The sequence below is a fragment of the Lissotriton helveticus genome, chromosome 6 (assembly GCF_964261635.1).
Source record: "Lissotriton helveticus chromosome 6, aLisHel1.1, whole genome shotgun sequence".
NCBI classification, from domain to species: domain Eukaryota; kingdom Metazoa; phylum Chordata; class Amphibia; order Caudata; family Salamandridae; genus Lissotriton; species Lissotriton helveticus.
This window is the reverse complement of record NC_136067.1, coordinates 230,077,709-230,366,066: the sequence shown is the minus strand read 5'-3', so window position 1 is coordinate 230,366,066 and position 288,358 is coordinate 230,077,709. Positions and strand designations below refer to the sequence as shown.

The following is a 288,358-nucleotide window of genomic DNA, read 5'->3' as shown; positions in this document are numbered from 1 at the left end:
AGATCTGGGCCTAAATCCATCGTTTTTTTGCACTCCACACCACCCCAGGTCAGACATGGCCATATGCAAATCAGCCTTGACCCTGTGCCTCATGGGAACAGTCCAGCCCGAACTGCCAAGCCATGTATTTCCTGGACCGGAATCAAGCATCCAAGGACCGGTTTCTGGCTATCAGCCTTCATCACCCTGGATAGCTTGACTCCAGTGGTGTGGAGAGCATGGGACTCACGTCTGAGCATACCCATCCAACTCGGGGTGACAAATGCAAAAACAACAATTGATGGACAGAATGCAGAACAATGTCATACATTCACCCCAGTACAGAGATCTGGGCATAAATCCATCGTTTTTTTGCACTCCACACCACCCCAGGTCAGACATGGCCATATGCAAATCAGCCTTGACCCTGTGCCTCATGGGAACAGTCCAGCCCGAACTACCAAGCCATGTCTTTCCTGGAGACCGGAATCAAGCATCCAAGGACCGGTTTCTGGCTATCAGCCTTCATCAGCCTGGATAGCTTGACTCCAGTGGTGTGGATAGCATGGCACTCACGTCTGAGCATACCAATCCCACTCGGGGTGACAAATGCAAAAACAACAATTGATGGACAGAATGCAGAACAATGTCATACATTCACCCCGTACAGAGATCTGGGCCTAAATCCATCGTTTTTTTGCACTCCACACAACCCCAGGTCAGACATGGCCATATGCAAATCAGCCTTGACCCTGTGCCTCATGGGAACAGTCCAGCCCGAACTGCCAAGCCATGTCTTTCCTGGACCGGAATCAAGCATCCAAGGACCGGTTTCTGGCTATCAGCCTTCATCAGCTTGGATAGCTTGACTCCAGTGGTGTGGAGAGCATGGGACTCACGTCTGAGCATACCCATCCCACTCGGGGTGACAAATGCAAAAACAACAATTGATGGACAGAATGCAGAACAATGTCATACATTCACCCCAGTACAGATGTCTGGGCCTAAATCCATCGTTTTTTGCACTCCACACCACCCCAGGTCAGACATGGCCATATGCAAATCAGCCTTGACCCTGTGCCTCATGGGAACAGTCCAGCCCGAACTGCCAAGCCATGTCTTTCCTGGACCGGAATCAAGCATCCAAGGACTGGTTTCTGGCTATCAGCCTTCATCAGCCTGGATAGCTTGACTCCAGTGGTGTGGAGAGCATGGGACTCACGTCTGAGCATACCCATCCCACTCGGGATGACAAATGCAAAAACAACAATTGATGGACAGAATGCAGAACAATGTCATACATTCACCCCAGTACAGAGATCTGGGCCTAAATCCATCGTTTTTTTGCACTCCACACCACCCCAGGTCAGACATGGCCATACGCAAATCAGCCTTGACCCTGTGCATCATGGGAACAGTCCAGCCCGAACTGCCAAGCCATGTCTTTCCTGGACCGGAATCAAGCATCCAAGGACCGGTTTCTGGCTATCAGCCTTCATCAGCCTGGATAGCTTGACTCCAGTGGTGTGGAGAGCATGGGACTCACGTCTGAGCATACCCATCCAACTCGGGGTGACAAATGCAAAAACAACAATTGATGGACAGAATGCAGAACAATGTCATACATTCACCCCAGTACAGAGATCTGGGCATAAATCCATCGTTTTTTTGCACTCCACACCACCCCAGGTCAGACATGGCCATATGCAAATCAGCCTTGACCCTGTGCCTCATGGGAACAGTCCAGCCCGAACTACCAAGCCATGTCTTTCCTGGAGACCGGAATCAAGCATCCAAGGACCGGTTTCTGGCTATCAGCCTTCATCAGCCTGGATAGCTTGACTCCAGTGGTGTGGATAGCATGGGACTCACGTCTGAGCATACCAATCCCACTCGGGGTGACAAATGCAAAAACAACAATTGATGGACAGAATGCAGAACAATGTCATACATTCACCCCGTACAGAGATCTGGGCCTAAATCCATCGTTTTTTTGCACTCCACACAACCCCAGGTCAAACATGTCCATATGCAAATCAGCCTTGACCCTGTGCCTCATAGGAACAGTCCAGCCCGAACTGCCAAGCCATGTCTTTCCTGGACCGGAATCAAGCATCCAAGGACCGGTTTCTGGCTATCAGCCTTCATCAGCTTGGATAGCTTGACTCTAGTGGTGTGGAGAGCATGGGACTCACGTCTGAGCATACCCATCCCACTCGGGGTGACAAATGCAAAAACAACAATTGATGGACAGAATGCAGAACAATGTCATACATTCACCCCAGTACAGAGATCTGGGCCTAAATCCATCGTTTTTTTGCACTCCACACCACCCCAGGTCAGACATGGCCATATGCAAATCAGCCTTGACCCTGTGCCTCATGGGAACAGTCCAGCCTGAACTGCCAAGCCATGTCTTTCCTGGACCGGAATCAAGCATCCAAGGACCGGTTTCTGGCTATCAGCCTTCATCAGACTGGATAGCTTGACTCCAGTGGTGTGGAGAGCATGGGACTCACGTCTGAGCATACCCATCCCACTCGGGGTGACAAATGCAAAAACAACAATTGATGGACAGAATGCAGAACAATGTCATACATTCACCCCAGTACAGAGATCTGAGCCTAAATCCATCGTTTTTTGCACTCCACAACACCCCAGGTCAAACATGGCCATATGCAAATCAGCCTTGACCCTGTGCCTCATGGGAACAGTCCAGCCCGAACTGCCAAGCCATGTCTTTCCTGGACCGGAATCAAGCATCCAAGGACTGGTTTCTGGCTATCAGCCTTCATCAGCCTGGATAGCTTGACTCCAGTGGTGTGGAGAGCATGGGACTCACGTCTGAGCATACCCATCCCACTCGGGGTGACAAATGCAAAAACAACAATTGATGGACAGAATGCAGAACAATGTCATACATTCACCCCAGTACAGAGATCTGGGCCTAAATCCATCGTTTTTTTGCACTCCACCCCACCCCAGGTCAGACATGGCCATATGCAAATCAGCCTTGACCCTGTGCCTCATGGGAACAGTCTAGCCCGAACTGCCAAGCCATGTATTTCCTGGACCGGAATCAAGCATCCAAGGACCGGTTTCTGGCTATCAGCCTTCATCAGCCTGGATAGCTTGACTCCAGTGGTGTGGAGAGCATGGGACTCACGTCTGAGCATACCCATCCAACTCGGGGTGACAAATGCAAAAACAACAATTGATGGACAGAATGCAGAACAATGTCATACATTCACCCCAGTACAGAGATCTGGGCATAAATCCATCGTTTTTTTGCACTCCACACCACCCCAGGTCAGACATGGCCATATGCAAATCAGCCTTGACCCTGTGCCTCATGGGAACAGTCCAGCCCGAACTACCAAGCCATGTCTTTCCTGGAGACCGGAATCAAGCATCCAAGGACCGGTTTCTGGCTATCAGCCTTCATCAGCCTGGATAGCTTGACTCCAGTGGTGTGGATAGCATGGGACTCACGTCTGAGCATACCAATCCCACTCGGGGTGACAAATGCAAAAACAACAATTGATGGACAGAATGCAGAACAATGTCATACATTCACCCCGTACAGAGATCTGGGCCTAAATCCATCGTTTTTTAGCACTCCACACAACCCCAGGTCAGACATGGCCATATGCAAATCAGCCTTGACCCTGTGCCTCATGGGAACAGTCCAGCCCGAACTGCCAAGCCATGTCTTTCCTGGACCGGAATCAAGCATCCAAGGACCGGTTTCTGGCTATCAGCCTTCATCAGCTTGGATAGCTTGACTCCAGTGGTGTGGAGAGCATGGGACTCACGTCTGAGCATACCCATCCCACTCGGGGTGACAAATGCAAAAACAACAATTGATGGACAGAATGCAGAACAATGTCATACATTCACCCCAGTACAGATGTCTGGGCCTAAATCCATCGTTTTTTGCACTCCACACCACCCCAGGTCAGACATGGCCATATGCAAATCAGCCTTGACCCTGTGCCTCATGGGAACAGTCCAGCCCGAACTGCCAAGCCATGTCTTTCCTGGACCGGAATCAACCATCCAAGGACCGGTTTCTGGCTATCAGCCTTCATCAGCCTGTATAGCTTGACTCCAGTGGTGTGGAGAGCATGGGACTCACGTCTGAGCATACCCATCCCACTCGGGGTGACAAATGCAAAAACAACAATTGATGGACAGAATGCAGAACAATGTCATACATTCACCCCAGTACAGAGATCTGGGCCTAAATCCATTGTTTTTTGCACTCCACACCACCCCAGGTCAGACATGGCCATATGCAAATCAGCCTTGACCCTGTGCCTCATGGGAACAGTCCAGCCTGAACTGCCAAGCTATGTCTTTCCTGGACCGGAATCAAGCATCCAAGGACCGGTTTCTGGCTATCAGCCTTCATCAGCCTGGATAGCTTGACTCCAGTGGTGTGGAGAGCATGGGACTCACGTCTGAGCAGACCCATCCCACTCGGGATGACAAATGCAAAAACAACAATTGATGGACAGAATGCAGAACAATGTCATACATTCACCCCAGTACAGAGATCTGGGCCTAAATCCATCGTTTTTTTGCACTCCACACCACCCCAGGTCAGACATGGCCATATGCAAATCAGCCTTGACCCTGTGCCTCATGGGAACAGTCCAGCCCGAACTGCCAAGCCATGTCTTTCCTGGACCGGAATCAAGCATCCAAGGACCGGTTTCTGGCTATCAGCCTTCATCAGACTGGATAGCTTGACTCCAGTGGTGTGGAGAGCATGGGACTCACGTCTGAGCATACCCATCCCACTCGGGGTGACAAATGCAAAAACAACAATTGATGGACAGAATGCTGAACAATGTCATACATTCACCCCAGTACAGATATCTGAGCCTAAATCCATCATTTTTTGCACTCCACACCACCCCAGGTCAAACATGGCCATATGCAAATCAGCCTTGACCCTGTGCCTCATGGGAACAGTCCAGCCCGAAATGCCAAGCCATGTCTTTCCTGGACCGCAATCAAGCATCCAAGGACCGGTTTCTGGCTATCAGCCTTCATCAGCCTGGATAGCTTGACTCCAGTGGTTTGGAGAGCATGGTACTCACGTCTGAGCATTCCCATCCCACTAGGGGTAACAAATGCAAAAACAACAATTGATGGACAGAATGCAGAACAATGTCATACATTCACCCCAGTACAGAGATCTGGGCCTAAATCCATCATTTTTTTGCACTCCACACCACCCCAGGTCAGACATGGCCATATGCAAATCATCCTTGACCCTGTGCCTCATGGGAACAGTCCAGCCCGAACTGCCAAGCCAAGTCTTACCTGGACCGGAATCAAGCATCCAAGGACCGGTTTCTGGCTATCAGCCTTCATCAGCCTGGTTAGCTTGACTCCAGTGGTATGGAGAGCAAGGGACTCACGTCTGAGCATACCCATCCCACTCGGGGTGACAAATGCAAAAACAAAAATTGATGGACAGAATGCAGAAAATTGTCATACATTCACCCCAGTACAGAGATCTGGGCCTAAATCCATTGTTTTTTTGCACTCCACACCACCCCAGGTCAGACGTGGCCATATGCAAAGCAGCCTTGACCCTGTGCCTCATGGGAACAGTCCAGCCCGAACTGCCAAGCAATGTCTTTCCTGGACCGGAATCAAGCATCCAAGGACCGGTTTCTGGCAATCAGCCTTCATCAGCCTGGATAGCTTGACTCCAGTGGTGTGGAGAGCATGGGACTCACGTCTGAGCATACCCGTCCCACTCGGGGTGACAAATGCAAAAACAACAATTGATGGACAGAATGCAGAACAATGTCATACATTCACCCCAGTACAGAGATCTGGGCCTAAATCCATCGTTTTTTTGCAATCCACACCACCCCAGGGCAGACATGGCCATATGCAAATCAGCCTCATGGGAACAATCCAGCCCGAACTGCCAAGCCATGTCTTTCCTGGACCGGAATCAAGCATCCAAGGACCGGTTTCTGGCTATCAGCCTTCATCAGCCTGGATAGCTTGACTCCAGTGGTATGGAGAGCATGGGACTCACGTCTGAGCATACCCATCCCACTCGGGGTGACAAATGCAAAAACAACAATTGATGGACAGAATGCAGAACAATGTCATACATTCACCCCAGTACAGAGATCTGGGCCTAAATCCATAGTTTTTTTGCACTCCACACCACCCCAGGTCAGACATGGCCATATGCAAATCAGCCTTGACCCTTTGCCTCATGGGAACAGTCCAGCCCGAACTGCCAAGCCATGTCTTTCCTGGACCGGAATCAAGCATCCAAGGACCGGTTTCTGGCTATCAGCCTTCATCAGCCTGGATAGCTTGACTCCAGTGCTGTGGAGAGCTTGGGACTCACGTCTGAGCATACCCATCCCACTCGGGGTGACAAATGCAGAAACAACAATTGATGGACAGAATGCAGAACAATGTCATACATTCACCCCAGTACAGAGATCTGGGCCTAAATCCATCGTTTTTTTGCACTCCACACCACCCCAGGTCAGACATGGCCATATGCAAATCAGCCTTGACCCTGTGCCTCATGGGAACAGTCCAGCCCGAACTGCCAAGCCATGTCTTTCCTGGACCGGAATCAAGCATCCAAGGATCGGTTTCTGGCTATCAGCCTTCCTCAGCCTGGATAGCTTGACTCCAGTGGTATGGAGAGCATGGGACTCACGTCTGAGCATACCCATCCCACTCGGGGTGACAAATGCAAAAACAACAATTGATGGACAGAATGCAGAACAATGTCATACATTAACCCCAGTACAGAGATCTGGGCCTAAATCCATCGTTTTTTTGCATTCCACACCACCCCAGGTCAGACATGGCCATATGCAAATCAGCCTTGTCCCTGTGCCTCATGGGAACAGTCCAGCCCAAACTGCCAAGCCATGTCTTTCCTGGACCGGAATCAAGCATCCAAGGACTGGTTTCTGGCTATCAGCCTTCATCAGCCTGGATAGCTTGACTCCAGTGGTGTGGAGAGCATGGGACTCACGTCTGAGCATTCCCATCCCACTCGGGGTGACAAATGCAAAAACAACAATTGATGGACAGAATGCAGAACAATGTCATACATTCACCCCAGTACAGAGATCTGGGCCTAAATCCATTGTTTTTTTGCACTCCACACCACCCCAGGTCAGACATGGCCATATGCAAATCAGCCTTGACCCTGTGCCTCATGGGAACAGTCCAGCCCGAACTGCCAAGCCATGTCTTTCCTGGACCGGAATCAACCATCCAAGGACCGGTTTCTGGCTATCAGCCTTCATCAGCCTGGATAGCTTGACTCCAGTGGTGTGGAGAGCATGGGACTCACGTCTGAGCATACCCATCCCACTCGGGGTGACAAATGCAAAAACAACAATTGATGGACAGAATGCAGAACAATGTCATACATTCACCCCAGTACAGAGATCTGGGCCTAAATCCATTGTTTTTTTGCACTCCACACCACCCCAGGTCAGACATGGCCATATGCCAATCAGCCTTGACTCTGTGCCTCATGGGAACAGTCCAGCCCGAACTGCCAAGCCATGTCTTTCCTGGACCGGAATCAAGCATCCAAGGACCGGTTTCTGGCTATCAGCCTTCATCAGCCTGGATAGCTTGACTCCCGTGGTGTGGAGAGCATGGGACTCACGTCTGAGCATACCCATCCAACTCGTGGTGACAAATGCAAAAACAACAATTGATGGACAGAATGCAGAACAATGTCATACATTCACCCCAGTACAGAGATCTGGGCCTAAATCCATCGTTTTTTTGCACTCCACACCACCCCAGGTCAGACATGGCCATATGCAAATCAGCCTTGACCCTGTGCCTCATGGGAACAGTCCAGCCCGAACTGCCAAGCCATGTCTTTCCTGGACCGGAATCAAGCATCCAAGGACCGGTTTCTGGCTATCAGCCTTCATCAGCCTGGATAGCTTGACTCCAGTGGTGTGGAGAGCATGGGACTCACGTCTGAGCATACCCATCCCACTCGGGGTGACAAATGCAAAAACAACAATTGATGGACAGAATGCAGAACAATGTCATACATTCACCCCAGTACAGAGATCTGGGCCTAAATCCATCGTTTGTTTGCACTCCACACCACCTCAGGTCAGACATGGCCATATGCAAATCAGCCTTGACCCTGTGCCTCATGGGAACAGTCCAGCCCGAACTGCCAAGCCATGTCTTTCCTGGACCGGAATCAAGCATCCAAGGACCGGTTTCTGGCTATCAGCCTTCATCAGCCTGGATAGCTTGACTCCAGTGGTGTGGAGAGCATGGGACTCACGTCTGAGCATACCCATCCCACTCAGGGTGACAAATGCAAAAACAACAATTGATGGACAGAATGCAGAACAATGTCATACATTTGTAATTTTCACCCCGAGTGGGCTGGGTATGCTCAGACGTGAGTCCCAGGCTCTCCACGCCACTGGAGTCAAGCCTTCCAGGCTGATGAAGGCTGATAGCCAGAAACCGGTCCTTGGATGCTTGATTCCGGTCTGGGAAAGACATGGCTTGGTAGTTCGGACTGGACTGTTCCCATGAGGCACAGGGTCAGAGCTGATTTGCATATAGCCAGTGTCTAACCCAGGGTGGTGTGGAATGTAAAAAAACGATGGATTTAGGCCCAGATCCTTGTACTGGGGTGAATGTATAACATTGTTCTACATTCTGTCCATCAACTGTGTTTTTTGTAATTTTCACCCCGAGTGGGCTGGGTATGCTCAGACGTGAGTCCCAGGCTCTCCACACCACTGGAGTCAAGCTATCCAGGCTGATGAAGGCTGATAGCCAGAAACCGGTCCTTGGATGCTTGATTCCGGTCTGGGAAAGACATGGCTTGGTAGTTCGGACTGGACTGTTCCCATGAGGCACAGGGTCAGAGGTGATTTGCATATAGCCAGTGTCTAACCCAGGGTTGTGCGGAATGCAAAAAAACGATGGATTTAGGCCCAGATCCTTGTACTGGGGTGAATGTATGACATTGTTCTACATTCTGTCCATCAACTGTGTTTTTTGTAATTTTCACCCAGAGTGGGCTGGGTATGCTCAGGCATGAGTCCCAGGCTTTCCACACCACTGGAGTCAAGCTATCCAGGCTGATGAAGGCTGATAGCCAGAAACCGGTCCTTGGATGCTTAATTCCGGTCTGGGAAAGACATGGCTTGGCAGTTCGGGCTGGACTGTTCCCATGAGACACAGGGTCAAGGCTGATTTGCATATAGCCAGTGTCTAACCCAGGGTGGTGTGGAGTGCAACAAAACAATGGATTTAGGCCCAGATCCTTGTACTGGGGTGAATGTATGACATTGTTCTACATTCTGTCCATCAACTGTGTTTTTTGTAATTTTCACCCCGAGTGGGCTGGGTATACTCAGACGTGAGTCCCAGGCTCTCCACACCACTGGAGTCAAGCTATCCAGGCTGATGAAGGCTGATAGCCAGAAACCGGTCCTTGGACGCTTGATTCCGGTCTGGGAAAGACATGGCTTGGTAGTTCGGACTGGACTGTTCCCATGAGACACAGGGTCAGAGCTGATTTGCATATAGCCAGTGTCTAACCCAGGGTGGTGTGGAGTGCAAAAAAACGATGGATTTAGGCCCAGATCCTTGTACTGGGGTGAATGTATGACATTGTTCGACATTCTGTCCATCAACTGTGCTTTTTGTAATTTCCAGGGATGTCAGTCAGGGCTCGTTGGAGACCATGGAGCGGGCCTACACACCCAAGGATGGCTTCAAGTTTGGTTGCAATGATGCCGAAGCCCAACCGCACCTGCTCAGCCGTCTCCCTCTGGCACTCAAGCACATGGCTTTGGAAGGCCATGTGTTGTTCCTGGGGGTCATGGGAGAGTGCCAGGGCTGTGGGTGCCTCCTGCTGGGTGGTTTGGGTAGTGGGTGGGGTCTCCTCAATGCAACTGGACTGCCCTGATCCAGGAGGGGAGTGGCGGATGAGGTCCATGATGTCTTGGATGGTTTGGGTGTCGATGCTTGTGTTGTCCTCCTCGTCATCAGTGAAGACTGACTGGGACTGCTCTGCAGGTGGTGTGATGTGAAGGAGAGATGGTGTATTACAATGTGTCCACATGTATGTAACCGTATGGTACATGTTGACATTCAGACAGCATGGCACTGTATATTGTGAAAGTCTGTAGATCTGAGCGAGGTCGCAGAGTCATTGTGGGTGTGCACTGTGCTCTGCTTGATTGTGCATGTGTGCCATTGTGCCCATCTTCACCCGTCCCCCAGTACCTGTCGATCACTCACCCTTCTGGCAGTGTCTGATCCCCCGACTTCGGCCACAGTCTCCACACAGATGACTGTCACACCAGCTCCTCCATGTCATCCAGCAAGCGCTGTGGCACCGGGCCCCCACTTCCAGTATGCGTTGCTGCATTCTAGTTGGCGAGAGTTTCTCCTTGGTCTTTAGCTTGATACCATTCCATCGCCTCTTGACCTCGTCCATTGTCCTCTTGTGCTCCCCGACGGCATTCACCTTGTCCACGATGTCCCGCCATATTCCATTTTTGGTGCCCAATGACACGTTGGAGGTGATCCTGTTCTCCTGCGGACTGAGTTTCGTCTTCCTCTTCTTCTTGTCCTTGCCCTTCTCTGTCCCCGAGGTCCCGGGTTGATCGTCCGGGGGGCTTGTGGGGTTGTGCTCATCTTCTGCGTCTGCTCCAGCTGCCTCCATGGTGCTTGGGTGTTGGTCAGTTTGTGTTTGGGTGTTTTTTCTACTCTTATGGTGATTTTTCCCGCCTGCCGGGTGGGTGTTGCAGGCCTGGCGCTGCTTATCGCTGATTTTCTCATCGTGCTTTTGCCCATTGCAGGTTTTTTGGTGTTGTGGTTTGTGTTTTTTTCTCCATGGAGGTGCTTGTATCGCGGACATTGTCCGCGGTTTCGGCAGACTATTGCATGCTACCGCCTTGTTGTGAATTCCACGTTGTCACAGGGTTATTTTCCCGCGATAGGCTGCGATGTTGAAAGTTGCGTTTCACTACCCTTGCGGTAGTTATCACACGTTCTTGTGAATATACCCCTAAATGAGACGCAAAAACGGTGCAACAGCGATGTGAAAGTTGATTAAAAGAATGTAGTTAGAAAGCTCTTGGTATTGTAAATTTAGATTGTCTCCAAGCAGATAATACAATGGAAGGTGTAAATCTGATAGATTGTTATACTCGTATTTTGCACAAGCACTGCAATTTATTTTTTGGCATGTGAGCATGTCCTTCGAATATTAGCAGTGAGCGGAAGACATGGTGTATTTGAAAGTAGCTGCTTGAAAATCCAAAACAAACTTTCCCTGGGTGGTGTCAGCAGCCCCAGAAGTACATATTCCATGATGCCAGGACAAGTGACATTACCACGCACATCAGGCGTAGTTAGCTGGAAGATCTATTGTTAATTACATTTTTAAATCAATTGATTGTACCATAAACTTTTTCTGTTTATTTGTTTAAAATGCCACAGACAAAAAGCAAGGTGCATGAGTTGCGAACAACAAAGCAGGATGGAAATGCTTAATTGACGGCACTCTTATTACACTGATGGCCTCTGTTGACATCAAAGTGCGAGTGCAAAGATTAAAGGGTTTGTTTCACTTCAATAAACATGAGACGGGCGTTTACCTTCTGTGAATCAGTATAGTCCATGGCAGGAGAGCTTCCCAGAGAGTTAGCCTGCCAGAGGCAGGGCGAACCAGGTAAGCATTCTTAGGAGAGAGAATGCGTGGAACAATGATTTAACGGAAGCGGCAAACAGCAAGCAGCAGTGAGGGGCACAGAACAGATGCACTGTGAAAACAGCATCTGACATTTGATCTCAGTCTTTAAATGCTCCTCAAATATGACTAGATAAGAACATGTTTTACAGCCCTGTTTACAGTGGTGCTGTAGCAAATAAAAACACAAGCGTTCCTAGTGAGGAACCCACCAAAAGTGAGTTTCGCCATACACGAGCAGGAAACAAAGAATAAAACTGTGCAGACAAACAGATAAGTAATGATACCAGTAGTTGGGCGGTGCTCCGTGGAAGGAATTGAAGCACATAAAGGAGGGACAAAGGTGAAAGATTAATCACTAGCAAGTTAGCCTTTATAATGGAGAATTGTCGTAATAATAAAAAGGCAATAGGTGGGCTGTAAGCCCACAAAGTGCACACAACATGTCTTGAAGAGACAGTGCAGCACTGACTAGGCTCGGCCTAAAAAGTGGTGAAATATTGGATGTTACCTAAAAAGTGTGAAGTGCAGGAGTAAATCTGTTTCCAGCATGGGACTGGGAATGAAAGAGCTCTGAATTTGTTGAGGATTTAAATAAAGTGGACTTTTTTCACACAGAAAATTCAAGGTAACATGTGTAAATGCATTTTTGAATTAGTATGGATGTATAAATATCTATGTACAAAGAATGGTTCTGGAAAATTGTGACTGTAATAGCTTTGGAAGAGTACTTCTGGATTTTGATTGTTTTAAAAAAAATATATATATATTACTTCCAAATGCTGGTAAGGTATCCATTTGTACATTGCCCACACCACAATGGAGTTGTTAAAAAATATCATATCCATTGAAAAAATCTTATAAAAATTAATCTTTGAAATGTGATTTCACTGCTGTAAGTTTTTTATCATGACATATGTTTGAGCTGCTGAATTTTAACAGTGGATGCAAAATGTATTGCACTCAGTAATTAATTACCAGGTAAAATAAAGTGTGCCTTAGTCTCCACCTTTGTTGTTGACAGCATAATTACACTTTATATATAGTGAAAATGATTAACACACAAGTTGGGGATTGGACCAGTACTCAATGTTGGTAAATCCTGACAAAACCAGACAAACGCCATCTTTGTAAGGACCATTGTGCTTCAAAAACAAGTCCTCGTAGTGTGTTTAGGTACTTTCAAAACAGTGCATCGAAAAATTGAAAGCATAGTTATATTTGCTTTGGTCTGCTGTATAACCTGCTGAAAGAAATGCACCTTTTTACGTGGTGACTCCCTTTTTTGATTAATTTTTTTGCTAGTTTTTAGAATCTGCCCACTGTGGAACTGCTGTTCAGTGCATGTGCTTTGACCCCTAAAGCATGTACAATTGGATAATCTCCCATTGGCTCATTTAACTTTTCTATAAGGCCATCGAATATGGTCCAGAAATACACCCATGACAGGAAAAGTTAACTTCATCTGTGGACTACAGCACCTATTGGGCCATCCACTAGTGTGACAAGAGAAACATGGCTTCAGACCTGCCACTGTTAAAACCTGCAGCAGGCAGTCAACATAAACTCTGTGTAGGCCGTGTAGCCCATAAGGTAGGGTGCATGGTACTTAAAAGTGGAGCATGTAGAAATATAAGGATAACATGTCCATACAATGACTAGTGACCAAAATCTATTTTTACTCCTGAAGGCTCCGGTTCGGCCACAGAGAAACACTGAAAAACAATATTAAATTTCAATCCTGGTATCTCGGGTCTGGGACAAGCAAGGGAAATGGTTCAACTACTATTTATAGCATTTATTAAAAGTCCAATTCAAATATCAAGTTGCATTTTTAATAAATAGGAAAAGTAACTTTTGATAAATTACATTTTCCCTGCATGTAGTTCCTGATGGTTAATTTGCATCTGCTCTCCACATGTTACCCAGCCAATACTTGGCCTTAATGATGAGTGAAAACTGCTCTCTGGACTGGGTGTGGGGGTGTGATTTTCTTTCCTTTGCAAGAAGACCAGTTGGGGTGGAACTGGGAACTTCATTAACTTGCAACATGCCTGTAAACATAAATAAATGCACGGTCAGACCTGGAGAAGCCAAACGGTTGTTCCATCAGTCCGGCTGGTTCCAAACGCAGTGGTAAGAAAGCTACCTCCAGGATAAGTTTTGAAAGAACACAAAGGAGGGGACTACTCATTTCTCTGGGTACACCTCTGGGTGGACAATCAGGCACGGCATAAAGGAGGAAGGGTATCCCCATCTTTGAATTCAGGACCAAAATGCACTGTGGAATTGTTTGCAGTAAGGCAATCAAAAACTGCTGCAAAAGTGGGTAGAGTTGCCCCTGGGAACCTTTATCCCATGGGTTAGGGAGGAACCAGGAGCCACAGCCACCCACAAATTAGTGGCAATCAAAATTCTGGCACCTCTAGGCACCCCCAACAGAAATCTTTCTGGAAATGTGAAAGAACAGAAGAAGGAATGCATGCCGTTTTAGACCTGTGAAAAGACCTGAAGGACTGTACCTCCTCCCACTTATGCCCAGTACAGAGAAGTGGACTCCAAGGGTTGGTTGGGTGACCTCTTGTGTGGCTACAAGAACAAACAAGCTGCAAGAGGCTTTTTTTCTGAAGTGCCCACCATTTGCAAAAGAAAGTGCAATGAACTCTGTTGGTTGCTTCAGCTGAGTGACTCCTACCCGTAAGTGTGGTCCCCCAGATCCTGGCACCAATGCCTGTGTTTAACTGGCCTTCTCCTACAATCTCTGAAAAGCTGTGGGACTTAGAAAAGTTCTGACTTCCAGCTACCAGAGGAACTTGGACCAACCACCCTAGCTAATCCAGCCAAGGTGAGTCTTCACTGGGCTGAAGAAACAGGTTTTCCCTGCTTGAAGTTTCTCCTCAGGAGCAAATCCATTCCAGTGGGCCCAAGATGAGAAGGTATCTGGCCTTGTGGAATTCATCGCATTTACATCCTGCAGCCTTTGCTCCACTGGATGATTTAGACTTTCATTTTAGAGACTAAAGGTCTGATTTATAGTTCGGCAGAAGGGCTACTCCATTGCAGATGTTCCAGTCACTAGTGAACAGTGACTACTTATTAGCGCTTTACTTTTCCTGGCACTTTTTATCTTTAAAAATGTACACTTCTAATTACCCTTATTTCACTTTTGCCATTTTAGTGTAATTTTGTTTATTAAATTGTACTCTATTATCCTAAAAAGGAGTCTGATTTTTATTGTGTTGACATTTTGACTTTTTAACTGCTTTGGTACTTCTGAATGCTTTACATTTTTGTCGAGTTAAGCATTTTTTCTCTGTGCCATAGCAATGAGGTGTTGAGCTCAGGTTTAAATTACTTGAAACCTTTGACTAGACCTAGCAGGTTAGTGACTTTATTGTGGTGTACTTCCATCTACTGGGTTGGGTATTTGACACCTACCCTCGTATCAAGGCAAACGTGGAGTTAGAATAGTAAATATACACTCCATTATGGTCAGTACTTGAATACAGAGTATGTGTGAGAGAGAGTGTGTGACATGGTGTGTGTGTGCGTGTGTGTGTGTGTGTCTGCATGTGTGTATGTCTTAGACCTTACATTCTGCCTGCTATCCTGCCATTTGCAACACCATTTGTAGTTGGCAGCTCTGTCTTTGCTCTTGCACTATGATGATGATGTTATGGAGAGGTAGGTATGGATGCTCAATATTGTTGTCAGAATATCGATGGCACTGAAATATATAGTTTTTCTTTTTATAACAATCTGCTTTTGTTGGAAATTACCATCTTTTGCATAGTGTACCTCCAGTGTTTGCCTTACTTGTTTATGGTGGCTGTAGAACTCTGTGCACTTTACCCCGCTAACCAGTAGAATAGTGCTGGTGCTCACTCTTTCAACATGATGAAATTGCCAAACCCCTAATTGCTATATTTAATTTACTTATATGTCACTGGTATATGGTAAAAAAGTGTACCCAGGACCTGTAACTTAAACGTCACATGTTGAATGCAGCTCCCATTGTATCATCCACTGTAGGCCTCCCATTAATAGCTTGGCAGTGCAGTTTTAAACTGCTAATTTAACCTATCAAAATAATACTATTTGACAGGCCTAAACTTTCCTTTAAAATAATAATAAGTCCAGTTGTGGCCGACACAGGCAAAAGCGGGGGGGGGGCAGTTGCATGGTATTTAAACTGGAAAATGTAAATGTTTAATATTAAAAATGTCCTTATGATGAAAAAGGCCACTAAAGCAATTTTCACTGTAGCAGCGTTGACTATATCATACAAACACCACTGGGATCAGTGGTGTAACATAGGCCCTCGCAGCCATTGCGGTGCGGGAGGACCCCAAGCACCAGGGGTCCCATTCACACAGTACCCTGTCCTGAGAGCTCTACCGCACTACCATGACAACGCTGGTTTTACAACGCAAGTCGTTACCACGACTTGCGCTGTAGGGTGCTGGACTTAGGAATAGTACAGTAGGGAAGGTGTTGGAATAGTAAATCTACTATTCCTTAGCATAGAGCGCCCTCCAGCACAAGTCGTGGTAACGACTTGCATTGTAAAACCAGCGTTGTAATGGTAGTGCAGTGTAAACACTGCATCGTAATGGATGTTCCCCCCTGATTGGAGGGTGGTCCCACCATTTACCTTGCAGGGGCAGCCCTTCAACTTCTGTTATGACACTGACTGGGATACAATATTAATTTATTTTATAGTATATTTAGTTAGCATTTTACCCAAAGTCTCATTAACCATAATAGGAACTATACACTGTCCAGATAAGTAAAACACAATGCAGCGTTTTAAAACAGAAGGAGGGATGAAGCACACTGTCTCACATCCCAACAACTTGCCCCAATACATCATGGTAAATGCAGCGATGGACCCTCCCATCCAGGGGCAGAATTTGAACTGTATGAAATTAAATTATGCAGTAATAGCTGTTTCTTGTGGAGAGCTTAGGGCTTGTGGGGAGCTTAGGGCTTCAATCATCGTTGTCAATCTGGTGGAGGTCTCTCACCCAGGAGGCTCTCAGGTCAGGGAAGGAATCTGGTGTGTGTATAACCAGTGATTCATATATATAAAAGAGAGTTTATGGCAGACGTGAGCACTGAGCAGCACCTGTGTCTCCATGGGGCAGAATTCTGGAATCTCTGTCATTGTAGATTTATAAAGTAAAAGTGCGTGTCTGAGTTGCAGATACCAGAAGAATTGGGTTTTATTAAGTCTGAACTCTGCCTGTAAGATAGAGAAGGACTTAATAGTCGTCCCTGTCATGATATCCCCCAGAGTGGAGATACTAATAAGGTCCCACACTCTAAAACCCTCCAAGCTTGTGACCTGTGGTAGCCAGCACCCATTTCATAATGGGGTGGACCCAGTGAGGCACATATGCCAACCCAGATCGTGAAGTACATCACTTCAACCCTGAAAGACTACTCTTGTCACCAAGGGAATTTTTGACAGCTAAAGCTTTTCAGAAGTCAACTAGAAGCAATGCCTTTTCCCCCAGTATCCAGTTTCCCAAGAGCTGCTGTATATTTTGCAGCGTTGTGTACTCTTCAGATATTGTGACACATAGCCCAGCTGGGCATAAATCCAGACTGATCTGTGGGAATTAAGGATCCCACCAAGGTCAGGAGTTGGTTGGCTAGGACTTTTGCCCAAATCTTTATTTCCACATTAAGGAGGGAGATAGGATGAACAGATGGTTGGGGGAAATCCCAGCTTGGGAATCACTGCAATGTGAGCCAGGTCAGACAGCAACGGTTTAATTTTAAGTATCTCAAGGGACATCTCTACCATCACTGGACCCAACTGTGTCCAGTATGCCTTAATAAAACTCTGCTGTAAACTCATTAGGGCCCGGAGTTTTGTTCAGCTGAAGCTGGGCCATGGCATCCCCTAGTTCCTCCACAGGGACGTTTTAAGGTTTTGGGGGCCCTGGTCAAATGTATTTGGGGGGCCCCTTTTCGAATAGATTTGATTTTATGATCCAAATTCAGCTCTTTCATGCCCTCTTTGGTCAAATTCTAAATGTGTGTACCTACATCTGATATTCAGGGCTAGTGAGGAGTGTTTCAGTATTGTAACACAGCCTCTCACCCTCCCATTTCTAAACTTTTTGTACCGATGTTGCATGAAAGATAACCACATTTCGTCGCAAAATGTCTGTAATAGACTCACACATTAAAAATAATTGATACAAAAACGCTATTTACAACAATCTGTTTAAAAAATCATTCAAGGTCATCAGGACAAAACTCTCTGCAGAACATAGCTGGCTCTATCAGGGCCCCCCTTGCAAGGCTTGCAAGGGGCCCTGGGCCAGAACCCACTTTGCCCATGCGTTAAAACGTCTCTGTTCCTCCAGTGTAATTGCCTCTTCTATGGAGTTTCTCTCCTCAGAATAAAGTCAGTGAGTCAGCAGATATGCCACAAAGGATACTACCTCTGGAGCATGCCTGAGTTGAGCCATAAAGATTGGCATAATAGGCAGAATGCAGCTACTATCAAGGGTTTATCAGTAATGCTGTTGCCTGTGTCATCCACTATTTTACACACTGGTGTATACATGGTAGTTCCCAAGCAGAGACAATAAAGAGTTTTGCCAGTCACATACCACCATTGGTATATGTGACTCTGCATCGCGAGCCATGCAAGTCTTAATTCATCAAGGAGTGTTTGACGTAATACACGATTGGGTGTATGTTATGTTTGTAAGGAAGACTGTGTCTGGTAAATCGCCTAAATCCTTTCCAGCTTCAAAAGCTAGACGCCCCGTTCTTTGACCTCCTTGCAGGCTTGTAGTTTAGCCCCAGTTTTGTAAATAATAATTACTTCTCTAAGCGTAGATTTAAATGCTTCCCACAGTGTCCCTGGGGAGGAAACAGACCCTTTGTTGTGTGTTGTATAATGTTGCATTTCTTCCCAAAGGTGACCCCTCACACACAGGTGAGGAACCAAGTGCTGAAACGCCACCCTGAGCCAGTCTTCCGTGGGCAAAGACACAAAATGAGCATGACTGGAGAGTTATCAGAGAGACCTCTGGCCAATATTTTCCCCTCTGTCATGTGTGAGGATTCAGAGGTGGTAAGTCTAAAGTAGTCAAGGGGAGAGAACACCATGTGGGCCCCTGAATAGTATGTGTAACCCTGTATGACGGGGTTATAAAGATGTCTAGCGTATATCAGGTGCATGTTATCTAAGAAAGTAGCTAGGAATGCCGCTGGGTCGCATGTGTGACTAGTATTGTGGATTTATCATGGGGAAGGTCACCCACCACATTGAGATTGCCCCCCATTATCCACGGTCCTTTAAGGAGCTGCAGTCTGACTTCTCCCAAAGTAAGTAGAAAGTCTGCTGTGGCAGGGGCAGGGCATATACACTGTGAAAAGAGACAGGTAGGCTATAGAACTGGCCAGAGACCGCCACATATCTCCCCCATTTATCCCGTCAAACTTGTATTTTCTGGAAGAAAATAGTAGAATGGATCAAGACTGCTACTCTCCTGGAACCCCTAGTAAAGCCTGCATGAAAGATTTATGACAATACTGATCTGGTGACAAAGGAGCAGCAATCTCCCACCAGGTGGGTCTCTTGGAATAGTAGAATATCGGGGTGGAATCATCTTCCTAGTTATAATTTTACCAAGAATACCGTTCACGTTCCAGGTCACAAAGCAGATCAGGCCTTGCTGGGAAGTGAGCCGCTCTCGGCTGTCACGGGAGTTTCCATTAGCACGGGGTCAACCCGCCCAGAGTTGCAATGCTCTGCTTTGTCATCATTTTAGGGCTCCTAGAATAATTGCTGGGTAGTACATAGGAACTGGACAGTGTAAGAAATACCCACCTCCTAATATTTAAAAACTGGAGTATATGTCAGAGAGAACAGTACGAACCACTGCCAAACCAGGCATTTGAACATCAAACTCGTCCCTACACTCCAACTCCCCTAAAATTCCCTTTGATAAACAACGCATCAACAAATCAAAGTCTCAGCGGGCCAATCGATCCCACCCCACTTAAGTTGCACAGAAGAAGCAGAATAGGCAGTCAGCAATTGTAGTGTCAGACATGTCAGGAGAGGCATCTGAGTATCTATACCTTCGTTACTGTCCGTCACCATAAAAGGCTTTTTTATTTATTTTTTAGTCCTCTTATATGACATAGACAGGAGGTGTAATCTGGGAATGACCTGAGAATGCAGAATAACCACTATGGATTTAACCTTTTTTATCTAGCCTCAAACAATTGTTAGTGGGAAGTTGCGGGAACCACCGCTATACTCCTCCACTGTTGAAGTTTGTCTTTAATCCTTGAACTATCATAGTTAAGGTTTACGCCTCTACCTTCTAAGGGCTATTAAACCTGTCCCTACTATGAATGTCTTTAACCCAGGAGTGAGAAGATGGGACCCTACATTTTCTATCTCTTAATTAAACCATTGAACATTGAAACATTCAGCCTGCCGATATGTTTAGAACAGTCCACCCAGTCCAGAAAAGAAGGTGATATATTGGAATCCCATTTTATACATATTTCTCTTAATGCTATAATTATCAAGATAAAAAGCAGCTGGGTTTGTACCTTCCCAATTTTTGAGCCAACCCTCAACCTGCTAAAATCACAAAAATTATCAAAGGAAGACTTACTGCTATGTCTTTCCCCAAGATTCCAGTTAGCACCATACCTACTTCTTGTCAGAAGAGCAGGATACCTGGACACTGCCAAAGGAGATGGACATCATCTGCATTTTCCGAAGCATATTTTGAGCAATACCTCTTCTTACATCCTCCCATTTTCAAGAGCTTCTTATGAGACCCGTAAGCCATGTTTAAGGTGAATAAGTGTGTTCTCCTAAGGGGTGCAGATCTCCCTGTTATCCAAAGTGCAGACCTGGATACCTTCCATAGATGACTAATCCTGGCAGGTCCACCTTCCATATCTCCTCTAGCAGTATGGGAGAGCCATATTCACCTTGTACCAAAGCCCAGTACCACTTGGAAACTTCCTTTCTACATGTTTTAGCCTTCTGTAGTTCATCCTCCCCTTCTGTTCTAACCCCTAAATGTAATTTTTCTCGAGACCAACTCACAAGCTGATAGTGCTTGAATCTAAAAAGTCTGTACTTAGTGCTTTTTTATGAGGAGTCCCAAGAAACCAAAGATCCTTCTGCGAAACCCTGACCCAGTTCTACTATACCCACAGCTAACAGCGGAGTGGCTAAAACATCTTGTAGGCATGGGGGGGTTCCCGGAGATTTCCATATCGGGGTCAAACTGCTGTAGTATGGGATTCCCACAATTCTTCTAACTTGAACCCACACTTTACATCATACAATTAAGACTTTTAAGTTGACATTTTTAAAGGATTTTAAGGTGCCCTAATTTAAATAGGAAATAATTGCCTTCCTCTGGGAGATTTTTTGTTAAAACCCTGATTTGTGAAGATAGGTGTTGATATCTATCTGTTAAAAGCAGTATTGTGTTTTTCAAGAAAAAGACCCACTATAATAATTGAAAATCCGGGAGTGCTGTCCCTTCATCTATTTTCTTATTCCCAGAGTTGTTTCCAGGACATCCTTACACTCTTGTTCCTCTTTATAAAACTGCTTAGTTCTCCATGTAGTTTTTTAAACCATTCTGCTTTAAAATGTAGCAGTAATGCATTGACGATAAAAGTACATTTTTGGGAGGATCATCATTTTAACTATATTTGTTCTCCCTAGGTTGAAAAGAGGGAGGTGTGCCCCCAAGTTCAAGACCTTTTCAGTTTCCAGCATGTCTTAAATTTACATACGCCTTTTTCTCCAAGTCTTTAACCACACGTCCTCCCATATGACTAATTTCTGACTTTTCTAAGGGACTGTCCAGTGGCCTGATCCAGGTCATAATCTCTATTTTATCCTCATCGATTAGGTAACTAATATTGTGGGAAAGAGGCTTTAAAATCATGTGTATAAATTATAAGATCATCTGCATATAAAGCTTCTTTTTTAACCCAATCTAAGTAATGGAAGGGAGGGATTTTCTGTTGAGACCTGATTCTTCTAGCCAATGGCTTAATATAAAGATTAAACAGCAACAGAGACAGTGGACAGCTTTGCTGGCCGCATCTTCCTTTATGAAATTGTTAAGTGAGAGAACCATCAACCAATTTCCTAGCTGTAGGGGTGTTATATATTGATTTTATTGATGCAAGGAAATTATCCTAATGATTTCCTGCTCCCCTAGAACCTAGTAGACTTCTATCTAACGTTCATCTAGACGGGGGCTGGAAACTCTCTCCCTCTCTCTCTCTCTCTCTCTCTCTCTCTCTCTCTCTCTCTCTCTCTCTCTCTCTCTCTCTCTCTCTCTCTCTCTCCAGAGAGAGAGAGAGAGAGAGAGAGCTCCAGTTTTACCACAGCATGGTCAGATAAATGCCCAGGTTGATGTGCTACCCTATTATCTTGCAGATGCATCAAGCAAAATACCTCATGGTAATTTAGCCATTCGGTAAAACAGGACGACACCGAACGCAAAACCTGAAAATGCAATGCATCAACCCAAATCCCTTTAAAAATAAAGAATTGCTAAATAACCCCCGCGGTAAATTACCGATTAGCAAAATAGCCAATCGGTAATACCGAGAGAGAAATCAGCCTCCGGAAATACCGAATCGCTATTAAAGAATCGCAACGAAATACATCAAAACTCGCAAATGCCGAAAATGCCCAAAATCGCTATTTTGCAGGAGCAAAATAAGGGGAATCACAAACTTGAGGTAAAGTTATTGGAAGGAAGAAAAAAAAAATTAACACAGGTGCAGATAATCAGAAACCCTTCATATATGCCTCTGGAGACTCTGTATGTCTACCAAAATGGCTGCCCCCTACATGCTTGTTAGGAGGAGGAGAATCAACGCTCTTGCACAGTGCAGGAGGATGATCCAGGACAGAGTCTTCAGGGTGCGCATCACATTGCTGGGCCAGACAGAGGAACTGATCTACAACAAGTACAGGCTGAGCCGGGCTATGATCATGCGCCTCATTGCCGACCTGGAACCACTACTCCAGCACCAGACCCGTAGGACCAATGCCATCCCAGCCCATGTCCAGGTCCTGTGCAGCCTGCACATGCTGGCATCAGGAAGCTTCCAGGGGGTCATAGCAGAAGCTAGAGGCATGTCGCAAAGCGCACTTTCACGCTTCTTTCACAAATTCCTAGATGCCATGCTGACATTGATACATCATCACATCACCTTCCCCACAACCCCACAGCAGTTGAACCACAACAAACAGGAGTTCTACCAGGTGGCACAATTTCCACATGTGATAGGATGCTTTGACTGCACCCATGTCCCCATCTGTCCCCCCTCAGCCAACAAATACATCTTCCGCAACCGGAAGTCATACCATTTCATCAACGTGCAGGTCGTGTGCGATGCCAAGCACATCATAAAGGACATCGTAGCCCAATTTCCAGAAAGCACACACGACGCATACATATTCAGCCACAGTGGCATCCACAGGCGTCTGATCAACGGTGAATTTGGAGAGGGACACTTACTAGGTACATATAAATGTCTCAAAATTAACTACATCCTCACATATGTAAATGTATTCCTGCAGCTAACCCTTTGCTCCCCACCCTGCAGGTGACAGCGCCTACGCCTTGCGTGAATATCTCCTCGCTCCCTACCTCAACCCTGCAACACCTCAGGAGCAGCGCTACAACACAGCACACATCAGCACCAGGAATGTGGTAGTGCGAACCTTTGGCATCCTCAAGAGTTGCTTCCGGATACTACACAAGACAGGAGGAGCTTTGCAGTATGACCCAGTTACCTGCTGCCCGATAATAGCAGCCTGCGCCATGCTGCACAACATTGCCACAAGAAGGGGGATACCAATAGAGGTGGACGGAGAGGACGACTTACGTGCACAGCAACTCCCCCCAACACCAACAGGCACACGTGCCTAACACAGCTTAATGCACATGAGCACCTGTCAGGTGCATATGAATGAGACGCCAAAATGTTACAGAATCAAAATGATAATGGGATACATGGCCGTTGTCATCACGGGTGTATCATGTTGCAGTATAGTTGGCCCATGGTTACGTTACTATGGCCAAGGAGCCAATGGAACATGGCTATTTGCGCTTGCCCCGTACCCCTAGCTTCCTGTCTCGTGACCCCTCCATATCACCGCGATGTGTTTCTGTGGCTGTGGTGCTGCGCGCACTGCGCCTCCTCTCGCTGGCCTCCGGAACAGAGATGCTGCTCACGCTTGAAGCAGCCTCACTCCCCTCCTCCCCTCCCAAACTGCTGGCACTGAAAGTCCAAGACTGCAGATGCTCCACTGCAGTGGTCACTCTCTCTAAGGGCTTTGCCACATCTCTGCAATAATGGCCCAAGTCGACCTGCAGGGACACAGATCTGCGCGAAAGCTGATGGCCCTAATGGAAGCATTGGAACGGAGCATGTTCTGCCGATGCTTCTGGCGCTCGCTCTGTTGGCCTGCAATTACAGCATGTGTGAGTTCCTGCAGGCACAGTTTGATGTCTCTGTTGCCCTCAGCAACGGCTGTGGTCATCTCACGCATAGCGTCAGTCATGGTGCAAATTTTGTTTGTCAATTTTGTAATGTTAATGTTAATAGCACCCATGTGTCTCCCCTGCAGGCGCTCGACACGCAGCATCCGTGTCTCAACCACTCCGTATCCGTGTGCTGGATCATCAGATCTCTCTGCAGCTCTACCCAGGGGCCTTGCCCGCTGTCGGACTTGGACACGTGCTGCTGCTTGGGCGGTCAGAGTAACGACTGTCTGTTGTTGGACATTTGTGGCTGCTGGCCTCTGCTCTGTCTCCATCACCTGCAGGGAGGAGACATTTGCCCTTCGGCTTTGTGTTGTTGTCCGCCGTGGTGGTGGTGGTGGTGTTGTCCGCGGTAGTGGTGGTGGTGTTGTCCGTGGTGGTGGTGGTGGAGGGGTTGTCCGCCGTGGTGGTGGTGGTGGGGTTGGTGGGGATGGTTGTGGCGGTGGTGATGGTGGTGTTGTGGGTTCACGTCCCTGAGGGGTCTCAGCATCGGTCACCACTGGGGTTTCAGAGATGACGAGGCGTCCGCTGTCATCTGAATCAAGGGGTGATGCATCTGTGTGTGAACCAGTGCATTGTTATTATTTTGCCATTATGTATCTATTTTGCATACTTTCATCTGCATAAAGGACATTTTGTACTGACATTTGGCCCTGTGCTGCTGGTTTCATTCCATTTACATTAGGGGTCAGACATGCACTCTTTCATGATATGACTAGGGGTGGGCGTAGTGCGCGTAGTCGCGCTACGCGAAGCTACGCGAAGACGTTCTCGCACTACGCGAGCTTCGCGTAGCTTCGCGAGCATGCGTAGTAGCCTGCTGGTCCCGTTCGCGAGCCGTTTTTCTTGCTCGGGAGCGCGTAGTGCGTGGTCGGGGCGCTGTCTGCGTGTTCGGGGAATTGTAGCGTGCGACCTTACCCTTGTGGTTGGGCTATGGGCGCGGCCATCTTGTTTTTTCAATTGTCCCGCCCGCCCGCGCCCCCTATTTCCTCTTCCGGGTCGCGAATAACGCGTTCGCGCGGTGCACGTCTTGTTCGGGAACACAACAACTTGTTTGCACTGACAAAGTGCGTGTTCGCGTGAAATCTCGCGCGAACTTACCCACGTGGTCGCGATGGGCGCGGCCATCTTGGTTTTCACACTCTATGCTATGGTTCTGGGCCTAGTTTTCTATCCACCTTATATCTCTTCAATCCTTACCTCTTTTCACAGTTTTTCTTACTTTTTTTACTTATCATCTATCTCTCTCTGTCCCAAAGTTTATATTTTTCATTTTATTTCTACTTTTCCACCTTTTTTTAGCTTTTTTACTGTTTTATTTTATTCCTTTATTTAAGCTCCTACTGCTCCCCCCTAACTTTCTTTTCAACCTCCACCTCCACCCCAGAACCATGGCAAAGGGGAGCAGCAGAACCGGCTCGAAGGGCAAGGCGCCTGCGCCCAAGAGCCGGCTGCCTTGCGGCAGAATGCGCCCATCAGGGGTGAAGGCCCGGAATCTTTTCGGGGAGGCGGAGGTGGCCGCCCTTGTTTTTTTCATGCAGCGCCACCTCCCCTGGACCTTGGCAGCAGGCGGCAGGCCAGGGTCTGGTTACCTGCCAGAGGAGCGTCACCGGCGGTGGGCGAAGGTGCGCCGGGCAGTCTACCGTCGCTCAGGAATCCGGCGCACCCACCAGCAGCTGGCCCACCGGTGGGCAGACATCCTAGACAGGGAGCAGGACCTGTTGGACCTGATAGGTGTTGAAGTCGTGGGGCTTGGTGAGTATCTAGTAATATTAATAATTTAATATATATTATAGTAGTACAAGTATTGTGTAGAATTCTTTGATGAATAAGTAATGTTTGCGGGTAAAAATAAAATTGAAATGCCAACGTACTGACCAATTGGCCCATCTGCATTATTGAATAGGTGGTGTAGGTCAGGTGGTACTGACTTCGTTAGTATTCTGCAATCAGAATGTTTATGGCACATTTGATTAGTGTTCTATAAGTAGACGGTCTGTGGATCTTGCAAGCCAGTAGTCATCACTTCGAAGTCAATTTTATTGGAATTGTTGTTCCCTAAAATGTTTGAGAGGATTTTTGAATGAGGTCTTTGTTTCACAGCACTTAATGTTTCTCTTTCTTTATTATTTCTTACATGATCAGCACCACCGAAGGGCAAGAAGAAGACGGGGTCCGAGTTGGCGGGACAACCACAGGAGGCGCGCTCCTCTACCGCGGATCCTGCTGCTGGCCCCAGTAAGTCCTACAGTGCTTATATTATTAACAATTATATTTCCCTAACTTTTTAACGCACCTTCTTTTTTCCAACCTATGAATGCTCCTTCGTAATTCAATGTTAGCAAAACCTTCTTTGGTCTTACATTTGTTTTCCAAATTTTGCGTAACTATCCAATGCCATCCCTGACTTTCAGTTCCTTCAAACTGCCTCTGCCCCTAGAGTCTCTGTGCTACTACTATTAGACTGTGTGTAGCTAAGCTTGCCCTGTTGGCCACTCTTTAGTTAAGGACCGGTATTCTTTTGAATGATAGAATAGCTGTAGCCATTGGGTCCACTCCTGTCTTTTGCGTTGTCCTCTGTAATCTCCAGTCTCTCAATTCCCACCAACAAAAATGCACAACCAGATGTTTACCTACTAATTTTTGTTCAGTTAGTATACTTCTACTACTGTTGTGGTTATTATTATTCTCTCTCTGCACATACACAACTATGTACAAGAAGAAAATAGGATGTTGTTGATGTTGGTGATAGGGAGGTTGGACCTTACACCCTGGTCACAGAAGAACTCAGTCAGAAGAACCCATAATCCAATGACCATCTAGTCTACCTACCTAAGTGTCTCGGTCATAGCCAATTGTCCCACTCCCGACCCCCACACGAAGATAGTTAGATATACCCAATGTTAATACACAACCCACGCCACAACAGAAGAAGAAGAGTAGAAGACCCTTTCGCTCACTCACTCGTTTCAGTCCCCAGCACCCCAGACACTGAAAATATACCACAGAGTCTACGTGCAAGTTCAAAAACTTTATTTTTTGTAATAATTAACAAGCTTTGTAATGTTGAAACCTGGAAGTATTTCAATGAGAAACATCCTGCTCCACCATGCAAAATGAAGAAGATAAAATACTGTACATTTTGTACATCTAGTGCACGATAGAGTAATGTGTGAATTGTGGGAGACATCTTTCGAAAGCTCTGAAAATCCCTTGTTTCGTAGAAGGCGATCTTCTCTTCTCATCTGCCTATGAGAACAATGTTGCACGTTAGACAGTGAATACAACTATGCCAGTTTTTAGCAGTCATCATCACATGGCAACAAGTGCAACATTATGGACTAACAATACTGGTTTGTCAATTGTATGCCAGACTCATCATGTGCCCTCAATGGTGTCTTTCTTACCGTGCAACAAGCTGCAAGGTAACATGGGCAAAGCAGTAGACACGGATCAAAAAATGGTTATATGGCTCAGGCTAACTTTCCAAAGACTATAGTAGGAGTAGATTAGATGACCCTAGGGACCATCTAATAAATTAAAACAAAACTCTGTCTAATGTGAGTGCTGTAAATTGGACGCAATTTGGACAAGTTACACTGCCACAACGATTGTTGTTGTACGTAACTGTTTTTTCAATCTTCCTTCCTGGTGAAAAAAGTACAACTAGTAAAATAGGGGGCGGTGTGCAGGCATCTAAAAAGCTGTACTTGTTTTTACAGGTGCACAATCAATACTAACCACCAGTGCTGACGGGGCCAGCAGCGAAGAGATTGGCATCCAGGAGGGGACAGAGGACGCGGACCTGCAGGAGCATCAGTGGGGGAGGAAAGTTCAGCGGTGGGCGGTGGTAAGTTATATTCATAACTTATTTGCATTACTAGATGGATGGGGGACATTTTTTTCCTCACTGTGCTATGAGACTTATTAGGAAATTATGTATTTGAAGTTGTACTGGACAAAATACAATGGTTGAAGAACACACCCTTTGTAGCATTACCAGTTTGCGTTGAGTAAACAAGGCCTCTTCCATCAGACTCCAACTCAGCTGTGTAACTTTTGGAGAAGACTAAAAGTCAGATCACATGACCTGAGGGATGTGTTGAACAAAAAGGGAAAGAAGTTAACTAGGGTGGAAGGAGGTGGAAGGATAGACATTGACTTTTAATGGGTGGATGCCCCCTAAATGTATTTGTACATTCATCATAGGTGAAGACTGTCACTGGAACCAGAGTCTTACTTTGAAAAACTAAAAGGATACAAAAAAGACTTTTGTTCTTCTTATGTGTACTCAAGGCCACCCAGTACTAGGGCAAGTATAATGCCGGAAAAAACTTCAACAAATGCTACAGGCAGGGGAAGCAGGAGGACAGATTAGATAGATACTAAAAGTAGACACCAATTGTATGTACTGCGCTTGGTAGTGCTACTATGCCGAAATGTACTGTTGAATTAATTATGAAGAGTTTCAGTTACAATTCTGTTTCTTTTTTTATAGATACTCATACTCCTTCCTCAAAACCATCGCGGAAGGAGTTGGCAGCCAGGGCCCGGCAAAGGAAACTGCAGGCCATTGTGGAGGAGTACCGCAAGCTGGTGGCTGAGGCTGAGGAGGAGGAGGAGGAGGGGGCGGCTGCCTCTTCCAATGCGTCTGGCCCCAGCAAGGCTCCACCTGCAGGAGTACGGCGCCGCGGCCAGGCAGCCGCTCACCGCCGCCATTCAACATCTGCCACCCCCTCACAGCATGGATGCCAATGTAGGTGCCGTGCATTTCGTCAACAACTTCTCCTCCGGGTGGCCAAGCTGGAGGCCCAATTAGAGGAGCGTGGAAAGAAAGATTTTAGTGGACAAACACCCGCCAATTGGAATGGACCCTGTTGATTTGCCCTTTTTTGAATACTTTTGTTGGTGGGTGGGAATTGGGTGTTGGGGTTATTTTTGCGGGACATTCTTTGGACTTGGACTATGGTTGGGGTTAGGGTGGGGATAGGAGAATATTTTTATACATGAATAAATGTTATTTATTTTCAACTTCTACAGATATGCTATGATGTTGTTTTGTGGTGGGGTTACTGTTGTACGTCACAAGGTTTACTCTAGATGCAGGGCAGCGGCCAGTGTTTGATTGAAATAGTTTATTAACTGACCACATGTGTAACATGCAAACAGATAGATGCTGTGCCCCTCACTGAAAGCTATATTTGTCCTATTAGTACTACGAGCCTCTCCTCCAGTATACCTCCCAGGAAACTTCTCTTCTTACCTGTGGTTGATGTTGATTACGTTTGGCACCGCAAGGGCTAGTTGTCAGGGAAGAGGAGCTCGTCCTCAAACCCTGGTGGTTCTTCTGACAGAAGTAGGTCCTGTAACCCAATACTTATTTCTTCCGACTCGCTCTCCTCTTCCAGCTGTGATTCACGGACTTTGTAGTCTGGTGGTATCAAGTGCTGGTTCATTTTTATCATGGTTAACCGCTCCACGCTTTTGGGCGACAGACTGGTCCTTCTCACAGTCACAATGGCACCAGCAGCACTGAACACACGCTCTGAAGAGACACTTGCAACAGGGCAAGCTAGATACTTTATCGCCAGCCTGCCAAGCAGTGGCCATTGGCTTCTTGTCCTATACCAATACACCAATGGGCTTTGCTCCATGCACACCTCTGTTGTGTCATACAGATAGGCCTGGACCATCCGCTCAATGTTCATTGGTGCTCTGGTTTGCTCGTCCTCTTTTTGCTTTGCGGCAGCAACGGACTTCCCCATCCCTTTCCGTAGAAACCAAGCAGCTATTTTTTTGCTTGTGTCTGATGAATCAGATCCTGTTGGTGTTATTGTTTGTGTTGGTGACTGCTGGGAAGCAAACGCACTGCTCGCATGCTGTAAAGAGGACCTTGACTCTGTAGGATGCTCAGTAGTACTTGCACTGTCCTGGGCTGGCACTGGCAGGCCTCTAATTGAGAGCCGTTCATTTTCGAAATCAGTGGCTTCCTTGGCTATTACAGTTTTGTACTTGGAAACATCCTCTTTAGAAAAAGGAATTAATGCATTACTATTCACAAATAATTTGTACCGTGGATCCAAAATTGTGGCAGTAATGTAATGTTCATGTGACAAAATCTTATTTTGAATCCTTGTATTCTGAGATAAGCGCCATGCTAAGGACTTCGCAAAATTAAATGCTTCACGTTTTCCTTCCATACCTTCGTACGTTTCATACACCTCCTTCAGCTCTTGCTCAAGCATGTACAACAGTGGGATTGCTTGGCTCATAGTACAGTCCTCCCTGCTGACTGCACGTGTGAAGACCTCAAAAGGAAGTAGCATCTCAGTCAGGCATTTAATGAGGTCCCATTGCCACATCTCAACGGTCATGTCTTTAACAGCATTATCCCCTGATCTTGTCATGACATATGCATTGAGTGGTATGTACTGCTCAAACAGCCGTTCGAGCATGTAATACGTAGAGTTCCAACGTGTTGGTACCTCCTGAATGAGTGCTTTGACTGGCATGTTACACTCACGTTGAATGACCCGTAGCTGCTTCCGGGCTTTAAAAGAATGATTGAAATGCGTGCAGATTCTTCTGCAAATGGTCAGTAAGTTGCTGACTTTGCTTTCACTTTTCAGAAAGTCTTGAACCACAATGTTGATGCAGTGTGCCAAACACGGGACCCTGAAATAGCCGCCATCTTCCATGGCCTTAACTACATTACTGCCATTGTCGGTGGCAACAAAACCAATTCTGAGGCCTCTTGGTCGCAGCCATTCAAAGACCTTGCTGTTGAACTCATCCAAAATGTTTGCAGCAGTATGCGAGTTCTCCATAGCAAACATGGCTACAGTTGCATGTTTGCGAGTATCATTAAAAATCTCATTAATGTCAATGCCTGTAGATATCTTGTCTCTAACACCTGAAAAAGAGATCCAGTGTGCTGTGATGCACATGTAATCTGTGCCTTGACTACTGCTCCACATGTCTGTTGTCAGGTGGATACTATGCACTGCACTCTGCTGCAAGGTTTTTCCAAGCAATTCCAGCACGTCGTGGTGTAGTGCTGGAACAGCAACTCTGGCGAAATAGTAGCGGCTGGGAACATTCCATTTTGGGCAGAGGGTTGACACAAATTCCAGGAAACCCATCCCTTCAACAAAAGAAAATGGGAGAAGGTCCAGTGCTAACATTTTAGCAAGCTTAGCATTGTATAAATGTGCTATTGGGTGGTTGCGCTCGTACTTTCCCTCCTGCTTAATCATGCTAAGAATGGTACGCTGCTGCTTGGTATTTCTTTCAGATATGCCCAATGTAGTACTTTGTGTCGCAGACTTCGCACCCGTACTCCTTGGTGTCTCCGGGCTACTCGTACTCTGGTGCCACAGAGATGTTGCTGATCCGGAGGATCTGGGTTCTACCACTGCAGTGCTGGGGAGTGGACCTTCTACTGCTTTCCCACCAACATTAATGGTTCCAGTATTCATGATACGTAGGTGGTCCTCCCACTTGATTTGGTGGTGTTTTTTCAAATGGGTCATTTGGCCTCCGGTACCATAGTTTGTGCCAAGCTTACCACGACGAACAGAGGAATGACAAATGGAACATATAGCAATGTTGTCCTCATTTGCGCTAACTGTAAAGAAGTCCCACACTGGGGAGCTTAACTTTTGTCTCCTGCTAGAGGTGCCACTTCCAATGCCGGATGAACTGGAGGTTGTGTGCTGAACTGCACTATGTGGCTGCGCAGTAGTACCACTACCTCCTTCCGCTGAGGTGGAACTTGTGCTGGATGTAGGACGCTGCCGGCTGTGTGCAATTGTAAAAATGGAAGCTGGAGGTAGTTTTGGTGTGGCCTGGGTTGGTGGTATGCGTGCTACTACATCCCTAGTCGCAGCCATTCTTGATAGGGTAAAAATGTTGGTCTCCATGTCCTCAGGGCCAGGAGTAATGCTTGTGATGACTGGGTCTGACTCATCATCACCATCAGAGTCATTATCATTATCCGGCTGCTGAACATTGCACTCCATAAGTGGTAGGCTTCCTGGAACATTCCTTTTCTCTCGCCTGGTCTTCTTGGGATGTCCCTCCCTCTCATGCTCCGATCGTTCTGGCTCCCAATCGAGATCAAGATCATCAGAAGGGATGCTTGGCGAAGAACTCAATGTACTACTAACCCTCCTTTTCCTTGGTGGGGATTTGGAACCCAATAGATCTCCTGCAGGATGTGCTACCTCTTCTTGCTTTGCATCAGGCTCAATTTCCTGAACTGCCCCGACTTCAGGAGGAACTACTATTGCCAGTGGTGGTATTTGAAAAACTATTGCAGGCGGTGGTTGTGGTAGTTGTTTTGATACATACAGTTGTTGTTGTTGAACATCTACTATTGCAGGCGCTAGTTGTTGTTCACCGCTTTTCTGCTGTGTTCCCTCTTGCGTGGAATGTGTACTACTTTGCGATAAGTCCAGGTGATGCTCAGTATCACTGCTTTCCAAGATTAGGCTGGCTACCTCTCCCCCACTCATCTGCTTGGGCGTACTTTTTTTTCTCCCCAAAAAGGTTTTGGGGTCAACACCAGACTTAAGTGTCAGTTCCTTCTTCTCAGCAACTATTTTGGAGGACCTGGTACCTGCTTTCTTTGGGGCCATCTTCTTCAGATGTCAGCAGCAGCACTCAGTTGCACAAGTTGCTGAAAATGATGTCTGGTCAGGTTAGTCACTCACACCACACGTGACGTAGTACAAAAGGACGCCCGTCTGGCAGTAGAACAGCCGATGAAGGATGACAGACACCTGCTCCAGTATTTTGTGCACCTACAAGCAAAGAAGGCAGAACAACATCAGTCAAATATGGATTTATTTTAGCTTTAATTACTACTAGAAGTATTTCTACATCCAGTAAGAGTAAGAATAGAAAATAATTAAAATGCAAATGTAGTGGAAGTGGAACTTGTTTATCCATAATTTGTGCATCATGGATGCAGCATCAGTGACCTGCAGCAGATAGCAATGGGGATGTGAACAGTAGTAAGCCAACAGGAACAATGGCAAGACACAGGCCAATTTCTCTAATACAAAACGGCACACTACTACTACTACTACCACAACAGGTCCACATGGGCACTCATCACAGGTACATGGGTAAAGGGCAAAGGCCAAAAAAAATAAACTCAACCAGGCCGATATCCCTCCTTATATGGCCAGAAAAAGGAGGATGCATACATCACAGCTTAAAGCAAAAAATAAAAAGTCCCCATGGCTACAAGGTTTGAAAGTTACACATCAACACAAACAACAAAGGCATTTTGGAGTTCCCCCCCAAAGAGTTAACTAGTTAACTACACCCCAAACACCACATATGAAAATTCAATGCATTGCCACCCATGCCCTAAATGATGTTAAATTCAACAGACAAAATGGCAACCGCTACATCAAGCATCCCAGCTGACTATGTCTGGGACTCTAGGCCTACTGGCAGAAAAAAATAACACAACTGTGGAGGCCTGCGGCAAACAGGATGGAAGGTCACACAAAATGGCCGCCCCCACATGGCCGGGCCAGTGCCACCCCCAAAAACAGGAAAAGAAAGAGAAGACAGACAAATAGACAATACATTCCTATGGCAAAAGGACAATGCTTGGCTTGACAACAAGGCCGCCACCAAGCCGCCCACATGGTCAGGCCACCCTCAAACAACAAGGTGCATAGAGGACAGAAACAGTGAGTGGTCCATGCTCCAAAAACTACGAGCAAACTACGAGCAAATGACAACCTGAGGAGTTTCTATTAGCAAAATGAACAGCATCTACATTTTCGGGAGCTTTTTAGGCAACTCGAGAGATATTGCTCGCGAGAATGCAAATTCGGCGTGTTCGGCGGCGCGAACTGAACAAAACGTCGTGATCGCGCCCCCGAGCACGCACATTGAGCGCGCGAAGATGACAAAAACTGTAAGGTCGCGTTGCAGCAAAGATTAAGAAGCACAGAAAACTGTAGTTAAAAAAAACATTTATACAGTACACCAATTCTCAAACTTACTTGTGAAAGAAAAGTTCAAATCCAAAATTCCTCAATAAATCCAATTAAATGCTATGATGCAGCAGACACAAAGAGTAATCCTTCCAGCTCCAATTCCAAATGAAAGTGAACACCACATGGACAAAGCACTGGGAGGAGCCTGGTGAACAGGAACAGGAAGTTGGAGATTTAGGGTCACTTCCTTTCTCTTGAAAAAAATAGTAGAAACAAAAAGAAGACTCCTAGCACAAAAAAAATAAACCAAATCACAATCTGAGGGGTTAAATGAACATTTTAGAGAAAATTTTAACATGCTCGAGAGATATTCTGTGCCAGATTGCAGTTTCTGCGTGTTCGGAAACGCGATCTTACCAACATAGCGCTGTAAGAAGATCGCGCGTCCTAATTACGTGGTCGCGCGTCCAAATGACGTCATCGCGTTCTCACAGTCGGGTTGGATTGTGCGGCCGGATTCCAAACATCGTCGCGAACGCGAACGGGAAAGAAAAGCGAGAAAGCGAACGCAGAACCACGGTAAGTCTTTACCGCGCACGCGAGAATGCTACTGAGCGCGCGAGGAAGAAAAACTACTACGCGACGGCGAAGTAGACGAAGTAGACGACAGCTTCGCGCTCCCGACGAAGCGCGAAGTTGCCAAAACTTCGAAAACTCCGCGAACGGAGCGTAGTTGTCCGCCCACCCCTAGATATGACTACAACTCCTATGATGCAACACTCTGGTGAGGGGATATGCGTTAGGCACGGCTACATATGCACTGTGTTTGGCCTGGAGGAATGGGCAGGGGTGGACAACACGCTGCATATCTGCGCTGGCATGCATCTTACCTTCTCCTCCTGCTGCAGTGCCGGAAGTGTCCAATTGGGTGACCCCCACAACAGCTTCTGGCTCAATTGTAGCCTCAACAGGGTCCTCGACGGCTGTGTTTGGTGTGACGCTGGATGTTCCCCCTCCTGTGCCAGCTGCATCCTTCACCCTTTCTGCTATCCTCTCCTTTGCCCTCTTCCTGAGGTCATACCAACTCTTCTTCAAATCGTCAATGCTGCGGTGGGTGACTCCTACAGCATTGACTCTTTCTTTGATGCGCAGCCACATTTTGCGCTTCTCTGCCTCTGGCACCTTAAGGGACAGCTTGCCAAAGAGCCTGTCGTGTTTGCTGCTCACCCCCTCAATGAGCAGTTCAAGTTCTTTGTCCGAAAACTTTCTCTTTCTCTTCCTGGGCGTCTCCTTGTCCTGGGGTGCATCCTTCTCCATCCTGGTTCTCTGGTCGATGGCTGGTTTGTGCTGTCACTGTCTCACTCCTCAGCTCCTGTGCTCTGCCTCCTCCTCTGAGCTCCTCAGGGCACTGAATGAGCATGGGCTGTGTTACTTCCTAGTTGTGATGTCATCAACCTGCTTCCGATGCGACTTTTCTTTTTTAGCGAATTCGCTAATACCGAAATCGCAAATACCGATTCGGTATTTGCTATTTCGGTATTTGTTAATCTTTGATTTGGAGTCTCGCTAATGTGTTTTCCGAATTATTTAACAATTTTTAGCGATTCGGTATTTAATACCGAATCTGTTGATGCATCGCGGTATGTGAGTCCTTATTACCGATTCCTTATTTTTCGCTAATAAGGACTCGTTTTACCGAATTTTGATGCATATACCCATATATCTATTAGAAAGAAGTCTATCCTAGAAGAGTGAGAATATTTTTGTTCTGATAAGTAAATTCTTTCCTCTGGTTCGCCCTTAGCCCCCAAATATCTATAAGACCCGGATTGTTCATCAATTGGTGTGAACATTTTTGGTGAGTTTGCCGTTGGTCTCACCGTAGATTTATCTAACACTGCGTCAAAGCGTATGCTAAACTCTCCCCCTATAATTATGTAATTCCTTGTGTTAAGTAGGTGTTTGTATGGTTCCCTAAGTGGAGATGGGTAGTCTATATTAGGCCTATAATAGCCTACAATGTATACCCAATACTAAGCATCTTGACATTGATGATTAGCCGTCGGCCCCCTGGATCTGCAATGAAACTCTCTTGTCCAGAGTTTTTAAACAGGATTGCCACCCGTTTTACATTGAAGGATTGATTGTGCAGGCAAATTGGTTAATCCATTTTTGCCTTTTTAGAACATAACCCCACTCTTCATGACGTAGGTGCATTTCCTATAGTATAATAATATCATTATCAGAAATTTGAACAATTCCAGGTTATTTCTTCTTCTGCTATTAACCCTCAACCCATTTATGTTCCAGGGTAATACCCTTATTTTATGACGCTTTATCATCATATATTGGCACTGACCACCCCGGGCCAACACTAGACTTTGTGACATAAAAGACGACTATCACTTTTTTCCCATATGCCCCCTACCCACCACAATATCTACAGTAACCATCTGTGACCCCCCCCCTTTGTCGCTCCACCCTTGCCTACCCTGGAGAACCCTCCCTATATCCCTACGGAGTAGTTCATTCACACCCCTTGAGCTCTTACTCTCTGGTTTACCTTCTAAAAACCTTTTTGCATTTTTATCTGGCTAATTAAGCCCTCAACCTCAGATACCTCTTTGATGTTGTACATTTTTTTATTCCACATGACCCTTAACTACGCTGGAAATTTTAGTTGTGCACTTGCCCCCAATGCTTTGAGGTCTTGAATATATATTTTCCTAGCTCCCATTGCCGAATTTGAGTCACTTTTGCAATGTCAGACCTTATACAGTCAAGGTCCAATCATTCTTCTGGACACATTTTGCTTTAAAAGCTTCTGTGAGGATTAGCTCTTTTATTACATAAGTACGAAAATGTATTAACATTTTCCTTGGTTTCTCTCTTTTGGGATGTCTCTTGAATGGGTCCCGGTAGACCCTTTGGATATCCTGACCAAGGTCAAGAGAGGTAGTTGCCAGGATATATTCTTTGAGCAAATCTACGGGGAAATAAAAGAAATACAGTCCTGGGAGGTCGGGGATACATGCTTGTCCTTCCCCATTTTCGGCTGCCAGCCAGCAAAGAGGATTCCCTATCTGTGCAGGATTTGACTCCAGGACCACTAGTTAACCCCTTCCGTCCATTGGCCTGGGTCAGGAAGTGGGGGTTATCCCAAGATGGCCAGAAGAGGCTCCAGCTTCTACTTATTCATGACCGCCAGGGTCTCTGGATCTTTGTAGGTCTTCCTCCTTCCACAGCGTGGGGGGAATTCTTGACAACAATAGTGTTTTGTGGTGCAGCACCAAGAATGGGAGAGAGGGAGGTGTTGCCGCTGTGTACACTCCAGAAGATGAATGGCTGATGCCATGCACTGATATGTCTCCTCTGGGGGTGGCAGCACCCAAAGAACCATTGTAAGAACCCCACTTTGGTCTTCTGTTGACTGGCCCTCCCGGTGGCCAGCTACAGGGCCAAGTCAATGATGAGGCCACTTGGTTTCCAGGACAGGCAAGTGCCAGGTCAACAAGGAAATGGTGCTTCTGGTAGGTCACCCTTATCTAGGACTCCTATGGCCTGCTCTCTGTTGTAAGCCAGTTCTCAGTGGCCCATTTCACTCACTGCACAGCACAAGATCTCCACTGGTCCAGCAAGTCTTAATCCTTGGGCCTGCCACCTCCAGAGGGGCCCGAAGTCCCCAATCTCAGGCTGCCTTCTGGTCTTCTGGCCTGCAACTCACACAGGGGCTGTCCTCTGGTGCACCTTTTCTTTCACCACCCAGGTACAGGGGAGTGCTCACCTCCCGCTGCCTCAACAGGATGCCTGCCACAGCGGCAACTTGCTGTGTCATGCAGCCGCTCCCCAGTCATAAGGCCACTGCTCTTCCTCCTCCGTGTGGCAAGGCCTTCGAGGCTTTCCTCCCCGTATATTGCCTCTCGGCAATGCTGCTATGCGGTTCCAACAGAAAAGAAGGGGATCGATGTAGCTGTGCTGCTCCCTGGCAAAGGTACATCCCCACCGCTCTATCCTCAGCTATGGACCCAGGGTGGTGACCACGGTCTACGTTTAATGGCTGCCACATGCCGCGCCAGTCAAGTGATTGACTGGAGACGTGCTTCATGATCAGTGCTGATGCAAGGGCTGCGCTGTCTGTAGTCTGCCTCTGAATCCTATCGGATTAATGGTGGGGCAGCCAGTGAAGCTTAGAGTCTTGTGTCCATTATCTTTGGCCTTCAGGCCACACATCCCTACAATATTAAATTTTATAATATTATCTCTCAGTAGGAAATACCTATAAATTAAATTCTTGTACTTTTAAAAATAATTTTTGCCATCTCAATATACTGGTGAAGCTGAATTTGTAATAAATCTTTTGGAAGAGGTAATTTTAGGAAGCTACCTTTTACCAGCCTAAATCCTCTGGAGGCTCATTTGCATGAACCTCAACTGTGTCCTAGAAACTGAATAGCCCCTTTGATGAAGTCTGAAAACTGGTTCTGGAACAGGATGAAGGCTTTGGAGTGGGGAGATGTTTTCTATTCCTCTGTCAGGATGACCATCTGAGATTTGATTAACTTTAAAAAATCCTACCCTGTCTTAAACAAATGCTTGCTGAACACTGGGCAAACCCCTTCCTTTTTCCCCCAGTGAGCAATGTCCAATCCCAGTGGGAGAGGAGAGGGCCTGCCCACAGAATTAGTTTAGAATAACCACAGAGGAGGTGTTGCTCATTTACCTGGCCATACCTCTGGAAAGTGTAGGACTGTTTGCGATAGAACACAAAGGACATAAGGCTGACCTTCTGTTAAAGCTACAGGGACACACCATGCTACGAGAAGTGTTATGGAGAAGGGATTCAAATTTATGGAGCCCTCTTTGGCTCAACCTGCTGCCTTGCCCCACTGGAAGTTAAGTCAGAAGGTAGAAATATTCACTGGGTGCAGGTGCCAAAAATATCCGACCAGCGAGGGACCTTTTATGGGCATGAAATTCAAACTTCTCCTACTCTGAGCTTTCCCACCAAAAGACTATGGCTTCACTGGGTACTTGTCCAATGGCTACCTGAAATCATAAAGTCCTCTTCAGCCACAGTCTGCTGCCTTGCCCCGTTGAGGAATTTTGACTTCCATTTCATGGACTAAGGCCCAGATTTATTAAGGACTTGCATTGTTCTTGCATGACACAAGTCGTCCCAAGGCAATGCAGGTCCTTGAATGCATTTTACAAAGCCACACAAGGGGCTATTTACCACACCTTGCATGGCTTTGTGAAGAAATGTAAAGCAAAGCAGCATCTTGCAATGTTGCAATACATTTAGGGGTCTATTAGGATGGCGGTCCGAAAACCACCTTGACCGCCATGGTAGCGGGCGGTCCCATTAGGATCAACAGCCAAAAAATCAGACCGTGGCTGAAAGTGGCAATGAAAAAACGCCCGTAGTGGGCAAAGCTGGTAAAAAAACGTCCACGACGATCGGATTGGTGGCGGAAACACACAAAACACCCGCCAGGCCCGCGGAGTAACCGCCTGTGAAATTAGCATTCCCCCGATGTGACAGCAGTACGTTCCGCTGTGTCTGACCGCCGCGGTCGCAAATAGTGATGAATGGGAGAGCCGGCGGAAGAGCTGTAGCATAGCCGCAGGTGCGGACGCACCGTTACAAATATGGCGGTCGACAACAAAAATTCACAACAAGGCCACCATGTGCACACAGCAAACTAGCCTTGCCCCCAAAAACACCTAACACACTCCAATGACACACCCCCATGACAACCCACACAACACACTTGACAGCAATACCCCATTTTGACACACCCACAGAGCTGAGTATAAAACTAGCCCCTTCCCTGCCCAGAATCCTTTGCAATATATTTTTGCTTAAGTGTGTTTTGCCTAGGATTCCATAGCATTAAGTTGGCATAATGACCTCACCTGCCCTCATAGCAACATCCTCAGTAGGTGGAGGAGAAAAACAAGGGACATTAGACAATTATTTTATCAGGGCTGTTACAGGAACAGATAGGGACATCGCACTTGCTGTACGACGGGCCGAGAGACGTCGCTCTGTTGAGCTAATTAAGAACAAACCTTCATCTCTGGGCCCGCTACAGCTAGCCATGTCCCTGCTTCCTAGTATGTATTGCGAAAGTGAGGGTCCTGAAGCTTCGCTTGGAGATAGCATTCCACTACTCTTCCAAGACATAACCCCCCTCCCGATTTAAATAATGACTTGCTCATAAATCTCTCTGTCTCTTCAGGTAACATGACGCAAGAGGCAGAAGCCTTGGTTGATATACCGTCACCAGTGGTAGAGACTGCTAAAAAACTTAATAAACCTCAAAAAAACCCACGACCACAAGGCCCTCCCCCGAAAAGAAGGAAAAAGGGAGGTAGTAGATCACAGATAAATAAGATCAGTCTCATTGATTGTGCCAAACCTAAGAGCTCCTCATCTGATGCACCCACACTACCCGCACCAGCTATTGAGTCTCCCTTCCCATTACTAGATCCATCCGGTATTGATTTAATGGGAAGCATTGAAAAACTAGTCAGGTCTCTCACATTGCTTTTGGTAGAGAGACTACAAAAAATAGCCCAACAACTGGGGGACTTAGAACAGGCAATCGATGAAATCAAAGAAGGAATTAGGGGCGTTTCAGTGCCCCCATTAGTGTCTACAACTACCGTATCGCCCCCAAATGTTATTGAACAAATGGTGGCTAAAAGTACAAATCAAACTAACCCAAAAACCCCAAAACCAATGCCCTCCAAGAAACATTACAAAATTTGGAAACGCTGGGCTGAGTACAGGGGGCTCTGGCTGGAGCCGCCAGCATGTGATGGACCGGGGGAAGGACATTTGGACATTGTGCCCGAGTGAGGAGGGTTCCACACTTCATCTACTATATTAGATTCTATGTATGGTCTAATTTGACGCTGTGCAGGGGGTGGGGTGGGGGGGACCTTGGGTGGGAACCTAGGGGGGTGCTGGGGGGAGGGCGTTGGGGCTAGTGTTTGTGTTTATATAGCTGCTTGAATTGTCCCATAATGTGATTTTTGCCTTCATGCTCGCAGCCTCCCCGGACTCGGGACGCTGTATGTTTTCTGTAACTCTTCAACAGCACAATAAAATTTGTTCTGAAAAAAAAACCAATGCCCTCCAAAACATCCCGGCTAAAGGAGAAAAGTAGTGATAATGTGGCTCTGGAGGGTGGAAAATCTAAGCCTCCTGGAAATCTTCAAAAAATTACCGGTCATGAAGACTCTGTGAGGCCATCCGTTCCTAAGAGGCACAATGTGGCAGTTCCACTTGTGGTGGTCCTCACCGGAGTCCCGGTTTTGGAGGATGGTAAAGACGGTAAAAAGGAAAATCAAAATCAGCTAAAAAACAAAGTCATATTTTGGCTTAGGAAAAATCGACCACTTCCTCCTAACGTGAACGGTAAAATTGTATATGTCAGGCGCCTTCCCTGGTTAGGTCCTAGCACAAAGAATATTACGGGGGACATCATCATAATAAATTTCAGAGATACAAGGGCAGTCAGTTATATTTTAGATTGGTTTCCTCCCAATGGCAGTAATGCAATCACAGCCCGTGATTTGACTTACTTTTATCCCAGAAATCTGATAAACCCCATTAATCCCAGGCCGCCGGTCCATCATCAGGATGATTACATTAGACCCCTATTCCAACGTGAGGTCGATTGCTTTAGGCCTCAATTTGATCAACGAGACGATCACCTCAGACCTCTATCCCAACATCAGGATGCCTGTTTAAGGTCCCTACCCTTACATCAGATTGATCACTATAGACCTTCATTCCAATATAAGAATGATTATTTCAAGCATCCAGGTAATTACTATTCCTCACTATGGAATAATTTCCCAACTCAGGAACGCAGTTTTAATCATCAACTGACAACAAGACCATTTCTGATCCCCACCCAGAATCGATTTAACATCCTGTCAGGAATAGACGATATCGAATGACTAAAAACCACCCCAACTCCTTTGGATAATTTTAATTTGCGCCCCCTAGACAAGTCGACCATACCTCAAAAGGTCTCCTTATCTGAGGACTACCGTGGCAGCTTTTCTCCCTCCAGCGACCTTCCAAATAAGGCCCTGGATAATAGTATCCTGACTGAAGGGCCCTGGAACCTAATACAAGATCCTTTTCCGTTGTCTCAGGGTCAAATTGCGGAAACTCAAATCCATTCCAAACAACCGCATCTTCCTCTCAAGGTACTATCATCAAGTAGCTTGACCATTTCTATCCTATTTTGGAACATAGCAGGCCTGCATTCTAAAATCGACCAACCCAACTGGCTAGAAATAATTAGAAACCATAATATAGTATGCTGCCAGGAAACATGGTCGGTAACTGCTATCCATCTTCAGGGGTATAGATTGTATCACTCAAGTGCACGTCCTTCCCTTTTTGGTAGACCCAAGAGAGGTTTCTCAGTATATGTATCTAATACCCTTTCATTCAAGGAAATTGTAGAAATAACAACTGAAGAGAACTACCAGATAATTAAACTCTCAGTGAATCAAGGGCATACATATTTTCTGGTAAATTTCTATAACAATCTGTCACCACCTGATTTTGTGACAGTCCTAAATAGGATAACCTTTGTTTTAGATGAGCACCCGAATAGATGTTCCTCCTTGCCTTTTAAATTGATTTGGGGTGGCGATTTTAACATTACTTTATGTAAAGAATATATTAATCCAAATTGTGGTATTGTGGATGAGGGTGGGAGACCTTTAACACATTTCGCACACTCCAGTGCTGGGAACACTCTAAATGAAAAGTTATTTACCCTAGGACTGGGGTTTGCGAATGAATTAGCTGATCCCCCATTTGACTTCTCCCCTACCTTTCACGGCAGGGGCTGTAACACCATAATCGATTTTATTTTGATTTCTAATCATATGAAGGATGAGCTGCTTACATTTTTTACTGGAGATGATAGTAGTAGTGATCATTTCCCTAACAGTGTCACCATTTCAGTGCAAACTGGACGTGACACAACTGGTAACCCTGGGCTATTGAACCAAAGAGCCATAAGTATAGATAAAACTAATGGCTATTCGGTTAAATGGACCAAAGTAGATCCGGATGTTATCACAACTAAGGTCGTTACCAGAGCCCTTCCTATGTTAGAAACATGCCTAAATTCGCGTTCCTCTGCAGACCAGATTTTGAACAGTTTTATTAATATTACTAAAGTAATTAGCAAGGAGCTGCTTCGTAAACAAAAGCAGAATGTCTCGCATGAAAAAGGGTGGTTTAACTCTGAATGTCGTAAAGCCCTTTCGACCCTAAAAATAGCCTTACACAAACCCGAGAGGGATCAGCTTGAAATTAGGAAGATGAGAAAGCTTTATAATTTGGCTAAAAAAGAATGTAGGCAAGAAAGGAAAAAAGATCTGTGGGTGAAGCTCCACGAGAGCTGTAATAGAAAGGATAGTTTAATGTTTTGGAAAGTGGTCAACTCACCCTTCCTAAATGATGTGAACATTGGCCCCAGTATTGAAGTAGCAATTACTGCAGAGGGATGGGTCTCCCACTTTTCAAAAATATTCTTAGCTGAAGGTGTTAACCTAAATGAAAGTACATACACATCACCTTATCCTATTGAACTATCTTTTAGTCACGATGAAGTAATTAATGCTCTGTCATCCTCGAAGCCTGGCAAAGCACCCGGGCCGGATGGCGTACCGTTGGATATTTACACGCATACTCAGGAGCTCTGGTCACCAGTATTGACCAGAGTAATTGAAGCAGCACTAAAAGGGGGTCTTGTAAAATCTTGGTCAACCTCTACCCTGCTGCCCATTTTCAAGAAGGGTGACCGAAACAATCCTGCATGCAACAGGCCCATTTCCCTCCTGGATTCTCTTGGTAAAGTCGCAGGTCGCTTGATCCTAGATAGATTGCGGGCCTGGTCTGAGGACAACAACATCATGACAGACCTGCAATACGGCTTCCGGGAGGGCCGGGGCACTGTGGAGCAGGCGTTGAATCTCTCCTTCTTATTGGGATATATGCCCTGGCTAAGAAAGGCAATCTGCACTTGGTCTATGTGGATTTGACCACAGCTTTTGACTGTGTTTCACATTCAAGGCTGTGGTCAATCTTAACAGAATTGGGCGTAGACCCACCGATAATATCCTTCCTACACGAGCTGTATTCGGAAGCATCGGCCATGGTGAGATATGGGGTGAACGGGAGCTTACTCCCCCTTTTGCAGTCACAAAGGGAGATAGACAGGGGTGTGCCCTGGCTCCCTTTCTGTTTAACCTCTACATGAACGGTCTCGAGAAGGCCATGCTAGAGGGGAGTCAGGACCTACTAGCAATCGCCCGTCGTCCCATTCCTGCGTTACTTTACGCGGACGACGTGGTGATCATGGCGCGAACCCCACTATAACTTCAGATCCAGTTAAACTCCTACTGCAAATTCATGGCTTCACTGGACCTAATGGTCAATATTAAAAAAACCTTTGCTATGCATTTTGGTAAAGAGACAGCCAAGAAAAAATCGATACTTATTGAAGAAGCCAAGTTGGACTGCACCAAGACATACCCATACTTAGGTATTTTATTCGATAATACTTCTTCTTGGAAACCGGCCATTGTTAGTAGGCATCTCTTATTTTTAAGAGCTACTTCTGCCCTTATTGCCTTTGCACGTAAAATAGGGAAGCCTCCCCCCAAAAAACGTATGCAAATATACTATGCTAAATGTCATAGCGTAGCTGTCTACGGTGCTGGGGTGTGGGGCTACATACCTGTGGACATCTTGCAGAGGGTAGAGAACAATTTTATGCGCATCTTGTTGGCCGTTCCACAGTGCTCTCCAACGTTTGCTTGTCATGCCGAATTGGGCATGGATTACATTGCTGATCACATAAAAATTCAGCCAATATTACTATGGCACCGTATTTGGTCAACGGAGCAGTGTAGCTTAACACGTGAGTTAATCTCAGACTGTTTGGGCCTTGACAATTGGTCAGATATTCCGTGGCTGTCCTTTGTACACAACTTTCTTAAGGATTTGAATCTTTCTATATATTTTAAAGAACCTGCTATTTTATCTACTATTACAAGAAAGACCTTGAGATTGTTATGTTTGTTACATTTAAGGGAACTACGTATAGCCCAAGAAATTAATAAAGTTTCAAATCGACAAATTTTAACTATTCAATGTACTCAGGGCATCCAACCGTATCTCACCTTTTGTCTGACCAGCTATGAAAAATATTTGTTGACACGGTTTAGGCTCAATACGTTTTCTCCGTTTGGTTACATTTCCAAAGAGACAAGATTGGTCCACTTCAATTATCCGGTGCCCTTGTGATGGTATTTCTGAAGTATGTATGACGTTACAACGCAGGCTATTACAACGCCTGCCTTTACAACGCGGTTTTTACATCGCAATCCATTACAACGCATAGTGCTTTTGGGTGTTGGATAGTGAATAGTTTAATTTACTATTCCAACTCCAGTCCCCGTGGACACTAGGGAAGGTTATTGGATAGTAAATTAACCTATTCCCTATCCTAGAGCGCCCCCCAGAGCAATGCGTTGTAATAGTTTGCATTGTAATGACCTCGTTGTAATGGTAGTGCGTTGTAAAAGTTTCGTTGTAAAGGTTGTTTACCATTTCTGAACAGTCCAATATTCATGTATTTCTGTTCTGTAAATTCTATGAATTACCACGCAAGCGTTGGATTGTTCCAATATTGTTATCCCAGGGTCTGAGAAGATGCCGCCCTGCCCTTATGGCGTTACAACATGTAGAATCAGTATCAAATGCCAAATGTATAGCTATGTTTCTTAAAAACTGCTTGAAAATTCTTCACATACACGATCAACTGTAGTTCCAGTGTTTTACTAAATTCTTTGGCTGAAAACTGAAGCATTTATAGTAATTATGTCTGATACTACACAACTAGTCTGCGGAATCCAAACTTTTTTATCTAAAACTGTATTTATGTAAGACTTTATTTTGTCAACGTACATACAATGTTTAATACTATTTTTATTCTATTTCTATGATTGTGTATGATATTGTATATTATGATTGTTGCTTTTATGATTTTATCTTGTCTTAAAATCGAATAAAGCTTTCTACTACTCTACTCTACTCCACAACTAAAGGGCCCAACACCAGAGCACAAAGGAGAGGCAAATCTGCACACATCACAACAGCACCATAACACACCACACACACACACCACCCCCACAACTGCACCTCAAAACATTAGCACAACATACACCAAGGCAACACATAAAATGCCCAAATTCACAGAAAGGGAGTTGACAGTTATGGTAGATGATATAATCTGAGTAGAACCACAAGTGTTTGGTATCCTGGTCCAACAGACACCATTAGCCACAAGAGCACAAATGTGGTCAAGGATGGTCGACAAGGTCAATGCAGTAGGGAACACCCCGCGCTCCAAAAAGGAATTCATGAAGCGGTGACATGACCTGAAGAGGGTTGTCAAAAAGAAGAGAAACAAGAACCATGAGCTGGTTCAGAGGACTGGCGGTGGCCCTCCCATTGCACCCACAACATTCATTGCATGGAAGGAGAAGGTGCTTGCCATACTGCATTTACAGAGTCCCACAGGAATAGCGGGGGCGGGGGGGTGCAGGCTGGTAAGGACAAACAAATGTATACCATTACACTGTCATGTACTGTCTTACACAACTCCAAATCTTTACCTCCCAGCCCTAATCCCATTAATCTGCACCACCATACCCAACACAGGTCTCACAGATGTAGCATACACCCCATCTGATTCACCCCAAAGGTAGCCAGCTACATTCCAAGGGTTGTATGTATACAGGCAGTCAGTACCACAACTCCCACCAGGCCCCCTGTCCCACCCCTGAGCAGGATGGAGCACTCCCTCCCAACCAGATGCATGTGGCAGGCATTGTACAGTTCACCTTCACCTAACAGGTAGGTAGCCATCTTAACAGGGAGGTCTGTATGGTGGTGGGAGGCCTCCACAACAACTCCCAACAGTACCCCTGTCACACCCCTTAGCAGGATGGAGCACTCCCCCACCCAGAAGCATGTGGCAGCCATTGTATCACTACAAACAAACTAACAGGTAGGTAGCCACCTTCCCAAGTTGTGCTGTTTGGGGGTGGGAGGCTTGCACAACAACTCTTAACAGTCCCCCCTTTCACACCCCTGAGCAGGATGTAGTACTCCCCCACCCAGAAGCATGTGGCAGCCATTGTATCACTAGAAAACAAACTCACAGGTAGGTAGCCATCTTCCCAGGTTGTGCTGTTTGGAGGGGAGGCCTGCACAACAACTCCCAACAGTCCCCTCTGTCACACCCCTGAGCAGGATGGAGCACTCCCCCACCCAGAAGCATGTGGCAGCCATTGTATCACTACAAACAAACTAACAGGTAGGTAGCCATCTTCCCAGGTTGAGCTGTTTGGGGGTGGAAGGCCTGCACAACAACTCCCAACAGTCTCCACTGTCACACCCCTGAGCAGGATGGAACACACCCCCACCCAGAACCCCCACCCAGAAGCATGTGGCAGCCATTGTATCAATACAAACAAACTTACAGGTAGGTAGCTATCTTCCCAGATTGTGCTGTTTGGGGGTGGGAGGCCTGCAGGGCCTGCTCAGGGGTGTGACAGTGGGGACTGTTGGGAGTTGTTGTGCAGGCCTCGTGGTAGACTAATGGAAGATTTGAAAATTGCAGTAGGGCTGCTCTGCCACCGCGGAGCAGGCCATTGAATGCATTTGAAAAATGCACGACCGCGGTAGCGACCGCCGGGCCCCTGCGGTGTGTCACCACCATGGACCATGCCCGTACAGCCAATGGGAACTGCAATTGCATTAGACTAATGGAAGTTTTGAAAATCATGGTAGGCGTGCTCCGCCACCGCGGAGCAGGTCATTGGATGCATTTGAAAAATGCACCACGCGACAGTGACCGCCTGGCCCCTGCTGCGTTTTACTGCCATGGACCATACCCTTACAGCCAATGGGAACCGCAATTGCGTTAGACTAATGGAAGTTTTGAAAATCGCGGTAAACGTGCTCTGCCACCGCGGAGCAGGTCATTGAATGCATTTGAAAAATGCACGACCGCGGTAGCGACCACCTGGCCCCTGCGGTGTGTCACTGCCATGGACCATGCCCTTACAGCCAATGGGAATAACAATCGCCATAGACTCATTGAATTTTGAAAATCGAGGTAGGCGTGCTCTGCCACCGCTGAGCAGGTCATTGGATGCATTTGAAAAAGGCTGACCTGGAACACCAATTGCAGCAGCTTAGAACCACTGAAACTGCCCCAGGGAGCTATATATGTGAGGGAGAGAGCCTCACATTTCTACAGCTATCAGAGTCTGCTGCCTGCCACCCCTCACCACCACCTCCTGCTGCTGCTCCTGTCTCCAGAGCCTTGTGCCTGCCACCCCTCACCACTAACTGCTGCTGCTGCTGCTGCTGCTGCTGCTCCTGTCTCCATAACAATTTACAAACAAGGGAACCCGATAGGTAACTGAGGACGGCGGGTATCAATTATTATTTCAGAGAACACTGGTCCTGAGCAAACAAGAATTTTATTTAAGTCAATGTTTAAATAGAAGCAAGAATGGACGCACAAACAATTACAACAGGGCACAATCCTGTACCCAACATTAGGAAGGAAGTGAGGGAAGAAAACTAATTAGTAGTGTAAAACAAACAATTTATCAGGTAATAACTTTGGAGCAATGGTGACTTGCACTCAAAATCTATAGTAAAACAAGCTCTGCCAAACAATATCCACAATAATTACACACAATGGTCAATTTGTTTAGAAAAGTCGACGTTTCGATCCCAAGCTCCTAATTTAGGGGGATCATCATCAGGACTAATATTAATAGAATTGCCTGGTGTGTATTATTGAAGCCATGATTCATGGGAGATGTTTCATGAATCTGTAAAATTATAAGGTCCGAGCGGGGGGTCAATCCTTTCCTTCTCTGAGTGCGGTCCTTGGAAGTTATTCTATGGTCCGTTGTTGCGTGTAGCAGTGTGCCCGCAGGGCCAATGGGATGTTCAGCGTGACAGCATTGGTTGGCGGTTCCTTTGCTGAAGGAGCTCTAAGGAGTCTCGTGGGGAGATTGCAGCGATGTGCGTCTCCGGTTCAAGGCACAATGGCAAGAACAAAAGGTTCACTCACTTCCTTCCTAATGTTGGGTACAGGATTGTGCCCTGTTGTAATTGTTTGTTCGTCTATTCTTGCTTCTATTTAAACATTGACTTAAATAAAATTCCTTGTCCGGCTGGGCATTGGAAATATATATAGTACTCATCAAAGTCTATCTGAATTCTTCCTAAAATCCCTGGTTTGCTCAGCTCCTGTCTCCATAGCCTGCTGCTTGCTACCCCTCACCACCACCTGCTGCTGCTCCTGTCTCCAGAGCCTGCTGCCTGCCACCCCTCAGCACCACCTGCTGCTGCTGCTCCTGTTCCAGACCCTGCTGCCTGCCACCCCTCGCCACCAACTGCTGCTGCTGCTCCTGTCTCCTGGCTACAGTGATGGTGAGGACTGAGAAGATCCGTGCCAGTCCCTTCAGGAGCTTGAGGTCCTGGCGGACATGGTGCTCACACAGTATCCGAGGCTATATGGTGCTCCAAATGTTGTTGTAAGTGTTTCAGAGTGGAAGTGAGAGTGCAGGGGGGCAGTATTGGGCACAGTGAGGTAACCCCTAAACATATATTGAAATGTGATGTATGTCTTTTCTCACCCTCAGACTGGATTGTAGATGTGGGCAGCCTACACATGACTTTCTGTGCTGACATCCTACATGTGTCTGAGATGGGCAGATACTGTGTCCACCCTCATGCCTGCATGTAATTTTGTATGATTCTCCCATGCAAATGTGCCATATGAGATGCAGTATTGTCTGAGCTTGACATGTCTTTGAGGTTGGGCTGAGTTAGTATCATGCACCTGAACTGAGAAATAGTGGTACACAACACAGTCACTGATTTCCCCCTCTTGACTCCCATGCCTGCAGCTCAAAGTCCACCAGCGTAAGGCCATGTGGCGGGCCATTGCACGCAAGGTGCGGGCTCTGGGTGTCTCCAACCGACGGCGCACAGACGGTCACAAGAGGTGGGATGACATCTCCTGGCTGAGCAAGAACGTGGCAGTGATGACGCTGGGGCTGCTCCCTTGGACTGGCAGGTTAGCGCGCAGGAGCATGACACCACTAATGGCCCGCATCTTAGCTGTCACACAGCCTGAGCTGGATGCACGTTTGAAGGAGCATCAGCAGCAAGCTAGAGGTGAGTATTCTGGGAAGGGTGACTTTGGTTGTTAGTGGCTGCATGTATTCACAGCCTGGGCCAGCGCTGGGCTCTGTGATGTTGGTGGTGTGCTGGAGTGGCTTGTAAGTGGCCGCTGTGTTGTGTGCAGCTGTCATGCATTTGCCCTACCTGTACTTTCTCATGTCATTGGAGTATTGGCCCTTGACATTGCATTCAGAGTCGTGGCCTTCTGGCATTGTCTGCATTGAGGTAGTCAGGGACATCCCATGAAAGGGCACGGCAGTGTGCATCATCTGAGTGTGCGTTCCTCAATGTGTGACATCAGAATTGTGTGGACTAGACGTTCCCCCTGATGTGACAGTGGCAACATGTTTGGAGATGAATCTTTGCCCCACTCAAGGCCCTAGGTGTGCTATGAGGGATTTGTGTGTCTGGTTAAATGGAGCCACCGGCAGGCTATTTGGCTGTGTGGTCATCACATGGCTTACTTATGCCACGTTTGAATGATGACACGCAAAAATCGAGTTGTGAATTGAGTTTGCACAATGTTACTGCTCAGGGTGGTGTGCAACATGGGGATATCATCATCTTGTTTAGTGCATTGCTTGCATATGATGTTTGTGTTGATGCCACTTAACTGACCCCACGTATCTATCTCTTGCGGAAGGGCAGGGGACAGACACCAGTGGTGAGGCATCAAGCTTAACTGCTACACACTGGCACAGTGACACAGATGTGACCAGAACCTCAGAGGGGGACAGGAGTCTGCTTGAGGAATCACAAACCAGAGACACCAACCTCAACGTGATCTGACGCCAGCGCTGATGCATCTATGTTGGAGAGCACAGGGAACGGGGACTCTGCCTCCTCTTCCACCACGCAGCGTACAGTGCCCACCCTCCGAGCTACTTCCAATGTTGCTGCCTGTGTTTGCACCAGTAAGAAGGGAGGAGTGTCCTTCACCCCAGGCACTGCTGCCCCTGTCCCCCCTGCTGCCATCAGTCAGTGCTGAGTCTATGGACCTTTTGCACCAGCTGTGTGTGGGCCAGACAATTCTCATCAATGCCTTCCTAGACCACGACAAAAAGTTGGCACAGGTGGTTGCTTTCATGGAGGGCATTCATTCAGATGTGGGTGGGCTACACCGGACTGTCCAGTCTTTGTTCTCCACAGTGACGGCAGCCATTTAACTGGCACAATCTCCGAGTCCGGCTCCAGTCCCTTTGGCCACCCCCCTGCCAATGGCTACATCTGACGATAGTGACCACACACCACAGACATCAAGGGCAAGATACAGCACATGCAGCACACAGCAGCAGCAACCCAAGCGGTCCAGGTCGCAGATACCATCCCCACAGAAAGCTAAAGCCACCCCAGAGCGCAAAGGAAAAAGCCCTTCAGGCAACACCCAGGGCCATAAAGCCAAGAAGCAGGCCTCAGGCTCACAAGCCTCAGAGGCATCCCCAGCCAAAGGCTCTCCTGTCCAAAAAGCATCTCGCAAAGACAAGCAGACAGTTGCCATGCCCGCCGAGAAGCATGTGCCAGCTAAGAGTATACATAAAAAGAGCTCCAAGGGTGATCCACCCACAAACTCAACTCCCATCCAGAGCCCCGTGAAGCAGGGAAAGGAGGCCACTGTAGGGGGTACACCTGCTAAACAGGGGATGAAGGGGCAAAGGCAGGTCCAGACCAAGCGTACCGCTGGATCCAGCATGTCCCCCAGAGGGAGGGACACCGGCTGCACCTGATGCAGCTGTGGTGGAGAGTGTGCCTGTTGTGCCCGCCACATTTACCACCCCTACCAAGACAGTTCTTGGCTATTGAGTCCCCAAGAAGTGGAAAGGCACCCCTCCACAATCTTCCACCCACACTGTATCTCGGGACAGCATGACTCCACCTCCACGTACCACCACGCCAAGCAGCCCTACGGCTTCCATAGCCAGTGATATCTCCACCTCAGCTGGGTCTCTCTCTCCCTAGTACAGTCCTACAACTGTACCCGACACTCAGCCACCTCCCAGACAGACTGACAGGCAAGTCTGAATGGAAGTTCCCCTCACACACCTGTCTCTCCCACAGCGGTGTCTGGACGGCCCATTGTCACCCCCCTGACTGTGTTGCTGACCATGGCAGGGGACAGTTTCACCCATTCACAGTGCAGGATCTCATGTCCTTACTCTGCACCTTGGACTAGCCGCTGGCCTTGTTGCTCCTTGCTGTGTTAAAGTATTCCCTGTGCAGCTTCTCATGTACCCCATCTGCACTTTCGACTGGCCACTGGCTTTGTTGCTCCGTTGCTGTGTTAAAGTATTCCCTGTGCAGCTTCTCATATACCTCATCTACACTTTGGACTGGACACTGGCCTTGTTGCTCCTTGCTGTGTTAAAGTATTCCCTGTGCAGCTTCTCATGTACCTCATCGCACTTTGGACTGGCCACTGGCCTTGTTGCTCCTTGCTGTGTTAAAGTATTCCCTGTGCAGTTTCTCGTGTACCTCATCTGCTCTTTGGACTGGCCACTGTCTACCTTTGGCTGCCTATCTGTGTAATATGTGAATTAAACAGTTACTCCTGTTGTCTACCTTGTCAGTGTCCTTGCTAAATAAAGCGTTTTCTGTGTGGGTATGGTTTACTAAGACTCTGTATGCCACTTCAACATTGCCAATGGCTTGTTTAATTTATTAAGGGTTCTACGGAGGTGGCAGGCACTTCAGTTCTCCTTGACTCTGAGGCTTGGGGTTGCAATGATGTTGGTTTATGATGAACTACCGGTATCATAGTCACTTTGTGGTCAGGTTTGTATGCACAGAGTGGGATTCTATCCACAGTATTGCAGGCTGGCTGGCCAGGGTCATCATGTCTGTGTTATCTTTCTTGATGTGTGCACAGCAGTGTTGGTGTATGCTCATTTAGTGATGGCCATGTGTCCTGGTCACATGTGTGGAGTTCAATGTGTGCACTTATGTGTACATGAAGTGTGCAGTGTGAAGGGGTTGACTTTGTCAGTAGTGTTGATGTCTATGTGCCCCTACAATGTAAACTGCACACATGTGTCGCCCAGGAGTTGAGTGACTGTTGTTTGGATTGGTCAACCCTGTGCTTGTTGTGTGCACATGTGGGAGTTGTAGGTTGTGCAGTGTGCAGTGTGTTGGTGTATCCTTGCACTTCTGGGGGACACCTACCTGTTGTTGTTGGCAATTGTGAGTATGCAAAGTGTGTGACTGGCAAGTCAGTGTTGTGTTTTGTTGATCAGCCATGTGTCTTGATACTGTTTGTGCTCACTGTGCCGACCTGTTCGGCCACTCTGACATTGTGGGTGTGTTTTCTCATGCATTGCTGTCACATGGGGCTTTTTCTGGCTCCAGTATAGCATGTAGGGTGTGGAGCCATACCATTCCCTATCTGTGTTTCTGATGCCTACCCTTTGTGAGTCTGCACATCTATCTTTGTATGGGGCTCTCCTCACATGTCCACTACTGGCATACACAGCACTTCACTCTCGTGACAGCTGCCCCCTTGGCTTGCCAGTGTGTGTGCCTCACCATCAGTTCATTTGTTACACTATGCTTTGTGATGCTGATCCGTGCACAGGTCCAATGTGCCACTGAGGACAGTATACCAATTGGTTATATGTGATTTTCTTGTCTTGTTTTACAGCCATGGTTGCTCATATGCAGTTCTACTGTTTGTGCTGTACAGTCCTCTAGTCATGTTGTTCTCACCTGGGAGTCCCGGACCTGTGCATCTGTGGGTGTTGGCTTAGCTGTATGTGTTTTTGCTGAGGTGCTGCTTCCATTCCTGAGTGTGATGTTGTCTGCGTGCTGTGCTGATTAAAGTTGTGTGGGTTCATGTTGTGCCACTCATATCTGGAAGGACTGGTATGTTTGGTGAGCACACACTGCTTGTCCTGCATGCAGTGCTGTGAGTGTATGTTGTTTTTAACTTGCCTGGTGTACATCCCCTGATGTCCAGCTGTGTTTGCAATGTGGTGCATTGGCATGTGCATCTGTTGTGTGTTTGGTGTGGATGTGTGCAGTGTTTGGACTGTGTTGTCTCTTGCAGCTGACAGATGCTCTGTGTGTGATGTTCTAATTGCATGTCATTGTGTGTGATTTGTTTGTGCATTGTGGTACATCCAGATGTGTTTTGCAAGTGTAGTGTGCATTACCTGTGTGTGTGTCCATGATTGTTTTGAGATTATGCACTTCTTGTTTGTGTTGGGGTATGCTGTCTGTGCATTGTTCCTGAGTGATGATGTTGTGTACTCCTGTTCTGTCTGGGCTCCCATTGCCTTTCCACTGTTTTGCTGCACAGGTCTGGTTGTGTTGTCCTTAAGTATATATTGTTATTGGGTTTTGAGTTTGGCTATTGTTCTTGTACCAGCATTGCTTCAGGCATCCATGAGTGTGTGTGATATGTTTGTGGATACTCCCAGGGAGTGTGTTTGTTTGTCAGTGTATTGGCTGGACATTGTTGGCACCCTTCTGTGAGTTTGACACTGGTGTTGTGTGCTGCAGGTGTGATGTTGGTGGGGGGATGTGTGAAGGATCCTACTTGTGTTTGACAGTCATGGAGTGTAACAATGGGCCCTGTGTGTTGTGCTGCTGACACACACCTGTCAAGTAGTTGGATGCAGATGTGTGGCTGTTCACTGGTTGACTTCAGAGACTTCCTTTCAGTCCTAGGACTAGGCATGGTTGGCCTTGCTGTCTCCCTGAGTTGTTGCACAGAGGTGACTGTGGTTTGATTTCACTCACTGTGTCAGCCCTGTGTGATTTGATGGGTTAAGGGTGTTGTTATATGTATCTTATCTTGCATGTGATGTACACATGCTTAGTGGTTGTCTACTTGGCCTTCCATTTGTGTGGAACTCACTTTGGCTTTCCTATTTGCTGTTCTCCATTGCTGCTAACATCTGGTCTGAGTTTGTGGCTATGTGTCAATGTGGGGTATGTATGTGTGACTTGACAGGCTGTGTGTCCAGTTGAGTGATTGTTCCTGTAATGTATGTGTGCTCATTCTTTGCTTGTACTCAGTTTTGTTGCCATGAGTGTAGTGTAGGTGTGGTGTGAGGGTTGCCCTGGCCCTGTGTTTCTGTGCTGTGTGTTTCTCTGCAGCCCCACCTGCTGAGGATATCTCCCTAGTTGTTTGGTGTGTGGTGCAGGGTGTGGGTTCACCTGGCTGGTTGTTGTACATGGGGGGGCACAGGAGAGGCACATGGCATGTCCCTACGGCTGGGGGGGGGGGCTGGTGTGTTGACGGTAAAGGTGTGGCCCTATGATCTTTCTGCACTGCCCATGCCTGACGCTGGCCCTGCCTTCTGCATTGTGCGCATGTTTCCCACGTCTTCACCACTGCAGTGATGTGACCAGGACATTGCATCAATATCGCGGATGTTGGTGTGTGCGAAGTTGTGTTATTGCGTACCTGCGACGGCATCCGCGACGGTGCATGAGTTGCTGGAAGTGTATCGGGTACAGCACCGTGAAGACGTGTAGAGCTGGGTCCATTGCGGTCGGGACCGGGCGGTGAGGCCCTGCAGTCGTGCTTCTGCTGTCTCTGGTTGGGCGGTTTCTCCTCTGCCCTGCGACTGGCTGTTTGGGGCATCCTGATTTGTACAGCGGATGGGAAGTTATTCCGCATGGCTGTGAGTCTCCATTGGCTCCCACCGCCGCTGTGGCGGGAGCACTTTGATGGCGGTTCTCGTTGCACCGCAGCGGACGGGAAATGGGCTTTGTTTGGCCATATTAATATGGCGGACGTGACGACAGCAGCTGGCGTGCGGAAAAAGGCATTTTCTGTGACCGCCAGCACTGTGGTGGTGACTCCGCCCGCCATCATAATGGGCCCCTTAGTTGGGGTAGATGTTCCATGGATGGAGCATGGGCACTCCCATGCATCCATCTATGTAGTTTGATGCAATCTGAGATTTACTAAAGGCAGTAACGTGGAATTGCGTCAAAATTGTATGCCTACCACAGAGAGGTGTAACAAGGAGAAATATGTTTATTTCTCACCATTACTCCCTCTTTTATCGTTACTTCCTCTTTCCTCATTCTGCATCATGCACAGAGAGAGTACATTGCCTCTTCGGATTGGTTTTAAAAAGGAATGTGTTCCCTCCTGCACAAAAATAAACTTGCCTGTAACACAGGCACCATTGCAGCATGGCGCGAGGGTGCCTTTGTTGGCACTAGACATCCTCAAGAGTGCCAGCACAGGTAGAGAGCTGAACAGCAGCATATCTTAGCAGAATTTTCCGTAAATATACCAGCAGGTCTGAAGGTAAAACTTCCGACAGGTTGGAACCTGCTTTCTGTAGCCAACCCACGCTCCTAGGTACTAGTCAAGCGCAACAAGATGACTGGGGTTGGCACTGAATGCTTTTTGGTGCTATTTTTATATTTAAACTTTAAAAATTCATAGTTCCGGTTTCTCCGCCATTTATGTATTCTTGATTTGGTGTCATTTTATTTATTAAAAGTTACTCAATGTTTCCAAATTGGTTTGGAATTTTTCTTGTGTTTGATACTGCAAAAATACTTTACACATTGCCTCGAAGTGAAGCCTGTCTGCTCCTTGGCATAGGTACCAGGGGGTTGAACTTAGGTTAATTTAGTGACTCTGAAGATTTTGGCCGCGCCCCACCAGTGTGACTCACGAGGCTCACGAGGCTCGTCAGTGGGCATGTCAGTGGAGGAGTGCGGCGCAGCTGTGTGTAAAGGTTTCGCGAGGGGCAGGCAGGCCGCCGAGGTCGTGCACCGAGAGGACCGAGTCAGAGCCAGAGCCGGAGCCGGTGCCGGTCGGTGCCGGTGCCTGAACCAATCAGGGTGAGGCAGGAGCCGAGCCGAGCGGAGCCGCGAACGGACGGAGCGCATTCCGGTAAGGCCGCTAGTGCGGCACAAGCTCACGCAAGGGGGGTAAGGGGTGTAGGGGTCGACCGGGGGAAGCAGCCTCAGCACCGCCGCTCTCCCTTCGATCGGGTGAGTGGGTGATTCCAGTCCTGTCCCCCTCCCCCCCCGAGATATCGTTGATGCAACCGCCTTATGCTGAGAGCTCACCGAGTTCTCCAGCTTACCAGCTCCGCAGTCTGTGCTCCCTTGGCCTCTGATTGGTTCAGATGCTCCGTCCATCACCACCCCCTTTTGTACCGCTTTGGCCGCCATAAGTGTGGCATTGGTTCAGATGCTCCGTCCATCACCACCCCCTTTTGTACCGCTTTGGCCGCCATAAGTGTGGCAGGGTATGCTCAGACGTGAGTCCCTTGCTCACTTTGCCACTGGATTCAAGCAAGCTGGGCTGAAGACGGCTGTAATGCCAGAAACCGGTCCTCAGAAGCTTGTTTCCGGTCCAGGGAAGGCATGGCTTGGCAGTTCGGGCTGGACTGTTCCCATGAGGCACAGGGTCAGACTGATTTGCATATAGCCATGTCTGAACTGGGGTGGCAGAGTGGGCTAAAGAACGGTGATGGATCAAACCCAGAGTGTTTGATTGGTTCAGATGCTCCGTCCATCACCACCCCCTTTTGTACCCCCTTGGCCTCTGAGGCACACTGAGCTTTGGCTTTTGGCTTTGGCTTTGCGGGCATCCCCTGACCTCCGGTGCCTCTGGTGCCGGCGGTACCTGTCTCCCCCGCAGCTACCTGTCTGCCCCGCAGCTTTTTGCCCGCAGCCGCCCCTCCATCTGCTGGCCGCTTATTTGACTTGCGAACGGGAGTTCACCAGCCCTGGGGCTGCTCCCCTTGCACTTGTCCTGAGCCAGCTGTCCCACGACCCCCTTTCCCGGCGCTCACCTGCTACCACTGCCGGCCTACCCCGTCGCTGGACCTTGAGGTGTGCTGCCCTTCTCAGTGGACCGCGCTGCGCGTAACCTCCAGTGGCCTGAGTGACCCAGAGAGGAGTGGTGGGTCGGAGTGGAGTTTACGGGCCCGGGCAGGAGAGGGTGGTGGGTTGGTTTGGTTGGGCAGGATAAAGTGAGCAGGGGGGTGCCATTCGCTATAGACTGATACAGTCGCATAGAGTGCAGCCACGCAGTGTACGCCATCGCAGTCACCCCTGAAGAGGGAACCAGAAAATCGTCCTCCAACATTTCTGTTCCTGTACTAAAGTAGCAGCTGAGCCAGATCTGCGTTCAGTCAAAAGAGCCCAAGCCAAGACTATTCTGGTGCAATGAGATCCGGAAAAGAAAGAAAGTACACTGCACCCAAGCGAAGGAAGCCCAAGCAACCAGACGCAGCTGAGGCTCAGGGCCATGCCAAGTATACACCAAAACCTCAAAAACCCAAAAGCCTAACCCTACGGGACTATTTTAGAAAGACTCCATCAAAAACTGCGGAATTAATACAATTATTAGAGCAACAGCCGCAAACTTTGGAGGCAACCACTTATACAACCTCGGACCATTTAGGGTTCGACCGCCAAGCACCAGCGCAAAAATGGGTATTCAACACGATGTCAGCAAAAGAGCCGTCAGAGGTCTATACTTTTGGGTCTACTTGTACTAACCACAACAGGGAAAACACCCAAACTGTTCCTTTTCAACCAGGCAAGCCCTTCACATCTCCGGCAGACGACAATGGGCTTACCCTCCTACCACAGTTACAGCTGGAAGATACTATGTGTCCAATAGAGGCTTCCCCTTTGCTGCTACGACCTTCACAACTCCCCATCACCGGACCGGTGTCCTTGATCCCGTCTAAGCCACCCACAGGTCTTCCTCAGCAAACAACGACGGTGCAAATCCACGGGCAAGCTGGGCCAGTGCAATCCAATGGCAGTCACCCACTTTCAAATTCGCTAACCTCACCAATAACAGAAATACTAACAGCATCAACAGACTTGAGTCCTCTACACAAGTTATTTTCGCCTCCTGGCCAAACAAGGACTCCATGTCAAAGTCAATCAGCGCAGCTGGCGGCAAATGACCAACCCATGTCGGATCTGTCCCTCTTCTTTAAGACCACCCCAAATTTCCCAAGCCCGAGCCTCACTCCGAATGAAAAACCTAATATAGAAGAGGACACTACGACTAGTGTTTGGCCTCAATTATTGCAGACTCTTCAACAAACCGTGACCGCACTCAACTACCACTCAGTAAAACTAGAGGTGCAGGTAGATTTACTAAATACCCTGGCACTTTTTACGTCAGGGATTGACGGCAAATTAGACAAACTGAACTCGCTAATTCTAAGGGCGCAAGCATCCGCGAACTTTGTTCAACCAACGTGCTGCTGCTCCCCAATTATTGACTCCCTCTCCCTGCTCCCAGATTGCCTTTCCACCGTCATCAGGGAAGTAAAGCAGCTGAGGGGAGGAAACGTGTCAGCCAAACTGCAACCCTCCAAACATCAAGAACCGGACAAACCACTGGAGAACTTTGAAAACAAAACTGCAAAAACAAAGGAAGAAGAAGCGGATATTATAGGAACAATTAACCGCCTTCCACCGATGAACGGCCACCCTCATAGCGCTTCAATAAAATCGATACTGACGGTTGAAAATGGCACTCTCCCGTCACCAACTGGGCTAACAATCCAGCATGCCAAATCTGAGGATGGGCGAAATAATAGCTCTGCTTCTTCGCCCGCTCCATCAGTCCCGACCCCCCTGGGCCTATTCCTCCCTGCAGCAAGAGAGAGCGCAAACGTCAACGCAAAGCGAGAAATAAACTCAGGGCTAATTCCAACTTGGCCCATCAGAATCTCTTCCCCATTTTTTCGATAGCTGAAAATAAAAAATCCTCTATAGAACCCAGCACAGTGGAACCAACGACAAATGCAACAATAACCTTGAATGGAGCCACTGCGGACTTACCCACTCAAGAACTGGCGAGGAGTCCTCAGAGTCCAAGAACATCAACAATTGCCCTGGCAATGATAGCAGAGGGTAGCGATCCTGCAACAAACACAAGGGTGAGTCCAGTCAGGTCATGTAACACCGGGCAAGAGACAGCGGCAAGAAAATCTTGGCCTTTAATGGCTCTCCCCCTTTTCGGGAATGAAAACATAACTCCAAAACTGAGTTTTACTAAAACCATCTGCAATGATATAGCTACCCGGATCAGTCACACTCCACAATCAAAACGGGCTCCCTTCCGACCACCACAGCAGCTACTTAAAAACAGATCAGATGCAACAATCGAAAAACCGATCCTCAGACCCACAACTGCATCAGAGCCGCGAAGCGACGACCAATCGTGTCATCGGATTTTGCTAGCCCCCGAGTACAAATCTAAGGGGCGGCACGATATTCTTAACAGATCAAATCTGCTGAAATTAGTGGAAGGCATACCGGGGCTAGCAGGTCTGGACACGAATAGCATCGAATCTATTGAATTCCTCCCCCCACAAGGAAACCAACCATCTGAGGTCACCGTTGTAACTTTCATACAGGTAGGCTGGGTAGGAGCCTTTCTCGAACATAAGGCCACACTGCGGAATTGGGGGATTAGAGTGTACCCTTATTCAACGCCAGGGTATCCAATCACGCTGCTATCAGGAGCGACTACACCCAGCAAGCCGGCCCTCACCAAAAACACAGAGCATGGTGGGCCGTTCTCTGTTCTAAAAAATGCCTCAGGGTCGGATACAGAACTTAAATGCCCCGAAACAGCGGTTAGAAACAAAGAACCAGATCACGTTTGGGGATGGCTGCCAGCAGTATTGGCCTCAAAAAACACAAACTGACCATCGGTGGCGGGAACACCAGTAGAAATATACAATCCATCAAAATCACGCTTCCCGCCAGGGACACAACAGCACAGTGTGGATAACAGCAAGGGGGAGCTACTTTTTTCACTGTGCTCATGGAATATCAGCGGCCTACATCGAAAAATCCTAAACGAAGACACTATGTCTTTCCTGGGGGAACATGTGGCAATTGCCCTACAGGAAACCTGGGAACTAGAGGGCCGCCCTATAGAAGGATTTATTGAATATCGGAAAGGGGCACTTAGGGACAGCCGCTTCGGCCACCCTAAAGGCGGGCTGTCCACATACATATCCAATAACCTAATAGGCGAATTTAGTCAACTTTACCTGAAAGAAGACTGGCTACTGGGGATCAAAATTAATCTACGGTGCAGACAGCGATTGCTTTTACTTATAAATGTGTATATTAATCCTAATACCCGCACAAAAAAAGACCACCTGGCCAGACTCTGCGAAATTATGAATGATATCGCCATAGAATATCCCAACTCGGACTGCATTATCACAGGGGATTTTAACACTAACCTATTTCAGGGGAACATAGCAGACTCAGAAGGCCCCAATATGACCAGCATTATTGAGGCCGTCGCCCAATCCAAACCTCCTGCGCAAGTTTCCAACACATTAGGCGAGGTCACCGTGATGAGACTTTACAACGCAGGGTACCTGGTGGTGAATGGAAGATCGGCCAGCGACTCCCCTCCAAACTGGACCTGGTCAAATGGAAGAACAAAGTCCTACCTGGACTTTACCATCTGCAATTTGGAATTCCTGTTCAATCTGGCAAGTTTCTCCGTCCTGCCAAGGTCTGAAAGTGACCACAGGCCATTGGTCATCTCTTTCACCACAAATTTAGTTCTCTACAAAAAGGTACCATTTACCTACAAAGGAATACATTCCGACAACTTAAAACGCCTGAAAAGGAGTGAGTCTAACTGTCAGAGCATCTTAAAAACAAGCAAGGATTTTATCATGTGTGTTACAGACCAAGCGATTTCCCCAACAGTAATATGGTTGCAGTTATGCGCACATCTGATCAGAACTTACCCAGTGACAAGGCAGGGCCCAAATCGCACCCTACCAGTAGGAGCAACAGCCCTCACCATTATAAAAACACTAAAAAGAACGAGAAACAACGCACTGAGGTCGCTATTAAAATTTCCAGAGAACAGTAGCTTCCTCGTTACATACCGTCATGTCCAAAAGGCACTTAGGAGGGCAGTTACCGAAGAAAAAAAGGCCCAGGAATCTCAATTCTGGGTCAAACTGGTATGGGAAAGCAAGCAAAAGAACTCAAAGAAATTTTGGTCACTCGGCAACAGCACCGATCGAAACATAACATCCTTTGGATCAGCGAACATTCTGGAAGCAGACTGGATCTCATACTTAACAGAGCATTTCCAGGCACAAGATCACCCTGACCGCCCTGGATTAACATGGGTTTTTGACACTGGCACGGGCGCAGCATCAAATCTTCCACCCGATTTAATGCAGGGGCTTATCCCACCCGATGAATTGTTTGAAGAAAGAGTAGGTAAAGCCCTGACGAAAGGGAGACAAGACGGAGCACCGGGCCCGAATGGCCTGCCACAAAGGCTATTTAAGTCCGATGTCCCTTTCTGGTCCAAGGTGCTATCAAATCTCTTTAATTACACCCTGAGCTCTCAAACAATTCCGGATTCTTGGAGAAGTGCTATTATCCATCCCATTTATAAAGCTGGAGCACGAGGCAACCCGAACAACTACAGATTAATCGCCTTGCTGGATATAGAGGCAAAGCATTTTGCAGGCCTCATTTTGGATGATCTCAGACAATGGGCAAAGGACAACAATCTGATTCCCATGAATCAAACAGGGTTCGTTGCCAAATCAGGAACAATGACAAACTTACTGACAATCTCCACCATCATTGACAAAGCTCTTTCAAACTCCAGGTCGATTTTTTGCTGCTTTGTCGACTTCAAAGCAGCATTTGACAGGGTGCCCAGGGCTGCTCTGTGGCAAAAACTGAGGCAGTGGGGAATTCCAGACAATATCCTGAATCCAATCATCCTGCTTCATTCCAACACATGGGTTCGGGTGAAGTTACGGTCTGGCTCGCATCTTTCCCGGAAAATCTGGACCTTTCGTGGTGTCAAACAGGGATGCGTGCTGGCCCCCCTTCTCTTCAATCTATTCATTGCTGACCTATCAAGCTCTCTAGAGAAGGTAATCAGCCATCCACCAAAAGTAGGAGGCACGGCATTATGCAATCTCTTATATGCCGACGACTTGGCACTGTTCAGTCTCACCAGAGTGGGGCTACAAAGACTCCTTGATGCCTTAATGCAATACACGGCCAACAACCAGCTAGAAATCAACATGAAAAAAAAACATGGTTGTTCCGTTTGGCAGAAAACGCTACAGTGGTGGAGGCTGGACAATAGGTAAAGAAAGCATCTCAATCGGCCAAACTTACAAATACTTAGGGGTCCATTTGGACTCCAGGGGCAGTTCACCAAACAGAACACTGTGATTGCAGCCAAGGCTACAGCGTTAATGGTATCCTTTGCAAAGCTATCGAAGAGACTTTCAGGCCCCACCGTCTTGCCTTTACTGGAAGTGCTCAGAGCAAAGATCGGGCCCACACTTTCGTATGGCATAGAGATCTTTAAGGGTAAAATGAACAATACCTTAATAAATTAACAACCAAACTCTACAAGAAATTGCTTCACCTGCCGAGTTCCTCCTCGCCAGCTCAGGTCAGACTAGAGCTGGGCTTAATTAACTATGAAACCTCCAACGTTGGCTCATATCTTAACCTGATCCACAAATTAAGACAGGCAGAAGCTGGTACCTTGGAATTCCTTGTCTGGAACGAAATCAGTGTGAGCAATCCGGGGGGATCATTCGGCCGTCTCCTAAATGACTACATTCAACAAATGTCTGCTGCGGATCTCTGGGCTCTTAATCTAAGCCAGACTGCTTTTAAAAACACAATTAAAAAAGGTATAAGACTGAAATCCCTGATCATGGATAAAGCTCTTCTTGCGAAACGCAGTCATGCCTGGGCAGTAGCCAATTCATATAAACGATTATCCCCGGCCAATTACCTTTCGACAACATTTGCTTATCATCTAAAGCGATGCTTGATCGCCCTTAGACTGGGAGACTGGCGCTTCAACCAAAAAAATCTCCTATTAAAATCTATTAAATATTTCAACATTTTCTTTAAATACTTGCCTTTTTTGATATTTTGACTTGATTTGTTTAAGAATTTGTTTCTTAATTTAGGGGCACATCCAAAGAGGCACACTCATCCCCGACCATTCCTCTTTGGAAAATAGACTGTTAATCGATCCCATACCTGAAAAGGCGACCTCCACAATATACCGCAAATTAATAAATAACACACCAGACCCCTTGGTGGCCCTATGAGCTGCATGGGTCGATGACCTTGGGAATATCGGAGACAAGGAGTGTCTGGAGGCAATACAGAGCCCCAGAGAAATTGCAATCCGGACACGATTCAGGCTGGTGCAACTCAAGATACTCCATCGCTCCTACTATCCCCACACTCTTACATAAATTGGGTAGGGCACAAACATCGCTTTGCATAAGGGGATGCCAACGGGAGGGTTTCTTTTTTCATATCATATGGGAATGCCCAGGAATTGCCCAGTTCTGGCAAAGAGTGACAGCAGTAATGTCCAAAGTGTCCAGAATAAAAGTCCCAATGGATGCTAGTTGGCTCCTTCTAATGATCAAGGGAGAGATAGACCGTCCCAAGTACGTCAGTCTCTGGCTGGCCCTAGTGGTAGGGATAGCAAAGAGAAACATTGCAAGAAAATGGGAGCGCCCCTATCACCGTCTTTGAAGGAATGAGTAAGAGATTTAAACTGGTGACAATGAGCTGAGGAGACGGTATATAAAAGTAGAGGGTGCGTCAAGAAGTGGGAGAAAATATGGGCATCATGGAGCAAATACAGAATGAATGTGTGGGGGCGGGGGGCGTGGCTAGCAACATGGCTGACTAGATCGAGTCTCCCGGTAGCTCCGGTAAGCCGACTCTGATCCGACAATTTATTAGCACCCAGAAGTCCCATAACCACCGCCTAACGCAACCTGATGCTCCTGTGCGCCTGTGGGGAATAAATCGCGCGGTGTGCTGCTCCAGCGGCAGCTCCGGAGGTAGAAGACGACCTGGCGCGGAGATGGTGTACGACTCAAGATGGTGCCTGCCCTCGGACGAAGCCTGGAGAGCGATGCTGCATACGGGCCTGCTGAGATAGCTGGCGGTGAGCGGGGGAGGCCGCCGAGCTTGGGACTGCCGGTGGAGCCGGTGAACGATTGCCCCTCCTGGTGATATCGACTGGGGGTTTCAGGGGCGGACTAAGTGAGAGTCGGCGCGGTCCGCAGTGGAGAGAGGGACCGTGCCGAACGAGATCTGCAGGACGCCCCCCTGCCTTCTGCTTTCCCCCCGCCATCTCCTCCCCCCCCCGGGGGGCTTCTGCCTAGAGTGACAGGGACTCGCAGAGCAACGAGACCTGTGTGGTGGCCCCCGACGATGGTGCCCTGCGGGACGGCAGCCTCCCGGAGGGGGAAGAAGACGTGCCCGGACCTGGATGGGCAAATTGAGACCGAGGCTGTGAGGCCTGGAAGAGTCCGTCGGCTCTCGCAAGCGGAGTTTGGGGCCGGAGCGACCTGCGTGACCCGGTGAAGACCGGGGTCCGGTGAGTGGGGCTGCGGGGCAGGAAGACCCGTGACGGATGAGGCCTGCCCACTCCCTGGAGCTGCGAGTTGTGTGAGGGAGATCGGGCCCTGAGGGTGCTAGACAATGGTGGTTCCACGCTGCTCCTCTGTGATATAGTGAACTGTAAACCTTGGGGAGGCGGCCGGAGGCAATTCGGGGGCCCAAGCACAGTTTGGGGATCCTGGACAGTGCACAGCTGCGACCTGCGCCCTGACGGGGGGATGTTCACTGGAGGCCGGGCCGGGGGACTGAGGAGGGACATGCTGGGCCCTGTGTAGACGGAGGTAGCGACTGGGAGGCCCGGCGGTTGGCATTGAACTTACACCAGCAGAGGCGGCCAGGAGTGGAGGTGTGTTGGGCGGCCCGAGTTGAGGGGCCAGTGCTTGCGGCTTCGCAGGGCGGTGGACAGTGCCCCCCCACAGCTACCCAGGATGGGGAAGAGGGAAGCACCGGCTTGGACTCCGAAGCAAGGGACCTTGGATAGGTATGCCACGGGCCCACCCGCAGCGGAGGCGGACGCCGCCCCCCCACGCTCAGACACGGCTTTGCTAATGGGGGCCATCCAAGCTTCAAGAGATGACATTCAGGCCTCACGAGTGGCCCTTGAGGTCAAAATCAGAGAGGTGGGCTCAGAGGTGACACTATTGCGGCAGGACTTCCGAAATCTGACAGAGAGAGTGACTACTACTGAGACTCGGCTGGGGGAAGCAGAGGATGTCATCCATGGGCTCAAAAAGGACGTGGCGGAACTTCAGGCCTCTCATAAAAGCCTCCAGTTGAAAGTGAACGATGCGGAAAACAGGGCCCGCCGCAACAACCTCCGCTTTGTGGGCCTTAGGGAAGGAATTGAAGGGAACAACATGGGGGCCTTTGTACACGCGTGGCTCCTGAAAACCTTCCCGACGGTGCGCTTCTCTAATTGCTTCATCATAGAGAGGGCGCGAGACCACTGGAGGGGGCCCGGCCGAGGCCCGTGATAGCCCGCTTTTTGAACTTTGCGGACCGCGACACAATTTTGAGAGAGGCCCGTAGACTTGGGGAGATCAGACTAGAGAATGTGTCCATCATGATCTTTCCGGACTACAGTCAAGAGGTCCAGAAACAACGGCGCTCCTTCGACCAAGTAAAAGCGAGACTCAGAGACTTACGGCTGCAATACATGCTCCTCTTCCCTGCGAAGTTGAAAGTTATTTTCCAGGGAAAGTCGCACTTCTTTACTCATCCGGACGACGCCTGGCAGTGGCTGGAGGAGCGCCCATTGCGACGAGACCTGGAGGTCAGGGGAGAGGCCGGGCCGAGTAGGCCGGCGGAAGGGGCACAGTGGAGGCAGTAGAGATCTCAGAGGCCCAGGGGATCCCGTGGCGCCAGAAGGCAGCAGTCGACTCCTTATCCGGCACATAACTCAAACCGAAGGACCCGGAGGAACTCGTCTTCACCGGTACAGAGTGAGCACACCGGCTCCAGATACAGCTGTCTGGCGCGGAATGCAAGGTCTGAAGGGGAGGAGGACATAGGTGGACGCTCCTCTGATGACGAGGAGGCACGGACTCCATCGCTGCATCCCCTTGTGGTGGCAATCAATGAGCTGGAGAAGGAAGCGGGCGGAGGGGCAGGGCATCCCCAGGCGATCTCCAAGACTCACATTCGCGAAGTGGGAACTTCTGGGACATGGCTGATGCAGGCTTGAGACCGGACTACATGCAAGTTAGCATACCCCTCCCTGCATTTCCTTCCTTTTTTCTTATCCCTTTGATGTTTTGTTTTGGACCGAACATTGTCTATTGGTGTTAATGTCTAATTGAGAAGGGGATTCGGGGCTCCAAATTTTCTTTGGGGTTGGAGTTCTAAAGGGGGGTTTTGAGGGTGGGCGACAGACCCTTTCCTCCTGGCAATTCCTTTTGTGCCACTGGGCCGGAATGGGACAGACAGGGGGAGGAGATGGGGGGGGGGGAGTGGGGAAGGGGAGGAGTTGTATCCAGTTTTGGAGAGTTAGGTGGGGAGAGGGTCTGATTTGTAGTCTCTCTGGGAGGGAGGGGAGTTTGAGGGGGGAACTGTTTTTTGCATGTCATGTCACTCCGGAGGTACTGACTCTATGGGCTCACATCATGGCTCCTTTGGGACACCGCACACAGTTTGATGAGATGGGATGATGATAGTTCTGCTAAGGGAAGACCCACCCCCCGGAAGGCTGAAGATTTTAACGTGGAACGTTAATAACCTAGGAAGCAAGATAAAGAGGGGATTAGTAAATAATTACATTAAGAGACTGAAAGCAGATGCGATTCTATTGCAAGAAACTCACCTCCAGGGCACTCACTGTAATTTCCTTGCTAGAGGGCAATACCGGACGCTGGCACATGCAGGTTTCACTTTGGGCTCTAGGGGGGTGGCAGTCCTCTTCCAGAAGCAGCCTCCGTTCCACATTACACAGACATGGGTGGACCCACAGGGGACATACGTGGGGGTGAGGGGTCGCTGGAGTAGGCACATTGAAAGCTGTGGCGGATATCCTATTTGCAACGCCCGACACAATCCAAGTCGTAGGGGGAGATTTCAATGATGTTATGGACCCTGTTAGGGACAGGACGGGAGGGGGAATCAGACCACCGACTACTACACTGCTAGCGAGGACAATGGCCACGCTGGGCCTCATGGATGTGTGGAGGTGGCGACACCCAGAGGCGGCGGAGTTCTCCTTCTTTCTGGGGCACACAGGGTCTACTCCAGGTTGGATTATATCTTCATGGCTAGGGGGATGCTGCAAGTCACAGACAAGATCGACTACCAAGCGAGGGGCATATCGGACCACTCCCCTCTCTTAGCCGATATAGGGGAAGGCCGAGGGAAGCCGCAGTCGCATACGTGGAGGTTGGCGGCCTGGGATCTCCAAAATATGGACATCGTCCGTGGCCTTCGGGCTGACGTGAAGGTGTACTTAGCCGAAAACGAAGGCTCGGTGAAGCCCCGGGTGATGCTTTGGGAAGCGCTTAAGGCGGTTCTGCGGGACAGGGCTCAGAATAGGGTGGCAGGTGAGAGGAGGAAAGCAGAGGAGGAGGTGACTGCGCTTGAGGGGCGGATCCGGGTTCTGGATTGCCAATATCGCTCCGGGGGCGACTCAGGTATCCTTCGACTATTGTTGGATACCCAACGCCAGTATAGGCACCTGGTGACGGGCGAGGCAAAGGCGCAGGCTCTGGCGACGTTGCATCGCCTGTATGATGTCGGGGACAAGTCTGGTAGGCTGTTAGCGTGGCTTAGCAGGAAGGAACGGGATGCACGGTGGGTAGAGAAAGTGCAGGATGGCCTGGTAAATTGGGTGCAGGCGGACGACCGGATAGCTGCGGCCTTCGTGGACTATTATGGCGCCTTCTATGAGGCCAGAGCATTGGGGTCGGTAGAGGATGGGCTGCAGTATATGTCCCCTATAGACCTCCCGGAACTTGCCGAGGCGGACCAAGGTAGCCTGGAAGCGGACTTTACAATAGAGGAGGTCAGAGAGGCGCTGTCAAGGCTTCGGGTGGGGAAATCTACGGGTCCCAATGGCTTCCCGGCGGAATTCTTCAAGAAGACGGCGTACCTGCTGGCCCGTCACCTGCTGGGCCTGTTCGAAGACGCTGTGGAGGAGGGTAAATTACCGTTGGACCTCCGCCAAGCCACGATTGTCCCTATCTATAAAGAAGGCAGACCTCCAGAGGACTGCGCGTCCTATAGGCCCATCTCCCTACTGAATGTGGAGGTCAAGCTCCTTGCGACGCTCTTGGCTCTTCACCTCCGGGCTGTTATCTCCGGGCTGGTTCACTGGGACCAGACGGGCTTCCTCCTGGATAGGGCAACTCGTTATAATCTCAGACCGACGCACAATTGTCTACTGGATGTTTGTGACCGCGAGGACCCCCACTTTTTCCTGTCCCTTGACGCCGAAAAGGCTTTGACGCCGTACACTGGCCCTTCCTGGAGGGGGTTTTAATTAGGTTAGGGTTTGGAGCAAAGTTTAGGAAATGGGTGAGTCTGCTGTACACGGACCCCAGAGCACGAGTCAGGGTAAATGGAGTATTGTCTATGGACTTTCCGGTTAGACGAGGCACTAGGCAGGGATGCCCTTTATCCCCTCAATTGTTCGCCCTGACCATAGAAGTACTTGCTTGAGCAATTCGCCAAAATGAGGGGATCTCGGAGTTTCGCCTGGGTAGGGGGAGCGCCACACATGAGAAAATATCCCTGTATGCGGATGATATCCTTCTTTACATTACACATCCGGAAACTACGATCCGAGCGCTGTTCGCGGAGCTGGCTAGATATGGAGCCTGGGCGGGATATCAGATAAACTGGCACAAATCGGTCCTTTATGACCCCAGGGACAGAGAGGTCTGGCCTGCCCTTCCGGAGAAGCTCCAGACGACAAGGGAGGGCTTTAAGTATTTAGGGATATTTGTGACCACAGACGGTGCCCTCTCCTATATTAAGAATATTAAGAGAGTGTTGACCAGCTTTTCGGCCGACGCTGCAAGGTGGAGGCTGCTCCCGCTGCGCTCCTGGGCCGAGCGGCCATGTTCAAAATGATTACTTTACCAACATTTTTATATGCCCTCCAGAATAATTATTTCCCCCTCCGGAGACAGGTTTTCCGGGATGTGCACGCGGAAGTGCGTGCCTTTCTGTGGCTGGGGAAGCAGCCCCGAGTAGCATTGTCTACCTTGCAGAGGCATCAATACGATGGAGGTATATCTCTGCCCAACCTAGAAGCCTACTATTGGGCAGAACATTTGACCCCAATAAACGAATGGATACATGCACCTGCACATCACCTCACTTATGCCCTGGAACGGCATTCGATGGGCACACATACATTTATGCACTACTTGTATGGGGGCAGGGGTAGGGACAGGCTGCTTCTGGCCACGCGGATCACTCTGGGAGCGTGGGCTAAGTCAACGAGGGCTACGGGATGGCAGGGCAAACCTACTCATCAGACTCCCCTGTGGAAGTGTGCTTGGCTCAAGGAACTGAATAAACTGAGGGGCTTTGGGGCCTGGGATGCAATAGGTATCACTACCCTGGGAGACGTGATGAAGAGGGGAAAGCTACAATCGTTTGCGGAGCTGAGGAGGGAGTATGGTCTGGGTCCCACACAGGCTTTCAGGTATGCACAACTGAGACATGCCTGGAGGGCGGAGGCGGTGTTGGAGGGCCAACTTCCGGAATATGCCCCGCTAGAGGGTCGCCTCCTACAGGAACAGATCCCGCATAAGGCGGTCTCCCTCACATACAGGACGTTAATGAATAATATGCCTAATGGGCTAGTGAAATTGCGGGAGATTTGGGAGAGAGATATGGGGGATATGGATGAGGTAGATTGGGGTACGGTATTAATGCATCCACGTGAAGTAGCGATTAAATCTCTCTTACGACTGATACAATTCAAGGTGCTCCACAGGACATATTTAGACAGGGTGAGATTGCATAAAATTGGGAGGGTGCCTGACCCCTGTTGTTTGCGCTGTGGGTTTGAGAGTGGAGACTTTTTCCACACTATCTGGTCATGCCCGAACATCCAGGTTTTCTGGGGTGAAGTGCTCCGTGAATTGGGGGCGGTACTGGAGACTACCATTCAGCCCGACCCTAAGTTGGTCCTATTAGGAATGACAAATGATGTTGATGTGAGCCGCCCACAATTGATTTTCCTAGTGCTGGCTTTAGTGGTAGGGATGTGCCAGGAAGTGGGGAGCCCCAGACTGCCCGCGGCTAGAGGACTGGCGCGGTGGCCTGGACTTATATATGGCCGCAGAGAGGGTCACTTATAAAGCACAGGGATGCCCCAAAAAATTGGGAGAGTATGGGGGACATGGCGCCAATATCATGGGCTGGACGGCGGTCTCTGAGAACGTTGCTGTGCTAAGGATGTGGGGGACATGAGGGTCTTGGATTGAAGGTTGCCATATTGCATTTTTGGCCTGCGGGACTACTGTGGAAACCATATTGACTGTGTTATTCATTTGTGAGCAGAGATTTGGGGTACTGGTGGGCCGTGGGGGGGGTTCTGGGTTTGGAACTGTGGAGGAATAATGACATGCCTGTTCTATAATAAAGATATTTTAAAAAAAAAATGTGTGGGGGCGGGACCTATGCATTAGCCTCATTCAAAAGGGAAAGTAAGGTGGGTCCTAACATATGTTTACAAGAGGTTCTGGATTTAATGTCTTGTATTGACTCTGTGCCCTCTGGATCCCAAAGGTGATACGTTCCAAACCTCTCCTAAGTTACATTAATGTGACGAAGCAACCTAATGATGTACTGCATATGTGATTTTATAATTATATGGTCGTATGAACAAAGATAATAAAAAGAGTGTTAAAAAAAAGAATTTGTTTCTGAATTTTGTAAAAAACATTCTTTTTTTAATTAACAAAACATTTGCATTACTGTTTAGAAATGTAAGATTCTGTTTTGGGAATTAAATTGTTGTGTTATTCTTAATTTACATATTATTACATTTATTAATTAAATTAAATATATTACGTTTATAGGGTTGATTTTTGTTAAATAAAATTGTTTTGCTATTTTAGACTTAGGTAATACATTTCTCAGATTCTTAAGTTTTTTAAACTTTAACATTGATTAGTTTGAAGTGGGAATATTAAAGCTTGACCTCACAGAGTCCAACACTTTCCCCAATATTGTTTAGTTTAGAAAGGGAATAGTAAATCTAAACCCCTACCCCAAAGCCCAACACGTTCCCTAATGTTTTTGGAGTGTAATAGTAAATCTGATCTCTCAAGAGTCCAACCCCTTCCCTGATGTTGCATAGTTACGAGTGGGAATAGTAAACTTGACCCCTTGTGCTTAGTTTGGAGTAGGAAGAGTAAATTTGCCCTTGCCCCCAAACACTTTCCTTAGTGCTGCTTAGGTTAAATTGAAATAAAATTACATTTATATAGCACTTACCATACCTGAAGAGGCGCCAAAGTACTTTATAGCACATAACAAGTTGTCCAGAAGCCCAGGGATAATGGTCAATTATTTGGACAATGGAATTAATAATGTGCTGTTAAATAAACCCTTCCATGCATGTTATCCATTTTCTTTGTGGTACATCAATGACTTTATGATCATTATAGGGGGTATATAGAAGCAAATGGATGATAGAATGAATAGATATTGTTAGGATGCAGGGATATGGTTTCAAAGAAAGAAAGATTAAGATAAGTATGTGATTCCTTATAGTCTATATATACATAAGGCATGTAGACAGCTAAAAGGAATGAAAGCAGGTTTCAAAATAAATTAGGGAGGGAAAAGTTGAACGTTTACATCAAAGTCAATTTTTAATGCAGGGTGACCGCCCCAGAGTCCAGTGTTTTTCCCACTGCACCTTAGTTTGGAGTGGGAAAAATAATCTGATCCATCCAGACTCCACTCTTTCCCCAGTGTTGCTTTGTTTGAAGTGAAAGTAGAAAATCTGACCCGCCCAGAGCGGACAATGTTTTCCCCTGGATTGCTTACTTTGGAGTGGACATAGAAAATCTGACACCCCTCCCAGTACTCCCCCAATATTTGTTAAATAATTTAGAAATGGAATGCATTTTTAAAAGTTTAGGATTTTTTTTGCCTTATATGAAATCATTTCATATTTATTAAATGTAAAAATAAATATATTTTTGAAGATATATAATTTAAATTTTATTTTCAGACAATACAATGTAGATAAAAAAAGTATTTTTAAAATTGATCTATGTTTTTATGTAAAATCAAACAAATTGGTAGTTGCTCTACTACACCGCACAGCCCTATTTCTTTTTAAGTGAGAAGGGTGCACACTCCCTAGGGTCCGAATGCTAACAAACCGCCATATTCACAATAGTATTTAGTCCAATGAAGGAGGTCAGCTGCAGTATTCAAAATATCATGTCCACTTCAAACAAAAGTCATCTAGAGATCCTATAGTGATGGTCAGGAGTCATTCTATAGTCAATTCATGAATGAGATATCCGAAGCCAAGACATTTACAACCTCTTTTGTTTCTCCTTAATTTCCCTGGCTTGGCGAGAGAATACACTGTACCACCAAATACGGTTTGATTTTTTCTTTTTTTAAATATTTTTTAATTGCATTTACAAAATACAGCACAGCATGTCACAATTTCATATACTTACAAAAATGAGGAAGGAGCAAACTATATTTTACTAAACATTATCTCTTTACAGGAATAAAAACAGTGTTTACCTAAATAGTAAAGGGGAGGCGCAAAAAAGACCAAATTAGACTAAAAGAATTTCTGAGTTTCCATAATGTGACCGAAACAGTAAAAAACTCAAGTGGGCAAATTCATATCCGAGTTATAGCACGGGTACAGATAACTGACTTGCTAACACATACAGCTAAGGCCCACTATGAGTCAGCCCTTCTTCCAGTTGTAAATAGGGGCCATATCTGTCTGCCAAGTAGTTTCGCTCTCTTACCCTTCTTTTCTTATATTACCCTCTCAAGGTTAAATACTGAAAGGAGCCGAGCGAGCCAAAGTTGGAATGTTAGGGTGTAAAAAGGTAGGGCCGAATTCGACCAAGAACCCTTCAGTATTTGCCCGGCGTTAGCCGCCTCTCATACCATTCGAGATTACCAAACAAAGAGGCAGGCGCTGGAGACAGAAGGCAGGAAACAGGAGTTTATTCCGACGGAGCAGAACACGTCAAATCAGACAACAGGGTATCTTCTCGAGGTGCTCTAACCGCATCTCTGAGGCCTGGCCTCTTCTACACAGGTTTATGGCTTTATTACATACACTGCATCCGTAATGTTTCTTTGAAGGACAGAAAAGACATCCTCGGAATCCCCGGGCCAGGCCCGTTCCCACACACATCTACAGTAGAGTTCCCACCCCGATCTCAGCATGTGGTGGTTATCGAGCAGCAGGACATTCCGCTGGGAACGGGGATGTGTGTGATCAGTCGGATCTTCGGGGTGCGAAAGCATTGATTAATCCCCGCTCCTTTGATGTGAGGCGAGGTCCTACTGTAGGGGGCAATAAACTGCATCTGTTGGGTTAGGTGATGGCCTGGGATCAGGCCGGACAATCGGGCAGGGAGGAAGAGGTTATCAAAAGGGCCTGTTCTTTGAATGAGATGAAAAAGTGAGGGGGTTCAGCACGGGATGTGGCTCGGAGACAGGGTTGCGTTAGAGGTGCGCTTATGGCCCAAGCAGGAGAGACCGGGGGCTGTCGGGGCGCGGGGGAATGCTTGCGAGGCCGGGGAGTGAGGGGGAGAGACGCGCAGGCTATTGGCAGTGGGCAGAGAGGCCACGACACACAAAATGGCTGCCACTTACGTGCATGATGGGGCCCAAAAGGGACAAGATGGCGTGGCCACTGTTTCACGATTCTCACTTTACTTTCAACAGTGGCTGTGGTGAACATGAATGAACGCCGCTTATATATACCTAATTTTAGTCATTTTCCACAGTCCCCAGTTTTTATCATGAGTTAGTTCATTCCTGTTCATGCCATAGGTGAGGATGTACAAGCTGACATTAGTTATACAATTCGCTTTGGAAGCCCATACGCATTACAGACAGATGGAAATAATTCCGCTATCAATGCAGACAGAACCGTGCATAACCATATGTAGTCAATGTGGTGGGCGGGGAGACAGTGCATACAAAATTACATTTAGCTGCGTCATACGTTAGACCTTGGGGGCGGGGACATTACATTAGACGATGTAGGAGATTCGTTCGAATACAAACATGATGTCATACAAAAATGTTCTGGCAGGATAAGGGTTATTATCACTTGAGGTCTGGACTCCATGGGGGTCAAAACTAGACAGCATGTTCATGTGCATAACTGGTGTTCTACAATCATCAAGATACAGAGTTAACGCCTTTCTTAGTTATCCAAGTACAGTTGAAAGTGACCGATGTAAGGTTTCGAAAGCTCAATTGGGTGATAATCAATACAAAGCGGTTGGGAGAGGAATTCAACTTAATACAAGGGACAGTCAAGGGGTGGCAATGTCCAAAAAAAAAGGTTTGTCTTTCCAGTGTCTTATTACAGCGAGCCATCACTGGTAGGCTCTCATTGTTTTTCTTCTTTCGTTGGCACTGTTGAGCACCGGCGGTGGAGCTATGCGTCCAGCTCGGATTCAGATTTCGCGTTGCAGGGTGTGGCCACTCTTTGCTCTCGGACCACAGTCCTGTTTGTCCTGTTACCTAACTAATCTACCATAGGTACTTTAGTCGGGGTACCCGTATTCCGTTCTTCTTTCAGGACAAACCCTATTCTATCTTTTGTGCTGTGTTTCTTCTTTAAGTCACGTTCAAAAACTTCGTATGGAAAAAAAGGGGGTGATGGGGGCGTGCTTTGGGAGGCCGAGGGAAAAGAGGGTGGAGTGGGATCAGGTCTGAAACGGACCAAGGAGGGCAGAAATTTCAAGTTCAAGTTCATAAGTCTTTATTTCGAATAAAATTCATAAAAGACCACAGAATAAAAACATTTACGAAATATCGACATTTTTACATATTTCAAGGAACCCCAACTATAAAACAAGAAAATGCCCAAGGGCAGCATACAAAATTTAAAACAAGTTAAAAAACAAGTTGATGCAGGGTTACACGTTCTTTACACGTATCAGCCACATCCACCCCAGAAATTTAGCAACACAAATCACAGATTTTTCATTGCGCATGTCGCGTAATTTCAACAGGGCAGTGCGATTCTCCACACAATTTAAAGTTTTACAAATTGGTTGTAGCCATTTTAGTCGCGGCAATCGATATGCTGGGCAAGCAAAAAATATGTGGCCAATACTCTCAACCTGATCAGGGCAAAAGGGACACTTGGAAGTAGAAGACTTTGTCCATTTTGCAGTAAAGGAATTGATCGGCAACGTTCCCACCCGAAACTGGAAATACAGCTTGCGGTCAAGGGCTTTGCATATCAAATCCCAGAAAGGCTCAAGGGATGGTGTGATCTTATGTGTTAAAAACAATCCCGTTAGGCTATTCTCTGATGAGAGCAAAACCAATGCAGATTTCTTTGCAGCCCAAAACAGCTCTTTAAATTCAACTTTGGATGGGAACCTAGCACATTCAGGATGTAACCATAATTCATGAAGGCCCATGGAGTGCAGAATCTGTTTGACCTCCCGCAACCAAGGGATTTTACTGGCACCCCACAATGATCTAATTTCGCACAGTTCATGGGCAAAGAGACTAAGCTCTTGAGTCGTCCAGAGTCGTCGCCAGAAAGCGACAAGCCGGTACTGTGCCATCTCATCCAGGGGTCTACAGCCTAAATCCATGAGCAGTGGTTTTATAGGTGTCGATTGTGGAAGCCCAACTAGACTCCGAAGGAACTTATTCTGTGCTATGGTCAATGCTGTCAAACTTTTGTATCCCCAAATGTCTGCACCATACAAAGTGGCTGCGTTAACCTTGGCCTCATAGATTTTTAATGCCGGTGTAATGCGTTTTGTCAAGGTTTGCAAGTGGGCCCATTAATCGGGCACAATGGGCTGGGACTTTCGGCACGAGCTCATCAACATGCAGGGGCTTCTGGACAGCCCTTCTTTCCTTCACTTTCCACGTTGAGAATGGTGCCTTGTCCCGCAACTCTTTGCTCTGTGGCTCCACCTTGGTCGAGGTCATAGATATTCCCCGATCTGCAGCCAGGCTGTGCGTCACATCCGGCCCCTCTCCTCCGACGACCGCACGTTATCTTTAAATGAGTACAAAAAAACAAGTCTTAAAGAACTGGCAGGGAAAGATGGTTACACACTTTAATTTCTCTCCCAACCCCAAGTAGTTGGAGAAACGTTTATTGGTCACGATAGGGTGGATGCTTAGTAATTCTTACATCGGTGTATGCTGTTAACTCATGCATTATTGCTGTGGTGCAGGTCTGCAAGTATCTTTCTATTTTCAAACGTCATGTCTGTCTGGTGTTTATTCCTGTTATATTCGCGAGCGTGGCAAGAAGTCTGATATCCAACAATTACATGGTTTGTCGAATTCAAACCGGCTCCTCCAGTAGAGACTTGTGTTTTTCTAAAACAAATCCTGTTGAGCTATATTTTTCTTCAAGGTCTGCTAATTCATAAAAAGTGTGAAGTGCTTATTATCATGGGCTTACAGCTACTTTTTCCAGGGAAGGGCATACGTTAAGCATTTTTTTTTTCTTTTTCTTTTCTGACAGCAACGGCTAACTTTTATCAGTTTTTGGACGATTTATCTTTAAAAACAAGGTCATCAGCTACAGTCTTTAAGATTTTCTGGGACGGCTGGTTACAGAACTGGGACCATTCTGGAAAAACGGGGACGTTTTGGACATTCTACTTTTGTGCAATGGGCGGTGGTAATCCAAATGATGAGGGTGGTGTTACTAAAGCACTAAAACAAAAGCCACTGACATATAGTTCCCTTTTAAGGGTCAGATTAGGGGACATTAGTCGTCTTACCTGTCCTTTCTCTCTCAGCCAATTAAGTTCCATCATTTTACAGAAAGGAGAGGTAGTAATATGGCAAAATACGATTGTTTTGTTTCTGTCAATTTGTTCAAACACTGTTGTGTCTAAAGCCAATTATACCTGTGCCGGCGAGGCACAGTGTCGTCATTTATTCAAAAGGGAGCAAGGGAGCCCTCAGAGGGAGAGAGAGTCGTGTGCACCAAATAGGCTATTAGTACACGTACAACATAAAGAGAGAGAGAGAGAGAAACAAGTATAATAATAGGTTATTCAGTGCACACACATATAGAACAGTACGGGTCGGTTTCACGTATAAAACACAAGCTGAGGGAAAACATAAATTCATAGTTTATATACACACAAATACCAGATAGGGTGCGACAGTACATACATCAAGTACGGAAACCTAAGACAGAACACAGAGCTATTTTGGGCAAAAGGACTTTGTCATGCATGTTGCGTATTCTCAGTATTCTTTTTAATTCATTTTGGGGGTCGAGCTCTTTGTTCTCCTTCCTTCCTAATAGTAGACATTTTTTGTCGGTAACCTCGCTTCAAAAATACTTACTCCTTTTTAATTGGTCGGACACTAGTCCAGCCGCGCTTATACTCACGGTGGGGTCTTCCAACATCTAGCAAATGATGATCCAAGCTGAGGTAAAGGATGGGTGTCAGTCGGACGTACGGTGGTACAATTCTGATTTTTCTATGAGGGTGGAAGAAGAAGGGGTAAATCTAAAAATAACAATATCCCTAATATCTGGGCTGAGGGGGATTCTGGATGAACCCCAACCCGGGGTACTCTTAACTTTTCTTATTTTGTCAGCACATAAATTGACTCACTGGTGCGCATTATTTTGGGTGTACATTTGGGGATATCGGTTGGGGTTGGGTTCGTCGTACTGAAATAAGCCTTCGAGTTTCTGGTGTAGGCCACTCTCCCATTCGCTAGCTCTAGAGAGAGTCGTTCCTAAGTAAGGAAAGTGCTATATTTTTTTTTTATTCGTCGTTCACATGCAGGTACCATGTTCGGGCTTAATTTTCCTATCCCATTAACCATTCGATCAACGCCTCAATCATACAAAAAGCATTCTTTTATTGACCCAGACGTGCGCCACACATACGCATTCATACCGTACAAATCAGGGCCCATGCGCACATTCATACCATACAATTTTTCACACTCCCAGAGATAGCTCCTGCATATAATGTACCGTCTCACAGAGCTAGCCTATTTTCCTCGCGTGGAACACGGTGCGGTTTTAGGTCTTCTCCATACTTCAGCTGAAATTTCGATGTAACCTGCAAAAAGAAAAAGGGAGGAGGGGGGCAGCGTTCAAAGCACATCAGCGCGCATAAACACGAAAATGTTTTTACCTACCACGTACTTGACTCATCTCTCTGGGATGCAGTCCCTTATGTCTCGGCATTGAAGCCCAGAGGAACTGGTAGTGCGGCAAAGATAACCAATGGTAGTCTGTTCATTACATAGATCGCCCGAGGGCAGTAGTACAGACCGAGTGTAGGAGAGGGTCAAAGGCCGGGGTATTCAGTATAAGGTGGGGGGGTGACGGATTCATGTTTTCATTTGAGGAAAAGAAAAGGTTTACGGTGGTATAGGGTCGTTCCTGTTCGCAGAGCATGGTATTTTTTTTTAAAAAACAACCCTATCAATCTAAATGACTGTTACGATGTTAGTTCCATATATTTTTCTTTTAAAACCTTGATTGTAAAAATGTCAGCATTCAAATACGGGCCTCCAACCATACAGGCCGGCCACGGGGCAGACGGGAAACGCATGAGGTAAGGAGAGATTACACTGTAGTATAGGAGTACGTAACGAGCGAGCCATTTAATTGGAAAAAACTAAACGTGACAAATGGTTGCAGGATCAGTGAAGGTTGATTTTATAATTGAAAGTAAAACAGGATCAGTTACAATAAAATCGTTCATACGCATACCATGGGCGAGTATCATGAGTAACATTACTTCGGAGCTTAAATAATACAATAATCAATAGTAAAAAACCCGACATCAATAGGGTTGTCCGCATGCCCAATCAGTACACTTCCCCGCCCGCCATGTGCACAAAGACCGCATACATCCCCCATAACATCAAGGCTTGACCAATTAGAACGTCATAAGGAGTTGCAAGTCCCGCCCATACTGGCGCCATTTTTGGTCGAGGCTAGGCGGGTCCAGAGTATAGTTCGAATGCCTCCAATAACTAGCGGCCGGACCAGAATCCCTTTCGGCAGTTCAAAAAATTCCGTTAACGCCAGCAGAAGGGACAGGCGGCATGAACCGCGACTTAAAGGCGAGGAAGTCAAAATCTTCCCTACCGGGTCACGCTGAGGTCCCACCGGAACTGATCGAGTTGGCAGTCTACAGTGTCTCTTAGTAATTCGGACAAAGGCTGGTGTCAGCATGAGAGCACCACCATCTTGTGACAACGTTGTGGCCACTCCGGAGAGCGGGACAGCGGCGTATCCCTCCACAGATGCGTTGAATCAGTCTTTCCTACGGCACCAGATGTGGATAAGGCGGCGGTCACCCAGGGCAGCGGCATATCCATGGGGGATAGTCGAGCAACAGTGGCGGTTGCCCCCACTGGATGCCCGCGGGAGTCGAGGGCCAACGACTCTCGTAGAATCTTTAAAACTGAGAGGACGTCTTCAAGAGTGGGACTCATGCCCGAGCAGGCAAGCATCCGAGTTCCATGGTAGCCCAGAGCCATCCTAGTGGACCAGGCCCAAATCCGGGGTGTCGGCCGCCATCTTGAGAGCCCCCCCCCCAGCAGCTGCTCTTCACCACAGCCACCGGAGCGGGTCCCCCGGCCAGTCAACCGCGGGGGCTCGTTGAGTGGAACGCTAATGGCAGTCTTAGTGCGGGAGAGGAACCTTCACCTGGGGGGGGCGCGGGGGAGAGGGGGCCGTCCGCGCCGCCTCTCCGCGGGCGCCCCACGCCATCTCCGGGCGCAGGTATACAAGATGGCTGGACCAGGCAACAATGGGGGGAGCCATCTGCAAGGCATCCCCCGCACACAACTTGCTGGACATCACCTCTGGATGATCCGGGGACGGGCCTTGGCGCGTTGGGTTGCCTCCGGCCTATTCGCACAACGGTCCTCCACCGACGCTACCTCGCCGGCTGATGGCTTTTGTAGACTTTCTATAGCCCAAAGCCAACTAAAAAGCAGCCCAAAGTAGCCCAACATTGCTACTTTAAGGAAGGAGGGACAGGAACAGCGTTAAGCAGACGGCGAATGCGTTGGGTTTGTTGTTGCAGCCGTTTGCCATGTAAATAGTTGTTTAATAAAAAATTTTAACATGTTACTTTGCTGGAGTGTTGTATATATTTATAATATTTGCATAGGGTTTGTCGTTATTTGGGCGGGGTGGGCGACGGAGCCGAGCTGTCTTGCGGCCATCATGGCGTCGAGCTCGGTTCTTCTCACTAGTTTCATATTTCTCATGAGGGGTTGTTCCTAATGTTTCTATTTTAGCGGGGTCAAAAAGATCCCATCAGTGGCCTACTGATTTTGTTCGATTCCTTTTGTTTTCCCTAACGATTTTTATGTTATAGTTTGCTAGCACGATACAGCGGCTAATCCGTATTTTTATATATATGTCCTTTTTATTAGGGGTGTCCTCCGGTGGAGCCGGATGATCTACCTCTAATAACGGTCCGGGCTGAACCAACTACTGAACAATGGGGAGAAGATAGGCATGACGGGTTACAATGGGGACAAAAGTCTGCACTACCTATCCTTCACTACTTTGCGGAGACTAGGCAGAATATTTCTATTCTACAGTATTCGCAAATAGGGAATACCCAAAGAGAGAACTAATTCCAAACAGTCAATGTTCGGACAAACAATCAATCAAATGAGGGATAAAAATAGGCACGACGGATTACAATGGGGGCAAAAGCCTGCGTTACCTATCCTTCACTATCTGCAAAGACTAAACAGAGTATTGCGACTCTGTGCTTGTTTGCAAATAGAGAATGATCCACCGTGGTCACCTAATGCCATCCTGCCCCCCCCCACCCATTGTGAGATCTTAGCCGGGGTATAATATAAAGAAAAGAGTGTTTTATAAAGCTGGGCCGGAAGCCCCGCGGAATATAAAACTGTCTCACCCAGATCTAAGGACTGAATAAAGTTATCTGGATCAATACTCAGCCTAGCTTCCCATTTTTTGCCATGTTTTTCTAAGTCGTCCAATTTGGTTGCAATTAATTCTCTGTAAATTCCCTTAATAGTACAACCATCCCCTCTGCTTCTTACATTCATAGTATTTACATTACCGAATCCGTTAGAACCACCCAGCTTTTTGCTTAAAAAGCTTCTAAGTTGGAGGTATTTAAAAGAATTCCTAGTGTCAATACTAAATTTATCCTGAATTTCCTTGAATTGATACAGTCCATCTGAACTTATTAAATCTCTGGCTTTCGTAAGACCACGTTCAGCCCAGTCAGCCATGATTTGATCCGAAAAAAATTCTGGCAGCGTGGGTTGCCATACAACTGAGCATAAAAATTCAACCGCCCAAGGCCTGTCTTCTTCTTAAAGGCAGCCCAGAGTTTAAAAGCTGCCTCCATAGTTTTAAATCTAGTTCTCTTAAAATAGCTCGGCTCACTAAATTTCAAAAAACAATTTTCTGCATCTACCCCCACGAGTAGCCTGTATATATCGGGAGACTTAACTACAGTAGCTGGACCTTATTGTTTGCCACACATATATTGAAAGGTTGCTGTCCAATAGTAAAATTTAAAATCTGGGACTGCCTAGCCCCCTCTATCCAGAGGTAGAGTCATGAACCATAAGGCCCTCCTTGTTTTGCCATGTGGCCAGATGAATCAATTAATCATGTTGTCGAAAGCGGTAAACCACTTCTTCTTGAATTCTAAGGGTATTGCCCTAAATAAATACAATCATTTTGGTAGAAATACCATTTTGATCACATTGCAATGGCCGACCAATGTAGATGCAGAATATGGAATCTGTCTAAATCTATTTTAGCCTTCTGAATCACAGGGTCCACGTTTACCTCCACTAAATTATTAAAATCTGGGGTTATAGTGATCCCAAGGTATACCGCTGAGTCTATCATTTGCGGATCGCAACGACTGACGGCCCTGTTCACTACCATCTGAGTCTTCTGGGTATTCAAAGCATAACCAGTGAGCATACCGAAAGCCAAGGCAATCTCCTCGACTGCAGTTATTGTGGCTAAGGGGTTAGGAGTAACCAGGGCAACGTGGTCCGCATATGCAAGGACCTTTGTAGCTACCCCATGATAAATCATAGGCAAGATTTCCTGTCAAGATTCGAATTGCTGGACGGGATCTATATATATCGCAAATAGGAGGGGTGAACAGGGGCAAATACGGTTTGAAATGAATGCACATCATATGAATATTTAGAATATTGTTTCTTCCTTGAAATTTGAACATTAAAGGTTGCCCTGATGAAGTCCCATGGCAGGGCAATTGAAATGTATCAGAAAAAAGCTTAGAATTTGGTAAATTGTTAAATTTTGCAGACTATCGAGTAAAAGAAAGAATTTTGACAAAAGCAATTCAACAGAGACAGTTTGTAGTAAACGAAACTGCTAAATGTCCTATTTTTTCTGATATGACTGCTGTCGCTGCGTGTGGGAGAAAAGAGTTTGTAAAGATCCTTCATTTGTTTAAAGCTAATGGTGCTCAAGCATCAATCGCCCATCAGTCAATACATAGGGGCAGATTTACAAGCCCCTTGCGCCTCTTTTACGCCGTCGTTGCGTCACTTTTGTGACGCAGCGGCGGCGCAAAAGATGCGCCACGGTGCGGGGTATTTACAACATGACACATCTGGGAGATGATTCACGTTGTAAAGCCCTGCGCCAGAAGGAGGCGTTACTGCGCAGGAGTGGCGGGGCATTCCGGTGCAGGAACGCCTCCTGAAAGTGGCTGAGTGAAATCTACAAGATTTCACTCAGTCACTTTTGTGCCCATGCTGCGTCAAAACCCTGCGCCTGCTTGAAGCAGGCGTAAGGATTGACGCAGCATTGGACAAATAGGGCCCCCCAAAGCATTGCTGGACCTGCGTAGCGCTTGCGACGCAACTCCAGTAATGCGCCGCCTTTACGGCACAAATGCGTCACGCATCTGTGCCATTTTTGCCCCATGGTGCGCCGCATTGTAAATGCGGGGCACCAATGGTGGCGGAGCCGCAGCACACAATAAGTGGCGCATCCCTGCTGATATGCAGGGATGCGCCACTTATTGTAAATCTGCCCCTGAGAGTTTTAGCCAAGGGCAAGTTCTTTATGTTTTCTGATTTGGATGAAGCCCAGGCACTATTGAAGGAGATCTCGCAAGGCTCTAGGGCCTAAAAGGAAAGAAATGGTTTAAATGTAGATATATTGGATAGGAAAGGGTGGAGAGTTGGTAAGGCTTTTCTGCCTAATCGCAAGGTTCAAATGTTGATTTACTAAGTGGCAATGAAAGGGATTCTCCTATCTTTAATGTAAGATGTGCTTGCTAGCACAACAATTGATGACAGTATTAACTCCTTCGCTGCGGCGGCTATTCCGCCGCAGCGCTAACGGTCGCGGGCGGGTGCGCGGCTCACCTGCGCTGGTGACAGAACCGTTCCGTCACGGCTCGCGGGTGAGCTGTGCTTGTGACGGAACGGTTCGGTCACGGCCGCGCCCGTTTAATGAAACGCGCCGCACAGGCGCGAAATCAGAGCCGCGTCGGCCGGGCCGTGACGGAACCGTTCCGTCATGAGCACAGCCCACCGAGGGGCGTGACGGAACGGTTCCGTCAGTAGCGTCGAATGTGTTAAGGTATTGTTGGGGTTATGGGAGCTAGACAGATCACTCGGGTGTAATTACATGACACCCAGGTTAGATGGGAGGGGCGAGATGTGGCCAGCATGGTTGGTAAGGGTTTTTCCACATTTCAGGGGGTGGGTTCTTGTCAGTAGAGGTGGGAAGGGTGGGGGAGGTATCGGGTCTATTGCAGGAAAAAGAGTAAGAGCAAAAGGTACAGGTATTAAACAAGTGAAAGTACGGGTTTACTCCTGAGTTAGAAACTTTGATAGAAATCAATAAATGGAAGATCCTATCAGTAAACGCCAACGAAATCCTAAATAAACAAAAATTTGGTGCCCTTATAAAATGGCTGATATCATTCAATCCCCAAGTTGTGTTCTTCCAGGAGACACATTTAAAATCAAATTTTCCTAAACTATTTCTACCTAGGTTTTTTCCTAATGTATTCTTTGCATCAGCTGGCCTTGCCATGAGAGGAGTTGCCATCTTTTTTTCTAGAAAATTAGCCTGGGAATTTTTACAAGTTAATAGGGATCCACAGGGGAGATGGATATGGGTGGTGGCAAGGTTATAGGGTAAGATCATGAATTGTATAAATTATTACGGCCCGGTCTTGGATGACATTTACGGTCTGGTCAAAATTAATGAGCTTTTGAGGGGAGTTCCTGGGCAGCTCATTGTAGGAGGGGATTTTTATTTCATGCAGGATTTAAAAAAAGACTCCTCAAATAAGAATAAAAAACAGTTGAAACCAAACACCACAAAAATGGTGGAGGCCCTTAAGCTAGAATATTAATTAGTAGATCCTTGGGGAAATAGCAATCCCGAACTGCATCTCGTATTGATTTTTTTTTTATATCAAGATCCCTCCAGGTTTCTAAGGTAGATATTGGGTGCAATCCCTTCTCGGATCATGCAAAAATAGAGCTTGAACTTGTATTTGGGGGGGAGAACAGAGAACGGCCCAGGTGGCAGCTGGACCACACTCTGCTCCAGGATCAGGATTGGGTGATGGGCTTCAGAGAATGGATCTCTGAATATTTCAAGATCAATGAAAATAATGCTGAGCCTTTCTCTGTGTGGGGAGGTTTTAAGTTGGCAGCTCGCGGCCAAATCATCGCCTATACGGCTGCCCAGTCAAGTGCTCGGAGGCTTAAAATAGCCGGGTTACAAACTGCAGTTGAAAAAGAATATGCCCTTCAGCTTCAGCAATACCCCAATAAACTTGAGCAGGCAAGAACAGCTCTGAGGGGCTTTTTTGTGCTAGAAGAGATTTGCAGTTCTAAAATGTACCAGCAAAAGGTTTATGAAGATAGCCAGCCAGTAGGTAAACTTTTGGCGAATACAGCAAGGAAAAAGTAGGAAGCAGCAATAATATCGAAAGTGCTGGACCCCCAGAATGGTCTTGAAGTTGTCAATAGCGACAAGATTCCATATATTCTTTTAGAGCATTTCACCAAATTTATTCTACAGAATATTTGGTGGGGGAAGAACTGATCCAGGATTTTTTTTTAATGTAGATATTCCTAAACTTTCAGATAAGCGGATAAGTCAATTAGGATCTGATATAACGTACGCCGAAATATTGACATCTATTAAAGCAACAGCTGGGGCAAAAGCATCTGGATAGGATGGCTTCCCCATCAAATTTTATGAAACCTTTTTAAAAGAATTGATTGCACCTTTGAATAAATTATTTAATTATATTAAACAGGATGGCTTGGTTCCCGCAGCTTTTAAAGAGACGATAATTGTGTCATTTGTTTAAAAAGACAAAAGTCCTGAGGATGTTAATTCCTATAGGCCCATTAGTCTCTTGAACTCGGACTATAAGATTTTAATGAAAGTATGGGCCGAGCGTTTTTTTTTTGCTGCCCAAGAGGTAATTCATAGAGACCAGACTGGTTTTATAGCAGGCAAATCTATGGCGGCCAATACTGAGTTTTTAATGCAAGCTTTAGATTATTTTAATACCAATTCTACTCCAGCATGTATTATAATGGTCGATGCTGAGAAAGCATTTGACCTTGTTAATTGGAGAACTCTGTTTTTTGCTCTTGGTCAATTTGGCTTTCCACCTCCAGTCATTAACATGCTACGCAATATTTACCAGGGGGCTTCGGCCCAAGTATTAATTAATGCGAAACTAGCAGGATCTTTAAAAATAAACCGGGAGATTAGCCAGGGTTGTCCACTTTCACCACTGATTTTTACTTTTTTTATCGAATCATTAGTAATTAAAATTAGAAATAATTCTGCTATCCAATCCCCTATGCCCGGAATGGCTAAGTTGAAACTTTTTGCGGATGACATTATTTTATACTTGATGCCCAATAAAGAAAATATGGAAACGGTACTGAGGGAAGTGAGAGAGCAGTGAGTAGTGCGCTGGGGGCTGTACCCTTTTGCTTGTTGTTGTGAATTTTTAACTTAGGCATCTTGCACAGAAACGGTAGAATTGTTTTAAATACCTGAAGCTCATAGGAAGCCTTCGCACTCCTTCGCCGCACGCCTCCCGCTCCAACCCCGGTCCACCGCAGCTGTGGCTGTTTGTTGTGGAGGGCGGACCGGGCAGAGCGAGACACACCCCCACTGAAGCCGCCTTCGGCAACCAGTAGATAAGGCCATTAGCCCCGCGAGCGCGAACAGAGAGCAGTGAGTAGCGCGCTGGGGGCTGTACCCTTATGCTTGTTGTAGTGAATTTTTAACTTAGGCATCTCGCACAGAAACGGTAGAATTGTTTTTAAATACCTGAAGCTCATAGGAAGCCTTCGCACTCCTTTGCCGCACGCCTCCCGCTCCGACCCTGGTCCAACGCAGCTGTGGCTGTTTGTTGTGGAGGGCGGACCAGGCAGAGCGAGACACACCCCCACTGACGCCACCTTTTGGGTATAAATAGAGACCTTTTCCGGACCGCCCAGCGGATGTGCGCAGCGGGCGCGCCAAAGGCAAGCCCGCCTGCGCCCGTCCACACCGGGCCTAGGGCCGTATACTCTGCTCAAAATGCCCCTGAATTAAAAGGGCTTAGATATTCCAGCGATGAACTGTTAGCATTAAGACCTAGCCCTTATTGCGGGCCATTCTCGCCCCTAGCAGAAACTAAGTACTGTTTGATTTGTGGGCTTACATTTGATTTCACTCACAGTAGCTCTCTGCCATCAAGCACTATGTCAAGGAAAATAACACAAAAATCCTTTAGAGCTGGCCTTATTAACGCACGCTCCTTAGTCAAACACAACATTGAAATGGCTGATTTTATAGATTAACAAAATTTGGATCTAATCTTCATCACAGAAACCTGGGCAGATGAAGCTTCAGACACCGATCTTCTACCAGCAATTCCAGTGGGATACGGAATCATCAGAGCAGACAGAAAAGAGAAAAGGGGGGGGGCCTAGCCATTATCACCAGGAATGAGTTAAAAGTGAAGGGATGTAGTATGGGTAGCACCTTATCGTTTAACATTAAATTAACACATAACTACACCTTCAACGATCTGTTGATATATAGGCCACCAAAAGCCAAAAAAACCCTGACACTATCGCTAAACTCCTTCTTAGAAGCCAGTGTGAAGCACCCGGATTTCACCATTCTGGGTGACTTTAATGTCCACCTGGAAAAAATGGATGAGCCGGACACGGCAGTACTGATAGACACCTTTATGAACCTGACCATGGAACACATTGTGCACAAGGACACCCATAAAGCAGGGCACACATTGGACGGAATTTTCACGTCTAATAAACATATTGAAATGATAGATTGTCTTCCCGTCACTTGGTCAGACCATAAGGCCATAATCTTCTTAATAACACCAGATAAGGTGGAAGGGGCAGCATTGCCTCCTATCACTGATATGTCCACATCATTTGTCGATTGGTCCAGATTAGACTCACAGAAATTAAAAGAACACTTGGCATCAACGATACCTAAGTTAGTGCCGGATAGTAATACGACCACTGACCAAATTTCCAACTGGATAGCAGGGGCCATAAAAACAACTGCACCATTGAAAAAAAAAACTATTCTTAGAAAAAAACAGCCGTCACAACCTTGGTTCTCCGAGTCTCTCAGGGCGCAAAAAAGAGTATGTAGGAAACTCAAAGGCTATGGAGGGTTAGTTATGACCCTGATAGCAAAAGGGAATACAAAATAGCCTTAAACTACTATAAAAAACTAATCTTTACGGCTAAGAGCCAATTCTTTATCCAAAGGATAGAGGAGTCAAAAAACTGTAGTAGAGAACTTTTCTCGACAGTGAAAAAGCTATCTAAGATAACAACTAACAACAATATACCCAGTAGAACAGATTTCTAGAACTCTCTTGGGCAATTTTTCATTGACAAAGTGACATCTGTGTATGAGTCTTTTAAATCAAATAATCTGCACCCTGCGTCTTCAGAGAAGACTTTTTCCAGGAATATATCCTCTCCTGATGAAACACCAGAGCCCGCATTCAGGTTCTGCCCCCCAGAGCTAGAACAGGTCCTTCAGGTAGTCCTGTCCATAAAATCTGGGGTACTCGGAGATCCATGTCCACCAAAAATCATACATCTCTTTCCAGAGCTCCTCAGTGAGCAATTGGTCAGACTCACAGAGTACATAATTATCTCAGGTGTCTACCCAACCCCATGGAAATCAACTTCAGTCCTCCCCCTACTCAAAAAACCTAACCTAGACCCATTAGAACCGGGAAACTACAGACCCATAGCTAGGATTCCCTTTGGTGCAAAGGTTCTTGAGAAACGGTTGAACAAACAACTTGTCCAGTTTATTAAGGAGGCAGACATCCTGAATCCATCTCAGTACGGGTTTCGAGAGGGGCATGGTACCGAGACTGCACTGCTGATGGCAGTGGAAGAACTCAGGAGTGTGCTGGATGCCGGGGGGAAGGCCGCCTTGATCCTATTGGATCTTTCGGTGGCCTTCGATACGGTACACCATGGCACACTCCTGGATAGGCTTACTGCAGTGGGGGTCCATCGAGATGCAAGAACATTGTTAGCGTCATTTTTGAGAGACCGGTCTTTCACGGTGGAAATTGGAAGCGCCAAATCCAAACCTTTCAACTCCCAATGTTGGGTCCCGCAGTGGTCCTCATTGAGCCCTACGCTCTTTAATTTATATATATCACCGCTGGCTGAAATTATCAGGGACTGTGGCTTCCTTCCTGTGTCATACGCCGATGACACACTGAAATCGTGGTCACAATCTCTGAGGATATGTTAGGTACGGCAGATAGGTTTAGAAACTGTATGAAGCAGGTCAGCCTATGGATGGAAAGAAACTGTTTGAAACTGAACGGAGAAAAAAGTGAAGTCATGATACTGGGAAGCAGCACCGAAATTTGGTCTTCAAATTGGTGGCCCTCCAATCTCAGCAATTGCCCTTTGCCGGTCGAGAAAGTTAAAAATCTGGGAATGCTGGTAGATACTAGACTCTAATTCGAAGTCCATGTCAATAAACTATCGTCTACCATGTGGTACATACTGAAAATGATCAGGAAATTAATACCTTATATCCCGCTGGACTCACGAAAAACGGTGGTCACCACATTAGCCCTATCAAGACTTGACTATGGGAATGTGTTGTATGCCGGGATGCAGACCCAGCATTTGGTAAAACTTCAACGTTTGCAAAACTCAGCAGCTAGGCTGCTACTAAACATTCCTAGATCAGAACGCATCTCTCATCATCTGAACACCTTACATTGGCTTCCCATAGTGAAACGAATACAATTTAAATCGCTGTGTCTAACATATAAGGCGCTGCAGGGCTTGGGATCACATTTTCTCAGAACGCATCTTAAACCGTATGTTCCTATTAGAGAACTGCGCTCCTACCAAGCCAAACTAATTCAGGTTCCCCGCTTCAAACAAGTTAGGTGGGGCGGCAGAAGCTTCCTACTGCATGCAGCTAAGGATTGGAACCGTCTTCCCCAGGCCATCAAAAACTGTACCTCCCTGCTGCCCTTCAGAAAGTTGGTAAAAACCTGGATCTTTAATTTACAATAACCATGTTACTCTCTCAGTACTGCTCATACTTCTCTGTTCAGTGCTAAGACGCCCATGGGCATATGCGCGCTTTATAAAAATACAAATCAAATCAAAATCAAGGGAATTCAGAGACTTCGAGCGAATCGGTGGCTACAAAATAAATCCGAATAAAACCGAAGTCCTTGCCCTCAATACTAATTTAAATCTTCTTCCATCTTGTTTGAGGGCCCAAGCCACTAAACAAGATCCAATTAGATATCTCAGGATATTTGTATCTAGCCAGTACCATCAGCTATATCAACTGAACTATACAAGAATGAAAGATAAAATTAAGAGACTCTTGGATCAGTGGCTTTCACTCCCCTTATTGTTAGTGGGCAGAGTTTCATTATTTAAAATGTCTATATTACCGCTGCTTATATTTCTTTTTAGTAATGTTCCTATAAAAATTAGCTTGTAATGGAAATGATGTTTAGAGGATTTGTATGGGGAAAGAAAGTAGCTAGGGTCAAGCTGACAGTAGTGCAATTATCTACTGCTCAGGTGGGCCTAGCTTCACCTCATTTAAGAACATATTATGAGGCTGCTTTTTTAGATATAGTGGATGGATTGATGGGATCTAAATGTATTCGAGATAGCTTCTTTTTTGATAAAATGCTACAAGAAATTGGTTCCAAACTCAAGTGTTTTTTAAAAACCTCCAAATATCCAAAAATACTAGATATAAGATCTTAAAAGAGTATTCTTTTAGACTTCAGTCCTTTTTTAAAAAGACGGGCTCCTCGGGTATGCAATATCTGAAATTAAGAGAGTGTACCAGCTTTGGCCTCCAATTTAGAGAAAGCCATCTAACAAATTGGGAAGATTGTGGGCTACGAGAGTTAAGGCATTTTGTTATTCAAAACAGGGTGATTTCCTGGCAGGAGGTGACGGCAAGGACTGAGAACCCTAGGAGACCTGTCTTTTTCGAATATTTGCAAGTTGTTCACTTTAAAAAAAATACTAATGGCCTTCTCGATATCCCAAATGAACTTGTGGTAGCTCTTTATGGGGCCAAAGTTAACGGCGTAGGGAACTGGTATAGGTTACATCGCCAGGGACAAGTACCACTGGTAGAAAGTCATTTGAGTAAAATGGGTCATGAGACACAATGTAATTTTTCCTTTAAAGACTGGGAAATTTTATGCCACCTAGGGAGTAAATCCCTGCTCGCGGCCAATTTTAAAAGAATGACATTTTTATCACGATGGCTCGCTTACTTGACTTCGGAAGCCTTGGGAAAAAGATGCTCAGAGGTTGAAAAAAAGTGTTTTAGGTGCCAGGCCAACGGTGAGGGCGGGTGGTACCATATTTATTTTACCTGTCCACGGTTGGAGCCCTTTTGGGAGGCAAATTTTTGTAGATATAGAGCTGGCAATCGGGAAGAGAATTCAGCCTGAAGCCGAGCCTGTTTTGTTTGGTTTATGTAAAGATAGAATGATGTTAACTAAGGCTGAAGAAGTTTTTTATTTATTTCTTGTACGGTAGCCCGCTCTCTAATTCTTCAGAATTGGAAATCTAGCGACGTTCCCTCTCATTTGAAGTGGTTCAACAAAATGAAAGTTTTTTAGTAACCTAGAAAAGTTAAAGGAAGGAAATTAACATTTGATATTGATGTTGAAATTGAAGCAGTTATTGTGACTTAGAGCACTATCACTTTCTTTCTGTGGTTGCACTATAGTAGCATTAGCACTTTTCTTGGCTGTTACACTTTGTAATATTTGCACTTCTTTTTTGCTGTTGCACTTTATTGCAGGTTTTTGCACATTGCAATTTTCTGACATTATTGTTATTATTTTAATTTTTTTATAAATCTTTTTATTAACAAAGCTCATGTTCACAGTCATCATACAGGTATGTTGAAAAAGCAGACAGGATATCAACATTGTGTGATACAAACTCAGGCAAGTTCGACAATGCAAGGGCTGGAATACACTTAATCCCCCTCCTCTTGCCCACCCCGCTCGACACGGTACCTCCGCCACGGCCCCCATACCCTCTTCCACTTCTTTTCACACCCTGGGACTTATATACCGTTTCCTCTGCCCTTTGACACCTGTTCAGATCTCGCAGCCATTGGTCCCATTGCGGGGGTGCCTGTGCCCCCCCCGCAAATGGCGACATTGCGTTTCGCCACTCTAGCTGCCATAGCCAACCAAATCTCGTTATACCTGGACCAGTCCGTGGGCCCTTTAATCATGAGTAAGAACCATCTGGGCTCCACCGGGACCAGCAACCCCACCACTGTGGCCATTGTGCGTGCCACTTTAGTCCAGTAGGGGAGGATACTATGTGCGGGCATTTCCAGAGAATGTGGTAGAACGTCCCCTCTTCCTGACAGCCCCTCGCACACAGCGGAGACAGGCTCCTGCCCCATGTGAACAGGTGCATACGCGGGTAATACACCCGGTGCAAGATCTTTAGTTGAACAAGGCGGAACCTGATCCTAATCGCTACTTCACAGTGACTCTGCAGGGCCTCCTGTCAGGATCTGAATTCCCCTGCTATCTGCACCTGCCTGAATATGAGGACTACATGTCCCAGAAAGCTCAGTGACTTGTGGGCGGAAACTATTTATGAGAGCGGAACCCGGAAGTCGGGTTGTATTGGATTATTGCTGTTATCCCGGTACTGGAACGGTGCAGCTGCCCGTTACCGCGTGGGTGTGGTGGTGCTTCGCTGAGTTTACGCGAAGACACTGACATCCCGTTGTTGGACTTTCGTTTGTTGGTTTTTTCTCGGCTAGGCATACTCAGTGAGTCGGAGGACTCACGGTGAGGGTTCTGTGGTGGTCCGCTGCCGGTACCTACGCGAAGACACAGACCCTGTTTAGCAGATACTTGAATCCTGGACGTGTGCAGCGGCGGAGAGGCGTCGTGGGGTTCTGTGGTGCTTCGCCGCCCCTATCGCGAAGACACGGACACCAGTAACGATTCCCTGCTTGTTCTATGGATGATTCGTAGCGGGGTTTTTGAAGTTACCCTCGGGGACGAGAATCATTCGGAGTTTTCCGTTGCGGAGGGCTTTGCTGCTTACCTGGTGGAAGTGCTGACATTGTTCCCCGAATCGGAAGTTACCGCAACAAAGGAGCCCAGAACTCTGTAGACTCCTAGTGGTGTTGGTGGTAAGGTGACGGACAGGCATTTCACATCAGGGAAGTGCAACTATTTTGTTTTTATTTTCTTGCTTTCTTATACACCTTTGGGGTTGGTGCTTGGGTGCCGTTACAAGGAAACTATTGATCCTGCTTCTGTGACGTAACAGAAGAAGAACGGTTGTGAACCATTAGACATAGGCTGAGAAGACTCTCTAGGACCTGAATCACTTTTTTTGATCCTATTAAGCATAGCATCAGGTGTGTACTAAGGTTGTTTCTAGTAGGAGATCTTTAGGAAGGAGTGTGGATCTGGTATGTTATGCCTTTGTTTATGTGTTCTAGGCATACACCAAGAGTTCCATGATAGCAGAGAGGGTATAGAGTCTGTTCCACGATAACCCCACCGTGTCTAGTGCACCCAGGTAGGTGAAGCGCAATTGGGGGGTGATGGAAGGCTGTTAAAGTATTTGGCCTCCATAACAGGTTGTCGTTTGTCATTTCAGATTTGCCTCAGCCTGTGCAGCTCCAACCCCCCGGCCGCTTCACATTATTTTCCCTCGCCTGATCACCTCTAAGCTCTGGGTGCGCATGTTTTCCCGAGCTTGGGGAGATCTGGAGGTGGACCCTCTAGAGCATCGCCCGGATCCCGAAGAGCACTGAGCATATCTGACACCTCCTGCCAATCCTTGTCCTCTAATTCTCCAATATCCATCACCCATCTCTCCTGCAGAGACACCAACGGGTCGGGCATGATGTTTATGAGCTTTCGGTAGATGGTGGACGTGGGCTTTTCGGTAATGGGATCAAGGAGGAGCCTATCTTCCATGGGAGAGTATTCTGTGACTGAGGTGTCTGAGGGGATATGTGAGTGCAGGGCATGTATGAGGCGCAGGTAGTGATAGTGTTGGGAATCATGTAGCTGGAATTCTCGTTGGAGGTATTCAAAGGATCTAGGGGCACTCCCCTTCCATACGTCATCCAAGTATTCAATCCCAATTAGCTTCCATCCCTTAAAGCCCGTTAGCCTCCGCACCTCTGCTAGCTGGTCTCCGAGCCATAGAGGGGTCCTGCCTGTCAAGGTGCCCGTCCACCCCAGGAATTTATTGGCCTCCTGCCAGCACTGGAGCACGACCCCCCGTGTGCGAGGGCAACCCCCGACTTGGCCGTCGTGAGTAAAGAAACTGCTTGTAATTACCACCCGGCATCACAAATCTGTCAATGCGGTACGCTGGCTCCGAACTCGACGCGTAGACCCAATCGTTGATCACTTGCCAGCCCCCGTCATATACCCCTCTTGTGAGCTTCCACATCGCTATCCTCGGGTTCCCCCCCTCCCAAAGCAGCGTTCGCAGTGCTTGGGAGATGCACCTAAACACCCCGCTCGGAACCGGGTACGGTGTATTTTGCAGGATGTATAGGAGTCGCGGCAGTGCTAACATCTTAACTAGCGCAGCCCGTCCCATCAGGGTGAGAGGTAGGGACCGCCAGAGGGCCACGTCCGACGCCAGCCGCGCCAGACGGGGATCTAGGTTTTTGGCGAAGAATTCCGCCCTGTCCCTGTGTGACATACACCCCCAGGTATTTAAACCCGTCTGTCGAGGCTGAGCAGCTCCTCGGGATCCTTGGAGGAGGACCCGAGAGGAGATAGATGAGGGACTTGGCCCAGTTAATCTTGTAACCAGAGTAGCTTCCGAATAATTCGAAAAGGTGGAGCGCCTGCGCTATTGAGTAGTAGGGTCTGGCCATGTAAAGGACAATGTCGTCGGCGTATAACGATATACGCTCCTCCCACTCGTCATTAAGTGCCAGTCCCCAAAAGGACCTGTCCCTCCCAATCCAATGCGCCAACGGCTCAATGGCCATGGCAAATAGGAGAGGGGATAGGGGACACCCCTGCCTGGTGCCCCTGCGCAGGGAAATTGCACGGGACATCACCCCATTCACTCGCACCCTCGCTACAGGCTGTTCATACAACAGGTGCACCCAGCTACAGAAAACTGGGCCTAAGCCCGGCCTCTGAAGGACCTGGAACAAGTACAGCCACTCAATGCTATCAAAGGCCATTGAGGCGTCCAGCGCCATCAATGCCGTCTGAGTGTTACCCACATCCTCGGTCATATATAGGACTCCATATAGCCGTCTCAAATTGTGCCGGGTGCTCCTGCGGGGCATGAAGGCCGACTGGTCTACGTGGATCAGATCAGGGAGAACCGCAACCGACCTTATAGCCAAGGCCTTAGCCAATACCTTGGCCTCCACGTTGAGCAAAGAGATAGGTCGATAAGACGAACACAGGCCAGCCGGTTTACCAGCCTTATGGATGACCACGGTGGTTGCTTCTCGCTGATCCAGCGGAAGCCTCCCCACTTCCCAAGCCTCATGGAACATCTGCCGCAGGGGGTCGATGACCACGCTGGCCTGCCGCTTATATATTTCCACTGGGAGCCCATTGGGACCCTGCGCTTTCCCAGCCTGAAGGGAGTTAAGGGCCTCACCCAGTTCTTCCACCGCGAGGTCGGACTCTAGCTGATCCGACTGTTCCTGAGACAGTGTGGGCAACGCGAAGTCCCGAAGGAAATCCTCGCAGTCCTGTTCCATCCTGGTGCACACCGGCGTGTAGACTGCCTCGTAATATGTCGCAAAAGCCTCAGCTATGACAATGCCCGTGAACACCAGGGACCCCGACACATCCCTCACCCCCACCACCCAGGATTTCTCCCTATCCAGGCGCTCGAGCCACGCCAGCAATTTCATGCTCTTGTCGCTTGTATCGTATATCCGGTGCTGTGTGGCCAGAGAGTGGGCTCGGACCTCGCCCTCTGCCAACGACCGAAGCTCCTTCTGCTTAAGGGCAAGCTGATGATAGTGCTCCGGTGAGGGAGCGCCGCTGGCCTGCCGCTCCAGTGTCTCAACTTCCCTTTCCAACTGCCGAATCTGTAGCGATTCTTCCTTTTTTTGAGCTCCAATTAACTCCTGGGCCTGACCTCTCAGGACGGTTTTGTAAGCTTCCCACAGGGTTAGGTGGGAGTCGACCGAACCCCTGTTCTCATCGAAGTAAAACTGGGAACCCTCTCATACTTTGTCGGCTATGGAGTCGTCTCTGAGGCACCAAGGGTCAATCCTGGGGAAGGCCGCCCTGACCATTGGCGCCCCCATGAGGACTACACACACCGGAGAGAAATCAAATATTCCCTGGGCCATTATGCAAGGTTCCGCAAAGTCCCCCATTTGGTCTACCTGAGTGAAAATGTGGTCCAATCTAGAAACGGAGTAGAACGTGTATTGCCTTTGTGAAGGGTAATGCGTGCGCCAGATGTCACTAAGACCCATTGAAGTGACAAACCCCTGGAGACCATCTTCCCCCCTGTTCCCCCGCCACTCCCCCGAACGATCTATTTCAGCATCCATAACCACGTTGGTGTCTCCCCCCACTACCACCGTGCCTTGGGGAAGATCTGCAGGTGAGGTCCCAGTTTTTTAAAAGTGGGGCCCTGCAGGCCGGGCGGAATGTAACACGAGGTAAGGACTATGGTCCGCCCCTCCCACTTGGTTGCCACGGACACCAAACAACCAGAGTCCTCCATCCACGTGTCTGTGATTACTGTAGGTAGAGTGTTGCGTACTAGAATCCCCACTCCCCTTGAGCCAGATGTGAACCCCAAATGGGCCACCATCTTATAACCAAAGCGATCTAATGCCCTGCATCTGTTCCCGCGGAGATGAGTCTCCTGTAGGAGCACTACATCTGGGGAGTGGCGCATCACGTGTTGTAGAACCAGCGTCCTTTTGACCTTGTTGCCCAGCCCATGGACGTTCCACGTCCATATCTTCATGTGTGCCTGTTCACCCATTGCTGTCTGGGGGCCTGTGTGTCCTCTGATCGTTCCACATCCATCCATGAGCCAAACTTAAACTTCCCCTCAAACCAACCCCCCAACCCATACCCCCCTCCCTGCCTCCCTGCAAAGTGGGCTCCCAACCACCCACCTATTAAACACGCAGAGTGCCTGTCGCCCCTTAATCCCCATGTCAACCAAACGAGGGAACGTAAGCATGCAACCCGCAAAAGGAGACATACCTAATGTCCGGATCGCACACCCCATGGTTGGAGCTCCTTGGAGGACCCTACCCCCACCCCTCCCCATCCCAACAAGTAACGCTGTAAACTTTGGCTGTGCATAACCAATGTCTATGAGGACCCCGTTCCGTCACTCTTGGAGCAAGCCCCAGTCTCGGGTTGACCTACCCGGCATGGTGGGAACATCCCCCCCCACTCATGCAAAGATCACCACAGGGGACCCCTGCTGCTGTAGTCATTTAGCTGGAGGCTTCTCAGTCTCTCAGGTCTCTCGCGTTGGCGTCTGTTGGCTTTAAACCTCCTGGCCGATGCGGTTATGTGTTGGTCGTCGCGGTCCATTGTGGCAGCCCACGGTCCGCCATCCCTCCATCCAGTTATATTAAGGTGGGTGACCCAATATACCCTTGCGAGCTTGGGCTTGAATTCGATATAGTAAATTGCCAACAAGGGGATTTGTTTGATGATACCTCAGTAACAGGCGGTTGATCAATCTATATTTTAACAACTTAAGACCAACTTAATTCAATTAAAACCTGTTGTTAAACTGATTTTGAGTGTGAAGGTGTAGGATAGTGCACCACTTAATCCGAAATTTTGTATTTTTTTCTGTGCAACCTGGGTATCGTTCCCCGCCTGGAAAGTATTGAATACTCTCATGTAGCAGCTGTACTGCAATAGTATAGCTGTCACCCTGAGCACAAGTTGGTGCTGGTCCCCCAGCAAGTTTTATCCAAATAATAGTTCAAAGAATTTTAAATTAATCTGTAAGTGTCTTTATTCGCACTTCTCCATAGTTAATATCCAAATAGTATCCAAACAATAACAATTCCCAATTCATGACATCCAATGCATTTCGGCAGGATCTCCCGCCTTCATCAGGGAATGATTCTGTAAATCCAAAAAATACTTTCGATCAATATCAAAAGCCCACTTAAATCAAATGAGTAAATCAAACAAGTTAAATACGTGATTAAATAAACTTTGCAATCCATTTAAACATAATACATGCTCATTTCTACAAGTATTTTAATTGTCTGTTAATGTCCATTACTTAAGTTAAGTGACCCTCGCATTATCGACCTAGTTTGGTTTCTAAATCACTGTCGCTCATTGCGCTTCGAGTTTCTAAACACAAAACACGAAGCGCAATGAGCGACAGTGATTTAGAAACCAAACTAGGTCGATAATGCGAGTTTCACTTAACTTAAGTAATGGACATTAACAGACGATTAAAATACTCGTAGAAATGAGCATGTATTATGTTTAAATGGATTGCAAAGTTTATTTAATCTCGCATTTAACTTGTTTGATTTACTCATTTGATTTAAGTGGGCTTTTGATATTGATCGAAAGTATTTTTTGGATTCACAGAATCATTTCCCTGATGAAGGCGGGAGATCCTGCCGAAATGCATTGGATGTCATGAATTGGGAATTGTTATTGTTTGGATACTATTTGGATATTAACTATGGAGAAGTTCGAATAAAGACACTTACGGATTAATTTAAGATTCTTTGAACTATTATTTGGATAAAACTTGCTGGGGGAACAGCACCAACTTGTGCTCAGGGTGACAGCTATACTATTGCAGTACAGCTGCTATGTGAGAGTATTCAATACGTTCCAGGCGGGGAACGATACCCTGGTTGCACGGAAAAAATTACAACATTTCGGATTAAGTGGTGCACTATCCTACACCTTCACGCTCAAATTGCATAACCCTCCCATTAGGATTAGTAGCACGCCAGAACCAAAATGCAATACGAAGAGATTACTTTGTCTACGGATATCAGAGCAGAGACTTTCGCGTTCGCAGCAGAAGCGAGCGAAAAGATATACTCGTTAATACAACCTTCGTCCACAGAACCCACTTACACCAAAAATAAAGAACAGCAAATCAAACATTTATTATACCCCACTCGCAAAGAAATTAACCAGCGGATGCATGCGTCAACTATGATAAAATATCATAAGGCACAATGTATACCCAGGGGCCTACGGATATCTTTGAGACCCTCCCTCTGTAAAAATTCAAAACCCTTCACGGAAAAGTGGTTTGCCATTTTAAATAAATGTAGCTTGGACCTCATATTGCTAATTATAGAGGAATTATCGCAAATTCTTGAAGAATTGGGAGAAGACATAGATAAAACTAAGGATGAACTAGGGAAAATGATCACAGCAGAAGAACTGACATCTACTATTGAAGATATCAACAATCAACTAATAAAACACACTCAGGAAATAAACGAACGCAAATTGCGAAAATACAGACGCAACACTCTGGACTATAAGTTACAAGAGGTTTACACTTGGGCAGAAGTGTACGCTAAGAAAAGACAAACCAGGGGATACACATCTCACACAGATACAACGTCTACAGATAGTGAGAGAACGGGACCTCCAAAAAACCAAACACCACAACAACAACAACAACAAGCTGGCACATCTACTGCGGTCCCTTTTTTAGAGGGCGGCCAACAAGACATAGAAGACCCAGGAGGGGACTCAGGAAAAATAAAAGAAAATAGTCAACCACAGACAAGAACCGTAACCAGCAAAAAGGACAAAACGAAAAAACATTGAGTGATGATAGAAACTTGGTACTTAATATATCAGATGTAGAACTGAATTCAGCCTAAGTCTCAACCTTACAAAAGGGCTTATCATTCGTACCCACCGCCCATACTAATCTATTGGAACTGGAAGTTAGCTTATTCAAACAAACTAGGAAATTACGACTTCTGCATTTTTTTGATAATGCGGCAGAAAAAAGAATGGAAGAAACAGATGAATTGAGAGGACTCAAAGTACACAGTACATATATGCCTCCGATGAGCCATAAAACTATCGACCTGTACGAACAACTGTGCAGGAAAGATCTGCAACAATTGAATACACAGAAAAAGACCAGAAGAATGAATATGTCTAAGAAGGAATTCGGGACACTCAAAAATATAGCAACCAATGAAGGGATCATCTGCCAAAAGGCAGACAAAGGAGGTGCATTGGTAATAATGAATCGATCATTTTACCAGGAAGCAGTCATGGAACATCTTAATGACACACAAACCTATATGGAAGTAGAAAGCGACCCTACCGAAGCAATCGGAAAAACGCTACAAACAATCATCACGAAAGCGAATGAACTAGGCATTATAACAGAAAGGACCAAAAAATACCTCATCCAAGATACCCCAAGGGTGCCCTACCATCTATATGGTACCTAAAGTCCATAAGAACTTGCAAAGGCCGCCCTGTAGGCCCATTGTGTCCACCAAACAAAGCCTGCACGAACCGGTTGGGAAATTTCTCGACAAGTACTTACAGCCCTTAGTATTGAAGACCAAATCATATCTAAAAGATACCACCGACTTTCTGTTAAGACTGTCCACAGTACAAATTGAGGAAGAATGGGTGATGGCCACAATTGATGTGAAGGCTTTATACACATCCATCCCGCACCAACAAGGACTGGAAGCCATAGAACGAGCCTTACTGGACAGTGAATATCAAAGAGAATTACAGATTTTTTTTACTAGAACTCATGCAATTCACGCTCATGCACAGTTATTTTGAGTACGAAAAGAGGTGGTTTATTCAATGCAGTGGCACATCAATAGGCAACTGCGCCCCGCCGGCGTATGCCAATTTATATATGGCAGCATTTGAAGAGAATTACATCCATCATAATCCGACTTGGAATCAGAACATCTCCATGTACGTACGTTTTATCGACGATATCTTCGTGATTTGGAAGGGCACAAAACAATCACTACAAGAACAAATTGAAATTCTGAATACTAAAGTGGATAGAATTGGATTCACATGGTCCATCAATGAAATGCAAATCCAATACTTAGATGTAGAAATTAGCAAAAAAGGTAATAATCTCACTACAAACTTATTTCGAAAGGCCACAGATAGGAATAACCTATTGCAATTTGGGAGTCACCACCCGCAAGCTTTAAAAAGACACTTGCCATATTCTCAGTTTTTGAGGGTCAAAAGAGTGGTCTCAGAAGTCCCACAAAGTATACAACAAATGGACAACATGACACAAAGATTTCGGGATAGGGGATACCCAGAAGCGATAATACAAGAGGCTAAAACCAGAGCTACATCTAAATCCAGACAGGAACTCCTGAAGAGCAACCAAAAGACACAAGAAAAATGCATTACTTGCGTTAGTAAATACTCCACACTTAGCACGCAATTTAAACAAATCATAAGACGCCACTGGCCAATCTTATCCATGGAATCGGATTTTCAGGGAGCATTTGCCCAAGACCCAGTATTTGCCTATACACGAGCAAAAAATTTGGGAGACTTTTTGAAACCCACTAAAGCACTACAAACAAAACCAACGTATTGGGGCACAGTACCCTGCCTCAATTGTAACACTTGTCATAACATCATGAAGGGAAAAACTATAACACACCCAAGGAAAGGATTCTTGATCCATCTTAAAGTAAACGCAACATGCGATTCAATGAACTTGATTTACATGCTCAAGTGTCCGTGTGGAGATGTATATGTGGGGCACACCGAGAGGAAATTGAAAATTAGTGTAAATGAACATAAAAGCAACATACGTACGAAATCTTTGAAATCTTCAGTGGCAGAACATTTCACTGCTAAGCAACATCATATAAGCCAACTAAGAGTTTGCGTGTTGGAAATGTTGGAGAAAAAAGAAGGGGCCATCAACAAAAACAACTTGTTAAAACAGGAAAACAATTGGATATACTATTTGAACAGCCTTAAGCCGAAAGGGCTTAATGAACGAACAGAATTTTTGTGTTACTTATAGACTCATGTTTACTGTTTTTAGACCCAGATCTTTAAATTGTCTGCGATGATAATTTAAATAGCATATGTCTATTTGTTTGTTAGCTGGTCGTTTAGACATATGAATTATGCGCAACGCGCAATCACATAGTGAAGCATTCACTCCCGCTGGGGATCGAACTGACAACGGTAGCACATTGTTGACACATAGCCGTTTAAAATGAGAGTGTGCCTTTAAGAAAAACCCTAGTTGTAAGGGCATATCAGCGCATGCGCGGCACAGCGCGACCATAGAAACACGGAAGCAGAAACTTGCTCCACACACGCTGTATACTATCGAGCGTTAGTTGGTAGTAACATGTTGAGGTAAGAGTAGAGGATATAATAGCAAGCAATGTTAGAGGCAGCGAAAAAACAGGCCTTAACGGCAGAGCAACCAGCAGCCTTATGAAGTGGGGTGGTATAGTAACGTATTTGTGTGTGTTTAGAAACTCGAAGCGCAATGAGCGACAGTGATTTAGAAACCAAACTAGGTCGATAATGCGAGTTTCACTTAACTTAAGTAATGGACATTAACAGACGATTAAAATACTCGTAGAAATGAGCATGTATTATGTTTAAATGGATTGCAAAGTTTATTTAATCACGTATTTAACTTGTTTGATTTACTCATTTGATTTAAGTGGGCTTTTGATATTGATCGAAAGTATTTTTTGGATTCACAGAATCATTTCTCTGATGAAGGCGAGAGATCCTGCCGAAATGCATTGGATGTCATGAATTGGGAATTGTTATTGTTTGGATACTATTTGGATATTAACTATGGAGAAGTGCGAATAAAGACACTTACGGATTAATTTAAGATTCTTTGAACTATTATTTGGATAAAACTTGCTGGGGGACCAGCACCAACTTGTGCTCAGGGTGACAGCTATACTATTGCAGTACAGCTGCTACGTGAGAGTATTCAATACGTTCCAGGCGGGGAACGATACCCTGGTTGCACGGAAAAAAATACAAAATTTCAGATTAAGTGGTGCACTATCCTACACCTTCACGCTCAAATTGCATAACCCTCCCATTAGGATTAGTAGCACGCCAGAACCAAAATGCAATACGAAAAGATTACTTTGTCTACGGATATCAGAGCAGAGACTTTCGCGTTTGCAGCAGAAGCGAGCGAAAAGATATACTCGTTAATACAACCTTCGTCCACAGAACCCACTTACACCAAAAATAAAGAACAGCAAATCAAACATTTATTATACCTAACTCACAAAGAAATTAACCAGCGGATGCATGCGTCAACTATGATAAAATATCATAAGGCACAACGTATACCCAGGGGCCTATGGATATCTTTGAGACCCTCCCTCTGTAAAAATTCAAAACTCTTCACGGAAAAGTGGTTCGCCATTTTAAATAAATGTAGCTTGGACCTCATATTGCTAATTATAGAAGAATTATCGCGAATTCTTGAAGAATTGGGAGAAGACATAGATAAAACTAAGGATGAACTAGGGAAAATGATCACAGCAGAAGAACTGACATCTACTATTGAAGATATCAACAATCAACTAATAAAACACACTCAGGAAATAAACGAACGTAAATTGCGAAAATACAGACGCAACACTCTGGACTATAAGTCACAAGAGGTTTACACTTGGGCAGAAGTGTACGCTAAGAAAAGACAAACCAGGGGATACACATCTCACACAGATACAACGTCTACAGATAGTGAGAGAACGGGACCTCCAAAAAAACAAACACCACAACAACAACAACAACAAGCTGGCACATCTACTGCGGTCCCTTTTTTAGAGGGGGGCCAACAAGACATAGAAGACCCAGGAGGGGACTCAGGAAAAATAAAAGAAAAGAGTCAAACACAGACAAGAACCGTAACCAGCAAAAAGGACAAAACGAAAAAATATTGAGTGATGATAGAAACTTGGTACTTAATATATCAGATGTAGAACTGAATTCAGCCCAAGTCTCAACCTTACAAAAGGGCTTATCATTCGTACCCACCGCCCATACTAATCTATTGGAACTGGAAGTTAGCTTATTCAAACTAACTAGGAAATTACGACTTCGGCATTTTTTTGATAATGCGGCAGAAAAAAGAATGGAAGAAACTGATGAATTGAGAGGACTCAAAGTACACAGTACATATATGCCTCCGATGAGCCATAAAACTATCGACCTGTACGAACAACTGTGCAGGAAAGATTTGCAACAATTGAATACACAGAAAAAGACCAGAAGAATGAATATGTCTAAGAAGGAATTCGGGACAGTCAAAAATATAGCAACCAATGAAGGGATCATCTGCCAAAAGGCAGACAAAGGAGGAGCATTGGTAATAATGAATCGATCATTTTACCAGGAAGCAGTCATGGAACATCTTAATGACACACAAACCTATATGGAAGTAGAAAGCGACCCTACCGAAGCAATCGGAAAAACGCTACAAACAATCATCACGAAAGCGCATGAACTAGGCATTATAACAGAAAGGACCAAAAAATACCTCATCCAAGATACCCCAAGGTGCCCTACCTTCTATATGGTACCTAAAGTCCATAAGAACTTGCAAAGGCCGCCCTGTAGGCCCATTGTGTCCACCAAACAAAGCCTGCACGAACCGGTTGGGAAATTTCTTGACAAGTACTTACAGCCCTTAGTATTGAAGACCAAATCATATCTAAAAGATACCACCGACTTTCTGTTAAGACTGTCCACAGTACAAATTGAGGAAGAATGGGTGATGGCCACAATTGATGTGAAGGCTTTATACACATCCATCCCGCACCAACAAGGACTGGAAGCCATAGAACGAGCCTTACTGGACAGTGAATATCAAAGAGAATTACAGATATTTTTTTACTAGAACTCATGCAATTCACGCTCATGCACAGTTATTTTGAGTACGAAAAGAGGTGGTTTATTCAATGCAGTGGCACATCAATGGGCAACTGCGCCCCGCCGGCGTATGCCAATTTATATATGGCAGCATTTGAAGAGAATTACATCCATCATAATCCGACTTGGAATCAGAACATCTCCATGTACGTACGTTTTATCGACGATATCTTCGTGATTTGGAAGGGCACAAAACAATCACTACAAGAACAAATTGAAATTCTGAATACTAAAGTGGATAGAATTGGATTCACATGGTCCATCAACGAAATGCAAATCCAATACTTAGATGTAGAAATTAGCAAAAAAGGTAATAATCTCACTACAAACTTATTTCGAAAGGCCACAGATAGGAATAACCTATTGCAATTTGGGAGTCACCACCCGCAAGCTTTAAAAAGACACTTGCCATATTCTCAGTTTTTGAGGGTCAAAAGAGTTGTCTCAGAAGTCCCACAAAGTATACAACAAATGGACAACATGACACAAAGATTTCGGGATAGGGGATACCCAGAAGAGATAATACAAGAGGCTAAAACCAGAGCTACATCTAAATCCAGACAGGAACTCCTGAAGAGCAACCAAAAGACACAAGAAAAACGCATTACTTGCGTTAATAAATAGTCCACACTTAGCACGCAATTTAAACAAATCATAAGACGCCACTGGCCAATCTTATCCATGGAATCGGATTTTCAGGGAGCATTTGCCCAAGAACCAGTATTTGCCTATACACGAGCAAAAAATTTGGGAGACTTTTTGAAACCCACTAAAGCACTACAAACAAAACCAACGTATCGGGGCACAGTACCCTGCCTCAATTGTAACACTTGTCATAACATCATGAAGGGAAAAACTATAACACACCCAAGGAAAGGATTCTTGATCCATCTTAAAGTAAACGCAACATGCGATTCAATGAACTTGATTTACATGCTCAAGTGTCCGTGTGGAGATGTATATGTGGGGCACACCGAGAGGAAATTGAAAATTCGTGTAAATGAACATAAAAGCAACATACGTACGAAATCTTTGAAATCTTCAGTGGCAGAACATTTCACTGCTAAACAACATCATATAAGCCAACTAAGAGTTTGCGTGTTGGAAATGTTGGAGAAAAAAGAAGGAGCCATCAACAAAAACAACTTGTTAAAACAGGAAAACCATTGGATATACTATTTGAACAGCCTTAAGCCGAAAGGGCTTAATCAACGAACAGAATTTTTGTGTTACTTATAGACTCATGTTTACTGTTTTTAGACCCAGATCTTTAAATTGTCTGCGATGATAATTTAAATAGCATATGTCTATTTGTTTGTTAGCTGGTCGTTTAGACATATGAATTATGCGCAACGCGCAATCACATAGTGAAGCATTCACTCACGCTGGGGATCGAACTGACAACGGTAGCACATTGTTGACACATAGCCGCTTAAAATGAGAGTGTGCCTTTAAGAAAAACCCTAGTTGTAAGGGCATATCAGTGCATGCGCGGCACAGCGCGACCATAGAAACACGGAAGCAGAAACTTGCTCCACACACGCTGTATACTATAGAGCGTTAGTTGGTAGTAACATGTTGAGGTAAGAGTAGAGGATATAATAGCATGCAATGTTCGAGGCAGCGAAAAAACAGGCCTTAACGGCAGAGCAACCAGCAGCCTTATGAAGTTGGGCGGTATAGTAACGTATTTGTGTGTGTTTAGAAACTCGAAGCGCAATGAGCGACAGTGATTTAGAAACCAAACTAGGTCGATAATGCGAGTTTCACTTAACTTAAGTAATGGACATTAACAGACGATTAAAATACTCGTAGAAATGAGCATGTATTATGTTTAAATGGATTGCAAAGTTTATTTAATCACGTATTTAACTTGTTTGATTTACTCATTTGATTTAAGTGAGCTTTTGATATTGATCGAAAGTATTTTTTGGATTCACAGAATCATTTCTCTGATGAAGGCGGGAGATCCTGCCGAAATGCATTGGATGTCATGAATTGGGAATTGTTATTGTTTGGATACTATTTGGATATTAACGATGGAGAAGTGCGAATAAAGACACTTACGGATTAATTTAAGATTCTTTGAACTAATATTTGGATAAAACTTGCTGGGGGACCAGCACCAACTTGTGCTCAGGGTGACAGCTATACTATTGCAGTACAGCTGCTACGTGAGAGTTAAACTGATTTTGTCACTTTCAACTTTGACAAAGTGGTAAATACTCACAAGAAAAAAAAGCTACACGGGAAATAGATTTTATAGAAATATCACTATATATGAAATTTTCATCATCAAGGGTACAGTTTTTTTTTAAAAGAGAACAATGAAAATAAATCAACAATGAACAAATGGACAAGAAATAAATAAATTGTTCTTTAAATCCACTTGCGTTGTGTTCCACTCTATATAGATAAATGACAGCGTATCTTGCTGACTATACACAAAGATGTCACTGTACAGAATACATCTGAGTAGAAAGATGTGGACAAGTAAGTCGACGTTTCGGCCTTATATTTGTAAAATCCTTAAGGCCATCTTCAGGACCTTCAATCTTTTCAGAATTATGACCCCCTGTAAATGATACAATAACCATATTGTTACCGTTATAAAACTCAATTCTATTTACATTTCATAACCCGTGAGCAAAGAGAAATTGAGAACAATCCATGTTCAATTTCAAATTTTTTGTACAGTTCCCTCCATCCAGTCGCTCGCCTCGGCCGGCGAATCGAAGAAATATGCTTTCTCCCCGTCCAAAATCTTTAAGCGCCTGGTACAGCATCATGTATTTGATGACTTGGTCTCGGAGGGCTCTTTTTACCCCTTTGAAGGATCTGCGCAGACGTTGGACATTGAGCGTGAAGTCCGGGATGAAGCGAATTGTGTCATTCTTCATTTGCAGATCTCCGGACACTCGCGAAACTTGCAGGATGTCATCCCGGTCCCTATAGTTCAGAATCCGGGCTATGATGGTGTGTGGAGGGGCCCCAGGCTTGGGCCTCCCCCCCAACGCGCGATGAGCCCGTTCTACGGAGAATAGTTTGGATAGACGCTTTGGCTTAAGATGCTTAAGGATCAAGTCCTCCACGAAGCAGTCAGTAGACGGGCCCTCCATTCCCCCCGGGACCCCTAAGATGCGGATGTTGTTCCGTCTTGCCCTTCCTTCTTGATCCTCCAGGCGAGCCACAATATCCTTCTGGTCTTTGGTGAGTTTGGCGACCTGCTCCTCGAGCCGCTTTGTCTTGGACTGCAGGCTCCCAATGCCGCTTTCCGCCTCCGCCACCTTGTCAGACATTTTCCTAAGGTCAGCGCGGAGAAGGTTGACCTCCTCGGTGACCGAGTCCAACTTGGGCTCCATCGTGCCACGCATCTCCCTGATGGCCATCATGATATCCCTGAACGAAGGGTCAGACCCGTCGTCCTCCACCCCGCTGTGCTGGCTCAGATTGTGGCGTCCATCCGCTTTGCTCGCGGCTATGGTATATATATTTATCGATGTGGTTGGCTTGGCCTTGCGCGGGCAGCCTGTTACGCCCCATATTGGTAACTGTGCCTCACCAGTCCACTCAGCGCCTGGCGAAGAGACCACTCTCTCACGGGCCTCCCGTACTCCCTCGCCGACCACGGCACTCTAAAGCCCCCTGTCACTCGGCAGATGCTCGGCAGGTGGCAGGCACTTCAATCTGACGGGAGCCCCTCGTCTCGCGTAAAGCCTCAAGTCGGGACCGTGACCCAGTAACCCACGTCACTCCTCGGCCAGGCTCCACGGGCGCAATCGCACTTGCATGCGGCCAGAAGCGCGGCGCACTCACGGCGGCCCCCCTACTGTGGCCCCACCACTGCACTCCAGGCCACCCACTGACGCTCCGTCCTCCGCCGGTGTCGTAGAGGCCACCGCTGACCAAACTGAAATGGGCGGGTTAGAGTTTGCAGGGCCGTCCGCCAGACAGGCTGTGATCCCCCCAGCATTCGCTGAACTCCACTCTGAGCCCCTCTCCAGGCTCACCTTGGACTAGTGTGGGGCCAGATGCCAAACCTGGGGGGCACCAACACCAGGCTCTTGCCGCACTGAGTCCTCCTGCACCCCAGGCCCAGCTAGAGCCGTGTCCGTAGGCCCCATGGCCCCTCACTGGCATCACAGGCGCCACTGCCTCGCTATTGCACCCGCCAACGCCGCCCCCAGCTGGGCCCCGCTTCACCCGCCAAGCCAGCCACGGCGCACTTACTGCTTTGTCTTGTCTGCCGCAATGCGCACCAGGCCACGGGCAGGCCTCCAGGGTCCAGCAGGCCGCACCTGGCAAGGCAGCACACGCACCGGGGGCACCAGGTCTTCCTCCAGTCCACGAGGCCCCTCACCATGCCCAGCGCTATTCCGGATAAGGGGATCAGATCCTTGGCCGCACCGCCGAACTGCCATCAGACCCAGACCTTCATTGACGGCGAGCTGTAGCGGCGGGCGCCATTTTCCTGTTCTCCGGCAGCGTAGCTGCAGGGAGCCTCAAACCACCGCACTCCATCCTCAGCTGCAGGGGTTGTCCGCCGCAACCCGCGAAGGCGGCAGCACAGTGCCCACGCCGCCCGTCAGCAGCTCCTCAGGGTCCGCCACAAGTTGCGGACTGCAATTAGCGGCGCTCTGATACAGCAAGCGCCATTTCTCAGTCTGTAGGATGCTGAGCCCAGGGCAACAAACGGCAGCCAAAGATCTCTCGAAGTCGGCCCCTCACTCCTCCAACTGCAGCCCGTCAGCTCCGCACCACAGCACGAGAAGGTAGGTGTCCTCCCAGTTACGGATTATGATGGATCGCGGATGTGTTGATGCTTTCTGCTAGCGCAGTGTCCCTAGTGTGCGTCCATCTTCCTTGGCTGCAGGCCATGCCCCCTTCTGAAATTATTGTTGATGTCATTAGCTGCTACAGTTATATCTTTTTTAATCTTGTTATGGAAAGAAGAAGCTATTCAATTTTTTTAAAAAAGGTTTCAATTACTATTTTTAATTGCAAAATATCATGTTCTTAATGCTTTGCTCAATAAAAAATGTTATTAAAAAGAAATTACGGAAATTGAAGAAGAAAGAAGAAAGTGATTGAAAATTTCTCAGGCTCGGATATCTCATTCATTTTTATGAAATGTTTTTAATGTGGTATAGTTGTTTTTTTATTATTACCTGGAATTTAAAATATATTTTTTAAAGAAAAATTGCAAAATAAATGTCATTTAATCATACAAAATACGTTTTATAAAGTATTGCAACTTTGTAAATGTTGAAATTAATTTTAATTAAATACATTAAAGATTTTACATTTAAATTTTTGATAATTTTATACTATATTTAGTTTTTTGGGTATTTTTGTTTCATTTTAATGTTCATTTTAAAACTTAAGACTGTTGTAATCAATACTTTTGCATTAGCTATTTTTTAGCTTTGGATATTTTTGTAGGATGATATTTTGGAATCAATATTTTTGGTATTTTAATTATCAGTATAAGGTTGTTGATATTATGGTAGTTTATATTTTGACCTTAATATTTTAGTAATCGATGTTCAGGACTACAACCATAGAGGCATGGTTAAGTAGATTTTCATAGTCAGGTGACGCATGAGAGACCTTCTACAGACCATAAAATGTCCCTGCCAGATCCATGGCGGTCGCACCGCCATGAAAAGTGGAGTGGTGAGGATACTCGTAATATGCTTGGCAGGTGCTTGCACCCTCAATACCTCTGGGCTGCCGCCAGGGATCTCTGATCCCTGGTGGTTGTGGTGGTCCCAGAGCGTCCCGACCACCCTGGTCGTAATGGGGAGGTCGGATTACCACCACCACTGCGCCCCCGTGAGTCTGACTCGTAATAAAGCCCATAGTGAAGAAACTACACATAGATGTATTAATACAGCTCAGTGGTTGTAGCAGTAATTGATGATATCTGTGTCCGATCATCAAATCACAGGTTCAAATTCCAGCAAATTCCAGTATGATCAAATCAACATTTTACCGTTAGGAAATTGAAACAATGAGGATAAATTTGATTTAGTAATAATAGTTGCATGCACAGATGTCCTGTCTAAGGTACTGTGAATAAAAGTAATTTATCGAGAAAAATACTGCATAATAAAATACTGTTATGCTTTCTACCTATTATAAATGTAAAACGTCCCATCGCTGTGAGCCCAGAAAAACACCCAAGCATTCTATGATGTCATGGTACCACTCGTCAATGTCGCTGTCTTTGCCAAAGCGATAGAAGCTGCCAAGCTGTTTTCTGCACAGAAAGCTGATCACACCTGTAGACAGTCAGTCCACAAGACTTGCTAATGTACCACAACAATTCCCATGCAGGTTGAGGGCACGTATGAGCTTGTTGAAATTATAGAACACTTTCAGATGACAGCAGACACCAAAGTAATGACAAACGCCCAGGGTGCAGGCTGTCCAGATGGTACAGGACACTGGTGGGGCTAGCTGGGCATTACCTTTTAGTTTCAATTGACGCTTTAAAAGTCCTTAATGTCTTTAGTTCTTTGTCCTTTAGTTCCTTGGTTCCTAAGTTGTCCTTTCTCCTTACTCCACATGTAGGTTCATGATTGTCGCCAAGTTGCAGTAAAGGAAGATGCACAGTCCAACTGTGTAAGTAGATAATCCTTTATTGTATATTCCTTCTAGGATAGGTAAGTAGGAGAAGATAGGAAGTATAGATAAAACCCCACCAGGAGAAAGCTCCAAGCAGCTCAGCCTGAGTTGACCAACTGACTCTGTGAGCCCAGAGAAACACCCAAGCATTCTATGATGTCACGGTACATTCTATACAGTGGAGAACAGTAGAGAAGTAATTTACTACAGATAGTAAACCTGGGAATGCATCAAAATGCTATGCCATTCCAACTGAGGCATAACAAGGAGAAATATGTTTATTTCTCCTTGTTATTGCCTCTTTCTATGTTTGCAGCACAGATAGAAAGAGATAAATGCCTCTGAGGATTGATTTTGTGCAGAAAGGTGTCTCTTCCTGCATAAAATCAATCTTGCCTGTAATGCATGCCCCCTTGCACCGTGGGGCAAGGGTTCCTGCAATGGCTCTATGCTGCACACCGTGCACCGGGGCAGGGAAAGCATGACAAATGTTAGCAAATCTGGCCTCTGGTGTCCACCAACCCCTGCCTCCTTCTGCAGACTCAGTTGATCTGCTCAACCTCTGTTATCTTCTAAAGTGTGTGTAGCTTGGTGACAAGAAGAAAATATAAACAGTCATGGTGATGAGGCCCAAGGGCCTAGAAGAAATTATGCAGGGGCACCAGAATCATCTACCCTTGCCCCTCTTCCCAGGCGCCACTGCCGCAGAATTCTCATTACTGTTGATGAATGAATGAAGACATCTGTACGGATCACAGTATCTCAATTAGGTCTTCTGGTGCCAGGCTTTAGCTCCTTGTTGCCTATGGGTATTGTTAGCTGACAACCCTAAAGAAGGCCATCACAATAGCCTAACCCTACAAATAATCCTAGGTCCAACTATTAGGACCTTATGTTGATCAGACAGGAAAGGTAGGCTAGATATTAATTTAGAAAGCTTCAAACTACCTTCACAATGTTGGGGTCATGGGGCAGATTGTGATCCAAAGTAAGGCCTAGCTTCTTTACTAAGGTAGCCAGTGTCTGTTCTAGTAGAGGGGGCAAGTGCAATGATCAGTTTTCTTTCAGATTGTCCTAAAAAATGATCAATTCTGTTTTAGTGTTATTTTGTTCAGGTTTGCTCTCCCACATCCAACACATTTTCCCATAGACACAGTAAAACTCTTTGATACATCTGGCCCTGGGTGCTGGAATTACATCTGGGTGTTATGTGCGTAAAGTCGCACCTTCTGAGTTCCTGAAGTTAAGGTGTGTTTGGGCTCAAATGGATATTAAACAGAACTGGTGAGAGTGGAGACCCTGTGGGACCCCTAGGCTCCGATAAATGTGATGAAATTAGGACACTTTGAGACCTTAGGTTAAGAAAGAGGTTATATTTAGGGAGCTACCATCAACCACTATTTTTGTCATCCTTCAAAGTAAGAGCCATAGACACATCTAGCATGAGCAAGTGGGTGCCCTACCCCTGATTGCTCATCTCAGAGAGTTATCCTCAAAACCCAGTAGTGCACCGTGAGTCCCATGTCAAGGTCAGAAGCCTGATTGCCAATGTTTTTGATATTGCCTGACCATTGATTTCGCCATGATCTTAAATAGTACAGGCAAATTGCTACTGTGTCTTATTTGATGAAATGGCTGGGTCTAGATTGTGATTTTTAAATAAGGCAGTGCCAATTCCTTTCTTCAGGCTTGTTAGAAGTTGGGATTCTTGTTGGCAGAGATATTCACCCTCTCTGATCAGAAACCACAGTCCTAGTTAGGGTAAGTGAGGTAGACACTAAACGTTTACCAGTGGTCACCCTCTTGTAACTAACTTAGCACAGTCAGTCAGGCTAAACTAAAGAGGCAATGTGTAAAGTATGTGTGCACACATACAATAGCACAGTGGAAACACCACAATAGTATGCCACACCAGTTCAGAAGAATAGTCAATATTTATCGGAGTAAAACAAGACCACAATAACAAAAATCCAACATCACAAAACAATACATGAATCTTAAATTAAATCGAAATGCAGTGCTTAGAAGTCAATAGCTCCAACTGGGGGAATCTGGTCACCCTTGACCGGGGTTGATCCAAAAGTTCAGTCCAACCTCTATGACTCACGGGCGGGATACAGGGGTCATGTAGACCCACCTGCCGTACCCTGGATGTGTCAATTCTTGGGGAAGATGTGTTAAAATACAGAGGTGATGCCTCGCTGTCGTAAATTAAGCAAAATCATTGATGCGTCGATGTCAAGAGCACTGTGCACCAGTTCCGAGGCGTCGTTGTCGAACTGCTGTGCCAAAGACGATGCGTCAGTTAGAAGCCACGCAGGGCCGGGAATGCGTCAAAGTCCGTGACGGGACATCACAGACGTCAGCGATGCATTATCCAAGACTCAAGCAGTAGCTGTGATTCAGAGGTGCTGCGTCAGCAAAGTCGGGGCTGTGCAGTAAGTCAAGGACGTTGCGTTGTGCACTCCGCGAGTTTTGGTGCAGGGAGCGGCAATGCGCCGATTTCACAGGGAATGTGCCGGCTCCAAATGATGCTACTGTGTAGATGTGTTGCTTTCTTGGGTTGCAGCACCAATCATTCATTTCCAAAGACCCAGGACTGGATTCTGAACCACTTGCCAGAATAGGACTCACAACAGAGATGCCCAGGTGCTGGTAGCAAGATGCAGATGAAGTCTTTGACATCCCTGAAACTTCAGAACCTAAACAAGCCCTTGGAGAAGCTGTAGAGATGTAGGATGTAGAGACTAAAGTCCAGTCTTCTCATTCTCAGGCAAGAAGCAGCAGTCCGCAGGCCAACACAGCAAAGCAAGCAGCAAAGTGGCAATCGCTCCAGGCAGCACAACAGCTCTACTTCCTGGCAGAATGTTCTAAGTCCAGACGTTTTTTGAATATATGGTGTCAGGTCCAGTACTTATACCCATTTTAGCGTTTGAAGAAAGGTCTTTGTAGTGCACAAGACCCTGCCCTTCCTGGCCCTGGCGCCAGACACACTACAGGGAATGTATGCAGCACTTTGTGTGCGGACAGGCACAGTCCTATTCAGGTGCTTGTGTCAGCTCCTCCCTACCATTCTCGCTCAAGAGAACCCTTAGCCTGGTGATGGGCTATCAGGATATGCAGGGCATACCTCAGCTCCCTTTGTGTTTGACTGTCTAGAGGGAATGCACAAAGTCCAGCTGTCACCAAACCCAGACAACCCATATGTGTATTTTAGGGACCCACAAGGGCACAGAATGGTTAAAGTAAGAAAACGCCAACTTCCTAAAAGTAGACTTGCAATTTGAAAACCAACTTCACTAAAAGATGTGTCTTTAAATTGTGAGTCCAGAGACACCATACTTACTCTTCCTATCTTTTCCCAATTGGAAGTTACACTTGTAACCAATGAGAGAATGAGGCTTTGTTGTAGTGGAAAATGAATTTAGCAGTGTTTCACTACCAGGACGTGTAAAACTCCAACGTACATGTCCTACCATTTACATACACTGCACCCTTCCCAGGGGGCTACCTAAGGCCTACCTTAGGGGTGGCTTATATGTAATTGGAGGGAACGTTTGGGCCTGACCAGTAGGTGAACTTGCCAGATCGAAATGGCAATTTAAAACTGCACACACAGGCCATGCAGTGGCAGGCCTGAGACAGGTTTTTAAGGCTACTCGTGGGTGGCACAATCAGTGCTGCAGGCCCACTAGTAGCATTTCAGTTACAAGCTGTGGGCATATGTAGTGCCCTGTACTAGGGACTTATTAGTAAATCAAATATGCCATTCACGGGGAAAACAAACGTCCTTTTCTTTTAGACATAGAGTACATGCACTTTAGGACTGGTCAGCAGTGAATAAGTGCACAGAGTCCTAAATCCAGCAAAAATGAAGTAAAAAAACAGAGGAGGTAGAAGGCAAAATGTTTGGGGTAACCCCACAAGTAGGGCCATTTCCAACAAGGCTAGATGGTGCTGATCCCTTCAAAAATGAGCACTAAGGGTCAAACTGCAAGATGATCAATGCCACAAAAGGGGCAGCAGTGTTCAAAAAGAATCTGGACATGTGGCTGGGTCCCTGAACAGCAGCCTTTAATGCAATTTTAGCGGAAGGCATGGTACCGTATTCCTGGAGGCCATCCATAATATTCCCCATTCACAAAAAAGGGAGATGGGACGATCCAACTAATTATAGCCAAATCTTGTTAATGGACGGTGTAGGTAAAATCTTTGGTAAGCTTCTGCTCTCCCATCTGGAGACTAGGATGGAGGACAACCACATAATAGCTCACCTTCAAACCAGCATCCACAAGGGCTAGAGCACAATTGATCAAGTCCTGCGAATATGCACGATTTGTTTGAAGTACGTGACTGGACTATACTTTGGCACATGCTGAAGGGTCAGGCTGTTCTCAAATATCTTTGGAGCCTGCTAGTTTAACCTCCAGCTGCTGTAAAATATGGTCATAAAAACGATTGTACAACCATGTTTGGCTTATATTCAGGGGTTTGGCAGGGATGCATGCAAACACCAGCTAAATTCAACTTCTATATTAACGTCATAAGGCAGTCTCTATTGATCTTGCCTTAAATGTACCTAAGCTAGGGAATTACCCTATCCCGATCCTATGTTTTGACGATGATGCAGTCATTCCAGCACGCACAGAACTTTCAATGCACCGGTTACTGGAAGGATTTGAACTTTTCTGTAAATCTAGGAAACTAACAATCAGCCATCAGCTTACATAAAACAAACTTCTTGATAATGAAATCAAAGGCCAAGTTAAAATGGACTTTCAGGATCTATGGAAATCCAATTGAACAGGTTAAAACCTTTGATTCCTTGGGTGTCCAGATTGATGATAAGCTTCATTGGGGCACCCAAGTAACTAAGTCCAAAGCAGTTCTCTCCAGCATGCCAGAGCGGTTCGGAGATATGCAAGCAAGCAGTAGCTACAAGCTTCTATGGTGCTGAAATCTGGGGACATGTGCATGCCTTACAAAAAGTGGAAAACTCCTTCCTGAGACGATTGTTATACCTATGCCCAGGGACAACAATGGTTATCCTCAAAGTCAAACTGGGAATGATTTCTTACATCTCTTTCCACTAAGTAAGCTATTAGATACGAGTCTGGATCACCCCCAGTCTAGCAGAGTACCAACAGAGCCAGAGGAACATCCTAAGATGCCTAAATTGCAAACGTTTGCCTTGGTTTGGACACATAGAGTATATGTTAAAATCAATAGATTGTCCAGATTTCTGACTCTATCCAGAAAACATGACTAAAGCCACTTTACCATTGGTGAAAAGGAAATTCTGGACTTTCGTGTGGCAAAAGCAGGAGGCTACAAAAAGTGCCTTAATATCTAAATATCTGGACTTAAAGGCTGAACCCTGTTGGCACCCTTTCCTTGACTTGAATTCACCATCTAAGAAAAGGTCTCTATACCTCAGAGTTAGGCTAGGCTCAATCCTACACCAAATCCTGATCTAAGGGTTATGGACAGAGAGCTGGTATGTGTGAATGTTCCCTAGGCGGCCAAGAAACTTTGAAGCATTTCAGCTACTCTGTGTTAAGTCATTATCCCCCTCCCGCGAAGGCATTACCTCCACCCCGTTTTTAAAATTCTGTATGATGTACTGAAAGTATGCCCTTTCACTTTGTTATAGAACTGACCAATTGGAGATCTATCAGGTTGGAGCATCATATGTATTCGCTGCTTGGAAGGGAAGATGATCGATTACAACATACGGCTAGGAGAGTAGCAACCTTAGTAAGAAAAATCTTAGGCTATTCGGAACAAATTGGTCTAAATTGCACTTAAACTTTCTTTTGATGGGAGGGCTAGAGTGGCCATTGGAGCCTATAAAGGTGCTACCTCATAAGTAGGCAGTAGAGCAGCGCTTGTTGCGGACTTAAAAGCGGACCACTGCTATATACGATTAATCACTGGGGCCAATGTATTTTTAAAAGGCTTTGCCCTACACAAATGCACTTCAGCTGTTTTGCACGAGTGGTAGAGCAGCACTTATAGAGGTATTACAAGGAGGTCTAAGGCTCAATAGGTCTATCTCTAGTACCAATATATTTTTTAAAGACTTTGCCCTGCACGGATGTACTTTCACCGTTTTGCACAGATGAAGCCTCTGAGGCGGTCTGATATTTTTAAAGCCACTAGTCGTTTTAGACGGCAATTATACATAGCACTTTACCTGCTTATTGAGAATATATGTAATATCTTTCTTACCTAAATTTGCCCTCTCCACGGATGCACTTTCACTGTTTTTGCATAGATAAAGTTCTCGAGGTGGCTTAATACTCTCAAGCTATCAGCCACCCCCAAAGTTAACAAGCATTTGCAATGCAATAGGTCTCACATTCACACGAGTTTGAGCTATTGGCATTGTAAATGACTTTGCCTTTTATTTATGTTTTGGGTTTTAAAACATAAATAAAAACCATTGTGATTTACAATACTAATAGCTTGAACTCTCGCAAATGCAAGACCTATTGCATTGCAATAAAGAGCCTTCTCGACCGCTTGTTAGATTGTACATAGCAGATGAAAAGAGACCGGCCTGCGATGTCTTCCTCGTAGTGATAAATACTGCAGCGAAGAAGATGTGTAAGTGTTGTAAATTACACAGACACAAAATGTGAAGTGAGAGTTACATGTGATCTGAGCTATAAACACTAACAAAGTGCTCCAACACCTCTCGCTCTGTGATTACACTGTCGTGGCTCAGGAGGAAGAGCAGGAGGGGGGGGCTATTTCCTGCCCTCTCCGTGATTCAAGTGTGTAGTGTGGCATTGCGTAATGTCATTGCTATCTTTGGCCTAATAAAAGCACTCCAGTTGTAGTAGGGCTCTGGCTTCATCTCCTGATGCAGGGTGGGCTGTGCTTTATGACAGGCATGGAGGAATGGAGGGATGGTCTTGGCTGCAGCTCCGACCTCATGCAGTGCCTCTGCTATAATTAGTAAGCAAGAGGCGCTGAGGTGATGGTATTAGTATTAGTGGTGGTGGTGTTAGTGGTGGTATTAGTATTGGTGGTGGTGGTGGTGGTGGTGGTGGTATTGGTATTAGTGGCGGTGGTATTGGTAGTGGTATTGGTGGTGGTGGTGGTATTGGTGGTGGTGTTATTGGTGGTGGTGGTAGTGGTATTGGTGGTGGTGGTGGTATTGGTGGTGGTGGTGGTATAGGTGTTATTGGTGGAGGGGGTATTGGTGGTGATGGTGGTGGTGGTGGTATAGGTGTTATTGGTGGTGGTGGTGGAGGTGGTAATGGTGGTGGTGATATTGGTGATGGTGGTGGTGGTATTGTTGGAGGTATTGGTGGTGGTATTTGTAGTGGTGGTACTAGTGGTGGTGGTGGTAGTGGTATTGGTGGTGGTGGTGGTATTGGTGGTGGTGGTGGTATAGGTGTTATTGGTGGTGGTGGTGGAGGGGGTATTGGTGGTGATGGTGGTGGTGGTGGTATAGGTGTTATTGGTGGTGGTGGTGGAGGTGGTAATGGTGGTGGTGATATTGGTGATGGTGGTATTGTTGGAGGTATTGGTGGTGGTATTTGTAGTGGTGGTACTAGTGGTGGTATTGGTGGTGATGGTGGTATTGGGGTGGTGGTGGTATTCATGGTGGTGGTGGTATACAGTTTCCGTGTAACAACCAAAGTAAAGGGCCCATTAGCCATGGGAGGTTACAAATAAAGACAAGGCCGTACTAAGGAGAGACTAACAAGCCTATTAACGAATCCGAAGGCAGCATTTATGAAAGACAATGAGACAAGCCAAGGAAAAATATGGGTGGAGAGTGGGCGCGGCTTTTCTCCCATACTCTACTACAGCAGTCTCGCAGAGCGAGCTATGTGCGCACGCTGCCGCTAGGCTCAACCCAAAAATCACTTATAGCACTCTTATTCGCTCGTTGCAAAGCTGCAATACTATTACTCATCTGCCCTCTTTTTCTTTAATAGGAATCACTCTACAACAGTTTTATCATCCCTTGATGTAACACATCTCAGAATTTTTTATTTGTGCACCTCTATTTAGTTAAGCTATACCTTATTTGTGAAGTAGTGGAGGATGATAGATACATCTATGTTATGAAGTGAACCCACACGGACTAATTGCAAGCCCACTGAGGTGTTTAACTTGTTCAGGCTGCATCTTGCACCCATGAAATCACAGAAGGGAAGCCTGCTAGCATAAGGGAACATGCTGATGGGAATGTTTATAATGTCGTATTACTTGAGGTATGTATTGTTATCATGAAGTGTATACATTTGGGTATCCCAAAATTTGCAAATTACTATGCTTTGTTATTGTATGGCATTATCGTAAAGCTGAATCAATAAACTTGAGCAATTCACTGTTATTTGTTTGAGGAACCCCAAAGAAGTGGTTGATGTGGAAAATTAGAGACTTCTGGATGAATCTCGTTTTTATGCCACGTTCCTGTGAAATTTTCAGTACGCTTGGAGTCTGAACGCATATAACTAGTGTACCTATGCCGGTGGAATAGGCTGATGGTCCTTCTTGCCTCCTCACTGAGAAGGATGTGTGGAAGCTCTTTCCTGGTGGATTTCATGGATAGGGATTTAGGTACTTGCATTCAGAGTAGCAGAGGAAACATGAAATGGCGTAAGACATACCAAAGTCGACCAATAACTGTTAAATCTCAGGTTAAGGATGTCGGGGCTTATTTACAAGCCCCTTGTGCCGCCAGTGCGTCACTTTTAGTATTAGTTTGGATTATTTAGTTTTACATAAGATAGCTAGATAGAGAGATAGAGAGACAGGATAGATAGAGAGAAGGGATAAATAGATAGATAGATAGATAGATAGATAGATAGATAGATAGATAGATAGATAGATAGATAGATAGATAGATAGATAGATAGATAGATAGATAGATAGATAGATAGATAGATAGATAGATAGATAGATAGATAGATAGATAGATAGATAGATAGATAGATAGATAGATAGATAGATAGATAGATAGATAGATAGATAGATAGATAGATAGATAGATAGATAGATAGATAGATAGCATGACATTCCGGGCAGACCTTTCAGCTCCATACTACATTCAAGGTATTTCCCTGGGAACTTTTGTAATGATACAGTGCTCAGTTTCTCATACTTCACCAGTAGTTTGTAGTGCCTGACAACAAATTAAATAAGACCAATTCAAATACTAGTGCAAATTGATGCATTTATTCAAAATCCGCAACAACAAAAAAAGAAATCAGTGCACAGAAAATATTTATCGGCAAATGTGGTATCTCTTTAAGAAGATGCAATTCTGTATAATGACGGGGTTATTTCCAGGTCCATTGTTCTCCTTTCTAGAATGTGTTCAGCCTTCAGTCTTTATCAGAGGAGTTAAATCTGCCACATAACAAAGAAGAGGTTAATATCTACAAGTTGGGTCAATAGTGCAGTTGTGTCTTCTCAATGATGTGTACAGTACATACAATTAGATTTTGATTTAGTTATGTAGGATGTATTTGCAAGATTTCGCAACACAGAACTCAAACTCTAAGCATCAGGGGCCGATTCACAGAACTAATTTGAGATAAAATCCTAAACATACTACTTTTGGTATTCACAGAAGGCATTTAGTTGGTGTAAAGTTAGGACTCCTAACTTTACTACTACTAAAATGAGATAAATCCTAAACTTTCTATTTTTGGTATTCACAGAAGGCATGTAGTAGTAGTAAAGTTAGAACTCCTAACTTTACTTCTACTAAATGCCTTCTGTGAAGCCAAACGTAGTAAATTTAGAATTTGATCTCAGATTAGATCTGTGAATCGGCCCCTAGAATACTCGAGATTGGTCTGAATTCCTAAATTCATAAAGACATATTGTGGATTTTCTTTGATAGTACTGAGAAAATCTGAATTTCATTAAAAACTGTTTGCGCTTTGCCACCTTTCAGTGACATAACCCAAGAATACAGGACCTCTACAGAATGTGGTGAGGGTCCTCTAAGTCTTCCATATGGCGTAAATATTCATAGGCTAAAGGTTAAATGAGAGCCCCCTAAATAGTTGACCGCCCTCCCCAGCGCTTCGTTGAATGTAGGGAGCCAGCGCTGCACCCTTACTACCCTTGTGTAACAAAACACATCATCTGAAAAGGAAAAGTGTCTGCATTAAATCCCAGCAATCTATTAAATATGGTTATGTTTTCTGGCCGCGAAGAATAAGGTTCAGACATATGAACTGCACCAGCTGAGCAATTTTACACAGCTACTGGGCAATTTTGAACCATAGTTAAGTCTACATCGGCCCAGGAAATTGGTGCTCAATTTTATTTTTTGCACCTATCAGTCAATTCAAAAGTTGTGTTTGCACCGTGCATGCGCCAATAAGTCAATTCAAACATTGTGTTTGCACCGTGCAAATTTCACTGAAACCTTTCCTGGCAACTGTGCAAAAATTCTTTATTTTTTATTTATCCATTTATAGAGCGCCTGGTTACACCGACGGTGTGTCCCCGCACTAAGACTCAGAACTCAGGACAAGGTGAAAAGGAGAGAGATACCGTCGTCTGTTACACCTGTTGATTGTATGTCTGCTAGTCAGCCTAATCGTCCTTCTTTTCAAATAGCCATGTTTTAAGTTGTTTGCGGAATTTGCTTTCACATGTCTCTGATCTCATATTTATTGGAAGGGTGTTCCAGATCTTGGCTGCACGGTATCTGAAAGAACGACCCCCCAACCTGTATCTGTAGATTCTTGGTATGGTGACCATGGATTTGTCCGTAGATCTTAGATTTCGTCCAGGGATATAATGAGTTAATAGAGGCTGCAAGTATTTAGGGCTGTTAAGTGACAAGATCCGGTGGCAGTAGCACATTGCCTTGAAAAGCACCCTTTTTTCAATTGGCAGCCAGTGCAGGCTTACCAGTGCTTTCTTCATATTCTTTTTTTTTTTTGGTAGTCTAAGCACCAACCGGGCAGCTGCATTTTGAACTCTCTGCAGTTTTGCTAGACCTTTCTTTGTGGCCCCCAGGTATAGCACATTACTGTAGTCCAGTTGGGAGGTGACTACGGCATGTACAATCGTTTTTCTTGCTACGGGCGGGAGGAGATCAATTATCTTTTTCAGGGTTTTTATGGCTCCATAGCATTTTCTGGCTACTTTCCTGATCTGGTTATCAAAAGTCATCTTCTCGTCTAACCAGATTCCCAGATTTTTTACTTCTGCCTTGGGTGTGGGTGCTATGCCTAGGGATTCAGGCCACCATGTGGAGGACCAGATGGATGGTGCCTTACCCACAATCATTACCTCTGTTTTGCTTCCGTTTATTCTAAGGCAGTGGTTAGACATCCACTCTGCCACATGCCTTAGACATTCGGAGAAACGGACTGCAGCTTGTTCTTGGTTCTGGGACAGCAATACAATCAACTGCGTATCGTCCACATACGACAAGATTGACACATTATATTGCTGTACTTGTTCTGCCAGTGGAGCCAAATACAGATTGAAGAGTGTCGGGCTCAACATTGAGCCCTGTGGTACTCCCTGTTCTAGTGGGAAGGACTTAGATAAGTGTGTTTGTTGTGACACCTGAAAACTCCTTCCAGAAAGGAACGAGGTCATCCATTTCAGTGCCCTGTGTCTGATGCCACAGACTTCGAGTCTTTGTAGAAGCAGTTTATGAGATACGGTATCAAACGCCGCACTGAGATCCAACAGGATCAGTGCTGCCGTTTGTCTCTCGTCTGCCATCTTCCTCAGTTCGTCTGTAGCTAAAAGAAGGGCAGATTCGGTCGAATGGGCCCTTCTAAAACCTGACTGAGAGTGGTGTAACAAGTTGTTAGAGTTAATATGTTCTGTCAGTTGTTTATTAACAGTTTTTCAGCGATTTTGGCTACAAAAGGAAGCAGTGAGATAGGCCGTAGGTTCTCAAGCACGGTACTAGCAATTGATGGTTTCTTTTTCAGAGGTTTAACAATGTAAATGTAAAAACAAATGTATAAAGCGCAACTAACACCCAACGGTTTCTTGGCGCTATGGAAACAATGGCCTGTTTCCATTTAACGGGAACCACGCCTTGTTGGAAGGAGCGGGAGACAATGTTCGAAATCTGTGGCATAACCACAGCTTCTCCCTCCATAATTATTCCTGGTCGGGCTGGGTCCCGGGGTGAGCCTGATTTTAGGCCTTAGCTATAGCTGTTAATTCTGTTAGTTCTGGAATACAGAATTCATCTAAAGTGGTCCCTGTATTGTTTGTTAGCTTAACAGATATTTGGCTAGTCCCTAGTCTCGCTTCTGCTGGGAAGGAATCATATATCTTTTTTACCTTCTCTGAGAAGAAAGCTGCTATCTTCTTGCAGCTTTCTACCGATGCTTTAGTGTCATCGTTCTCTATTGGAGTTTTTAAGGATTTCAAAATAGTGAACATTTCTTTTGGGGCATTGTTAGCTTTCTTTATGTTGTCTGTGTAGAAGGTGCATCTGGATTGCTTAATCAGTGTGTGATAATCTTTTAGCTCCTCCCTGTAGATCTTTTTTGCCTGGCTACAGTATTGCTTCCTCCATTGGCGTTCAAGTTTCTTACACTTTGATTTAGCTGTCTTTAGCTCGTCACTAAACCACGGTGCCGTTGCCTGTTGTCTCTTAGGTGTCCTTGTGCTCCAAGGGGCTATTTTGTCTAGTGCCTCTGTGGTCCACAAATCTCACTCATTATTTGCTCTGTTAGCTTCCTCGTCTAATATGGGGGGGGGGGGTTCTTCATTAGAGCCTGTTGGAAGGTGGTGGAATTAAAGTTATTCCATTTCCTGGTGGTAATCGCCTTTGTTTGTGGGTGTGACTTTAGCTCAGAGCCAGTGCTGGGACATCTGCTCATCAAAGGACCTAAAGCAGAGATTCAGTTGCCTGACATAGGTGTTGCTGTATATTGGTGTCAGCTGCATATTAATGTTTGGAGGCGAACAGCCCACCCAGTGCAACATCCAGAACCTCCAGCAAACTGACAAAAGAAATAGGGATTGAGAAGGAAACCTTGTGGCACACTTAGAAGGAAGAGACAGAGTGGAAAGTCACCTCAAACCTGGCCTGGTGTGTTGTGTGTTTCCATGGGGAGCAGGGTCAAGACTGATTTGCATATGGCTGGGTTTAAACTGGAATGGCACAGGGAACAAAAAACGTTGAATTCAGGCACAGATCTCTGTGCTGGGGTGAATGTTTGACATTGTTCAGCATTCGGTCAATCAACTATTCTTTTTGCTGATGTTGTGTGAACAGGTTTTTAAAACGAGAGATGTGCCATCAAAGGCAACAACCACATGCTAGTAAAATCTGTGTACAGATGACACAACCCTTTTAAGGTGATGAGCATCTATTTACATAATCAAAACTTCAAACCTCCTAATCTGCTTGGATTGGATGGGAACTAGATCTAAGCCAGAAAAGCATCCCCATACATATAGCCTAACAAGACATCAGTGACTAGCCCTCATAGTCAAATATGTTGATGCATTCAAGAAACAGAAGCAGAAAACAGACTCTGCCTCCTAAGTAATTTAGAGAGAATCATTGAGTACCTGTGAAGATGCTGTTTAGGTAGTGGAGCAAAACCAAAGGAGATGATGGACGGAGTGTTGAACAATGCAAGCACTCACCCCCAGTCAAATGATCTGGGTTTAATCCATCATCCTTCTTTAGCTTACTCCGCCACCCCAGTTCAGACATGGCCATATGCAAATCAGTCTGACCCTGTGCCTCATGGGAACAGTCCAGCCCGAACTGCCAAGCCATGTCTTCCCTGGACCGGAAACAAGCATCCTGGGACTGGTTTCTGGCTAATCAGCCGTCATCAGCCAGGCTAGCTTGAATCCAGTGGCAAAGTGAGCAAGGGAAAGGTCCAAGAATATGGTTGCTGCATAACTGGTGTTGGCTCATGTCTGTTATTGGCATTTTAGTAAGAAGACTGGTGTATGTCTAAGTACATAGTCCAAAATATAGTTGATAGAAACTGAGTTCTTTTAGGTTCAATTGAATGGAGTTCTGGCTTGTTAAACTAAATGTTCAATTCTCTCATAGTAGAGACTTTGTGGTAGTTAAAGGTGATGTAAAAGAAGGCATCAGCAAGCTCTTGGTTGTTTTGTGGAGATCTACAGATCAGGAAAATCGGCATAACTAACTTGATAGTAGTGAGCACTGGATGAGTAGTTATTCATTTTCTCCAGGGTCTTGGAGGCTGGTTAGTAAGATATTCTTGAAGACAACCGCTACTCCACTTCTGGTCTTCTTGGGATGGGTTCTTATGAAGGTTAGGTAGTCTACAGTAAAGGCCATGTGAAGCAGTGATGAAGGGAAGGTGCAGGCTAGTGCTGGAGACCAGATCATGGATACTTGGGGGCATATTTATAAGGAATTGGCATAGGGTAGCATCACAAATCATTTTGCTGTGCTGCCCTACGCCAATTCTAAAGGATAGGAATGCACCGTATTTACAAGATACAGTGCATTCCTGTCCTTTCAGCCAGCGCCGGCGTACATTTTGGAGTCTTGCGCCAATGCAAGCACCCTTGCACTATGGTGCAAGGGTGACTGTGTTGTTGGCACAATTGGGGCACCTTCTTACACAAAAACAATCTGGAGAGGTGTTTCCTCTCCTCGTGGAAAGAGGAAAAAACAAGGAGAAATGTGAACATTTCTCCTCGTTACGCCTGCTCTCAGGAGGTGCAAGGTTTTAGCACAGCCTCAGGTCTATCTGATGTTGTAAATCTGTGCCTGCGACAAATTCCATGGGAGTTGAGTGTAAAATTCCATGGGCCTTGCCTTACTGTATATCTACGAGGCAATGAAAAGCCATGCAGGGTAGCTTTACGTGGCCTTGTATTTATGGCTAAGCACTCTGTGCCATTGGAAGATCACAAAAAGTGAAGTTCCGTCGGCGCATTCCGTCGGCGCACAGGGCTTGTAAATATGCCCCTGAGTTTTATCTGTTCACTGACTTTGAATGGATGAAGATCCATAGTAGTGGGAGGCAGCGCTGGATGCAGACCAGAGGAGACTAGAAATACTATGGGGTTAATGGAGAATATGGAGAAGGGAAATCAGAGGTTTATGTGTTCCCTGAAGACCGAGATGCAACCTACCGGATGTGTAGTTTCCAAAAAACGAAGCTTAAATTAATTTACCAGGTGGTCCTCCCAGCAGAGGTGCATCCCACTAAGATTTTTACCTTCCAAAAATCACTTTGTGTTAAAGAAACCTATTGGGGTCTAACCAGAATCAACGAGGTGCAACTCAATGGTATGCACAGTTTCCAAAAACTAACAAGTGTAATAGATATCTATATTGTCTACTCAGGAGCAGAGATGTGGCAAACAACTGGAAGGCAGCTAACAAAACCACCAATTGAATTAAGAGGGTATGGAATCGTCCTATGAGGGCAGGTGCATCAAATTGGATGTGGTGCTTCCAAAGACACCAAGAACAATAGGTTTATAGGGTCTACTCACGGTTGCAACATACTGGAAGGTGCACTTTAAAAAAACATGGAATGTAAGAGAGATATTTTGGGTCCACCCAGAAGTGGCCTGGAGTCAGCTGATTGAACATTGAGTGATCCAGAAGTCCATGATATTCACCCAGGATTGGGAGGGGTGCAACATACTGGTAAGTGTATCATTCATAAACCATGAGTCTACCGAAGAGTGGAGGGTGTGCAACTCACTATAAGTTGCAGCTTCCAAAAGCGATTAGGAGGAACAAAACTCGATGGGGTCCACCTAGCAGCAACACAGGGGTGTAACCCACTAGAAAGCACAGCTTACAAAACTGCCAGTTGTCAAGGACTGGATGTTTTGATGATCTACTGAGTACTCTTCAAGACTGCCTGGTGAAAGAGCGACTCCTTCCAGTAGATATAGTGCCAACCTGAACTGAATATTATACGTAAAAGGAGTCAAGTGTCTCCTTAAGAGATTCCCAAATAGGAGGAGAACCCCGTATGGGGTAAATAACCATCTGGTACTGATTAACCATTATGGAAATTAAGAAAATGGCAAGAACTAAACTTAACCTGGAGTAGGAAGGAGGAAAAAAAGGCAGGCCAAATCAATGAAATGCATTCTTTACTCAGACCTGCCTCCTTATATATGATATAACTAGGCTATCCAGTTTTATGTTTAAACCTATAATAACAGATAAAACACCATAGAGAGGCAAACATCCCTCATCAGTGTAATCACTCAAACACTTAGAAACACCTGTACAACCACCAACTAAAATACCATGAACAGAAAGGAAAGTGAGACAAAAAGAGTCACTTGTATTTCTTTCTGAAGGGGCCAACAGAATGTAACTTTGTTACACAAGGTAGCAGGAAGACAACTGGTCTAAAATTATTCTACTTGAGGCTTACTGTTTAGGGATGTCACTATAATATTGTTTCTTCCTTAATTGTGTTTCTTCTAGTTTTGTGTGCTGGATTAAATGTGCAGAGTTAAAGAAGCATATTTTAAGTCTTATTTAAGTATTTCATACACTGGAGAAAATCTGGGAATATTAAAATCATATTTGATCTTTTGGCAGTGATTGGTGAAGTGGCTGGCTCATAAGAACCTAGGCCAATATTTGCTATCACATTTACCCACTGAATGGGTAAAACATTTACACATTAGCCCTATTGATTAACAAGTCAGTATTGATGGCACATCACCTTCCAAACACCCCTCGCAATGCAAAGTATAGTGACAGAGACCTGTTAAAAGGGTTCTATCACTAGGCACATGGGATAGTGAAGGAAACATAACACAAGATTTCCCACAGACCAACAAAATTCATAGCTGCATGGTGTCTCATTGGTATGAGTGATACCTTCTGCTAATCCTGGCTTTTTTACCCAACTTCACTTTACTGCTAGTTATTTTTAACCCAAATTACAAAGTGAAGACAGAAACTTCAAGTCCCAGAATATAATGTGATGTCTCTTAAAAGGTCAGGAGTGACTTAAAGTGACATATTTGACATGGAGGCACCTGGAAGCTATGAATACCCCCACAACAGCAGTACCACCTTAACTACCACCTTAACGCAGTCAGGCAATGAGTGCAGCTGTCATTCATAAGGTATTAAGCCACTGCAGTTTGTGTCAATTTATTTTTTTGTGTAGGACAGGGCTCCGTCAGAGGGACCGAGCCCTGTACCAAACAGGTTCCTTATTTTATTTTCAAAAACAAAATCTCAAAATGGGATTTTCGTTTTGAAAATTAAAAATACAATGCTCCCTTTGCTATGGGAGCCTCTCATATGGCATGGAGAGCATTTAGCAGTTCTCACTGCTCCCTACAGCCAGGGCTTTCCTGGCAGTGATGGGCAGTGAAAACGGACCTGTCATTCCGCCCATCTAAATTGGGTATTGGTAACTTTTTATGGTTTGCGACCACTCTTGCAGTTGCTAACTATTGATGCAAACCATGTGAATTAAATTAGACGGAGACACCCCTTTCCCACCCTCTCCTAATTGGGTTTCATAATAAGTTGCCAAAAACGTTTTGCGATTCAGAAAGACTTATTTGTATCTCAAAAGGGTTTTGTATATTATAAAAAATAACGTTTGTGGTCTTAAACCCTATGATTGTGAAAATCACTGGGTTTGCAATGTCACGAAAACAATTTTTTATTTTATTTGAACTCGTTTGTCATGTAAACACCAGAACACTTCACTGTGTTGAATTATAGCTGCATACAATAGTATCATACCTTCAAAATCAGCAAAAAGGAAGAAATCATCATTTTTCAGAAAATTCTTTCTTTTAATTTCATTGTGAGGCATGAAAAGTGACCCATCCTATTTCTGGGCCTCTGAAGCAGTTGCAAGATGTATCGAAGGTTCCTGTTATTGATGGCTTGTCCCAAAATAATGTATTATTTTTTCCTGTTTATTGAAAAATAAGAAAATAGATGTATTAGGAACATTCATTTATTAGCTATATATAAACACAACAGCATCACTAAAATATAATTATATGGCCTGTAAATGTTTAAGCACCAATCAGGAGCATAGGTAAGAGTGGAAATGCAGAACACATGCCAGAGACCCTCGGATCCCCCTCTGCCATTTTTAATAACAAAGAAAAGCTGCCTCATTCAAGAACACCAGAGGGAAAAATACATTTAATGTCGCGAGTTCTCAATACATGGCAGATTGAGCCCAACAAAAAGCTGCCTCAATTAAGAACGTACTTACTGTCGCATAAAACAAGAAACTAACCCCCAGCTGCATCAAAGTTATGTTTTACGAGTCCATAATAGCGAATTTTAAGGATTCGCTATTAAAGACTCGCAAAACGGGATGCATGTAGGAATCGCAATGTTATTTGCGATTCCTACTGATTCCTTATTTGCGATTCGCTAATTGCGAATCGCAAATAAGGAATGACTTTCCCATTCATTCCTATGGCCCGAAAGGCCCATAGGAATGAATGGGGAGTCATTCCTTATTTGCGATTAGCAATTAGCGAATCGCAAATGTGCCGCAATTTCAAGGGCGCCAGGGTGTCCAAAGGACATCCTGTTGCACCCCTGAAATGGTAATGTTCACTGGTGTTGCGCACACACATGTTCCAAGGACATGTGTGTGTGTAATATACAACTTAGAAAAATGCACTAAAGTGCATATTTCTAAGTTTTTGCTATTTACCACATAGTTTGAATTCGTGGTAAATAGCGACTCCAGATTGTGAATTCGCAATCTTGGAATGGTTCATGCATTGCATTTAAGGAATCGCAAATTGCGATTCCTTAAATGCAATCGCAATTTGAGAACTCGCAATTATTTGCGAATTCTTAAATTGCGAGTGCATGAACCCTTGATGCATCTCAAATGCCATTTTTGCGGGCGCAAACGGCTGAATTTTGCGATTCGCACCGTTTGCGCTCGCAAAAATGCTTGATGCATCTACCTGTTAGGGCCAGATGTAAGACCCTATTTTGCATGCACAAATTGGTTTGCGACCCGTTTGCGCATTCAAAATACCAAAGGACCATGTCTTAACCCTATTTAGCGAGTCACAATTTATTTGCGGCTAGCTAAATAGGATTAGCAACTCGCTATTAGGAAGAGGTGTCCAAAGGGCGTCCCTTCCTATTAGCGAGTCTGAGCCCTATGAAGACTGATTCCCGTTCACAATTGTGGTCGCAAAACAGTCGCAGCTTTACCACCCTTCCTAGAAGGGTGGTAAAGCACTCGCAAAAGGGAAGGGGGCCCCAGGGGACACCTTCCCCTTTGTGAATGCAGGCGAAAATATTTTTTTAGGGGAAGGCAGTGGTCCCAGGGACCACTACCTGCCCTTAAAAAATGAAACAAAAACGTTTCATTTTTCATTCTTTAATGCATCCCGTTTTTTTGTTAAGGAAAATGGGCTGCATTTAAAAAAAACTGCTTTATTTAAAAGCAGTCTCAGTCATGGAGGTCTGCTGAGCCCAGCAGGCCCCCATCCCTGGGAGGGCCAGCCATTTTCAATGTGCTCACAAATTGCGAGTGCCTAATGAATATTCGTGAGGCAGGCATTTTGCGACTCGCAAATTGCGACTCAAATCGAGCGCAATTTGTGAGTCACAAATTGTCATGGTCGTAAATCAGGCCCTAAGCTCTTGCCTGGGTTTGTGAGGTTCTAATGCTTATCAGTCTAAGGAAAATGCCTTAATATGAATGCTAAATATTTTTTCTTCTATATTACTCCATATGGAGAATATTTTTCCCATGGGGAAACCATAAACCACCACCGGTTTTGGAGGTGTCCTCTTCCAATTTCCACCATTGAAAGGAAATAGCTCCTGCCCCTGACATGTCCCATTCTTTGAAGGGATCCATGAGAAGTGTGTGCTGATCCACCGTGTCCACGTTTGTGGGTGTGCACAAACATTTATTGCACTACATGGTTCATGTAAGTGGAAAGCTACTTTCTGCGAACTGAAACAGGTTTACGCAGGTAGAAAACGGCTCCTTGAACTTATAAACTAACCTTACAAGTGCACAGTGCACAAAATAGTTCAAAAGGCAAGACAAAGGGACGCTTGGGTGCTCTTGACATGGCCTTCAAAACACATAACATGATGTAAAGCATGGAGGAGGCAATAGATGTGAACAAGGACAGATATAATGATGAAGGGAGATAAGGGAAAGAGAGCTGATGCATTCATGGTTTTAATGTTTTCGCTAATGATATGTAAGTGACGTAAAAGGAAGCTGTTCTTGATCAATTGCTTTGGATAAGTACTCGACATCCTCCAAAATCCGAGTGAATTTAGGGCATTTCTTTAACACACGTGATAGAAACCCCCTTATCTCATAAAAATCATGAGCATGTCTTAAATTTTTCATAGTAATGTGTATTCAATTACTTGAGGCATAACATCTATGAATTAGCATATGCAATGCACCTTGAGCATTGTCTGCCTGTTTTTTTAGATAAGCATGAGTGTGTTCAGACTTGACTTGGCAAAACTGAAGTGTTGTTGGTGGAGCACTTTATCTGTGACTCTCTCCTGCCCAAGTGTCGGACCAAACATTATATTTGATCTCAAGACGTTGCTGGTAAATAAAGTGAAAAATCTTGCTGGCCTTTTGGAAACTGCCCTGAAAATGGTCTCTTGGACAGGAGCTACAGTTCGGGCAGTGTATGTTCAGATTCACTGCAGGCATCGATTTTCATTGGCTGTGACACGTGTGGCACTTGGTTGTTCACACATTAGTAAATTCATGCTGGACAATGGCATCGTGATGTACTGGGAGACAGCATCCTTCCACACTTTAAAGCCAAGCAGCTGTTGAAAATGCCATCACAGGTACGCAGCCTCAATCGGTTTTGAAATTGTTTAGGGTTTCTAGAGGCATCACTACCAGTGGCTACCAGTAGAGAGTATGTATTTGTGCATAGCGACCAGGGAGGAAAGCAGCAGGGTTCAGATATACTCAGATGAGAGAAGGAAGAACATCAGAAAGGATTGTCTCCTAAGATGATTACAGGAAAGCTGTTAGTGAGAACATTTTCCAGAAAGGTTGGTTATGGAGATATGAACTTGTAACAGAGGCAATGGTAAGAGGACGCTGAAAGGTTAGACCAGTGAAAATGGTGTACAGACAAAAAAGCAGAGAGCAAAGACAGCAGACCGCGAAAGAAATTATTTCAGGTCGTTTTCCTCTCCTCAGATCAGAACAACCATGTCCAAATGCCTTGTGATTAGTCAGGAATTCATTACCATGAACCAATTCAAGCTGCAGTATCAAAGTTTCTCCTGAATGGAAGAAAACGGTTGTATGAGCATTATGGACAATTTTCTTCTGCCCCTCGTGGGCGCTTCCTCGTTTTAATTTTACACCAACACAACACCGGGTCTTATAGGATGGTGTATTATTGTTCACGGCAATTAACCGCTGTTCATGTTTTTTTGCCTATTGTGCATTTCAGTATAAAATGTATGAAAGTTGCAAACTCTATGCTCTAAGTTGTAGGTACTTTTTCTCGGGGGCCAAATTTACAGTGTGGTTTGTGGCCGAAGGCCGCACCAGTGGGGGCGGGAACCGTGGGGCAGGGGGCGGGGCTAGAGCAAAAAAAAACTGTGACTATGAGGTTGAACACAGGCCCCTGCAGCGGACGCCTTCATCCGCTGAGCCACCAGACCCAGCATACACACAACTCTCTCTCTTTCTATCTCTCTCTCTATGTCTCCCTCCCACTCTCTATCTCTCCCTCTGTCTTTCTCCCTCTCTCTATGTCTCCCTCCCTCTCTCTATCTCTCTCTCTCTCTCTCTTTTTCACCCTCCCTCTCTCTCTTTGTCTCCCTCTGTCTCACTCACTCTATCTCCCTCTCTCTCTCTGTCTCCCTCCCTCTCTGTGTTTCACTCTCTCTGTCTCCCTCTCTCTGTTTCCCTCTCTCTGTCTCCCTCACTTTCTCTCCCTCTTTTTCCCTCCCTCTCTCTCCCTCTGTCTCCCTCCCTCTGTCTCCCTCTGTCTGTCTCCCTCCCTACCTCTGTCTCCCTCTATCTGTCTCCCTCCCTCTGTCTCCCTCCCTCTGTCACTCTCCTCCCTCTGTCACCCTCCTCCCTCTGTCTGTCTCACTCTGTCTCCCTCTGTCTGTCTCCCTCCCTCGGTCTGTCTCCCTCTGTCTCTGTCTCCCTCTATCTCCCTCACTCTGTCTCAATCCCTCTGTCTCCTTCCGTCTATCTCCCCCTGTCTGTCTCCCTCTATCTGTCTCCCTCTGTCTCCCTCTGTCTCCCCCTGTCTCCCGCCCTCTGTCTCCCTCTCTCTCTGTCTCCCTCTCTCTTTGTTTCCCTCTCTCTCCCTCTGTCTATTTCTCCCTCCCTCTGTCTGTCTCCCTCCATCGGTCTGTCTCCCTCTGTCTGTCTCCCTCTGTCTGTCGCCCTCCTCCCTCTGTCTGTCTCCCTCTGTCTACCTCTGTCTGTCTCCCTCCCTAGGTCTGTCTCACTATGTCTCCCTCTGTCTCCCTCTGTCTGCCTCCCTCTGCCTGTCTGCCTCTCCCTCCCTCTGTCTCCCCCGACTCCCTCCCTTTGTCTCCCTCCATCTAGCTCCCTCTGTCTGTCTCCCTCTGTCTCCCTCTGTCTGTCTCCATCTGCCTGTCTCCCTCTCCCTCCCTCTGTCTTCCCAACTCCCTCCCTCTCTCTCCCTCTCTCTCCCTGCCCGTCTCCCTCTCCATCTCTCTGTCTCTCTGCATCTGTCTCTGTCAGTCTCTGCCTCTATCTGTCTGTCCCTGTCCCTGTCTCAATCTGTCTCTGTCTGTCCCTGTCTCTGTCTCCCTCTCTGTCTCTCTGTCTCAGTCTCTGTCTGTCTCTGCCTCTATCTGTCTGCCCCTGTCCCTGTCTCTGTCTGTCTCTGTCTCTATCCCTGTCTGTCTCTGCCTCTATCTGTCTCTGTCTGTCTCTTCCTCTATCTGTCTCTGCCTCTATCTGTCCCTGTCTCTATCTCTGTCTCTGATTTCACTTCTAATGATAATTAATGTGGACAATACTAGATTTATTTCAAGGTTGTCTAACACCTCAGTTCTCTGGTGTTCCCAGGTAGATCAATTTGTTCATGAATTTTAAGTTAACACCTAACATCCTGTCGGAAACTGGCTCTATATATACTACACCAAAATGAGGTATAGTGTGTATGGAGCCCAGGTGACCCCAGAGGTAGGCAGAGGTTAAAGTTAGATAGAACCGTACTCTCTATTTGTGGTAGAGTGTTCGAGCAGTAAGGCAGTTTCATGGGACAGTGTTAAGCATTTGATGTACACACTCAGTCAGCAAAGGAATTCACACACTCAAGAACTGAACTCTAGGCCAATTGTTTTGTATAAAAAATATACTGTTGTTTTATTTTTAGAACCAAGCAAGCCTGGCACTGGTAAGCATTAAATACTTTACAGTAATAGGTTGCTGAATGTAGAACAGTTTGAAAATGCAATAGGAACTGTACTTTGTTTGATTTACAGGGGATGCAGTAGGTTGCAAATACAGTACATTGAAATGAATAGGCTTTTTCGGTAAATTACAGGTAAGTTACTTTTTACGTTACTTTTCTAACTCAGTGCTGGATACCTAGATTCAGCACTGGGACATTTCCTGCAAACAGGTAAGTAAATATGTTTTGGTTATTCGTGCGATTTTTAAAGAATATTTTTAGATTTCAAAACTCCACACTTAGAAACTTTTTGGAAGACAATTGTCAATGTTATCCTATGGAGGAAAAACAGGTTATTGGTTCAAAGGTAAGTTATCGACTGTGGGAGTTAAGGTTCTCGGGTTAGACTCAGGGGTCCCCCAGGGACAGTGATGCACTCTTATTACACCCTCAGCGGAACTATGGCAGCCGGGTGCAGAATGTTGAGGACCAATGTTATGCAATGGAGGACAGGTAGCCTCCAGTTGGTGGCTGCTGGCAAGCAGCCCACTGGGTTGTGGGAGTAAAGCTCCTAAGGTTTAGGTCAGGGCAAATGGGAAAATAAAGTAGCACAAAGGGTGAACCTGAGGCGGCACTGAGGCGGCCGGGTGCAGAGTGTTGTTTCGAAGTCGGGCGTCCTTTGGTTTCCAATGGAGAACCTCCGGATTGCAAAAGCACTGCAGGAAGGAAGACGAAGGACTTCTGGGTGCGATAACCACTTTGAGAGGTAAGTTGGGAAGTTAGGGGTTGGTTAGGCACCATTGGTTTGGGCACACAAGGCCGTGGGACGTCGGGTGCAGGGGTGCCTTTTAGGGTCGGACCTTCTAACCAGCTCCGGGTCGCGGTTAGGGGGGCCTTCCGGATTTAGACTGCAGACGTCAGCTTGAGGCAGGTCAGGGCTCACCGGATCTTGGTTCAGGATCGCCGTGGTGACCACCTCATGGTGTTTTTCCACTCGAGCTTGGGTCGGGTTCGGCGGGTGCAGAGTGGGATGGATTTGCGGTCTCCGGTTACTGCCAGAAGTTGCAGTTGAAGAAAGGGTTTTTGAGGTTGCTGACTGCAGGAGCAGGTATGAGGGGAGACAGGCCTGTAGGGCTGGGGTCAAGTCAGTGTGCTTTGTCCTCTTGTTAGCTCTGCCTTGGAAGGGAAACGCGGAAGGAGGCTACCTTTTCCGACTTCGATACACGCGTAATGGCGATGGAACTTATCAAGGCTCCAAGCAGCGTGCTTAACGAAACGCGAAACGCGCGTCGGCTGTGACGGATGTGACAAGAAAAGTATCAATAAAAGAACATTGAATATTAATGAACATTGTGCATTTCTATTGTGGATCAAAGGAACAATTGATTTATCGGATTGACGTGGCCGGATGCCCTTTGGATAATAGTAACTAAAAAGGATGTGCCCTGGTGGTTGTCTGTAAGCTCTGCAAGAGTGTTCGGTTCTTCTTTTCTTCTTGTCGTTTCTGGATCTGAGGAAGCAAGGTTCAGGGTGCCCCCTAAGTGCTAGATTTAGGGGTGTTAGAGGTAGATAGAGGGCAGGGACCAATGGGTCCCTTCCCTGGGGTGAGTACACCCCCTATTGTGCCACCCTCCCATGGAATTGGGGCAGGAGCCTGTCCCTGGTTGGTTGGGTCCCACCATCCTCAAGACGGCGAGGACTCGGAGTTGTGCTTCACCTCGCTTCCCCCACCTGAGCGGTGGAGTTGGCAGATGTGGGCACAGCTCTCTCCCTCACTTGTTTTTCTTGCCGGTTCTCCTGCCCAAAGTGAGGTCTAGAACCAGTGGGGACCAGTTGCTGAAAGCAGCAAGTGGTCTGGGGAAGCTCACAAAGGTAGCATGCCTTTGAAGCTTCCCTTCGTGAGCAGGTCTAGGTCTAGCAGGTCTAGGTCATACCAATTGTCAAGGTGGCCATCTCACTTGAAACGCTGACCATACATCTGCCTCTATAGGGGAGATATTAGCAACCTCCTCATTCTAAGACAGTCATAGTGTAGTATTAGATGCAATGGAAGAAAGTTCTGTACAGATTGTCCTTTCAATTGAAGGATCCTTCCTCTTCATTTCTGGTACTCGATGGCCAAAAGAACATTAATTTATGGTTCACGGGGGCGGAGCTTGCCGAGCCAAGAGATGGCTGCGCCTTGAGTGAGCTCCTCCGGGAGGCCCTATAAATCACGCCTATCCTGAACGAAACATAGCCATTTTCCTTGCTAAATATACCGCTTTCGGACTACAACCGCAGCGTACCTGCAATTTGAAAGTACCGAAGCGATCGTATGTCAAGAAACGGAATTAAGGTTGGAAAGACTTGCAGGGCCTACGGCGTGACAGGGCAGATTACAAACTGGCCTGGAGTACATCAATAGGCCGTGACGCACGGCACGTCGGCCGGATTTGGAAAGGCTTCGACTCCGGGGCGGAAGTTGGCAAGTGCATCGATTAGCCCCCAGCTGCGATCGGACTGCCCGCGCCTTTCTGCTGACCTAAGGTACTGGCGCTGAGTTAATTTTTATGGGGGCATTGCTGCGGGAGCCCCGTTTGCATACCAGCGAACTTGAGGTCTGTGTGTGACGTGAGGAGGAGACGGGATATCGGGCGCGGCCTGTAACCCCTGGAGGACAGAGAAATACCACTTGGGTGCATTGGGAAGCGGGGAGGTGTTGGGACCTCGGTAGACTCTCCTCTGACCCACAGTGGAAATAGCGGAGGTGCGGATGAGGCCCGTAGGATACAAGGTCGGCCCTGGCTGGGTTGAGCCTGCTAGAAGTGACGGACCCCCGGTGAGATGTACCTGCGGCACGCTACTGCAGTCATATTTGCCTTACTGGCATCACACTAGACCAAGGGTGGCGGGTACTGCCCCCCGCCATGTAATAGCACTGTGGACACCAGATATAGAACTGGGGCACCAATGAGAAAGTTAGGATTTCCTCTGCAGCTGCAGAATAGTACAGGGCGAACTACTGGGAGCTACACCATACATTGACAGGTACTGCGCCCTAGGATAATTGCAAAACAGGCGCTGGAGAGTGCGCAGGATGACAACACCACATTGCTGCCAATCGAACGACATACAACACTGCCAGTCGGGGGAGAAGTGGTCTGCCCGGTGGGTTCCGGCTGCTGAAAGATATACCAGCGATCTGGAGGCAACGGCCATACAAGATAACCTGGTGGATTACGCTGCATAACCGTCCTGCCAAGCCACAGAATTGATAACTTGATTGTGTCATCTGTCGCCATACTCACTGCTCACGTGTAGCATAGCAGCTGTTGCAAATATGGGAAAACCTGACAAAAACCCGCCGAAAATAAACTTTGACCTCTCCAAAAAAGCGCTGGAACATTCTGCAGAGGATCAACAAGCACTCCCACCTACAGCGACACCTGTCAGTGGCACCCCATCGGATAATATCCAGTCGATGTTCCTCACAATACAAACTGCATTAATGAACATGGACAGCAAAATTGATTCCCTAACACATAGAGTGGACGGAATGTCGGAGAGACTGTATAGACATACTGAGAGGATCGACATGGCTGAGCGACGGATATCAGAAGTGTAAGACACCAGCAACCAGATCACCACCGAACAAACCAAGATAGACAAACAATTGACAGCATTAACTGCTAAGGCCGAGGATTTAGAAGTCAGGTCCCGGAGAAGCAATATTCGAGAAATGGGAATTGCAGAAACCACAAGCACGGGCCCCATGGAGAAATATGTAGAACAACTCTTAATCACGCTGTTGGGCCGCAGCACTTTCTCAGAAGTCTTCATAATTGAAAGAGCGCACAGATCCCTTGCTCCCAGGCCCCCACTGGGCCCTAGGCCGAGACCCATCATTGCTAAGGTACTAAACTACAGGGACAGGGATGCGGTGTTACGAAAGATTTGTGAGCTGGGCACCTTACGACATGAGGGCATGGAAATAGCCTTATATCCAGATTTCACACAATCTGCGCAAGAGGCGAGGAAGAAATTTGGACCAGCAAAACAGAAGCTGCGAGACCTGCAAATCCCTTAAGCTATGCTGTACTCTGCCAGGCTTAAGATTACTGATAAAGGGTCCACGAAGATCTTTAATGAATCTAAAGATGTCATGAAATATCTACAACTAAGGAAACACCAAGGAGCACGTATAAGATCTCCAAGAGACAGACTGCCTGATCGAGAGGTTATGTCAGATGTGGAATGAAGATGCGTGAACTGGATACAAACAGACCACGGTCCTGTTGTATAGAAGACTAGCTCCCTGCCAACCGAACTGGTGCCTTGGTAGCAGATACACTTCAGACACTTGGTCAATCCTGAGACTCTACCGATCACGTACCTATCTTACGCTCATGTCAGGCATGGACACTTCTTCAATGCTGAGACCACAACATGAATACACCATACAGATAAGTGAATCAGAAGAGTCAACACTTTTAATGTAGAGAACTGTCTAACTAACTGTGGGACTGTAATTGACTTTTGCAATAGACAGTCCGTTTGGATTTAACGTAAATGTACTTAGATTTATAGTGATACTCGCTGTTGTAGTGCATAGATGTGTTGATGAATGCCCCCCCCCCCTTCAGAAGACCTAGAGAAGGGATAACGGCTAGGCAGCTCCCTGCCCACACCTGGTTCAGTTTTTGGGTTCTTTGTTAGTTTAATGTAGAGGGTGGGGGGATAGGGATATGGTTTATCTACAGGGAATTCTTCGCTGTTATGGGAACGGCGGAGTGGTAGGGGTGATTTTGGGGGGAAATTGAGAAAATCACCTGGCAGCTTCAAATGTGCGATTAGTTTTATTTCAGGATCTGCGCTTGCAGGACAGCTACAATATCTCCTGCATCTTTCTTTTCATTTTATGCCGCATGGCGACTGACAAATCCGAACATTGACTTTCATGACTTGGAACGTTAGGGGACTCCAAAGTCTGCAAAAAATCCGGAAGGTGCTAACTTACCTAGACAGGCACAAGGTTGACATTGCCTGCCTTCAGGAATCTCACCTTGCACCCCAGCGGGAGTGTAGAGTGGGATATAGGTGGGCAGGGTTCAGTGTGGCATTTTCCTACTCAAATTATGCTCGAGGGGTATTAATACTGATTAAACGTAACACCCCCTTTACACTACGTAATACATTTACAGATGACCACGGGAGATATATTATATTGCAAGGTAATTTTGGGGGCACAATTCTGACAATTGTTACGGTATACGGTCCAAACGTAGACCGCATCTGGAACAAGCTTCGGGAATTCCAACCTACAGCTGTTCTATGGGGGGAGATTTTAACACCTGCCTGGACCCGTCACTAGATAGGTCATCGGGGAATGACAAATATGGCAGAGGTTAAGCCAAATCCTTGAAGGAGGGCATGGAAGACGGATACTTAGTGGACGTCTGGAGGTTGAGAAATTCAGGCTGTAAGGAAGGCACATGTACCTCATTGACACATAACTCTTGGTCCAGATTAGATTACTGGCTGACTACACAGGAAATTAGCACTTGGACTAAGGCAGTGGAACATTTACCTAGAACACTGTCGGACCACTCCCCCGTGCGGCTGGAGCTTGCCATCCCCACTCACACCCCTGACAGTTCACATGGAGACTTCAACATTCTGCATTGCAGGATCAGGTGTTTCGCAGTGAACTTCATCAAGCGATCACAGACTTCTTATCTTATCTTATCTTAAGTGACATTTATAGAGCGCACTGACACCATAAGTTTCCTGGCGCTAGAGTACAGAGTGCGTGGAGTGTGAAGAGGCAGGCTAACCGGTTTGGGTGAAGAGACGGGTTTTAAGGAGCTTCCTAAAATTAAGTAGAAGGCAGCTAGACTTAATGGACAGGGGGAGAGGATCACATAGTTTGGGGGCCAGGTGGACAAATCGGCGGCCACCAAACTTGTTTGTTTTAATTTTGGGGGCGACCAGCAGGTGGAGGTGAGCCGACCGGAGATTGCGCGCTGGTCGGTGCTGCTTAATCAATGTTTTCAGGAAAATAGGGCTGGTAAGTGAACAGACTTGAACGTCAGGCAGCCAATCTTGAAGGCCGCCCTTTGTTCAACTGGCAGCCAATGCAATTTGCGCAGCAGGGGTTTCGCAGACTGCCACTTTGGCGTTTTGTGGCTAAGTCTGGCCGCCTGGTTCTGCACGGTTTGAAGACGGCGGAGCAATGATTGTGGGAGTCCATGGTATAAAGAGTTCGAAAAGTCGAGGCGGGATAGTACCAGGGAGATGACAACCTGGACCAGTGCCGCATTGGGCAGTAGATGGACTATTTTACGAATTTTACGAAGCTGGAACATGCATGCGGAAATCACAGCCCCTACTTGAGCCTTAAGAGAGAGCTCAGCGTCTATGACCACCCCAAGACTCTTCACCGAGCTGACAGGGGTGGGAGGGGGGCCCAACTCGATGGGCCATAACTGGGGACCCCAGTGTCCTAAACTATTCCCCGGAAGGAGAAGCTCAGTTTTTCCGGGGTTTAATTTCAGCTGATTGTGGTTCATCCACTGCTGGATGTGGATCATGACTGAATGGAAGCTGTTGACAGCATCAGGAGAGTCAAGAGGGAAGATGATCTGCAAATCATCGGCGTAGTTAAACACTGTGATATCCCACCTCTTGAGCGAATGAATCAGTGGCCGAAGGAATAAGTTGAACAAAAGGGGAGAGAGGGATGAGCCCTGAGGGACTCCACAAGTCGTGGGAGTCTTGGCAGCCGTTAAAGGGCCCAGACGCACGGCTTGTGTTCTGCCGACGAGGAAGGACTCAATCCACTTGAGGGCAGGGCCCTGGATGCCGGCCAGTCCGACACGGTGGAGAAAGATGTCATGGTCCACCGTGTCGAACGCGGCCGACAGATCCAGAAGCACGAGGGCCTGGGGGGTTCCTACGTCAGAGTTCCCCCTCAGGGCGTCCAATACTGCCAAGATGACAGCCTCGGTGGAGTGGGCCGGCCTAAAGCCGGCCTGATTAGGCTCAAGATAGCAGGAGCTCTCGACAAAGTTTGAGAGGCACCGAGTGACATGGGCCTCGAGAAGCTTGGACAAGTAGGGATATAGGACGATAGTTGGTGAGGTCGGCAGGGTCCGCACCAGGTTTCTTCAATAGAGGCACTAAAATAGCCTCCTTGAAGGAACTGGGGACCGTGCCAGTATTGAGGGAGGCGTTCAACAGGGGTAGTATATGATCCGGTAGTTTGAGGCAGACGTCCCGGAGGACCGAGGGAGGACAACAGTCATTGGGAGAAACTGATTTGACCCGGGCTACGAGCTCAGCTAAGGTGTTGGGGTCAAGGGCAGGAAGCTGGGTGAAAGATAGTAGGTTAATGAGAGTGGTGTCTGAGGGCCGCACATGGGTGAGGGGGGGATGGAGTCCTTAATTTTGGCGATTTTCTCGATAAAGAAAGAATTAAGGGTGTCGCAAGTCTCTTGAGTTGGAGTCTGAGCAGGTAGAGTTCTATCATCCGTGGTAAGTTCATTCATAATCTTGAAGACTTCCTTCGATTTATTATGAGCGGACAAAATTCAGTCGGAGACATGTGCGGATTTAGCCGAAGAAATCGCACTTTTATATTCTTTGCGAGCTGCCACGAAGAGCAGTCTATCTGAGTCTGCATAGTTGCGTCTCCAGATCCGTTCCAGCTGACGCACCTTCAGTTTGTGTTCGCTGGAGAACCACCTGTGTGAGTTACTATGTCTGGTACGTGGGAATTTGGTTAAGGGGGCGATTGGTCACTGGCCATCTTTAGCCAGTTACAGATGTCGCCTTCCATTGCATCAATATTGGCGTGGGTGTTGGTGGCGGATCGAGTATTGGCCAGGGCCGCGAGGAAGCCTTGGGAGTCGTAAGAACTCCATTTACGCGATAATCCACCTGCCATAATGGGGGCCGTGACCCTGCCGCTGACAGTAATGGTGGTATCGATTAAATAGTGATCCGACCAGACACATGGGGAGATGAGTGGCTGAGATAGCACTAGGTCATTGATCCAGATGTGATCAAGGGTATGACCCTTAATATGGGTGGGCGCGGAAATTGTTGGGTCAGGTTGAGGCTGGTAAGAGCTTCAAACAATTCCGTGGCATGGGGGCCGGCTTTATCGCCATTGAACCAATAATTGAAATCGCCAAAGAGAGCGATTCTGGCGTGGTGTGTCAGCAGGTTAGACAGCTGTTCGCTCATGGTGGTAGGAAATGAGGGCATGGAGTGAGGGGGTCGGTATAAGAGTATGAGTGTGAGTGTGAGGGTACCAGCCTCCGTTTCCAGGCTGATGACCAGATTATCTACCTCTGGCAGAACAAGAGATGCCGTGGTAATAAATTTGAATTGCTTTTATATGATGGCTGACACCCCGCCCCCAGGGCGACCTGAAGGGCGGTCAGCATGAAGGATATAGTAGTCTGGTGGGAGGGCCGCCAAGATATCAAGGTGGGAATCAGCAGTAAGCCATGTCTCTGTAAGTAGTAATATATCTGGTTTTTCATTGGAGAGAAGAATGAAGATGTCAGATTGGTGCTGGACCAGGGAGCGTGTGTTCAGATACATCACCCGGACGGATGTCTCACTCCTTGCCGGCACCGCAGTATGCTTGCGGCAGCTGGGAGAGTTGAATGCCCTGCAAGCAAGGCCAGCGGCATTAATCCGCCTCACTGTATCAGGAGAGGGCGGCGGGTAGGAGAGCTGTAGCTGTCTGAGGGTGTTGGCAGGGTAGAAGATGGGTCAGTCAGCGTCCCCTGGGCCTGACCTGGCGCAGACGGGCGTAGACGGGCGCAGACGGGCTTGCCTTTGGCGCGCCTTCGGCGCGCCCGCTGTGCTCCCGATGGGAGGGGACCATTTTATAGTTACTGGGGCGGGAGGGGCCGAGCACCAGACTGCTCACCCAATTCACACCCAAGATGGCGGGCACAATGAAATCAAAGCCCAGGCAGCGTTTAATCGGCTGCAGTGGGGCTAGGAGCAAAGACTGGGTAAGCGCAAGGATTACTGACAGTCTAACATGTGCCACAAGTATTAAAAACGAATTTAGGTGAAAAACTAAATCAAAGTGCAGTTTTTAAAATGAACAGGCAAGGAATACACTCGGAGCATACAAGTCCTGGCTTCCGCATCAGGACAATCACACACACACTATTAATCAGTGTTAGTGTGAGAAGAGGTCTTTTTGTAGTTACTGGGGCGGGAGGGGCCGAGCACTAGACTGCTCATCCGATTCACACCCAAGATGGCGGGCGCAATGAAATCAAAGCCCAGGCAGCATTTAATCGGCTGCAGTGGGGCTAGGAGCAAAGACTGGGTAAGCGCTAGGATTGCTGACAGTCTAACATGTGCCACAAGTATTAAAAACGAATTTAGGTGAAAAACGAAATCAAAGTGCAGTTTTTAAAATGAACAGGCAAGGAATACACTCGGAGCATACAAGTCCCGGCTTCCACCTCAGGACAATCACACACACACATTCTTCCAGCTTAACACTGGCTCTGTAAAAAGCTCTGCGATGCCTTTAAGGTAACTATAAGGGGACATTGCATTAGTAAACATGCAGGAATACTTAGAGATATACAGCAGCAATTGGCCATGGTGGAGGGGGAAATTTGGGGCCTCATTTATGATGCATCACTTTTCACAGCGCCCTCCTTGCGACACAAATGATGCATCATATTTACAGAATGACGCATCATAGCGCAAGGAGTTACAGTTACGTAAGTATTTCTGACGTATCTGTATGGCGCAAAAGTGACGCATTGCTGGAGTGTGTCACAAAAGTGACGCAACTCCACCAATGTGTCCTTTCACATGGGGCAAGCCCCATCTGAAAGGGCCTGCATCCGTCTTACGCCTGCTGTGAGGAACACGTAAGAAACTGGCGCATTTGTGTCCTAGAAGTGGCGCAGTGACATTTTATAGATTTCACTGCGTCACTTCATGCATATATTATACCTGGCGTAGGTATAATGTAGCGCAGGGGTTTACAAACTGACGCATCTACCTAGATGCATCACTTTGTAAATATGGTGCAACAAGGCACATTTTTTACGCTGTTGGTGCGTCACAAAAAGTGACGCACCGGCGGCGTAAAAGTGACGCACGGCCTCATAAATGAGGCCCTTGGAATTCAGAAGAGGACTACACTGCTACGATGGATGCCTCAATTCTGGCAGACATTAGGCGCAAAACTGACACATTTCATGAATTTGTCGATACTGAAATCAAATATCTATCACGGCAATATAAGGCCAGGGCATATGGTGAAGGGGGAAGACCAGGTAGGACACTATCGCACAAAATGAAAACTATACATACAGCTGCACATATAACGCAACTCACGAATGACCAGGGTGAGTCAATTTACAACACTCCCACCATCCTAGATAGCTTTATGTCTTACTATGCTAGACTATACACTACGAAAATGACGACTTCCTGATCAGACATACACGAATACCTAGATGATATTGGCTGGGCATGGCTATCTGACACGCACAGGGAATACTTTAGCCACCATACCACTGGCAAACCACCCTAAACTCTCAGTAACACAGGAAAAGAAAATGCAGACGGTGCTAGGAGACATGGGATTTTCAACCATGAGTACGTTGTTTCCATACAAGGAATTTATCCTACACAATGACCCATCCCGATATGCACATCAAACGCAATTGAAGAGGTTTGCATATTTAAGACTACGTGCAGCAGTCAAAGACGTGTATGAATCGTTCCTGGAAAAACCCACACCACTGCACACACTACAAATACTATTGACAGCACCCATACATACAAACCTCGTCACACGACTATATACCGCTTCCCAGAACGAACAGGTCCTAGGGCCTGATAGATCGCTTAAGAGATGGGAGGAGGCAACTGGGGAAACAATATCCGAAGAGGACTGGAGTTACAGTTGTGCACGATTACACTTACTTACATCAAATTGTAATCTAAAGATTATCCATTTAAGGTTATCCACCAAACATATTATACACGGGTTAAATTACACCGATAAGGCCTTAAAGCGGATGACAAATGTTTGCGCTTCTCGGCCCTGGGGCTGACTTCCTGCACATGGCATGGGCATGGCCCAGTCTGAATAAGTATTGGCAAAAATTACAGATGCACTATCGATCATGCTGATCGAACAAATCCCAAACACACAACTGGTATGTCTGCTGGGAATACGTAAACTCAAATTGGCCAAAAGACGTAAATTCCTGGCAGTCACACTTCTACTCGCAAAAAGACAGGTAGCCATAAAGTGGGGTAGCATAAGACCGCCCAGATTTAAGGACTGGATGACTGACTTATTGTATTGTAAAGAAACACTAAGGGCATATGCGGAGGAAATACCCCAAGCCTCCAGACCTAAATATTTTTGGCAACCACTAATGGATTATTTGCAACAAACTCAAGACGACTCCTGCTTGTCAGATACAGGGGTTCATATAGATACGGAAGGGTGACAGTTGTTGATTTGAACAATTTGCCACGGTAGTTCCTCTGTAATAGTCATGTCTGGTCATAGCTGCAGCACAAGAGATCAAGAAGTGGGATCCTCAGATGGTAATACTTGTGTGATAGATATTATGTTATATGTCGGAGATTATATTATATGTTTTATATTTTTAGATGGCATTGTGCGCATGGATGCATTGTGACTTATATGGAAAAATGGACATTGCATATATGATGTATTTTGTTGCTGCTCGGGGGGAAAAAATATTTTTTTTAAATGTATGGTTCGCAAATCATAGGCGTCTAGGTGGGAGTTAAGGGACAGACAAATTATCTGAGTAGTCTGGTGGCCCGCCTTGGGAATCCTTACGAACTGGACAGAAGGACATTAAATTTACTATTTATTTTAAGCCACTGGGAGACCTCCAGACCAGACATTTAGATGGTTTAGGTGATTCAAGCCAAACAGATGACGAGCTGCATGAAATAAGTGAAATGCAGCGGATTTGAAGATGCAGAATGCAGTCAGATTGGATGAAGAAGTGTTGGCAGTAAGAAGGTCACCATAACACTACTTACACCTGCATGTATGTTTCATTAAACAATGTGTGGCACACATTTGTGCATAAAATTCCACAGACAGGGCTGCATCAATGTTTACCACAACAGAAAGGTAAAATTATTGTTTTTGCCAATCTCTGCTCTTTTACATCCTTGCACCAGAGGTTGTCACTAATGCAGTCCACATTTAGCAATACCCAGTTTTCCTACCTTCTTTAATGTCGTTCTAATACTTATCCTGCAGGGTGTCATGAAATTAATTCTACTGACAGATATCAGATTTCGTGTATGTCCATAATTCCAAAAAGATTTAGTCAAATATGTGCTCTAAAATTAGTTGTTTACCTAGGCTGATTGTAGGCGGGTATTCTTTAGGACTTTGAGGATAAACCTCAGTAAAGTGCCAACGTACTCTCATTTCATTCAAAGGAGAGTGAGAGGCAGAAGCCACAGGCTGGGCCATTGAAAGGTGTGTTCTATTTGTCCATAGCCTGCTGCCACTCCATTATTTTCAGTGCATCTTACAAAAGACCAGGGTTAAAAATCAACCTTTGAACTATGGTGAACGATCAATGCTCCTCTCCAACACTACTTTACTCAAAAGAACAGTACCAGAACACTTCACCCAGCCTTCTGGGTGTGCAAAGACACCCTTAAAACATCTCTCCTGTTAAATCCGGTGGTTTCCAAGAATTTCCTACAAGATTTAGACATTCTGTTCACCATGATGATTGCACCAAAGCCAGTCAGATGATAACTTGATTATATCAGTCTATTGGCTTGATTTAGATCTCGGCAGACAGGTTACTCCATCACAACAGTGATGGATATCCATTCTACCAAATACAAATACAAATACCAAATACAAATCTCATATGACAGAATGGGATTTATATTTCATTGGACAGGATATCAGTCCCCATTGTGACAGAGTAACCCATCCGTCGAGATCAAAATCAGGCCCTATGCCTGAAGTAAATCTATAATTAGACAGTACTTACTAGCTACAACAGCTTCACTGTTAAAAAAATCTATAGACAGTACTGCATTGATATGGTTATTTGATTAGGTTATGGGTTAGGATTGCTGTTGGGCTAATGTTTGGGTAATGCATAGGGCCAGTTGGGGTTTGGGTTAGGGGAAGATTTGGCGTTAGGGCTAGGTACATGCTTAGGTATAGTGTTAAAGTCAGGGTTAGCGTTAAAGCCGGTTATGAAGGATGGGTGATAAATATTGCTGTTTTTACTGTGTTGTTAGGTTAATGTAGTGTGAAATATATTATATGCACTGAGAGATAAAGTAGTAGTGGGTGAGATTGTGGTGTTTGTGTAGTGGTGGGTGGATGACATGGCTTCTGAGTTAGTAAGAGATGAGTATTTGAAGTTTTACCTCTATTCATTACTCTGCCCACACCACATTTCAAGCTCCACATTTTCAAGGGGCATGCCAGCCAATGTGCTACAAACCCCAACCCTGTCTGATTCACAATGAAGGACAATGTGTGGGTGCGGGAGGGAAGAAGCTTATACGTGAAGAGATGTTTAAATGTGAACAGTAGCTCTGTGTGGGTGTGAAGGAAGCAGTATGGGCAGGAGGAAGAGTTTTTTATGAGTGTGAAAATAGAAGTGTCAGCACGAAGAAGACACTGATGTGGGATAAGCAGAAACATCAGAAAGAGTTAAGTGGTGTTGGTGTGTGGAAAGAGGTGTTAGTATGAAGAGATAGGCGGTGTCAGTGTGTGGGAAGTGGTATGATTGGAAGGTGTGAACAGTACCAGTGTGCGGAAAGCGGTGTGAGTACGAAGAGGTGAGTGGTGTCAGTCTGTGGGAAGTGGCATGTGTAGAAGAGGTGAGCGGTGTCAGTGAGTGGGAAGCAGGATGAGTGGAAGAGGTGAGCAGTGTCAGTGTGTGGGAAGTGTTATGAGTGGAAAAGTTGAGCGGTGTCAGTGTGTGGGAAGCAGTATGAATGGAAAGGTGAGCGGTGCAAGTGTGTGGGAAGGAGTATGAGTGGATTACATTAACCTTTAGGAGTAAAGAGTAGATCTGTGTGGGAGTTTTGGTGTGAGTGTGAAAATAGAAGTATCAGCACAAAGAGGACACAGCTGTGGGATAAGCAGAAACATCACAAAGAATTAGGCGGTGTCAGTGAAGCACTATGAGTGGACGAGGTGAGCGTTGTCAGTGTGTGGGAAGAGGTATGAGTGGATGAGATGAGCAGTGTCAGTGTGTGGGAAGAGGTATGAGTGGGAGAGGTGGCCGGTGTCAGTGTGTGGGAGCGTTATGAGTGAATGAGGTGAGCAGTGTCTATGAGTGGGAAGCAGTATGAGTGGAAGAGGTGAACGGTGTCAGTGTGAGAAAAGTGGTATGAACATATGGAGGTGGATGGTGGCAGTGTGTGGGATGTGGTACAAGTATAGAGAGGTGAAGGATTTTCAGTATTATGAGTGAGAGCTGAAAGGTGAGAGTTGAACAAAAGGTATGTATGGGCATGAAAAGAAAATGAGATCAGAGCAGTGTGGGGATCCAACACATTCTTCCTCTTTTCATGTTTGTAACATCCTCTAGGTGATTTCCTGGAAAATAATGTTCATAAACGTAGATTATTTTCAGATCTTGAAAGTAGCTTCCCAAAAAGTCTGCCTGAGTAAACAAGATCAAAAGAACAACTCCTGCCTTCCATAGAAATATAAAAATTCTTCTATTTTAATTGGTTATTCCATCCAACTCGGCTCTTAGATGCCCTACAGGAAACAGATATACAGACAGATAGACAGACAGACAGACAGACAGACAGACAGACAGACAGACAGACAGACAGACAGACAGACAGACAGACAGACAGATAGATAGATAGATAGATAGATAGATAGATAGATAGATAGATAGATAGATAGATAGATAGATAGATAGATAGATAGATAGATAGATAGATAGATAGATAGATAGATAGATAGATACATGTGAATGGACGGACAGACAGACGATCCTAGTGTTTTAATCTAAATCTGAACACTTGAAACAGATCACATTTACGGATATGACAGTAAAGGGGCATTTGCCACTGCTAGTCAGTGATGTTAATTAGGTACCGGTCAGTTATAATCGTATCAAAGGCACATTAAAAATAAATTTACTTACCATCCACTAGGTGATTTGGTTTACTGGTGAAGCTTAAGCTCAAAGACATCCTGTCAACTGCATTGGGGTCTTGATCAAGGGCTGTGAGGACAACCTGTCTGTTAGCGGCCGGCCATTCCAAAATCCCATCATTTTCACTGCTGCAGAGATGGAAAGTGACCGACACATAATTATTATAGGGCGAAGTGGGTGTTCCATGAGGGTAAAGCTTGAGTCCATAAGCGTAACCTTCAGAGCTATGGTAGACTGGACTCAGAAGGAAATCGCCTTTGACGCTGGTTTGAATTAGATGGCTGAAATTACTTATATGCCAGACATTGGTGGGGCAATTAGTTTCCATCAGGCTGATGTCATCAATATAGATCCCGCCGGTGGAGTTGGCTACATCCCCTTTGATGCCTTGGAAAGTGTAGCGGAATTTTGCCTCTATGTCAAATGGGATGTGCGCTAAGTTCCATAGGTTCTTACCATCACCTACAAAAAAGAGATGTCATTAATTGTTAAATTCAGTTATTCCAAAGACATTTTGCTACTGAATAGGGTACAGCAGGCATATTGTCAGATTCAAGTCAGGTGGACACGTTTTCTGTTGTTTAAAATTCATATGTTACAATTCATGGTTTGACTCTTGCTACTGCATGGTAATTTAGTTGTTGTTCATTTTAAGATAAGCAGGATCTGATTCTTATATATATATATATATATATATATATATATATATATATATATATATATATATATATATATATATATACACACACACACGCGAACATCTATCCTTTAAACTCTTACTTACACCTATGATTTGTGAGTGCTTTTGTAGGTTTGAGGATACTCAAAACTCATCAGGTGAAGGAAATAGTCAGGTTGCAAAGTCCACCTTAAGTTGGGGATTCAGGGAAGGATTCTCAGTGTCACAACATTTTGGAACAGACTTTTGAATAGATCAGTCATTATTAGTTACAAATCATTAAGCTTTCATACACATCAGTAGTTGGAAGGGGAAATGTCCTTAAAATGATGATGCTGCCGAAAATTCTGTACCTCTTTCGCTCTATCCCATTTATGAATATAAAAATGCTGGAAGGTATCTTTTCAAGGTTTATCTAGCAGTTTTGGAAAGTTAGACGTTCTTTAAAATACATGTCACTTCCGCAGTCTCAGGGTGGGCTAGCAATCTCTAATATTGGATTGTATCACTGGGCTTTTCTACTCCACTAGATGTCGACTCCATTCAGCTCCTCCCTGAGCCAAGATATGGAGGAAGATAAGATCCCGACTATATTTGAACTCACTATTGGAAAGGGTGCCAAGGGGGTGCTCATGAGTCAGACCAAATCAAGCTATTATAAGAAGCTCCGATCAAAGGTTATATATAGCACCTGGGAAGTATGGAAAAAGGTGCAGAAGGCTATGACTATTCCCAAAATAAATTATTGTACTTCACTGTGGCATGCACAAGATCTTCAACATTCCTTTAATGACGTGATGGGTAGGCAATGGGAGCAACTAGGTTTAGCAAGGGTAGGCGACCTGTTTAAAGCAGGTCTGTCACGCACGTTTAATGCTTCAAAGCAGGAGTATGGAATCTCGCCCAGGCATTATTTTATATATGTTCAAATCCGTGAGTACTTTGTCGTTCAAGGATCAACAGTATCCCCGGGGGGAAAAATTCCATTAATAGAGCTAGTAGCTAGGAGTGGTAACAGGATCAGGAATATTTATGGCCTCTTCCTCAAAAGTATCCAGGATGATCTGGAGAAAATTGAATCGGGATGGGCAGGGAAATTACATGATCCGGATGTAGATTTGTGTATGTCCCTGTTAATAGCAGGCAATATTCTTCGCTCAACAAGCCTCACGGCTCAGCACTATAAGAAGTTATTTAACCTGTATTTCACCCCAGCTAAACTGTTTAGTTGGGGTATGAGGGAAGATGATAGTTGCCCAAGATGTGGTCAAGGACCAGCAACAATAGTTCACATGTTCTCTGACTGTGATAGATTGCTTCCCATAAAGAAGGTGGTGACAACTTTTTGTGAGACGTTGTTAGGAAAGAGGATTAACCTATCATCTACACTGTTGTTAATGGGTTATGACAGTTGTACTTGCTTGAACACCGCGGAAAATTACTTTTTATTCATGTGTACAGCAGTCTTAAGATTATTAAAAGCCGCAAGATGGAAGGACTCAGATCCTCCTACCTTTTCATTGTTGCTGGCGCGGCTTATGGGAGTCTACAATCAAGAGATTGCGCTCTACACCTGCAAGGGTAGGTGGGCAAGAAAACTTGAGTAGGCGATATGGTCACTGTTAGATAGGTGGAGGAAGGGCTTGAGAAGCCAAGAAAATAATTGCAGTAGTGGAACAGGGGAGTAAACTGAGGCCCGGGGCATGTTGATATTTGTATTTTACACCTTTTTGACTCAAGTTTTGTAACCTATTATATTTATTCTACCATTCTTGACTCTGTGGTGGATAAACTATTCCAGTGCAGGCTTAGGTGGATCTTATACTGCAGCTTGATTCCTTTTTTTCTAACTGTATCTCATTTAATCAAACTAGGATTTTGCTGTATTATCTTTTAAGTATAAAGCCTATCAAATATTACTGCTGAGCTTTTAGATATGGATATTGTTACTTTGCATGTAATAACGTGTTTACTCTGAAAAACCTAATAGTATATTGTATTGTGTGTGAATATCTGAGTATATATATTAAAAAATTGAAATAAAAAAATAAAAAAGCACTCTCGCACATAAAACAAGACTGAACAACTGAATGAGGCTATTGAAAAAGACCTTAGTTGTTTCGTATGACAACAGAGTTTGCATTCAATATTTTTTTGCATGGTGCCTTAAGATTTTCACTTTTGTCTGGCCATATTCATTTGGAAAAGAAAAAATGCCATATGTTCAAGATTTACTCAGTAAATTATCTCAGTTTCAGAAATTTAGAGTTAGGGTTGAGAAAGAGGCATTATAAAAAATCTCATGCCGCTAAAAAATGAGGTGAACACCCAAATATTGTTAGCAGTTATTCACAAATGTTTAATAATTAGTTAGTAGTTTCTCAGGTCAAAAATGCACATAGTCCTCTCTATTTTATAAGGTGTAGGTGAAAGGTTTTTTTTCCACACCGATTTTGTTCTATGGAGAAGTAGAATCGAAAATTGTGCATTTGCAAATCCACTTTTGCATCTTATTGACCAACTCAAATGTTGCTGTTAGGATACTTCTATAAATAAACTCCTACAGATTATTGGGACAACTCCCAAGGTTCTTTGTGCACCCACAGTGCAGTGAAAAACTCTTACATTCGTATTTTACTACTGTGAGGCCTACCTCTCCATTAGGATAACATTGGGCTGCCTTATTACATTTAATAAGGGGTAACATTTGATTGGGAACAGGCAAGCTTTTTATGGCTGGTGTCTGAGAAATTTTAATTACAAATCCTCTGCAATCCTAAAATCAGATTTTTAGTTACAATTTTGCTACTTTTGGAAAGTTGGCAATTTCCTGTCCCAAGCCAATTGGTGCCTGCAGCCTGTTCTTGAGCCACATGATTAGGTGTGTTTGAGAAGCTGGACTTTGTTTACTCCTCACAGACAGCCACACAATAGAGGGATTAGGTGAACCTGGATGGCCATCAATTAGTAGGATGGAGTGGAGCTCAGCACAGTGGCCCCTTGCAACAGAATAGGAGGTGCTCTGTCTTTACACAAAGGATATTTCACTCCTGCATTGTTCATTCAGCCAGCCTGTAGCCAGGGCAGAGAACTCATAAAACTTCAAGCCCCTGAAAGAGCATTTTCTAGAAACCTTCCCTACTTCAAAGAAGACACCATGTGTAAAAAAAGGATCCTCAGTATCACACTTCAGTCCACTCTTGCACCTTCAGATGATATAAAAAAAGGGCTGATGTTCTTCTCTGGTGCCCTGATACTCTGCGGCTCTGTTGCCTGCTACCCTGCTTGCTAAGAAGGAAGTCTGGGCTTGCATCCTTCATCGCAGACTGAATTGAGTGCAAGGGTCAGCAAATTAACCTCCTGTTTTTGATCTACAGGGACATAACAAGCTACAGAGGCTCACTGCAACTGCCCATCTGGCCTGCTGCCGAGACCTGCCTGAGGCATGGCGGCCTCTACTGGAGTGCGCTCCAGACCTCCCAAGAGGTTCCCCTCAACTCCTGGACCTTTGGTGTGACCTCAGTTACGCTCCTCTCACAGAAAAAGGAGAAATCCTCACATTTTTGGTCTCTTCACAAACAGGCCCGTTTGTGCCAAAATTATGGCGCACGCACCACCTGCCATTGCAGAGTTCCGGTGCACCTGACTCTTCACCAACAACACCCAGAAGTGCGACATCTGTACTTTGGGCTTTAGCATTGACAGCTCATGGTGACTGTCAACTCTAACCACCAGCATTGACGGTCTGCAACATCCAACAGGATCTCTGAACTACAGTGACCCCTATCCGTGAGAGCCCAGCCTGCTCTGCATACTACATTGACAACCATCTTTAAATCTTACCCTGCTCCTCATGGCCCCTTCTACATCAAATGGAACTCATTTAACGAGACATTGAAAGTAACTCTTTCAAGTGGACTAACCTGGTCCCTGCATCCAGCAGTGCTTCATCGAGTTTGACCTGAACTTCTGTCTTTCACCCTGTCTCACATGACCAGATGACAGTCAGAGGTGCTTTCTGCTTTTAGGTGCTTTAATTAACTTAAATCTTTACAATTGCATTTTACTCAATTGTTTTCTAATTGGTTTGGGATTTTTATACTGTTGTGTTTTCACTGTATTACTGTTTGTGTGCTGCATAAATACTTTACATATTGACTCTTAGTTAAGGCTGACTGCTTTTGTGCCAAGCTACCAGAAGGATAAGCACAGGGTAATTAGGGATTTTTTGTGGTTTACCCTGACATCGATTGTGGCTGCTGCTTGAACAGGAGTCCCCCCACTTCCTACTACCAACTAACCTAATTTCTCACAAATCTCTTATGCAAAGAAGTATATTTTCATAATTATCATTGAGGTTGCTGGTACTCTGAGAAGCTTTCTGTACTCTAGCAATTATTTTTAAAACTAAATGTAGCATCATTGAAAATGAACACAAAAATTAATTCATACCAGCACTCCTACACACAGGAATGCTTGTAGCACTCACCAGAAGAATAAAAGACTGCAACACTCATTTATGTAGCCAAATAGAGGTAGAAGACTCCACAGCATTTTCCACTTTAATGAGGAATAATAACATTTGCCAAAATGCAGCTCCCATTGAAACTGCACAATACCAAATGCTTAAGAGTTGTGGTAATCACAGTGCAAAATCCTGCCTGGAAGAGGTAAAAATCAAGCAGCGAAAATAGGTCAAAAATGTGTTAATTAAGAAAATAGATTTCTCTTACCATTTATGATTCTCAATTTTAACATCCTTCTAACATTTCCGGTCCCATCGTCTTTTCTGATCCATACAATGATCTGATCCTGTGGACTCCCGTTCATCTTGTAGAAAAATTGGAGGCACTTTTTGGACCTCTGCGGGTACAGGATACGAGACTCCAGTAAAGCAGATTGTCCCCGTTGACCACTCTTGGTATCCAAGTACATAAAGTATCCCCCATCTCCAAAGGAAACATAGACACTTCAGTCAAAAATTTAAAGAAGTTTAAGATACAGCCATGAGGGTAATGTGGAGAATATTACAGCTCATTCCTAATGCAACAAGAATGCTACATATGACACTTTTAGAAGAAGCACATCCCCAACAGGCCATTATTGCTCTAAATACCTTAAATCATGTTTTGAACATAATTGGCCTTTTAAAACATTGTGTTTGTGCACCCATCTGTGGCTAGCTCATGCAATTTAGGGCCTGATTACGATGTTGGTCGGAAACTAAATAGCCCTACTCCCCGTCAGATTTGGTTCCGACCAACTTGCGGTCGGCGGTTCCTCCCGACCTATTATGATGCTTCCAAACACTATTCGGAAGGACTCCCATTGACTTCAATATGAGCCTGTGTGCTGACCGACAACACAGGCTCCTATGGGGAAAATGGCTGTCTGAGGAAATCATTGCACCCTGTGGCAGGCACCCCATGGTGCCTTCCACACTGTGCATAATTTTACTGGGGGGTCCTTCGGGTACCCCCTCCACCCCAAACCAGAGGACTCAGTATAAAGGCGGGCCTGGAAGGGAGCACCAAAGACAGCCTTTTCATGTTGACAGACTTAGTCAGAAAGGCTGTCGGAACCGACTTCCTAATCATTTGGTCGGAAACGCTGTTGGTTGAGCGGTACGAATCGGCTTCGACCTACTTGGATTCTCCGAATGCCAGTCAGAACCGGTTCGAAATGACCAAATGGTTACCCTTCCGAATTGTTTCCGACCAAGTCGGGTGGATGGGTTCCGACATGGTCTAGGGAAATCCGACTGTTAGTCGGTGGCTTTCGAACCGACATCATAATCAGGCCCTTAGTGTCAATTAAGTGACTTTTCCAGAACCAATATGTATAAATGTTTATGTATTCCACCCATCTTCATTGTTATAATCAGTATTTGTGTATTTCGTACATTACAGTTCCTCAAAAAAAGAGGCTTCTTGCTATGTAGCCTACCTCTGCAGCCTCCAACTAAAGTATGGTCTTCCTCGGGGGGCGCTAGAGGGCGCACTTACGGAATGGCTGCCTAGGTGCGTAGCTCCCGTTCCTTGGTGAATAATCCTCCATAAATCCTGCGCCACGGGGTGCTGTATCGCCCCCACATTTCGGCTCCTGCTTCAGGACATCGCTCTCCACGATCGACCCAACTCTGAGGGCTCTGCGTGCACCGAGGGCTGAGCTACCAGCTGCTGAACTTTGCCCGGTATTTGCTCTGGAGCTGCCGTGAGCGGGTGGCCGGCCGCTGCTGCTCACGCGACCCTGGGGACTGCCACGAGGCTCTGGGCCGCATCACAGCGCTGCTGCTGCTATCCTGTTGGGACGTTGTGCGGGGACTGCAACGGAGGTAGGCGGCTGCCGGTATCTCTGCCGTGAGCCCCCCCCCCCCCCTGCTGCTGTTTGCTCTCGCCGCTGGCGCTGAGCAGGGATCTGCTTCCCACAAGGCGGGAAGGACTGTAGGGCCAAGCGGCCCCCCCGAGCCGTCGCGCCGGCCCTCCGCCTGACTGCTGCTCCTGACCTGGGCGGCGCGGACTGTCGGACCTGCTGATCGGGGGTGAAAATCGGCCTCATTGTACCTGGCGCCGCAATTACGAGCCGCGCTCGCTGAGTTGAGGCCCCTGCATTGTCTCCGGAGTGGGGGAAAGCTATCGCCTGTGTTGTGGTGCGTGGCTGCCATGCGGAGAGGCCCTGGACTGCTCCCCTGAGCGACGCAATTCACTGCAGCACCTTACCTCGTAGGGAACCGCCATTACTCGCCCTACTGCTTGGGATCCTGCTGATTGCTGCGGCCACTGATACCCGGGCCGCTTCTCTGCCAGTATTAGGAGGAAAGTGTCTACTATAACGCTTAGCATAGCGCTTGGGGGACGTGCGGCGCTATTTACAGACTGCGCCCCCCTTGCGGTCCCTTGGGCAGCATCGCGTTCGCCGCTGCCAGCTGTGCCCTCTCCGAGTGGACTGTGCTCATTTACTTTGCAGGTGCAGACCACCCTGCCATCTTGCTCCTTGGCCTGGAGGCCGTTCCCTGACATCGCCATGGGTCGGACTGAGAATCGCCAGCCTAAGCTGAGCTTCGACAGCGTGAAAAGGGGCGCCAAATTGACGCAGATGTCTCCGGGACCTAGCGCGTCTTCTCCGCAACCTATCCCACCTCCTACTAACGATGTGGCCCTTACCAACCTGATTCAGGAGATGCGCCAGGGCTTCGCCACTGTCGTTGAGAAGGTGGACGGGGTCACAGCCCGGCTGGATGCTTTGGTACACAAGGTCGACCGCCATGAGGAACGCATCACGACCGCGGAGCAGCGAATCTCCGATAACACTGATGTCACCACGACCCATACGGCGCAACTGGCCAGGATGGACAATTTGCTCCGGATTATAGCGGCGAAGAATGAGGACTTGGAAGCGCGCAGCCGCCGGAACAACATACGCATCACCAATGTGCCGGAGTCCACAGATACAGGGAGGATGGAACTGTACGTTGAAAAACTGCTCAGAGGCTCGATCGGAGAGGAGGTTTTTTCGCCTCAATTTATTGTGGAGAGGGCCCACCGCTCCCTGGCGCCTGTACCGAAGCCTGGCCTTCCTCCCCGGCCCATCATTGCTCGGCTCTTGAACTATCGTGATCGCGACGCTGCCCTCAGAGCGGCCCGGACCCAAAGATCGCTGCAGTATAACGGGGTTACTTTCTCCGTCTACCCAGATTTCACGCCGATGGTTCAGGATGAACGACGCAAGTTCCTGCCGGTGAAGAAGAAGTTGCGGGAAGCCCAGATAGACTATGCTCTCTTGTACCCTGCGAAGCTTCGAGTCACCCATCAGGGTAAGCAACGGTTTTTCACCAACCCGCAAAAAGCAGAAGATTTCCTAAAATCGATACGGAGGGCACGCAGGGACGATAATGCTGCTGCAGTTGAACAGGAGGATGCTGACCTGCCTCCGGCGCCACACGAAGACTGACTGTCCCTGTGCACTACGAGCGGAGTCTTCTCCATGCCAGCTGGCTCTCACCCAGCGGCTCGGACTTCGGACATTGGGGTGATTCGTGAGCGATGGACCTACATGGACTCTGCACCCCTGTGGTAATGTACACCAAGGACCACTTTCTCGGCCCTAGTCTCCACCGTGGGCGGTACAGTTCTGGAGCTACGGACCGAGAAGTGGCTGTGCGCACTCTATGTTTTACCCCTACTGGGTGATCCCCATAGTCCTGTTACGGGTTTTGTTGTTCGTGCTACTACAGTTGGGGGGGGGGAGGGGGGAGGGTGGAGGGGGGCCCATTCCTTGGTTGTGTCTTTTGGAGTTCCTTTTGCGGTTGAAAGGGGGGTGGGGGCGGGATTGCGAGGGTGGGATCCATGGCTTCTGGCATGTTTGGGATGCTGGGGTGGGTGGGGGGAGGTTGGATTTTACGAGGCTTCTGTTGCTTGGACTGTATTTTTATCTGCTAGACTGGTGTTTCTTGGGGTGGGGGCGGGGCGGCCGGGGCACTGTCATTAGGCCTGCTAGGACACTTTCACATATAGACTTTCTGCACCCATGGCGGTTTCGAATGCGAATACTAGATTGACGTGCTTATCGTGGAATGTCAGGGGGCTGAACGATGCTAAAAAATGCAGAAATGTCATTGCCTATCTGAACAGACATCATGTACAAGTTGTTATGTTGCAGGAGACGCATCTGCCTGCTCAGGGCACTGCCGCTTTTGCGACGAAATGGGCTAGCACCCGTGTTTTTTCCTCGTACTCGACCTATGCCAGAGGGGTTGCGGTGCTTATTGCCCGCGGAGTGCCTTTTCATCATCTTGGAGAGGCAATGGACAGGGAGGGGCGATATGCTTTACTATGGGGAAGGGTTGGCCGCGATGTCTATGTATTTGTATCTATGTATGCACCGAATGTTGATACTCCTGCCTTTTTTTCCACATTGTGGGGGAAGATTGTTGCTGTTGGGGCAAGACATGTTATATGGGGTGGTGATTTCAACCTCGCACTGGTGCCCCCCGTGGATAGGGCGGATGGTGTCAGCTCCTACAAGCCCAGGTCCAGGGAGACGCTAGAGGGAATCATGGAAGAGGGTGGTCTCTTGGATGCCTGGAGACACCTGCATTCTCAGGGGCGGGAAGGGACACACTTTACCTCTCACACAGGGACATGGGCGCGACTTGACTACTTCCTAGTTAACAGAGAAGCTGCTGCAGAATTGCTGAGAGTAGAGCACCTTCCTAGAACCTTTTCCGATCACTGTCCTGTGTCTATGCAATTCAACATTCCCGGATGGGACAATCCACGACCTCAGTGGCGACTGCGTCCTGATATACTCTTGGACAATGTTTTCTGCACTGAACTGGGGGAGGAGATAGCAGATTTCTTCCCTAGAAATAAGGGTTCGGTAGAGTCAGTTGAGCACATCTGGGAAGCTTTTAAGGTCACCATCAGGGGCTTCTGCATCTCCAAAAGTCATGGGGTGCTGCGTGATATCCTTCAATCCATTTCTACACTGGAACGCGAACTGCGGACTCTGGAACATCGCATGATCACAGATTCTGACCCTCACTTACACGCCACCTTTAGAGAGACACTGTCCAAATTTGAAGAAGAGGCGGCCAGGGAGGTGAAGTACCGGGGCAAACACTGGGTGGCCCGGAGATATTGTGAGGGGGATAGGCCCGGGAGGGTGCTTGCTGCACTCACACGACCACCACGGGTGCACAACACTATACTGGAGCTTATTGATGACACCGGCACGTCTGTCAGGGACCCGGCAGAGATACTATCCACTTTCACAGCGCACTACTCTTCACTTTATACTTCTACGGCACAGGTACACACTTCATATGCTACCTACCTTAATGATGTAGCGCTGTGCTGGCTCAGCGATGGGGACAGGGAGTTTCTTGCGGCTCCCTTCGAGCTGGATGAGATCCGTGAGGCCATCATGTCCCTTCAGAACGGCAAGGCGCCGGGGCTCGATGGCTTACCGGCCGAATTTTATAAAACCTATGTTGACATAATGGCACCGGTGCTCAGTGAGGTCTTCACGGAATCTTTGGCCGATGGGATACTTCCCTGCTCTATGCGTGAAGTGGCGATCACCTCCCTTCTGAAACCGGATAAAAACCCTGCCGCTTGTGACTCGTACCGTCCACTGTCCCTTCTGAACTGCGATGTTAAGATACTGGCCAAAGTCTTAGCTACCCGGTTGTCGCTGCTCATGACCCGGATTGTCCTGCCTGATCAGTCTGGCTTCGTGGCAGGGAGATCTACGTCCCACAATCTTCGCACCCTTTTTACCTTGCTTCGCACGGTCCACCCCGACATCCCTATCGCTGCCGTGTTCCTAGACGCCACTAAGGCATTCGACTCGATCGAGTGGCCATACCTGTTTTCGGTTTTAGCCAGCATGGGTTTCCCCAAATTATTTCTCTCTTGGGTTCGACTTTTGTATACGGACCCGACGGCGAGGGTACTAATCAATGGCCGCCTGTCACAACCAATTGCGCTCACCAGAGGCACCCGGCAGGGATGCCCGCTCTCTCCCCTGCTATTTGCCATCGCGGTCGAACCACTCGCCTGTCGTATACGGCAGTTACATCGAGCGGGGGCAGTACACTGCCTACAGCGGCAAATAGATGTCTCACTTTATGCTGATGATATCACGCTCTATGTTAAACATCCCGAGACGCATCTCAATCCCCTGCTTCGGGAATTCATATTGTTCGGAGGGGTGTCGGGTGTCCACATCAATTGGGCAAAATCGCAGTTTTTCCCCCTCACGGATGCGGTGCATGCCTTCCCTCTCGATTACCCACTGGAGTGGTGTAGTGAAGATCTTAAGTATTTGGGAATTCGCATATCTCGCGATAAAGATGTGACGCTCCGTGCCAATTATGGAGTGGCCGTGACCAAATTGACGGCTTCGGTGGACAGGTGGATCACGCTACCACTCTCCATGGCGGGAAGAGCCTCACTTATAAAAATTGTGGTATTGCCCCGCTTCCTATATCTTTTCCTCAATATCCCCTACTACCCTGGTGCCTTTTTCTTCAGGACGCTCCGTGCGGAGCTGCGCAGACTATTCTGGGGCGGCAAGTCCCCCCGCTTAAACTGGTCGACGCTGACCCTTCCCTACGATCGAGGAGGTTTTGACATCCCTAATTTTGAAACTTACTACCAATGTGCACAGGCACACTTTGCCTACCATTGGATGGCTCCAACTCCTTTCATGCCACACATAGCGGTGGAGGACTGGATTGTGCACCCTATACCACTCAACGGACTGCTACACTGTCCTGAGTCATCCATCACCACTGCGCATACCTCAGTCTCCTGCACATTAGATGCGTGGCGTCGCATCGCTAGACACCTGTCGTGTCCGATGCCCTACTCTCCCAAATTACCGCTTGCTTATCACCCGCAATTATCTCTCTTGTCGGAACGAGGTTTCCGTCAATTATGTGATAGGCTACTTATCGCCCGCTGGGGCGACCTGTTCCATGAGAGTAGTTTCAAGACTAAGGAACTGTTCTTTAAGGCACAGGAACACACCACCCTCGAACTCTTTTACTATATTCGGCTGCGTGCGGGGATGCGGGACATCTTACCTGACTATCCCAATGAACCTGAGACCCTAGCCCCACTGCATTTCCTGTTGGGATCACAAGACGGGACCCACTTGGTCTCTGGTCTTTACCGCCAAATCCGAAGCGCGGCTCCGGAACCGGTCTCCAATGCTCGGCTGCGATGGGCTGCTGAACTTGCCCTCGATATCACCGATGAGCAGTGGAACTACTGTTGCACGCTCACCGCTCGCGTTTCCGCTAGCAGCAGATTAAAAATTATTCACTACAAATTCCTTCAACGGATATACTATACTCCGGCTCGGAAGTATAGGTTTGGGCTAGCTGACAGCGACAGATGTGAACGCTGCCATGCCGACCATGCTGATTTCCTACACCTGGCATGGGACTGTCCCCAGGTTGCTCATTACTGGCAGCTGGTTGTGGAGGCTATCGCGGAGATGGTGGGTGAGACGATGCCCGCTGACCCCTTGATCGCTATCCTCGGATACACAATGCACTTGCCTAGAGGATGCAGGAAATTTGTCGACACCGCCTTGCTCTTAGCCAAGAGACGGGTGGCTTGTCGCTGGGGCAGAGGAAGGGCGCCCAAATTTAAGGACTGGCTTACAGACTTGACTTATTGCCAAGACCAGCACACTACTTTTGCTGAATTGATACCCCCTTCTTGTAGGCCCAGGGATATTTGGGAACCTCTGATGCACTACCTGCTCACGCGCTCGGATGACGATGCACGATCGGATGATCTGCCTCTCCCTCCTCAATGCACTGACGTCCTTATTGGAACGCAACCTGTCAATACCTCCTGCTTCGTCTGACTTTCCTTGTCCCCCATGCACTCTCATACCCCTGCAGCGTCCTGAATGACCTAGGCCGCTCTCTCTTGGCCTGACCCACACCCCCCTCATGATTGGGCATGCATATCCCCTTTTTTTTTCTACATCCACAGCACGCCTCACACTACTGCTGAGTGACACCCCGTTATCATTCATGCTTCTATGGGATGCACCTTTACAGGCCTCTGTTTCACTGGGTTGCAGTCCTGGACATTAGCTCCCCCATGGGCTGCGGCCTTACTGACCCGCCTTGCTACACCACCCTTCATTGGACCTTTCACACAGTCTTATACAGCCTCATAGTTGTTACCTAAGTTGGGAAGTTTTGGTTCCTGTTTGACGATGAAAAACAAAAAAAAGGAGAGGGATTTCATCTCTCTACTGCAACGCCCTGTTCAACTGCTGCTCATCCTTGCTTGTCCTACGCCTCAGGCTGCAGAACCAGCGTCTTGTATGTTTTTCCTATACGCCGCCGGGCCTCCGGGATGTCGGCTTCTGGGCTGTGTACTGTTCATGATTTTTTGCTGCTGGCCTCCGGGTTGTAGGCGGATCGAGCTGTGTACAATACTCTGTTTTCTCCAATAAAGCAGTTTTGAACCCCAAAAAAAAAAAAAAAAAAAGTATGGTCTTCCTCTCCAGGTTTGCTAATTATATGGGTCCATTCAGCACCATCCTGTACCATCCGCACCATCCCACAGATGTTACTTAGTTCAAAGGAACACTGGTCCAACATGGAGAGTGTTGAAGCTGTGTTACAAAAAACAGATGTCATGCACAGGTTAAAATATGACACAATGTTTATCATGATTTTCATAGTTCAGTAACTCGCATTTTTTAAATGTCTTGCAAAATTATCTTAAAGTAATTTTTTTGGAGCCATGTGCTAACTTTAGAACATTGAATTGTACCATTGTCAACACAGCGTTTACTTAATTTTGTATCTTTGATAATTGGCACGACATTTTCAATAAAGGCAACCCAATAAAGTCAATTAAAACAAGTGTTGTCTAATTCACAGATCGTACTAACACTTCTTCACATAATGGCTGAATGGAAATTAAACAAGCATGCATTACATAGGCCAGGAGAGAATAGTTGATTGCTCCTGAGGCGTGAGCCGGGAGTTGCCTAGAACAACACCAAACTGCCACCGTTTTTGCTAATTTTTGCACAGGACATGTTTGCTGCTATTTAGATGTAATAATTCACTGTTTTTACTCGTTTTTAAAATTTTCTTGTAACTTGTTGCTTTTGGCTCCTATTTGAGGTCATTAGTAGCAGTGAAGCCAGGTCGCTATTTTTTATGATTTTGAGGCTTCAGAAGGGAGGGAAACGCGATCAGGCACTCACCTGGACGGCCGCCAGTTTGAGTGGGCCAAGGTGAGCGCTCTAGTCTTTTTCCTCCCCAGACCTTCAAAAAGCAGGCTGGCGCGACCGCGCAGCCTTGATTGCTCCTGAGGCGTGAGCCGGGAGTTGCCTAGAACAACACCAAACTGATACCGTTTTTGCTCATTTTTGCACAGGACATGTTTGCTGCTATTTAGATGTAATAATTCACTGTTTTTACGCGTTTTTAAAATTTTCTTGTAACTTGTTGCTTTTGGCTCCTATTTGAGGTCATTAGTAGCAGTGAAGCCAGGTCGCTATTTTTTATGATTTTGAGGCTTCAGAAGGGAGGGAAACGCGATCAGGCACTCACCTGGACGGCCGCCAGTTTGAGTGGGCCAAGGTGAGCGCTCTAGTCTTTTTCCTCCCCAGACCTTCAAAAAGCAGGCTGGCGCGACCGCGCAGCCTTGATTGCTCCTGAGGCGTGAGCCGGGAGTTGCCTAGAACAACACCAAACTGATACCGTTTTTGCTCATTTTTGCACAGGACATGTTTGCTGCTATTTAGATGTAATAATTCACTGTTTTTACGCGTTTTTAAAATTTTCTTGTAACTTGTTGCTTTTGGCTCCTATTTGAGGACATTAGTAGCAGTGAAGCCAGGTCGCTATTTTTTATGATTTTGAGGCTCCAGAAGGGAGGGAAACGCGATCGGGCACTCACCTGGACGGCCGCCATTTTGAGTGGGCCAAGGTGAGCGCTCTAGTCTTTTTCCTCCCCAGACCTTCAAAAAGCGGGCTGGCGCGACCGCGCCGATGGCGCCCCAAAGGCAAGCCCGTCTGCGCCCGTCCGCGCTAAGGCAGCGCCCAGCGCCAGCCACGCTGTCCGTTATGTCAGGGGAAGGGCTTCTCCTCTAAAAGCGGACTCCCGACTTTATTCTAAGGAGACCTTGCTCAACATAGGGGAATGCCATGCCAAAAAGGGTAATCTTGCCTTTGCTGACTCAGCTCTCCCCTTGAGCGATTTCCTTGCTGGAAGTCTCCTATCTTGCGGACTTCTTAATGTGAGGTCTCTGCCAAAACACTGCGTTGAAATTCAATTGTTAATAGATTCTCACCAGCTTGATGTTTTATTCATGACGGAGACCTGGACTCGCCCTGACTGTGAGATCGAGCCAGGTTGGGCCTGCCCGCCAGATTGTAAAATTCTACACCTCCCCAGACCTAACGGAAGGGGAGGCGGGGTGGGGGTCATCTATAGGGCCTCCTGGCAAATCGGGACCATTGATATGGATCCGGTTAATGATGTAGAGCTACTTGGCCTGGCTATAAAAAATGCCTCTGGGCTTATCGCTACTGGGGTAATCTGTTATAGACCCCCTGGGGCCTTTACTGTTCAACAACAACAATCGTTGTTAACTACTCTCACGAACATGGCAGCCACTCACAACAAATTGATATTCTTAGGGGACTTTAATCTTTGGCTAAATGGTTCCCTTGACGCGGGGTTCCGTAACCTACTCCACTCGTGCGAAGGCCTTGGCCTTTTTCAGCATGTGGTGGGTGCTACTCATAAGTAGGGTCATAGCCTTGACCTTCTCTTTTCATGTCCTCACCTGCTGCACATGGGGGAAATTTCACCCATGGACTGGACAGACCATTTCCTAATTAAATTTTATGTTAATTTTAATGTTGCCCAGACCCGGCCTGCGCGTACCAGCACTGAAATTCAGTGTAGGGACTGGAAGGCCCTTGCACGACTGAGATCCTCAGATTTGGTGTTTAAGGTCGGAGATTGTTTTTCCCGGGACAAACAGGTCGACGAGAATTTTGCCTTGTTGTGTCTTAGGATTACCGCGACGGTAGACTCTCATGCCCCTCTTAAAAAACGTAGTTGTAAGGGCAGAGCCTCTGCCCCTTGGTTTAATGATACTCTGAAATCCACTAAATTAGCATATAAACAGGCAGAGAGGAAATGGAGGCGGGGGTACAAGGATTCAGACAGGCTGCTTTGGAAGCTCAAAATTGTTGAGTATAAGACCTTGATTCATAAATCTAAAGCAGAGTACTTTTGCTCCACGATATGCAATGCTTCAAACAGTTCTAGGAGCATTTTTAACATTCTGAACAGCCTCACCAGTCCTGATTGCTCCAAGAACTCGATACCCCCCTCGCAGGAGCGCTGTGAGAACTTGGCTAAGTTCTTCAGAGAAAAAATTGAGAGAATCATCAATGATCTCAAAGTTCCCACTGTTTCCAGCTGTCCCCAGACTCTGAGGGATCAGGCCTTGGAGGGTGGGGATAATGGCCCCTGTTGGCAGCCTGCTGATCAACTATCAGAGTTTCCGCCCCTAGGGGAGGAGGACTTCAGTAGGCTGGCACAGGGCATTTCCTCTGGCTCGCCCATGGAACCGGTCCCGCACAAGATCTGGAAAGAGTATGAGGTGGAATTATTTCCTACTCTTCGCCTGATTTGCAACCAGTCTCTGGCCAGCGGTATAGTTCCCGCTCGCTGGAAACAAGCCCTGGTTTCCCCGCTGCTGAAAAAACCATCATTGGATCCAGAATGCTCTAATAATTACAGACCAATCTCTCTGTTACCTTTTCCTGCAAAGATTGTCGAACGCAGGGTTAGTCTATCACTTTCTAAACATCTGGAGCAACATCAGCAGCTTGAGGAATCGCAATTCGGCTTTCGCCCTGCCCATGGGACGGAGACGGCCCTGGTTACTGCCATGGATGAGCTTCAAATGCGTGCAGACAGGGGACAGGCAGCAGCCCTGATTCTGCTCGACCTGTCTGCCGCATTTGATATGGTCAACCATGAGACCCTCCTGAATAGACTGCGTGAGGCCGGGGTGAGAGGCTGCGCCTTACCCTGGTTTCAGTCCTTTCTGGAGGATAGACAGCAGGCTGTGTCCCTTCCCCCTTTCCAATCCGCGTTTTTCCCTGTGCCGTACGGGGTTCCTCAGGGTTCGGCAATCAGCCCCATTCTGTTCAATCTTTATTTAAAACCCTTGATATCTTTGATCAAATCATATAAGATCAATACGTTTAACTATGCGGACGACACTCAATTGATCCTCTCCTTTGAGGGTGAGGACTCGACACCGGTGGAGGTGTTCCATGAGTGTCTGCGGGATATTGCCGGTTGGTTACTGGATAACTCCCTTCAATTTAACGCTGGCAAAACTGAGTTGCTTTTCTATGCGGGGAACAGGATCCCACATCCCTTTCCTGACAATTTCTGGCCTCCAGATTAAGGTTTCACGAGTTAAAACTGTGCGTGACCTAGGCATTATGCTAGATAACAAGCTGACTATGGAGGCTCAGGTTGCGAAAACTGTGTCTTGCTATTTTGCCCTGATTAAGTCCCTTCGCAAGATTATGCCATTATTACCTACCCACGCTCGGGCTTTGGTGGCTAGATGTACAATCTTGAGCAGACTCGATTACTGCAACGCCCTCCTACTTGAGTCCCCCAGCTTTCTGTTAGATAGACTTCAAAGAATTCAATCAGCGGCTGCTAGAATGGCCTTGGGATGGCCTAGAAGAGTGTCTGCATCTGCAGCTCTGGCCGAACTCCACTGGCTTCCACTCAGGCAGTGAGTACAATTTAAGTCTCTCTGCCTTGTTTTTAAAGCCCTTCATGGGCTAGGTCCTAGAACGCTGCAATCTAAATTTGCCTGGTACACTCCCACCAGTGCGCTTCGTTCTTCCTCGGCCCGGCTGGTGAGAGTACCTAGATTTTAAAAAGTCAGGGCGGGGGAAGATCTTTTGGGGTGGCTGCGGCCAAACTTTGGAACAGTCTACCTTGGGAGATTAGACAAGTTGAGAAACTTCTCCCGTTCAGAAACTGTGTGAAGACCTGGCTGTTCCCTATGGTTCTTTAGTACCTTCTCGACACCCCTCCTCATACCTCTCATGGAGCCTCAGCTCCAGGATGCCTGCAAGGCAACAGTGCACTTTATAAGCTTTATAAATAAATAAATTCCATACAGCTAATCCACTAACTATGTAAATGATTTCAATTCAGCCTCAATGTATGTAAATTTATCTTATGGTGCTATCCTGACATTCTGGTAATAAAAGGCCTTTCTGACCGACTTTGAACACCCATGCTGCAAACCTAAAACCATTTGTGCCTACATCCTCTTTGGCAAGCAACACATTCGCTAACTTAAAGAGGCAGGTGCATTCCAATGTGTGGTAGGCATAGTCCCAAATCCAATTAACCTTTGTAGTGTACCCTCATTCATGAATCCTGTGAATCCTTTTGATACATGCAGAGTTGAGAATCTTTGTAGTGTAGGCAGATTCATGAACATCATACATTTTTCCTCCATATGCAGATTCTTGAATCCCATAAATCTTTGTTTTTATACTATCAGTTCAACAACTGAACATCTTTCCTTACACTGCACTGTGTAGCTTCTATGAAGATTGATATTTAAATTGTTTTGTGTTCTCTGTCTTCTATACTGACCGTAACATCTTTTCTGAGATTGATTGTGACATTGGTTGTACTGAGCCAGAGTTGTACAGACAAATATTTTGCATCGTACAACCAACTTACTGCAGTTGTACATTCGGTTCAACCTCTCCAAATCAATCTTGCTCAGATCCAGTCGCTGCCCAATGATGTCGTTGAATGCAGGTATTTTCGTTGTAATTGTGGCAACGTTATTATTTTTGTTAAAAGACAACGGCCCGTAATGCATAACTGAGTCGTAATCGTATGGCGTGTTGAGGTCGGAAATAAAATCATCATCAAACTTGTCGAAGGCATATGCATAACCTGAAAACAGATAAGTGTCAGTATATTTTTACCAATCTTTCATACATTTGACAACATCTGGTAGTCCCTAGTAACATGGGATTTTATTCTGCTGAAGATCTGTGGTAGATCTGGAAAAAAGTCAGAATTTACAGCTGTGTCATTTACTTCTGATCCACAAAGCTAGAAACAGATGTTAATCCATAGGCAATGCACCAAAATTATCTACTCAGATATGAGTAGAATATGGAGTTACATTTTTAAACTTATTTTTTATTACTGGGCTTACTCAGGAGTATGTGAAAGCAGTGCCATGGAATCCTCAGACAAACGTGGTAAACACCTAGTGAGTTCTAATTTATGGCCTCTTTTTAGAAAGATGATGAATGTGGTGGTGTGCACACCATATATACCAAATTAGTCCAATCGAAATTTCTTTAACATATTTGGAAAGGACATAGACACTTGTGTAATGTAAACACATTTGAATAATATGATGGTTTGATGTTTATGATGCATTATGGAAGCGTAAGTTCATAAAGGCACACCCACGGTTAACCTTTCACCTCGACTGTTTGCGCATGAAAGGGAGGGGTCAAATTAGTTTATAAGTTGGCCGGGAAGAAGGAGAGAGTAATTAGGAGTTCATGACGAACCGGGACTTGTGATTAGGAGAATGTAAAAGCAGGTACGCATTGCGCGCAATTGGTATTAGTGAGGTTCAGTAGTAAATCGTGTGATCTGAACTTAAGCATTTAAACTGATAAAGCCACAGGCATGCGTAAATGATAAATATAGCAATTGTGTGAATTTTATTAATAAACAGCGCAAGAACCATGTGATATAAGAGACCGGGTGTTCACAAAAATATGCATGAACAAATAGCTAGAAAGCCTAATTTTTTAGCCTTTTGACCTCGAAAACTGTAAATTTTGATTGTTTCTGGGTTAAGCATCAGGGGTGATTTTATGAGAATGATTGTTTAATTTTATAATGCCATAACATCGTTTTGAATAGTACACATGCACGAGATAGATTTTAGATTTGAATGTGGGTTCGTTCAGACTAAATTTAATGTAAAACTTGTGTGAAATTTCAGATACCCCTGACGAAGAGCAAGCAATTGCTCGAAATGCATTGGGTCACGAATAAAAGAATGCTGCTGACAAATACTTTTTGTGTATGGATCGTATTTACAAGGAGGCCTGGATGGGCACATGTTGATACGTAGAGTTTCAAAAGCAATTTGGTAACGATGTGGAACAGACGGAATCATAGAAGATAATATGACAAAGTAAAGGATAAAATATGGATAAATATGAATGAGACAAACGGATAAATATATGATGGATCTAGCATCCGTAATAAATGCAGTGCACCAGGGTGCGGAGTGTGAATGTTGCTCTCCCCACTTTTGGACTCTTTTTTAGAAAGGACATATTATTCTGTGCAACTGACTTTTGCCTCTAACTTGTGTAAGTTACACTGTACTGTACTAAGGTAGAAGAAATCAATGTAAGAGTGTGTAACTTAAGAATGCATCTGTAATTAACAGCCTTACATTTTTACAAGTGTCATTTCAAGCCATGGTCAAGGGTCAGAGGAGTGGTCAGGGATATCAAATACAAATGTGGTGCATAACCACTCAAAAGTAATTTTTAAACACTTGCAAACATTTTCAGCGTTTTCCCACACTTATCTGTGTACTTAATTTAGACCGGAAAGGTCAAGACATAACTGCTGCAGAAAGAATGAAATTGAGCACCCATCAACCGAGTGTTTACAGGAGGTTGGGGGAAGAAAAGAAATGTTAAGCAAAAATATAAGTGAGAGAAAAGGGCATTTAAAAAGTTAAGTTATCACATGTCACAATTCCCTAATCTTGGAACTGGTGTACTCTGCTTTATACATGAACTAGACAAGCCTATAGCTGGAAAACAGCCTTAATTGTACTTTTAATGCATCCCATCCACCTCGAATTGTTCCCTATGGCTGATGTAAATTATGTAAACTTAATCCCTTCCATTCTCATGACGGCCCCCTGCCGTCATGAGTCACGGTGGGCGTGTGCCCCCGATGTCCAGGGGTCTTCCGGGCTACGCCCGCGATTGTAATGTTCAGCACTGAGGTGGAATTCGCGCCGCAGGCAAGGTGTTAATAGGACAGGTTAGTAAAGACACCAAACAGGTGTAATTTAAAAACATGCACAAGCACAACTTACACGAGGGTCATAGGTTGCCATATTTTAGTAAAATAATGCTCTAAGTGACTGATTGCATCCCAGGGCATATGGATTTGGTGATTTGCCAGTAGGTACAAGCAAAATGTAAGAGATCCAGAAGGAGGAAGTGGTGCTGAAAGTGTGGAAAAGCACAGCAATTACCTCCAATTTCAAAGAGGGTCTGAAGGAAGGGGAGGAATGTTAGGTACTCTCCCTCAAAATGGATTGAAAAAAAGTTATGTTGAACATGTTTTAATTTTTGTATCCTGCATCTCATGGTACAATAAGCAAAATAGGTGGAAGTGAGCTCTGCAATAATATAATTGAATGTATTTTCATAACAGAGCGAGTTCCAGTCTAGTGGTATGCAGTGCTTAATGTGTAAAAGATTGAGTACCAGTGGCCAAAGATCTATTCAGAAGACCACAGCCAGCACTATTAATGTTAGTGTGCCGAATATCAAGGCTGCGTAGTCTAGAGTCCACCTCATGTCTCTTTAATCGACTAGCACCCACTCCCTACCTCTTTATCTTGCTCATGCAGGATTCTGCTTTCTCCTTGTGAGATTGATTTCGATCCGGTCTTTCTCTTCCAACTTCTTCCCTTTGTTTGTCTCATATTCTCTTGCTCTTGGGAAAGTCTGATGGGGATAAATGAGTACTGAACACCTGGGGCCTTATTTATGAAGGCCTTGCGCCGCCGGTGCGTCACTTTTTCCCATTTTAAAAGTGACGCACCGGCGGCGCAAGGCCTTCATAAATAAGGCCCCTGGATTGAGAACCCATCGGCCCCAATGGCAATCACCGGATCAAAATAAGCACAGCATATCTGACTAGCAAACTGTCACAAATAAGCTTGACAGGTGTAGCTTACACCTGTGTGGGGGTTTCACCTGTGCCTGTTGTAATATACACCAATTTGTATGCCCCAGTGCAAAAGTGAAGATCAAAACACAGTTGCATACATTTATGCAAAAAAACTTTCTGAGCAATCCCATTCAAGTTAGCATTCATTAACTATATCTGAGGTTCTAGTCAGCTAGTCGGTTCATGGGCTTGTATGCTGAGTCTAGTAATCCTGTTTATCAATCTGACTAATGGGTTGAAACCAGAATATCAGTCCTAAACATAATCTGTCAAAAAATATCGCCCAAAAGAAATGTTCCCATTGAAGTTAAACAAATCTTCATACACCCAAAGGAGCAATATTATCCTGCACAGTATTTAAGCCACAAGATAAATGGCAGACAACACTATTGTTACTGATCTTCTACAATGCAACCCTGGCTAGCAATGTCTATATTCCACCACACATTCTCTATTGCATTTGGCCCAATATATTTCCTGCACAGTTAAGTCATTTCTAACACTAATCACTTTTGAACTGTGTTTTCTTTGTAATTATTACTCCATATCCATTTTTTTAAATGATGCACCAGAATTTCTTATGGTTATTTTGACAACAATACCTTTAGGATGATATAAAATCGCCAACCTAGACACACATTGCTCATAATGGATTTCACGCAGCAAGGCGCTGAACTGTTGCATCAACCTTTGCCCTCAATCAGCCAAGTTCCGGTCCCATCTGGTTTGTATTATTTGAACCATTATTTAAGTATTTTTGTATCTTTAGTTTTTGTTGTGTGTTTTTTCTGTAGGTTGTGCTGATTCATAACAATTATGCAATGTACACGTCATTTACTAGCTTTTTGTGTGATTATGCAGGCCTTTTTCCTTTTTCCAGAACTCAACACGATGCCCATAGGCCAGCTCATGTAAAAGTTTCACTTGTGCAGACCTCTGTGTGTATTGAGCGCGCAAGTTGAGTGTACTTGGCCTGCTAGTTGGACCCCATGTTGGTTTTATATGGCACAGGATGGAGGTATAGAGGTGCATATACAGCGTCCCCAGAAAGTGGAAGTGTTCTCCCTGCATTTCTGAGCTGGAGGTTGTAACCCATAACCCTGAAGCATGGCAGGGTGTAGATATGGCTGCCCATAGAAATTCAAAGAGGCCTATTTAATGCAGGGCTGCTGATCAGTCTGTCCTAAGCATTGGTATTTGGATGATGGTATGGAGTGAGTTAGCAGATTCAATTGTTAGAAGGAGAGACATATCTAGGCAAGGACTAGCTCTTTTGTCTTCCTTTGAGTGAGTCACAAAAGTAGGTTCAAGACAGCGAAGTGAAGAGCTTTACATCCATTTTGCTCTTTTGATGGGTACTCCTGCTTAGAGCCAAGATCTACATTGCCTACTGTCAGCATTATCATCTTGCACAATGACGTGTCCCTGAACTGGAGACAGTGGATCCGCATCCCTTGCCTGGAAACTCTGTTTAAAAGTGGGACCCATAACTTCCCACTTGGATCCAGTTCCAAGCTGCTCCACTGGCCAGGTGCTCCACAAAGAACTTTAAGTGATGCTGTTATGTTATGACCCATGACCAGTATCACTGATAGCGATTCTCCCACGCACAAGTTGATATCGCCTGAAACTGCACATCTTCCTGGAGGAGAAGTGGGCCTCTAGCATTATTGCAATCATTCTGTGTTACTCTTTTTATGTGAATTAAGCCATTACATAACTTTGCATAATGTGCCATTCACTGTAAAGAAAAATCCACAAACGCACAGGAACAATAGAACGTGAGTGACTGTTTATTACTGTGCTTTTCTGTTTTGGGCGCTATTGTTTTAGTGTGAAATGCGCCCTTGTTTATAATATTAAAATATATCTCAAAATGACAAATTAGCATTTTGCATAATCATGCATAATCTATACTAATATAATAAAGAAAGAGCCCAAACCTTTGAGGCGGGTAATCTCAGGACCCACAGCACCAATCACAACACCCAATACAGCGCTGGAAAGGGCAGTTGCAGCAGAAGGACATAGGCTATGCAGACGCCCAACATATACATTTAAAAGGTTAAAGAACCGTGCCAGCAAAGTAGTCCCTTGTGGGCGTGTCTGCGTTGTGCTGTGGGCGTGTGCTGGGGGCGTGACAAACGCTGGGGGAGTGTGGTACGTTCCGCCCTTCATGCCATGTCTCATATCGTGTGCTGTGGGCGTGTGCTGGGGGTGTGGGGGTGTGCGGGGCGCGGGATTACGAAAAAAAAGCGAGCGTTGTGCCCAATATTTCATTGTATTTTCTTCCCAGGTTCTGTACATTCCAGCTCCGGGTGTCCACCCTGCTCTCTTTAAATACCCCTGCACCCCATAATCATAACCCACCCTTACTCCTTAAAATACCCCAACACCCTTAAACACTAACCCCTCTTAACCCTATAAATATACCCTGTACCCCAAAACCCAAACCTATCCCTAAACCCTAAAAATACCCCTGTACCCCAAAACCCAAACCTAGCCCTGAACCCTATATATACCCCTGTACCTCAAAACCCAAACCTACCCCTGAACCCTAAAAATACCCCTGTACCCCAAAACCCAAACCTAGCCCTGAACCCTAAAAATACCCCTGTACCCCAAAACTCAAACCTACCCCTGAACCCTAAAATACCCCTGTACCCAAAACCCAAACCTAGCCCTGAACCCTTAAAATACCCCTGTACCCCAAAACCCAAACCTACCCATGAACCCTAAAAATACCCCTGTACCCCAAAACCCAAACCTAGCCCTGAACCATAAATATAACCCTATACCCCAAAACCCAAACCTACCCCTGTACCCCAAAACCCAAACCTAGCCCTGAACCCTAAAAATACCCCTGTACCCCAAAACCCAAACCTAGCCCTTAACCCTTAAAATACCCCTGTACCCCAAAACCCAAACCTACCCCTGAACCCTAAAAATACCCCTATACCCAAAACCAAACCTAGCCCTGAACCCTAAAAATACCCCTGTACCCCAAAGCCCATACCTATCCCTAAACCCTAAAACTACCCCTGTACCCCATAACCCAAAACTATATCTGAACCCTTAAAATACCCAAACACCCCAAAACATATACCTCAGTACCCCAAAACATATACCCCTATACCCATACTTACCTTAGCCAAACCTTAAAAAAAATGCTTTTACCATTCATGCATTTACAACGAATTTCGTTGTAAATGTAAGTGTGGTAAAGCATATAAAATGTAACGCCATGCGTTATAATGGCATTGCAGAGTCATGGTACTTTCGTAATGAAAGTATGCGGAGTGATGGTATGCGGAAAGAAAGTTGCGGAATAATGGGTGTTTACCCTCCGCCAGTAAGTACATTGGTGGCACGGCGGCCCACATCTCCAGCAACATACTCATATTTTTTCACCACCGATTTGAAAAATGCACAGGTCTCTCTCATTGATGGCCAGCACCGACATACACTTTTAGACACACCTCCCGCCACAAGTTCTAGAATTGCAAACTTTAGAGCTGGGGAGCTACGTTCGAATCTCGGCATCAGCTCAACAACCTGTGATTCCAGGCAAATCGCTTAGTCTCCCCGTGCCTACCACAAATTAATGTGTTCTTCTGTAATGTAAATTGTGCTCATGCCATGTTGTCGAGTTCGCGCTATATAATATTGCAAGGAAAAATAAAGTAGGAAAACTCGAGTTCACACACTACTGAACGCGCACTCAAGTGCATCAGCAGTGCACTGTGAATCGGAGCGTTTCACAGTCCTGTCACAGATAAGAAATGCTATCAAAACGAAATCCTACAAAACAATATACTACTGGCCGGCAGCAATTCATGCCCGGACAACGCCGGGACGGGCTGCTAGTAATATATATTTTTTGCAAAAAGTTGGCGTAATTATCTGAAAGCCAATTATGCAAATGATCCTACTACCTCCTACCGCTACCTACTTCTACTCGGGAGCTTGCCTTTCTTTTGACAGGGGACGAAAGTGCCCTATCCTACAGGAGCTGTCTGCCCGAAGAGGAGAAACTCATTCATTACATTTTGAAGAAGAGCGACCCAGAGGAACTAGTTTGCCAAACAGTGTGTGTCTGGAGCCGGCCAAAGAGCTCCCAACCACCCTGTTAAACCCAAGACCATCAACAAAGATTCCCCTGAGCACTAGCTTCTGCGACCAAGGAGGAAGATGAACCTGTGCCAACTCTTCCTTAGGCATACCAGAGTACTGCATCACAGTGCCCAGATGGGAGGAAGCAGATTCCCCACCACATGTGCTAGAGCTGTTTCGCCTTGGCAGACCCACTGCTCCCATCATCAGTCAATTTATGATCCTGCGATCATAAGTTTCCTTTTTAAATATGGCAAAGAACCTAGGGAAGGCATAGAGAGGTGCCGGAAACAGTCTCAGGATAAGCTCCTGGATATCCTAAGTCCCCTAACACGCATCTTGGACATGACCGAAGATGCCAGGGGTAAAAATATTCCAGTAAACATTGACTTATTAAGAGTTTGGGCGCAAAGGGCCTTATGCAAGTTAGGTAACGCAAATGCAAACCTCTTAATGGAGAGACGGAAGGACATCCTGATAAGAATTAACCCCAAGTTAGCAGATCTTGCATCCAAGGAAGACACAAACCATACCATGGACTCCTCTTTGGTGAAAATTTTATTAAATCCTCCATATGCCCCCAGTCGTCACTTTTTCTCTGCCATCAAGACTCAACTTATACGACTACTATGGGGAGGGAAACAAGCAAGGCTCAAATGGGACATACTTACACGCCCCTTCATCGTGGGTGGGTTCTCGATACCAGACATTGAACTATATTTTAGCTGCGCACAGGCACATTATGCTACATACTGGATGAACCCCCCCCTTCATGCCTTACCTGGCGAGTGAAAATGGCTACATGCACCCCGTCCCTAGCACAGCCTATCTGAGCGGCCCCGCTGTCCCCAGACATATTGCATCTTCCACAGTTCAATGTACCATCAGCGCATGGCACGACCTAGCCAAATCAACTCACTGCACACTACTATACTCTCCTCTCCTGCCCCTTTTCGGGCGAAAGGACCTCATGGTCACACAGGAGGGCGGCTGCCACCAGCTCCTCCGCAAGCTCTCTCAACACACCTGGGGACACCTTTATACCAATGGGAAGCTTAGCACCAGCGACAAATTTTAGAAAAATATAAATCCCACTCCCTTAGAACACTTTTACTACATCAGACTCCGACAGGACATTAAAGCTGCTACACCTACTTTCATCCCTGGAACCTCCAGGGATGCCCCCGCAACATGCACTGCTGCAACAAGACGCCCCTGCATACGTACTCTCGAAACTGTATCGAGCCGTACAAACGAACAGAGAACATGACCCACCATCGGCCCAAAGCAAATGGCAGGAAGAACTCGGCCACCCCATAACTGACGAACAGTGGACATATTGCTATATACAGACAGGGGAAATTTCCGCTAGCAGCAGATTCAGAATTATACATTACAAATACATACATCGTTTATACTATACACCAGCTCGACTGTACAGGTTAAAACTTCGTGCGATCGACCGTTGCGACCACTGCGGAAGGGGAGGGGCCGACTTTTAACACTTAGCCTGGGATTGCCCACCTATACAACGCTATTGGGTAGAAGTACTCGCTGCATTGGATCTCATGACAGGCCTGCATGTCCCTACAGACCCCTTTACTGCCTTGTTAGGCTAACTGAACCTATTGCCGCAAAAATGTGAAAATACACCTCCATAGCGGTACTACTCGCCAAAAGGAAAATTGCCTGTAAATGCGGAAGAGGTAGAGCGCCGAAATTTAAGGACTGGCTCCGGGATCTTACATATTGCCAAGAGCGGCTACATACCTATGCAGAACTTCAACCCCCCTCTTCACGCCCAAGAGACATCTGGGGCCCGCTGCAAACGTATTTATTGGAACCTGCTACAGACAATAATGCGGAAGCCTCATGGGGTACATGATTCGCTCCGTGTCGGTACTCCCCCGTTAGGACACGCACTTATCACTCACTGGTAAACACGGGACGTCATGGGTCACTGCCTCCTTATTTAAAGGCCAAAATACCCCCTACTTGTGGCTACATCTCTTTAGCTTCCAATACAAAAGTGGAACTGGTTACCTGACGATGCCTCAGTTCTTTGTTAATGTTTAGCTTACAATATATGAATGCAATGATATTCCTGCCTTCACAGCCAAACACTCCAACTAACGCAGCCGGCCCGGAAGGGTTGTAGGCGGCTTGCTGTGTATTCCCCTACCCCCCTATTACACCCACCTTACTCATTCGTAATGTCGCTATGCCGGCCCGACAGCGGTTGTAGTCAGTAAGCTGAGATGTATAACTAATGTTGGTCTTCAATAAAGGTTTTTCAAAACTTTTAAAACATTTTTTTAAATGTTTTATTAAATCCTTGGGCAAATAGGTTTTAACCTTTCCTGCCTTCAGCAAAGCGCAGTACAACATGCGTAGAGTTTGTGCCTCCCGTCCACTTTTTGGAAGGGCTGACAGAAGGATACCACCTCCCAGCCGTGGATCCTTCAAGTTCCAATTCTATCAGCAACTTCGACACTCAAAGGGGCAGGACCCCAAGAAACCACTGAGGAAGAGCAAGAGCCTCCACTCAAGGTTATCAAGGTGAGCATCTCTTCTTCTTCACCAATACTAAAAGTGGAGGGCAGACTAAAACTCTTTGCCCAGAATTGGAAATTGATAACTCATCACCTCTGGGTTTTAGAAACAGTTACCAGCTTCAAAATAGATGTTTGGCAAACACCCCATCAAGTCAGGAAACCAATGCAATTAGATTTAGAAGAAGCGAAGATGTCTCTTATAGACATAGACGTAACTCAAATGTTAAGCAAGGATGCTCTAGCAATAGTAGGCAAATGGGACACTACACAGGGTTTTTTAAGTACAATCTTTCTGGTAAATAAAAAGGACAAGGGTTGGCATGCAGTCATGAATCTGAGATAGCTGAACAGATTTTTAACTTACACGCATTTCAAAATGGAAGGTATTCACCTGTTGAGAGACATCCTACAGTTCGGAGATTGGCTAGTAAAACTAGACCTCAAAGACACCTACTTCACGATTTACATGGACAAGGACAGACAAAAATATCTCCGTTTCAGATGGAGGGGCATACTTTACCAATTCCTTTGCCTCCCTTTTGGGCTGTCCTCAGTCCCGTGGTGTTTCACGAAAGTACTTCATCCAGTGGTCACTCATCTCAGAGAGAGGGAAGGGAGGTTAATCCTTTACCTGGATGACATACTTATCGTGTCACAGGACAAGCTAGAAGTACAAAACCATTTACTTATGACTACAAATCTCGTGGAAAGCCTGGGTTTCTTTGTAAATACGGAGAAGTCAGTTTTGACTCCCACTCAAAAGATAGAATTCCTAGGTTTTCAGGTAGACTCGGTCCTATCTCACCCGATTTCACCTCACAAGAAAGAGGTAAAAATAAATAAAGATGTGAAGGCAGTCTTATCCAAGGACACAATACTAATCAGAGACCTTCCAAGGGTTTTGGGACTCCTTTCATCCTCCATCCTGGCCATATCCCCTGGTCCCCCACACTACAGAGGTTTACAGAGACTGAAGACCTTAGGTCTAAGAAAAGGTTTATTGTATGGAGAATCGATTCCCCTTTCACCAGATGCACAAGAGGATCTGACATGGTGGCTAAACAACCTCGGTGCATGGAACAGCAAGGCTATTTTTGGGAATATACCAGACATTATAATATGGTCAGTTGCAAGCAACACAGGCTGGGGAGCCCGTCTAGGAGAGTTAGAGACAGGGGGAAGATGGTCTCTAGAGGAACAATCTCTTCATATAAATTGTTTAGAAACGTCTTCACATAAGTCATAGAGAGCTTACACTTGTGATTAATGAAGATCTATCTGTAGTTAATCTCAGTGACCCAATAGTGTTCATCCAGGTAGTGCTTTTTTGTGGGGAGGTTAAAGCACTTTTTTTTTAAAAGAAGTGCAATGAGTTGGGCACACATTGTCTCTATTGTGTGATTGTTGTGTTCTCTACCAACCACACTACCTCCCTTAAATGTCTTGGACAGCTCTCCCTCACTACCTTGAGCATCAGGTACGGTCTACTTTGCCCAATTTGCACCAGCAAGGTTGTGGCCCAGTAACGCCTGTGTGCACTACTGCCCCCACAGCGGGTTCTAAGAATTGGCTGAAAGTGCTGTAGGACCTGTAAATTCCAGTCCAGCTTTCAGTAAGAAAACAATAAGTTTACCTTTATACATCATTAACAGCACATAAAATATGTAGAAACCAGGATGGAGAATTTGACACCCAGTCCGCACATTAATACAGGGTCTGCATTTGAAGGAGGTGGGGACTGCCAGAACAAAGGCTAGGGAAGTCCTTGTGAGTTACATTAGAGACCAATGAGATAACTTAGGTGGTGGAGTAGAAACGATGCTGGATTCTGGGTAGGATACCTTGTTAGAACATCCAGTTAGAGAGAACTGGTAAGTCAACTTGGTCAGCACCCTAGCACAGGTTTTAACCACACAGGGAGTATGCCCCAAATTAGCTTTCTGTGGTTTCTCTGAGATGGTCTTCACCTGGATTCCCCATGTCGCTCACTGAAGGAATTACTCCTTAGCACAGATATGGCCTTTCATAGACCTAAGGCAGAAGACAATGAAAAGGAAGCTACAGTTAGGTTACTGAAAATAAGATCAAAGGAGTTGGGAAGGACAGGAGTCATGGGTCTGACAGAAAAAAAAGGAGAGGTAGGAAATGAAAGGGAAAAGTAAATAGAAAGAGAGGCAAAAAGGAAGAGAACTGGACAGAGAAACCTGGGATTGAACTGAGAAAGGTACTTTTAGGAAAATCAAGTCCTTCTCCAACTCTGCAGAGTTTCCTTCCAAGCTCCAAAGTGCTTGTTCACATGCAGGTGGAATGCAGGTATATTTTGGAATGGTTTGTGATCTCTGAGATCACTTGTAAAGCACAGATTTTAATGATGTGTCTAAAGCAGCTTCTTAAGTTGCTTAATGATAGAAGTCACAGCTGTCACTGGCCTGTGGCTGATCAAAGATAAATTGATATTACCAAACTTCTAACTATTCCATGTTCTTTGATTATCAACATGACCTTGAACCATCAATGGCTCAGAAAACCTTCACAGATGCCTTGAGCACATACATTTTCTTAAACTGGTATTGAACAAACACAATTTGTTTGGGCTTACATATTCTTGAATCATTTGATGAACTGAATTTAAAATTCAAAATGTGCTCCTTTCAAGAAAGCAATCAATGTAACATAAATATACATCAATAAATGTGTTCAACTATGTTTTTGAGTTTTTGGTGGGTCACTCACTATCACTCATTAACTCATTCTGTCCTTCAGGATGGCAGGTAGGCCTGGGTGAAAAAAATGCCAAATTGTAAAACAGTGAAATCACCCATTATTCTAAATTGAGGAGCAAATTTAGGCCAAGAAAACCTAAATCTGCTGTGTTGGCCAGTAAAAGAAATGGAGGTATTCCAACCATTCTCTGCAATTCACATAGATTTCCTCCGCTAGCGAAATGTGGTCCAGCTACATCCATGAACCATGCAAACCTGTCAAGCTACCTGTAAAGGTTTGATGACTGCTTGCCTTCACCCTTTTTCCATCCCTTTCAGGGGAAGCCAATCAGCCAAATTTCATGAATTATCACATTGATATGCGCAATATGAAAGGGAAACAAATTCTCTGAGACTCACCACGGGCAGTTTTTCATGACTACACCTTTCCGATGACTTGTTCCAAAGCAAGGGTAATGCACTACTTACCATCAATGATTTCATCCCACCAAATCTTGACATAGTCATCACGGTCAGTCCTTGAGTGTTCATGGTAGAATCCAAGTGCATGAAGGAGTTCATGTTCAACAATGGACTTATAGTCACATCTTTCACCGATAGACAGGCTTTGTCCGGTTTGTAAGTCACCAACGTACGACCAACATCTGCGGATATGAAGAATGAACATTCACATGTGTTTATTCAATAAACTATGTAAACGTGAAGTGCAAGCACCTGAGTTAGGCATTCAGAGGTTACTTCTTCAGGGGCTGATGGCCAAAGCCATTTTCTGAGCACAGGTGTCAACTACAGTTAGAAAAGAGTTGAATTTATGCTTGGAAGGTGTACGTTCTAATTTACTGAAGCAGGAGTTTTAAACTTAAATACTTTTAATAGGGAGTTTAGAAAAGGATCACTAAAATGATTCCAAGAGAGGCTAATTGGGATACTTTGAAAAGGTTGACACCCACTAAGTCAGAATTTTTTGTATTTTTGCATTGCAAGTGGTAAACAGCCCACATGTCTTTTTTGGCAAGTCTAAGGGACACATTGGAGAAAAAAAACAAGGATAAAAATATGGACAATGGCATATCTCCCTAATCTTATACTAGAGAATTGCCTGCCTGGTGAAAAAGAGAACGGTTTAGGCCTAAGAGAAAATGCCTAGACCTCTCAAATTATATTGTATTTATTTATTTGCAAGACTAGATGATTCATCTTTAATGTTCTGGACTTTCTTTTGACACATAGGGGCTCATTATTATGTCAGCCGGTAAGTCTCCGAACAGCATTCGGTTTGTCGGAACCCGTCTCGGAATACTTGTTTCCGACTGACTCGGAAACATTTCCGACCGACCGATTAAGAAGAAAGGTAACCGTTTGGTCTTTCTGACTCGGTTCAAAGCGGCATTCGGAGAAACCAAGTCGGTGGGAGCCGACTCGTACAGCTCAATGGACCGCATTCCCGACCAAGCTATTACGATGTCAGATTCGGACAGCCTTTCCGACTCGGTTCGTCTGACACGGAACTGCTATTGGAATCCGACTTTTAGGGCCCATAACTGGCCCTCCTTCATCCCAAGGCCGTTGGTTGGGCCCTGTGTGGGTACCCATGGGTTCCCTATTTCCAGCCATGCATGGTTTGGCAAGCATCATGGGGTGCCTGCCACAGGGTGCAAGGTTTTCCGCAACCACCCCCTTTTTAGGTCTCGCCTGAACCAGTGCATGCGCTGTCTGGCAAGACATTTAGTAACTGGGTTTTCAAAGTGTGAGGTTACGCGCGTGTGGACGTGCACAGCTACCATCTGGTTTTCTGTAATGGCTCATTAAGCCTTGCAGTGCGTGAATCCCCTCCCCTACCCCCTCCCTTCTCCCACTCCCTCCGCGTCAGCTTCATTTTCCTTTCAGTGGCCAGCTTTCAGTGCTCTCTCAATGCTCCTCCGCCACGTCTGCGTTAATTTAAAACATATGTACTTTCACTTTTGCTGCGGCAGGCGCTCAAGCCAGCACCACTTTCAAAGCCGGGCTTGATTACAAATTATCTCGATTCATTCACTGTAGTGTGGTTCTGCTTTATTCATCTATTTACACATTCTGCTGGAGCCCCATCTCCCCGCACACATGTCCATGCGTCTTTCTCTCATCCCTCTCGCCCCGCCCACAATGCGTATACTCATTCTCAATATTTTTGCTTTCACTGGATTTCTTAATTTTGTCTGCCTCTCTCTACAATCCCCTCCACCCAGACCTCTCCCCCGCCACGTGGTCCTCTCTGCCATTCTTCTGTAGTCCCTCCCTCTTTCCCCATTTTCCCCTCTCTCCTCACCCCCCACTCCCGAGGTCCGTCCCTTGTCACTCACTCTCTCTCTCTCCTTTTATCTCTCCCTAGCTCTCTCTCTCATTTTTCTGTGGTCCCTCCCTTGTCACTCTCTCTCTCTCTCTCCTCCTGTCTCTCTCTCTCTCGCTATTTGCTCCTCCCTCTCTCATTCTTCCGTGTGTGTCCCTCTCTCCCCCACACTCGTTCCTCGCTCCTCTTATTCCCATCTCTCATCCCCTGGCTTTTCTCCTCTACCCTTGCCCATCTCCTGTCCCATTGCCCCGTCTCCCTTCTTTGAATCCACTTTCCCTCGCTCCCTCCCCCATCTTTCCTATTCACATCTTTTCTCCTAATGTAAATCAATAAAAAACGCATATTGATCTAATTTGAGGCTCCTCGTCCCACCGGTTTCTGCTTCTTAACACATTTCTCCTTCCTGCCCCGGTGGGTGCACTTTGAGGGGTCATGAGTCTCGCCCTGCAGACACCACCCATGCCAGGAGGGGCATAAGTTGGCCAGTGGGGTGGGGGCATCTGTTGGGGGGTCCTGCCTCCCTCTACTCCAGTCCTGCGGAGGATGGAGACAGTTTCTACCAGACATACCCTCTCATTACTGACATCCTTGTTGTTCGTGTGGAATATTTAAACATTTTGAGGAATCCTATCTTCCGAACTCCAAGGGCTGGCGAACAATGGCCCACTGTGCGCACCGTACAATGTTAACCATTTACTCCCACAAAAGAGAGGACGTCCTGGCAATAACATGACCATGCTTGGCCATCAGTGCACACAAGTACTGCCTGTTTGTGTGCGTGGGGATCAGACGTGCTCGGCCATGCAGGCAGGCCCCAGAGGAGGCCTTGTGTCCATCAGCCTGGCCACCTCTGGGTGCTGTGAGAACAGGAGTCAGGCAGGGGTTCTGCGGATCACAAGCTCCCAGCATGACTCATAAGCCAGCTCCTGCTGATACAAGTTTGTGTGTTTTGCAGAACACTACAGGACACAATAGTCACAAGCATTAGCATAGCCAATAGGTCTCGCCTTTGGGACCTTATACGTGTTTAGCCATGCAACAGTTGATGTTGTTGCACCAAGGATATTGTGCTGCATAACTAAATATTTATAAGGTCCCAAAAGCGAGACCTATTGGCTATGCAAATGCTTGTTTAATGGGAGCCTGTGTTGTCGGTCGGAACACAGGGCCCATTGAACTCAATGGGAGTCTGACCGAACGTTTTTCGGAAACATCATAATCAGTCAGTCGGACTCCCCGACTCCGAGTTGCTCAGTATGCTTTACGACCGACATCGTAATGAGGGCCCTAGTTAGTAAATTCATATGTCCTTGTGTACAGCTGCAGATTTCCATGAATCAAAAGAGTTGTAAATGCATGAAAAAGCAGGTACAGACCTACGAATGGAAGATGCACCCTTTTTTGTTTCTGGGAACAGGGCTGTCAGTCACTAATATGGTGTTGCTATATGCCCTATTACCTAAATCACAAGGACTTACCCATCGAGCTTCTCAAACTTGATGTATGTCTTCTCCCCTTCATACGGTTTAAAGTCCACGCAAGACTTTAGACGAAACATTTCAAGTGCCTGAAGGATGACACCTTTAGCATTCAGGTCTGAAAAATACACACATATATCTATTTTGGTAAAGGTGTTGCTGTGCCTTACAATGCGTAATCTAAGCATCTCAGTGAAAAAGGTGGACACATAGTGGTTCAAACACCAATCATTCAGTAGCAGTTGTCAATTCAATCTATGTCACGCCGTGACACAATGAGTGATCTTCAACACACCTCTATGTTTTGTCCCACTCAGTTTTATATTTGGATTATTCTAAAAAACAGTTTCTGGACCTTACTATTACTGCTACTTATCATTAGCATACAAAAGAGCTACGAAGTTTTTCTTCAGATTGGCACTATCGTTATTAATTACATCATTGCCTGCATAGCATATCAAATAAACGCTTTCAGGTACTTCACATAAACAATACAGAAGCATTTAGCATACTTTAAAGAGTAGTTAAGTCAAATTTCACTCATGTTGTAAAGGCCCTTAACTGCCTGATTTAGAGTTTGGCGGAGAGGGTAAATCATAAAATCGACGGAGTGCCCTTTCTGCCAAACTGAAGTTTGGGCCGCTTTATTTAGAGTCGTGCAGAACCTAAATATTTCAGTGAGAGGGAATACTCCGTCTCCGGCACTGATGTCCTCCTTTGATGGCCCGACAGCATAGCAGCTTTCGGAGTTTTGGCCAGGCATTCATCCTCCCACCTATTTAGAGTGGGTAGACAAATGGACAGTTTTTAATTTCACCGTCATCCAAATCATGGTGGTAAGTGTAAGTCAAAATGAACCCACGCCACGGCGAAAAACCCGCATGGTGAGCGGCTCATTGCTTTTTTTATTTAAAAAAAAGTACACTGTGGGATTTTCTTTTTGAAAATATAAATATATATAAAGTGTGATGTTGACATTGTGATGTTGACAGAGCAGCATGGCACATTTTCAATGAACTGAGTAACTGCTATGACGGTATCTACTGTCAATATAAGAGATGTCCACTGGGGTGGCTGACATCTCTAAATTCCGAACGCGGTTACTCCATCAGGACAACAGAATATTTCACTCCATTGCCCTGATGAAGTTAAACCAGTACTCTGGAGTATAAATGAGCCCCTCAGTACTGTGTTGTCTTTGAATACTCAAAAATATATTCACCATTATAAAATGTGTATTTTTTACCATGGCTCTTAAATCTTCTTCACTCTGTCGTAGAATAATACCCTGAGCAGCTAAATTGATATAGATACAGTTCCTGGCAGCACTACTTGATATATGAACAACTAGCAACAAGAAGCCCCCGGTAATGCTGTTTAAGAATTCTAAATCTAATAATTGCGCTATAGAGGACCTAATCAAAAGGGTTAGTGATACATAAATATTTCTATTTTCAACCAACATCTGCTTGTCATCTTTTTTGGTGGGCCAGGCAAGTTTTAGTTACATGAAAAATGAATGAATACATATTTTAAAAGCAAAGCGAGACTGCATAGACCCCACCAGCCCTTACGCGAATCTGTAAAGTCTTTTGATTTCTTTACATTTCATTTCTAATCTACACTGAAGACTGGAACATGTTTCTTTGCGCCATTCCAGGATGCATCGCCTCTACCTAGGTAGCAAAAAGATCAGCGAGATGCCCTACAGGTGGAACTGACTAAAGAGGAGATTCCTTGCTCCTCAGCTATGGAATTCTTTACCGGTGTCCTTGCGAAACACCGCAAACCTGCTTGCCTTCAGGAAAGACTTAAAAACCTGGCTGTTCGCTGGATAATCTGTCCCCTCTTATAGGCCCCTGCTCTTTTAGTGTTATGTTTTTCTGCTCTTTTCCTTGGTCTGGAGCTCAAAGCGCCGGGACACTCCTTTGGAGTAGCCGTTGCGCTATAAAAGTCCCATTTTAACATAACAACATAACATAACATAACATATGGCCATTAAAGATATGCCCAGGAGCAAGTCATCAGGAACTGACGATCTCCTACCAGAGTTTTATCAGTTATATTGGGATCTGCTATCGGATCAGCTGCTGGAGGTCTTCCAGGACGCGAATGTCCGGCGCACACGGCCATAGTCATTGGGCGAGGGAATCATTGAAATGCTACCAAAGCCAAGCAGGGACCCTACACTATTCGTCAGCCAGCTCCTGCTGATACAAGTTTGTGTGTTTTGCAGAACTCCACAGGGCACATCTGGATGCTGTTTTTCGGCCACCTAGACATGGGGTAGTGAGGTCGTTGAGCGCATTTGGCTTATTCTGCACTGACACAATAGTCACAAGCATTGGCATAGCCAATAGGTCTCGCCTTTGGGACCTTATACGTGTTTAGCCATGCAACAGTTGATGTTGTTGCACCAAGGATATTGTGCTGCATAACTAAATATGTATAATCTCTATTAATGTCCAAATGCTATGATGTATGTAGATAGTAAGATACTTTCACAGGTTCTATGCAATAGGTTACAGAGGTCTAGTTGGGTCGCTGGTGCAGGAGGATCAGTGTGGCTTCAAGCCCACCAGGAGTACCACCTTGAATATTCGTAGACTCATCCATGTCATGTGCTCACTGCAGGGGTTGGAATTGGAGGCAGTACCGGTTAGTTTGTGTGTCAAAAAGCTGACACTATGTGTGGGTGGTGCTCTTGAAAATGTGCTTTGGCCCTAAATGTAGAAGATGGGTTGCCCTGTTATACATGAGCACTGTAGCTTGGGTCCGATCTGGGGGATATGTCTGGGAAAGGTGGGATATCAAGGGTGAACAAAGGCAGGGATGTCACCTCTCCCCACTCCTCTTTGCTTTGGAGATAGAACCACTCACCAAACACCTACGAAATATGATGAGGCAGTAGGGTATTCGGGTGGAAGACATTAAGGATAGCATCTCGCTATATGTGGATGATGAGCTGTTGTACTTGTGACATCCGGAAGTATTGGTTACCCGTTTGCTGGAGAAGCTTCAGAGTTTTGGGGCTATCTCGGGACTCTGTGTCAACCTCAGGAAGTCGCTAGTGTTCCCAAATATATGGGCAGTGGTGCAGACAACTGGAGCAACGACCTGCCATGGGGTTGTGGTGGGAATCCAAGAGATTCCGTACTTGGGGATACAGGTGGCTCACTAGACAGAGCGAAAATACAATGCAATATGGATGAAGTCATAACTGGGCTGGAGACTTCCATAGTATTCTAAAACATACTCCCGCTCTCTTTGGCAAGCAGGGTCACAAATGCGAAGATGGCAGTGCTACTATGATGCTTATATGTTCTGCAGAACGTGTCCTATGCCCAGAGACATGTTTAAAAAATTGGACAGTATGTTAATATCTTTGGTATGGGCAGGAAAGAGAAGCAGGGTCAGCTTGAGTATTTTTGAAATTAGATACAGTGGAAGGGGGTCTTGGACTACCTGACCCGGCAGCACAGCTTTAGCATGTTGCCAGAGAGTGCGCTACAGACAATAATTGGGAGAAAAAGCTGTTAAGGAGCAGTCATGATTCAGAAGATCTGCCAACATGTCTTATGGCAAGGGCTCGATAGAAAACACACAAGATTTCTATAGCATGGGCCAGTGGGTCGAGGCAGGGAGACTGCAGTGAAGGCCATTTTCTGCAGACCCCCCCTTCCAGCACAGACTCCTGCTGTGGTGGCGGCAACCTTTCTAAGAAAAAGTGGCAACATGTCAGGTGGAGGGAGGGTGGGTGCAATATGTTGGGAGACCTATATGAGAGGGATGGATGCCCCACATTTCTAGAGGTGCTGGAAAGATTTGGGGTAGACCTGGGCAGTTTCTCCAGTTTGCTAAGCTGACAAGGACTGTTCCAAAAAAATGGACAGGCTTCCCAGGAGACCAGTACACTTGAGGTCCTCTTTGTATGCTGGTCTCTTAGTTGAATGGGACTATAAAGGTGGACAGTGACAGGTCCAACATTTTGGCCAAAGCTAAATGGGAAGGGGACTTGTCAGAGCCTATGTCAGAGGGGGACTGGCTCAACAGGTGTCAAAAAGCAATCTTCGATATCAATTAACTCACTTTTATGTCCTGCATCCTACCTATCTACTGCCATTGCAGTTGAGCAGAATCTACATGACTAGGACTGACAAGTGCCCAAGATGTGGCACAGCGGGAGCTTACTACTCACATATGATATAGAATTGCCCCAACTAGGTGCAGTATTGGCAGGCCGTGGTGCTGTGCCTGAAGGAGGCAACTGGGTTTAGGGTGGAGGTCTCTATGAAGGACTGTCTTCTGGGACTCCCCCTGCACCGGAAGAATGGCAATGTGGAGGGACAAAATCTGCATTTTTGAGGCTGGTATTGGCAAAAAGATGGGCGGTCATCAGATGGATGGTAAGGGTGGGGCAGACCCATCAGGGCTTCGGTTAGAGCCGTGGTCAAATGGGAATTAGCAGAGGAAAGACGTGTGTGTGAGATTAGAAAGGCTACTTGGACTGGGCCGTGATTCTGCAGGAAGTTGAGGCATCAGAGGACGAATGGCCTTCACTAAGACATTAGGGTGCAAGGACAACTCCCTCACCCACTGGGGGATTGATATGGCAGATGTGGGCTTAGCGATGCTAAGTGCGGGAGGAGCGGCAAGTCTGACTCCAGTATTGGGGTAGGAAGAAGACACTAGGAGAAGATGGGGGGGCTTCACTGGGTATCGTGCTGGGTGTGAGAGGGGCGAGCAATGCACAGCTACAGAATTGACCCTAGCACTAGCACCTGTTCAACAGGAACATGGTAGTGTCTAAATGTCATACTAAATGATGGTACTGCATATGAAATGCCAAACAAGTTGTCGTGATATGCTGGCTGTAATGGTTGGTCTAGCCCAAAGTTGTAAGTTTAACACTGTATGAAAAGAAGCAAAAATAAAGATTTTTAAAGAAAATGTTTCTATGTTCCAGCCCTCTTGTGTTTCAGTCTAATTGCTTTACCTTTTTGTAGAATTCTGGCTCTCTATATAGGGCACTAATGAGAAGTACACGGTGCATAGAGTCCAGTGGGTCCCAGATTAGAATATAGAGGCAAAAGTAGGTAATACTAACGCTCAATTTGTGGTAGTATAGCCTAGCAGATAGGCTTATCAGAGGGTAGTGCTTTGTATTTGTTGTACTCACAGTGGCAATAAATGAGACACACACTCAAGAATAAATCTGAGATAATCTGTGAAAATAACACGTATTTTTACACAATTTTTCAGACAAGGAACTTAGTTCACAGATAAGTACTTGGGGCCAGATGTAGGTAATCTTGATTTACCGATTCTAAAATACTGAATTTTACCGATTCGGTATTTTAGAATCGGTAAATGCTATGTAGGTAAATATTCGGTTAGTATTACCGAATCGGTACGATTTGATATATACCGAAACAGTATTTACTGATTCTGTAAAATGGGGAGCTCATTCAAGGGTGGCAGGGTGTCACATTGACACCATGTTGCACCCCTGAATAGTGCATGGGTGCACATGTGGCAGACATACATGCCCTAAGGGCATATATGTCTGCCACATCGCACTGTTGTAAAAGCAAAATATTTGCTTTTGCAAAGGTTTTTGATATTTACCACCAGCTTGTAGTTGGTGGTAAATACCGAATCCTTACCTATGCAATGCACTCATTTGAGTGCTCTCTACATTGCAAATTCTATAATTTACCGATTCGGTATTTTAAGGAATCAGTAATTTACCGATTCCTTAAAATACCGAATTGGTAAATTACCGAATTTGTAATTGAGGCCACCTACATCTCAGTAGCCTAATACCGGTCGGTAACGGCCGAAATTCGGACATTTCGGCCGTTACCGACCGGTTAAGGTGACCTACATCTGGCCCTATATTTCTTATAAACTGTTAAAGTTCAAAAAATATTTCACAGTTGTGTGCAATTACACACAATGCATGCCCATGGGAGAAAATAAAAAATGGATAGAAAATTGTGCAGTTGTTTCTAGGGGATCACCGTCGAGGATTGTTGTAGCAGTCGGCCTAGGTTTAATGTTCCACCAGCAGATCATCAGGAGAGTCCCAGATTCAGCTGGGAGCACAGTGCTGAAGGCATTGGCAGCTGGTGCGCTACGAAGAACGGGGGGCCACCTAAAAACAGGCTACACAGGGAGACTTGTTGGCAAGTCCATGAGCTCCCAAATGGGGGCTGAGGTTGCAAGGGCCACAGGAGCACTGGAGCACAGCCGGTTTGTCAATACCCAAGCCAGGCAGGCTGGGTGCAGAGCAGGTTGGTCAGCCGGGCTCTGTGCGTCAAGATGGTCTTTGCGGTTGGGGCAAGCAGGTTGCAGGGATGATTTCTGGATAGCTGAGCCACTCATGAAGTGAGTCTCTGGGGTTCCGATGTCCCTTGATGGGTGCTTGCTTCTTGGGTAGTTGGAGTCCGGAGTGGATTCTTTTGGTCGGTGTTGGACACAGGTGGTCCGGTACCCCCGGGCTTGGTACGACTTGGCTTTGGTAGATCCTAGTGTCTTCACACTTGGTAGGGATACAGATCTGACCTCCAAGGGCATGACTACCTCTTCCTGGGTGGTTGCAGCGTCAGTTAGGCTGTAGAGCTGCAAATCTATAAGCTGGACTCTGTGGGTTCGAGGCCTGTGGTCTGCAAGGGAGTAGCTCCTCTAATCCAAGAGAGTTCTTGGGCAAATGTCAAAGTACTGGAGGTCCTCTGGGGTTCTTAGAGTCCTCACAGCGGCAGGACAAGACAGCCCACCAGAATGGTTGAGTCTTGCAGCGGCAAGCACGGTTTTGCACCCAAAGTCCACAGCAGGCACTCTGTTCTCAGGTATCAGCAGTTCTTCTTTGTCCATTTTCTTCTTAGGTCTATCAAATCTGAAGTTCAGAGTTGAGGGGTGCCACCTAAATATTGAATTTAGGGGCATTCAAAGGGAGTGCCAGATAGTAGCCAATGGGCTACCTACCTTTAGGGTGACTACACCTTCACATGACCACTTCTGTTGGGGAGGGGCGTAACCCTGACCCTAGTCGGCTAATTCTGTCGAACACAAGATGTAGGAATTTGAAAAGTGGGGTCCACATCACCTGCCCTACCTTAGGGGTGGTGCTGGGTGAATGTGGACACACCTACCGATCTAACAAAGTTTCCTGCCTGCCCTCCCGCAAGAGTGGGGTCAGGACAGGGGGAGTTGGCATCCTCCATTAACTGGAGGAGCCTGGATCGCATTTCAAAGGCAGCTTCGCCTTTGAAGGTTCCGGCCTTAGAATTTAATTTCTGCATGGATAAGGTGAGAAGCACCTCTGCCCAGAGGAGGCATTGTTCCCAGGCTCTGCGAGCAAAGGCTCTCACCACATGAGGTCAGAAGCATGACTAGTGGTGGCAGGCTGGCTGAGACTAGTCAGAGAGCGAGCTAGTATATAGCAGGTTTTCATGGGGCACCTCTAAGGTGTTTTCGGTGTGCATGTATCAATAAATCCAACACTGCTATCAGTGTTGGTTTTTTAAGATGAGATGTTTGGTACTAAACATCTCTAGGCACAGTAAAGCAATCATGGTGCTGGAGAACTCGTGTGGGCAGGTTTCCAGCCCACATGCTCTCTATGGCTTCTCTGCGCACTTACAATATTTAAGAATGAACTTAGATATTGCAGGGTCATATCTGCTCAGGCAGATGTGCCCACACATGTGATATAGTGCGCCGTGTCTTATGGCTGGAATCCCTGCAGTAGGGGGTGACTTACCTTTATGTCATGTAGTGTCTGTGGGCATGGCATACAGGGATATGTGCCATGTCGACTTTTCACTTTTGTCTGCACCAAAACATGCAGGCTGCAATGGCAGTTTGCGTGGTCTTGGTGAGGCAATTTGTGCTGCCACCCTAGAGGACCCTCTTCAGTCCCAATGCCTAGGTACCAGGGGTACCCCTTACTAGGGACCTTCTCGGGTGCTGAGGTTGGGCTAATCGTGGTACAGTTTTGCAAAAGAGCTCTGGCACTGGGGCCTAATTAGCAGGAACCAGGGCACTTTCAGTCAAAATCATATAATGATTCAGGCAAAAGTGGGGGCTAACCATGTCAAAAGAGGCACTTTCCTTCACTTTGTGCATACTACATTGGTAATATGAGAGTGAGCAGATGCCTGTCAGGTATGCTGGTACGTAAGTGATATTATCGTTTTTAGTGAAAATTACATCCTTTCATAACGTTGTGAAGCAGTTTTTCTGGGCTTGGAGCAGCTAGTCTCATATATTATAGTACCTGCAGTGGGAATGCTGCTTCCCACCATCCCGCAGTGCCTACTTTGTAATAAAATAAGCACCAGTGGACAAAATATTTCTTAGCAGGCTCCCATCCACTTATAATCTCCATGTCAACTACTAGCACCACCCACGTCAACCACTGGAACCACCTAATTGGACACAGCTTTGTAAAATGGTTAACCCATATCGCACCCGATGCCCCGGCTGCTGGTGCTGGGCGACTCTTCATTCTCATCTTGAATAATTACCAAATAAAGAGACGGGCACTGGAAGTAGGAAAACAAGAACAGGGTTTATTACTCATGAGGAGAGCCTGTCCTTTGGGACACTCGCATAGTGTCTTCGGGAGGTGCTCTAACAAGTTTCTCTGATGCTTCGTCCTTTATACACAGGTTGGTGGCACACAGGCATCCTTTATTACAATCAACACTTTGTATAGTATGGAGGTATTCCAACACGTGGCTATAATAGGGCCCTTATCCTCCATGCAATAGGAGGGGCTGTCATGCGGCTGAATGTTCTGCTGATTCCATTGGAATGTGTGTGTCTGATCGAATCTCGCGGGGTGGGGTGGTCATGATCAATAGTGGCTTCTTTCAAGAGAGGCGAATACATACTGTAGTGGACAATGAACTGTATCCTCAGGCTAAGGGATGACCAGCGGTCTGTGCAGACATTCGGGCTCAGAGGAAGAGGTCATCAAAGGAGGGGTATTCATGAAGGGGCAGGAGGTGTTGGTCAGGCGCGGGGTGCGATTCCCTGGGACAGAGTCATGGGAGGGGAGGGCTCATGACTTGTGCATGAGAGAGCGGGGGCAGTCAGGGCGCATGGGGGAATGCTTGCAGGGTCAGGGAAGTGGCGTTGATGAGCGATCGTGAACAGGGAGACCATGAAACCTAAAATGGCTGTCGTGTACGTGCGTGCATGGGTCTATGCTAGTGGGACAACACAGTCAGAGTTTTAGCGATATCCATTCTGTTTACACCAAGAGGTACCGTGAACATAAATGAACGCCGCTTATGTACATACATATTGCTATTTTTAACAGTCCCCACTTTTTACATAAGCACGTTCAATTTCTACACAGTCGACGTGATAGGCAGAATACAATGCATGTCACTTTCCATCTGTTGGGCTCTTTATACAAGCCTAGAAATCGGCATAATATTCAGTCGGTATAGAATCAAAAATGCTTCTATACTTAAAAATCAAGTTCACATTTCTCTCTCTAGTGACATCATATACAGAAAGAATGCTCTGATACCTTCCGGCCTGTCAGTACTATAGGGGATCTTTGGAAAACTAACCACATGAGTGACCGATGAAACATTTCTTAAAAGGCAATACACAATGGTTGAGGGAGGTATTCAATTCGATACAAGTAATTTTAGTCAAGGGGCGAATAGAAAGTTCTGGAAAGGGGGAGGGTCTTTGTCGCAATGTCTTTTAACGGAGTCCGTCTTCTTTTGTTGGCGCTGCTGAGCGCCGGCGGTGGAGCTATAGGTCCTGCTCGTATTCGTCTTTACACGTTGCAGGGTGCGATCAGTCCTCTGCTGTTAGATCACAGTCCTGTTTCCTAACTCATTTTCTTAGGGGTGCCTTATGCTGGGCACCTGCGTGTCTTTCTTTTTCCGTGACAAAATCCCAGTCCATAGTCATATTTTATACGCAAGAGTTTGTTGAATAATCGAGGGAGGAGAGGGCGGAGTGGGGCCAGATCTTCGAACACACCAAGGGACCAAGGGAGCAAAGGACAATGAGCAGGCAGGCCCATCAGTCGGACTTAAAAAGGGACGGGGACTTCAGGCACGAGTGGGTCAGCAAGTCGAGGGCTTCAAGGCAGCCCCTTATTTCTTCATCAGCTGAACTTGGAGGTTGTGCCTCGTCCCACGTCATGTTGCTCTACGGCTCCACCTTTGGTCGTCACACGTGCTCCATGATCTGTGGCCAGGCTGTGCGTCACGTCCAGCTCCTCTCCTTTGGTTATTGTATCTTTGAATGGGTGAAAAACAAGTTTTAGAAAAACTGGTCGAGAGAATGGATATACATCTCAATCCATCCCCATGCCTGAGTAGGTGGGGAATACATTCATCGATCACAGTCAAAAGGTCGTCACTTATGGGGTCTGGAGAAGGGCATGGCATATCGAATTTATAGGCTGGCTTGGCATTCATTCGCGACATATGATAAGAGAAATTCGGCTTTCGTACACAATGTATTACGTTACAAAAATCGAGTCCTTATGTGGTGACTCGTTCTTCCCTTTAACCCAAGTATCAACGATCTTACATCTCCCTTCGGGGTCGGCTAATTTTTGCAAGCAGGGGTATTATCATCATGACGAAGGGGGAAGGGGTAGATATAAAACGTGGCTTTCCTGGGGGATGACCGTTAATCAAGGTCATTAATTTCGTTTCGCGGGTAGCTGACATGAGGCCAGGGCTGATCGGGCGTGTTAGTGTTTTTGGACAGGGAGCTGGGGTCGATCGGGAGAAGTGGGGTACTCTGGACATCCGCACTTAGGTGCAAGGGGGTGGGGCAATCGGGACATTTGGGGATCGCATTTTTAACGAACTGAGAAACAGAAGGCCATTGACGTTATAGTTCCCTTATAAAAGGCCAGATTAGGGGACATCCGTCGTCTTACCCGTCCTTTCCTTCATTACCAACTCGGGTTCTATAGTTTGCAGAAAGGAGAGGTAGTAATATGGCAAGTCACAATCGTTTTGGTTTTGGTCGATTTTGCTGAACACCTTTGCGTTCGAAGAAATCCAATTATGTTTGTGTCGGAGGGACACAACGTTCTTGCACAAAGGAGGAGGGAGCAGGGGGACCTTCAGAGAGAGAGAGAGAGAGAGAGAGAGAGAGAGAGAGAGAGAGAGAGAGAGAGAGAGAGAGAGAGAGAGAGAGACGTGTACAATAATGGACCGTTCAGTGCGCGTGCAACACAGAACAACAGAAGTTAAGTAACACGGAAACACAGGCAGAGGGATGACGTATATTCATGCATCACATACACACAAACTCAGACGGGGAGACAGTACAAGTATTATATACAAAGACCCAAGATAAACATAAAACAGTTATTGGCCATAATTATCTTTTTCTGTATGCTGCGCATACTTATTGTTCTGAGTTCTTTTTACCTGTTTCTTATCTTTTTATTCGTTGGCTGCCTTTTTCTGGTGGCTTTGATTGTACGCACTTACGCCTTTGGCAACTGGTCATGAACTAACCTAGTCGGGCTAATGTTCACAGAGGTTTTTTTTTTTTTTTTTTCGAGTCACTTTAGCAAGTACGTTTCCAGGCTGAGACAAACCGTTGGTGTCAATTGGAGAGCAATGGGGCAGCTTTTAGTTATATGCCTATAAGGATGCGGAAAAAGGAGGTAGTAGGGTTTCAAACATTGGCAATATCCCTAGTCCTCTCGGCGGAGGATACTTGTGTAACCCCTACCTCGAAATACCCTAAACTTTTCCCTACTTAGTTAAACGTAAGAATACTTGATCACGTGTGTACATTATTCTTTTTGCTTTATTCGGGGTTTGTCGCGGTTAGGTACTATAATCAGACCCCTTTTCCCGTCTCTTCATCTGTTGGATCACTATTTTTCGTCGGCATTCCGAGATGACCTGCAGAGAGAGGGAAAAGAAGGGAAGGGAGGGCAGGCTACATTGATACGCACTCGCGCGCATAAACCCAGAAAGGCTTTTACTTACTGCGTACTCGGCCTATTTCCACAGGATGCAGTCACTGCCAACTGGGGCGTTTAAGCCCAGGTGGACCGTTAGTGTGATTTTTCTTATACAGGTAGCATATAAAGTATGAGCTAAATACCGGGATCTTCAGCCGTTGCTTTTGGCTGTATAAAAAGGAAAAATATACAACAAAAAATTCGGCCCTTCATATTTGCAGTATTTCTACGTGCTATACCATTTCAACCCTTTCATCTAATCGAGCTTAGTCATTCCACCTATATTGCAGTTATATTGAAAAATAGGCATTTTTCATTCAAGACTTTATCAATTTACACGGACAACTATAGTTGTTTTCTCGAGAAATCTTTAATAAGAATGTCGGTGCATAAATACGGGCCTACAATCCTGTGGACCAGCCACGGAGCAGGCTGAAACTGTAGATGCGAGGATACTTTATTAGTAGAAAACTTTTAATGGAGTCGGTGGTCGTTTATTTCATACATAAACATCGAAATTTCGAACTTTCGATAATCATGATGCGCCAAACTCAACAACAATTCATTGTCCGAATGTTCAATCGGTACCCATCTTACGCAAATTCATTGTCCTTCGTTGTCCGAACACCCAATCAGTACCCATCTCATATCATTTCATTGTTCGAGCTGACGGTATACATCCTATATCAATCCATTGTTCGAACTCACAATCAGTACACATCCTATATCAATCTAAAATGTTTAAAAACTTCATACATATCCTATGACACCAAGGCTGAGCAATCGGAGTACAATAAAGAGTTGAGGGTTTCATTTGCTTCGGCGCCATTTTGGGTGCAGTCAGGCAGACCCTAGGCATAGTCTAAATGTCTACTAACTCGTGGTTGGCCCAGAGCTTCCTTTGGTAGTCCAAAGTTCCCTTAAAGGGCAAAAGAAAGGATCGGAGGTTTGAACCATCAGTCAAAAAGGGGAGGGAGGCAACAATGTTCCTACCGGGTCATACTGTGCTTTCACCGGAACTGATCCGAACCGTGGTCTGCAGGATTCTAGTCATTCAAACTGAGGCTGGCGTCAGCATGGAAGCGCCGATGTCCTGCGGCTACATTTCCATCGTTCTGTGGGCAATCATGGCAGTCACTCCCCATCGGGGGTATTTGCGGGAGTCGGGGACTCCCGCGGCTCCTCTAGAATCTTCAAGGTTGTGGAGAACTATGATGGTGGAGTCAACAAGTGACCAGGCCATACCTGCATGCTGGGCCCACTCTTGCCGGGTCGACCGCCATCTTGGGAGTTCGGCAGCCGCCAGCAATCGCGGGGTCAAACGAGCGGACGGGCTCCCACCTGCCGGGTGAAGCGTTGCAGCATTGCCACAGTGGAAGAACCCTTTTTCCCGGGCTCCTGGAGCGTTGGGGGTGCAGCTGGGAAGCCTCCACCTGGGGAGGCGGGAGAGGCCTGTTCGCACCGTCTCTCCCTCCCAGTGCACCCCACGGCGCCAGCTTGACATTTGTTATGGCTGGTGGCGATGAGGACGAGGAGGTATGTACAAGACACCCCCCCCCAGAGATGTCGCAGCCATTATTCAAGAAAGAAGTGGCGCCTGGCGTGTTGCTGCTGCCATTACGGAGGAGAAAAGAAAGAAGTGGCGCCTGGTGTGTTGTCGCTGCCATTACGAAGGAGAAAAGGAAAAAATGTCCCGTCCGTCTCTGGGCCGGGCTTCCGGTGGATGTCGGCCGGACGCCCCTTGCTCTGGCCCCATGAACGGGTTCCTTGGCTCATCGGCTGCAGCCGGATCCAGTTGGCCCCAGTCCCCGGCCATTGGTGGCCGGACCGGGAGAGCATGTGGCGGGACTATCTGCAACTCTCACGTGCCACCGCGGCCGGACTGGGAGAGAGAGGGGAGGGTCGAGGACATAGACATTCCCCCCCCTACAACTCTCCAGTGTTGTCAAGGCAATCCCCTGTCCGGGTCCCGCTGGCCTCGGCCTCTCCTCCGGCTGCACCCTACGTTAGGATCTCCTGGCCGACTGTTGGCAGCAGGACCCGCCTTATATGGGTTGCTTCCGGCTGGGCGTAGCCGCAACCCTGCCTGTCTCTGGAAGTTTCCAGAGTGGGGGCGGATGTTCTGCAGACATGCATTTTCCCCAGTTCATTGTTTTTATTTTCAGGTTTCTTATTACGGGTTACTAAATAGGTTTTGCCATTAAGTATTGTTATTGTTTTTCTTGCTCGTTATTTAATAAAAAGTTCATGTTCATCAGTGGCCTACTGATTTCGTTTTCCTATCCCTTTCTTTCCAGGTTGTTTCATGCTAAAGTTTTCTGTTAACAGGTTACAGTGATCACTTCGTTATTATTGTATATGTCCTTTTCACTAGGGGTGTTCTCTGGTCGGGCCAGATGACCTATCCCCAGTAAATGGTCCGGGTGAGACTGGCGTATCAGTCAGTGGGGAGTAGATAGGCATGACAGATTACCACGGGGGACAAAGGTCCGCATTACCTACCCTTCACTACTTGCAAAGACTAGAGTGTGGCGACTTCTGTGCTCGTTTGCAAAATAGAGAATACCTCCAAAAAGAGAACCAATTCCCAAACAGTCAATGTTCGGGCAAACAATCAATCAATGAGGAACGAAATAGGTACGACGTGTTAAAGGTTTGCGTTACCTACCCTTCACTCTCTGCAAAGTGTTGGACCCTGCTCAGCCCAAGCACTGCAGGAGCGTAGCATGCACCAGTCCCCTTCTCTTGTCCACCGAAAACCCACAAATAGATTATACTGTGAGTATTTCAGTGAACCCGAAAAGAGGGTGGTATAATACGAGACACCAAGTCTCCCACCCTGTAGAATGTCAGGACACGGCTCCCTCCTTCACGCCTCTGCACCTGGAGTCAACAAGGGAAAGAACGTCTCTCAGTACACAGTACACAATATAGCCTCTGCATCCATGACCATGTACCACCAAACACACCAATAAACATATACCCCCTCCTTACCAATGGTAAGCGCAGGCTTGGCTTCGTGTAGGGACTGGTTTCTCCAAATCTGAATAATAACGGCACTCCAAGGAGATAAAACCCAGTCAGGGGCACAAAAAACACAGTGTCCTGAATTCGCTGAAGGTGCAAAGCTAAGCACCGTAAAAGGGGGAAAAAAAGAAGGCTGGGAGCGGATTCTGCTATCACCAGCTACAAAAAAAAACCCTTAAATGTAAGGAATAAGGCAAGGGATAGGAAAGAGACTAGCAACTCTCTTTCCAACACGCCAGCGTATTGTGTAAACAATGCAAATAGCGGAATGACCCAAAACGTCACTTCCGCGCGCCAAAACGATGTAGATAGGCGCTTACATGAAGTCTGCCGGTAGAAAACAAACAGCGCGTTAGACACCGCGCTGCCGGCTAGACAAATAGGTGAGAACGGGAGCCCCCGCTCACACCAAACAGAAATACACAAATGCTGGACACGAGCAAGGGAGGGGACAGAACGAGGGAAGGGACAAAAAAGAAGAAAAGGGAAGGGACACTAACTTACTCACTAACACGGCGGGGAAACGGGAAATGACAAGGAACCCAAAACGAACAAAAATCCCCCACGAGCCCGTGGGAGACAATAAAGGAGCAAGGGCAAAAGAACTCCTCAGCAAACACAGGAACCGATGGAGACGGATACCAAGGCCACAACGTTGGCGATATCGAGCAACGAAAAGAGAGGTAGGACACACATATATACCATAGCCCAGGTCATGTGATGGTGGCCCATGGTCACGGAAACAGGACTGACTGCTGCTGATTCCTAACAGTACCCCCCCCTACGACCCTCCCCACGGGACGGGGCTTCAAGGGATGCTGCCTATGGAACAATCGAACCAATCGAGGGGCATGAACCCCACCAGCTGGCTCCCAAGTCCTGTCCTCCTGTTTATATCCCTTCCAATCAATCAAGTAAAAGAGACGACCCCTAACCCGTTTAGAGTCACAGATGGCATACACCTCAAATTCCTCCTGACCATCAATTGTCAAAGGAGGAGGTGGGGGCAGCTCCTGTGCAGAAGGTATGTAAGGTTTCAATAATGAGGCATGAAACACCGGATGTACCCCATAGTCTTGTGGCAACTCAAGCTTCATTGCAACCGGGTTAATAACCTGGGCTATTGGAAAGGGACCTACGTACCTAGGTTGTAATTTACGGGACCCTTGTAACCTCAGGTTACGAGATGCCAACCACACCAAATCGCCCACCTTATATGGGGGAGCTGGGGCCCGATGTTTATCCGCTTGTGCCTTCATATCAGCCTTGGCCTCCACCAGACTCTCCCGGGCCAAGCCCCAGATATCACTCAATTGCCTGCAAATCCCATCTATAGCTGGCATGCGTCCCGTGGGCTGAATGGCTACTGCCCTAGGGTGGTACCCAAGTGAACAATAGAATGGGGTCATGCCCAAAGCGGAGTGCAAGCTGTTGTTATATGCAAACTCAGCAATGGGCAGAGCCGTCACCCAATCACATGACAAGGAGGTAATCAGACATCTCAGATACTGTTCCATTGTCTGATTTGTTCGCTCAGTCTGTCCATCAGACTGAGGATGGTATGCCGAGGACAAACGTATCTCTGTCTTCAGGACCAGACATAGTTCTGACCAAAAATGGGATACAAATTGTGCCCCCCGATCAGATATAACCACCTCTGGTAACCCATGTAAACGTACTACTGAAGACATAAAGACCACCGACATTTCCTTCGCTGTAGGGATCTTGCGGAGTGGTATGAAATGTGCCATCTTGGTGAATAAATCCACCACCACCAATATGGCCGTGTATCCGGAGACCAATGGCAATTCAGTGACAAAATCCATACTTATGGTATGCCATGGGGATGGCGGTACCTCCAAAGGGCACAAAAGCCCAGAGGGCTTACAGTGCGATGGCTTGTTGATGGCACATACAGGGCATGACTTAACATATCCCTGAATGTCCTTTATCATGGAGTCCCACCAAAACCACCGCTCACACAGTTCTCTTGTCTTTCTCATCCCTGGATGTGCCACCAGTGCAGACGAATGGCACCACTCCAGAATCTCGTCCCTTAAAGAATGAGGGATTACCATCCTGTCCCCATGATACAACAACCCTTCCTTCTCTCTTACCTGGGGCACAGATAACAAAGAAGCTGGATCAAGAAGCTTCAATCGCTCTTTTACCAAACCAGGGAAATCATCCATATCCATGGCCCCCACTATCCGTTCACCCTCTATCATAGCCCTGTCCTCTGTCACGGGCTCTTCCCCTTTAGGTCCATTATGTATCCGAGAAAGGGCATCGGATTTAACCTGCTGGGCCGCGGGCCTGTAGGTGATGACAAAATCGTATTCATTAAAGAATAACACCCACCGCATCTGACGAGGTGTCAATGCCCTAGCGGAACGGAAAAATTCGAGGTTTTTGTGATCTGTATAGATAGTAATGATATGTCTGGCGCCCCACAAATAGTGTCGCCATTCCTCGAATGCCAATTTTACAGCTAGCAATTCTCGTTCGGCCACTGTATAATTCCGTTCGGCGGGCAACAAGGTCTTTGAGAAAAAGGCGATTGGATGCATATGGCCGGTAGAGTCGTCACGCTGGGATAACACCCCACCCACTGCACACATGGATGCATCGGTTTCTACGAAGAACGGCAGGGCAGGATCAGGGTGTACTAATACGGGGGCTGAAGTGAAGTGCTCCAATAACGATTGAAAAGCGTTCTGAGTCTCCCTGGTCCACTCAAAAGGAACACCCTTTCTCAACAGGCGAGTCATCGGTGACACTACCTCAGAAAAATGCGTAATAAATCGCCGATAGAAGTTGGCAAAACCCAGGAGCACCTGAATCTGTTTCACAGAGGTAGGCACAGGCCAGGTCACAATGGCCTTTATTTTCCCTGGATCCATTCGTATCCCCTTCGCTGAAATAATGAACCCAAGAAACTCTACCTCTTGAGTGTCAAACTGGCATTTCTCTAGCTTGGCATACAGATGGTGCTCCCGAAGGGTTCGCAATACCTGAAGTACATGATCTGAATGCTCTGCCCTTGTTTCTGAAAACACAAGAATATCATCTAAATAGACGATAACTGTGCGATCCAGGTATTCACTGAGCACCTCGTTAATGAAGAACTGGAACGCCGCCGGCGCATTACATAGGCCGAACGGCATTACAGTATACTTATATAGACCATATTTGGTCCTAAAGGCCGTCTTCCACTCATCCCCGGGTCTCATCCTTATCAGGTGGTAGGCTCCCCGCAAATCCAATTTTGTAAATACGGTAGCCCTACGGAGCTGATCTAACAACACGGAGATGAGTGGAAGAGGGTACCTATTCTTCACTGTGGCCGCATTCAATATCCTATAGTCCACACATGCCCTGAGGGTCCCTTCCTTCTTGGGAATGAACAAAATAGCAGATGACACTGGGGAGGAAGACGGACGAATGAACCCGAGTCTCAACATCTCATCGATGTATTCCTTCAAGTGTTCTTCCTCTGGTTCTGACAATGCATACACCCGGCTACAAGGCAAAGAGACCCCCGGTACCAGGTCGATCTTGCAATCATAAGCCCTGTTGGGGGGGAGTTCCTGGGCATTCGTCTTATCAAAGACGTCCTTAAACTCCGAGTACTGAGGAGGAACAGATCCCACATCCGTCACAGCGCAAACCAAGGGATCAACCTGTGCCCCTGCCACAGGGTAACAATGCTTCAAACAGTGCGCTGAATCTAACGTCACCAACCTCTGCACCCAATCAATCCTAGGATTATGCTTCTGCAGCCAGGGTACCCCTAACACTAATCCAAATGAAGGGGCATCGATCAAATCGAAAACCACCATCTCGGAATGCCCATTCTCACAAGATAGACCCAAAGGTGCAGTCCGACGGGTGATACACCCCGATGTCAGCTCGGTACCATCAATAGCCCTTACTGGCTCAGGTCGTTCCTTCAACTGCCAAGGAACCCCCAGCTTCTCCGCCATAGTGATATCCATAAAATTGCCAGTGGCACCTGAATCCAACAATACCGAAACAGAAACACAATCCTGAGTCCGTAACAATAACTGGGCGTTGATAACGAAATGTCTAGGTGCTTGGTCTATAGATCCGACCACCTCATACTGTTGACCTCGTCCGTCACCTACCCTGCTATCTACCTGAACACAAGCTACCTTCTTGCTGAATCCTGCACCAGAGGGCTTCACAGGACATTCCCTAGCGAAATGACCCCCCTGACCACAATATAAGCACAGATTGTTCTCCCTCCTTCTCTTCTTCTCCTCTGGCGCCAAAGGTCCCCGTACCCCACCCAGCTCCATGGGCTCGGGTGCCACCTTGTTATCCCCTGCAGCCTTTATCTCCGCCTTTACGTAACTGCCTCTAGATGCCTGAAACCTGCTACGCTCACCTCGCCTCTCGGACACCCTATGGTTCAGTTTAACCACCAGATCTATGAATGCCGCACAATCTTCTGGTGGATCTACCACCTGGGATACGATGTCCTTTAGCTCTTCACAGAGACCCTGGTAGAATATTGAAGTTCGCTTTTCAGTGGGCCAATGGGTCTCGGATACCAATCTATTAAAAGAAGCAATATAGGACAACAAATCCTGTCTGCCCTGCCGGAGCTTCATTAGTTCAGCGTCACTAGCCTGCATAAACGCATGTTTGGCAAACAGACCCCGCATCAGTTCTTTAAATGCGCTATAATTGTACAACACCCGATCGTCGCTATCCACCAAAGGTATAGCCCATTGAGCCGCATTGCCAGCCAGGTAGGATATTGTAAAGGCCACTTTTGCGGAGTCGTCAGGGAAGGCACTCGGTCTACACATGAAATGTAGCTGGCACTGGGTCATAAACATCCCAAATTTCTCACTATCTCCCGTGAATCTCTCAGGAGGGGCTAACGGCACTGCTACCGGAGAAGACACTGTAACATTAATAGGGTTACTGGAGTTACTGCCTCCCATTGTACCCTGACCAGCCCCCCCGCTGTACTGGAAGGTCGCAGGATGAATAACGGGAGCGGCCCCCCTTTGGTGTGACTGCTCTCTGGCCCTAACAGCCACCAACTCTTGTTTCAAACCCGCGTTCTCCTGCTGTAGCTCCTGAACCTGCGTCTGTAATGTCTGCAATGCCCCCATTATATCCTGCATTGAAGGACCTCCTGAACCATCCCCCACTGCGTTCCCATCCACATCCATGCTCGCTCAGGCAGTGCTAAATACGTGGGCTCGATATTCTGTTGGACCCTGCTCAGCCCAAGCACTGCAGGAGCGTAGCATGCACCAGTCCCCTTCTCTTGTCCACCGAAAACCCACAAATAGATTATACTGTGAGTATTTCAGTGAACCCGAAAAGAGGGTGGTATAATACGAGACACCAAGTCTCCCACCCTGTAGAATGTCAGGACACGGCTCCCTCCTTCACGCCTCTGCACCTGGAGTCAACAAGGGAAAGAACGTCTCTCAGTACACAGTACACAATATAGCCTCTGCATCCATGACCATGTACCACCAAACACACCAATAAACATATACCCCCTCCTTACCAATGGTAAGCGCAGGCTTGGCTTCGTGTAGGGACTGGTTTCTCCAAATCTGAATAATAATGGCACTCCAAGGAGATAAAACCCAGTCAGGGGCACAAAAAACACAGTGTCCTGAATTCGCTGAAGGTGCAAAGCTAAGCACCGTAAAAGGGGGAAAAAAAGAAGGCTGGGAGCGGATTCTGCTATCACCAGCTACAAAAAAAACCCTTAAATGTAAGGAATAAGGCAAGGGATAGGAAAGAGACTAGCAACTCTCTTTCCAACACGCCAGCGTATTGTGTAAACAATGCAAATAGCGGAATGACCCAAAACGTCACTTCCGCGCGCCAAAACGATGTAGATAGGCGCTTACATGAAGTCTGCCGGTAGAAAACAAACAGCGCGTTAGACACCGCGCTGCCGGCTAGACAAATAGGTGAGAACGGGAGCCCCCGCTCACACCAAACAGAAATACACAAATGCTGGACACGAGCAAGGGAGGGGACAGAACGAGGGAAGGGACAAAAAAGAAGAAAAGGGAAGGGACACTAACTTACTCACTAACACGGCGGGGAAACGGGAAATGACAAGGAACCCAAAACAAACAAAAATCCCCCACGAGCCCGTGGGAGACAATAAAGGAGCAAGGGCAAAAGAACTCCTCAGCAAACACAGGAACCGATGGAGCCGGATACCAAGGCCACAACGTTGGCGATATCGAGCAACGAAAAGAGAGGTAGGACACACATATATACCATAGCCCAGGTCATGTGATGGTGGCCCATGGTCACGGAAACAGGACTGACTGCTGATTCCTAACACAAAGGGAGAGAGAATATTCCTATTCTTCCCCGTTTGCAGGTAGAGAAGATCCCTAAGAGAACCAACTTCGAACAATTCAATGCTCGATTCAATCAATCAATCAATGGGGAGAAAAAAAGAATAAGCACGACGTGTTAAAGTTTTGCATTGCCTACTCTCCACTATCTGCAAAGACTAAACAGAGTATGGCGATTCTGCGTTTGTTTGCAAATAGAGAATTTCTCAGAGACGGTCAATAAGTAATACTAGTATTATCAAACAATCAATCAATCAATTTCGCAATTTGTCGTGTGTCACGACCTTACCCGGACCGGACCATATGGGTAGTTCTTCGCCTTCCTTTTCCAGCGCCCACTCGTTCTCTTTCTCTATGTTTTTGCTCTGGCATTCCTGTGGGTTTCCAGTCAGGACAACAGGTCACTTGAGAGAGAGAGGTCCGTTCGGAATCGGTGAAGTTCATTCAATCGGCAGCCGGACGAGGGCCCTCTCAAGGCAGGTATACTCCAATCATTTAGATGTTCACCCCATCGTCTGGACCTCTCTTACCGGACCTTATGTCGCTGATGGGCCCCGCGTTTAGGGCGCCAATTGTAAAATGGTTAACCCATATCGCACCCGATGCCCCGGCTGCTGGTGCTGGGAGACTCTTCATTCTCATCTTGAATAATTACCAAATAAAGAGACGGGCACTGGAAGTAGGAAAACAAGAACAGGGTTTATTACTCATGAGGAGAGCCTGTCCTTTGGGACACTCGCATAGTGTCTTCGGGAGGTGCTCTAACAAGTTTCTCTGATGCTTTGTCCTTTATACACAGGTTGGTGGCACACAGGCATCCTTTATTACAATCAACACTTTGTATAGTATGGAGGTATTCCAACACGTGGCTATAATAGGGCCCTTATCCTCCATGCAATAGGAGGGGCTGTCATGCGGCTGAATGTTCTGCTGATTCCATTGGAATGTGTGTGTCTGATCGAATCTCGGGGGGTGGGGTGGTCATGATCAATAGTGGCTTCTTTCAAGAGAGGCGAATACATACTGTAGTGGACAATGAACTGTATCCTCAGGCTAAGGGATGACCAGCGGTCTGTGCAGACATTCGGGCTCAGAGGAAGAGGTCATCAAAGGAGGGGTATTCATGAAGGGGCAGGAGGTGTTGGTCAGGCGCGGGGTGCGATTCCCTGGGACAGAGTCATGGGAGGGGAGGGCTCATGACTTGTGCATGAGAGAGCGGGGGCAGTCAGGGCGCATGGGGGAATGCTTGCAGGGTCAGGGAAGTGGCGTTGATGAGCGATCGTGAACAGGGAGACCATGAAACCTAAAATGGCTGTCGTGTACGTGCGTGCATGGGTCTATGCTAGTGGGACAACACAGTCAGAGTTTTATCGATATCCATTCTGTTTACACCAAGAGGTACCGTGAACATAAATGAACGCCGCTTATGTACATACACATCCTCCATTAACTGGAGGAGCCTGGATCGCATTTCAAAGGCAGCTTCGCCTTTGAAGGTTCCGGCCTTAGAATTTAATTTCTGCATGGATAAGGTGAGAAGCACCTCTGCCCAGAGGAGGCATTGTTCCCAGGCTCTGCGAGCAAAGGCTCTCACCACATGAGGTCAGAAGCATGACTCTGAAGTTCAGAGTTGAGGGGTGCCACCTAAATATTGAATTTAGGGGCATTCAAAGGTAGTGCCAGATAGTAGCCAATGGGCTACCTACCTTTAGGGTGACTACACCTTCACATGACCACTTCTGTTGGGGAGGGGCGTAACCCTGACCCTAGTCGGCTAATTCTGTCGAACACAAGATGTAGGAATTTGAAAAGTGGGGTCCACATCATCTGCCCTACCTTAGGGGTGGTGCTGGGTGAATGTGGACACACCTACCGATCTAACAAAGTTTCCTGCCTGCCCTCCAGCAAGAGTGGGGTCAGGACAGGGGGAGTTGGCATCCTCCATTAACTGGAGGAGCCTGGATCGCATTTCAAAGGCAGCTTCGCCTTTGAAGGTTCCGGCCTTAGAATTTAATTTCTGCATGGATAAGGTGAGAAGCACCTCTGCCCAGAGGAGGCATTGTTCCCAGGCTCTGCGAGCAAAGGCTCTCACCACATGAGGTCAGAAGCATGACTAGTGGTGGCAGGCTGGCTGAGACTAGTCAGAGAGCGAGCTAGTATATAGCAGGTTTTCATGGGGCACCTCTAAGGTGTTTTCGGTGTGCATGTATCAATAAATCCAACACTGCTATCAGTGTTGGTTTTTTAAGATGAGATGTTTGGTACTAAACATCTCTAGGCACAGTAAAGCAATCATGGTGCTGGAGAACTCGTGTGGGCAGGTTTCCAGCCCACATGCTCTCTATGGCTTCTCTGCGCACTTACAATATTTAAGAATGAACTTAGATATTGCAGGGTCATATCTGCTCAGGCAGATGTGCCCACACATGTGATATAGTGCGCCGTGTCTTATGGCTGGAATCCCTGCAGTAGGGGGTGACTTACCTTTATGTCATGTAGTGTCTGTGGGCATGGCATACAGGGATATGTGCCATGTCGACTTTTCACTTTTGTCTGCACCAAAACATGCAGGCTGCAATGGCAGTTTGCGTGGTCTTGGTGAGGCAATTTGTGCTGCCACCCTAGAGGACCCTCTTCAGTCCCAATGCCTAGGTACCAGGGGTACCCCTTACTAGGGACCTTCTCGGGTGCTGAGGTTGGGCTAATCGTGGTACAGTTTTGCAAAAGAGCTCTGGCACTGGGGCCTAATTAGCAGGAACCAGGGCACTTTTGTAGTGTAGTTCCTATTTTCCCAATAGGCTCTGCGCATTGGAATAATACCTACAGCAGTAAAGGCCTAGACCAGACGTTAACTAGGTCTACTACTGTCGATACTAGAATTAATTTTTGGGTTTGCCAGCTAAGCTCAGAGTTCGCTAGAAACTTTCTCGAATGTTCAGGAAAGAATTACCTCCCCTGATTAGACAAGAAGGGATTTAGTTTCTGACAACCATAGAACATGACAACTTTGCTCTCCCCTAATCAAGAGTCAATCTCAAGAGTCGTGTGAGCACAAGGCAATTATTTTACTCAGTCAGTACGTGCATTCTTAGTCTCATCAGAATGTAGAGAAAAGGAAGAGACGGGCGTGTTCAATAAAAAGGTGTTATTTATTGATCAGTCTCTTTTCTCGTACAAGAGAAATGGATCGATATTATTGCAATACTTATAGTTAAGTAAAGTGCATACATTAAAAGCAATAGTATAAAATAATACTGTAAAAACATTGATATGGTTTCTGAGCCATATGATGTTTAAAATGATTAAAATATATTTACATACACATATACATTTGACTAAACGTACTCAACTGGTGTTTCTAAATACGCCTACCCCGTGTACCTGACCTAAGTCTAATGCGTGGGCGGGAATAGAAAGTTACAGTTTAAGTTAAGTTTGTTTTTGCCAAGTGAATAACTAAAGAATTCTCTGTGAGGGGTTATTCAGTTCTGTACCTGGAAGTTAGGATGAATGAGGAATGGTATCTCTTTCTCTGCTCTCGATATTCCAGGCTGCCTGCGAGGGCTGCCCAGAAACGCCGGTGCTGGGTCTCTCGGCTTGAGATAGCAGCGCGTCTCTCAGCGCGTCAGGAAGGCGGGGCTGCTGCCAGCGGGGTCTGCTTCTGCTCTCGGCTTCGGCAAGTGTGGCTGCTCCGTCTTGTCACCACGCGTGTGTTTGCATAGGGCAAGATCGGCAATATTTATACCTTAAAGGTGCCGAGATTGACGTAAGGATGGACATAGATACGTCAATAAAGATGTCATACGACTTGCTCGTTAGCACATTCTTTACTAAAGTTCTCTGTGAAATCAAAACAATGGCCGCACGGATTTTCCAGGTTGTCATAGGTTTGATTTGTTATGAGAACGTCGTATGCCTTATCAGGGACTGGAGGAATGTCGCTTGTCTAATTAGATCTCAAGCGTTATGACCTAATCAGATAACACGTTCCTGTGCCGTAGTGTGACTGCGTCAGATAACGGTATCTGCATCATGGGGGCTGTTCTTGCCTCATGGGCTGACTGCTAGTTAACTTGATAGTTAGTTTAACCAGAATAGGGTCAGGAATAGGGGGATCGATTCAGAACCTATAGGAATACATGACACCCACTCCACGCTAACTATGGTCATATCTACTAATCTATGCATAGTATAACATAGTACAACATACTATAGAGTATAGTGTATACCTTACCACCCCAAAATACATAAATGCATTTTGAAATTTTCAAATATACTGAAAAATTGCAGTCATATATATTGTATGCACTTAAGCTATGAATTAAATGCAAAAGTAAACACGCATTTGTATGCATTATTGCTTATAGGTATATGAGAAATACACATGAAATGGCTCTTAATATGGCTATACAGAAAGGAAGTTTCGAGACCATTTCATCACATAATAAAATATTTATGAACATCCCAGCGGGCAACTAAAGTTTATAAAGTATCTAAAAATAGAAATCTTAGTTCTCTAGGAATAGTTTCTTACTTTAAGCAGAAGATAAGTGTCCCGAAAATTTTGTAAAATTTGGGGCTGCTAAAAAATTGCTGTCCGTGAACTGGTGGGAAAAATTGTTCATGTGACTTTATTTTTAAAGTTGAAGGCCGAATTCAGGGAACGCCGTGTGCGAGTTTACTCAAAAGTCTCTATTTCTGTTCTGGAGAGAACATCATATCATTTAGGCTTTCAAAAAAACTGTCAACAGCTTCATGGGAAAGTTCCTCTAAGTCGGGAATAGGTGTAACCATGCATTCATGCGCATGATTGTCTCCATTGACATTCTGATTTGCATCACTGACAGAAGGTCGTACCTGTTCGATGCTGCTTTCATCTTGAACTTCACTACTCTTCAATCGTAGTGGTGAAGATTCCAGGAATGCCGTCATCAGGATTGGCAGCCTTTGAGGGCAGCACAAAGCGTGAACCTTGGTAGGAACCAACAATGTATCTGCATCCACTGGCGCATCCGATTGTAGCGTCAGACAGGTGTCTAACACGCATTCTTCTCCGCATAGCAGACACCTTAGTACAGGTAAAACACACCTTTGCCACATTGGTCGAAATGATAGAAACCAAGTCATGTTCAGGTCTCTAAGCCGGGAGATTCCCAGGATTTTTGATATCCGGTCCCGGTATCCAATGGCTAGGATCGTATCTTCCATTGTCGCGAGAGTTTGATCTGTGACATGGGTTGCCATAACGAAAAATAAGGACTAGGAATAGGATTCCTGCAATTAGTCCCAGGATCAAGGGAAGTCCGCCAAAAATCGAATGGACGAAATCTGGAAAAATACCCAGTATGGCTTTGAATGGTGTTAATGCCATCGAAAATACTGTCTTAAATACCCCTGAGATCCCATTGGTATCAGAAATATTTAAGATTTCGCTCAGGATTTCCGCGAAATGTACGGGGGAATTAGTTGATAATAATGTATGTATCTCTGCAGTCGTCCTTGCGACTTGTAGATCATACGTTTCTTTTGATGACGTGAGCCTTGTAGGCGTCTGTAGAAGCACTGTTTTCATTCTGCTTAAAGTATCTATTCGAATAGAAGTAATTTTCAAATTGGGCCATGCCCTTGCCTCCCTGTCTGGAAAGGAGCTGGGGAACAAAGAACGTCCACAGCACTTGACCTTCGCCGTCGTAGTGACTAGATAAGGAGTCCCGGGCATAAGACTACAACATCTGCGGTCTACAATAAGAATGTAACTCCCATTATAGAGTCTTTGAAAGAATGGTTCTATTTCAGTTGCAGGTGCGCCTTGCTGGTGACATGAAAGGTTGTATGAATTCCCTTCACAGGCTCCGTGCAAACTAATTCCGTTACACAGAAGCGTGCCGCTTAGTGACATAGCACAATTGTCGCCACTAAGAAACACTTTCTGTCCTTTATTACTGACACATGCATGTGAATAGGGCAGGTTCCAAGTTGTTTTAAGGTACCCCTTTCCCAATTTCTCGTACATGCCAGCCTGTATATATTTTTGGCAGTATTGAAACCTGAAGGTTGAGATTGGAATATTTATGATTCCGTGGATTATCCATTCACTGACAGGTCGTTCTGACATTGTCATTGGTAATCTTTCTAGTTTTTCAATGCTCAAGATTGTATAATCAGCACCCTTTTGCGCCATACCGATTTGTCTATCAGTAAGGTTAAAGATTTGGAATAGTGACGTTGTGTTGATTAAACGCCAAGGCACATAGCCTGAACGCAGATTTTGTAACGTCCAGCCAAGCTGTACAATAGAACGCAATTGTGACTGACCATGTTGTAATAACAGTAAGTCTTGCGATAATATATCGATTGCTGAAGACACAATGCTGTCCAAAGAAAAAATTCTGGAGGACAGAGTCATTAACCCATTGTCCACTACAGAAAGTGATTTTTCCAAATTAATACGGTCAATTTCCCGTATTCTCTCTGCTGTTTCAATTTGAGTAACCTTCCAGGCCTCATTATATGCTGCATATACAGAGGCTGCTATGAAACGCTTTTGACGCTGTTTGCGTGGTCCCATTATGAAATCACGCAAGTCAGCACCATCAGTAAGTAAAGTTAGGTGTTGCTTAATTTCAGGCAGTGTGGAAGTTTGAAGCCATTGAAGGCATAATTTGCCCACACTGTAGGTTGTTATTATCCCTGGGTGATGTCTTTGGGGATATCTAGGGTCTGGCCTGGTCATTTTGAACCCCTGTGTTTTATTCAGGAATCTGTCTTGACAGTTATTAGTATCTGTTGGCCAGATCAACCACTGTTTCCAATCAGGATGTGTTCTGTTTTGGTTTAATATATGGTTTACGTCTATCTCTTCATCTGTATCAGAGCTATTGCTAAACATTGTTGGCTTTGGAATAGACGGTTTATTTAAATCTTTGATTTTGGCTAAGCCAAGACAGGTGGTTTGTTGAACAGTGTCATTTAAAAATATCATTTGTTCTGGGATCATGCAGGCTCTAAACAAAGCTTCTAAACCCTGTACTTGCCATTCTTTTGTACCCCAAACACTTTTCAAATCAACATTTTTGTCCCAATAATCAAATCCAAAAGTATTCATTTTTTCAAAGAATGAATCTGAATATATCAATTTTGTGTTGGTTATCATGGTTTTCATCCCTGTCTTGTTTGACAATTTAAAATAAAATGTTTCAGCATTACTTGTGTTAAAACCTGAAAAATATGAATATTTGTCATAAACGGTTCTTGAGCTCCCTTTTGGAGGTGTAGCACAATGTTCCCATTGATTATAATTTAAAACATTTCTAGGTTGTGCAGATTTATGTAAAAAATGGTTACCATAATGGTTATAGCAATACATACTATCATAATTTGTAGAACCTTGCAAATAATCATGTTTTGTAAATTTAGCAGACATTACTAAGTCAGACATCATGTTGTTAATGCTTTCGAAGTCCCAATCATCAGCAAATGAGTTTGGTTTTGCAAAATCACTCAAGGAGATCTTGATTTGGTGTGGATATTTCAGGATCTCGACCGGACCATAAATTTCATAGTCAGTGTTGTCCCAGGCTACCCCACCAGGTATCGGATTGGCTATGAAGTTGGCTGAAGAAAGTTCTGAAGAAAGTTCTCTTTTCTCGACGTGTGAAGATGTGTGTGGTTTGAGGACCAAGTTGATGTTCTGACTTGCTGTGTCCATTTTAGCATATTTTCCCTCAATGAAGCGTCCCAAAGTAAATACCATGATGAGCCAAAGTATGAGGATAAATGCACCAAAACCCACCCAAAATTCAATCCATGGTGAAATCAGATATGTTTCTTTCAGTTGTTTCAAAAGTTCCTTCGCTTTGTCTTTAAAGGATTTGGATGATGGCTGTGTCTTTGGTTCACTGAAGCCTTCAGAGGATCATCGAAGTTGATGAAGTAACCAGATGCAGTTCTGTCAATTGTTCCAATTGGTTCAGGATTTTTGTTTCTTGCATTTTCACTTGGTACTTCAGTATAGATTGGTGTGTCTCTGCTAAATGTTTTTATTTGGGTTTTCAGAGGTCTGAGTTCTATTGCATTGTTGCATAGTCCTTGTTGTTCTTCTGTAGGCGTCTCGAATGTGATGAGCCTCTTTGTTAGGACCTCTGTACTGGTAGCAAACCTTGGTGTTCTGCTACTTATTGGGAGTCCACTTGGCCTACTGTTTGTTATCGGCCACATGTTGTGGTTTTACCAGGTCGATGGATACAACTCGGTTCTCCTTTTTTCCAGCAAGTGGCGGTAGTATAACTGATCTTGTCCCGTTGACAGACAAGACAGGAACTGCTTTTCTGTAAGAAGGCCCAAATTCCTTCTTTACCGCGATCATCTCCCTGACTAGATCCCCGACTTTTGGAATCCAGACAGGTCTTGCTGGGACAGGTGGTGATTCTTCAGTGGTTGTTGGCTGTTGTTTCAACTGTATGTTGCTCAGGTCTTTTCTTGTTTTGTTTAAGTCCTGCAAAATAGCCAAACGGTCTTTGACATCAAAGCTTTTTTCTTTCACCACTGAAGTCTGACTATCAAGGTCAGAGATAATCATTCTTGTTCCAAATAATAATTCGTACGGACTGAATCCCTTCAGAGAATTTCTTGGCAAGTTATTTAGACTACGTTGGACACTTATTAGATGTTTGACCCACCCAGCTCCCGAACCTAATATCCTTTCTATTATAGATTGCTTTCTGCCTTGGTTTTTTCTTTACACCATCCCGTACCCTCAGGAAGGAAGTGAGAAGAATCCCGCTGGGCTGTGCTCATTTGGCCATGTTACCCCCCAGGCTGGTGTGCCTGAGTGAAAACAATGGTCGAACGTAGCATGCTCTTAGCGTATATGCCATTTAGACTCGCAAATCTTTGTATAACAGTCCGGACGTCAGCCGAGTGCTGAGGATCTACATTATAAGTGGAAACTAGCCTGTATATGTTAATCGCAAGCCATTCTTTTTGCTGGTAATATTATCTGCCTTGATATGACGAGGTATTAAACTGCTTCTCTCCCCACTGCGATCTCTGTTGCAGTTTGGGCAGTTTTTTACAAACATGGTGTAGTGCAGGCTCATGCCTGGCCACCAGTACCGTGATTGTAATTCTTCCAGAGAATCTTTTAATTTAAGGTGTCTGGGACCCTCGCCCATGTGTGCGTCTGCGATTAACAAGTTTCTCCTGTCCATGTTTGGAATCACTCTATCCCCCACTCCAGGGATTCGAGCAAAAGGGACGGAGTTTGCATCGATTATGTATGTATAATTGAGTGGATAGTTGATCGGTAGTGCTGAGCAGTCGCCTTTTGATGACATTTTCACCGCCAGCAATGTTTCACCGTCAATGTATTTTAATGTACGCTTTTTTCGAACTACGGGAGCCGATTTAGTGGCTGCCGCTGCGGTTGTTTCAGCCAATGAATTCCCTACAACGTGAACGCCATCACGTTGATGACTCAGTGAGTGAGTCACGTGAGTCTTTGGTAGTTCTTTTTGTAAAAGAGCTATTTGTTCCCAGAGCAGTCTCTGCTTTATTGGTGCATCTGTGTCATCTTTGTAACCGTTCTGAATCCATGTCTGCAAATCGCTGTTATATGATTTGACGCAGTAATATGAATCTGACACTATAAGTGTCGGGAATTCGCGATCCGCATTATCTAGCGCCATTTTCAATGCGATTATTTCAGTTTGTTGTTCTGAATTAGTTTCTACTGAGTGTGATTTTGTTAATAGAGGTTTTAATATACCTCCGCGCCACACTTCTTTTGTAATCTCACATGTGGGGTTGTATGCTTGTTCTCCCCAAACGGAGGGTTGAGCATGTCCGTCTGTGTAGATTACACAGGCGTAATGTCGTAGAGGCAGAATGTCGATTGGCAGAGGATACGTGTTTTCATATTTTAGATTTTTAGAAAATTGTCAACCATGCTATGCTTGATAATTCATATCCTACGTACAAGACTGTCAGATGGGCAATTCTGGATTTTTTGAAGTTGAATTTGTAACCCTCTGCAGCGAACCCAAGTATTATGGTGTTCACCCTTTTCAAGTGAGTCTCCAAGTCATCATCTGTTAAGAAAATGTCATCGACATAGGATAATGCTTCATCATCATATAGTTGTAGTAATTCTGTTACTCTCGCTGAGAATACCCCCGGGCTGTTCTTGTACCCCTGGGCTAACCGACAGAATTGTTTTTGAGTGCCATTTACTGAGAATGCAGTTAAATATCTGCTCTCTGGTGCTATGTTTTGACAAAAGAATCCATTGGAGATGTCCAAGGTTGTTTTGTATTTTTTGCGCACTATGTTATTCATTAGTGCAGCACTGTGTGAGTTTTGCACTGCAAAAGTTTTGCAACATGTGTTAAGGTGTCGGTAATCCAAAACTAGATGATATGAATTGTCTGGTTTGGAGACCGGAAACAAAGGATTGTTCATTTGTGAGGTGCAAGTTTCAATCACCCCCTGGTATTCTAGCTGATCTAGTATTTCATTTACCTGTTTTTTAGCTTCTTGCTTAATTGGGTACTGCCTTTGTGCAGTTGGTTGTGATTTTAACTGGATTTTGTGAGGAGGAGAATCCTCATCCCATCCTACATGATTTTTATATAAAGCAGGTGCTAAGGCCACTGCCCACTTTCTAGCAAGTGTATATTTTTTATGAATCGGGATTTGATTCGAGAAGGCAGGCATAATTACTTCTTCGCCATGAGGGCACTCCCTGACAAACTCTGGTGGCCAGTCTTTTTCAGCTAGGAGGATGTAATAGCCCTTGGAGAGGTTATCCCAAAATAGTCCCCTTATTTTCCTAGTCTTATCTCCCTCTATACGTAATGTTATCTCGTATATCTTGTGGGGTTTGCTAACTCTGGTATCTGCAGTTTCCACTTGAAGATATTCATTCGTGTCCACTGTCTCCAGATGATTCATAAGGACTTTGCGAGCTATGCTCACCTCTGCTGCGCTGTCTAGCATTGTCTGAGCCCACTCTCCGTTTTTCAGTTGTGTCCTCAGTATTGTCGGCATTATTAACTACCTTGATACTGGCTACCTTCTTTTTTGGAAATTGTAATTTCTTTTTTAGCTGAGCAGGTTCCTTGTCTTTGGACTTGGCGTGCTCTTCTCTTTGTTCTGATCGTCCTCTTCTTTCCGATTTCTGCGAGGAATTCTGAAAAGATTGAGAGGGACGTGTATCAATGTCTTGATATCTATCAGGTTTTTTAATATTATCCCTATTTCTAAGGTTATATCTATTCCCAGAGGGGTCACTCTGCGGTGACCTCTGTCTTCGGTTTGGAGATTTTTCTCTTCGCCTAGGAGACCTTCCTCGGGACTGGAATTTCTTTTCTTTAGGATTGGATTGTTTGTTTCCATCCCAGTTCTTTTTTGGTGAATTATTATTAAAAAATATTTTTTCTGGACTTTCAGTCAGTTGCGGTTTTACTGGTATTCCACCTAGACTATCTCTGCCTAGTTCCTCATACGATTTTTCTATGATTCTGGCTATTTCAGCTGGTTGGTCTGCTATATCTGTCTCTTTTAACCTTTGGCGGATCGCCACGTTTGCTGCTTCACCTTTTATGTTGGCTAATAATATAGCCGAGACCTGCTTGAAGTCTTTTAGTAATTTCATACCAAGAGTTAAAGCAGGTTCTTGACCGTATTCATCTTGAATTTGTTTTAGCACATCTGGTATTACCGAAATGGATGGAACACCGTGCGTTTTTGTGTAGATGGAAGCAAAGACTGTACCCCAAGTGTCACAGTCCTCTATGTGTGGTGCGATTCCCATTGGGAGACATATAGTCAGAATCCTGTGTTTTTCTAGCGGGGTGGTGTCAGGAAACACCGCCTCTATTTGGGTATTTTTCTGTGCCAACCAGAATGGTATTTGTTCCCGTTTAGCTGGAACTTTACCTAGGCAGGATTGGATGTTCTGTGGTGTAATTTTATTTGTGTTCCCCTGGTGAGGGGTCAGCTGTGGAAGTTTAATCGCTGGCTGAATTGTTGAAGTCCGCATTACATACTGAACTAATTGTCTGTGAATTTTTAGTAATTGTTTTAGCTGTATTAACAGCTCTCCTGTAGACATCCCTTCGATGTCTGGGTGTGGTGTGTATCCGGCTAAGACCGGCCACGTTGCTCCTGGTCTACCTAAAGGACCGAGCCTGGTGATGTGATTATTGTGTTTTAGGGCGCCATCAAATAAGAGCAAATGCTCTTGGAATTTGAGTGGTACTTCCACCTCCTCGAAAGGAGTGTACATTTCTGGTGGAACCTCTATTTTGTAATAGTGGAAGTACTTTGTTACAGCATTTGCTGCTGGAAAATGTATCCATGTATAGTATACCTCTGTCTGCCGATATTCGTGTGCCTCAATTACGAATATGACTGTACCACCTCTAGGTGTCAGTCCATTTTCTATAAGTTTTAAGGTTATAGATTTCCTTTTGGCGACCGGGATGAGTATTATATCCCCGTCCGCATCTAGTGCAGCATTATCAGCTGCTGCTATTTCAGCTGCTAATCTAACTGCTTCTCTTTCTTCATCACTGTCTCCCATTTTACCGACAGGATGGTATTATGTTTATTTGGTTGTTTGCAGATCAGGTTTCTTTTGGAAACAGAGATTAGATGCACAATATTTTGGAACTGTTTATCCTTCAACGTTGACTAGACCAAGAACCATACATAGGAGTTCCCTCCTGCGAGGTTTTGGAGGATATTACCTTTCACCCACTCCAGACGTCTTTGGAGTATGTGGGAAAAGGGGTCTGAGTGAGAAAGCACTACTGAGTTACTCTAAATGTCTTACGTTAGTTTTATCGCCCTTTCCAAACACGTTGGGCGCCATGTAGTGTAGTTCCTATTTTCCCAATAGGCTCTGCGCATTGGAATAATACCTACAGCAGTAAAGGCCTAGACCAGACGTTAACTAGGTCTACTACTGTCGATACTAGACTTAATTTTTGGGTTTGCCAGCTAAGCTCAGAGTTCGCTAGAAACTTTCTCGAATGTTCAGGAAAGAAGTACCTCCCCTGATTAGACAAGAAGGGATTTAGTTTCTGACAACCATAGAACATGACAACTTTGCTCTCCCCTAATCAAGAGTCAATCTCAAGAGTCGTGTGAGCACAAGGCAATTATTTTACTCAGTCAGTACGTGCATTCTTAGTCTCATCAGAATGTAGAGAAAAGGAAGAGACGGGCGTGTTCAATAAAAAGGTGTTATTTATTGATCAGTCTCTTTTCTCGTACAAGAGAAATGGATCGATATTATTGCAATACTTATAGTTAAGTAAAGTGCATACATTAAAAGCAATAGTATAAAATAATACTGTAAAAACATTGATATGGTTTCTGAGCCATATGATGTTTAAAATGATTAAAATATATTTACATACACATATACATTTGACTAAACGTACTCAACTGGTGTTTCTAAATACGCCTACCCCGTGTACCTGACCTAAGTCTAATGCGTGGGCGGGAATAGAAAGTTACAGTTTAAGTTAAGTTTGTTTTTGCCAAGTGAATAACTAAAGAATTCTCTGTGAGGGGTTATTCAGTTCTGTACCTGGAAGTTAGGATGAATGAGGAATGGTATCTCTTTCTCTGCTCTCGATATTCCAGGCTGCCTGCGAGGGCTGCCCAGAAACGCCGGTGCTGGGTCTCTCGGCTTGAGATAGCAGCGCGTCTCTCAGCGCGTCAGGAAGGCGGGGCTGCTGCCAGCGGGGTCTGCTTCTGCTCTCGGCTTCGGCAAGTGTGGCTGCTCCGTCTTGTCACCACGCGTGTGTTTGCATAGGGCAAGATCGGCAATATTTATACCTTAAAGGTGCCGAGATTGACGTAAGGATGGACATAGATACGTCAATAAAGATGTCATACGACTTGCTTGTTAGCACATTCTTTACTAAAGTTCTCTGTGAAATCAAAACAATGGCCGCACGGATTTTCCAGGTTGTCATAGGTTTGATTTGTTATGAGAACGTCGTATGCCTTATCAGGGACTGGAGGAATGTCGCTTGTCTAATTAGATCTCAAGCGTTATGACCTAATCAGATAACACGTTCCTGTGCCGTAGTGTGACTGCGTCAGATAACGGTATCTGCATCATGGGGGCTGTTCTTGCCTCATGGGCTGACTGCTAGTTAACTTGATAGTTAGTTTAACCAGAATAGGGTCAGGAATAGGGGGATCGATTCAGAACCTATAGGAATACATGACACTTTCAGTCAAAATCATATAATGATTCAGGCAAAAGTGGGGGCTAACCATGTCAAAAGAGGCACTTTCCTTCACTTTGTGCATACTACATTGGTAATATGAGAGTGAGCAGATGCCTGTCAGGTATGCTGGTACGTAAGTGATATTATCGTTTTTAGTGAAAATTACATCCTTTCATAACGTTGTGAAGCAGTTTTTCTGGGCTTGGAGCAGCTAGTCTCATATATTATAGTACCTGCAGTGGGAATGCTGCTTCCCACCATCCCGCAGTGCCTACTTTGTAATAAAATAAGCACCAGTGGACAAAATATTTCTTAGCAGGCTCCCATCCACTTATAATCTCCATGTCAACTACTAGCACCACCCACGTCAACCACTGGAACCACCTAATTGGACACAGCTTTAGTGCTCTCACTACCTTTCCAACGGGATCTTTTGTTGGGGGTAGAGGATCCAAGAAATATGTGAAGAGTTACTTTGATTTGAGGCTTAGAGTCTTGAATATTGTGCTGCGAATTCATCCTTCAGATTGAGCCTTTACGTAACTGATGAACATGAACCAAAGGGCTGGAAACACACACTTGTCAAGTTAGGGAAGAGGATGTAGCCTTACGGCTCGAGCGGACGACGTCGAAGCTGGGTAACCGGGTTCGAGACTTGGCAACGACGCTCAACATCCTGTGATTCTGGGCAAATCACTTAATCTCACCGTGCCTAACAAAAATGAATGTGTCCTCGTGTAATGAAACTGGTGCTATGTCTAGTTTGCGCTATATAAAACTATTAAAAAAAAATATTAAGTCAGCAAAATCTAGGAGGGTAGATCAGTGTCGGCTTGTGATCTGTGGAACAGTTGGAGTCCAATGCCTGCCCTGTACTGCAGTGCAGCGACAAAGACAGTCTTCCTCACAGAGAGGGAGGACCAGAGAATCTCCACCCTACAGAAAACCTATAACCTCTGAAGGGTACTCATTAAATATTTCAGTTCTTTCATGATTTGGTTTAAGGGGAGGACAAGTGCTGGAATGTGTATAGTAGGTGCTTTATACTTTAATTTACTATAATGTGGATCCCCTAAGGTGGAGGTACTGCTCCCCAAAGTCTAGAAGATACTGTCACCATCCAGAACCTGGGCAAAGGGAACAGGGGAGTCTACCCCCTCGGGAACATTAAGACTACTGAGAGAGGGGATCATTCGACGGTCTCCTCCATCTTAGGGTACACCAAGGATATCCTTAATGGGTAATAGATATGTTATTTGGGGCTCCCTGTGGCTTGGTTGCCCCTCACACTGACAGTAGCAAAAACAAATACAATGGAACCAAAAACACCTGGAAGAAACTGTCAGGAATGGAACAGGTCTACAACTGGTCATGAACTTTTGCCTGATTAGTGGACTTGAAAATCCTCTTGAAGGTTGTCTCAAATGTGTGACCTTTCCTGTCATTATTAGATTTTTTCCCCTTCTGCTAGAAATAGTTATCCATTAGTGAAGGTAATTATTGCCTGTAATCATCTCCAAGGAGGGTGAATGGATCTTCTTTTTCTGAGCGCTACATCCTTAATTCTTGTATTTGTTGTCTATCTGCACATTCCTTCCTTTTTTCGATGTGTTTGTGTTCAGGTGAACACATAGTAGCGAGAAGGGGGCAAATATGAAATATGTGATAGAACTATTGATATGCAATAATTACCCAAATTATCAGCCAGGATGTAAGGGATAGGAAACTTCCATCGCTTTGAATGATCTGTCACAGCATTTTTCTCTCTCTATCCAAAAAGAAAACAAGAGTGATTAACGAACTGTTGGATTCTATAGTCGTTCAAAGCATACGCATTGTGTATCTTTTCACCCCCAAACACTGACATGAAATATAGCAAAACCAATGCAGTTTTTGTAATGACTAATTCTGTTTTGAGTCATCTTTAGAAATCACATACGAGAAGGTTTAAGGTAAACAAACGTATGAGATAGAACATAAAAAAGTAGTTGATATTTGGAAGAGATTATCAAGATAATGTTATGATCTGTGTTATATTTTCACAAGATAGCTGACCATTTGGTGTGGACTAAGCATCTCCTCTCATGGAATTTTGAAAGGAGTGCATAGGCTTGTCAGAGGGTTAAGGAAAGACATCTCCTTGTTTGTTTTTAGATCTGGCTAGAGAGCTGTTTACCAGGGCTCATTTAATCATGTAAAATCGAAAGCAGTTTAGAGAAAGGGACTTTGGCTTCACCCCTTGTTTAATCTTTTTGCATTTGTTTGGAAAGCAGTGTTAGTACACCAATGAAGTAATTCCACAACTTATAGTGATATTTTAACAGTAGCACCTTAACAAATACACAAGGACGGGGTGTTTTTCATGGTGTACCCTCTGTGGGAAACACAGTGTGAAGGTGCTTTACATTGGGAATTCTCTAGTAAATACAATAGATTACGAGGGGGTTCACACTGTGACGAAGGATGGGTTTTGCATTGTGAACTATGTGACAAATACAATAGGAAAGATGTGACAGACACCATAGGAAGGGACCTTCACTATCTTACGCTGAGTTACCTTCATACACAGATCTGTAGTTAGGAGAGACTAAAGAGGGACGTTTTTCAGAGTAAGTATGTGTTTGACCCAAATGTAAAAGTACTGAATGGTCATTGATTTATATATTGTTTAAGTGTTATTGTGTGCTTTCTGAAGTTCTGAAATTCTGGCATACCCTAACTTCCTCAGTTGGCCTTGTACAGGTCTGCCTGATTACTCTAAGGGCAGACTTGTAAAGGGGTGTACTTGGTGCTCATTTTGGGTCTGGTAGTCAGGTGACCATGTAGTTTGGCTCCAGCCATTTCTTGATCTTCTTTTTACTGGAATTTGATAAGGGAACCAGCTGTATTAACCCAACAAATGAAGCTGTTCCATTGCCTATAGCGGAAAGAGACCTAAGGGACATATGTATAAAATTATTTTGCGCTCGCAAACACTGCGAATCACAAAAAAACAGTGTTTGCGATTGCCCAATAGACAAACGCGATGTATGACACATTTTGGCATCGCAAAATAAAAAATCACAATTTGTGCTATTTCTTATTTTGTGAGGCCCAAAGTATGTGAATTTCTCTGCAAATTCGCAGTCTGCGATACGCAGTCTGCAAAAATCACCATTAGAGAAATCACAGTTTAAGAATTCGCAAAGCAATGTATGAAAAATTGGCAATTGCAAATTCCAAAAATGTGCAAATTTCCACATCAATCTTACCACCAACTCAATGCAGGTGGTAACCAGGTGCAAGCTATATAAACAAGCCCACAATGCAACAGGGACTTTCACAAAGGCAGCGCTATATGTGATAGCCAGGAGGCTACGAATTCGGGCAGCAGCACAGAAGAGGAGGTGACAGGAACGGATCTGCAATTCCAAACATATCATCAATGATATTGTAGCTAAATACCCAGGCAGTTCTCACGACTCTTTCATCTTTAGACATAGTGGGATATACAGACGTCTCAATGCTGGTGAGTTTGGTGAGGGCTACCTGCTAGGTAAATGCATGTCAAACATCCCAACATACAGTACATCATTGGGGTGGGGGACATTGACTCACCTCTCGTTTCCATTCCTGTAGGTGACAGTGCATATGCAGTGCAGGACTTTATCCTGACACCATACCTAAATCCAGTCAATTCCAGGGAGAGGAGATACAACTGTGCACACAAATCTAAGCGCTGTGTAAAAGAGCAGATATTTGGGATCCTGAAGAGCCGGTTCTGCTGCCTTCATAAAAGCGTAGGAGCACTCCAATACAGCCCCGAGACCTGCTGCAAGAGTGTGACTACCTGTGCAATGCCCCACAACATAACTATGACAAAAGGCATCCCAATAGAACTGACTGATACTGATACTTCTGACGATGAGGGCCCAGGTCCCCCTGGCAGACCAGCAGTTGGAGTTGAGGCAGCTGCCGGATGATGGAGACGGGATGAGATAACACAGAACTACTTCTAGGTGAGTAATAATGACATGATGCAAAAGATATTTTTTAGCAGGTCTGTGTTTATTCAAACCCTTAGCTGCAGGATAATATTTTGTCACACAGCCTGACAGACTCAATGAGTGTTGCTATACATAGCACATATTAAGTCCACAGTGCAGGTATGCATACAAGTCTGGAGTCCAGTTGGAATGGGTTGCCTCACCCATTTGCGTGACTCAGTGTTGCCAGTTCATCTCCTCCTGGGACGGACTGATGCTGCCTCCTCTGGGTGCTGACTGCCCTCCTTGAGTACACAGGTGTTGCACCCTGTCTCCCACTGTGGATCGGGCACTTGTGGGGTGATGCTGCTTCTGCTGGACACCTCCTCACTCTCCCCAGAGCCCAGGAATGCTGTGCCACCTGTGTTTGCTGTCTGCAGTTGTTCCACAGCAGTGGTGACTTGCACCAGGCCTTTCGCCACATCTTGGCAGCAGTGGAACATCTCCACTTGCATGCTGACGATACGACGTGTCAGCTGGCTAGTGGCAGTGCACAGGTGATTTACCGCCTTGGTGTAGCTGTTCAGACGGCTGTCGGCACGTTGGCTCACCCTGCTCCTGGCTGCCTCGTCCCTCTTTAATGTGGCACACAGTTCATGGATAACACCTGGCATTCTCATGATGCCCTCCCCCATGTAACATAGGCTTTTGTTGACTGTCAACAGCTGCTGGTTGATGGAACGTATTGATTTTTGTTGCAGGCGCTATATCTGTAGCATGCTGCCCTCCAGTCCAGCAAACACTGTGGCCTCTTCATCTGTGGCAAAGCTGGTGCTCGCCCTTGGCCAGCGTCTCACGGCTCCTTGCTCTCTATGTTGGGGTGTGTGCTGTTCCAGCACCTGTATCACACGCTGCCCTGACTCTGCCTCAGCATCATCCTCCCCTGTGGACTGTGTGTCAACCTCCAGAGGTGGCAGTGGTGCCACAATTGTGCGCTTTCTTTTTGGGACAGGTGTGGTCTCTGTGGTATCATTGTAGTCCCCCTGCCCTGCCTTCTCATCCATATGTTCCACCTCCTTAGCTCCTGCGTTGTTATCCTGAGTCCTAGGTTGTGCTGTGGATGGAAAGGGAATTTTTGATTTTGTGACATTGTCTGCATTCCTCACTCAATAAAGTTTTCTCAATTTGTATTGGCTAACTGCTATCTATCGCTTTTTCCCTTTATAGGAATTCACATACTGCTTCAACATTGTTGTGTCTCATTGCCCCACTGTTATGCATCTGACTACGTCTCCCATGATTCATTGCTGTGTGTGCTGGAAAAAGTGGACTGGAGTGGAATGAGTAGTTTGTGTTTGGTGCATTCCTGACTGTGTGAATGGGATGGTGATGTGCGCGGCAGCATTTGGCATGCATCTTACCTTGGCTGGTGGTTGCAGGGTCGGAGCTGTCTATGTCAGCCACACCACTGACGCTCCCAGGCAGGAGGGTGGACTCCAGCAACTCCTCATGGGGTTTTGAGTCGGTTGCCGTTGATGTATTCTTGGCCTCCGCCAGCCTGGCTGCCACCTTCTCCTTGGACCTTTGGCGTATGTCGTACCATCTCTTCCTTAGTTCCTTGACTGTGTGCTGGGTCACACTGACAGCATTTACCTTCTCCTATATATCCAGCCAGATCTCCCTCTCTCTGGACTCAGGTACACGGAGTGCCTTTTTGCCAAATAGTAGTTCATGGCAGCACACCATCTCCTCGATCAGCACCTCATGCTCCCTCTCGCTGAACTTGTGCTTTCTCTTCCTCACTGCCGTCTCCTTGTCCTTCTCTTTGTCCAGTGAATCCATTGTAGCTGTTTGGAAATGTTGTGCTCACTTCTCTGCCTCTCCTCACAGCCTCTGACTCTGCCTTAGGCACTCAGGTGCAGCATGTCACTCCCACTTCCTGGGTGTGATGTCAACAAGCTGCACCCGAATTGCAGATTCCCTGAATTTGCACTTTTTTATTTGCGAATTTCGCACATAAGGAATCGCAAAAACGGGATTCGCAGTATATTCTGCGAATTTTTAGAAATCGCATAATGTTTGCGACTTTTTTACATTTCAATTTGCGATTCTCAAAATGTGATTCGCTAAAAATCACATTTTGAGAATCGCAAATCACTTTTTTGATACATACATATGCCCCTAAGTGTCTGTGCCCCAGAAAAGACACAGAAACTGATTGGATGTTGTTCTTTGCCATAAAAAATCCAGCTGTGTCTAACTCCTTGCTAAGGCACAGTACCAAACTGTCTGCAACAAACCAGTTACGGTCAGTGTATCACGCATGTTAATAGTGCCTGAAGAGCAGTTTGCTGCCCCAGTATGCTGTGTGCTGTGCTTGAGCAGGGCAGCTGATGTGGATTCAGGGTTTTAGCACTGAGACCGGCGTGAGCCATGAAGAGCCGCTGCAATGGAGCTGTTCATGTGAGGCTGGAGATAGAGCCACAAAGCAGAGGGTGACAGACTCTAGGCACTAGGGAGTCCCAGGGAGGCGGCTGAGACTCTGTTCACTCGTGTAGCTGGTACTTAGTGAGGTCACAAACACAGTGCGTTTTTGCACATGATGAGTCTATCAGTGACCTATGCAGGAGTTGGTTTGTGGAAGAAGGTTCTTGAAAGCAAAGAATAGAACACTGTGGGTGAATAATGCATCACCCAGGCTCATTAGAGAAATCATAAGACTAGTTGAAGCAATTGGTGATGTTTTGCCACTATTTTTCATTTTGCTTAATAATTTTACTAATGCACATTATGCGTAGTTATTGATTCACACATTATAGTCAACCATAGTTAAAGCATGCTCAAGTTAAGTTAGCTATACTCGATGTAGGCCTCAGAAAATAATCAATGCTAAAACTTCTAATGTGCCCTTGGCTGTTATCACATTATTTTTCTTTTGCACATTGGTTCGGAATAGCCTGACCCTGAGAAACGAGATGGAACTAAGGGACATATTTATAATGAAATGGTGCAGTGCCACAAGCAATTTTGCTGTGCCAAGCTGTGTCATTTAAAAAACGCAGGCATGCGCCATATTTACAAGGAAAAAGCAGGGAAAACGAAAGAAAAGCAAGAAGGCGCTCAAAAAACGTGGAAAAGGCAATGAGAAAGTAATGAAAACATGAGGGAAAAGCAAGGAGAAGCCTCTAAAAAACGGTGGAACAAGCAGGAGAAAGCAGTGAAACATGCAGGAAAGGGGAGAGCGGGCACTCTAAAAAATGGGAAAGAGCAAGGATAAAGAGTGAATATGAGGAAAAAGCAAGGAGAATGCTCTCAAAAACAGGAGAAGAAGCAGCAGAAGTTAGTGAGAAACAAGGAAAATTAAGATGATTAAAATAACTGGGAAAAAGTAAGGAGAAAGCTGTGAAAACGAGGGAAGTGCAAGGAGAAAGCACTCATAAAAAACATGGAAAAAGCAAGGAGAGTACAGTAAAAAATGAGGGAACCCAAGAAGAAGGCTCACAAAAAGGGAGGAAAAAATAAGGGGAAAGCAGCAAAAAAATGAGGGAAAAGCAAGGAGAAGGCACTCAAAAAGGGCAGAATACCAGGAGAAAGCAGTGAAAAACGAGGGAAAGGAAAGATGAATGCACTCAAACAATGGGGGAAAAAGCGAGGAGAAAGCACCGAAAACTAGTGAAAAGGAGAAGCAGTCACTCAAAAAAACTGGGGTAAACGCAAGGAGAAAGCAGTGAATACAAGGAAAAAAGAAGGAGAAATCTCTCAATAAACAGGGGGCTAAGCTGGAGAAAGCAGTGAAAAACGGGAAAAGCAAGGAGAAGGCACTCAAAAAAACAAGGAAGAAGCTGTGAAAATGGGAGAAAAGCAATGAGAAGGCACCCAAGAAACGACCAAGGAGTAGCCAGGAGCAAGGGCAATGCAGCAGGATGGGGAGAGCTGGGCCTGGGTCCTGCTCAATGGGGATAGGCTATGCCTCCATTATGTAGGTATTAGGAAGAGGCAGGGGTGGTGGGAGGCGGTGGGCAATGCTAGGCAGGAAAAAGCGATCAGGAGTGGCAATGAAGGAAAGGCAAGGAGAAAGCATTGAAAACGACAGAAATGCATGGAGAAGGCACTCGTAAAAGGGCAACAAAAACAAAGAGAAAGCAGTGAAAACGAAAGAGAAGCAAGGAGAAGCTATTAAAAAACAGTGGAAATAGCAAGGTGGAAGCAGTGCAGACAAGGGAAAAGTAAGGTGAAGGCACTCAAAAAAACATGAAGAAAAGCAAGGGGAAAGCAGTGAAAATAAGGGTAAAGCAAGGAGAAGGCACTCAAAAACAGGGGAAGAAGCAAGGAGAAAGCAGGGAAAAACAAGGGGAAAGCAAGGAGAAGGCACTCAAAAAAGGGGGTAAAAGCCAGGAGAAAGCTGTGAAAACATGCAAAAAGGAGGAGAAGGCACTCAAAAAACTGGAGAGAATGCAAGGAGATACCACTGAATACAAGGGAATAGCATGGAGAAGGCTCTCAAAAAATGGGGGAAAAAGCAGGAGAAAGCACTGAAAAACGAGGGATAAGCTGGGGAAAGGCACTCAAAAAGCAGGTGTAAAAACAGGAGAATGCAATGAAAAACGAGGGGTAAGCAATGAGAATGCACTAAAAAACACAGTGGAAAAGCGAGGAGAAATCAGTGAAAATTAGGGGAAAAGAGGAGAAGGCACTCAAAAACACGGGAAAAAGCATGGAGAAAGCTTTGAAAAATTAGGGAAAAGCATGGAGAAGGCACTAAAAAATGAAGTAAAAAGCAAGGAGAAAGCAGTGAAAAATGAAGGAAAAGCAAGGAGAACACACTCAAAAAACAGGTAAAAACCAAGTAGAAAGCAGTAAAAATGAGGGAAAAGCAAAGAGAAAGCATTCGAAACATGGAGGGGAAAGCAAGGAGGAGACAGGAGCAAGGGTCATGCAGCAGCATGGGCTGAGCTGGGCCTGGTTCCTGTAAACCCTGCTTCTCATAAAATACCTCCTAATTTCTTGAAGACCATGGTTGTAGCACAACCTTGCACACTCCTTGGCAACAGCTGGAGAAATACCCTGTATACAACATTTCTGTAAGCTTTACTAATTAAACTGATTCAGCAGGAATTCAGTCTGTATGAGTAATTGTTCCATTATAGCTAAGAGGTAAATAGCATCTCGGAACGTAGTTGTATATTAAACACTCTATTCATAAGTAGCGCTTACCAGCAAAACGATGTCACCTTCAAATAGTCTCTTCCCAGATTCTGAAATGAGATTAATGTCAATTTACAATGTGACAGGAATAGTTCTTTGATCAATGTATGCTCTTAACTGAACCAAAGAAGCAATCTATAGTGGTTTTAACATTGGGCCATAGAGAACCTACTCATGTGCAAATACCTTTTGCTGTCACACAACCTACTCTTCCCAAAACAACAGGGGTTGTGAGCACCAAAGGGATTTTATCATGTGCTAAAGCCCTTTGCAAATCTGACATCTTTCCAACTCATAAAAGGGTTTTTGTTAACATTTCTACATCATCAATAGGAAGGGGCAGGAAATGGGTGACACTCTGACTTGTGATTCTGTAAGTCATGCATCAGTGGTGCGCAACTGCAATTGAGGTTGCAAGCATTGATCTGCTACCAACCCCGAAGATGGGATAGTAACTGAGTCACAAAGGGGAGGCTGTCTCCAGGGGACAGAGATTTATGTTGAGCAGCATCAGCAAGCTCAGGCATTGGTTCACAAGACTTGTTAATTTGTTACCAAAGAAAGACTTTTTTTTTAAGTAGCACCTTGCCAGGTCTAAAAAAAAAGTTTCTTGTGTGTGAAAGAAAATACAAGGATGGTGATCTGCTGTCCCTTGCAGGCAACCAACCCTGTATTTATAGCCAATCATAGAGGTTCACAAATTGTGACTTGCCCAGTTGATATTCATTAGTATAGTTGTTTTGCAATCCTACACAAATGGACAATGTACAAAGTGACCTGTTTATACCATGGTTGCATTGCAACTTTCATCCACATTTTCGGTCACATTTGCAAACGAGTCGGTGAGCAATTTGAACATCCCTGATTAACAAATATGAATAGTATGTATGGCTACTTGCAAATATGTAGCAGGCACATAGTGTCAGTTCCTGTGCTGTTGTTTTGTATGATTGGTGAGACAATGGTTGTTAGCCATTGTGCAATTATTATAGAAAATATTTCATTCTACACATCATAGGCTGAGCTCATTGATTTGCGGACTGCCACAAGATTATGCAGGATAAAACTTAATTTAAAAAAAACCTGAGACTGTCTTTCTATGTGAGTAGTTTTAGCAGGTATGAATTTGTACCTATTAACATGCTGCAGCCTTGGCTTTTTCAAAGAAGATTGTTTATAAAGAAGTACAATGGGCCATGATTTGGAGTTTATGAGGTCCTGCATCACGCAACTTGGTGCAAGAGCGACGCAATTGTAAAATGAGATTTATGAAGGCATGCAAGGTCACACTGCGTGGCCCTGTGTGGCTTCAGAAATCTCGAATAATGTAACGCAGCACAAATCACGGTCTTGCATTACTCTGTGCCAGGGAGGCATTACAGTGGGTTTTACGTGGGTGTTCCCACGCAACATCCATGTATTTTGAATCATTCCCAGATTAACAAGAACTTGTAAACCTGGGAATGCACCATAAAGATATGCCTCCCCAGAAGAGGCGTAAGGAGGAGAAATATCTTTAACTTCTCCTTGTTTTTTCCTCTTTCTATCATGTGTGATATTCATTCAGCAGCACACATAGAAAGAGGAAAAACTCTCTCAGGATTGTTTTTGTGCAGGAAGGTTCCCCTTCCTGCACAAATGAATGCCAGCCTACAACACAGACACCCTTGCACCATGGCACAAGGGTGCCTGAGTTGGCACTAGGCTGCCGAAACGGTGGTAGAACACGGGAAAATGACAGGAATGCACTGTATTGAATGAATACGGGGCATTCCTGCCATTTCCCTGTGGCAGGCAGTTCAGCAAGATGACTTGCTGCGCTGCCCTGCACCACAAAATTCATAAATATGCCCCCAAGTATTTTTTCAAGACAGTAGACTCTGTATTAGATTACATGGTTCTAAGGGTTTTTCAAGTTTGTTTGTCACTTGCGATTTACTCAGGAGCAAAAATCACATTTGGTCCCTAATGTGTCCTGCAGTAGAAAAATTCACCACAACAGATCCCGTGAGGGTAGACATTACGATCTGGACGCAAGGTATAGAGCCTTGGAATATCTAAACAAAATTCATAAGACACGTGTGAACATGCAAATTATATAGACAAAGTACAAGATATCTCTCCGATGGCACTACTCTCTATTGAAGATGATGAGTCTAAATCTAAACATGCACTGGCAAAACTAGGAGGTAAGGCCATCTCAATTTTTTAACATGCATTTGTTTTTAAAAGCCTAAGGAATATGCACAAATATTGGCAAGAGTATAGAAAATATAAAAATAAAATAGTGGTCCAGAAGTCCAGGCACGCCTGCCCTGTGACTGAAGTCTACTCCTTTATATATATCTGTGCATATGTGGTCACTCAAGTTGCATTTTACACAGAGCATGAGAGCCCCTGGCAGTGGGCGCTGCTACTTAACGGCGGTGGTGAAGTAGGGTATCGGGAGGGAGGAGGTGGGGGAGATGGAATGAAAACAAATCACATACCTGTCTGTCAGCCGCCGCTTCTCGGTCCTTTTCGCCCTCTTCCAGGACTCCAGGAGCAGGAAGCACCCATGCTTCTAGACTCCCCTATCCAATCACGATGCTGCTGATAGCAGCATTGTGATTGGTCTGAGCACTGTGATTTAGTGCTCAGAGAGGGACTGGGAGCCTGGGCATGTTCTCCACCTAGGCTGTGCAACACAGCCCGGTGGAGAACATGCTAACTGAGTATGCCTGGTTTGCCCACCGAATACGGCCGGCCAAACTGTCATGCGCACTTACAGAGTGCTACCACTCCTCCGCCTGCTCCTCTGATACAGCCCAGTCCCGCCTTGCCCCTAACCGGCTGAGCAACACAACGGAAAAATAAAAGGATAATACCAATGCGTTATTATCATTTCATTTCACTTTTTTCACCTGCTCACAGAGCCGTGGGGAGATGCTCCTCCGCCTTAGCCCCCCTGTCCCTTGACTGACGTAGGCTGATCCATTGCCCATTGTTGAATGCTGTGGTGGGTGGAAGCAAAATGTGACTGAAACTCAAACAGACCAATGGATGAAGGGGCCTGATGGAAAGCCATTGTATGGCTGTAAATAATATGCATTTTTATCATGATACTGTGGATGTTATTACATTGACAAGAGAGCTAAAGCTGTCTCTAGGCCTGGCCTAGAAACATGGAACTTTTTCGTGATGCTCCTCAGCAGCCATTGCTGACTTGGTGAACATGGTTGTGAATGACAGCAAAATTAAGAGCGGGTGGGAAGAAATTGCAGATGGAATTCATCTGCTTCATCAATGAGAATAAAACTGAAAAGGCAATCAATCTTATTTCTAAATTACTTTTAAAGTTGGTTTGGGGTGGATTAAGATCAAGAGCTTTGAGTTGCACATGGACTGGTGTTCTAGTCTTTACACATCCCTAGGACTGAAGCGGTACTGCAGCGTCTCACCTGCAGACATCAAGATGAATCAAATGCCTTCAAAGAAATAGCAATAGTCGTATATCTAAGGGTTGAGTGTGTCTGATGGTTGCGCACTCCGTTGTATACACCCCAATAAAATGTATGTGTCCCCAATGTTTTCTTCTTGTTTTACCCCTTGCATTGAGATATTATTTAAAAACAAATAAGGGATAAGGACATTCATTAATTCATTGATTGATGCCATCAGCCTGTCAGTATTTTTATATTATGTTCACTTCCTTGGTGGTAGGTCTTGGCCCGATTCGCAATGGTTATCACAAAGGGCATTTACAAGTAGTAAAGTTAGACTTTTGTCTCAGTTAAACCTTAAGTTTTGGTGTTAAGTTTAACTGAGACCAAAAGTCTAACTTTACAACTCGTAAATGCCCTTTATGAATACCAAACATTGTAAACTTAGACTTTCATCTCAGTTTACCTTTGTGAATCGAGCCCTGTGTTTTTTAAACAGACCTGTTACAGCTAAAGTATATCGTGGGCAGAAATTATGGGGCAGAAGTTGTTGTGCTCCAGCCTCCAGATATTGCATACACACCGAACGCTATCCTAAATGTCCAGCTCCTAGAAGCCTGGCAGTGCACTTTAAGAAGTAGTTTGGTGAGTTATCAGATACCATGGTTTGTCATCCCCAAGAGACATGTATATCCAAGCGTTGGATAATCACTAGTTTGATTTTGGCAGAGAAAGCAAATGCAGACAAGTTATTTGTACTAAAGGTCAACTTCAAATATGAAAATAAAACAAACAGTTGGGAACTGTAGACGTTCAGCTCTTCCCAGATTAAATCCTCCAAGTACATACCAGCGTTTATTTCTGGAATGTCCCGCGTGGGCTGGCCGCCACCGACATCATAAACTATTTTAAAAAGATAATTGTCATGGTAAATATATGTTGCGTTGAAGTAGAACTAGTAACGTTTGCCTGGATCAGGCTGGAAATTGAAGTATTACCAGAGTCCAGTGAGGATCTGCGAACCTAGAAAAGAGAGACCACATGGGCGTTACATTAGAGATGAGGCAGTGGCAGTGTGGGCATTATGAGACATTAAAATATGAAATTAGAAGTGATGGAAATACCGTAAAGCCTGTAGTATGAGTTAGATCCAGAGCGAAGACACAGACGAGAAGGAGAAATTCCATTGTATCCGAGGAGCTGGGGAAGCCTCACAGCCTACAGGTAGGTTTCTTAAGAGTGGAAATTTGACATTGAACTTTGAAGTATCTGTCTGATGGTAATAAGGGAGGAAGTGAAGTATACCTTTCTTGACAGTTATCTGGCTTCTTTGAACGTGAGAAGAGGCCTCTTGTTAATAAGTTATCATGTCTGCTGTGAGGCTTATCTTCTGTTCTCAGGGGCTGTGTATTGATAAGGTTTGAAGTACATTATCTTCATTCTGACTCAAAGAAAAGAAAAGGATCAGATACTTCCTAGCTGGCAGAACTGGGACTTGCATTTATGTTCTCTCCTCCCGCCCAAACTTCCACTCAAAGCACTAGACCGCTATTACTAAAATTGTCCCACACCCACAGCACAAATTCTGGTGCAGTGTTCCGTTCTACTGCATTTCTGTAACACTATCATGGCTGGAGGGACAATGGGATGAGGAGGTTGGTGTGGTCAGGGCTTCTAATCTCTTCCAGGGGACACCACATCCAAGTGGGGGGAGCCAATGAAATAACAGAGTAGCGCCTATGAGCACAGCTCTGCCAGCTAGTGCCACTGTGGCTTTTATGGAATCCTCCATGATATTTATAGAGAGTACATCACCCCAGTTATAGATCATATTTTTATGTGATATTTCCCTGAATGTGCACCTCTTTAAAAACAAGCATTTGCAAAGCCAAAAGGTCTCGTTTTGCGTGAGTTAAGTTGTAAATGACAATGTCTTTGACCCATGTGTCATGACTGGAGTGCAGGTATGTGGTGTGGAGTGGAAATATGTGGGTTGGATTGGAATTGTTAGCTCTGGAATTTTGTAGTGTGGAATCGTGTGATGTGGAGTGGATGTGTGTCATGGAATTATGTGGAATGCTGTGCAGTGGAATTACGTGGATAATATTTAAGTGGCATTGAGTGTTCTGGAATTATGTGGAGTGCGATTGTGTGTCGGAGTGTAATTATGTGGAATGGTAATTTGTGATGAGGAGTGGTTTGTAGTGGAAGTTAATTATGTGGTGTGCTGTTGAATTTTGGGGCATGATGTGGAATTCTGTGGTGTGGATTGGATGTATGTGGTGTGGTGTGTAATTGTGTTGAATTTTATGGTTTGGTGTTGAATTATGTGGTGTAGAATGGAAATGTGTGGGGTTGAATTGTGTGTCGTGGAACTGTGTGGCATTGAGTGAAATCATGCTGATTGGAATTATGTTTACAACAAGGGGTGGTGAGGGACAGAGTCTCTGAATTAAGCAGAATACTCTCACCCAGTCAAGAGATCTGGGCTAGATCCAACACCGTTTTTTAGCTCATTGCACCATCCCAGTTTCAGAACCTGGCTGTATGCAAATTAGTCTGTCCCTGGCCCAGTGCATCATGGGAACAGGGCAGACCAGACTACAAAAGCCAATTCTTACACTGGGAAGGAAACAAGCTTCCGGGGACCGGTTTCTGGCATTACAGCCGTCTTCGGCCCGGCTTGCTTGAATCCTGATGGTGCAATGAGCAAGGGACTCATGTCTGAGTATACCCTTCCACGCTTAGGGTGGACAAAAATATTTACAACAAGGGGTGGTGAGGGACAGAGTCTCTGAATTAAGCAGAATACTCTCACCCAGTCAAGAGATCTGGGCTAGATCCAACACCGTTTTTTAGCTCATTGCACCATCCCAGTTTCAGAACCTGGCTGTATGCAAATTAGTCTGTCCCTGGCCCAGTGCATCATGGGAACAGGGCAGACCAGACTACAAAAGCCAATTCTTACACTGGGAAGGAAACAAGCTTCCGGGGACCGGTTTCTGGCATTACAGCCGTCTTCGGCCCGGCTTGCTTGAATCCTGATGGTGCAATGAGCAAGGGACTCATGTCTGAGTATACCCTTCCACGCTTAGGGTGGACAAAAATATTTACAACAAGGGGTGGTGAGGGACAGAGTCTCTGAATTAAGCAGAATACTCTCACCCAGTCAAGAGATCTGGGCTAGATCCAACACCGTCTTTTAGCTCATTGCACCATCCCAGTTTCAGAACCTGGCTGTATGCAAATTAGTCTGTCCCTGGCCCAGTGCATCATGGGAACAGGGCAGACCAGACTACAAAAGCCAATTCTTACACTGGGAAGGAAACAAGCTTCCGGGGACCGGTTTCTGGCATTACAGCCGTCTTCGGCCCGGCTTGCTTGAATCCTGATGGTGCAATGAGCAAGGGACTCATGTCTGAGTATACCCTTCCACGCTTAGGGTGGACAAAAATATTTACAACAAGGGGTGGTGAGGGACAGAGTCTCTGAATTAAGCAGAATACTCTCACCCAGTCAAGAGATCTGGGCTAGATCCAACACCGTTTTTTAGCTCATTGCACCATCCCAGTTTCAGAACCTGGCTGTATGCAAATTAGTCTGTCCCTGGCCCAGTGCATCATGGGAACAGGGCAATGAGCTAAAAAACGGTGTTGGATCTAGCCCTGATCTCTTGACTGGGTTAGAGTACTCTGCTTAATTCAGAGACTCTGTCCATCACCACCCCTTGTTTGTAAATTATTTTGTCCACCCTAAGCGTGGAAGGGTATACTCAGATGTGAGTCCCTTGCTCATTGCACCATCAGGATTCAAGCAAGCCGGGCCGAAGACGCCTGAAATGGCAGAAACCGGTCCCCGGAAGCTTGTTTCCTTCCCAGTGTAAGAATTGGCTTTTGTAGTCTGGTCTGCCCTGTTCCCATGATGCACTGGGCCAGGGACAGACTAATTTGCATACAGCCAGGTTCTGAAACTGGGATGGTGCAATGAGCTAAAAAACGGTGTTGGATCTAGCCCTGATCTCTTGACTGGGTTAGAGTACTCTGCTTAATTCAGAGACTCTGTCCATCACCACCCCTTGTTTGTAAATTATTTTGTCCACCCTAAGCGTGGAAGGGTATACTCAGATGTGAGTCCCTTGCTCATTGCACCATCAGGATTCAAGCAAGCCGGGCCGAAGACGCCTGAAATGGCAGAAACCGGTCCCCGGAAGCTTGTTTCCTTCCCAGTGTAAGAATTGGCTTTTGTAGTCTGGTCTGCCCTGTTCCCATGATGCACTGGGCCAGGGACAGACTAATTTGCATACAGCCAGGTTCTGAAACTGGGATGGTGCAATGAGCTAAAAAACGGTGTTGGATCTAGCCCTGATCTCTTGACTGGGTTAGAGTACTCTGCTTAATTCAGAGACTCTGTCCATCACCACCCCTTGTTTGTAAATGATTGGAATTATGTGGTACGGTGTGGAGTCTATTTCTGTAGATTGCTGCTATGTGGTAAAGATTGGTTTTATGTTGGGTGTATTTATGTGGTATTGAGTAGAGTGCAATTATGTGGTGTTGAATTATGTTGCGTTGAGTGATATTATGTGGAGTGTAATTATATAGGGTGGCATTAACTTGTGTGGCAGTGAATTATGTGATATGGAATTGTGTGGTTTTGTGTGTCACACTAAACATCCAGGAATGCTACACAGAATTGGAAGCTCTGGATCACCCTACGGAAAAATAGAAAATGTGCAATCACAGAGAATTAACAGAAGAAAATAAAGAACTGGCTGTACCCTAAAACAAACATTTCAATGGGCTTCAACTATAAATAATTAATGATCTGTTTATGCAAACAGCGACCCCATGTCCCAAACTTTTTGAGCCTCACCTCATGTAATCAAGTGCTGTGACATGCCTGTGGCAACATGAACGGCAAACTCATCCAAACGTCCTACTCCCAAACGTGGCCACCTATAAGCCACATCTCACCCAAAATTCTTCCAATTATGCATGACAGAGTAGTTATTTAATTGTCGATTCCGAAAGCGCATAGTTGCTTAGAAGAGGTACAAAAGCGCAGTATAAGCGCCAATACAATACTCCTTGTACTCCAATGCTGACTCATCAGTGTGTGCCTCTATCAATCAATCAATCAAGAATTTGTATAGCGCGCTACTCACCCGGAGGGTCTCAAGGCGCTTGGGGGAGAGGGGTCCGCTACTGCTCGAACAGCCAGGTCTTGAGTTGCTTCCTGAAGGAGAGGTGGTCTTGGGTAATACGGAGGTGGATGGGGAGGGAGTTCCAAGTCTTGGCTGGCAGGTAGGAGAAGGATCTTCCTCCCATGGTGGCTCTTCGAATGTGTGTAACAGTGGCGAGGGCGTGGCTGGTCGATCGTAGCTGGTGGGTGGGAGTGTAGAAGGTCAGGCGGTTGTTGAGGTACCTGGGGCCCAGTTCGTGGAGGGCCTTGTGTGCGTGGGTGAGGAGTCGGAACGTGATTCTCTTGCACTGCCCTTGCTATAATACTTGCCCACCATCGGTGCGTGAGGAACGCCAGACACTAAAATGTGTATATATGATTTACACAGGTTAATAGAATGTTAACACAACTTTGCCATGACAATACACATCCAATGCTTTTACCCCTTTTAAGCATTTATTGGTTATTCACAGTTTTAAAGCTGTAATTTATCAATAATGGTTTTAGGTGTTTACATTTGTTTGAAATTTTCCCTGCAAGTAAATGATTGTGCAAAGGTCACAGTAAACTGTGAAATTACCGTAACCGAGGTCACTAAATGAGACACAATAAGGAGGCAACCTATAGAGGACAAATCAAAGTTAAATGGAACTCTCTTAACCCCTTCCATGCTGCCGTCGGCAATTGGCTGACGGCAGCACTACCTGCCCTGTGCTGCCGTCGGCCAATGGCCGATGCGGCCCCGCCCGTTTTGCGGAAGTGCCGCACTTCCGCAAAATCGCGGGCGCATGAAACGGGTTAAACAGAGCGGTGAAGGTCAAAACTGAAAGATACGGAACAGTTTTGTAATAGGATATGATTGATAATAACAATGTAGTTGAAAAGTCCTTGGTATTACACATTTAGATCGTCTTCAAGCAGATAATACAATAAAAGGTGAAAACCTGTTAGATTGTTACATTTGTATTTTGCACAAGCACTGCAAGTTATATTTTGGCACATGAGCACGTCCTCTGAATATTATTAGTCAGCAGAAGACATGGTATATTTGAAAGCAGTCGCTTGAGAATCCAAAACAACCACTCTCTGGGTGATGTCGGCAGCCCCAGAACTACATATCCCATGATGCCGGGACAAGTGATATCATCATGCACATCACATGTAGTAAGCTGGAGGATCCACGGTTAATTCAATTTATCGTACCATACACTTTTTTCTGTTTAGTTGTGTTAAAATGCCTCAGACAAAAAACAAGATGCATGGTTTGCGGACCACAATGTGGGATGAAATTGATTCATTGGCTGTACTCTTATTATACTGAGTGCCTCTGTTGACATCATAGCGCGAGTGCAAAGATCAAATGATTTGTTTTACTTGGAGAATCATGAGATGGGCGGTTTCCTTCTGTGAATCAGTATAATCCATAGCAGGAGCATTTCCCCCAAAGAGTCAGCCTGCCGGAACCAGGGTGATCCAGGCAAGCATTCTCAGCAGAAAGGCTGTGGTGAGCAATGATTTAACGGAGGCGGCTATCAGCAATGAGGGAGAGGGGTTGGGGCACAGAACACGTGCACTGTGAAAACAGCATCTAACATTTGATCTTGGTTTTTGAATGCTTCTCAAATGTGACTAGATAAGAACATGTTTTACAGCCCTGTTTAAAACTGTGCAGCAGCAAGGTAAAACACTAGCACTCTTCATGAGGAGTGCACCAAAAGGGATGTTTCACCAAACATGAGCAGGAAACAAAGAAAAATTGTGCCAAATAGACAAATATCAAAGTGCATCATACCAGTAGTTGGGCAGTGCTCCAGGGAAGGAAGCAACACACATAAAGGAGGGACAAAGAGCAAAGATTAATCACTAGCAAGCAAGCCTTTTTAAAGGACAATCCAACTAGATAATAAAAAGGCAATGGGTGGACTGTAAGCCTCCAAAGTGTATACAACATGTCTCGAAGAGGCTGTGCAAGGGCTGCCTAGGTTCGACGTAAAAAGTTGTGAAACATTCCATGTTACCTAAAAAAAATCAATTACAGGAGTAAATCTGTTTCTAGAATGGGATTTTTAAACAAAGAACTCTTAATTTGGTGGGGATTTAAGTAAAGTGACTTTCCACAGGGAAGGTTCACCGTAGCGTGAGTAAATGCATTTTTGCTTATCAGTTACAAGTGCATAAAAGTGCAACATATAGAATTATGGATGTATAAATACCTATGCACAAAGAGGGTTTCAGGAAAACTGTGACTGTCATAGTTTCACAAGAGTACTCCTGGATTTTGTTTAATTTTTTAAAAATTGCAACATTACTTTCAAATGCTGATTAGTCATCCATCTATGCATTGCCCACACCACAATGGAATTATTTAAAATATCATATCCATTAAAAAAAGGATTAAAAAAAATTATTTGAATAGAAACATAATGATGTTAAAAACTTACAGCAGGGAAATCTTGGAAATATGATTTCACTGCTGTAGGTTTTTATCATGACATATGTTTGAGCTGCTGAAATTTAACCGTGGATGCAAAATTTATCACACTCAGGAATTAATTACCAGGTAAAATAAAATGTGCATTACTTGTAATTCCAACTGTGCCCAAACAGGCTTCTCAGCAGGAATCACAATTATCAGGACCTTAGTCTCTACCTCCGTTTTTTGACAGCATAATTACCCTTTAAATGCGTAACACACACTTTGGGGATTGCACTAGTACTAAGTGTTGGTAAATTACGACAAAACCAGACCAACACCATCTTTGTGAGGACCATTGTGTTTCGGAAACAAGTCCTCATAGTGCATTTGGTACTTTCGAAACAGTGCATTAAAAGATTGAAAGCATAGTTACATTTGATTTGGTCTGCTGTTTGACCTACTGTAAGAAAATGCACCTTTTTGCATTGTGACTCCTTTTGTTTTACCTGATTTATGGTTCGGCAGAAGGACTACTCTGTCACAGACCTTCCAGTCACTAGTGAACCGTGACTACTGATTGGTGCTTTACTTTTTCTGGCACTTTTTATCTTTAAAAATGTACATAAATGATAACTCCTATTTCACTTTTATCATTTGAGTGTAATTTTTCCTAAATATTTGTGGGATTTTTATTGTGTGGCCTTCTTGACTTTTCAACTGCTTTGGTACTTCTGAATGCTTTACATATTTTGTCGAGTTAAGCCTTTCTTTTCTGTTCCATAGCAATGAGGGGTTGAGCTAAGATTTAAATTAATGAAACCTTTGACTGGACCTCACAGGTTAGTGACTTTATTCTGGTGGACTTCCAACCAGTTGGGTAGGTTTCTTACACCTACCCCAGGATCAAGGCAAGCATGGAGTTAGAATAGTAAAAATACACTCCATTATGGTCAATTGCCAGTCCTTGTAAACAGAGTACAGAGGTAAGACAAGGTATGTGTGAGAGAGAGTGAGCATCAGTGTGTGTGTGTGTGTGTATGTCTGAGAACACTACGTTCAGCATGCAGTCCTGCCATTTGCAGCACCATTTGTAGTTGCCCGCTCTGTCTTTGCTCTTGTACTGTGATGGTGAAGATGATATGTAGGGGCAAGTGGGGCAGGTATGGATGCTTAATATAGATGTCAGAATATGGATGGCACTAAAATATATAGTTTTTCTGTTTATAACAATCTGCTTTTGTTGGAAATGACCATCTTTTACATGGTATACCCCCAGTGTTGGCCTTCATTGTTTTTGCTGGCTGAAGAACTCTGTGCATTTTACTCTGCTAACCAGTAGAACAATGCCAGCGCTCCCCCTTTCAACATGATGAAATTGCCATACCCCGAATTGCCATATTTAATTTACCTTTATGTCCCTAGTATATGGTAGAAAAGTGTAACCAGGATCTGTAACTTAAACGTCACAAGTAGAGTGCAGCACCCATTGTGCCATCCACTACAGTAGCAGGGGCACCCTTAGCACAGTACTTTGGCCTGAGAGGTCCTGATTGAGTCCAGAAGAGATGCCGCTCCATTTACCTTGCAGGGGTGCCTCCTCAAGTTTTGTTACACCACTGACTGGGAAACATTGTTAATTTATTTTATTAGCATTTTACTCAAAGTCACATTAACCATAATAGTAACTATACACTGTCTAGAAAAGTAAAACACAATGCAGTGTTTTCAAACAGGAGGGTGGGAGCACACTGCCTCACATGCCAGCACTCATTTTGCCCCAATGCACCATGGTAAATGCAGTGCATTATGACATAGTAGTATTTCATTTTTCACCCTTGTTGGTGCAGCCTGTGCCGTGTAATCTAGACACGTGTTTTAGCATTCATTCCTTCATCAGTAGAGAGCAACAAGTAATTTTGTGGGTGCTGGAAATGCTGCCCAAAGTCTTCTCAGGTCTCTGTATCACTTTATGGGGGCAGGTGCATCAACACAAGCTCATCAGCTCATTAGTTCAAGGGAGCCTTTTCAAGCAGAAGGAGGGTTGGAGCACACTGCCTCACATCCCAGCACTCAAGTTGCCCCAATACATCATGGTAAATGCAGCATTGGGTACTCCCATCCAGATGGTACAAAAGCAACAGAGTAAAATGAAGTATGTCTCTTCTACCCTCTCTGAATGTTAATCTTAGCCACTTCCCCCAGTCCTCAGGTACCCCCCATCTGGACTACTCCATCCCTCCCAGCCTCCTCAGTGTGTTCCAGCAGCATGCCCATTCACATCCATAGGCAAAGAGGAATCTGTTGGAGTCTCTGATGGCATTACTTGGCCATATATCTATCTAGATCTGCCTTCTATTCCTCTACCAAAAAGGCAACCACCGATTTCCACAGTTCGACTATATCTCTTTTGGCAACCTCCAGACCTATTCACAGGAGGTATCGATTATATTTACTTCCCTCAATATTGTCTGAAATATGTAGCAGCGTAACTGTATAAGTCTAGGATCATGGACCACTGACCAGCCCAGAAGTCTGCCTAAACATGTTAAGACTGCCCCCAGAAGGTCAGCGACCAAGATGGCCGCTTAGGGAGTCGACTCCGCCGGGCTCTCTCTCCCGCAGCGCTATCCTGAACCTTATCCTGCACCCACGCCCCACTCCCGTGCGTTGGAGTAGTAGCGGAGCCCAGCAGCGCAGGAACGAGCCACCTCCGAGGTCCGGGGGCAAGGCAGCCTCGTGGGGAAGTTTGGGGCCTGGTCCGTGGCCCAAGCCGTGGCCTCGAGTGGTTTTCAACCCTGCCAGCAGTGCATCAACAACGGGGACGCGGGGCTGGGTGGTCCCGGTCAGACCCGATCGGACGACGGACAGTCACCGAGTCCCCGTGGATCCTGAAATAAGCCGCGACGGGGGTGTGGCCCAGGGAGGATTGCCTATTGGTCAGGGAACACAGCGCAAATAGCCGAGAAAGATCGGAACTTCCCCGTGAATGTGGTGAAAGACTGTGGGTATGTTCCGGGTGATGCGCTATACACAGCTCCTCTGTGACCGCAGTTAGGACTTCCAGAGGGGGGGAAAGCCCCTGAGATTGGTGGAAGGCAAGAGCAAGTTACCCGCGAGAGATCCCAAAGTGTTGTGCCAAGTGAAACCATGAAAGGTGCTTGCCGGGTCATTGGGGAGATGTCCCATTGGCGGGGATGAGCTACGGCTTCCTGCAACAGAAAGCAGGAGGTACCGAGGAAGCGTTAATTACCTGAGGGTACGCTGGGAAAGAACTTGGCAGAGGCGGGGGCGGCGGCACATGGTGCAGTGATATCCCTGACGGTACGAGCTGGCGCCACCAAGAAGCTTTCGTGGAATTGGCCAAAATCCTGTTGGGGAACGGGGTTGGACCTGCCTCAGAGCCTGTGTTATAAAGTAGTGTATCTACGGGATGGGCAACCGAGTTGGGGAAGGTCTATTATCACGACCATGAATGGATGTTGATGTCGAGGCTGCGACTCTGGGGGACTAAGCGTGGCTCCCAGTGGCCGTACAACTGGCAAGGCGAGTGGAGATCGGGGTGACATTGTGAGGCCTAGTGAAGGATTGATGGTGCAAGTCTGGTAAAGATCTGTAATTGAGAGTCGCAGCAGTGAGAAGACTCTACGCAAGGCCCGCAGAGGATCAGATGTGTTGGGGGACGAAAGCTACAAGAGGGCGGCGAAAACGGATCAAGATAAAGCGTTGCCCTGTACATCCAAAGGGTCCAGGAATGTACAATCCAATAAGTTAGATCGCTATACCCTGCCTAAGGGATCTCCGGTCGAGTCGAAACGGTTGCAGTCTGGTGGCGAGGTTACTGCCCCAGCTTTGGAAGAGCCAACATTGACAGATCTTATGGCGGCCATCAATGGAGTCTAAACTTCACTGGGGCGGAAAATGGAGGCCCTTGATACCAAGATTGACACAGACACAATAGAAGTAGGGCTGATAAGAGCAGACCTCACGAAGACGAGAGAAAAAGTAAAGTCATTGGAGGTAAAGACAGTCAGCCTTGTTGATGATGTGAATCTGTTGCAGCAGGAAGTGCAGGAACTTAAGGCGTCGCGTGCCCTCGCAGATCGTACGCTAGACGAGTTTGAAGATAGAGCGCAAAGGAACAATGTTTGCATTCTGGGGGTACCTGAGAGGGCGGAGGGCCAAGCGCCTGACCTGTTTGTAGAAGAGATTGTACTCAACCACCTCAAAACGACAGGTCTCAGCAAATTCTTTACAGTTGAGCGCGCACACAGAGTCCCTGGGGGTAGGCCCCGGCCTGGGGCGCCCCCTCGCCCTATGATTGCCAGAGTCCTGAATTTTAAAGATCAAGATGTGATTCTTCAGGCGGCTAGATCGGGACCCCCGTTGCACTTTGAAAACGTGACTCTTTCTTTCCGGATTTCACACAAACAGTGTAAAAACAGAGACAGAGTTTCTTGTCTGTGAAGAGGAGACTGCGAGAAAAAGGCATAAAGTATGGCATGATGTTGCCGGCCCGGCTTCGAGTGGAACACAATGGGAAAGTTTGGTTTTTCAACAACCCCGAGGTGGCGGCGGAATGGTTAGATAGTGCACTTGCGGCAGAGGCAGAGGGCCAACCCGGAGCGGGAGCGAAGGACCAATAATCACAAAGTATGTTGACTTAAAGGGCCCGGAGTGTGTATTTGCAGCGTGGGGGGTGGGGCAGGTGAGATAGATTCCCCTGATGCCGCTTAGCTGAGAGAAATGCTTTGGACACTGATAGATGCAGGAGCGGTGCTGGGGGGGAGTAGGGAGGGGTGGCGGGCTTTTCCCGGGCCCTCCTCTATTTCTACTTTTAGTTAGCAGTAGAGTAGTTTGGGGCGACAGGCACACTGCTAGTTGGGGATGAGCGCAAGCTACAGGCAGGGGTGCAGGGAGGGGGGGAGGCGGGCGAGAGTTAAGGGGTGGTTGAGAACTCGAGATTTTGTCGAAATGTTAATTTACTATGTACATTTTTCTCAGCATATTGTTTTAGTAGTTTGTTTTTTGCATCAGGTGACTTGGATATCACATACCATTTCAATGTCTTCTGAAAGACAGGGGCTGGGGATGTCCACGCTCAGTTGGAATGTAAATGGTCTAGGGGACAAGATAAAAAGGGGAATGGTCAGCCAGTTGATCAGGAGGCACTCCCTGGATGTGGTGTTATTACAGGAGACGCATTTGATTGGTAATCGCTGTATGGCACTGCATAGGGGGGATACAAGCTGGTGGCGCACGCTGGATTTACCACGGGGTCTAGGGGGGTAGGGATCCTGGTGAGGAACTCCTTCCCGCTGACTATTCAGGCCACATGGGCGGACAGTAAGGGTAGGTACATTGGCGTTTCGGGGTTGTGGGAGGGGAGAATTGTCACCTTTTTGTCAGTATATGTCCCGCCGGCCCTGCAGGGAGACACCTTTCGTGACCTGAACAGAAATTTTTGACTTTGCCTGTGGGAAACTTGATTGTGGGAAGTGATTTCAATGCGGTAATGCATGGCGAAGTTGATCGGAACCCCGCCCGAATCCTACCACCGTCGCGTAGGTGGTTAATGGAGTTTGCAGAGACCACAGGGCTCGTGGATGGGTGGTGTCTGAGGAATCCAGGGGAAATACAATTCACACATGCTTCTGCCGCGCACCACTCTCTTTCGAGAATTGACTACATCTTGGTGCCAATGTCACAGGTGGCTGGGATCCGAGAGGTGAGACATTTGGGTAGAGGAGTATCCGATCACTCGCCGATTTGGCTTAGAGTAGAGGTGGGACAGAGAGATGTGGGTAGGATTACCCCCAGAGGTGCTTGGCACCTGAGAGACTCCACCACAAAGAAGGAGATTATGCAGGCTACTAAACAGTATTTTCATAATAACGTGGGTACAGTGGAGTCTAAATGTTCCCTGTGGGAGGCATACAAAACCGTCATAAGAGGGGAGGTGTTATCATTAATCTCAGGTAAGAGGAAAAGGGGTCGAGCAGAGGTGGACAGAGTAGAGGCGGAGCTGATGGCCCTGGAGGCGAAGGAGGCGAAGGAGTCGAAGGATGCTGCCCCTGAGGGGTTGCACCGCCTGAGGCTCCTCCGTGATGAATATAGGAGTTTGGCAAGAGAAAGGGCGAAAGAGCAGCATGCAGACACCCAGAGTGTGATTTATGAACACGGCGACAAAGCCGGGAAATTGATTGCGTGGCTTGAGAAAGGGGAATGGGGATCTCGGCTGGTGCCAGAGTTGCATGTGGAGGGGCTGGGTAGGCTCACGGATCCGCAGCAGATAGTGGAGGAGTTTTCTGCCTACTACGCCTCAGTGTATACTGCAACGAATGCATATACGGTGGCCGACAACGCAGAGATGATACAAGATATTCAGATGCCTGCACTTTCGGAGGAAGAAAGCTCATATCTTGACTCTCCCTTCACGAACGAGGAGGTTGCGCAGGCTATTAGATGGGTGCATTATGGGAAGGCTACTGGTCCGAACGGAATCCCATAGAATTATACAAATTGAATGCAAATCAGCTGGCGCCGCTTCTCCGCAAAATGTTCATCGAGAGCAGGGAGAGGGGCATACTCCCATATGATCAACGGGTTGCCCATATAATTGTCATATATAAGGAAGGTAAGCCACGGATGCTGTGCTCTTCCTATCGGCCAATCTCACTTTTGAACGCTGAGCCTAAGGTGCTAGCAAAACTGCTGGCGACCAGACTAGTTACGGTCATCGCGACCCTCATTCACCCGGATCAATCTGGCTTCATGCCCCGCCGCAACACAGCCCTTAATATACGGAGGTTACATGGGATCCTGGCGGGCGCGTAATGTATCCAGGAACCGGCTGTCCTGCTATCACTGGATGCTACCATGGCCTTTGACAGAGTTGAGTGGCCTTATCTGTTTGCGGTCCTGGGGAAGATGGGTGTTGGAGAGGAATTTATCGGTTGGGTCCGCCTTTTGTATACCGAGCCCCTTGCCAGAGTAGTGGTGAATAACCACAAATCCGCTGACTTTCCTCTGGGAAGGGGCACAATACAGGGATGTCCCCTTTCCCCTTTACTGTTTGCATTGGCGCTTGAACCACTGGCGGCGTGGATCCGTTGGGACAGGACGATTCGGGGGCTGAGGTGGACTCCCGACTGGGAAGACAAAATATCGCTATACGCGGATGATATTCTGCTTTATCTGACGACCCCTAGGGAGTCCCTGATTAGTGTTTTGGTTGTCCTGGCCATCTTTGGTAGATATTCGGGATTCGCTGTCAATTGGGGGAAATCAGTGTTATTTGTTATTAGCGGCGAGCCACCGGCTGTCCCGAGCTCCTGCCCTCTACAGATAGAGACTCTCGGATTCCGGTATTTGGGCATATATGTAACCTTTGCCCCGAAGCTATGGCATAATAATAATTTGGGGCCCCCGTTGGCTAGATTCCGTATGGATGTGGCGAGATGGAAAGCATTGCCGCTTTCCCTGTTGGGTCGGGCGGTACTGTTTAAGATGATGGCCCTTCCCCGTTTCCTGTACGCTCTTCAGAACACGATGGACCCCGTGCCTCCCTCGTATTTTAGAGCGGTGGAGTCCCTCCAGCGACGGCTCCTCTGGGAGGGTAGACCGCGAATTGCATTTTCTAAAGTCACCCTGCCCTGGTATGATGGAGGTATCGGGTTGCCGGACCTCCGGAAATACTATTGGGCCTCCCAGTTGGCAGCGATCAACCATGTGGTCTATGGGTTACCCCGGGATCCGGGGTATGCTATGGATCGAGGTCAGATGCCTGGCAGAGACTATATGAGAGCCCTTTATGCCAGAAAGAACCGACCTCCCCTTATTGGGCCGGCAGCCCACGCAGTTCAGGTGTGGCCAGGGCCGGACTGGGAACCAAAACTGGCCCTGGCAAAGTGCTCGGTCGGCCCCCCTCCCTACTCGGGGGGTTGGAGGTGCCGCCGAGCGATTTGCTAGGGCCGGTTTTCGGCCGATTTTGTTGCAGGGCCGATTTTGCAGCTATGCTGCAAAAACGGCCCTGCAACAAAATCGGCCCCCACCCTTGCGGCGCACCGGGGGATTGCCCGGTGCCCGCTATGGCCAGTCCGGGCCTGGGTATGGCACGCGGCAAATAGATACCTTAAGTGGGAAGGGAGAATAATATTGGCCACCCCGTTGTGGAGCTCGGAGGATCTGGGTGGCTTGTGGAAGACAAAGGGCTTTGACAGGTGGGATCTTATCGGGATATCTCAGGACAAGGATATGTGGGGAAAAGACGGAGTTCTCACGTTTGACGCCCTGCAAGAAAGTTACCAACTGCAAGAGAGGGAGAGGTACCGGTATCTCCAGGTCAGACATTCCTTACAGGCGAGTATTCCCCGGGGAACAGAGCCCCCGGAGGCTTCTCCCCTGGAGGACCGGATATTGGACTGCCATCTCCCAATCAAAACTATCTCTCTGATCTATAAAAAACTGATTAACCACACCGAGGATCCGCTTGTTAAAATTAGAGAGCAATGGGGTGCAGACGGTCTAGTGCTGGATGATGAAGATTGAAGGGAGGCGGTCTCGTCTCCGAAAGTAGTAGCCATCCAAATGAGACTTAGGTTAGTGCAATTGAAGATCTTACACCGGTCATACATCACGGGGCCCCGGATGGTACGGATGGGCTTGGCGGTAGATGGGAAATGCAAGAGAGGTTGTGGGGTGACCGGGACATTCATGCATGTTTTATGGCACTGTACTGAAATACAGGACTATTGGGTCAAAATACATGATAAGATCCGAGAGGTGTGTGGAGTGGAATTGTTGGTGGAGGCCCGGTGTTCTGTCCTGAATGTCTGGGAGCCGACTGATCATGGGAAGCAGTGGGTGACTCTGGCATGCATGATTGCTAAACTCAATATCGCACAGCTATGGGGCGCCTGCCAGGTCCCGCAGGTGTCGAAATGTATGGAAGATTTGAACTGGTGCATGTTCAGAGAGAGATCAGGGTACATAGCCAGGGGTAGACCCGGGAAGTGGGAGAAATTCTGGGGTGCGTGGAATGGCTACAGAGGGGAAATTTGTACTCCTCCAGCTGTAAATGAAGACACTGTAGTATTGGAATCTTAATGATCCTCGAGCAAACTCCCTGATGTGTATTCGGAAACATGAAAGTGTATAAATAATTCAGTGATTGTATTACTTGTCACCTGATGCTTTGTTTTGAATATGTTAATAAAAAGATTTATAAAAAAAAAAGACTGCCCCCAGAAAAATTGAAGTGCTGGGCTGCCCCAGACCATGTGTAGAAATTCTCAACTGTGCACAGAGGAATGCAGACAACGGTGAAGCAATCACACCCTCTAGACCTTGCTCTTCAGATGACCACGGAGCTGCCGGTAACTCCCCATCAGTGCCTTGAGACCCTCATGTGTGAGAAGTGTGCTCTATAAATCCCTGATTGATTGATTGATTGATTGATTGATTGATTGATTGATTGATTGATTGATTGATCATCTGCATATAAAGAAATCTCATCTGAGATGTGTGGACCTCCTTGACACCACACGCCTATGTGTCTACTTGGATCCACTCCACTAAAAGCTCAATATCTAGTGAAAAGAGTAGCGAAGAGAGAGCGCATCCCTGCCATGTGGCCCTTTGTATGGGGAAGGTTGGGGACATAGAGCCCCCAACTGTGATGCGAGCCATGAGATTTGTGTATAGTAATTGAAACAAACTGATGCATCGTGGTCCAAAGTTCATTTTAGTGAAGAGAGCAAAAAGGTAATGCCACTCCACAAAATCAAAAGCTTCCCAGAAGTCAACTAGGAGCAATGCCTTCTCCCCCGGTATCCTGTTTGCCAAGTCCTGTGTTGTGTATATTGTGACGCATACCCCAGCTTGGGATAAATACGGACTGATCCGGGTGAATCAAGGATCCCACAACTGTTAGCAGGTGGTTGGCTAGGGCTTTCGCCCAAAACTTTATTTCCATATTAAGGAAGGAGCTAGGATGAACAGATGGTTGGGGGCAATCCCAGCTTGGGATTCACCACAATGTCAGCCAGGCGTAGGTTGGACAGCAGCTGTCCAATTTTCAATACCTTGAAGAATATCTCTACCATCGCTAGACCCAACGGTGCCCAGTATGCCTTAACAAAACTCTACTAGAAAACCATTAGGGCTCAAAGTTTGACCCAGCTGAAGCTGGGCCATGGCCTCCCCTTAGTTCCTTCATTAAATCACCTATTCTATGGAGTTCCTCTCCTCAGAAGAAAGTCAGTGAGTCCGCAAATACATCACAAAGGATACTATCGCTCCAAGAGAGGGTGCCAGAGTTGAGCAGTAAAGATTGGCGTAGTAGTCAGAATGAAGCCTCTATCAAGGGTTCATCAGTAATGCAGTTTCCTGTGTCATCCACTAGTTTACACACCGGTGTACGCATGGTGGTTCCTGAGCAGAGACAATAAAGAGTTTTGCCAGTCACATTCCTCCATTGTTATATGCACCGCTACATCATGAGCCATGCAGGTCTCAATTAATCAAGTGAGATGACCTCAGGACACCCCCACGCCGCACGGCCCTCCAGCTGTAGGCGAGTCTGTGCCCCCTCGCTGCTCCTCGTTGTTCCGTTTTTTGCCCTCCTGTGCCTCGGATTGCTATTTCTGTAATTGTATTTTGTATTTGCACTGTATCCCTGTTCTTCCGTTCGTTAGCTCCCCTGGTGTGACCCCCCTCCGCTACCCGCTTCCCGCCGCCGTGACATCGCAGCCTGCCCCCTTTTCTTTCTGTGTCCTCCCCGCTCCCGCCTCCCAGCTGCTCCTCCCTCCCACTTGGCCTTAAATGGAGACCACGCGCATGTGCAGCGGTCACGCGCAGTGGGCGTGCCGATTGTGCGCCGAAGTCGCGCCAAAGGCAAGCTCGTCTGCGCCCGTCCGCGTCTGGACCACGCCCAGTGCCAGGACCTCTGGCTCCCGCCGATGCCAGCCCACCCGACGAACCTACGACGACGCCACCCTCAACGCACTCAATGCCGGCCGGGAGCCCGCCTGCTACCGAGCCACCCCGAAACGCACCCACGGACCCTTCACCTGTCAAGCCTGCCGATTCATCTGGCTTCGGACCTGCACCGCACCCGCCAAGCAGAGCACCAGCAGCAACCACCTCAAGTGCATCCTGCTCAACACCCGCTCCGTCCACAGACACGCCGTCGAACTCTGGAACCTGCTCGACACAACATCACCAGACGTGGCCTTCCTCACAGAAACCTGGATGAACGCCTCCTCAGCGCCCGACATCGCCATCGCCATCCCGGACGGATACAAGATCACCCGGAGGGACCGCGTCAGCCACACTGGAGGAGGCATCGCCATCGTACACAAGAACACCATCCGCATCACGACCAACTCCGACGACACCCTCACCGCCGCCGAACACCTCCACTTCCAGATACACACCGACCCCAAGACCACACTCAGAGGCACCCTCATCTACAGACCCCCGGGACCAAGCACACAATTCAGCGAAGACATCGCCGACTTCATCAGCCCGCAAGCCCTCCCCTCCGCTGACTACATCCTCCTAGGGGACCTCAACTTCCACCTGGAGAACAACAGGGACAGCAACACCACCACCCTGCTGGACAACCTCACCAACCTCGGACTCAAGCAACTGGTGAACACCCCCACCCACTACGCCGGCCACACGCTTGACCCCGTCTTCTCCTCCAGCAAATACATCTCCTTCAGCCACTCCACCAGACTTCATTGGACTGACCACAGCTGCGTCCACTTCAGCTTCAGAAGAACCACGACCCACCACCACCCGCAACAGGTTCCGCGCAGGAAGTGGAACAAGATCACCGCCGACCAGCTCACCATCTCCCTCAGCCAGAACCCTCCTGCCAGTACAACGGACCCCGACGAAGCAGCCTGCAACCTCACACAGTGGATCACCAACTGCGCAGACAACCACGCTCCACTAAAGACCCCCCCCAGCAGACCCGGCAGCAAGAAAGCCTCTTGGTTCACCGACGAACTCAAGAACTCCAAGAAGAACTGCCGCACCCTTGAGAAAACCTGGCACAACGACCACACCACTGACAACATGACTGCCCTCAAGCACGCCACCCGCAAACACCACGAGCTGATCCGCACCACCAAGAAGACAGCATTCAAAGAACGACTGGACAACAACGCCCACAACAGCAAGGAACTCTTCAGCATCGTCAAAGAGCTCTCCAACCCCAGCGCCGGAAACAACGACATCACTCCCTCGCAAGACCTCTGTGACTCACTCGCCTCGTTCTTTCACAGCAAGATTGCCGACATACATAACAGCTTCGGAGCACAAACCACGAGCCCAACCACCGAACCAACGCCCCCCACCACCACCCTCAGCGCCTGGACCCCGGTCAGCACCGAAGACACCACCCGCACGATGAACACCATCCACTCCGGATCACCAACCGACCCATGCCCCCACCACGTCTTCAACAAGGCCGACTCCATCATCACACCCCAACTTCGGGACATCATCATCAGCTCCTTCAACACCGCCACCTTCCCGGAGAGCTGGAAGCACGCCGAGCTCAGCGCCCTCCTAAAGAAACCATCAGCGGACCCCACCGACCTCAAAAACTACCAACCCATCTCGCTCCTCCCTTTTCCTGCCAAAGTAATCGAGAAGACCTTCAACAGACATCTGTACGCCTTCCTCGAGACGAACGGATCCCTCGACCACTCGCAGTCCAGTTTCCGAGCCAACCACAGCACGAGACCGCCCTCATCGCAGCCACTGACGACATTCGATCCCTGCTCGACAACGGGGAAACAGCAGCCCTCATCCTCCTGGACCTCTCCGCAGCGTTCGACACTGTCTGCCACCGCACCCTAGTGCAGCACCTCAGCAACATCGGAATCCAAGAGAAGGCACTGGAGTGGATCATCTCGTTCCTCACCGGAAGAACCCAGAGAGTCCGCCCCCCCTCGTCCAGATCCGAGGCCACCAAAGTCATCTGCGGCGTACCACAAGGATCATCACTCAGCCCCACCCTCTTCAACGTCTACATGAGCCCCCTCGCAGCCATCGCACGCCAACACAACCTCAACATCATCTCCTACGCCGACGACACCCAGCTGATCCTCTCCCTCACCAACGACCCTGCCACCGCCAGAACCAATCTAAACAAAGGGATGAAAGACGTAGCCGAGTGGATGAAGAACAGCCGCCTGAAACTGAACTCAGACAAGACGGAAGTCCTCATCCTGGGATCATCTCCCTCCGCCTGGGACGACTCCTGGTGGCCCACTGCCCTGGGCACCACCCCCAAGCCAACGGACCAGGTACGAAACCTGGGCTTCATCCTGGACTCCTCCCTCACGATGACCAGACAAGTCAACGTTGTCTCATCATCGTGCTTCTACACCCTGCGCATGCTCCGAAAGATCTTCCAGTGGATCCCCACCGAAACCAGGAAGACCGTCACCCAGGCACTTGTCACTAGCCGACTGGACTACGGAAACACCCTCTACGCCGGAACCACAGCCAAACTTCAGAAAAGACTCCAACGCATCCAGAACGCCACCGCACGACTCATCCTGGACATCCCCCGACACAGCCACATCTCCGGACACCTGAGAGACCTGCACTGGCTCCCCGTCAGCAAGAGGATCACGTTCAGACTCCTCACCAACGCACACAAGGCTATCCACGACCTGGGCCCCATGTACCTCAACAACCGCCTGACCTTCTACGCTCCCACCCACTAACTACGATCGACCAGCCTCGCCCTCGCCACTGTTCCACGCATCCGCAGAACCACCACCGGAGAAAGATCCTTCTCCTACCTGGCAGCCAAGACATGGAACTCCCTCCCCATCCACCTTCGGATGACCCAACACCATCTCTCCTTCAGGAAGCAACTCAAGACCTGGCTCTTCGAACAGTAGCAGACTCCTCCCCCCCAGCGCCTTGAGACCCCTCCGGGCGAGTAGCGCGCTATATAAATGTTATGATTGATAGATTGATTGAAGGAGTGTACGATGTATGCACAATTGGGTGTGTGTTATGTTTCAAAGAAAGACCATGTCTGGTACATCAGTAGAAAGTATTTTCAGCTTTAATAGCTAGGCTTCCTGTTCTGCAACCTCCTTGCGGGCTTGTCGTTTAGCCTTAGTTTGGTAACTATGAATTACTCCCCTAAGTGTAGTTTTAAAAGTTTCCCGCAGTGTCCCTGTGGAGGAAACAGACCCTTTGTTGTGATTTATATAATGTTGCATTTCTTCTCAAAGGTGAACCCTCGCACGCAGGTCTTTGAGGAGCCAAGTGTTGAAGCGCCACCCTGAGCCAGTCTTCTGTGGGCCTAGCCACATAATGATTTGATTGGAGAATGATCAGAGAGACCCATGGCCAATATTTTTTCCTCTGTTAACAATGAGGATTCAGAGGTGGGAAGTATAAAGTAGCCAAGGAGAGAAAACCTCCTGTGGGCCCCTGAATAGTATGTATTGCCCCGTATGCCAAGCATCTATCAGGTGCATGTTATCTAAGAAAGTAGCTAGGCATGTCGTTTGGATCACAGGTATGGCTAGGGTTGTAGATCTATCTAGGAGAAGGTCATCCACCCCATTGAGATTGCCCCCATTACTCACTGCCCCTAAGAGAGCTGCAGTATGACCCTCCCAAAGTAGGCAGAAATTCTGCTGCCAGTGGGGTTGGGGCACATACACTGCAAAAGGAGACAGGTAGAGACAGGTAGGCCATTGAGCTGGCCAGAGACCACCACATGTCTCCCCCATTTGCCCCACCAACCTCATATTTCATGGAAGGGAATAGTAGAACAGATCAGAACTGCTACTCCATGGGATCCCAGAGTGAAGCCCACATGGAAGACATGTGAGAAAACTGAATTGGCAATCTCTCACCTAGTGGGTCTTTTGGAGTAGGAGTATATGGGGGTTGAATTATCTTGCTGCCTTTACACTGAATACTGTTCACATTCCAGGTCACGGAACGTATCAGGCCTTTCGTATGAAGGGGGTTGCTGTGGGCTGTCACGGGGGGTTTCCTTTGGCGCAGGTTCATCCCGCCCAGATTGGTAAGGCTCTGGTTTGTCATTATTTGAGGGCTCCAAGAACAACTGCCGTGTAGTACGAAGGAACTGGACAGTGTAAGAAATACACTTCCTCCATTAAGTGAATGCACGCCCCACCTAAGTTGCATAGAAGAAGTAGAAGAGGCAGCCTACAATTGTAGTGTCTAGAACAGACATGTCGGGAGGGGCAACGGAGCATCTATATCCTACTTAGTTGCTGACCATTGCCATTGTTGTTGGATTAGCAGTCTCAGATGGCAGCTGTCGTCACTCGTGTCTGCCCCTTTCCGCCTCTGCTGACTGATGGCATTTCCTGTTTCTCCAGTTCCTGCATGGCAGCTGTGTCCAGGGTCTTGGTCGGTCACCTAGCGCGGGCACTCCTCCTGGGAAAGGCGAGGACTAGAATAGGATGCGCCTCCATTATGGCGGTCGCACTAGTCCCTGGCTAGGTAAGGTAGGGGGAGGCCGCGGCACTCCCCTGCGTCACATCCAATGAGATCGGGAGGCCCCCCACTCTTGAACCAGAAGCACTTTGGTACTTCTGGCACGAACGTACAGCTTACCGGCCTGGTCTGGTCTGCCTGGGTGCTCCCCCTTATAAAGGGAAAGTGGGGAGCAGAACAGTCTCTTGTTCTTGCTCCCCACAAGAACATCCACCGTGCCGGCCGCAGGCCCATAATCTTTTCTTGTTGATTTTTTGCAGGTTTCGTCTTTGACAACGGAGGAGGGGAGATCGATTGTTTGCAAAGTGGACTGGTGCATTGGCGCTTCGAGGAGAGTCTCCTTTTGTTTCTGTCTCCCCTGCAGGCATTGAGGAATCACCATCACGCTGCGAGAGAGTCTCCCGTTGTTTCTGTCTCCCCAGCAGGGTCTATGACCATCGTGAGAAGCCATGAGCCACCGCGAGATATTCCGAGCATTTTTTTCAGCGAGGGGACCGTGAGGATAGGGACGAGAGCCGCCCGTGATGCAGTCGGCACGGACGGATTGAAAGGGGACCGCTGGGAGCTCGTCGGTGTGCGGTAAGCCGGTTTTGGGTGTGCGGGCAGTACGGCGCGCCTATTACCTGGTGAGATATTTGGTGCATTTACCGCGGTAACCGTGGTTGAAGGCCCCGAGTTTTGTGTGTGTACTTGCCCCTAATTAGGTAGTTGGGGCTTCACACGTAACGCGACCAGCGGTACGGGTACATTTAAGCTGAATGTGCCAGCTATTAGAAGCGCTTGGGGGTGGTGTTTTTGTTTAAAGCGGCCTGAGCTTTTAAGCAAGGTATTGGTGCACACTATTTGTGATTTTTCCAGCAGAATCTAGGTGATAACGCGGGAGCAAGCAATATGAGCAGGTGCTGTTTGTTGTTGGTGGCTGGGGATTTCACATATGCACTAAGGGCAGGGTCGGATTGGGATCACAATTCGGCCCGGGCACTGACGAAAAAAGTGGCCCACATTCAAGAGGCGTGGCCCATATTTAAGGGGCGTAGCCCACATTCAAGGGGCGTGCCCTTTCATGAAACACCATTTGCACAGACAAGGAATGAAAGTGGGAGGATACTGTTCTTGCACAGGACACAGGGCCAAGGTGACAATGGCCTACATGCTGAGCAACTAAAAAAAATAGCAAGGCCCCTTTCTGTCACAAAATTATTCAAGCCCTCCAGCACAGGAGCACCTGAAAAGCAGCAAAGCCCCTGCTATTACTAACCTACTTAGCCCTCCCCAGACCTTCAGCTCAGGAGCACATGAACAGAGGTAAGGCCCCTGCAATTAGTAAATTAATCAGCCCTCCAGGCCTCGGGAAAATGTTCTGGCAGGGGAGCACAAAACACAGCTTTCTGGGTCATCCAAGGTAGTCAGGTAGCCAGGGGGGAGGCTGAGGTGAAGCTGGTGCATGGGAAGTGCCTTCCCAATGTGTTCTGGCAGTTTGAGTATTTACCATTTACTGTAGTATTACCCTTGTACCAGTGTATGGTACCCTTTTGTAACTTGCACACGTCACTTTTCTCTGGTATCACACTGTTTGCTACCTCTCACTTTTGTTTGCTTTAGATACTTGCACAAGTGCCACCATTGCCTACGTAACGTTTGTTCTTGTGCTGGAGTGTCTGCCATTTATTGCAGTATTATACCTCTACTTGTATTTTGTATGCTTTTGTAACCTGCACACATGTCACTTTTTCCTCCTGTAATGTACAGATTGCTACCTCATGTATTTTGGTTGCTCACTATTGTCACTTTTGATTCATGTAACTTAACGTTTGCTTTTGTAATTTGTCCACTTGTAATTTTTCTCCTCATGTATTATTGCTGTTCCTAGTGTGAAGCGCTCCGCCACCTTCGGGTAAAGTCTGCGCTATATAAAATCACATAAATAAATAAATAAAATTAAAAAAATTCCAAACATCACCTGGCCCCCACAGCAAGACCCATCCTTCCTCGCCCACTATGCCCTGAATGTGAAGGGCTGTGGGCGAGGTGTTAATACTAACACCGTTTCTGGGCTGCATGGGCCCCAGGGGGGCCGAGGTGAAAATGGCTCAAAGGCCTGAGAAACACCTGGCCCCCTGGGAGGCCGATGCTTGCAAACAATCACCCCTCCCCAGCCCAGCCTCGGCGTGATTGCTTCAGAAAAGGGGGTGGTGATGAACAGAGTGTCTGAATTAAGCAGACCACTCTTACCCAGTCCAAAGATCAGGGTTTGATCCATCACCGTTATTTAGCTCACTGCCCCATCCCAGCTCAGAACCTGGCTATATGCAAATTAGTCTGTCCCTGGCCCAGTGCATCATGGGAACAGGGCAGATCAAACTACCAAGCCAATTCTTCACCAGAAAGGAGACAAGCTACCGGGGACCGGTTTCTGGCATTTCAGGCTCGTCGGCCCGGCTTGCTTGAATCCTGATGGAGCAGTGAGCAAGGGACTCATGTCTGAGTATACCCTGCCACACCTGTAGTGGCCAAAAACGATTCAGAAAAGGGGGTGGTGATGAACAGAGTGTCTGAATTAAGCAGACCACTCTTACCCAGTCCAAAGATCAGGGTTTGATCCATCACCGTTATTTAGCTCACTGCCCCATCCCAGCTCAGAACCTGGCTATATGCAAATTAGTCTGTCCCTGGCCCAGTGCATCATGGGAACAGGGCAGATCAAACTACCAAGCCAATTCTTCACCAGAAAGGAGACAAGCTACCGGGGACCGGTTTCTGGCATTTCAGCCTCGTCGGCCCGGCTTGCTTGAATCCTGATGGAGGGGAAACAACCATTACAACGCAACTTTTACAACGCACTACCATTACAACAAAACGTTTACAACGCAAAAACCATTACAACGCATGTATTTACAACGCATGTTTTTACAACGCAGGTACTTTTACAACGCATACCATTACAACGTAAGTATTGGTAAGTATATAATTATATTTTAAATTTTATATGTTTGGGTTTTTTAAGGGGTATTTTTAGGGTTCAGGGTCAGTTTTCAGTTTTTGGATAAAGGGGCATTTTTAGGGTTCAGGGTCAGTTTTCAGTTTTTGGGTAAAGGGGTATTTTTAGGGTTCAGGGTCAGTTTTCAGTTTTTGGGTAAAGGGGTATTTTTAGGGTTCAGGGTCAGTTTTTGGGTAAAGGGGTATTTTTAGGGTTCAGGGTCAGTTTTCAGTTTTTGGGTAAAGGGGCATTTTTAGGGTTCAGGGTCAGTTTTTAGTTTTTGGGTAAAGGGGTATTTTTAGGGTTCAGGGTCAGTTTTCAGTTTTTGGGTAAAGGGGTATTTTTAGGGTTCAGGGTCAGTTTTCAGTTTTTGGGTAAAGGGGTATTTTTAGGGTTCAGGGTCAGTTTTCAGTTTTTGGGTAAAGGGGTATTTTTAGGGTTCAGGGTCAGTTTTTAGTTTTTGGGTAAAGGGGTATTTTTAGGGTTCAGGGTCAGTTTTCAGTTTTTGGGTAAAGGGGTATTTTTAGGGTTCAGGGTCAGTTTTCAGTTTTTGGGTAAAGGGGTATTTTTAGGGTTCAGGGTCAGTTTGGGGTTTTTGGGTAAAGGGGTATTTTTAGGGTTCAGGGTCAGTTTGGGGTTTTTGGGGTACAGGGGTATTTTTAGGGTTCAGGGTCAGTTTTGGGTTTTTGGGTAAAAGGGTGTTTTTAGGGTTCAGGGTCAGTTTTGGGTTTTTGGGGTACAGGGGTATTTTTAGGGTTCAGGGTCAGTTTTGGGTTTTTGGGGTACAGGGGTATTTTTAGGGTTCAGGGTCAGTTTTGGGTTTTTGGGGTACAGGGGTATAAGGTAAAAATAAAATAAAATTAAATTAAATTATATTATTTTCAATTATTTTAAATTTAAAAAAAATAATATATACTTACCTATACTTACGTTGTAATGGTATGCGTTGTAAAGGTACCTGCGTTGTAAAAACATGCGTTGTAAATACATGCGTTGTAAAAGTTTTTGCGTTGTAAAAAATTTGTTGTAATGGCATGCGTTGTAAAAGTATGAGTTGTAACGTCATACATCCCTGATGGAGCAGTGAGCAAGGGACTCATGTCTGAGTATACCCTGCCACACCTGTAGTGGCCAAAAACGATTCAGAAAAGGGGGTGGTGATGAACAGAGTGTCTGAATTAAGCAGACCACTCTTACCCAGTCCAAAGATCAGGGTTTGATCCATCACCGTTATTTAGCTCACTGCCCCATCCCAGCTCAGAACCTGGCTATATGCAAATTAGTCTGTCCCTGGCCCAGTGCATCATGGGAACAGGGCAGATCAAACTACCAAGCCAATTCTTCACCAGAAAGGAGACAAGCTACCGGGGACCGGTTTCTGGCATTTCAGCCTCGTCGGCCCGGCTTGCTTGAATCCTGATGGAGCAGTGAGCAAGGGACTCATGTCTGAGTATACCCTGCCACACCTGTAGTGGCCAAAAACGATTCAGAAAAGGGGGTGGTGATGAACAGAGTGTCTGAATTAAGCAGACCACTCTTACCCAGTCCAAAGATCAGGGTTTGATCCATCACCGTTATTTAGCTCACTGCCCCATCCCAGCTCCGAACCTGGCTATATGCAAATTAGTCTGTCCCTGGCCCAGTGCATCATGGGAACAGGGCAGATCAAACTACCAAGCCAATTCTTCACCAGAAAGGAGACAAGCTACCGGGTACCGGTTTCTGGCATTTCAGCCTCGTCGGCCCGGCTTGCTTGAATCCTGATGGAGCAGTGAGCAAGGGACTCATGTCTGAGTATACCCTGCCACACCTGTAGTGGCCAAAAACGATTCAGAAAAGGGGGTGGTGATGAACAGAGTGTCTGAATTAAGCAGACCACTCTTACCCAGTCCAAAGATCAGGGTTTGATCCATCACCGTTATTTAGCTCACTGCCCCATCCCAGCTCAGTACCTGGCTATATGCAAATTAGTCTGTCCCTGGCCCAGTGCATCATGGGAACAGGGCAGATCAAACTACCAAGCCAATTCTTCACCAGAAAGGAGACAAGCTACCGGGGACCGGTTTCTGGCATTTCAGCCTCGTCGGCCCGGCTTGCTTGAATCCTGATGGAGCAGTGAGCAAGGGACTCATGTCTGAGTATACCCTGCCACACCTGTAGTGGCCAAAAACGATTCAGAAAAGGGGGTGGTGATGAACAGAGTGTCTGAATTAAGCAGACCACTCTTACCCAGTCCAAAGATCAGGGTTTGATCCATCACCGTTATTTAGCTCACTGCCCCATCCCAGCTCAGAACCTGGCTATATGCAAATTAGTCTGTCCCTGGCCCAGTGCATCATGGGAACAGGGCAGATCAAACTACCAAGCCAATTCTTCACCAGAAAGGAGACAAGCTACCGGGGACCTTGCTTGATTGCTTGGCAGGGCAGGGGGTGAAGGAGAGGCCACAGCTGATAATCGCTGTACGGCCGTGTGCGAGGCTGCTTTCATTTCCCTGTCTCTGTCTCAGTGCCCTCTGTGGGCCGTTTTTTTCCTCCCCTTTCCTAGTCCACTCTCTGTGGACTGGGACAGGGGAGAAAAAAACGGCCCACAGAGGGCACTGAGGCACCGGCCCTTCGGCCCATGCCCGAATGCCCGCCTTGCCAATCCGCCCCTGACTAAGGGGTGTGATTTGCTCAGGCGCATATGATCATAAGGGGTGTAGCAAGCACAAGGACCAGAGCAGCACCAGCACAGTGTTTGGGTTGCTATTAACTGAGGAAGGTTTATTGCCAGTAGCCTTGTTAAAACTTGAGGCAGCTAGGTTATAGCGCCATTAACTGAGGAAGGTTTATTGCCAGTAACTTTGTTAAAACTTGAGGCAGCTAGATTATAGCGCCTTCTTGCGCCTGTAACGCCATTGGGTTAATTGTGTCAAGTTGGGCTTGCATAACGCGGGGCATCGCGCTGCAAAACCAGTGTTTTGTGATTTTTTCCACAGTCTCAGCGCACATCCTTGGGAGGACGTCACTATTCCTAGCCGGAAAGGTTGGTTCATTGAAGGATCCTGCTCGGGCGGCACTGGCTAGTCAGCATTTCATTGCTTCTGGGAGCCACAGAGGGCTTCAGCGTGTGGCTCACCTGAGCCTACTGGGTTAGCCAGTAGGTCGTGGCTCTGGTAGCGTGGGTGTAAAGGTTCACTGCGGCTGCTACTGCTTGGAGGTAAGAGGTGACACAGTCATCTATCTGAGGTACACGCGTGGTTCAGGTTGCGCACGGCCAGGTGTCATACATAGTACCCTCATTCGCCATGGCCCCTAAGGTATGGCGGAATGTAAAGCGGTCACACACTGAACTTATGCTGGAGACTTTATTGCAACAAGTCCAGGCAATGGCGCAGGTCCTTAACAGGTTGCAAGATAAGGTAGAGGGTCCAGAGGCTCCATAGGGGAGGTCTAGGTGGCCAATTGTGCCGCCAAGAAATTATTCCCTGCCCCCACCAAAACGGAACAGGCACAGACCCAGTGGTAAAGGGGCTGGGGGATCAGGGGATCAGGGGTGACACCAGAAGTTATATCACAGGTGCCGCCTGCACCAACACCAAGTCCAAGCGACACGGTGCCTGCGGGGCCACCAGAGGGCCAAGCTATCCCCGTGCTCCCCCAGGAGGTAGGGCCCGTGGGGCTAGCAGGGGGTCAAGCTGTCGTTCATGAGCTCCACAAGGGGGAGGGGCAGTTGAAGTCGCACCATTTCAGCTTGGCAGAGCAGCCAGTCTGGCGGAAGTACTCCCATGGCTGGAGACGGTTGTGAACTGGTCCATTGCTTGGGGCGTCCTCCGGGGTTGGGGGGGCGATGCAATTGAGAGGGCTAAGAAGTTGATGGCCGAATTGGGTAAAGGGAGGCCAAAAGAAGTGCCGGCAGTACCGGCGGTGGGAGCAACACCCGCGGCCACAATACCGGTCCCCAGTGGTGTAGTCGTCCCCGGTGGGCGCAACACCCACGGCCACAACACTGGTCCCCAGTGGCGAAGTCATTCCGGTAACAAGCAGCATCGCGAAGAACACTGAAGCACACAAGATGGCTGTTGCAGCAGCACCAGCAGGTACGAGTGCGACATTAGCGCCTCTGGGTTTGCGGGAGATGCGCTCTGGGAGGGAATGTTTAGGGCGGCATCTGTCTAAAGAGATTAAAGAAACAATCTGGAAGGGGGAATACGTCAAAATGTTTTCCCTCCTGATAGATGAAACAGAGAGAGAAGAGGCCAGGAAAAACAAGGAATGGACACATCACAAAGAATTGTCTAACATTATTCTAAAGTATAGGGTAGAGGAGAGCCTAGCCAATTGGATACAGGGCTTCACTATTTACATGGCTGTCATGTGAGAGCGTTTTCCAGAGGTGGGGTCCGAAATGGCATGCCACCAAAATAGGATCACCGTCGCACACGTGACTAAGGGTTGCCACGGGTGGAAGGAATATGACAAAGAGTTTAGTAGGGCAAAAGCTCAGGACCCAACTTTAATATGGGACCAGACTGACATGTTTATCAATTTGAAACATCTGGTGCAGGGCCCAACAGATAATGTGCGGGGACAGGTACCTGACAACATGCGATTTCAGCCCTTTAGGGCAAGCCCCGCCGATAATGCTGGCGGGGTTTACACGCAAAACAGGGAACAACAGAAAACAAGCATTTACAATGCAATAGGTCTCACAGCATTAAAGTTTGAGCTATTGGCATTGTATATTACAATGTGTTGCATTAATTTGTTATCAAACTCTGAATTGTTTTATAAAGATGATTTGAAAACTGTCAAATGTTGCTGAATAGTAAGCAACGTTGTGAATAATATTGTTTGCTAGTCATCCTTGTGTACCAGAGTACTTCACTTGAGGCAGAGGTATTATCTTTAGACTACAGGTGCCGGTGCCGCTTGAGCTAGAAACAGGGCCAGCCACTCACTACTCTGCACTCACTACTCACTACTCTGCACTCACTACTCACTACTCTGCACTCACTACTCACTACTCTACCCACTACTCTCCACTCACTACTCTACTCACTACTCACTACTCTACTCACTACTTTCTACTCACTACTCTGCACTCACTACTCACTACTCTGCTCACTACTCACTACTCTACTCTACTCACTACTCTCCACTCACTACTTTACTCACTACTCACTACTCTACTCACTACTTTCTACTCACTACTCTACTCACTACTCTACTCACTACTCACTACTCTGCACTCACTACTTTACTCACTACTCTACTTACTCTACTCACTACTCTACTCACTACTCTCTACTCTACTCACTACTCTACTCACTACTCTACTCACTACTCTGCACTCACTACTCACTACTCTACTCACTACTCACTACTCACTACTCTACTCACTACTCACTACTCTACTCACTACTCTGCACTCACTACTCACTACTCTACTCACTACTCACTACTCTACTCACTACTCTACTCACTACTTATTACTCACTACTCTACTCACTACTCTACTCACTACTCTGCTCACTACTCACTACTCTACTCACTACTCACTACTCTCCACTCACTACTCTACTCACTACTCACTACTCTACTCACTACTTACTACTCTACTCACTACTCTACTCACTACTTTCTACTCACTACTCTACTCACTACTCACTACTCACTACTCTACTCACTACTCACTACTCTGCACTCACTACTTTACTCACCACTCTACTTACTCTACTCACTACTCGACTCACTACTCACTACTCTACTCACTACTCTACTCACTACTCTACTCACTACTCTACTCACTACTCACTACTCTACTCACTACTCTGCACTCACTGCTCACTTCTCTACTCACTACTCTCTACTCACTACTCTACTCACTACTTTCTACTCACTACTCTACTCACTACTCTACTCACTACTTTCTACTCACTACTCTACTCACTACTCACTACTCACTACGCTACTCACTACTCACTACTCTGCACTCACTACTTTACTCACTACTCTACTTACTCTGCTCACTACTCACTACTCTACTTACTACTCACTACTCTACTCACTACTCTACTCACTACTCTACTCACTACTCTACTCACTACTCACTACTCTACTCACTACTCTGCACTCACTACTCACTACTCTACTCACTACTCACTACTCTACTCACTACTCACTACTCTACTCACTACTCACTACTCACTACTCTACTCACTACTCTGCACTCACTACTCACTACTCTACTCACTACTCACTACTCTACTCACTACTTACTACTCACTACTCACTCCTCTCCTCACTACTCTACTCACTACTCACTACTCTACTCACTACTCACTACTCTACTCACTACTCTGCACTCACTACTCACTACTCTACTCACTACTCACTACTTACTACTCACTACTCACTACTCTACTCACTACTCACTACTCTACTCACTACTCTACACTCACTACTCTGCACTCACTACTCACTACTCTGCACTCACTACTCACTACTCTGCACTCACTACTCTGCACTCACTACTCTGCACTCACTACTCTGCACTCACTACTCACTACTCTGCACTCACTACTCACTACTCTGCACTCACTACTCTGCACTCACTACTCTGCACTCACTACTCTGCACTCACTACTCACTACTCTGCACTCACTACTCTGCACTCACTACTCTGCACTCACTACTCTGCACTCACTACTCACTACTCTGCACTCACTACTCTGCACTCACTTCTCTGCACTCACTACTCTGCACTCACTACTCACTACTCTGCACTCACTACTCTGCACTCACTACTCACTACTCACTCCTCTGCACTCACTACTCTGCACTCACTACTCACTACTCTGCACTCACTACTCTGCACTCACTACTCTGCACTCACTACTCTGCACTCACTACTCTGCACTCACTACTCTGCACTCACTACTCTGCACTCACTACTCACTACTCTGCACTCACTACTCTGCACTCACTACTCACTACTCTGCACTCACTACTCACTACTCTGCACTCACTACTCTGCACTCACTACTCACTACTCTGCACTCACTACTCTGCACTCACTACTCTGCACTCACTACTCACTACTCACTACTCTGCACTCACTACTCTGCACTCACTACTCACTACTCTGCACTCACTACTCTGCACTCACTACTCACTACTCTGCACTCACTACTCTGCACTCACTACTCTGCACTCACTACTCTGCACTCACTACTCTGCACTCACTACTCACTACTCACTACTCTGCACTCACTACTCACTACTCTGCACTCACTACTCTGCACTCACTACTCTGCACTCACTACTCACTACTCTGCACTCACTACTCTGCACTCACTACTCTGCACTCACTACTCACTACTCTGCACTCTCTACTCTGCACTCACTACTCTGCACACTCACTCTGCACTCACTACTCACTACTCTGCACTCACTACTCTGCACTCACTACTCTGCACTCACTAATCACTACTCTGCACGCACTACTCTGCACACACTACTGTGCACTCACTACTCTGCACACACTACTCTGCACTCACTACTCTGCACTCACTACTCTGCACTCACTACTCTGCACTCACTACTCACTACTCTGCACTCACTACTCACTACTCTGCACTCACTAATCACTACTCGGCACTCACGACTCTGCACACACTACTGTGCACTCACTACTCTGCACACACTACTCTGCACTCACTACTCTGCACTCACTACTCTGCACTCACTACTCACTACTCGGCACTCACTACTCTGCACACACTACTCTGCACTCACTACTCTGCACTCACTACTCTGCACACACTACTCTGCACTCACTACTCTGCACACACTACTCTGCACTCACTACTCTGCACTCACTACTCTGCACTCACTACTCACTACTCTGCACTCACTACTCACTACTCTGCACTCACTACTCTGCACTCACTACTCTGCACTCACTACTCTGCACTCACTACTCACTACTCTGCACTCACTACTCACTACTCTGCACTCACTACTCTGCACTCACTGCTCTGCACTCACTACTCTGCACTCACTACTCACTACTCTGCACTCACTACTCTGCACTCCCTACTCTGCACTCACTACTCTGCACTCACTACTCTGCACTCACTACTCACTACTCTGCACTCACTACTCTGCACTCACTACTCTGCACTCACTACTCTGCACTCACTACTCACTACTCTGCACTCACTACTCTTCACTCACTACTCTGCACTCACTACTCACTACTCTGCACTCACTACTCACTACTCTGCACTCACTACTCTGCACTCACTACTCACTACTCTGCACTCACTACTCTGCACTCACTACTCACTACTCTGCACTCACTACTCTGCACTCACTACTCACTACTCTGCACTCACTACTCTGCACTCACTACTGTGCACTCACTACTCACTACTCTGCACTCACTACTCTGCACTCACTACTCTGCACTCACTACTCTGCACTCACTACTCACTACTCTGCACTCACTACTCTGCACTCACTACTCTGCACTCACTACTCTGCACTCACTACTCACTACTCACTACTCTGCACTCACTACTCACTACTCTGCACTCACTACTAATTTGGGAGTCTCCTGAGGCGGAAAGCCGGGAGTGAATTATATATTTTAAAAACATTTCTGTGTGATACTTTGCATTTTTAACTTCACTTACCTGTGCACCTAAACAGCGCTCCTAGCGCTGCAACGAACGCTACCTGCCGCCATCACTGAGGGCGAGGCGCCACGGCGGACACGCCCACCTCAGCTGGCCACGCCCCCTCCCCGACACTATAAAGTGCGCGCGACTGGAAGCGCGTCACTTTAATTTGGGAGTCTCCTGAGGCGGAAAGCCGGGAGTGAATTATATATTTTAAAAACATTTCTGTGTGATACTTTGCATTTTTAACTTCACTTACCTGTGCACCTAAACAGCGCTCCTAGCGCTGCAACGAACGCTACCTGCCGCCATCACTGAGGGCGAGGCGCCACGGCGGACACGCCCACATCAGCTGGCCACGCCCCCTCCCCGACACTATAAAGTGCGCGCGACTGGAAGCGCGTCACTTTAATTTGGGAGTCTCCTGAGGCGGAAAGCCGGGAGTGAATTATATATTTTAAAAACATTTCTGTGTGATACTTTGCATTTTTAACTTCACTTACCTGTGCACCTAAACAGCGCTCCTAGCGCTGCAACGAACGCTACCTGCCGCCATCACTGAGGGCGAGGCGCCACGGCGGACACGCCCACCTCAGCTGGCCACGCCCCCTCCCCGACACTATAAAGTGCGCGCGACTGGAAGCGCGTCACTTTAATTTGGGAGTCTCCTGAGGCGGAAAGCCGGGAGTGAATTATATATTTTAAAAACATTTCTGTGTGATACTTTGCATTTTTAACTTCACTTACCTGTGCACCTAAACAGCGCTCCTAGCGCTGCAACGAACGCTACCTGCCGCCATCACTGAGGGCGAGGCGCCACGGCGGACACGCCCACCTCAGCTGGCCACACCCCCCTGCTCCCTCTCACACGGACATAAAAGATGTGCCTTGCCAGGAAGCGCAGCGGACGGGCGCAGCGGGCGCGCCGTCAGCGCGCCAAAGGCAAGCCCGTCTGGGCCCGTCCGGGCCTGGACCGGGCCCAGGGCCAGTCCCCCTGCCTCTTCCTCTAAGCCCACCCGCATCTGCTGGACTCCTGCCCAACTATACCTACTTAATACGCGCTCTTGCCCGACCTGCCCTCGCTGCATCCCCAATCTCCTGGAAACCGCTCATTATCTTTGCCCGCTATGCAACTTTACACTCCCGTCCTGCCAACCTCGTCTCTCCCCTTGTTCACCTTCACAGCCATCCTCCTTTAATCAGTATACCTTACGAGCAGGTCTGATCAACTGCCGATCCCTTCCCCGTCACGCCAATAACATCTGGATGTCCATCTCGTCTGATGAATGGGATATTCTTTTCCTAACTGAGTCTTGGATTACAGACTCTTCCTCGCCGGATATTTATCTGGCTACCCCCCCAGGATATGACATCAAATGCCTGAATCGGGCCGGAGGTAAGTCTGGTGGTGGTCTAGCTGTCATATTCAAATCCTCTTTCCAGCTGACTTTCACTAAACTTACTGAAATAGGTACAATCGAAGCTATGTACTTCTCAATTTCCGACTCCGCGTCAGCAATCCTAGCTGGCACTCTAGTTTACTGTCCCCCTCCCGTCACTGCCCCCTCCCTCACTGCCCTTGTCCACTTATTAGCCGATCTATCTATTAAACATCAAAATTTCATTGTCCTGGGCGATTTTAATCTCCACATCGACAACCCGCTTTGCGTCAAGGCTACCAACCTGGTGGACACCATGGATAGCCTCAATCTTAAACAACTGGTTGTAGGTCCCACTCATGTGGCTGGCCACACCCTGGACCTCATATTCGCCAACTTCCCGTCCATCACTGTCCTTCAGCCTCTCCCTCTGTCCTGGACCGATCACTACTTCGTCCCATTTTCTTATACTTTAGGACGCAAATCTGCCCCAATGGCCCATAGGAAGGAATTGGGAAGAAAGTGGCATAAGGTCACTTGCGCTACCCTGGATCCACTATTTCACTATCAGTCGGAGCACCTCTCCCGGGACATTGATGAAAATGTCTCCAGATTGAACTCTACTCTCATCAAAGCAATTGATTCTATTGCCCCCCAGATAACCATTTCCTCCACCAGGTCGCGACCCTCGGCTCCCTGGTTCTCCACCCCCCTTCGGGAGGAGAAAAGCAGATGTAAGGCTCTAGAACGCAAGTGGAGACTTAATTACGATCCTGAAGCCAAACATCTCTACAGAACGGCCCTAAAGCAATTTCTTAAACTTAAAAAATGCGCGATGAAAGACCACTTTGCCGCTCAAATTAATAAAGCCAAAAATTCATCCAAAACGCTCTTTAACATCGTCAAAGACTTTATTAACCCTCCGGCTAGGGCCCCCCAGAATACCGCCTGTCAGGTTCTTTGCGAGGGACTCTCAGATTTCTTTCTGGATAAAATTAACAAACTCTGTGTTTCCTTTCCCACAGAGTCTGTTACTCCATCTCCCCCTATCAGACCCCCTGAGTCTCCATCCTTCCTTGCATTCAATAAACTCAACCAGGACGAGGCTATCAGACTACTCATTGGCTGTAAATCTGGTGCCCCCTCCGATCCGATCCCTGCTAAAATCATGGGAGAACTGGCGCCCTCACTGGCCTGCCCTTTCCTTTCCGTCTGGAATGCTTCCCTTCACCATGGCTTCTTCCCAACCACCTGGAAGGAGGCATTGGTGATTTCCATTTTGAAAAAGGCAGACGCAGACCCCGCTGTCTTTTCCAACTACCGTCCCATTTCCCTTCTTCCTAAACCCGCCAAGGTCCTGGAGAAAGCCGTACAGCTCCAACTTACGGACTATCTAGAACACCACTCTCTGCTTCATGGATCCCAATCCGGTTTCAGAGCAGGATTCAGTACCGAGACGGCCCTGCTGGAGGTGTCTGAGACCATCCGGGAGTGCGTGGACAGGGGCGAGGAGGCCATGTTGGTTCTCCTCGACCTGTCCGCGGCATTCGACACGGTTTCGCACCCCATCCTCCTGGATCGTCTCAAGCAGATAGGCATTGGTGGCACTGCCCTCGGCTGGATCGAGTCCTTTCTCTCATCCAGAAGTCAAAGGGTACTGCTACGCCCTTTTAAGTCAGAGAAAAAACCTCTGTCTTGCGGGGTGCCGCAGGGCTCCGCCCTAAGCCCCCTGTTCTTCAACGTCTATCTGGCCCCCTTGGCGGACGTGGTGGAATCTTACGGAGTCAGGGTGGTCTCTTACGCTGACGACACACAGCTGGTGTTTTCCTTTCGGGACCACTCGGACTCCGCATTTCTCAACTTCCGCCAATGCCTCCTTAATATCAGTGGCTGGATGACTATGAACCACCTTAGATTGAACGCAGACAAAACAGAGGTTCTGTTTTTTAATCAGAAAACCCCTATCCCCTCCTCTTGGTGGTGGCCTACGGCTCTTGAGCCTGCCCCTTCCCCGGTTCACTCGGCACGGAACCTTGGTTTCCAATTTGATGACTCCTTGTCATGCAAAACTCAGATCAACAAAGTTACTTCCGCCTGCTTCATGAAACTACGCATGATAAGAAAGATCCTTCCGTACCTCCCCATGGATTCCCGCCGCACAGTTACCCAGGCCCTTATCACGTCCCACCTGGACTATGCCAATAGCCTCTATGCAGGGGCCCCCCAGTACCTGATTGGTCGGCTGCAGATCGTCCAGAATGCTGCAGCCAGACTGATCGGTAACATCCCGTACCGTCAATCTGTCTCTGCATATCGGAGGAAACTCCACTGGCTCCCTGTGGCTAGCCGCATCCAGTTTAAGGTCCTCACTCTTACTTATCGAGCCGTCAACAACCTCGGTCCTACTTACCTGCAAAATCGGGTCTCGATATCTCGCTCCATCAGATCCCTGAGATCCAATGACCTACGCCTCCTGATCTCGCCCCGTTTCAGACTGTCCAGAACCGGTGGCAGAGGTTTCGGTGTCATTGCTGCCAGACTCTGGAATTCCCTTCCGCTTGAGCTGAGGTTTTGTCCCTCTGAAACCATCTTCCGAGCCAAACTTAAAACCTGGCTCTTCTCTGGACTCTAGTTTCCCCTTCATCTCCTTTTTTCTTTTTCACTTCCCTTTTTTTTCACTTGGGTACCCCTGGATTTTTAGCGCCGGGACACCCCCTAGGGGGTAGCTGCGCGCTCTACAAACTCCATAAAATAATAAAAATAAAACTACTCTGCACTCACTACTCTGCACTCACTACTCTGCACTCACTACTCTGCACTCACTACTCACTACTCTGCACTCACTACTCTACACTCACTACTCTGCACTCACTACTCTGCACTCACTACTCTGCACTCACTACTCACTACTCTGCACTCACTACTCTGCACTCACTACTCTGCACTCACTACTCACTACTCTGCACTCACTACTCTGCACTCACTACTCTGCACACTCACTCTGCACTCACTACTCACTACTCTGCACTCACTACTCACTACTCTGCACTCACTACTCTGCACTCACTACTCACTACTCTGCACTCACTAATCACTACTCTGCACTCACTACTCTGCACACACTACTGTGCACTCACTACTCTGCACACACTACTCTGCACTCACTACTCTGCACTCACTACTCTGCACTCACTACTCTGCACTCACTACTCACTACTCGGCACTCACGACTCTGCACACACTACTGTGCACTCACTACTCTGCACACACTACTCTGCACTCACTACTCTGCACTTACTACTCTGCACTTACTACTCTGCACTCACTACTCTGCACTCACTAATCACTACTCGGCACTCACTACTCTGCACACACTACTCTGCACTCACTACTCTGCACTCACTACTCTGCACACACTACTCTGCACTCACTACTCTGCACTCACTACTCTGCACTCACTACTCTGCACTCACTACTCTGCACTCACTACTCTGCACTCACTACTCACTACTCTGCACTCACTAATCACTACTGTGCACTCACTACTCTGCACACACTACTGTGCACTCACTACTCTGCACACACTACTCTGCACTCACTACTCTGCACTTACTACTCTGCACTCACTACTCTGCACTCACTAATCACTACTCGGCACTCACTACTCTGCACACACTACTCTGCACTCACTACTCTGCACTCACTACTCTGCACACACTACTCTGCACTCACTACTCTGCACTCACTACTCTGCACTCACTACTCTGCACTCACTACTCTGCACTCACTACTCTGCACTCACTACTCACTACTCTGCACTCACTAATCACTACTGTGCACTCACTACTCTGCACACACTACTGTGCACTCACTACTCTGCACACACTACTCTGCACTCACTACTCTGCACTCACTACTCTGCACTCACTACTCTGCACTCACTAATCACTACTCGGCACTCACTACTCTGCACACACTACTCTGCACTCACTACTCTGCACTCACTACTCTGCACACACTACTCTGCACTCACTACTCTGCACACACTACTCTGCACTCACTACTCTGCACTCACTACTCTGCACTCACTACTCTGCACTCACTACTCACTACTCTGCACTCACTAATCACTACTCGGCACTCACTACTCTGCACACACTACTCTGCACTCACTACTCTGCACACACTACTCTGCACTCACTACTCTGCACACACTACTCAGCACTCACTACTCTGCACTCACTACTCTGCACTCACTACTCACTACTCTGCACTCACTAATCACTACTGTGCACTCACTACTCTGCACACACTACTGTGCACTCACTACTCTGCACACACTACTCTGCACTCACTACTCTGCACTCACTACTCTGCACTCACTACTCTGCACTCACTAATCACTACTCGGCACTCACTACTCTGCACACACTACTCTGCGCTCACTACTCTGCACTCACTACTCTGCACACACTACTCTGCACTCACTACTCTGCACACACTACTCTGCACTCACTACTCTGCACTCACTAATCACTACTCGGCACTCACTACTCTGCACACACTACTCTGCACTCACTACTCTGCACTCACTACTCTGCACACACTACTCTGCACTCACTACTCTGCACTCACTACTCTGCACTCACTACTCTGCACTCACTACTCTGCACTCACTAATCACTACTCGGCACTCACTACTCTGCACACACTACTCTGCACTCACTACTCTGCACACACTACTCTGCACTCACTACTCTGCACACACTACTCTGCACACACTACTCTGCACACACTACTCTGCACTCACTACTCTGCACTCACTACTCTGCACACACTACTCTGCACTCACTACTCTGCACTCACTACTCACTACTCTGCACTCACTACTCTGTGAACAGTCTACAAGAGGAAAGTAAAGCGCGCACAGTAGTCCGTCTCTCTCTTAATACAGATACGTTTTTTAAGACAATAAACAGCCAGGAGAATGTGTACGACCCCAATATACGTGCTCTCATTTTAAGATAATGTAACGAAAAATGAAATAAGAAAAAAAACGATCCAAATTCTCACAACTATCATGAGATTTCTGGAGACCCTGAGTTTCCTCTATATTTTAGTTTGTAAGAACACGGCGGTCTGCAGTTCAGCTGAAAAATAGAACTGACAAACACTCAAAACATGAATGTGCGTTTGTATTGTAATTGCGAGGCGAATAAGTGGCATTCAAGTCTGTGTGAACTAGTTGCTATTATTAACATTTTATTAATAATTAAACTATAAAACACAGCAGCAAAGAAGTTGCTTCGCTACAAAGTAGAGATTAATTTGTCCGCCCCACACTGGCCGCAAGCTATCACATTTTGAAAGGGGCAGGTGGAAAAATAGAAAAATTTACGCACCCACCGGTAGTCAGGCAATGTCGCCTGTGACGAGGGCGGGGCCGCGTCCGGACCGGAAGAGGAGGCATGCGTATCGCGGCCCGGGGCTCCTGTGAGCGGTTGAGAGCCCCGGGCCCGCCAGCAGGAGGTTAGGCGAGTGTTGCGGGGCTCCCTTGACCAAGAGGGAGCCCCGTGAAAGGAGCTGGCAAGAGCTGCAGCGGCGGAGTCCCCCGAGATTGGCCCGGTAAGTTAGAAAGGGCTGGGGGGGGCTTGGTAACCTTGTATGTGTGTCTGTGTGCGACGGGGGGGGAGCGGGGGGGGCAGCACTCGTGTGTCTGTGTGCGTGCGCGTGTGTATGTGTGTGGGGGAGGCTGTATGTGCGTGCGTGCATGGGTGCTTGTGTGTGTGTCTGAGAGCATGCAGCGAGCGCGTTCACGTGCGCGGGCTCGTTTCGAATCGCATCCAAGGCGATGCGCGCGGCCAGGATTGTCTCCTGGAAAGGAGACACGGCCACAATAGGTTCTCGGCGGAGACGCGCTTCCGCACGTTCAGCCGAGACCTAAAAAGGAGTCTGTTTTGATTTTAACAAAAGATCCTGTAGTAGGGCACCAGGCACATGCAGGTTCAAGCATGCCTGTGATTACTGCGGTAATGCATCCCACCCCGAGTCCAAGTGTCACAAGAAATCCAGGGACAAAGGGGGCAAGAAACAAGACTAGAGAGGAATACTTAGGAAAGGCTAGATCCCCAGTTAACGTTAGAGCCAAGATACCTTGGTTAGAGCTTTACAATTGCCCTGAAACAGCCAGGATGATCAAGGAAGGATTTGTTGAGGGTTTCAGGATATCAGCCCAGGGATACAGCGGGGTGAATCATTGCAGGAATCAACTGTCAGTTAGGTCCAATATGAACATAGCGACAGCAAAAATATAGAAGGAATTAAGCCTGGGTAGGGTGGCAGGACCCTTTGAGGACGTCCCAATGGAGAATTTTGTATGCTCACCACTAGGGGTGGTACCTAAGAAAACGCCAGGTGAATTCAGACTGATCCACAACCTGTCAGCGCCTAGGGGCAGTTCCAGGAACAATGTCATTGCAGACACACTGTGCAGTGTGAAATATGCATCTTTTGACAAGGCAGTGGACATGTTCAGAACACTAGGTCAGGGGGCGCTGCTAGCAAAATCTGACATTGAGTCTGCTTTCAGGCTACTGCCGGTTCATCCCTCAGATTTCCGCTTACTGGGCTTCCAATTTCAAGGAAAGTACTACTTAGACAAGTGTATGCCGATGGGTTGCTCAGTGTCTTGCGCCTATTTTAAAAAAAGTCAGCTCCTTTTTAGAGTGGGCATTCAGGAGAGACTCAGGGCATCAATGGATGCTCCATTACTTGGTTGACTTTCTTTTTCTGGGGCACCAGGCTCAGGGGAATGTGGGGCAGCTTTGGCAACATTTTGTACCCTCATGCAGGATTTCGGGGTGCCTTTGGCTCCCGGTAAGACAGTGGGACCAAGCACCATGATTGAATTCCTCAGGATTGAACTAGATTCTGTGCAAGGGGTGTCTAGATTACCAGCCGACAAGGTCAGAGACTTTGGGGTTGCTTTGCAACTCTGCCTCAACAAGGAGAAGTTACGCTACACCAGTTACAGCAAGTGTAGGGCAATTGAACTTTGCATTGCGCATTATCCCAATGGCGCGCCCTTTCTCCTGCACCATCACACATGCCATGTCAGGCCTCAGGGACAATCATGTCTTTCAACCAGTGTTTCCCATATAATATTGGATATTAACATCTAGTTCCATTGTTATATTCCAGGACTTACCAACATATTATTGTTTTTGTCAATATTTATTCTTTTGATTGTCTTTGTGTGGTCATACCTCATTAGAAAAACAGATATATCAATGAAATTTGTGATTTTATTGTTGTTGATTTGCATGTTATCTCAATTCAGATTTTTTGACAATAACTAAAAATCAATGAGAGAAAAGTAAAATAAATAAAAAAAGATATATTTTTTCATATTATGTGTGTGTAGTATACTTTTTGTTTGTATACCTATGATATAGTTGTAGCACATATGTACCAGTAGCACTCCTGCCCAGTGCTTAACTTTTTTCCAATTCAGGCCTCAAGGAAAAGCATCATCACACCAGGCTGTCCAGCGAAGTCAGGCAGGATATGCGGATTCGGAAAGCATTCCTGCGTGATTTTAATGGCATAGTGGTGTGGCCCGGCCCACCCGTGTCCAGCCCGGAACTGGGCCTGATGACCGACGCTGCAGGCAGCAAAGGTTTCGGGGCCATTTTGGGGTGTGACTGTGTGGGGCAGCATTGGCCAGATTGGTGGAGGATCTCTGGGCTCACCAGTAACATAAGCTTCTTGGTGCTTTTTCCAATTCTGGTACCACTGTCCGTCTGAGCGGAGTGACTGAGGAACCAATCAGTAATATTCTGGTCTGACAACATGGCGGTGGTGGAATGCATAAACAACCAAACTGCCAAATGTAGTATGATGCTGCGTTTACTAGAGGAGATTGTGTTACAATGCATGAAATTGAATGTCCTTTTTAAAGCTAAACACGTCCCGGGGGTTCTGAACCATGCGGCTGACGCACCGTCTCCTTTTAAAATGCAGGCATTCAGGTCGCACATTCCAGAGGCAGCGGTCCACCCGACACCTTTCCCAGAACAGCTTTGGCAACTTGGTGCCCCCAAGTATCGAACCTTGTGGCAGCGAGTCTAGCGCCCAGAACCAGGAGTGCCTACGAAGGGGCGTTTGGCTCCTTTTGTTGTTTCTTGGGGGAGCAGTCGGAGCTCAAGTGGCATGACCATGAGTCAGTAGTGGCATATCTTGCTTTCATGAGGGAATAAGGGTGCACAGTATCAGGGGCAAGGAGACATATCTCAGCCATATCATTTTTTGCTAAAATAAGTGGAAAGGGGGATCTCACGAGGATCTTCGTGGTACGTCAGGCGCTAAAAGGATGGCAATGTCTGCAGGGAGGGCAGCCAGATGTCAGGAGACCCATAGGTTTGGAGATACTAGGGAAGTTAGAGGGGGCATTACCACAGGTTTGTGTTTCCCCAGGTGAGGCAGTCCTGTTTCAAGCAGCATTCTGCCTGGCATTTTACGGCGCATTCCGGGTAAGCGAGCTGGTCGCGAAGAATAAGAAAGATTGGCTGGGTGGCCTGCAGACAGGACACGTGAACATAGGGAACGATTCAGTGCTGATTTCCATCCTTAAGTCAAAAACTGATCAGGAAGGTGGGGGGAGAGCATAGTTTTACACAGGGCAGGGAACACTACATGCTGTCCTGTCTACAGGTTGGAGGCCTTTATGGCCCCACTGGCGCAAGTCACGGGAGGGCCTCTCCTGGTACACAGGGATGGGTCACCACTCACAGTATTCCAGTTCAAGAGAGTCATGCTTCTGGCATTGGAGAATGCCGGGTTAGACACTGACGATTTCGGGACTCATTCTTTCAGGATAGGGGCAGCCACCGAAGCAGCAGCGAGAGGGCTTGGGGCCGAGCGTCTCAAGAGGATCGGTAGGTGGTCCTCCAACTGTTACAAGAGGTATGTGCGGCTGCACATGCTCTAGCACGGTGTGACTGTCCGTTTTTTTTTGATTGAGTACAATTTGCAGTTTCCCTTCTTCCTGTGACTCAGAAAGGGGGGCGTAGTTCACTATCAGGTAGTACTATGTGCAGTTGTTGTAGTCGTGTGCTGCATGCCGGCATGGCAATGCATTTACCTTGGCTCTTTTTTGTTCCATGTTATTTGCAGTTTCTTCATCCTGTGACTCAGGGGAGAAGCCTGCATTCGTTCACACTCACAAACCACTGGAGCGACCAGGAGAGCGTTGGACAACGAATTCCGGACAAACAGCAGAAGTGGTAGCGCAAGTTCACTCTTCGCACCAAGAAAATCAAGAGATTTGGGTGGTAGGGCATTCATATGTTTGCCGTTTGAAGAATTTATTTTCAGGATCTGTCAGGACTAGGGCCCATCAGCTGGGGGTGAGGTTATCATTTATTGGGCAGGGTGGCTTGTGCGTTGTTCAATTCAGGGAACTGGTGAACCGCGCTTTGAAAGCAAGTAAGGGACCACCGGCGATCTGGATCCTGCACCTAGGGGGTAATGACAAGACCCGTTTAGGCAGGAGAATACTAGTGGAAGATCTGCTTACAGAAGTGGGGTGGCTAGCAAAGCAGTGTCCTCAATCGATGATAGCATGGTCTCACATGATCCCCAGGTTTCAGTGGAGGGGGGCGAATCAGTTAGAGAGTTGAATCATGCGGTAAAGCGGATCAGGAACAAATTTGATACGTTATTCAGGATCCCTAGATTAAGGTCCATAGGACACCGGTACATCGGGGGGGAGCACTTAATCCTGCAGGACGGGGTGCACCTCTCGCATAAAGGGAATCAGGCTTTCACGGAACACATCCTAGCTTGGGTGGAGAGTATGAAGCGCAGTACAGGACCTTCCTAGTGAGTGAGGGGGAGGCCAGACAGTAGGTCAACTATAATGGCCTGTGGCGGTAAGGTCATGATTGGTAAGCATAGTCTTCGGTCCTTAGCGGTCAGCACCATGTAACTCCAGGGGTAGTGACAGCTGGTAAGTAGGCTGTCGGGGTGCGGGGGCCAGGGGAGTCATCCTTCCCAGTGGGCCTGGGGCCACCCCAGCACGCACATGCGTATCAATGCAGAAGTCTGCAGCCCCCGCAATGGAGCTTAAGGCACAGGGCGTAGGGGGGGCCCGGGGAAAGTATCCGTCCGATAAGCTGTACCCCCTGCACCCCCTGCTCAACCTTACTCCGGGAGTAGTATTGGTAGTACCCTGGGATCGGGGGGTGGGCTGCCAGTCATTGACTTTACTGTAGGCTCTAGATGGGACACGCAGAAAATAAATACATGCATCGTTAGATTTACGGTAGGAGTGTCTTCTGTATTAGACTGTGTTAAGGTAACCCTTGGAACAACATCTGTCTACCAATGTATCTGTACTTTCTGCGTAAATTTCTGTATTGAATGTTTTTAAAAATTGTTTTGTTCATTTTAATAAATACGGCTGGGGGGGGTAACACCCCCCTAATCCAAAAAATGTATAACAATTTTGGTGTGGTTTCCAATACTGTTAGAATGGGGGGAGGGAGGTGCCATCCTTAACCCCAGAGCCTGTAGTTGGAGTAGGGGTCCTAAGTAAGTACCAGACCATATGGGAAAGGCGAGGACTAGAATAGGACGCGCCGCCATTATGGTGGTCGCACTAGTCCCCGGCTAGGTAAGGTAGGGGTAGGAGTCCGTGTCACCAATGACACAGCACTCCCCCGCGTTACAACCAATGAGATCGGGAGGCCCCCCCCCTCTTGAACCGGAAGCATTTTGGTACCTTATAAGGGGGAAGTGGGGAGCAGAACAGTCTCTTGTTCTTGCTCCCCACAAGAACATCCACTGGGCCAGCCGCAGGCCCATAACCTTTTCTTGCCCACCCACCATCCCCTAAGGTAGAGTTTTGATCTAAGGTTTTGTATCAGGTACTATGGATAATTGTCTAGTTTTCCTTGTAATCAATTTATTTGCAGGTAACAAAGTATTGAATGTGAAGAATTCTGTATTAAAGTGTAAATAAAAGTGAAAGTTTGAATTTCTCTTGTAGTTAGATATTGTCGTATTTTAGTGGTGTCTCTGGTCAGCCAGTAAGGTCATGATTGGTAAGCATAGTCTTCGGTCCTTAGCGGTCAGCACCATGTAACTCCAGGGGTAATGGCAGCTGGTAAGTAGGCTGTCGGGGTGCGGGGCCGGGGGAGTCATCCTTCCCGGTGGGCCTGGGGCCACCCCCGCACGCACATGCGCATGAAGGTGCCGATATGCAGAAGTCTGCAGCCCCCGCAATGGAGTTTAAGGCACAGGGCGTAGCGGGGGCCTGGGGGAAAGTATCCGTCTGATAAGCTGTACCCCCTGCGCAACCTTACTCCGGGAGTAGTATTGAACCGAGGGGGGAGCTGCCAGTCATTGACTTTGCTGTAGGATCTAGATGGGACATGCAGAAAGTAAATACATGCATTGTTAGATTTACAGTAGGAGTGTCTTTTGTATTAGACTGTGTTAAGGTTAGCCCTTGGAACATCATCTGTCTACCATCTGCCTAACATCTTGATTCATAGCGCTCTAGGAAGGACTTGGTGCTCACAGCATATTACTGCAACTCTGCTCTGTTCAATTCTGTTTTAATCGTCCCGTTTTTGCCTATTTTGTTTTGCTTCTTAGTTTACCTTTTTCCCCTGTTTTTACCTGAGGCCATCCGCAGACTTGCACGGCTGTTACGCTTACCCCCACTCTAATTGTGAGAACACCGCGTTATCGCGGGTCCCTTGCCCACTGTCTCGTTTGTGGTGGCCATTTTGGGAGGGGGTACACTGCCGGCGGCGCGGTCAGCGCTCTAGTTTATTGACGCTGGGCGAGCATAAAGACAGGCTCTTCCCAGGTGAGCGCCCGTTTTTATCAAGTTTGGGAAGGAGCAGAGCAGTCGACCTCGTTCCCTCTTCAATGTGGAGTCCCCCAGGGCTCATCTTTGAGCCCTACTTTATTTAATGTTTATATGACTCCACTTGAAAGAGTGGTCTCCCCTTCAGGTGTGAAGATCATCAGCTATGCTGATGATACTCAGCTGGTAGTAGGTCTGACCCAGCTGGCGGAACGACCTGAGGTTCTCCACGACTGTCTTGCCAATGTACATCGGTAGATGTCCCACTCTGCTTTGAAACTCAATGGAGAAAAAACAGAGCTGATGTTGCTTGGTAAATCCAGGCCTTCACTCATAGCTAGTTGTTGGCCCCGGTCCTTGGGCGTTCCACCATCTCCTAAGAAGGAGATCAAGAGCTTAGGAGTATGGTTGGAAGAAGATCTGTCCTTCAGGACACACGCCAGGAAGACAGCGGGGATTTGTTTTGGCCTGCTGCGGTCAGCTCGCAAGGTGTTACCGTTGCTCCCTGATTCATCAAGGAAACTTCTGATCCGTGGTCTTGTTTTGTCTAGACTCGATTATGGGAACGCGTTGTTCCTCGGTGCCCCGGAGTCGACTTTTAAGACCCTCCAACAAGTTCAGAATGCAGCCGCTAGACTGCTGATGATGGTCCCTAGGAGACAATCAGCTGCTCCGGCCCTGAAAACTCTTCACTGGCTCCCTGTTAAGGAGCGGGTGAAATTCAAATCCTTATGCACTGCACACAAAATCCTGCATGGGAGGGGCCCCTCCATTTTGATTAATATGGCACGTCCATATAAGTCCACACGGGCTCTTCGCTCTGACCAAAAACACCTGCTTCAGTCAGCCAGAGTTAAAAGAGCTCGTTCGGGTGGCCGGCGTTTCTCTGTGCAAGTAGCGGCACTGTGGAACTCCCTGCCCCTTAAGATACGCTCAGAGCCTAACATCTTGCACTTTAGGAAACTCCTTAAGACCCATCTGTTTCCGGTGTAATGGCTGAGTTTGAGTCTTTTTTTTTTTTTTTCTCCTTCGCTGTGTCCTGCGCCGGGATGCCCCTGGGTAACTGAGCGCGTTATAAATTTCACAATAATAATAATAATAATAATGTATCTGTACTTTCTGTGTAAATTTCTCTATCGAATGTTTTTAAAAATAGTTTTGTTCATTTTAATAAATACGGCCGGGGGGGGTTACACCCCCCTAATCCAAAAAATGTATAACAATTTTGGTGTGGTTTCCAATACTGTTAGAATGGGGGGAGGGAGGTGCCATCCATAACCCTAGAGTCTGTAGTTGGAGTAGGGGACCTAGGTAAGTACCAGACCATATTCTCTGTGTCCTGTCTCCTCCAGTCAGGCCGTTCCTCAATCCATTGCCATGCACTACTCGAGGTGTCTTTCCAGCAAAAAGAATTTCAGACGGGCCGGCAACGGCAACATGTAGGTCACCTGAATAGTGTGCAATTTCTGTTTGACACTGAGGAATGAATGGCGTTGCTGATGCACTTGCAGTGTATAATCTGGGAAACAGCATGATCCTTGCGGAATCACGAAAGAGAGTATCTTTTTGACGGGCAGCCCAGAGGATCACAACCCTGTCTGTAAATTTGAAAACGTGGGTGAATATTCATTTCTGCAGGGCCTGTGGGGGCAGCTGCAGTGTCAGGGAGCTGTGGGCCCGCTTCACCAGGAAGCATGGCAACAAGTTCTCATTCGGCAACCAGGATCGGAGCCACTGTGTGATGTAGTGTGTGTGATCAGATCCCCCCACCTCCTCCTGGAAAGGTAACTATATGAATGTTATTGTATCGGTAGCAACCCAGAGTGTCCTCCGCTCAGTTTTCAAGCACGCAGACCGTATTTTGCAACTGTGTGACAGTGCAGACTGTATCTTCCATTTCTGATATGTGGCCTTTCACTTCAGTGAACCTGTCCAACGTGTTCCACAGGTCTTGTTGGAGTGAGGTGAGGTTAACCCTAAGTTGTCCAATCTTTCCCTCTAGGGAGGCTCTAGAATCCTGGATGGCTTGGAAAATTGCAGTAGTTGTGTTCAGGGGAGACTCCAATGAGGGTTCCTGCCTTTTTGTCAAACCGTCAACCGGTTTTCAAATGAGGTTCATGAACCCGTCAATACGGCCCTGAGAGGTTGGCGGTACCTGCTTGTCTTTCCCCATTTTCTGCTGACCCGCCAGCAAACAGGATTCCCAATCTGTGCTTCCTTCTGTTGGCCTATATAAACATACAATGTGACCCCCACACCTGTACTTAGAACTTGTTATTTAGAGAAAAACAATAATCAGGACAATTTCTGATTACGTAGGCTTATTTATTTTAGCCCTTGCTTTTTTTGGGTATTTCAAATCAAGAGTTTGGATATGTACGAGAAAAACACTACACAAATAGTCATTAAACGAAATTTGACAATTCTACATTATTTACAAATACATTAAGTCATACAATACAAAACATTTTTTTGCACATTATTTACAGTGATGATGTATCTTGAGATAGTGAAAAACAGAAAAGATTATTTATGGTGATAACACGTATCAAATAGTGAAACAAGATGGTGATTCTTCTGAGAAAACTTTTTAACAAGAAGGCTATTGGATATAAATAAATCAATATTATATCACAATCATTTCTTTGTGTTTTTTGGAGGGGCCTTCTTACTGCCGACGCGTTTCAACCGGTTAAATGAATCAACGCGGTCTCATCAGGGCGTTTTCACTTTGTTCCTTGGTCTAAAGGAATTTTTGTGCAAAAAGGAAAAAAGAGAAAGACGTCTTATTTGTGTTCTATTCTTTCAAGACCATTTGCCTGTTTCTAACGGGCGTCAGAGACACTAATGTACCTTATGCACGAGTGTAGCTGGATCCAGCCGGTTCAACAGCTCCCTTTTCTTATTTTGTGTTGGTTAAAAACTCTGTAAAAAGAGTAGTATTCCAGTCAAGCGGTTAGTGCGTAGAAGGTGCCTGTACTGATTGTTTGATACATATCAGTTTCCTACCTGTGAGCAGCGCCGTGTGTCTTTGCTTAAAAATCCTATTGTTCTTTGAGTCTTTGAGTCTGCGGCCAGCGCGATTGTTAATTTGCGTGCCTGGGCGCCCCTGCATAAAAGGAGAGCGTAGTTTGTACTTCTATTCAAATTACTGTGGTGTCATACTTTTACAGTAAAAGTGGTTAAAGTACCTTGTAGGGGGAGCGAGCGGCCCTCACTCAGCGAATGTTTCTATTTTTTCGGGTGCCCACACCGTTCAGCTTCAATCTGCTGAATGACAACGGGGCTCATTACTACATGTTTTTTACTCGCATTGCTTTTTAGAAAAACGCGGTTTGAGGCGGCTGGTTCTTACCTTTAGGTAAAGCGAGGAGTGAATCAAAGTCCAGAGATCTCACAGCGCTGTGTGCTTCTCAGTGCATCTAGCGTTTTGCAACAACCTCCATGTTGCTGTGGGCATGACATATAGTATTGGTCACATGACCTAGGGATTCTGGGACATGTAGTTTTGGCATAACAGGGATATTATTCTGTTTTTAGGGGGCATTTACAAGGGACATCCACCACCCCCGATACTCGCGCAGAGCACTATTTCATCATTAATCTTATTTATTTAGCAGACCAGTGTGACCCAAGGCATGAGTCAAAGAAATTTCGATTAAAGTCTTGAGACCTCCGACAGTGTATTTAGCCCACTTTGTGTGCTATTGAATTTTAGTATCAGATATGCTTCTTTAGTAAGGAGCATTTTCTCAATGTCAGGCGGGCACCTGCTTTGGTTAATGCTATATAGCACTGTCCATTTGAACTCTGTTTCACGGTGGTTAGTCTCTGTGAAATGCTGAACCATGGGTGCATTCGCCACTCTATTTTTCAGTCTTGATCTGTGCTGTGTGATGCGAGTGTTTACTTGTTGGCAAGTCTTGCCAATATAAATTTTGTCGCAAGGACATACAATCGCATACACCACATTACGAGACCGACAATTGGTAAATCCAACATTTTTCCATTTGATGTTATGGTGGGTGAAATCGCTACCTTCTATCGTTGTGTCGCATGAAACACAATTGCCACATCTACGGTGGCCAATGATCGGTTTCAGACCCCATTTAGCCAACAGATCACTCTTTGGTTTTTGTATTCGCACATCTGCGCGAACCAATTGTTGACCTATACTCTGGTTCTTTTTGTAGGCGAATATGGGCTTAGGAAATGGACATTCCAATTCCTCCAACAAATGCCAATTTTTGAGAATCATTTGTCTCACTTTATGAGTGTCTGGACCAAAGGTCGTAACGCAGACCATCTTGTCTGGTTCAGGTTTTTTCTTGTCTTGTGTTAGCAGACACTCCCTCGGTGTGTATCTAGCTCTTTTGTAGGAGTGTTTGAGCAGCTTTTTAGGATAGCCTCTGTTGGTCATTTCCCCACAAAATGTTTGAGCATGTCGGTCATAGTAAGTTACTTCAGAGCAGTTCCTCCTGATTCTAAGGAGCTGTCCATAAGGGAGGTTAGCCCGGAGGTTTCTGGGATGTGCACTTCCATGGTGGAGAATCGTGTTTTTATCCGTCTTCTTTTTAAAGAGAGACGCTTTTAAATGACCACCTTCATTGGAGATTTCCACATCAAGGAAAGTCATCCTGTTGTTGCTTGATTCAATAGAGAATTTAATGTCATGATGTTTATTATTCAACCAATGGTGAAATTCCATTAGTTCAGTGTGGCTCCCCTGCCACACGTCATCAATGTATCTCAACCATTGTTTGATGTGCTTCTTGAAAGGGTTGGTATTTTCAACAAATTTGTGTTCGTATTCTGCCATATACAGTACTGCCATTTCCGGCGCATAGGGACATCCCATGGCCGTACCTTTGATTTGAATAAAAAACTCATCGTTAAAGCGGAAATAATTTTTCTTCAGCGTTAGTTCCGCTAGTTGGAGAATGTACGATGTTGGCCTGTCATGAAGTGAGGGTTATCTCAAGATGGGCTGAAGCGGTGCCAGCTTCCGCTTATTCGTGGCCCTCAAAGACTCCAGATCTTGGTAGGTCCTCCTCCTTCCCCAGCATGGGGGACAGTCTTGGCAACAATAGTGTTTTATGGTTCAGTGCCAAGAATGGGGGAAGGGAATGGTTGCAGCTGTGTACACTCTGACTCCGGAAGATGAAGGGCTGATGCCACGCACTGGTGTGTCTCCTATGGGGGTGGCAGCTCCC

General features: G+C 46.4%; 1 protein-coding gene across 1 annotated transcript; it reads right to left on the bottom strand.

Moving 5' to 3' along the window:
- Window positions 1-122,059: 122,059 nt before the first annotated feature.
- Window positions 122,060-236,433, bottom strand: LOC144762463 (meprin A subunit alpha-like). Its single transcript, XM_078647674.1, is given in 15 exon segments — window positions 122,060-122,255; window positions 130,597-130,672; window positions 130,674-130,771; window positions 151,433-151,906; window positions 156,857-157,072; window positions 158,070-158,103; window positions 165,160-165,272; window positions 170,426-170,647; window positions 183,573-183,748; window positions 186,912-187,029; window positions 224,231-224,306; window positions 231,718-231,758; window positions 235,980-236,033; window positions 236,129-236,153; window positions 236,255-236,433. Coding segments are annotated over 15 exon segments (1,818 nt in total). The 5' UTR covers window positions 236,318-236,433; the 3' UTR covers window positions 122,060-122,223.
- Window positions 236,434-288,358: the final 51,925 nt, after the last annotated feature.